Genomic DNA, 263,136 nt, shown 5'->3' on the forward strand with positions numbered 1-263,136 from the left:
CATAAACATACGACATGTACTCGCGGTATAACATACAACGTGAAAAATTCTTTCAATATTAATGTTTCAAATGTGACAAATATTGCACCATTTAGCATATAAGCATGCTGCCTTTTTCTTACCATATATTTTACTAAATTATTTACCGCCATCGGCTTAGCCTTACACCAGTAGCAATGCATATGATTCTTCTTTACATCTAAAACCAATCAATAATCGAACATCTCCTAAAATAATCATAACACTCCAATACGCAAGAAATGATGATTTGTGTGTACACGGTACTGGACTAAAACACTAGACGCTAAATTAACTTGTAGCAATGTTGTGAATGAAAGTTCCACGTCAATGTAAGTACGTCACTAGAGGGCATGGGAGCTCTAGCTGCCTGAACAGTCACGTGGTGTGATCACCGAGACATATACGACCAGTTTGTAATACATTATTGACACGGATCTACGTGGACTACTGCAAGTTGTGAGCAAGACTATCTACCCGGTGAGAAATAACCAATCAATATTGTTATCATGTCTAGTAACTCAACAAAAGAAAGTGGTCTGGAAAATTATAAACATGCAAGAATTGTTCCCGATAACGTCATATTGCTCATAGATTACTTATATTTTAATAAATAAATGATCTTGTTTCTCAACAGCGCCATCTGTTTGTTTTCACTCTTATCATCGCTTGCACTGACAATCTCAGATTTATAAATAATATATATATATATATATATATACATATATATATACATATATATATATACTCTCACTCGACCTGGATTACGTGGACATTCGTTAGTATCCCACCGCGCTATGTGGACACCAACCGATTATGTGGACATTCGATGTCCACGTAACGCAGTTGCTCTAAACAGGCTCTACCCCCCACAAAACATACGCTCCTAGTGAAATTACGAACTTTTATTTTTGTCCACATAATCGGTTGAAAGTGATTTTAATCATTCCAAAATTCGCATAGCGCCCTCAAAAATCCGGTCCACATAATCTTGTACAGCAGCTTAACATCTAAATGAGCGTGAGCAAGCACCGTCGCTACAGTATCTGAATGAGAAAGCCGACGCCTTCAAGTTTGCTAATGACCTTACTCGTCACTTTTACGTAATACAGTCTACGGCCGAAGTTTACTCAACTTTATTCAAGGTTAGTACAGTTGTTTAAATGGTATAACTCTAACGATAGGGTGTCGGATAACACTATCGTGAAGTTCATGCTGGATATTATTATAGGTATTGTCCTAAAAGAGTACCGGAATTAATTCTGCAGTTGGCATAGAGACCTACGAAAGAAGCGAGAAGTTTTCATAACGTAGAGCCTATGAATTACACTGTAGTTACATCGGCTAGTATTGATAATATTAACGTTAACGTTAGGCTGTACTACGGCTAACTTAATTACTCTGTTGGAGTGTTGGCTTACACTAGTTGTAAATTACGGTACGCTGACCTTAAAAAAAGGTTAGGCCTACATGCATGCATACTGGCGAGAAAAAATATATTGTCAGTTTGGTTGTTTTCGTAGCTTATAGTGGTAGTTATCTTTCGAAAGGAAACACTGCAGCCTTTCATGTGAATGCGTTTTGTTTACTTTAGTTTGAGGAATGACAGTCCTAATAAATGTAGACTATAGACTGTGTCATGTAAACAATGTGCTAATAAATGCACTGTTTGCCCCAAGGACTTAATGTTGTTGTGCCTACATGCACAAACAAGCCTTAACCAAAAAAAGGTTTACTAATTGGGTAAATGTTGAACATTCACTGAGATTATGTTACTATCTTTTTAAGTGGGCCTATCCTTACTCCCGGCCCTAGGTTACCCTTAGTCATTATTCATGGACAGCTTCTCAGAGTGGCAAATAGACGCCCGAAAGCTGTCATAGTTTTCATGATGGTCTTGGTGCGGTGCAAAATCATGCATAGGCTACTCCATATTAGTTTGGCCACTAGCTGTACCCTATCAGACTTACTAGGCCCAAACCAACAACTGTTCATCTATAGATAATAAAACAGATAAGGTAGGCTACTCTTGTACGGTTTTGATTTTCTAGCCGTCCCAGATGACTGTATAAATCCTACACTGTTAATATCTCCTTTTCCAGTCTCTAGGGACAATAGTTTTGTGAGTGAATCAATTGAACTTAATTTCAAGCCATGTTCGTAGCACTCTTGACTTGTACTCCTAACATTGTACTCTTGTACAGTTTCAGATTGTGTGGACAATGCTTAATGCTTACTGTGCACTCTATTTTCTACTTTTAGAAATTAATCCAGTTACATTCAGTTATTGCCAGGAACTGCAGAACATGATCTAGGTTAAAGCACAATTAATCTTAGGATTTTGTCTCAAATATACCCACTGCAACTGTTGCTAAAGTACACACATGTTTGAATTGCGTAGAATATAGAACCTGTACATTTTCCTAAATATTATAGATTTTCAAGTGCTGTCAAATCTGGCATAGTAACTCCACATTTCTTACTGTGTATACCTTCTTCATTTTACACATGTTTGGATATTGTGGACAATATAACCTATTCATTCTATATTGCAGATGAATATCAATTATTAAATATCATATTATAATAAAAAAAGGTGATTCTATTTTCCATTAACCAGCTGTATCAAGGCAATGTAGTTAATGACTTTATATATGCTTTTTCAACAGGCAATGGAAAGGGCTCTTGAAGTGTTCCAACCATTTCTTTTCCTGAAGATGGACGTTAATATCACTGGTAGGTTAAATGAGGGCAATGAATTGAAGTTAATTGTGTAAACAGATTAGAAGATCAATGACTGCTTCAGATACAATTGTCATTGTGTGAGTTACCCGATCTGAATCAGCCTTAACCTTCAACACTAATATCTCCTTTTCCAGTCTCTGGGACAATTGTTTTGTAAGTGAATCAATTGAACTTAGGTTCAAGCACAATCAGGCCATGTTTGTAGTCACTTGTACTGTACTCTTAACATTGTACTCTTGTACAGTTTCAGATTGTGTGGACAATGCTTAATGTGTACTTTACCTTGTAACTAGTCTAATCATAATAGGCATGAACGAAAAAATTTAAATACTGTGACTCCTCTTTCAGTCTTTGCAGACAATATTTGTCCAAATGAATCAATTGAACTTAAGTTCAAGCACAATCAAACCATGTTAGTATTTACTTGAGCTCCTAACATTGTACTCTTATACAATTTCAGATTGTGTGGACAATGCTTACAATAGTCTTGTAAGTGAATCAATTGAACTTAAGTTCAAGCACAATCAAGCCATGTATGTAGTCACTTGTACTCCTAACATTGTACTCTTATACAGTTTCAGATTGTGTGGACAATGCTTACTGTGCACTTCACTCTATTTTGTACTTTTAGAAATTAATCCAGTTGTTACATTCAGTTATTGCCAGGAACTGCAGAACATGATATAGGTTAAAGCACAATTAATCTTAGGTTTTTGTCCAAACAATACCCACTGCAACTTTTGCTAAAGTACACACATGTTTGGATTGTGTAGAATATAGAACCTGTACATTTTCCTAAATATTATAGATTTTCTAGTGCAGTCAAATCTGGCATAGTAACTCCACATTTCTTACTGTACCTTCTTCATTTTACAAAGGTTTGGATATTGTGGACAATATAACCTATTCATTCTATATCGCAGATTAATATCAATTATTAAATATCATATTATAATAAAAAAGGTGATTCTATTTTCCATTAACCAGCTGTATCAAGGCAATGTAGTTAATGACTTTATATATTCTTTTTCAACAGGCAATGGAAAGGGCTCTTGAAGTGCTCCAACCATTCCTTTTCCTTGAGATGGACGTTAATATCACTGGTAGGTTAACTGAGGGCAATGACTTGAAGTTAATTGTGTATTAAACAGATTAGAAGATTAATGACTGCTTTAGTTCAATTGTCGTTGTGTAAGTTACCCGATCTGAATCAGTCTTAACCTTAAACATTAATATCTCATTTTCCAGTCTCTGGGGAAAATAGTTTTGTAAGTGAATCAATTGAACTTAGATTCAAGCACAATCAAGACATGTTTGTAGTCACTTGTACTCCTAACATTGTACTCTTGTACAGTTTCAGATTGTGTGGATAATGCTTAATGTGTACTTTACCTTGTAACTAGTCTAATCATAATAGGCATGAACAAACAAACAAAAATACTGTGACTCCTCTTTCAGTCTTTGCAGTCAATATTTGTCCAAATGAATCAATTGAACTTAAGTTCAAGCACAATCAAGCCATGTTAGTATATACTTGAGCTCCTAACATTGTACTCTTATACAGTTTCAGACTGTGTGGACAATGCTTACCGTGCACTCTATTTTGTACTTTTAGAAATTAATCCAGTTCTTACATTCAGTTATTGCCAGAACTGCAGAATATGATACTGTATAGGTTAAAGCGTAAATAATCTTAGAGTTTTTTCTGAACAATACCCACTGCAATTGTTGCTAAAGTGCGCACTTGTTTGGATTGTGTAGAATATAGAACCTGTACATTTTCCCAAATATTTTAGATTTTCTAGTGCAGTCAAATCTGGCATAGTAATTCCACATTTCTTAATGTACCTTCTTCATTGTACACAGGTTTGGATATTGTGTACAATATAACCTATTCATTCTATATTGCAGATTAATATTAATTATTAAATATTATAATGTAATAAAGCATGTGATTCTATTTTCTATTTACCAGCTGTATCAAGGCAATGTAGTTAATGACTTTATATATGCTTTTTCAACAGGCAATGGAAAGGGCTCTTGAAGTGTTCCAACCATTTCTTTTCCTGAAGATGGACGTTAATATCACTGGTAGGTTAACTGAGGGCAATGAATTGAAGTTAATTGTGTAATAAGCAGATTAGAAGATCAATGACTGCTCAGTTACGATTGTCATTGTGTGAGTTACCCGATCTGAATCAGCCTTAACCTTCAACACTAATATCTCCTTTTCCAGTCTCTGGGACAATTGTTTTGTAAGTGAATCAATTGAACTTAGATTCAAGCACAATCAAGACATGTTTGTAGTCACTTGTACTCCTAACATTGTACTCTTGTACAGTTTCAGATTGTGTGGATAATGCTTAATGTGTACTTTACCTTGTAACTAGTCTAATCATAATAGGCATGAACAAAAAAAAAAAAAACACTGTGACTCCTCTTTCAGTCTTTGCAGTCAATATTTGTCCAAATGAATCAATTGAACTTAAGTTCAAGCACAATCAAGCCATGTTAGTATATACTTGAGCTCCTAACATTGTACTCTTATACAGTTTCAGACTGTGTGGACAATGCTTACCGTGCACTCTATTTTGTACTTTTAGAAATTAATCCAGTTCTTACATTCAGTTATTGCCAGAACTGCAGAATATGATACTGTATAGGTTAAAGCGTAAATAATCTTAGAGTTTTTTCTGAACAATACCCACTGCAATTGTTGCTAAAGTGCGCACTTGTTTGGATTGTGTAGAATATAGAACCTGTACATTTTCCCAAATATTTTAGATTTTCTAGTGCAGTCAAATCTGGCATAGTAATTCCACATTTCTTAATGTACCTTCTTCATTGTACACAGGTTTGGATATTGTGTACAATATAACCTATTCATTCTATATTGCAGATTAATATTAATTATTAAATATTATAATGTAATAAAGCATGTGATTCTATTTTCCATTTACCAGCTGTATCAAGGCAATGTAGTTAATGGCTTTATATATGCTTTTTCAACAGGCAATGGAAAGGGCTCTTGAAGTGTTCCAACCATTTCTTTTCCTGAAGATGGACGTTAATATCACTGGTAGGTTAACTGAGGGCAATGAATTGAAGTTAATTGTGTAATAAGCAGATTAGAAGATCAATGACTGCTCAGTTACGATTGTCATTGTGTGAGTTACCCGATCTGAATCAGCCTTAACCTTCAACACTAATATCTCCTTTTCCAGTCTCTGGGACAATTGTTTTGTAAGTGAATCAATTGAACTTAGGTTCAAGCACAATCAGGCCATGTTTGTAGTCACTTGTACTCCTAACATTGTACTCTTGTACAGTTTCAGATTGTGTGGACAATGCTTAATGTGTACTTTACCTTGTAACTAGTCTAATCATAATAGGCATGAACGAAAAAACTTAAACACTGTGACTCCTCTTTCAGTCTTTGCAGACAATATTTGTCCATATGAATCAATTGAACTTAAGTTCAAGCACAATCAAACCATGTTAGTATTTACTTGAGCTCCTAACATTGTACTCTTATACAGTTTCAGATTGTGTGGACAATGCTTACTGTGCACTTCACTCTATTTTGTACTTTTAGAAATTAATCCAGTTGTTACATTCAGTTATTGCCAGGAACTGCAGAACATGATATAGGTTAAAGCACAATTAATCTTAGGTTTTGTCCAAACAATACCCACTGCAACTGTTGCTAAAGTACACACATGTTTGAATTGCGTAGAATATAGAACCTGTACATTTTCCTAAATATTATAGATTTTCTAGTGCAGTAAAATCTGGCATAGTAACTCCACATTTCTTACTGTACCTTCTTCATTTTACACAAGTTTGGATATTGTGGAAAATATAACCTATTCATTCTATATTGCAGATTAATATCAATTATTAAATATATTAAAATAATAAAAGGTGATTCTATTTTCCATTAACCAGCTGTATCAAGGCAAAGTAGTTAATGACTTTATATGCTTTTTCAACAGGCAATGGAAAGGGCTCTTGAAGTGTTCCAACCATTTCTTTTCCTGAAGATGGACGTTAATATCACTGGTAGGTTAACTGAGGGCAATGACATGCAGTTAATGTGTAATAAACAGATTAGAAGATTAAAGACTGCTTCAGTTACGATTGTCGTTGTGTAAGTTACCCGATCTGAATCAGCCTTAACCTTCAACATAAATATCTCCTTTTCCAGTCTCTGGGGACAATCGTTTTGTAAGTGAATCAATTGAAATTACGTTCAAGCACACTCAAGCCTTTTTGTAGTCACTTGTACTCCTAACATTGTACTCTTGTACAGTTTCAGATTGTGTGGACAATGATTAATGTGTACTTTACCTTGTAACTGGTCTAATCAAAATAGGCATGAATGAAACAATTTAAACACTGTGACTCCTCCTTCAGTCTTTGCAGACAATATTTGTCAAAATGAATCAATTGAAGTAAAGTTCAAGCACAATCAAACCATGTTAGTATTAACTTGAGCTCCTAACATTGTACTCTTGTACAATTTCAGATTGTGTGGACAATGCTTACTGTGCACTCTATTTTGTTCTTTTAGAAATTAATCCAGTTCTTACATTCAGTTAATGCCAGGAACTGCAGAACATGATAAAGGCTAAAGCACAATTAATCTTAGGTTTTGTCTCAAAAATACCCACTGCAACTTTTGCTAAAGTACACACATGTTTGGATTGTGTAGAATATAGAACCTGTACATTTTCCTAAATATTATAGATTTTTAGTGCACCTAAATCTGGCATAGTAACTCCATATTTCTTCATGTTCCTTCTTCATTGTACACATGCTTGGATCTTGTGGACAATATAACCTATTCATTCTATAATGTAGATTAATATCAATTATTAAATATCATATTATAACAAAAAAGGTGATTCTATTTTCCATTAATCAGCTGCATCAAACAATGTAGTTAATGACTTTATATACTTTTCAACAGGCAATGGAAAGGGCTCCTGAAGTGTTCCAACCATTCCTTTTCCTTGAGATGGATGTTAATATCACTGGTAGGTTAACTGAGGGCAATGACTTTAAGTTAATTGTGTATTAAACAGATTAGAAGATTAATGACTGCTTTAGTTCAATTGTCGTTGTGTAAGTTACCTGATCTGAATCAGTCTTAACCTTAAACATTAATATCTCATTTTCCAGTCTCTTGGGAAAATAGTTTTGTAAGTGAATCAATTGAACTTAGATTCAAGCACAATCAAGCCATGTTTGAAGTCACTTGTACTCCTAACATTATACTGTTGTACAGTTTCAGATTGTGTGGACAATGCTTAATGTGTACTTTACCTTGTAACTTGCCTAGAAACAAAATAGGCATGAACGAAACAATTTAAAAACTGTGACTCCTCCTTCAGTCTTTGCAGACAATATTTGTCCAAATGAACCAATTGAACTTAAGTTCAAGCACAATCAAACCATGTTAGTATTTACTTGAGCTCCTAACATTGTTCTCTTGTACAGTTTCAGATTGGGTGGACAATGCTAACCGTGCACTCTATTTTGTACTTTTAGAAATTAATCCAGTTGTTACATTCAGCTATTGCCAATAACTGCAGATCATGATATAGCTTAAGCACAATTAATCTAAGAGTTTTGTCTCAACAATACCCACTGCAACTGTTGCTAAAGTGCACCCATGTTTGGATTGTGTAGAATATAGAACCTGTACATTTTCATAAATATTACAGATTTTCTAGTGCAGTCAAATCTGGCATAGTAAGTCCACGTTTCTTACTGTACCTTCTGCATTGTACACAGGTTTGGATATTGTGGACAATATAACCTATTCATGCTATATTGCAGATTAATATCAATTATTAAATATTATAATATATTAAAGCAAGTGATTCTAGTTTCCATTAACCAACCAGCTGTATCAAGGCAATGTAGTTAATGACTTTATATATGCTTTTTCAACAGGCAATGGAAAGGGCTCTTGAAGTGTTCCAACCATTCCTTTTCCTGAAGATGGATGTTAATATCACTGGTAGGTTAACTGAGGGCAATCACTTGAAGTTAATTGTGTAATAAACAGATTAGATTAATGACTGCTTCAGTTACGATTGTCGTTGTGTAAGTTACCCGATCTGAAACAGCCTTAACCTTAAACATTGATATCTCCTTTTCCAGTCTCTGAAGATAGTTTTGTAATCGAATCAATTGAACTTAGGTTCAAGCACACTCAAGCCTGTTTGTAGTCACTTGTACTCACTAACATTGTACTCTTGTACAGTTTCAGATTGTGTGGACAATGCTTAATGTGTATTTTACCTAGTTACTGGCCTAATCAAAATAGGCATGAACGAAACAATTTAAATACTGTGACTCCTCTTCAGTCTTTGCAGACAATATTCGTCCAAATAAATCAATTGAACTTAAGTTCAAGCACAATCAAGCCATGTTAGTATTAACTTGCGCTCCTAACATTGTACTCTCATACAATTTCAGATTGTGTGGACAATGCTTACTGTGCACGCTATGTTGTACTTGTAGAAATTAATCCAGTTCTTTCATTCAGCTATTGCCAGGAACTGCAGATCATGATATAGGTTAAAGCACAATTAATCTTAGGGTTTTATCTCAACAATAGCCACTGCAACTGTTGCTAAAGTGCGTGTTTGGATTGTGTAGAATATGGAACCTGTATATTTTCCTAAATATTATAGATTTTCTAGTGCAGTCAAATCTGGCATAGTAACTCCAAATTTCTTACTGTACCTTCTTCATTGTACACAGGTTTGGATATTTTGGACAATATTACCTATTCATTCTATATTGCAGATTAATATCAATTATTTAATATTATAATATAATAAAGCATGTGATTCTGTTTTCCATTAACCAGCTGTATCAAGGCAATGTAGTTAATGATTTTATATATGTTTTTTCAACAGGCAATGGAAAGGGTTCTGAAAGTGTTCCAACCATTCCTTTGCCTAAAAATGGACGTGAATATTACTGGTAGGTTCACAGAGGGCAATGACTTGAAGTTAATTGTGCAATAAACAGATTAGAAGATTAATGATTGCTTCAGTTACGATTGTCATTGTGTAAGTTACCCGATCTGAAACAGCCTTAACCTTCAACATTAATATCTCATTTTCCAGTCTCTGGGGACAATCGATTTGTAAGTGAATCAATTGTACTTAGGTTCAAGCACACTCAAGCCATGTTTGCAGTCACTTGTACTCCTAACATTGTACTCTTGTACAGTTTCAGATTGTGTGGATGATGCTTAATGTGTATTTTACCTTGTAGCTGGGCTAATTAAAATAGGCATGAACCAAAAAATTTAAATACTGTGACTCCTCCTTCAGTCTTTGCAGACAATATTTGTCCAAATGAATGAATTGAAGTAAAGTTCAAGCACAATCAATATAACCTATTCATTCTATATTGCAGATTAATATCAATTATTAAATATTATAATATATTAAAGCAAGTGATTCTATTTTCCATTAACCAACCAGCTGTAGCAAGGCAATGTAGTTAATGACTTTATATATGCTTTTTTAACAGGCAATGGAAAGGGCTCTTGAAGTGTTCCAACCATTCCTTTTCCTGAAGATGGATGTTAATATCACTGGTAGGTTAACTGAGGGCAATGACTTGAAGTTAATTGTGTAGTAAACAGATTAGATTAATGACTGCTTCAGTTACGATTGTCGTTGTGTAAGTTACCCGATCTGAAACAGCCTTAACCTTAAACATTGATATCTCCTTTTCCAGTCTCTGAAGATAGTTTTGTAATCGAATCAATTGAACTTAGGTTCAAGCACACTCAAGCCTGTTTGTAGTCACTACTCACTAACATTGTACTCTTGTACAGTTTCAGATTGTGTGGACAATGCTTAATGTGTATTTTACCTAATTACTGGACTAATCAAAATAGGCATGAATGAAACAATTTAAATACTGTGACTCCTCTTTCAGTCTTTGCAGACAATATTCGTCCAAATAAATCAATTGAACTTAAGTTCAAGCACAATCAAGCCATGTTAGTATTAACTTGCGCTCCTAACATTGTACTCTTATACAATTTCAGATTGTGTGGACAATGCTTACTGTGCACTCTATTTTGTACTGTTATAAATTAATCCAGTTCTTACATTCAGCTAATGCCAGGAACTGCAGATCATGGTATAGGTTAAAGCACAATTAATCTTAGGTTTTTGTCTCAACAATACCCACTGCAACTGTTGCTAAAGTGCACACTTGTTTGGATTGTGTAGAATATAGAACCTGTACATTTTCCTAAGTATTATAGATTTTCTAGTGCAGTCAAATCTGGCATAGTAACTCCACATTTCTTACTGTACCTTCTTCATTGTACACAGGTTGTGATATTGTGGACAATATAACCTATTCATTCTATATTGCAGATGAATATCAATTATTAAATATTAGAATACAATAAAGAATGTGATTCTATTTTCCATTAACCAACTGTATCAAAGCAATGTAGTTAATGACTTTATATACTTTTCAACAGGCAATGGAAAGGGCTGTTGAAGTGTTCCAACCATTTCTTTTCCTAAACATGGACATTTGCCTAATGTGTATTTTACCTTGTAACTGGCCTAATCAAAATAGGCATGAACAATAAATAGAAATACTGTGACTCCTCTTTCAGTCTTTGCAGACAATATTTGTCCAAATGAACCAATTGAAGTAGAGTTCAAGCACAATCAAACCATGTTAGTATTTACTTGAGCTCCTAACATTGTTCTCTTGTACAGTTTCAGATTGGGTGGACAATGCTAACTGTGCACTCTATTTTGTACTTTTAGAAATTAATCCAGTTGTTACATTCAGCTATTGCCAATAACTGCAGATCATGATATAGCTTAAGCACAATTAATCTCAGAGTTTTGTCTCAACAATACCCACTGCAACTGTTGCTAAAGTGCACCCATGTTTGGATTGTGTAGAATATAGAACCTGTACATTTTCATAAATATTACAGATTTTCTAGTGCAGTCAAATTTGGCATAGTAAGTCCACGTTTCTTACTGTACCTTCTGCATTGTACACAGGTTTGGATATTGTGGACAATATAACCTATTCATGCTATATTGCAGATTAATATCAATTATTAAATATTATAATATATTAAAGCAAGTGATTCTATTTTCCATTAACCAGCTGTATCAAGGCAATGTAGTTAATGACTTTATATATGCTTTTTCAACAGGCAATGGAAAGGGCTCTTGAAGTGTTCCAACCATTCCTTTTCCTGAAGATGGATGTTAATATCACTGGTAGGTTAACTGAGGGCAATCACTTGAAGTTAATTGTGTAATAAACAGATTAGATTAATGACTGCTTCAGTTACGATTGTCGTTGTGTAAGTTACCCGATCTGAAACAGCCTTAACCGTAAACATTGATATCTCCTTTTCCAGTCTCTGAAGATAGTTTTGTAATCGAATCAATTGAACTTTGGTTCAAGCACACTCAAGCCTGTTTGTAGTCACTTGTACTCACTAACATTGTACTCTTGTACAGTTTCAGATTGTGTGGACAATGCTTAATGTGTATTTTACCTAATTACTGGACTAATCAAAATAGGCATGAATGAAACAATTTAAATACTGTGACTCCTCTTTCAGTCTTTGCAGACAATATTCGTCCAAATAAATCAATTGAACTTAAGTTCAAGCACAATCAAGCCATGTTAGTATTAACTTGCGCTCCTAACATTGTACTCTTATACAATTTCAGATTGTGTGGACAATGCTTACTGTGCACGCTATGTTGTACTTGTAGAAATTAATCCAGTTCTTTCATTCAGCTATTGCCAGGAACTGCAGATCATGATATAGGTTAAAGCACAATTAATCTTAGGGTTTTATCTCAACAATAGCCACTGCAACTGTTGCTAAAGTGCGTGTTAGGATTGTGTAGAATATGGAACCTGTATATTTTCCTAAATATTATAGATTTTCTAGTGCAGTCAAATCTGGCATAGTAACTCCAAATTTCTTACTGTACCTTCTTCATTGTACACAGGCTTGAATATTTTGGACAATATTACCTATTCATTCTATATTGCAGATTGAATATCAATTATTTAATATTATAATATAATAAAGCATGTGATTCTGTTTTCCATTAACCAGCTGTATAAAGGCAATGTAGTTAATGATTTTATATATGCTTTTTCAACAGGCAATGGAAAGGGCTCTGGAAGTGTTCCAACCATTCCTTTGCCTAAAGATGGACGTGAATATTACTGGTAGGTTCACAGACGGCAATGACTTGAAGTTAATTGTGCAATAAACAGATTAGAAGATTAATGATTGCTTCAGTTACGATTGTCATTGTCTAAGTTACCCGATCTGAAACAGCCTTAACCTTAAACATTAATATCTCCTTTTCCAGTCTCTGGGGACAATCGTTTTGTAAGTGAATCAATTTTACTTAGGTTCAAGCACACTCAAGCCATGTTTGCAGTCACTTGTACTCCTAACATTGTACTCTTGTACAGTTTCAGATTGTGTGGATGATGCTTAATGTGTATTTTACCTTGTAGCTGGCCTAATTAAAACAGGCATGAACCAAAAAATTTAAATACTGTGACTCCTCTTTCAGTCTTTGCAGACAATATTTGTCCAAATGAATCAATTGAACTTAAGTCCAAGCACAATCAAACCATGCTAGTATTTACTTGAGCTCCTAACATTGTACTCTTATACAGTCTCAGATTGTGTGGACAATGCTTACTGTGCACGCTATGTTGTACTTTTAGAAATTAATCCAGTTCTTTCATTCAGCTATTGCCAGGAACTGCAGATCATGATATAGGTTAAAGCACAATTAATCTTAGGTTTTTTTCCCAACAATTATACCCACTGCAACTGTTGCTAAAGTGCACACATGTTTGGATTGTGTAAAATATAGAACCTGTACATTTTCCTAAATATGATAGATTTTCTAGTGCAGTCAGATATGGCAACTCCACATTTTTTCCTGGACCTCTTCATTGTACACAGGTTTGGATATTGTGGACAATATAACCTATTCATTCTATATTGCAGATGAATATCCAATATTAAATATTATAATATAATAAAGCATGTGATTTTATTTTCCATTAACCAGCTGTGTCAAGTCAATGTAGTTAATGACTTTATATATGCTTTTTCAACAGGCAATGGAAAGGGCTCTTGAAGTTTTCCAACAATTCCTTTTCCTAAAGATGGACGTTAATATCACTGGTAGGTTAACAGAGGGCAATGACTCGAAGTTAATTGTGTAATAAACAGATTAGAAGATCAAAGACTGCTTCAGTTATGATTTTCATTGTGTAAGTTACCCGATCTGAATCAGCCTTAACCTTCAACATTAATATCTCATTTTCCAGTCTCTGGGGCCAATAGTGAATCAATTGAACTTAGGTTCAAGCACAATCAAGCCATGTATGTAGTCACTTGTACTCCTAACATTGTACTCTTATACAGTTTCAGATTGTGTGGACAATGCTAGCTGTGCACTCTATTTTGCACTTTTAGAAAGTAATCCAGTTCTTACATTCAGCTATTGCCAGGACCTGCAGATCATGATATAGGTTAAAGCACAATTAATCTTAGGTTTTTGTCTCAACAATACCCACTGCAACTGTTGCTAAAGTGCACACATGTTTGGATTGTGTAGAATATAGAACCTGTACATTTTCCTAAATATGATAGATTTTCTAGTGCAGTCAGATATGGCAACTCCACATTTTTTCCTGGACCTCTTCATTGTACACAGGTTTGGATATTGTGGACAATATAACCTATTCATTCTATATTGCAGATGAATATCAATTATTAAATATTATAATATAATAAAGCATGTGATTTTATTTTCCATTAACCAGCTGTGTCAAGGCAATGTAGTTAATGACTTTATATATGCTTTTTCAACAGGCAATGGAAAGGGCTGTTGAAGTTTTCCAACCATTCCTTTTCCTAAAGATGGACGTTAATATCACTGGTAGGTTAACTGAGGGCAATGACTTGAAGTTAATTGTGTAATAAACAGATTAGAAGATTAAAGATTGCTTCAGTTATGATTTTCATTGTGTAAGTTACCCGATCTGAATCAGCCTTAACCTTCAACATTAATATCTCATTTTCCAGTCTCTGGGGCCAATAGTCTTGTAAGTGAATCAATTGAACTTAGGTTCAAGCACAATCAAGCCATGTATGTAGTCACTTGTACTCCTAACATTGTACTCTTGTACAGTTTCAGATTGTGTGGACAATGCTTAATTGAACTTAGGTTCAAGCACAATCAAGCCATGTATGTAGTCACTTGTACTCCTAACATTGTACTCTTGTACAGTTTCAGATTGTGTGGACAATGCTTAATGTGTATTTTACCTTGTAACTGGCCTAAACAAAATAGGCATGAACATAAAAATATAAATACTGTGACTCCTCTTTCAGTCTTTGCAGACAATATTTGTCCAAATGAATCAATTGAACTTAGGTTCAAGCACAATCAAGCCATGTATGTAGTCACTTGTACTCCTAACATTGTACTCTTGTACAGTTTCAGATTGTGTGGACAATGCTTAATGTGTATTTACCTTGTAACTGGTCTAATCAAAATAGGCATGATCGAAAAAAATTAAATACTGTGACTCCTCTTTCAGTCTTTGCAGACAATATTTGTCCAAATGAATCAATTGAACTTAAGTTCAAGCACAATCAAACCATGTTAGTATTTACTTGAGCTCCTAACATGGTACCCTTATACAGTTTCAGATTGTGTGGACAATGCTTACTGTGCACTCTATTTTGTACTTTTAGAAATTAATCCAGTTCTTAATCAGCTAAAGCCAAGAGCTGCAGATCATGAAATAAGTTAAAGCACAATTAATCTGAGGTTTTTGTCTCAACAATACCCACTGCAACTGTTGCTAAAGTGCACACATGTTTGGATTGTGTAGAATATAGAACCTGTACATTTTCCTAAATATTATAGATTTTCTAGTGCTGTCAAATATGGCATAGTAACTCCACATTTCTTAATGTACCTTCTTCATTGTACACAGGTTTGTATAATGTTAACAATATAACCTATTCATTCTATATTGCAGATTAATATCAATTATTAAATATTATAATATAATAAAGCATGTGAAATAAAGTATGTGATTCTATTTTCCATTAACCAGTTGTATCAAGTCAATGTAGTTATTGACTTTATATATGCTTTTTCAACAGGCAATGGAAAAGGCTCTTGAAGTTTTCCAACCATTCCTTTTCCTAAAGATGGACGTTAATATCACTGGTAGGTTAACAGAGGGCAATGACTTTAAGTTAATTGTGTTATAAACATATTAGAACATTAATGACTGCTTCAGTTACGATTGTCGTTTTGTAAGTTACCCGATCTGAATCAGCCTTAACCTTCAACATTAATATCTCATTTTCCAGTCTCTGGGGCCAATAGTCCTGTAAGTGAATCAATTGAACTTAGGTTCAAGCACAATCAAGCCATGTTTGTAGTCACTTGTACTCCTAACATTGTACTCTTGTACAGTTTCAGATTGTGTGGATAATGCTTAATGTGTACTTTACCTTGTAACTGGTCTAATCAAAATAGGCATGAACAAAAAATTTTAAACACTATGACTCCACCTTCAGTCTTTGAAAACAATATTTGTCCAAATGAATAATTGACCTTACGTTCAAGCACAATCAATCCATGTTAGTATTTACTTGAGCTCCTAATATTGTACTCTTATACAATTTCAGATTGTGTGGACAATGCTTACTGTGCACTCTATTTTGTACTTTTAGAAATTAATCCAGTTCTTACATTCAGTTATTACCAGGAACTGCAGAACATGATATAGGTTAAAGCACAATTAATCTTAGGTTTTTGTCTCAAAAATACCCACTGCAACTGTTGCTAAAGTACACACATGTTTGGATTGTGTAGAATATAGAACCTGTACATTTTCCTAAATATGATAGATTTTCTAGTGCTGTCAAATATGGCGTAGTAACTCCACATTTCTTAATGTACCTTCTTCATTGTACACAGGTTTGTATAATGTTGACAATATAACCTATTTATTCTATATTGCAGATTAATATCAATTATTAAATATTACAGTATAATAAAGCATGTGATTCTATTTTCCATTAACCAGCTGTATCAAGTCAATGTAGTTATTGACTTTATATATGCTTTTTCAACAGGCAATGGAAAGGGCTCTTGAAGTGTTCCAACCATTCCTTTTCTTAAAGATTGACGTTAATATCACTGGTAGGTTAACTGAGGGCAATGACTCGAAGTTAATTGTGTAATAAACAGATTAGAACCTTAATGACTGCTTCAGTTATGATTTTCATTGTGTAAGTTACCCGATCTGAATCAGCCTTAACCTTCAACATTAATATCTCATTTTCCAGTCTCTGGGGCCAATAGTCTTGTAAGTGAATCAATTGAACTTAGGTTCAAGCACAATCAAGCCATGTATGTAGTCACTTGTACTCCTAACATTGTACTCTTGTACAGTTTCAGATTGTGTGGATAATGCTTAATGTGTATTTTACCTTGTAACTGACCTAAACAAAATAGGCATGAACATAAAAATATAAATACTGTGACTCCTCTTTCAGTCTTTGCAGACAATATTTGTCCAAATGAATCAATTGAACTTAAGTTCAAGCACAATCAAGCCATGTATGTAGTCACTTGAACTCCTAACATTGTACTCTTATACAGTTTCAGATTGTGTGGACAATGCTAACTGTGCACTCTATTTTGCACTTTTAGAAAGTAATCCAGTTCTTACATTCAGCTATTGCCAGGACCTGCAGATCGTGATATAGGTTAAGCACAATTAATCTTAGGTTTTTGTCTCAACAATACCCACTGCAACTGTTGCTAAAGTGCACACATGTTTGGATTGTGTAGAATATAGAACCTGTACATTTTCCTAAATATGATAGATTTTCTAGTGCAGTCAGATATGGCAACTCCACATTTTTTCCTGGACCTCTTCATTGTACACAGGTTTGGATATTGTGGACAATATAACCTATTCATTCTATATTGCAGATGAATATCAATTATTAAATATTATAATATAATAAAGCATGTGATTTTATTTTCCATTAACCAGCTGTGTCAAGGCAATGTAGTTAATGACTTTATATATGCTTTTTCAACAGGCAATGGAAAGGGCTGTTGAAGTTTTCCAACCATTCCTTTTCCTAAAGATGGACGTTAATATCACTGGTAGGTTAACAGAGGGCAATGACTCGAAGTTAATTGTGTAATAAACAGATTAGAAGATTAAAGATTGCTTCAGTTATGATTTTCATTGTGTAAGTTACCCGATCTGAATCAGCCTTAACCTTCAACATTAATATCTCATTTTCCAGTCTCTGGGGCAAATAGTGTTGTAAGTGAATCAATTGAACTTAGGTTCAAGCACAATCAAGCCATGTATGTAGTCACTTGTACTCTTGTACAGTTTCAGATTGTGTGGACAATGCTTAATGTGTATTTTACCTTGTAACTGGCCTAAACAAAATAGGCATGAACATTAAAATATAAATACTGTGACTCCTCTTTCAGTCTTTGCAGACAATATTTGTCCAAATGAATCAATTGAACTTAGGTTCAAGCACAATCAAGCCATGTATGTAGTCACTTGTACTCCTAACATTGTACTCTTGTACAGTTTCAGATTGTGTGGACAATGCTTAATGTGTATTTTACCTTGTAACTGGCCTAAACAAAATAGGCATGAACATAAAAATATAAATACTGTGACTCCTCTTTCAGTCTTTGCAGACAATATTTGTCCAAATGAATCAATTGAACTTAGGTTCAAGCACAATCAAGCCATGTATGTAGTCACTTGTACTCCTAACATTGTACTCTTGTACAGTTTCAGATTGTGTGGACAAAGCTTAATGTGTATTTTACCTTGTAACTGGTCTAATCAAAATAGGCATGATCGAAAAAAATTAAATACTGTGACTCCTCTTTCAGTCTTTGCAGACAATATTTGTCCAAATGAATCAATTGAACTTAAGTTCAAGCACAATCAATCCATGTTAGTATTTACTTGAGCTCCTAATATTGTACTCTTATACAATTTCAGATTGTGTGGACAATGCTTACAATAGTCTTGTAAGTGAATCAATTGAACTTAGGTTCAAGCACAATCAAGCCATGTATGTAGTCACTTGTACTCCTAACATTGTACTCTTGTACAGTTTCAGATTGTGTGGATAATGCTTAATGTGTATTTTACCTTGTAACTGACCTAAACAAAATAGGCATGAACATAAAAATATAAATACTGTGACTCCTCTTTCAGTCTTTGCAGACAATATTTGTCCAAATGAATCAATTGAACTTAAGTTCAAGCACAATCAAGCCATGTATGTAGTCACTTGAACTCCTAACATTGTACTCTTATACAGTTTCAGATTGTGTGGACAATGCTAACTGTGCACTCTATTTTGCACTTTTAGAAAGTAATCCAGTTCTTACATTCAGCTATTGCCAGGACCTGCAGATCGTGATATAGGTTAAGCACAATTAATCTTAGGTTTTTGTCTCAACAATACCCACTGCAACTGTTGCTAAAGTGCACACATGTTTGGATTGTGTAGAATATAGAACCTGTACATTTTCCTCAATATGATTGATTTTCTAGTGGAATCAAACCTGGCATATAGTAACTCCACATTTCTTCTGTACCTTCTTCATTGTACACATGTTTGGATATTGTGGACAATATAACCTATTCATTCTATATTGCAGATGAATATCAATTATTAAATAATATAATATAATAAAGCAAGTGATTCTATTTTCCATTAACCAGCTGTATCAAGTCAATGTAGTTAATGACTTTATATATGCTTTTTCAACAGGCAATGGAAAGGGCTCTTGAAGTGTTCCAACCATTCCTTTTCCTAAAGATGGACATTAATATCACTGGTAGGTTAACTGAGGGCAATGACTTGAAGTTAATTGTGTAACAAACAGATTAGAAGATTAATGACTGCTTCAGTTACGATTGTCGTTTTGTAAGTTACCCGATCTGAATCAACCTTAACCTTAACCATTAATATCTCATTTTCCAGTCTCTGGGGACAATAGTTTTGTAAGTGAATCAATTGAACTTAGGTGCAAGCACAATCAAGCCATGTTTGTAGTCACTTGTACTCCTAACATTGTACTCTTGTACAGTTTCAGATTGTGTGGACAATGCTTAATGTGTACTTTACCTTGTAACTGGTCTAATCAAAATAGGCATGAACAAAAAAATTTAAACACTGTGACTCCACCTTCAGTCTTTGAAAACAATATTTGTCCAAATGAATAATTGACCTTACGTTCAAGCACAATCAATCCATGTTAGTATTTACTTGAGCTCCTAATATTGTACTCTTATACAGTTTCAGATTGTGTGGACAATGCTTACTGTGCACTCTATTTTGTACTTTTAGAAATGAATCCAGTTCTTACATTCAGTTATTACCAGGAACTACAGAACATGATATAGGTTAAAGCACAATTAATCTTAGGTTTTTGTCTCAAAAATACCCACTGCAACTGTTGCTAAAGTACACACATGTTTGGATTGTGTAGAATATAGAACCTGTACATTTTCCTAAATATGATCGATTTTCTAGTGCAGTCAGATATGGCGTAGTAACTCCACATTTCTTAATGTACCTTCTTCATTGTGCACAGGTTTGGATATTGTGGATAATACAACAATACAACAGATAACAATATAACCTATTCATTCTGTATTGCAGATTAATATCAATCAATTATTAAATATTATAATATAATAAAGAAGGTGATTCTATATTTTGGGGACTGAGGGTTTGAACTTAAGTCACACAAAGGGACGCCCATGGTGGGGTACTCAAAAGTGACTGGTAATACATGACTGAGGTAGCGGTCAAAAGATGTCTATGTGTGTGTCAGTGTTAGTTTAATCTAGGCTATAATCCAGTGTTCAATATCCATATCTTAACAAGTGTATCAATGGTCCATAAGCTCATACTAGGCAAATTGATATATGTCTAACTCATTTTAGAAGAGATGGCTTTTGGAAGACCAGGATAGGTACAAGAGCTGTAGAAGAATATAAAAATGCATTGCTAGCATTATTTTGAGGTTGCAAGTTCAAAAAGAGAAAGGCTGGTGTAAAGGTACTGAAAAGCACCCACGACTTTACCTCATACCAATATGGGCTAACCAGAATGAAAACATTTCATGTTGATTTGATTAACACGGAACACTCCGAGTATATAATAATCATGAAGCAAGATCAATAATTGCCATGTGAAGTTATTGGTCATACAAACTTGTAACCTAAACAATGCAAGCCCCACATCATGAATTCACAACTTTTCATTGTTACACACATCACTGTGTGTAGGCTACCTACCAATCACAAACTCACATTTGATGAAACTGATTTATGATTGTCTAGGTATTACAATTTTGACTATTTTCACATTTGACCCTGTGACCTCATTAATATTCATTATATGAGCACAAAAATCAATATGGGTTATCAACTAATTATGTCTAAGCTCAAATATGTGTTTAATATTGAAAACTAGTCTTTGAATTAAAAATTTCCAAATTTGACTTCATATTTTAGACAAAAACCAAGCACACCTTACATTATTCTTGGTATACGGGAACTGATTTCATGTTGTGGTCCTGGTGTGTGATAATTTGAAGTGGCAACTCAAGTTAATGCCTATGTCTGAGCTTGAATATGTGTTTTGTATTGAAAGCAAGTCTTTGAATTAAAATTTTGCAACTTGGAAATCATATTTCAGACAAAAAACTAGCACACCTAAAATTATTCTTAGTGAACAGTACAGTGTGTTGGGTACTATTTTATGTTGTAGTCCTGGTATATGATAGTTTGAAGTGACAACTCAAGTTAATGTCTATGTCTGAGCTTGCATATATGTGTTTTGTATTGAAAGCAAGTCTTTGAATTAAAATTTTCCAACTTTTACTTTATATTTCACACAAAAAACTAGCAGACCTGACATTATTCTTAGTATATACAGTACAGGTACATACAGTTCATACAGAACATATACAGTACAATATAGTGTGTTGGGTACTGATTTCATGTTGTACAGTACAGTACATACGGTGACATCCCTATGTTCCGACGTCTCTATGTTCCGACGTCTCTTTGTTCCGACATCTCTTTGTTCCGACGTCTCTTTGTTCTGACAATTTGTTTGGACTTAATAATTTTTTTTGACCAAAATTTTTACGGACCCAATTTTTTGGGGGGAGACTCAATCTTTTTGGATGCTCCAAAAAAAAAAGGGCCCAAAGTTTGTTATGACCCAAAAAGTGCTTGTGACCGAAAATTGCTTGTGACCCGAAATTTAATTGTTTGTACTCAAATATTTTGGGACCAAAATCAGTTTGGTCAAAAAAAATTTTGGTCCGAAAAAAGTTGGTTCAAAAAAAATATGGTCATAAAAAAATTTGGTCTAAAATAATTTTGGACCAATGAAAATTGAGCCCGAAAAATTGTCGGAACATAGAGAAGTCGGAACATAGAGATGTCGGAACAGAGACGTCAGAACATAGAGATGTAACCGTACATACAGTATACAGTACACTACATACAGTACAGTATGTGTGTTGGGTACCAATTTCATGTTGTAGTCCTGGGTATGTGATAATTTCAAGTGACAACTCAAGTTAATGTCTATGTCTGAGCTTGAATATACATGTGTTTTGTATTGAAAGCAAGTCTTTGAATTCAAATTTCCCAATTTTTACTTCATATTTTACACAAAAAAATAGCAGCTCTTACATTAGGCCTATTCTTAGTATATACAGTACAGTACATACAGTACAGTATATACAGTATATAGTATAGTGTGTTGGATACTGATTTCATTTTGAAGTCATTGGTATGTGATAATTTCAAGTGACAACTCAAGTTAATGTCTTTGTCTGAGCTTAAATATACATGTGTTTTGTATTGAAAGCAAGTCTTTGAATTAAAATTTTCCAATTTTCACTTCATATTTCACACAAAAAAACTAGCAGACCTTACATAAGGCCTATTCTTAGTATATACAGTACAGTACAGTACATACAGTACAGTATATACAGTATATAGTATAGTGTGTTGGGTACTGATTTCATTTTGAAGTCATGGTATGTGTTAATTTGAAGTGACAACTCAAGTTAATGTTTATGTCTGGGCTTAAATATACATGTGTTTTGTATTGAAAGCAAGTCTTTGAATTAAAATTTTCCAATATTTTATTTCATATTTCACACGAAAAAATAGCACACCTTACATAAGGCCTATTCTTAGTATATACAGTACAGTACAGTACATACAGTACAGTATATACAGTATATAGTATAGTGTGTTGGGTACTGATTTCATTTTGAAGTCATGGTATGTGTTAATTTGAAGTGACAACTCAAGTTAATGTCTATGTCTGGGCTTAAATATACATGTCTTTTGTATTGAAAGCAAGTCTTTGAATTCAAATTTTCAAATTTTCACTTCATATTTCACAGAAAAAAACTAGCAGACCTTACATTAGGCCTATTCTTAGTATATACAGTACAGTACATACAGTACAGTATATACAGTATATAGTATAGTGTGTTGGGTACTGATTTCATTTTGAAGTCATGGTATGTGTTAATTTGAAGTGACAACTCAAGTTAATGTTTATGTCTGGGCTTAAATATACATGTGTTTTGTATTGAAAGCAAGTCTTTGAATTAAAATTTTCCAATATTTTACTTCATATTTTACACAAAAAAATAGCAGATCTTACATAAGGCCTATTCTTAGTATATACAGTACAGTACATACAGTACAGTATATACAGTATATAGTATAGTGTGTTGGATACTGATTTCATTTTGAAGTCATGGTATGTGTTAATTTGAAGTGACAACTCAAGTTAATGTCTATGTCTGGGCTTAAATATACATGTGTTTTGTATTGAAAGCAAGTCTTTGAATTAAAATTTTCCAATTTTCACTTCATATTTCACAGAAAAAAACTAGCAGACCTTACATAAGGCCTATTCTTAGTATATACAGTACAGTACATACAGTACAGTATATACAGTATATAGTATAGTGTGTTGGATACTGATTTCATTTTGAAGTCATTGGTATGTGATAATTTCAAGTGACAACTCAAGTTAATGTCTTTGTCTGAGCTTAAATATACATGTGTTTTGTATTGAAAGCAAGTCTTTGAATTCAAATTTTCCAATTTTCACTTCATATTTCACAGAAAAAAACTAGCTGACCTTACATTAGGCCTATTCTTAGTATATACAGTACAGTACATACAGTACAGTATATACAGTATATAGTATAGTGTGTTGGGTACTGATTTCATTTTGAAGTCATGGTATGTGTTAATTTGAAGTGACAACTCAAGTTAATGTCTATGTCTGGGCTTAAATATACATGTCTTTTGTATTGAAAGCAAGTCTTTGAATTAAAATTTTCCAATTTTCACTTCATATTTCACACAAAAAAACTAGCAGACCTTACATAAGGCCTATTCTTAGTATATACAGTACAGTACAGTACATACAGTACAGTATATACAGTATATAGTATAGTGTGTTGGGTACTGATTTCATTTTGAAGTCATGGTATGTGTTAATTTGAAGTGACAACTCAAGTTAATGTTTATGTCTGGGCTTAAATATACATGTGTTTTGTATTGAAAGCAAGTCTTTGAATTCAAATTTTCCAATATTTTATTTCATATTTCACACGAAAAAATAGCACACCTTACATAAGGCCTATTCTTAGTATATACAGTACAGTACAGTACATACAGTACAGTATATACAGTATATAGTATAGTGTGTTGGGTACTGATTTCATTTTGAAGTCATGGTATGTGATAATTTCAAGTGACCACTCAAGTTAATGTCTTTGTCTGAGCTTAAATATACATGTGTTTTGTATTGAAAGCAAGTCTTTGAATTAAAATTTTCCAATTTTCACTTCATATTTCACAGAAAAAAACTAGCTGACCTTACATTAGGCCTATTCTTAGTATATACAGTACAGTACATACAGTACAGTATATACAGTATATAGTATAGTGTGTTGGGTACTGATTTCATTTTGAAGTCATGGTATGTGTTAATTTGAAGTGACAACTCAAGTTAATGTTTATGTCTGGGCTTAAATATACATGTGTTTTGTATTGAAAGCAAGTCTTTGAATTAAAATTTTCCAATATTTTATTTCATATTTCACACGAAAAAATAGCACACCTTACATAAGGCCTATTCTTAGTATATACAGTACAGTACATACAGTACAGTATATACAGTATATAGTATAGTGTGTTGGGTACTGATTTCATTTTGAAGTCATGGTATGTGTTAATTTGAAGTGACAACTCAAGTTAATGTCTATGTCTGGGCTTAAATATACATGTCTTTTGTATTGAAAGCAAGTCTTTGAATTCAAATTTTCCAATTTTCACTTCATATTTCACACAAAAAAACTAGCAGACCTTACATAAGGCCTATTCTTAGTATATACAGTACAGTACAGTACATACAGTACAGTATATACAGTATATAGTATAGTGTGTTGGGTACTGATTTCATTTTGAAGTCATGGTATGTGTTAATTTGAAGTGACAACTCAAGTTAATGTTTATGTCTGGGCTTAAATATACATGTGTTTTGTTTTGAAAGCAAGTCTTTGAATTAAAATTTTCCAATATTTTATTTCATATTTCACACGAAAAAATAGCACACCTTACATAAGGCCTATTCTTAGTATATACAGTACAGTACAGTACATACAGTACAGTATATACAGTATATAGTATAGTGTGTTGGGTACTGATTTCATTTTGAAGTCATGGTATGTGATAATTTCAAGTGACAACTCAAGTTAATGTCTTTGTCTGAGCTTAAATATACATGTGTTTTGTATTGAAAGCAAGTCTTTGAATTCAAATTTTCCAATTTTCACTTCATATTTCACAGAAAAAAACTAGCTGACCTTACATTAGGCCTATTCTTAGTATATACAGTACAGTACATACAGTACAGTATATACAGTATATAGTATAGTGTGTTGGGTACTGATTTCATTTTGAAGTCATGGTATGTGTTAATTTGAAGTGACAACTCAAGTTAATGTTTATGTCTGGGCTTAAATATACATGTGTTTTGTATTGAAAGCAAGTCTTTGAATTAAAATTTTCCAATATTTTATTTCATATTTCACACGAAAAAATAGCACACCTTACATAAGGCCTATTCTTAGTATATACAGTACAGTACAGTACATACAGTACAGTATATACAGTATATAGTATAGTGTGTTGGATACTGATTTCATTTTGAAGTCATGGTATGTGATAATTTCAAGTGACAACTCAAGTTAATGTCTTTGTCTGAGCTTAAATATACATGTGTTTTGTATTGAAAGCAAGTCTTTGAATTAAAATTTTCCAATTTTCACTTCATATTTCACAGAAAAAAACTAGCTGACCTTACATTAGGCCTATTCTTAGTATATACAGTACAGTACATACAGTACAGTATATACAGTATATAGTATAGTGTGTTGGGTACTGATTTCATTTTGAAGTCATGGTATGTGTTAATTTGAAGTGACAACTCAAGTTAATGTTTATGTCTGGGCTTAAATATACATGTGTTTTGTATTGAAAGCAAGTCTTTGAATTAAAATTTTCCAATATTTTATTTCATATTTCACACGAAAAAATAGCACACCTTACATAAGGCCTATTCTTAGTATATACAGTACAGTACATACAGTACAGTATATACAGTATATAGTATAGTGTGTTGGGTACTGATTTCATTTTGAAGTCATGGTATGTGTTAATTTGAAGTGACAACTCAAGTTAATGTCTATGTCTGGGCTTAAATATACATGTCTTTTGTATTGAAAGCAAGTCTTTGAATTCAAATTTTCCAATTTTCACTTCATATTTCACACAAAAAAACTAGCAGACCTTACATAAGGCCTATTCTTAGTATATACAGTACAGTACAGTACATACAGTACAGTATATACAGTATATAGTATAGTGTGTTGGGTACTGATTTCATTTTGAAGTCATGGTATGTGTTAATTTGAAGTGACAACTCAAGTTAATGTCTATGTCTGGGCTTAAATATACATGTGTTTTGTATTGAAAGCAAGTCTTTGAATTAAAATTTTCCAATTTTCACTTCATATTTCACACGAAAAAATAGCACACCTTACATAAGGCCTATTCTTAGTATATACAGTACAGTACAGTACATACAGTACAGTATATACAGTATATAGTATAGTGTGTTGGGTACTGATTTCATTTTGAAGTCATGGTATGTGATAATTTCAAGTGACAACTCAAGTTAATGTCTTTGTCTGAGCTTAAATATACATGTGTTTTGTATTGAAAGCAAGTCTTTGAATTCAAATTTTCCAATTTTCACTTCATATTTCACAGAAAAAAACTAGCTGACCTTACATTAGGCCTATTCTTAGTATATACAGTACAGTACATACAGTACAGTATATACAGTATATAGTATAGTGTGTTGGGTACTGATTTCATTTTGAAGTCATGGTATGTGTTAATTTGAAGTGACAACTCCAAGTTAATGTCTATGTCTGGGCTTAAATATACATGTGTTTTGTATTGAAAGCAAGTCTTTGAATTAAAATTTTCCAATTTTCACTTCATATTTCACAGAAAAAAGTAGCAGACCTTACATTAGGCCTATTCTTAGTATATACAGTACAGTACATACATTACAGTATATACAGTATATAGTATAGTGTGTTGGGTACTGATTTCATTTTGAAGTCATGGTATGTGATAATTTCAAGTGACAACTCAAGTTAATGTCTTTGTCTGAGCTTAAATATACATGTGTTTTGTATTGAAAGCAAGTCTTTGAATTAAAATTTTCCAATTTTCACTTCATATTTCACACGAAAAAATAGCACACCTTACATTAGGCCTATTCTTAGTATATACAGTACAGTACATACAGTAAAATATATACAGTATATAGTATGGTGTGTTGGGTACTGATTTCATTTTGAAGTCATGGTATGTGTTAATTTGAAAAGACAACTCAAGTTAATGTTTTGTATTGAAAGCAAGTCTTTGAATTAAAAGTTTCCAATTTTTTATTTCATATTTCACACGAAAAAATAGCACACCTTACATAAGGCCTATTCTTAGTATATACAGTACAGTACAGTACATACAGTACAGTATATACAGTATATAGTATGGTGTGTTGGGTACTGATTTCATTTTGAAGTCATGGTATGTGTTAATTTGAAGTGACAACTCAAGTTAATGTTTTGTATTGAAAGCAAGTCTTTGAATTAAAAGTTTCCAATTTTTTATTTCATATTTCACACAAAAAAACTAGCAGACCTTACATAAGGCCTATTCTTAGTATATACAGTACAGTACATACAGTACAGTATATATAGTATAGTGTGTTGGGTACTGATTTCATTTTGAAGTCATGGTATGTGTTAATTTGAAGTGACAACTCAAGTTAATGTTTATGTCTGGGCTTAAATATACATGTGTTTTGTATTGAAAGCAAGTCTTTGAATTAAAATTTTCCAATATTTTATTTCATATTTCACACGAAAAAATAGCACACCTTACATAAGGCCTATTCTTAGTATATACAGTACAGTACAGTACATACAGTACAGTATATACAGTATATAGTATAGTGTGTTGGGTACTGATTTCATTTTGAAGTCATGGTATGTGATAATTTCAAGTGACAACTCAAGTTAATGTCTTTGTCTGAGCTTAAATATACATGTGTTTTGTATTGAAAGCAAGTCTTTGAATTCAAATTTTCCAATTTTCACTTCATATTTCACAGAAAAAAACTAGCTGACCTTACATTAGGCCTATTCTTAGTATATACAGTACAGTACATACAGTACAGTATATACAGTATATAGTATAGTGTGTTGGGTACTGATTTCATTTTGAAGTCATGGTATGTGTTAATTTGAAGTGACAACTCCAAGTTAATGTCTATGTCTGGGCTTAAATATACATGTGTTTTGTATTGAAAGCAAGTCTTTGAATTAAAATTTTCCAATTTTCACTTCATATTTCACAGAAAAAAGTAGCAGACCTTACATTAGGCCTATTCTTAGTATATACAGTACAGTACATACATTACAGTATATACAGTATATAGTATAGTGTGTTGGGTACTGATTTCATTTTGAAGTCATGGTATGTGATAATTTCAAGTGACAACTCAAGTTAATGTCTTTGTCTGAGCTTAAATATACATGTGTTTTGTATTGAAAGCAAGTCTTTGAATTAAAATTTTCCAATTTTCACTTCATATTTCACACGAAAAAATAGCACACCTTACATAAGGCCTATTCTTAGTATATACAGTACAGTACAGTACATACAGTACAGTATATACAGTATATAGTATAGTGTGTTGGATACTGATTTCATTTTGAAGTCATGGTATGTGATAATTTCAAGTGACAACTCAAGTTAATGTCTTTGTCTGAGCTTAAATATACATGTGTTTTGTATTGAAAGCAAGTCTTTGAATTAAAATTTTCCAATTTTCACTTCATATTTCACAGAAAAAAACTAGCTGACCTTACATTAGGCCTATTCTTAGTATATACAGTACAGTACATACAGTACAGTATATACAGTATATAGTATAGTGTGTTGGGTACTGATTTCATTTTGAAGTCATGGTATGTGTTAATTTGAAGTGACAACTCAAGTTAATGTTTATGTCTGGGCTTAAATATACATGTGTTTTGTATTGAAAGCAAGTCTTTGAATTAAAATTTTCCAATATTTTATTTCATATTTCACACGAAAAAATAGCACACCTTACATAAGGCCTATTCTTAGTATATACAGTACAGTACATACAGTACAGTATATACAGTATATAGTATAGTGTGTTGGGTACTGATTTCATTTTGAAGTCATGGTATGTGTTAATTTGAAGTGACAACTCAAGTTAATGTCTATGTCTGGGCTTAAATATACATGTGTTTTGTATTGAAAGCAAGTCTTTGAATTCAAATTTTCCAATTTTCACTTCATATTTCACACAAAAAAACTAGCAGACCTTACATAAGGCCTATTCTTAGTATATACAGTACAGTACAGTACATACAGTACAGTATATACAGTATATAGTATAGTGTGTTGGGTACTGATTTCATTTTGAAGTCATGGTATGTGTTAATTTGAAGTGACAACTCAAGTTAATGTTTATGTCTGGGCTTAAATATACATGTGTTTTGTATTGAAAGCAAGTCTTTGAATTAAAATTTTCCAATTTTCACTTCATATTTCACACGAAAAAATAGCACACCTTACATAAGGCCTATTCTTAGTATATACAGTACAGTACAGTACATACAGTACAGTATATACAGTATATAGTATAGTGTGTTGGGTACTGATTTCATTTTGAAGTCATGGTATGTGATAATTTCAAGTGACAACTCAAGTTAATGTCTTTGTCTGAGCTTAAATATACATGTGTTTTGTATTGAAAGCAAGTCTTTGAATTCAAATTTTCCAATTTTCACTTCATATTTCACAGAAAAAAACTAGCTGACCTTACATTAGGCCTATTCTTAGTATATACAGTACAGTACATACAGTACAGTATATACAGTATATAGTATAGTGTGTTGGGTACTGATTTCATTTTGAAGTCATGGTATGTGTTAATTTGAAGTGACAACTCCAAGTTAATGTCTATGTCTGGGCTTAAATATACATGTGTTTTGTATTGAAAGCAAGTCTTTGAATTAAAATTTTCCAATTTTCACTTCATATTTCACAGAAAAAAGTAGCAGACCTTACATTAGGCCTATTCTTAGTATATACAGTACAGTACATACATTACAGTATATACAGTATATAGTATAGTGTGTTGGGTACTGATTTCATTTTGAAGTCATGGTATGTGATAATTTCAAGTGACAACTCAAGTTAATGTCTTTGTCTGAGCTTAAATATACATGTGTTTTGTATTGAAAGCAAGTCTTTGAATTAAAATTTTCCAATTTTCACTTCATATTTCACACGAAAAAATAGCACACCTTACATTAGGCCTATTCTTAGTATATACAGTACAGTACATACTGTAAAATATATACAGTATATAGTATGGTGTGTTGGGTACTGATTTCATTTTGAAGTCATGGTATGTGTTAATTTGAAAAGACAACTCAAGTTAATGTTTTGTATTGAAAGCAAGTCTTTGAATTAAAAGTTTCCAATTTTTTATTTCATATTTCACACGAAAAAATAGCACACCTTACATAAGGCCTATTCTTAGTATATACAGTACAGTACAGTACATACAGTACAGTATATACAGTATATAGTATGGTGTGTTGGGTACTGATTTCATTTTGAAGTCATGGTATGTGTTAATTTGAAGTGACAACTCAAGTTAATGTTTTGTATTGAAAGCAAGTCTTTGAATTAAAAGTTTCCAATTTTTTATTTCATATTTCACACAAAAAAACTAGCAGACCTTACATAAGGCCTATTCTTAGTATATACAGTACAGTACATACAGTACAGTATATATAGTATAGTGTGTTGGGTACTGATTTCATTTTGAAGTCATGGTATGTGTTAATTTGAAGTGACAACTCAAGTTAATGTTTATGTCTGGGCTTAAATATACATGTGTTTTGTATTGAAAGCAAGTCTTTGAATTAAAATTTTCCAATATTTTATTTCATATTTCACACGAAAAAATAGCACACCTTACATAAGGCCTATTCTTAGTATATACAGTACAGTACATACAGTACAGTATATACAGTATATAGTATAGTGTGTTGGGTACTGATTTCATTTTGAAGTCATGGTATGTGTTAATTTGAAGTGACAACTCAAGTTAATGTCTATGTCTGGGCTTAAATATACATGTGTTTTGTATTGAAAGCAAGTCTTTGAATTCAAATTTTCCAATTTTCACTTCATATTTCACACAAAAAAACTAGCAGACCTTACATAAGGCCTATTCTTAGTATATACAGTACAGTACAGTACATACAGTACAGTATATACAGTATATAGTATAGTGTGTTGGGTACTGATTTCATTTTGAAGTCATGGTATGTGTTAATTTGAAGTGACAACTCAAGTTAATGTTTATGTCTGGGCTTAAATATACATGTGTTTTGTATTGAAAGCAAGTCTTTGAATTAAAATTTTCCAATTTTCACTTCATATTTCACACGAAAAAATAGCACACCTTACATAAGGCCTATTCTTAGTATATACAGTACAGTACAGTACATACAGTACAGTATATACAGTATATAGTATAGTGTGTTGGGTACTGATTTCATTTTGAAGTCATGGTATGTGATAATTTCAAGTGACAACTCAAGTTAATGTCTTTGTCTGAGCTTAAATATACATGTGTTTTGTATTGAAAGCAAGTCTTTGAATTCAAATTTTCCAATTTTCACTTCATATTTCACAGAAAAAAACTAGCTGACCTTACATTAGGCCTATTCTTAGTATATACAGTACAGTACATACAGTACAGTATATACAGTATATAGTATAGTGTGTTGGGTACTGATTTCATTTTGAAGTCATGGTATGTGTTAATTTGAAGTGACAACTCCAAGTTAATGTCTATGTCTGGGCTTAAATATACATGTGTTTTGTATTGAAAGCAAGTCTTTGAATTAAAATTTTCCAATTTTCACTTCATATTTCACAGAAAAAAGTAGCAGACCTTACATTAGGCCTATTCTTAGTATATACAGTACAGTACATACATTACAGTATATACAGTATATAGTATAGTGTGTTGGGTACTGATTTCATTTTGAAGTCATGGTATGTGATAATTTCAAGTGACAACTCAAGTTAATGTCTTTGTCTGAGCTTAAATATACATGTGTTTTGTATTGAAAGCAAGTCTTTGAATTAAAATTTTCCAATTTTCACTTCATATTTCACACGAAAAAATAGCACACCTTACATTAGGCCTATTCTTAGTATATACAGTACAGTACATACAGTACAATATATACAGTATATAGTATGGTGTGTTGGGTACTGATTTCATTTTGAAGTCATGGTATGTGTTAATTTGAAAAGACAACTCAAGTTAATGTTTTGTATTGAAAGCAAGTCTTTGAATTAAAAGTTTCCAATTTTTTATTTCATATTTCACACGAAAAAATAGCACACCTTACATAAGGCCTATTCTTAGTATATACAGTACAGTACAGTACATACAGTACAGTATATACAGTATATAGTATGGTGTGTTGGGTACTGATTTCATTTTGAAGTCATGGTATGTGTTAATTTGAAGTGACAACTCAAGTTAATGTTTTGTATTGAAAGCAAGTCTTTGAATTAAAAGTTTCCAATTTTTTATTTCATATTTCACACGAAAAAATAGCACACCTTACATAAGGCCTATTCTTAGTATATACAGTACAGTACAGTACATACAGTACAGTATATACAGTATATAGTATGGTGTGTTGGGTACTGATTTCATTTTGAAGTCATGGTATGTGTTAATTTGAAGTGACAACTCAAGTTAATGTTTTGTATTGAAAGCAAGTCTTTGAATTAAAAGTTTCCAATTTTTTATTTCATATTTCACACAAAAAAACTAGCAGACCTTACATAAGGCCTATTCTTAGTATATACAGTACAGTACATACAGTACAGTATATATAGTATAGTGTGTTGGGTACTGATTTCATTTTGAAGTCATGGTATGTGTTAATTTGAAGTGACAACTCAAGTTAATGTTTATGTCTGGGCTTAAATATACATGTGTTTTGTATTGAAAGCAAGTCTTTGAATTAAAATTTTCCAATATTTTATTTCATATTTCACACGAAAAAATAGCACACCTTACATAAGGCCTATTCTTAGTATATACAGTACAGTACAGTACATACAGTACAGTATATACAGTATATAGTATAGTGTGTTGGGTACTGATTTCATTTTGAAGTCATGGTATGTGATAATTTCAAGTGACAACTCAAGTTAATGTCTTTGTCTGAGCTTAAATATACATGTGTTTTGTATTGAAAGCAAGTCTTTGAATTCAAATTTTCCAATTTTCACTTCATATTTCACAGAAAAAAACTAGCTGACCTTACATTAGGCCTATTCTTAGTATATACAGTACAGTACATACAGTACAGTATATACAGTATATAGTATAGTGTGTTGGGTACTGATTTCATTTTGAAGTCATGGTATGTGTTAATTTGAAGTGACAACTCCAAGTTAATGTCTATGTCTGGGCTTAAATATACATGTGTTTTGTATTGAAAGCAAGTCTTTGAATTAAAATTTTCCAATTTTCACTTCATATTTCACAGAAAAAAGTAGCAGACCTTACATTAGGCCTATTCTTAGTATATACAGTACAGTACATACATTACAGTATATACAGTATATAGTATAGTGTGTTGGGTACTGATTTCATTTTGAAGTCATGGTATGTGATAATTTCAAGTGACAACTCAAGTTAATGTCTTTGTCTGAGCTTAAATATACATGTGTTTTGTATTGAAAGCAAGTCTTTGAATTAAAATTTTCCAATTTTCACTTCATATTTCACACGAAAAAATAGCACACCTTACATTAGGCCTATTCTTAGTATATACAGTACAGTACATACAGTACAATATATACAGTATATAGTATGGTGTGTTGGGTACTGATTTCATTTTGAAGTCATGGTATGTGTTAATTTGAAAAGACAACTCAAGTTAATGTTTTGTATTGAAAGCAAGTCTTTGAATTAAAAGTTTCCAATTTTTTATTTCATATTTCACACGAAAAAATAGCACACCTTACATAAGGCCTATTCTTAGTATATACAGTACAGTACAGTACATACAGTACAGTATATACAGTATATAGTATGGTGTGTTGGGTACTGATTTCATTTTGAAGTCATGGTATGTGTTAATTTGAAGTGACAACTCAAGTTAATGTTTTGTATTGAAAGCAAGTCTTTGAATTAAAAGTTTCCAATTTTTTATTTCATATTTCACACAAAAAAACTAGCAGACCTTACATAAGGCCTATTCTTAGTATATACAGTACAGTACAGTACATACAGTACAGTATATATAGTATAGTGTGTTGGGTACTGATTTCATTTTGAAGTCATGGTATGTGTTAATTTGAAGTGACAACTCAAGTTAATGTTTATGTCTGGGCTTAAATATACATGTGTTTTGTATTGAAAGCAAGTCTTTGAATTAAAATTTTCCAATATTTTATTTCATATTTCACACGAAAAAATAGCACACCTTACATAAGGCCTATTCTTAGTATATACAGTACAGTACAGTACATACAGTACAGTATATACAGTATATAGTATAGTGTGTTGGGTACTGATTTCATTTTGAAGTCATGGTATGTGATAATTTCAAGTGACAACTCAAGTTAATGTCTTTGTCTGAGCTTAAATATACATGTGTTTTGTATTGAAAGCAAGTCTTTGAATTCAAATTTTCCAATTTTCACTTCATATTTCACAGAAAAAAACTAGCTGACCTTACATTAGGCCTATTCTTAGTATATACAGTACAGTACATACAGTACAGTATATACAGTATATAGTATAGTGTGTTGGGTACTGATTTCATTTTGAAGTCATGGTATGTGTTAATTTGAAGTGACAACTCCAAGTTAATGTCTATGTCTGGGCTTAAATATACATGTGTTTTGTATTGAAAGCAAGTCTTTGAATTAAAATTTTCCAATTTTCACTTCATATTTCACAGAAAAAAGTAGCAGACCTTACATTAGGCCTATTCTTAGTATATACAGTACAGTACATACATTACAGTATATACAGTATATAGTATAGTGTGTTGGGTACTGATTTCATTTTGAAGTCATGGTATGTGATAATTTCAAGTGACAACTCAAGTTAATGTCTTTGTCTGAGCTTAAATATACATGTGTTTTGTATTGAAAGCAAGTCTTTGAATTAAAATTTTCCAATTTTCACTTCATATTTCACACGAAAAAATAGCACACCTTACATTAGGCCTATTCTTAGTATATACAGTACAGTACATACAGTACAATATATACAGTATATAGTATGGTGTGTTGGGTACTGATTTCATTTTGAAGTCATGGTATGTGTTAATTTGAAAAGACAACTCAAGTTAATGTTTTGTATTGAAAGCAAGTCTTTGAATTAAAAGTTTCCAATTTTTTATTTCATATTTCACACGAAAAAATAGCACACCTTACATAAGGCCTATTCTTAGTATATACAGTACAGTACAGTACATACAGTACAGTATATACAGTATATAGTATGGTGTGTTGGGTACTGATTTCATTTTGAAGTCATGGTATGTGTTAATTTGAAGTGACAACTCAAGTTAATGTTTTGTATTGAAAGCAAGTCTTTGAATTAAAAGTTTCCAATTTTTTATTTCATATTTCACACAAAAAAACTAGCAGACCTTACATAAGGCCTATTCTTAGTATATACAGTACAGTACAGTACATACAGTACAGTATATATAGTATAGTGTGTTGGGTACTGATTTCATTTTGAAGTCATGGTATGTGTTAATTTGAAGTGACAACTCAAGTTAATGTTTATGTCTGGGCTTAAATATACATGTGTTTTGTATTGAAAGCAAGTCTTTGAATTAAAATTTTCCAATATTTTATTTCATATTTCACACGAAAAAATAGCACACCTTACATAAGGCCTATTCTTAGTATATACAGTACAGTACATACAGTACAGTATATACAGTATATAGTATAGTGTGTTGGGTACTGATTTCATTTTGAAGTCATGGTATGTGATAATTTCAAGTGACAACTCAAGTTAATGTCTTTGTCTGAGCTTAAATATACATGTGTTTTGTATTGAAAGCAAGTCTTTGAATTCAAATTTTCCAATTTTCACTTCATATTTCACAGAAAAAAACTAGCTGACCTTACATTAGGCCTATTCTTAGTATATACAGTACAGTACATACAGTACAGTATATACAGTATATAGTATAGTGTGTTGGGTACTGATTTCATTTTGAAGTCATGGTATGTGTTAATTTGAAGTGACAACTCAAGTTAATGTTTATGTCTGGGCTTAAATATACATGTGTTTTGTGTTGAAAGCAAGTCTTTGAATTAAAATTTTCCAATATTTTATTTCATATTTCACACGAAAAAATAGCACACCTTACATAAGGCCTATTCTTAGTATATACAGTACAGTACAGTACATACAGTACAGTATATACAGTATATAGTATAGTGTGTTGGGTACTGATTTCATTTTGAAGTCATGGTATGTGATAATTTCAAGTGACAACTCAAGTTAATGTCTATGTCTGAGCTTAAATATACATGTGTTTTGTATTGAAAGCAAGTCTTTGAATTCAAATTTTCAAATTTTCACTTCATATTTTACAGAAAAAAACTAGCTGACCTTACATTAGGCCTATTCTTAGTATATACAGTACAGTACATACAGTACAGTATATACAGTATATAGTATAGTGTGTTGGGTACTGATTTCATTTTGAAGTCATGGTATGTGTTAATTTGAAGTGACAACTCAAGTTAATGTTTATGTCTGGGCTTAAATATACATGTGTTTTGTATTGAAAGCAAGTCTTTGAATTCAAATTTTCCAATATTTTATTTCATATTTCACACGAAAAAATTGCACACCTTACATAAGGCCTATTCTTAGTATATACAGTACAGTACATACAGTACAGTATATACAGTATATAGTATAGTGTGTTGGGTACTGATTTCATTTTGAAGTCATGGTATGTGTTAATTTGAAGTGACAACTCAAGTTAATGTTTATGTCTGGGCTTAAATATACATGTGTTTTGTGTTGAAAGCAAGTCTTTGAATTAAAATTTTCCAATATTTTATTTCATATTTCACACGAAAAAATAGCACACCTTACATAAGGCCTATTCTTAGTATATACAGTACAGTACAGTACATACAGTACAGTATATACAGTATATAGTATAGTGTGTTGGGTACTGATTTCATTTTGAAGTCATGGTATGTGATAATTTCAAGTGACAACTCAAGTTAATGTCTATGTCTGAGCTTAAATATACATGTGTTTTGTATTGAAAGCAAGTCTTTGAATTCAAATTTTCAAATTTTCACTTCATATTTTACAGAAAAAAACTAGCTGACCTTACATTAGGCCTATTCTTAGTATATACAGTACAGTACATACAGTACAGTATATACAGTATATAGTATAGTGTGTTGGGTACTGATTTCATTTTGAAGTCATGGTATGTGTTAATTTGAAGTGACAACTCAAGTTAATGTTTATGTCTGGGCTTAAATATACATGTGTTTTGTATTGAAAGCAAGTCTTTGAATTCAAATTTTCCAATATTTTATTTCATATTTCACACGAAAAAATTGCACACCTTACATAAGGCCTATTCTTAGTATATACAGTACAGTACATACAGTACAGTATATACAGTATATAGTATAGTGTGTTGGGTACTGATTTCATTTTGAAGTCATGGTATGTGTTAATTTGAAGTGACAACTCAAGTTAATGTCTATGTCTGGGCTTAAATATACATGTGTTTTGTATTGAAAGCAAGTCTTTGAATTAAAATTTTCCAATATTTTATTTCATATTTCACACGAAAAAATAGCACACCTTACATAAGGCCTATTCTTAGTATATACAGTACAGTACAGTACATACAGTACAGTATATACAGTATATAGTATAGTGTGTTGGGTACTGATTTCATTTTGAAGTCATGGTATGTGTTAATTTCAGGTGACAACTCAAGTTAATGTCTTTGTCTGAGCTTAAATATACATGTGTTTTGTATTGAAAGCAAGTCTTTGAATTCAAATTTTCCAATTTTCACTTCATATTTCACAGAAAAAACTAGCAGACCTTACATTAGGCCTATTCTTAGTATATACAGTACAGTACATACAGTACAGTATATACAGTATATAGTATAGTGTGTTGGGTACTGATTTCATTTTGAAGTCATGGTATGTGTTAATTTGAAGTGACAACTCCAAGTTAATGTCTATGTCTGGGCTTAAATATACATGTGTTTTGTATTGAAAGCAAAGTCTTTGAATTAAAATTTTCCAATTTTCACTTCATATTTCACAGAAAAAAGTAGCAGACCTTACATTAGGCCTATTCTTAGTATATACAGTACAGTACATACAGTACAGTATATACAGTATATAGTATAGTGTGTTGGGTACTGATTTCATTTTGAGGTCATGGTATGTGATAATTTCAAGTGACAACTCAAGTTAATGTCTTTGTCTGAGCTTAAATATACATGTGTTTTGTATTGAAAGCAAGTCTTTGAATTAAAATTTTCCAATTTTCACTTCATATTTCACACGAAAAAATAGCACACCTTACATTAGGCCTATTCTTAGTATATACAGTACAGTACATACAGTACAATATATACAGTATATAGTATGGTGTGTTGGGTACTGATTTCATTTTGAAGTCATGGTATGTGTTAATTTGAAAAGACAACTCAAGTTAATGTTTTGTATTGAAAGCAAGTCTTTGAATTAAAAGTTTCCAATTTTTTATTTCATATTTCACACGAAAAAATAGCACACCTTACATAAGGCCTATTCTTAGTATATACAGTACAGTATATACAGTATATAGTATAGTGTGTTGGGTACTGATTTCATTTTGAAGTCATGGTATGTGATAATTTCAAGTGACAACTCAAGTTAATGTCTTTGTCTGAGTTTAAATATACATGTGTTTTGTATTGAAAGCAAGTCTTTGAATTCAAATTTTCCAATTTTCACTTCATTTTTCACAGAAAAAACCAGCAGACCTTACATTAGGCCTATTCTTAGTATATACAGTACAGTACATACAGTACAGTATATACAGTATATAGTATAGTGTGTTGGGTACTGATTTCATTTTGAAGTCATGGTATGTGATAATTTCAAGTGACAACTCAAGTTAATGTCTTTGTCTGAGCTTAAATATACATGTGTTTTGTATTGAAAGCAAAGTCTTTGAATTAAAATTTCCAATTTTCACTTCATTTTTCACAGAAAAAACCAGCAGACCTTACATTAGGCCTATTCTTAGTATATACAGTACAGTACATACAGTACAGTATATACAGTATATAGTATAGTGTGTTGGGTACCGATTTCATTTTGTAGTCCTGGTATGTGATAATCATGTAGACCTTCAGTCTTGCTGCCCTTCGGTCTCATGGCCTGTAACGGCTATTTGGTAGCATGTAGATGTCGTGTTCCAATAATTCTATCACACTTTTGGGAATGCGTTTCCCAGGAACCAAATAGACAAATGTATTAAACTTAGGTAAATCATACTTCATTGGGTTTTTTTAATATTCCCATTCAAATTACTTTTTGTCTAGTAATTATATTTTTTCTGTACATTGTGTTCTGTTCTTGACCACTATGCTAGCAACAAGGTAACAATTGCTATTGAGCCTATTGTTTGTGTATATAAAAGTAGCCCAGACTTGAAACTGTTTATACAGTATATAGTTCATCCCTACACTGCAGGTAGCTGTACTGTACATACAATACCTGTGTACAAATGTAGCGCATGTACATTCAACCAGGGAGTTGTTATGGAACAACAACTCCCTGATTCAACAGTGGAGTATACATGCAGTGAGATGCCATTGATATCTCTCAGGTATGCATTGCACAGCTTGATAATACCAGTGAGTTGTTCCATTAACAACTCCCTGATAAGAGCCCTCATCAAGGTCATAGGTGTAACAAAAAGGACAGTGTGCCCACTGTTCTGTCTGTCTCTTGTTTATTGTTCAATGAACTGAAAGCTGCTAACATTTTGGAGGCTTCTGGCTTGTTTCACAGTCACAGATTCACAGTACACATGGAAATATAATACTAATAGCAGAGGAAAGGTTGCTCCTTTGCTGAAAAAGTTTTGAATGGTCTTGCAGTACTGTTTACCTCAAAAGTGTTGAACAGGCACAAAATTAGAATTGAAGTATTATCTCGCGGTTTTCATTTATACCAACTTTGATTTTGGATAAGTTTTGTTTGAAACAGTTAGGTTCATTGGTCAAATTTGTTTCACACTAGTCTCTAGGATATATTTTGTCAGTGTCCTGTCTTTCAGACTCCAGTCATTCAATTTATATAATAATAAATAAATACAATGCTTGATATACAGTAGCGCTATTCCAAATATGATCATAGAGCTTAGACTCAATTGCAATTTTGTTGGTATTGTATGTTGACTTGGAAAAAGTGTGAAAGTCAAGTAAATACAACCACCCCCCCCCTCCTTCTTGTATCCAAGAACTGGTGCAGTATTCAATGTGGTATGTACATAATCTGTAGGTGTGTCAGGCATAATTCATATAAATTGGAGGGAAAATATGAGCGGTCCCTATCAGTTACTTTATTGGTCACTATATGTTGGATTCAAAGTACATACTTTATGAAAACTTTAAATTGGTTCAAGCAAATTGCACAAGAGTCAATTCTTAGGCATGTTACAAAATAAATGCTAAAAGAAATTGTGTCAAATTGAAATACCTGCTGTTTTGCACTTAAAGTTAGCATGCCTACACTAAACTAACTAACACTGAAAATTACCTGCTTGTATCTGTCATACTGAACAAATTCTATCCTTTTTCAAAATGTATACACAATCTACAGTTTAGAGTGTAAGCTCACAGCAAGGACACATGCTACTGAATTTGGTTTACACATAACAAGAAGAAAAGCTTTCAGCAGTGCAGGCTACTTTTCAGTCAGACTACAGTTCACAATGACAGCAGCTAGATTGTATGAAACTTGTAGCTACGACATGGTGCTCATACAGCAGATCTTTCTAATAGGGTTTAATTTTTAAGAATTTGTTGCATTTAACCACATCATAATATATTTGTAATGTCACAAAGGAGGACATTTTAAAAATAAACAAAACATCACCCCTGTATCGATATTCTTTGAAAAGTGTAATGAACAGTTTTGCTTTGGCAGAGCAGAAAGCTTTATCATACCAAATCTGATCAGGCAGGTGTGGTGGGAGAACCATCCCACTTGTTGGGTTAGAAGGGCATCCCGCAGAATAGCTAGAACAGCACACTATATATACAGTAGGCTGCTGTTGGTGAGTAACTGATCTCTCTATATTTTCATGAAAGTCAATGGTTATATCATGCAGCAGAGGTCCGATTGCATACAAATTTGCAACGTCACCAGTTTGCTCTTTCTATTGGTTAAATTTTCGGGCAAATCTTTAAACCCCCTCCCCCCCCTCTCCTCAAATCAAAGTGGGTTCTATCCCAGACGAAAATAATTCCTGGCTTTTAAGCAAGAGTCAAGAAAACCCCGGGTTTCCCTGGATATCCAAGCTTTATTCCTGCCTCAGGTAGCCAGGAAAAGCCAGGACTTTGAAAGTCCAGCCTTTTCCTGGCTTCACCCAGCCTAACAAGTCCACACTAGGCAGGAAAAGCGAGGGCAATGCTGTCCTGGCTAGGCAGGAAAAGCCAGGATTTTGAAAGTCCAGCCTTTTCCTGACTTCATCTAGGCTCACAAGTCCACACTAGGCAGGAAAAGCGAGGGCAATGCTGTCCTGGCTAGGCAGGAAAAGCCAGGATTTTGAAAGTCCAGCCTTTTTCCTGGCTTCACCCAGCCTCACAAGTCCACAATAGGCAGGAAAAGAGAGTGGAATGCTGTCCTGGCTAGGCAGGAAAAGCCAAGCTTGCCTTTTACCCAGTATTAGCTAGTTGTAAGATGGTCAGCTCTTACATAAAGTTTTCTTTTGTACCATAGTTTTACTTGTTTATTAGTGCAGTGCTCACTGTACAGAGGGCTATACATTTGTACAGTATATTTGTAAGTTGTTTTGTGGTCGGGGGGATTAAGATTTCTCTCTTCTGGGTTGCTAAGCAACTATCTTTGTTCTTCCTGGAAATTAGCTCTCACAGGAAAAGGGATGTGTATATATATTATAGGAACAAAAGAGTTTTGTGAGGGTATAGGGAGTTAGGCAGTTGGCCATGAGTATTGGAGCAAGACAGTTGCAAAAGAGGAGAAATATAGTTTTAATGCTGGATATAGTTTGTTTTAAACCTTAATTTATAAAATCAAGTTACTGTAGTCCTTAATATTTTATGGAAGGAGTGATATTCACCTGACAGTCTGGCACACGTTTTACTATAAAGGACATTATTTACTATAAAGGATATTACTTACTTAGAGGATATTATTTTACCATAAAGGATATTCGGGACACCATTTGTTATAACTGACATTATTTTACTGAAAGGATAGCCTGGGACACTATTGCCTATTAATTAAAGGATACTATTTTGTTGGGATCGGACATTTATCATACAATTTATTCTATTCAACTATACTGATGTCGTGGAAGATCTGATGTCGTGGAAGATCTGTACCTGATGTCACCAGCACACCAATCACCAGAATAGATTGATAAATTAAGTGTATTAACTTTAACATTTGGGTGCACCTCTCGACTTTAGGTCGTTTTATTTAATTCTTTGACTGGGCTCAGATCAGCTGTATATTGTTTGTTATTCATAATTATAATTTATTTTGATCCAATCCAGTTGAGTGTTCCATTTTTATGTATCTTGTTCTGTGTTTGGTCATCACACCAAACCCAGAGTTCTCTGATCAAGAACAAACGTTTATTTTCAGTCACTAACACCCTTATATATACATATAATTCATGATTTTAAAGTTATGAAAATTTCCTATACCACAAACACACTAACCTCCTATAAGCTAAAAGTAACTGCCAACTTAAGCCAGCAAGATAATTTATATAGGGTAAGCATGGACACCTGGCTTTTTCGGTTTAATACTGGGTATGTATACCTGGCTTTTCCTGGCTCCTCACTGATATAAACAGGGACCTGGCTTTTCCTGGGTAATCCTGGGTGTGCATATACCAGGCTTTTCCTGGTTTTTCCTGGCTCTTCACTCACACACTAGACACCTGGCTTTTCTGGGGTAAACCTGGGTTAACCATCCAGGGTTGTCCGGCCTTAACCTGGCTCTAAATGAGTTATATAAACCAGGCTTTACCAGGCTTTTCCTGTCCGAATTACCATTTTCAAGCCCAGGAATTTCCCCGGATTTCCCTGGGTTAAATCCAGGCTTTTCCTGGCTTATATTCCAGGGAATTCCAGGGATTTCCTGCCTTAAATTCGTCTGGGTATATGTGCACATGCCCACCATGCAGAACAGTGGTGAACGTGGTTTTCATTACTGAAAATCCTTATTAGTTTTTGTAATAAATCATTTGTAATCATTGCCCAGCTCAAATGAACGATAATAGCTTTACTTAATACATACATGATATGTAATTAATAACCATTAAATCAAGGAAAACGCCCCTCCTCCTCCCACTCTCCCCTCCCCATTCACACACTATGCACTGCTATCTGACTTCAAATATGGTTCAATCAAGAACGAAAAAACTTTGAGTTTCAAGATTGGAAAACTGTCTGTCAGTTCAATCGACATGAAAACTACCTTTCGTTGTATGGTCCAGTCTTTGCATGTGTTGCATATTGTCTCTTTGTTACTTAATTCCCATAACAAAGACCTTCCGTAGCCTGCATTTCAGGGATATATTTTACAATTTACACCATCAGTATTTCACTGTTAAATATTCCAACCTCTAACACCACTTAGTTATTTATTGCTACACAAGCTTGTGATCAAGTCTCCCTTCATTTCATGTAAGAATTATCTGAGAGTTATTAGTTTCCATTGCTTCCCCTCAGTGAACCCTATGATCCCATTATGTATCATCACAAGGACATTGTGTCATTATTGTCATCACTTCTGAAATCTATACCAAATTGTACTGACCTGTTTATCTTAAATCTTATTTAAATTTTAGCCTAGCCATTGACAAAACAGCTTAATTTATTGTGAGGTAAAGTGTCTCGCCATCCCCATACATAGACCACTTTGAAAAGATTAATTTCAGGGTTAATAACTGTATTGGTCAAACTCTCACACAGCTTGCATTGGGCTGATCATTATGACACGTTCGTTGAACTTTGAGATGAGGAGGACTTGTAGCAATATAGTCCTAGCCATTGCAGTAGGTGGGGTCTTAGTTTGTAAAAGGGTCCTAGTTTTGCAGATGATAGGGTCTTAGCTTTGCAGGGGTTACATCTCTATGTTCTGACGTCTCTATGTTGCAACATCTCTATGTTCCGACAATTTTTTTTGACCAAAATTCTTGACCAACATGTTTTCGGACCAAGTTTTTTCGGATCAAAATGTTCTTGGACCAAAATATTTTTATGACCCAACATTTTTTTTCACTCTAAAATTTTTCATGACCAAATTTTTTTTCGGACAAGCACTATTTGGGTCATAACAAACTTTGGGCCCTTTTTTTTTGTGAAAACAAAATTGGTGGGTCCTAACAAGTCACGTCAGAAAAAATGTTGGTCCCAAAAAACATGAGTACCCCAAAAAAATTGAGTCCCAAAAAATGAAGTCCCCCAAAAAAATTGGGTCCGAAAAATTGGGTACGAAGAAATGTTGGTAAAAAAAATTAGTCCAAAAAAATTATCGGAACGTATTCCTCTGAACATAGAGACTTCGGAACATAGAGACGTCGGAACATAGGGATGTCACCTTTTTTGCAGGTCTTAGGTCTTTGTAGACACCCCAATTTTCAATGTTAACCATTACAGTGTCCCTCTTTTTGCTTTTTGCTTTTTGCTTTTTGCTTTTTTGCAAGCACATGCTGGCCACTATAGCCACTATGGCCACTATAGTGTCCCAGTAAATAGTCTTTCCAGACAAAAAGTAAGATCTGCATAACACACATGCTGGCCACTATAGCTACTATGGCCACTATAGTGTCCCAGTAAATAGTCTTACCAGACAAAAGGTAAGATCTGCTTTTGATAGGAGTATATCACTTAATACTGACTTGGCTTAAATTCCTAACTTTTAAGTACCTGTACATGACTTAATATCAAACAATATGCTCCATATCTGGATTATTTCTTTACTGAAATGTGAAGACGCAATGACAATTGGGGTTCAAACCAATAGCCTTCTCTCCCAATGATAATTTTTATTTCTATTTTGATAAAAACTGTTCTGAACTGCTAATTCATTCATCATAAAACTTGATTGCTGTTTCAGGAGCATTAATTTAGGTAATAACTATATCTACTATACCAAACTTGTTGTGTAAATACATTGCTTTTGTTTCTTTTGATCCTCCATCTATGTACAGGACACAATGAACTGAACAGCAATAAAGACCTTCCAACTGAATACATTGAGCTGGTCATCTGTTGCTTGGAGCTCAATAATGGAAGCAGCTCCCTGGTGGAAGCCATTCCCAAAAAGATGGAAATTTATTTTGCTCCATGGAAGCTGTTTGACTGGTTTAAAGAAGCATGAGGCATTGTAGGCATGTGTAGCTGAAAATCATCCATATGACTTAGCCACCATATATGGGCAAAAATAACTACTTGGAACAGTTACAATGTCATTTATTTGAGCTGGATGAGAGTGGCTATGGACGGCCATTACCACAAAAACAAGAACAAAAAGTAAATTACATTACATTACACATTACAGAAATTTTCTCCATAGAAAAGAAAATTTCTTCATAAAAAGAATTACTTGGATATCAAAAATAAATTTACTCCATCAAATATAAATTTACTAAATCACATCAAAACTTACTGTACTCTTCAAAAAGAAATTTTCTTCATCAAAGATAAATTTACTTTATGGAAACTAAGTTCACTCACACATATTAGATCTACCCCGTCCAATATAAACTCATAGCTCATCCCGTCCTAACCAAAAAAAATCCCCCAATTAATTTATTGGGAATCAGGACAATGTATCTGTTGGAAAAGATATTTGACCCATTATTGTACAAACTGATACAGATGATATTGGAAGAGACTCTTCATGTTGGAAGAGTGGAGATGCAGATGGTGGCATATCGATAACCTATTGCAGGTCTCTCAGGACTGAATAAATTAATGAATTAAAGGTGAAGGGATTGGGGAGAACTGCTTATTATTTCTCAATCTATAGCATTACTAATAAACTGAGGTATTAGTAAACTATGGAAGATGGTGCAAATGAAGTTGTTTTGTGCCAAAATTTAAAATTGATATTTTTTATATAGACATATGTCTCTCATTGTGGTACAAATATTTCAATTGGACCATAACCTTTATCCCCTGTCATTTTTGCATATATATGTCATTCATATTAATGAGTGATTAATGTCCGATGATAACATATTGAAAGATCGTCATATGACATAGTTATATTTTTGCCTAATGTATATGGTCCTTTTCCTACAGCATGTATTATGTGGTGCACAGGAACTATTGAACAAATTGTATGTCAGTAGGATTATGCATATTATTAAACTAGTGGGCAGAGCTTAGTCAACATCATACATTTGAATGAATGCAAGGCTGAAAGTTTGATTGCTATAACTGTGTTAGTAAGACTATTAAATATTGGGTATTGAGGTGAGCAGGGAGGGGCTTTGGGGACAGGCAGGGGGATTAAATTGAGTGCAGGTTTTCATTATATATTTTGCTGTAGATGACAACACCATTGGTGTAGTCTTGCCCATTCTTTGTTGTTGTTCATATCAGTTGATATTTTGAGATGTAGTACTTTTTTTTATAAATGTTTTAATGTTCATATCAGTCTATATTTTGAGATGTAGTGCTTTTTTTTATTAAATGTTTTGGTGTTCATATCAGTTAAGATTTTGATATTTTGAGATGGTAGTCCTTTTTTTATTAAATGTTAATTAAAACAAGACCAATATCCTGTGTTCATGTGTAACACTGTACTTCTTTCATTTTAATTAACCTTTGTAAACTATTTCGAAGAGATAAACCAACTTAAAGCAACCTGATGATATTTGTTGTGTATGATCTTTTTCTTGGTTTTCTTTTGCTTTGCTCAATAAGAATTTGAAGGCACAAACTTTGCTTTTTATGTGTCGTATACCTTTGATACAACTCCTTTTATATTACCATCTTTGCTAAGCAATTCGCTTCGAATATATTGATATTGATCTTGAATTATTCAATAAGCCTAACTGAAACTATTTGAAGGTGTCAGAAATTTATCATGCTAGGGAGGAAGTCAAATGGCGCTGCTTTCGACAGGAATAAAAAATTCCATGTAAAATATGTCTTTTCTAAAGGTTCTGTAAATTTCGCATTGTTTTCTGCTTCATGCTCTACGCTGTCTCAAAAGGCGTACAGCGAGTAGCAAACATAACACGCGACAATGTCGAAGAGGATAATTATTCAACCACCATGACAGCAGTATCGCTAACAACCAACACAAACGACATTGCACAGCTGCATATAAGTATATGTACTGCATATGTTCAATCTTGAAATTTATGATGTACAATTTTTTTTATTTTGACAGTCCTTGATCAATAATAAGCTTGCAAAATGACAGAAATGGAATGCATGCATGTTTTCCTAAATGTTGATGATAAATACAGTGATCAGTGTTTGTATATTTTTTGTTACACCTTTTTTTAGTATTTATTTCTTCAAAATTTGCCTGAAAGTTTGCAACCAACCAAATATGCATGTGCATTAACGTGTTCGTGGCAGGTCTGCTGAATTGGCCCCTTAAATCCTATCGTTAGGAAAGTTTCGTAAAGATTTAAAAAAAGTACTAATTCCTGGAGGTCTGGACTCTCCAAATTGTTTTCAGACATTCTATGTACAGCATACCTTAAACTTCTTTTTTTGTTGCCCCATCTAAACATAAAGGCCTATATAAATAAACAAACAATTAACAATTATTCGAATTTTGAGTACATATAAAAGATGTCTTGAAATTCAAATGATGTCAACATGAAAATCAATGTTTACTTGGTGTTTTTTTCTAAAAGTTTATGTTTGTACCTTCATATAGTTATATAAAAGGCACACTTAATCTTCATTATTCGCGTCAAAAATAAAGAATGAAGTAACACTTTATGGGGTAGGGGATTGATACCTTTTCAGTAATTTCTGCTTAAATTTGGGCAAATCCTTTTCCAACCTCCTACAACCCCCCCCCCCCCCCCTACCCCCGCTTTAAATGTTCTCTCTTACGATTCCCATTGTCCATTTCCTTGTTCATACATTAGTCAGAGATAGATTTAGAGATAGATTATTCGCATCAAAAATAAAGAATGAAGTAACACTTTATCGGGGAGGGGATTGATACCTTTTCAGTAATTTCTACTTAAATTTGGGCAAAACCTTTTCCAACCTCCTACAACCCCCGCCCCCGTTTTAAATGTTCTCTTGTACGATTCCCATGGTCTATTTTCTTGTTCATAGATTAGTCAGAGATAAAATTTAAACAGTCCGTTTTTTTTTTGCACTGCCGATTTCTTTGAATAAGCCGTCAAGTGATATTAGAAGAAAGTATACCAAAGGCTTAGGCTATATCATGCACGTATAGCGATGAATCGCACGTTAAATGTAGACAAGTACCCATCGCAATATATGTACGATACAGAAAAGTATACTGCTTACTATAAATACCATTTCCAGATAACCAAACCCGTAATTGAAAATATTAAAAAATTATCAACTACTATAATTCACAACAAGAAGAATCTGGGAGGGACGCCCCACCCATAAAATCTCGATATTTTACAGGAAGACTTAAACCGGTCAAATATAGGTCTGTTAATATCCTTTATTTACCGAACTGGTAGATCTGTTTAATTCATGCATCATTGAGCATAAATAGATTCAAATTAAAAATAGATAACCCCCCCCCCCAATCTTGGTAAAACTGACGATAGTTGGAAATTTGAGTGCGACAGTCAGAATTTCCGACTGTCGCACTCTCATTTTTCCGACTGTCGCACTCTCATTTTCACATATTCTTGTAATTTGTGAGTGACCTAAAATTTTCGGTCAACATTGACCTTCAATCAGTCATTTTTACCACGTTTTCCTTGTCACATTGAGAAATTGTATCACGCGATCTTTATACTCCACCATACAAAACTTCGTACGATTTTTAATACTCCCTGTTCGCTAGCTTCATGTAAGTTCAGGATATACATTGTCCCTATGTATACAAAAAACGCTCAATGCTAATCTACGGAAGCTTTAAAAGTGCCGTCAACATAACAAAAACTTTGCCCCATAATTTGACATTTTTCAGTAACAAGATAAAATGTTATCAAAATCAGAAAATGTTGGATTGCTCAGTTGCTTTAACAGATCAATTGAACCATTTTCTGAAAAATGTTTAATTGACAACTTATCATTATCTCGTCAGTTTGACATTTTTCTGCAAAATTTCCGATCGTTCACTTCATTCCATCTGAGCAATTGAAACATTTTCTGAAAAATGTTTAATTGCCAACTTATCGTATCTCGTCAACTCAACATTTTTCTGCAAAATGTTTAATTGTTCACTTCATTCCGAATGCTCAGTTGGAATGAAGTGAACAATTAAAACATTTCATGTGAGTGATAAATATCCCCACCCCCCCTCAAAGAAAAAATATTAAGCGTGCCAATAAAAGCTCTGTATTTTGGGTAACTCACTTTGTCGTCGAATATAATTTGTTGAAAATAAAAAGTGTTCCTTTTGTTACATTAACATAGCTTTTGCAGTCATTAGTCTATAAGCCTTCAAACAGATAACTTTACTCAGTTGCTTACCTGCTTTGCTTAACCAGAGTGATAAAGAAGTTTGTGAAGTGAGGGCCAGTGGTATTCAATATGTGAATGTTGGCGAGTAGAGCGGGGGGGGGGGGGACAAACAGCAGCCGAAATTTTCTGGCTCCAAAACCTATCCAGTTGGAATTTCAGCCTACACCCCCACCCCCCTCCTAATCATCAGGATTTAGCTACGTCCCTGATTTCATGAAATCATCACTCCGTCAAACAAGGGTCTGTTTATATCCTTTATTTTCCGAAGTTGTAGATCTGTCTATATCATGTGTCATTGAGCGTAGACAAATTCAAATTAAAAATAGATATATAAATGTTTCACTCCGTTAAACAAGGGTCTGTTTATATCCTTTATTTTATATTAGAACTGTGTAATGAATGCATTGAAAGAAATCACATCGTATTAACGTCTTTTTTTTTTTTGTAACACGTACTTTCAACTGAAATATATAATCGTGAGTGTATTAGCGGATTCTGTGGACCGTCCAAATAATCTAAAACACATTTCATTGTATTGTATATTGATGATAAACCAAAATTAACCAACTCTATTGGTTGAAAATTGATCAACTCTATTAATTCAAAATAACTGTGTTCTAAGGAAAGACCCCGCACCAAATATCGGCAGATTCAGGAAGGAATCACCCCGTCAAATGTGGGTATATGTATATGAGCGGATTATGTGGACCGTCCACATAATCTGAGACACATGATATTGTATAACATATTGATTCTTAAGCAAAGCTCCTCTTGAATATATTCAGAAATGATCAGCTAATCTAATACCCACTGACAGCCTTCTGAACAAGGGCCAAACCCTCAAATCTCGAAATATTTCACTTAATCATCACTACGTCAAACAAGGGTCTGTTTATATCCTTTATTTTCCGAAGTTATAGATCTGTCTATATCATGTGTCATTGAGCATAGAAATATTGATATTAAAAATAGATAGCCATATCATATTAAATTTGTGCATGGAAGTCGGTAATTGTAATGAAACTTGATCTCAACTTTAATTGGAAACATTGGAAATGAACCACTCCTGTAAACTGACCTCAATGACCACCGGTGCAAAGTTATGGATGGTATTGCTGCCCCCCCCCACACCCTTACCCCCCCCCCGACTTAAAAAGCCTGTGAAAATAAAACTTACTATTACCCTTATCCTGTAAGATAATACTCATAACCATTCAAATATTAATTGTTTAAAACGAAGCTATTAAGAAAATAGTGTGTATTAGGATAGTAGTGTAACGTGAATGGTTTTTATACTCATCCGTAGTAAGCGGTGCACTTAGCTACATAGCCAGCCATGTCATGAATATTTATAGTCAAGTGGGATGCAATTTAGGATGGTTAAATGCTTATTGATGTGTTTTATAGTCTAATTAAGAGAGTTATGGGTTTAGTAAAACGGTATTATCAGTGAGGTTAATGTCTACGACATACTTGCATATGTTTGGGGGAATAATGTCGTTGTTGTTAATGAAATAGTTAAAGAGATTTTACGTCACATGTTGTATTGTTTTATTGCTTATTATATGTACCAGAGTGTCACCACCGCGTAAATTTTTGAAATTAATCTATTATATAAGTTCGCATTCACATTTACTAAATATTTGTACCCAGAGACTTATTATTTTCTTGTTACTGTAATATGGCCTGGTCTCTAGTTACTATGGTTAACCATGCAGGTAAAAACGGAATATAACCACGACATTTCCGTAAAGGAACATCTGACAGTATTCTCTGCTGTGCTAAAGAGCCCCCGGAATGCAATAGTAGCATTGAGGTTTTTGTTTAATAATCCACGTCATCCTAAATGAAATATATATTCGTAATTGTATAATCGGTTTATGTGGATCGTCCACATTATATTATACGTATGATGTTGTATTGTTAATTGATTATAACTAAAACCGTAATTGAAAAATATTAAAAATTAATCAACTACATTAATTCACAATAACGGTCTTCTGAAAAAGGGCTACACACGCTCATATCTCGATATGTTTCAGGTAGGAATCACCCCGTCAAATATGGGTCTGTATTATATCCAGTATTTACCGAACTCGTAGATCTGTTTAAATCATGTGTATTGAAGGTATTTAATATATTCATATAGAAGTATTAATGTCTTTTTTCTGTAGCACACGTAATCTCAATTGGAATATATAATCGTAAGTGTACGAGCGGATTATGTGGACCGTCCACATAATCTTTGTTTATTGATTATAAACCAAAATTAGGGTTTAAAATTGATCAACTGCATTAATTCAAAACAACTGTGTTCAAAGGAAGGACCCAGCACCAAATATCTACAGATTCAGTAAGGAATCAACCCGTCAAATATGGGTCTGTTTTATATCCTGTATTTACCAAACTCGTAGATCTAATTAAATCATGTGTACTGAATGTATTGAATATATTCATATAGTAGTATTAACGTCTTTTTTTCTGTAACACACGTAATCTCAATTGGAATATATAATCGTAAGTGTACGAGCGGATTATGTGGACCGTCCAAATAATCTTATACACATTTCATTGTATTGTTTATTGATTATAAACCAAAATTAGGGCTTAAAATTTATCAACTACATTAATTCAAAACAACTGTGTTCAAAGGAAGGACCCCGCACCAAATATCGATAGATTCAGTAAGGAATCAACCCGTCAAATATGGGTCTGTTTTATATCCTGTATTTACCGAACTCGTAGATCTGTTTGAATTATTGTGTATTGAATGTATTGAATATATTCATATAGAAGTATTAACGTCTTTTTTTCTGTAACACACGTAATCTCAATTGGAATATATAATCATAAGTGTACGAGCGGATTATGTGGACCGTCCACATAATCTTATACACATTTCATTGTATTGTTTATTGATTATAAACCAAAATTAGGGTTGAAAATTGATCAACTCTATTAATTCAAAATAACCGTTCTTATGAAAGACCCCGCACCAAATATCGACAGATTCAGGAAGGAATCAACCCGTCAAATATGGGTCTGTTTTATTACCTTTAATTACTGAACTCGTAGATCTGTTTAAATCATGTATCATTGAGCATATCAAGATTAATATTAAAAACAGATAACGTTATCAAATATGTATTTTTTTGGCATGTCATACGGTTTTCCTTTAGGTTAATTTATTCTCAACAAATCGTTATTTGGGATCATTGGAAAAAAAACACATTTGTAAGCTGGCATCAACAATCCTCGTTACATGGGTTGGGATTATTATAGGAAACCCCAAAAGAATAACCCCAATCCATTACCCTTAATATTAGTATGATAATACTGTTGACCGTTTATAAAAATTGTCATAAAAGCAGCTGGTTAAGAAAGATCACAACCTAAATATTTTCTTTTGGTCTATAGAATGTATCTGGATAGTAGTATTAACGTTTTTTTTTTTAGTAACACACGTAATCTCAATTGGAATATATAATCGTAAGTATATGAGCGGATTATGTGGACCGTCCACATAATCTGAGACACATGATATTGTATAACATATTGATTCTTAAGCAAAGCTCCTCTTGAATATATTCAGAAATGATCAGCTAATCTAATACCCACTGACAGCCTTCTGAACAAGGGCCAAACCCTCAAATCTCGAAATATTTCACTTAATCATCACTACGTCAAACAAGGGTCTGTTTATATCCTTTATTTTCCGAAGTTATAGATCTGTCTATATCATGTGTCATTGAGCATAGAAATATTGATATTAAAAATAGATAGCCATATCATATTAAATTTGTGCATGGAAGTCGGTTTACCTACATTGTAATGAAACTTGATCTCAACTTTAATTGGAAACATTGGAAATGAACCACTCCTGTAAACTGACCTCAATGACCACCGGTGCAAAGTTATGGATGGTATTGCTGCCCCCCCCCTCCGCACCCTTACCCCCCCCCCCCGACTTAAAAAGCCTGTGAAAATAAAACTTGCTATTACCCTTATCCTGTAAGATAATACTCATAACCATTCAAATATTAATTGTTTAAAACGAAGCTGTTAAGAAAATAGTGTGTATTAGGATAGTAGTGTAACGTGAATGGTTTTTACACTCATCCGTAGTAAGCGGTGCACTTAGCTACATAGCCAGCCATGTCATGAATATTTATAGTCAATTGGGATGTAATTTAGGATGGTTAAGTGCTTATTGATGTGTTTTATAGTCTAATTAAGAGAGTTATGGGTTTAGTAAAACGGTATTATCAGTGAGTTTAATGTCTATGACATATTTGCATATGTTTGGGGGATAATGTTGTTGTTGTTAATGAAATAGTTAAAGAGATTTTACGTCACATGTTGTATTGTTTTATTGCTTATTATATGTACCAGAGTGTCACCACCGTAATTATTTTTGAAATTAATCTATTATTAAGATTCGCATTCACAATTACTAAAAATTTGTACCCAGAGATTTATTATTTTCTTGTTACTGTAATATGGCCTGGTCTCTAGTTACTATGGTTAACCATGCAGGTAAAAACAGAACCTAACCACGACATTTCCGTAAAGGAACATCTGACAGTATTCTCTGCTGTGCTAAAGAGCCCCCAGAATGCAATAGTAGCATTGAGGTCTTTGTTTAATAATCCACGTCATCCTAAATGAAATATATATTCGTAATTGTATAATCGGTTTATGTGGATCGTCCACATTATATTATACGTATGATGTTGTATTGTTAATTGATTATAACTAAAACCGTAATTGAAAATATTAAAAATTAATCAACTACATTAATTCACAATAACGGTCTTCTGAATAAGGGCTACACACCCTCATATCTTGATATGTTTCAGGTAGGAATCACCCCGTCAAATATGGGTCTGTATTATATCCAGTATTTACCGAACTCGTAGATCTGTTTAAATCATGTGTATTGAAGGTATTTAATATATTCATAGAGAAGTATTAATGTCTTTTTTCTGTAACACACGTAATCTCAATTGGAATATATAATCGTAAGTGTACGAGCGGATTATGTGGACCGTCCACATAATCTTATACACATTTCATAGTATTGTTTATTGATTATAAACCAAAATTAGGGTTTAAAATTTATCAACTACATTAATTCAAAACAACTGTGTTCAAAGGAAGGACCCAGCACCAAATATCTACAGATTCAGTAAGGAATCAACCCGTCAAATATGGGTCTGTTTTATATCCTGTATTTACCGAACTCGTAGATCTAATTAAATCATGTGTATTGAAGGTATTTAATATATTCATATAGAAGTATTAATGTCTTTTTTCTGTAGCACACGTAATCTCAACTGGAATATATAATCGTAAGTGTACGAGCGGATTATGTGGACCGTCCACATAATCTTATACACATTTCATGGTATTGTTTATTGATTATAAACCAAAATTAGGGTTTAAAATTTATCAACTACATTAATTCAAAACAACTGTGTTCAAAGGAAGGACCCAGCACCAAATATCTACAGATTCAGTAAGGAATCAACCCGTCAAATATGGGTCTGTTTTATATCCTGTATTTACCGAACTCGTAGATCTGTTTGAATCATGTGTATTGAATGTATTGAATATATTCATATAGAAGTATTAACGTCTTTTTTTCTGTAACACACGTAATCTCAATTGGAATATATAATCATAAGTGTACGAGCGGATTATGTGGACCGTCCACATAATCTTATACACATTTCATTGTATTGTTTATTGATTAAAAACCAAAATTAGTGTTGAAAATTGATCAACTCTATTAATTAAAAATAACCGTTCTTGTGAAAGACCCCGCACCAAATATCGACAGATTCAGGAAGGAATCAACCCGTCAAATATGGGTCTGTTTTATTACCTTTAATTACTGAACTCGTAGATCTGTTTAAATCATGTATCATTGAGCATATCAAGATTAATATTAAAAACAGATAACGTTATCAAATATGTATTTTTTGGCATGTCATACGGTTTTCCTTTAGGTTAATTTATTCTCAACAAATCGTTATTTGGGAACATTGGCAAAAAAAAACATTTGTAAGCTGGCATCAACAATCCTCGTTACATGGGTTGGGATTATTATAGGAAACCCCAAAAGAATAACCCCAATCCATTACCCTTAATATTAGTATGATAATACTGTTGACCGTTTATAAAAATTGTCTTAAAAGCAGCTGGTTAAGAAAGATCACAACCTAAATATTTTCTTTTGGTCTATAGAATGTATCTGGATAGTAGTATTAACGTTTTTTTTTTTTAGTAACACACGTAATCTCAATTGGAATATATAATCGTAAGTATATGAGCGGATTATGTGGACCGTCCACATAATCTGAGACACATGATATTGTATAACATATTGATTCTTAAGCAAAGCTCCTCTTGAATATATTCAGAAATGATCAGCTAATCTAATACCCACTGACAGCCTTCTGAACAAGGGCCAAACCCTCAAATCTCGAAATATTTCACTTAATCATCACTACGTCAAACAAGGGTCTGTTTATATCCTTTATTTTCCGAAGTTATAGATCTGTCTATATCATGTGTCATTGAGCATAGAAATATTGATATTAAAAATAGATAGCCATATCATATTAAATTTGTGCATGGAAGTCGGTTTACCTACATTGTAATGAAACTTGATCTCAACTTTAATTGGAAACATTGGAAATGAACCACTCCTGTAAACTGACCTCAATGACCACCGGTGCAAAGTTATGGATGGTATTGCTGCCCCCCCCCTCCGCACCCTTACCCCCCCCCCGACTTAAAAAGCCTGTGAAAATAAAACTTATTATTACCCATATCCTGTAAGATAACACTCATAACCATTCAAATATTAATTGTTTAAAACGAAGCTGTTAAGAAAATAGTGTGTATTAGGATAGTAGTGTAACGTGAATGGTTTTTATACTCATCCGTAGTAAGCGGTGCACTTAGCTACATAGCCAGCCATGTCATGAATATTTATAGTCAATTGGGATGTAATTTAGGATGGTTAAGTGCTTATTGATGTGTTTTATAGTCTAATTAAGAGAGTTATGGGTTTAGTAAAACGGTATTATCAGTGAGGTTAATGTCTATGACATATTTGCATATGTTTGGGGGATAATGTTGTTGTTGTTAATGAAATAGTTAAAGAGATTTTACGTCACATGTTGTATTGTTTTATTGCTTATTATATGTACCAGAGTGTCACCAACGTGTCAATTTTTGAAATTAATCTATTATTAAGGTTCGCATTCACAATTACTATAAATTTGTACCCAGAGATTTATTATTTTCTTGTTACTGTAATATGGCCTGGTCTCTAGTTACTACGGTTAACCATGCAGGTAAAAACAGAACCTAACCACGACATTTCCGTAAAGGAACATCTGACAGTATTCTCTGCTGTGCTAAAGAGCCCCCAGAATGCAATAGTAGTATTGAGGTTTTTGTTTCATAATCCACGTCATCCTAAATGAAATATATAATCGTAATTGTATAATCGGTTTATGTGGATCGTCCACATTATATTATACGTATGATGTTGTATTGTTAATTGATTATAACTAAAACCGTAATTGAAAATTTTAAAAATTAATCAACTACATTAATTCACAATAACGGTCTTCTGAATAAGGGCTACACACCCTCATATCTTGATATGTTTCAGGTAGGAATCACCCCGTCAAATATGGGTCTGTATTATATCCAGTATTTACCGAACTCGTAGATCTGTTTAAATCATGTGTATTGAAGGTATTTAATATATTCATATAGAAGTATTAATGTCTTTTTTCTGTAGCACACGTAATCTCAATTGGAATATATAATCGTAAGTGTACGAGCGGATTATGTGGACCGTCCACATAATCTTATACACATTTCATAGTATTGTTTATTGATTATAAACCAAAATTAGGGTTTAAAATTTATCAACTACATTAATTCAAAACAACTGTGTTCAAAGGAAGGACCCAGCACCAAATATCTACAGATTCAGTAAGGAATCAACCCGTCAAATATGGGTCTGTTTTATATCCTGTATTTACCGAACTCGTAGATCTAATTAAATCATGTGTATTGAAGGTATTTAATATATTCATATAGAAGTATTAATGTCTTTTTTCTGTAGCACACGTAATCTCAATTGGAATATATAATCGTAAGTGTACGAGCGGATTATGTGGACCGTCCACATAATCTTATACACATTTCATTGTATTGTTTATTGATTATAAACCAAAATTAGGGTTTAAAATTTATCAACTACATTAATTCAAAACAACTGTGTTCAAAGGAAGGACCCAGCACCAAATATCTACAGATTCAGTAAGGAATCAACCCGTCAAATATGGGTCTGTTTTATATCCTGTATTTACCGAACTCGTAGATCTAATTAAATCATGTGTACTGAATGTATTGAATATATTCATATAGTAGTATTAACGTCTTTTTTTTCTGTAACACACGTAATCTCAATTGGAATATATAATCGTAAGTGTACGAGCGGATTATGTGGACCGTCCACATAATCTTATACACATTTCATTGTATTGTTTATTGATTATAAACCAAAATTAGGGTTTAAAATTTATCAACTACATTAATTCAAAACAACTGTGTTCAAAGGAAGGACCCCGCACCAAATATCGATAGATTCACTAACGAATCAACCCGTCAAATATGGGTCTGTTTTATATCCTGTATTTACCGAACTCGTAGATCTGTTTGAATCATGTGTATTGAATGTATTGAATATATTCATATAGAAGTATTAACGTCTTTTTTTCTGTAACACACGTAATCTCAATTGGAATATATAATCATAAGTGTACGAGCGGATTATGTGGACCGTCCACATAATCTTATACACATTTCATTGTATTGTTTATTGATTAAAAACCAAAATTAGTGTTGAAAATTGATCAACTCTATTAATTAAAAATAACCGTTCTTGTGAAAGACCCCGCACCAAATATCGACAGATTCAGGAAGGAATCAACCCGTCAAATATGGGTCTGTTTTATTACCTTTAATTACTGAACTCGTAGATCTGTTTAAATCATGTATCATTGAGCATATCAAGATTAATATTAAAAACAGATAACGTTATCAAATATGTATTTTTTGGCATGTCATACGGTTTTCCTTTAGGTTAATTTATTCTCAACAAATCGTTATTTGGGAACATTGGCAAAAAAAAACATTTGTAAGCTGGCATCAACAATCCTCGTTACATGGGTTGGGATTATTATAGGAAACCCCAAAAGAATAACCCCAATCCATTACCCTTAATATTAGTATGATAATACTGTTGACCGTTTATAAAAATTGTCTTAAAAGCAGCTGGTTAAGAAAGATCACAACCTAAATATTTTCTTTTGGTCTATAGAATGTATCTGGATAGTAGTATTAACGTTTTTTTTTTTTAGTAACACACGTAATCTCAATTGGAATATATAATCGTAAGTATATGAGCGGATTATGTGGACCGTCCACATAATCTGAGACACATGATATTGTATAACATATTGATTCTTAAGCAAAGCTCCTCTTGAATATATTCAGAAATGATCAGCTAATCTAATACCCACTGACAGCCTTCTGAACAAGGGCCAAACCCTCAAATCTCGAAATATTTCACTTAATCATCACTACGTCAAACAAGGGTCTGTTTATATCCTTTATTTTCCGAAGTTATAGATCTGTCTATATCATGTGTCATTGAGCATAGAAATATTGATATTAAAAATAGATAGCCATATCATATTAAATTTGTGCATGGAAGTCGGTTTACCTACATTGTAATGAAACTTGATCTCAACTTTAATTGGAAACATTGGAAATGAACCACTCCTGTAAACTGACCTCAATGACCACCGGTGCAAAGTTATGGATGGTATTGCTGCCCCCCCCCCCTCCGCACCCTTACCCCCCCCCCCCCCGACTTAAAAAGCCTGTGAAAATAAAACTTATTATTACCCATATCCTGTAAGATAACACTCATAACCATTCAAATATTAATTGTTTAAAACGAAGCTGTTAAGAAAATAGTGTGTATTAGGATAGTAGTGTAACGTGAATGGTTTTTATACTCATCCGTAGTAAGCGGTGCACTTAGCTACATAGCCAGCCATGTCATGAATATTTATAGTCAATTGGGATGTAATTTAGGATGGTTAAGTGCTTATTGATGTGTTTTATAGTCTAATTAAGAGAGTTATGGGTTTAGTAAAACGGTATTATCAGTGAGGTTAATGTCTATGACATATTTGCATATGTTTGGGGGATAATGTTGTTGTTGTTAATGAAATAGTTAAAGAGATTTTACGTCACATGTTGTATTGTTTTATTGCTTATTATATGTACCAGAGTGTCACCAACGTGTCAATTTTTGAAATTAATCTTTTATTAAGGTTCGCATTCACAATTACTATAAATTTGTACCCAGAGATTTATTATTTTCTTGTTACTGTAATATGGCCTGGTCTCTAGTTACTACGGTTAACCATGCAGGTAAAAACAGAACCTAACCACGACATTTCCGTAAAGGAACATCTGACAGTATTCTCTGCTGTGCTAAAGAGCCCCCAGAATGCAATAGTAGCATTGAGGTCTTTGTTTAATAATCCACGTCATCCTAAATGAAATATATAATCGTAATTGTATAATCGGTTTATGTGGATCGTCCACATTATATTATACGTATGATGTTGTATTGTTAATTGATTATAACTAAAACCGTAATTGAAAATTTTAAAAATTAATCAACTACATTAATTCACAATAACGGTCTTCTGAATAAGGGCTACACACCCTCATATCTTGATATGTTTCAGGTAGGAATCACCCCGTCAAATATGGGTCTGTATTATATCCAGTATTTACCGAACTCGTAGATCTGTTTAAATCATGTGTATTGAAGGTATTTAATATATTCATATAGAAGTATTAATGTCTTTTTTCTGTAGCACACGTAATCTCAATTGGAATATATAATCGTAAGTGTACGAGCGGATTATGTGGACCGTCCACATAATCTTATACACATTTCATTGTATTGTTTATTGATTATAAACCAAAATTAGGGTTTAAAATTTATCAACTACATTAATTCAAAACAACTGTGTTCAAAGGAAGGACCCAGCACCAAATATCTACAGATTCAGTAAGGAATCAACCCGTCAAATATGGGTCTGTTTTATATCCTGTATTTACCGAACTCGTAGATCTAATTAAATCATGTGTATTGAAGGTATTTAATATATTCATATAGAAGTATTAATGTCTTTTTTCTGTAGCACACGTAATCTCAATTGGAATATATAATCGTAAGTGTACGAGCGGATTATGTGGACCGTCCACATAATCTTATACACATTTCATTGTATTGTTTATTGATTATAAACCAAAATTAGGGTTTAAAATTTATCAACTACATTAATTCAAAACAACTGTGTTCAAAGGAAGGACCCAGCACCAAATATCTACAGATTCAGTAAGGAATCAACCCGTCAAATATGGGTCTGTTTTATATCCTGTATTTACCGAACTCGTAGATCTAATTAAATCATGTGTACTGAATGTATTGAATATATTCATATAGTAGTATTAACGTCTTTTTTTTCTGTAACACACGTAATCTCAATTGGAATATATAATCGTAAGTGTACGAGCGGATTATGTGGACCGTCCACATAATCTTATACACATTTCATTGTATTGTTTATTGATTATAAACCAAAATTAGGGTTTAAAATTTATCAACTACATTAATTCAAAACAACTGTGTTCAAAGGAAGGACCCCGCACCAAATATCGATAGATTCACTAACGAATCAACCCGTCAAATATGGGTCTGTTTTATATCCTGTATTTACCGAACTCGTAGATCTGTTTGAATCATGTGTATTGAAGGTATTTAATATATTCATATAGAAGTATTAACGTCTTTTTTTTTTCTTTAGCACACGTAATCTCAATTGGAATATATAATCATAAGTGTACGAGCGGATTATGTGGACCGTCCACATAATCTTATACACATTTCATTGTATTGTTTATTGATTATAAACCAAAATTAGGGCTTAAAATTTATCAACTACATTAATTCAAAAAGCTGTGTTCAAAGGAAGGACCCCGCACCAAATATCGATAGATTCAGTAAGGAATCAACCCGTCAAATATGGGTCTGTTTTATATCCTGTATTTACCGAACTCGTAGATCTGTTTGAATCATGTGTATTGGATGTATTGAGTATATTCATATAGTAGTATTAACGTCTTTTTTTTTCTGTAACACACGTAATCTCAATTGGAATATATAATCGTAAGTGTACGAGCGGATTATGTGGACCGTCCACATAATCTTATACACATTTCATTGTATTGTTTATTGATTATAAACCAAAATTAGGGCTTAAAATTTATCAACTACATTAATTCAAAATAACTGTGTTCAAAGGAAGGACCCCGCACCAAATATCGATAGATTCAGTAAGGAATCAACCCGTCAAATATGGGTCTGTTTTATATCCAGTATTTACCGAACTCGTAGATCTGTTTGAATCATGTGTATTGAATGTATTGAATATATTCATATAGTAGTATTAACGTCCTTTTTTTCTGTAACACACGTAATCTCAATTGGAATATATAATCATAAGTGTACGAGCGGATTATGTGGACCGTCCACATAATCTTATACACATTTCATTGTATTGTTTATTGATTATAAACCAAACTTAGGGCTTAAAATTTATCAACTACATTAATTCAAAATAACTGTGTTCAAAGGAAGGACCCCGCACCAAATATCGATAGATTCAGTAAGGAATCAACCCGTCAAATATGGGTCTGTTTTATATCCTGTATTTACCGAACTCGTAGATCTGTTTGAATCATGTGTATTGAATGTATTGAATATATTCATATAGTAGTATTAACGTCTTTTTTTTCTGTAACACACGTAATCTCAATTGGAATATATAATCGTAAGTGTACTAGCGGATTATGTGGACCGTCCACATAATCTTATACACATTTCATTGTATTGTTTATTGATTATAAACCAAAATTAGGGTTTAAAATATATCAACTACATTAATTCAAAACAACTGTGTTCAAAGGAAGGACCCAGCACCAAATATCTACAGATTCAGTAAGGAATCAACCCGTCAAATATGGGTCTGTTTTATATCCTGTATTTACCGAACTCGTAGATCTGTTTGAATCATGTGTATTGAATGTATTGAATATATTCATATAGAAGTATTAACGTCTTTTTTCTGTAACACACGTAATCTCAATTGGAATATATAGTCATAAGTGTACGAGCGGATTATGTGGACCGTCCACATAATCTTATACACATTTCATTGTATTGTTTATTGATTATAAACCAAAATTAGGGCTTAAAATTTATCAACTACATTAATTCAAAACAACTGTGTTCAAAGGAAGGACCCAGCACCAAATATCTACAAATTCAGTAAGGAATCAACCCGTCAAATATGGGTCTGTTTTATATCCTGTATTTACCGAACTCGTAGATCTAATTAAATCATGTGTACTGAATGTATTGAATATATTCATATAGTAGTATTAACGTCTTTTTTTTTCTGTAACACACGTAATCTCAATTGGAATATATAATCATAAGTGTACGAGCGGATTATGCGGACCGTCCACATAATCTTATACACATTTCATTGTATTGTTTATTGATTATAAACCAAACTTAGGGCTTAAAATTTATCAACTACATTAATTCAAAATAACTGTGTTCAAAGGAAGGACCCCGCACCAAATATCGATAGATTCAGTAAGGAATCAACCCGTCAAATATGGGTCTGTTTTATATCCTGTATTTACCGAACTCGTAGATCTGTTTGAATCATGTGTATTGAATGTATTGAATATATTCATATAGTAGTATTAACGTCTTTTTTTTTCTGTAACACACGTAATCTCAATTGGAATATATAATCATAAGTGTACGAGCGGATTATGTGGACCGTCCACATAATCTTATACACATTTCATTGTATTGTTTATTGATTATAAACCAAAATTAGGGTTTAAAATATATCAACTACATTAATTCAAAACAACTGTGTTCAAAGGAAGGACCCAGCACCAAATATCTACAGATTCAGTAAGGAATCAACCCGTCAAATATGGGTCTGTTTTATATCCTGTATTTACCGAACTCGTAGATCTGTTTGAATCATGTGTATTGGATGTATTGAGTATATTCATATAGTAGTATTAACGTCTTTTTTTCTGTAACACACGTAATCTCAATTGGAATATATAATCGTAAGTGTACGAGCGGATTATGTGGACCGTCCACATAATCTTATACACATTTCATTGTATTGTTTATTGATTATAAACCAAAATTAGGGCTTAAAATTTATCAACTACATTAATTCAAAATAACTGTGTTCAAAGGAAGGACCCCGCACCAAATATCGATAGATTCAGTAAGGAATCAACCCGTCAAATATGGGTCTGTTTTATATCCAGTATTTACCGAACTCGTAGATCTGTTTGAATCATGTGTATTGAATGTATTGAATATATTCATTTAGTAGTATTAACGTCTTTTTTTTCTGTAACACACGTAATCTCAATTGGAATATATAATCATAAGTGTACGAGCGGATTATGTGGACCGTCCACATAATCTTATACACATTTCATTGTATTGTTTATTGATTATAAACCAAAATTAGGGCTTAAAATTTATCAACTACATTAATTCAAAATAACTGTGTTCAAAGGAAGGACCCCGCACCAAATATCGATAGATTCAGTAAGGAATCAACCCGTCAAATATGGGTCTGTTTTATATCCTGTATTTACCGAACTCGTAGATCTGTTTGAATCATGTGTATTGGATGTATTGAGTATATTCATATAGTAGTATTAACGTCTTTTTTTTCTGTAACACACGTAATCTCAATTGGAATATATAATCGTAAGTGTACGAGCGGATTATGTGGACCGTCCACATAATCTTTTACACATTTCATTGTATTGTTTATTGATTATAAACCAAAATTAGGGCTTAAAATTTATCAACTACATTAATTCAAAATAACTGTGTTCAAAGGAAGGACCCCGCACCAAATATCGATAGATTCAGTAAGGAATCAACCCGTCAAATATGGGTCTGTTTTATATCCAGTATTTACCGAACTCGTAGATCTGTTTGAATCATGTGTATTGAATGTATTGAATATATTCATTTAGTAGTATTAACGTCTTTTTTTTTTCTGTAACACACGTAATCTCAATTGGAATATATAATCGTAAGTGTACTAGCGGATTATGTGGACCGTCCACATAATCTTATACACATTTCATTGTATTGTTTATTGATTATAAACCAAAATTAGGGCTTAAAATTTATCAACTACATTAATTCAAAATAACTGTGTTCAAAGGAAGGACCCCGCACCAAATATCGATAGATTCAGTAAGGAATCAACCCGCCAAATATGGGTCTGTTTTATATCCTGTATTTACCGAACTCGAAGATCTGTTTAAATCATTTGTATTGAATGTATTGAATATATTCATATAGAAGTATTAACGTCCTTTTTTCTGTAACACACGTAATCTCAATTGGAATATATAATCGTAAGTGTATGAGCGGATTATGTGGACCGTCCACATAATCTTATACACATGATGTGGTATAACATATTGACTCTAAAGCAAAGCTCCTCTTGAATTTATTCAGAAATAATCAGCTAATCTAATTCACACTGACCATAACCATGCTAACCACATATTTCGATAAAACGAATATACTTCATTTTAACTTTGGTAATTGTTTTTTGTGTCATACATATACACTATTATGGCAAAAAGTGAGTACATTATAAAGGGTCAAAAGGCTTATACCCATATCATTAACATTTCCCTTACATTGGGTAGATTGCATGGGTATTGTCAGTAGTTTATGTCTGTATTTGGTGTGTGGCGATTAGATATGCAATTCCACGGATTCGCCACTTGTTTAGACTTTTGGTCTGGATTTTCTTTTAGTATTAAAATGTACGCATATTGTGCACCTTGCATATACAATCGTTTTTATATTGCCTGCTATGTATAATGTATATAAAGTTAGTATACAGGGGGATTATGGGGACTGTCCACATAATAATGTCCACACTATCATGTATACCGACTTTTCTCTCAATAAATAAAATTGCAGTTCTGAAGGTATAGATAGCTCCACTCACCATAACAGCAAAAACCACTTAATTTTTACGGGCCTAGCATATGTACATCTAGTAGTCCCCGTAACCCTGTCATATGCCAACGTCCACATAAACCAGGTAATATATGTATATATACATATATATATATATATATATATATATATATAAATATATATATATATATATATATATATATATATATATATATATATATATATATATATATATATATATATATATATATATATATATATATATATATATATATATATATAGGGAATGGCATAGCACTTTGTTTTACCTACTATTTAATCTCCTTTTTAAAGATAGAAATAAATTAAACCCTAAGACATATTTGGTTAGTTTTTCATCCATCGATTAAACTGTAATCAACAAGAGTACAGTGAATTAATTTTAATGAGTTAATTTTAGCTAGTCGCTTGTATGATTTATGGAAGATGAAAACCGAAAATCAGAAATGTTCAAAGTTTTAATTAGTTTATTAAATATTAAATGTAATGCGAATATACCAGTAACATTGCATGTAGATAACGATATTATTGTCGCACAATTGGTTAAAATGAAAGCTTTTTGTCTACTGCGATTGAATAACTTTAAATGCAGTAATGGAACTCTTACTTGGCAAGTCCATGCAACGGTGTATCTGTTGAGGGGTGCGTGTGGGGATATACCGAAAATGTAACATATTTTAATTTACGAGACAGCCAGGATAGACAATTATCCCATGTTAATACCACTATATACTGTCCTTCCAAGAGTTTGCATTGGCAGTATAAACATTTCCATCACTTTTATTCTGTTAGAAACATGATATACATGATGATCATACTCCATGTATGAGTGTTATGAAGCGGGACATGAAAGTTCAGTACTCTGTAAAACTTTTCTCAAAGTTGGTGTTACAAGAAATACCACTTGTTAATCCTACAAATATGGATATATGGTCCATTAATTCATTCAGTGAACAAAACAGAGAAACTATTAATATATTACAGGGGTACTTTTTCAGGATTTTACAAACGTAATAGTAGTGGTGAGGTAGGGGGTAAGAGGGGGGCCTGTTCTACAGGCTACGGGTAGTTCCTGAGTTCACAGCTTCATAGGTTAGAATAAGCATTGGTCACTGAATCATAAGGATACGACAGTCATATACTGTATCGCTCAATTGAAACACTATCCACGGTGATGATCATGAACAACGTCTAATATCAACTATTATCTTTTCGATAAGTGCTCTGAGAATCATGAAGCAGGCGTGCAATTGGCAGGTATATGATGCTGTCGTGTAATTGTCAGTAATATCGTATATATTTTTCCCATTAACTTCAGGATATGTCGTAATAGCAATCAAACGTTGACTGTGTTATGCTAAAGGAAGTTCTCTTCGACTACTGTAGCATTACGCAATCTATTTTTAGCCTGATGCGTGCAATACATATACTGTACCACAACAGCAACAGTTGTAATGCTGTGCTTTTCATTCAACATTTGTTAGTATGAATATAACGTAAGAAGTATGCAGTAAAGTAACGAAGACTAGGGTAATACTAGGTATACTCGTCAAGGTACTGTATTCGATAAAATTCGATCTTTTGCAATATTTTCTTCCGTTCAATAACCATAAATCCACCACCTTTTGCTATTTATATTTTCTAGGACTGTCTTACAATATCTGCGATATTTTTAAATCCTCCTCCATTATGTTTTTGATTGCGAATACTATAGTTATATTAAGGTATGCCATATGCTATTGGTATATTTCTTCGCTTATTCTTTCGCGTAACTGGTGCTTTGTACAATTATATATACATAAAAATTATTTAAATAAATATGTAACGCAGTTTCTTCCATTTTATTATATTTAGTACTTTCATTAATCCATACTTTAAGAAAATATCGATTGAAAGCGATTTATAGTTCTCTTTCTTTGATAGTTTTAAAAATTGACTGAAACATGAAAGTGTGAGGGGTATTTCGACACTTGAAGCTTGTAATCTCTAGAAGCGGATTTGTTGTTGATATGAAACATTATTCGAACTGGGTTGTAATAGAGAAAGACCACACAGACATTATCATCAATAATAATTAACAATTTTGATCCCATATTTATGACTTTTTTATTGAAAACCGACCACATGTTATTCACGATCAGTTCGGTGTGTTAGACCCTATTCTAGGATAAGTACAACATAATATATAGCTTATAGAGTTTAAAGTAATAACAAATTAATTGTTTAATTAAAAAAAAATACCTCCGGTAATGCAAAGAGTTAGCAACTTAATAACCTACATTGTAAACCTGAGTACCTTCAACATATCATTTTTAATGAATGGAAGTCATACGAAGAAGGAGGAGGAGAGAGAGAAAGTCATTTTACATGAAATTTACGTTATTAGATACTTAAAAACTTTGGATACAGAAGGCGCATAAAACGTATTCCTTAAATCCAACCATCTAATAGAGTAACTTTTAATTCATACAAAAAATAATTGATAACAATATCATACGGTTAAGTGTAATTCTTGTGATAATTTTTATTAAGTGGGTCCCTTTAAAACAGCGAGCTGGAAATGACACTCTGATACATCACAATTAACGCTTTCCTTGCTAAAAACAAGTTTACTTAAAGGGTCTCATTTGTTGAGAGTAATATCGAAATAAACATATAGTCCAATACTAGTCCAGTATTGTGTCCCTCACTTTAACCACTCATTAAGGTCGCCACAAAATGAAAGTGAAATAAATGGTAACAGCATAAGAGGCTATCGCACAACACATTATTAACTAGCTTCAGAAATAACCTCAATGCGCTTTACAAATATTCCCTTTATGACTTTCGATTGTGTTTTGACTGCCAGTCATTTTGATATGTCTGTAACAGTTTTCACTACAACACAACGTTATATATACTAAAATACAGCTATCGTGCAGTATATTACAAGTTGAAACTATTAAATCATGAAATCATTTGGAAATTTCCCTGAACTTCTTGTAACTGTAAATACGAACTTCTCTTTTGTAAATCAAAACAAGAAACTGCATAGGATATTCAATATTTTAGAATAGAGAGTTCTTTTTTTTATTTTAGCAAAACAAACTTGCAAGATAAGTCACCTGCCCATGGAGTTTTCCACTTCTAATACTATTTGTGATGTAATTACATGATATATCTTTCCTTTACATTTCTATGTCTCAAACAGCAAAATGTTAAACTTGAAGCTCAACTGCGTACTTATTAAGGACACAACATATATACAAGTATTAGTGTTCGTGTCCACGCAGGGACTGTGAGAGTGACATTGATACATGTGCACTTGACAGCATATACAGTGTGTACAATGTACTTACATAGTTGTAATATGTAACCATAGTACATAATACATGATTACGTATTATGGGCACATATTAAAACTATGGAACTACTACTATATAGGGTGCACAATTGATTAGCTTTTACCCAACTGTATAATATGTACACAAAAGCACAGACATGAAAGTTCATGTAAGATTAGTAAGGATAAATACAACTGATTATGCTAATTATCAAAGCGAAAGCCTAATGTCATGATATGCTGTGTAATAACCTCCAGTGTTCATTGTCATAGTATTCAAAGAAGTGCATAACTAAATCCTTATGATATCGCAGTACAAGTATCAATGTACACTTTATCTTTGCCCTTAGTGTTCATTGTCCTCGTATTAAATAAAAGTGGAGAAATGATTTCTTGTAATACCGCAGTACAAGTGTCAATGGACACGTTATCTTTGTCATTATCACACGGTGTTAACAGTGTTCAAAGAAGTGCAGAAATGATTCGTTATGGTACTGCAGTATAAGTATCAGTGTACACTTCTCCCCCATCTTTATTATGTATTGTACTACTCTTCATAGAAGTGTACAAGTCCATACGTGGAATCTCGTAAGTATTATCAGCTAATTTTTCGAAGATCTATAATGAGAGGAAAAGAAAGAAAGCGAAAAACAGTAAAATAAAAACAATTATTCAAATATGCGACTGTATTAAGAAAATATCTGGAAGGGCATAGATATGTTAGGAAAAAAGCTGGCATAAAAGAAGATAAACTTCCTATTATCCTTAATAAATTCAATAACATTAAAGAGATCGAGACGACAGGTTGTAGAACATAGACACCAATGCGTAAAGGAAGTCATTTATATGCCTGCTTTAAGTGTTATAAAACAATTGGATCATATAGAACAACGTTTTCTTACCGTTATGGGAAGAAAGTAATTTGAACAAATTACTTGCAAAAACAAACAAAAATTCATAAACTAGTTTACCTCTTGATAAGATTCCCTGAGCTCTCGAATAGTCGGACGTTGAGGACAGACCTGGTGCCAGCACTGATATAACTGTTTATTTCTATTCGTATTAAACAAAACAAAATCACAAATTTAATATATACATGTATGCTATCTAACATAATAAGGTATATTGTTATAACAATGTCTTTCATATTATTTTATTCCATCATTTTTTTTTCGGTTAAGTAAGTAAATCAACTGTTTAATATAGAAAGATTTAGATTATGTTGCCATTGCGTGTTTTCAGTTACTTGATTTTGATCTTCCTTATTTCACTATATTTTTCCTTTAATATAAAAATAAATTCTTAACATTTTCAATGAGTCCTGTTAAGTTAATCTCATGTTGTAAAATATATTAAATATTTAACTCAAACTTCATTTCGTGACTTTGGTTTCTTAAAACTTCACGAGAGACCCTCAATTAAGGTTAACTGTTTTATCTTGAATTGTAACATTTACAACATTGGGAGGTTTTCTTCCTCAAATTGATATTTGAATACAATTGTGGTTTCTTAATATCTTGATTCGTTCGCTACATGAAGCCTGTGATGCTTCTTGTATTACAGATAATTAAAAATAAAAACAATGATAGGTATTGAAAACAATCATTAGAGAAAACAACAAGAGTTCTCGAAGTTGATTTATTTTTTGGCGTGGCATTGATGTTTACCTTATTTCTTCGTAGTGAGTAACCTGTGACTCTGAGGGTGCCCCACACTGTTCTTCGAAAGTAGGGCCATCTTCTGACCAGGGAAATGGTAGTTGGCCTTTGAAATGATAGAGAATATCAAATTTCAGCGATAATTTATGTTAACTTGGTACGGAGAAGCTATTTTCCATTTGATAACATATTTTTATGAATGATACTTCATAGTGTAGATGGAACTCAAAAATGAATCATTTTAACATTATTTTCATTTCCGTAAAATTGGTATCATCTCGCTTAGTTAAGACAGACACATCCGAATCGTTTTCTCAATATCAGAAAGGGAATGAACTCCCTAACTAAGGTAGAGAGAGATTATTGACATGAAAATCACTTTTCCGTAGTCATTCATTCCATTCCATTTCATTTCCATTTTCATATTTACAGTTCATAAAACACACAAATGACTAATGTAAATTTGACCAGGTGCGTTCCCTCTACTTCGTTCTTCCTAAATCCGTCACATTTAAGGGATACCAATTCGATTTGCAATTTTTTATTACATTGTGTATTATTTTCTTATAACTTATCTGATTATACAAATATCTCCAAAATACACAAAAAATATTGTATAGCAAGAGCAACTTTTCATTCATACTGAATATCATAACTTATTCTTTTTCATATGATTCTTTTTTTACAAAGCGGAGATTCAGAAAACGTTTCAAGCACTTTACCAGTAATTACTTCCCAAATGACACCAGCTGCAGCCCAGACATCACTAGGTTGCGAATATTCATTGCGATGCAGAGCTTCTGGTGGGAAATGATTCAACGAATACGGCACCTGGAGAGATAATAAAAGACAAGCTATAGTTAAGATTTCTATCGAGACATTTTACATCGGTTAATTTTTGAGTGGTATTATAGATACTTTTACCATTACCTGTGATGTTTCACGGCTTCATTATTACATCACGGGTATGTGACACGTACCTTAGTTTTTCGAAAGGTAGTGATTTTTGATGCATCATCCGATAGACAGAAATCGTAAAGCTTGCATTGACCTTTCTCGATTCGTAATATTTTCTTGCTGGATAAGCCTGGATGTAGGAACTAGGGAGAGTACGAAGAAGAAACTTTAAAAACAATAGAGAATTTTGCCATTGAGAACTGTATTTTTACATACTTAACTTGAGAAATATTATAAAGAATGGTCCGTGCAACGAAAGTTTTAAAATGAGAGAAAGGATTAGCTATGTCAACAAGAATTATTAATATTTAGTGATTTTAAAGCCGATCGTTTAATCATGGATACATCTCTTACGAGCTTTAACTAACTTTAATATGTTATACATATTAAAAATGGAAATAATTGAGTAATTAATTTCGCTTTACTTGAGTAATAAATTAATAAATGTTATGTTTACTTAATAAATGTTAAGCATTTTTGGATAAGGCCCAGTAGTGACTATTGCATATGCATATTTATTCGGTATCTTCTAAATAACTGACACACTATGCTATGGTTATTCTTTAAAGTATACAATCAATGTAAGACATATAAGAGAATTTCATGGTTGATTGGATATGGTAAACCAGACAAGATTATATAATATAAGTTAACATCTAGTTCTACATTTCTGTTGTAAAAAAATATATATTATAATGCTGAACCTGATAGATATGATTGTTCAATCACTTAAATTTATTGAAGACTTACTCCGTATGAATGAATAAGGTTTAATCCTTCTAGTAATCCAGCTATGATCCCCATCACCTCAGACAAGTACATAGTATTCTCAAATGTCTCTTGGCTGAATACCTTAACTAGCCAACTGTCGAGAGTCTCACAGGCAAAGTGTTCTTGTACTAAGTGAAGTTTAGCTTTAAGAAATACAAAAGTAATATAATTTATATCTTTGATAGAAAGGTATTGTAATTTGGTAAATTTTAAAGTTATCTTCTTTAATCCTCTTCTATTTATCAAATTTGCACAATCGGCTTAGATGTGGTTGAAAGCTAAGGGGGTTGACACCGACATCAATGCCATCGTTAGGTCATAATAATCGCTTTCTTATTTTATCATTTGCAAATAATTTAGCAAGCAGTATACAAAAAATTAATATGAAAACTTAAACCAAGGACAAATTCAACACGAGTAACAACTGAAACACGTATATTATTATTACTGGTGACTTTATGGAATTAAATTTTGGCCAACGTCATTTGTGCTTCAGCAACAAGTAGTCTGAATTTTTCATTAAGTTGCCATTTTCTGGTTTGTTTACTTCAATAATTTTAAACTAAAGACAAACCAGAACTTCTGTTGCAATCCCTCAGCCTGCCAGTAACATGTTTCCCTTACTACAGTGCATGCACTGGAGAAATAATTAGGCAAAGGCATCTGACCCGATGAACTTAGTATTCTGAAATTAATCTTAGAATTGGCTTAGATGAGGTTGAAAAGCTAAGAGTGCTGACACCGAAACCAATGCCACCGTTATGTCATAATAAGCGTTTCCTTAATTTATCTTTTGCAAAATTCATCAACTGTACCGAATAACCATTTCAACAACGGTGGCGGGGAGACGAATATGTGGCTCGATGACGTCATATTTATACTTGATCAAGTCTTCAGCCTTGTGTTTGTAAAAACATTTAAGATGTGATGTCTCCCACATGGAGTAACATGTTCATGACAGTTATCTCTACCAACTACATCAATGATGATGACATGGTCGTGTCTCCTTAAAATGTTAGAATTGATTTATATTTGTCCTGTACCTACCTTTCAGTATCCCAATTCCCTCAACTTTTACAAGGTATTTCGTTACTGGCAGGTCAAGGGTCCTTTTGACGAACTCATCCCAATGTATGTCTTTCCGTCGAAAAGCTTCATCTGCATCAATAAATTTTAAACATCAAATACTTCACAAAGGCATTTTACTATTTCAGTTGACAGTTTCTTGCCTACTGAAGTATACAACAAATTGTAGGACATAATATACTGATTCATTACAATTGAAGTCATCAGCAAAACGTTTCGTTCTTTTTTGAAAACCTTGGAAAATACAAGATATTCTAGTTTATAACTATGATTAGAAACTATCAAATTTATCTTGTCATTATCTGTGGTTAACTTCATCATTGCAAATGTACAGGTTCCATTTAACATGTCGGAACCATACAGGGCAATATAAAGGATATGAATTTACCAGTGACGGTCGTCAGCACCACACATTTCTTTGTTCCTTTGTTGGCCGGTATTGTTCCCATCCACCTGCTATGCCACTGATCCAACTTAATATTCATGATAAAGCAAATGTCCTTATCTCCAAACACGCCTCTCTGTTTGGGACTTTCGTCAGTCGTGATGTAGTAATCTAAGAATGAACGAGAATATAAACCTGCTACATGTCTTTATATATTATATATATATATATATATATATGTGTGTGTGTGTGTGCGTGTGTGTGTGTTGATACTAGTTTAAACTAGTGGAACACTAGTAGTTGTAACTCGGAGTTTCACGCGTTTTAGCGACCGTCAGACAACTCTGTTTGACGATCGCTAAACAACACATATTCCGCTCTGTCCACTGGACATAGAGCACTCTGCGCCAAGATAGACGCCAACCAACCAACTCTCTCTCTCTCTCTCTCTCTCTCTCTCTCTCTCTCTATATATATATATATATATATATATATATATATCTATATTTATATATATATATGTGTGCGTGTGTGTGTGTGTGTTTCTTGAGCTGTAAATAGAAGTTCAAGTGCGAACGTTACTTTCTGGTTGTTTTAACCTACTTGGCACAACATTGTGACATTTAACATCTCCTTTACAAGAAAACAAAGATGGAGTAAAATACAACGCACGGTTTTAAACAAATAATCGCAAATCAAAGATATAAAGTAAAGAGATATTCCGATGATACTAATGACACTTGCGTGGAAGAAACATACAAGTACTCGTTATTGTCGGGTAAAATTGTATATGTCAATCTAAATATATGTGGATATGGTTGTTGCAAGTTGATAGTACTGGTATTGCTAAATAAACGACTCCTTAACTCCTTAACTCTGTTATTCACAGAATTGTGCTTTCTTACCAAACATGTTGATTTGTTCTTGAATGTGATACCATTGTAAAATCATGTATTCTGAATAACAAAAACACCAATATGCCTGTAAACTTGCAACCAAAATATGGTTTCACCGACTGTATGAATTAGCAATTTTACAAAGATTTTTACAAACATTCAACTATGCCAAACAGAATATATTTCTAGTAGTGAGATGAGATGGTTCTTACTTTCTGACTCGTTGGAACCGTCAGAGACATTGCCATTACTTGGTATTTTGGGCAAATCAGGTCTGGAAGAGAATAAGACAACTTATATAGATAAAGTCAATATGCATCATTCCGGCAGCTAACAGTAGGAATTATTGTGTCACGTTCAAGTTATGTACAAAACTGGTCTTACCTTACAGGAATGTTTGGTAGGGTTCTGTGTGAAACTAAAGTGACAAAGAACAAGGAGAAGTAATGTAGGAAGTGTGAATGTCGTTTTAAAAGAACACATCCCAAAATGTATACAACAATTTTTTTGGTATCAGAATTCAATACAGAAAAAAGCGAGACCACAAGGACAAAGCAAACATTATAAACGAATGTTAAAACAAAAAATAAACGATCGGACGTAAATTACATTTTACGTTAATGTTGCAGCTTGCCGACTGATAAATTAGAAATAAATGTCGACTTAGACATGTTAGTCACGTTAACGGCCTGAAGCTTATATCTTCGCAAGATTCGATGTTTATATAAAACGTATTCATATGTACCATATTGATACCACCAATGCATCTCTGTTGTATGTTTACGTTGCTGCACTGATCATTGAAATATGCTATGATAACACAAGTTATAAGAACCATTCTCAAGGTGCAGTCCCTGCGTTATTATATCATTTAACATTTTACAACTTGTCCTTCACTGTTAGCCACATGACAATTCCAAAGCAAAGATAACCCTTAAATATATTGAAAACAATGTTACTATATACATAACATCATGTGAAATTTACTTGATTGTCTTGAAATTGATCCACCTCTTGTTGTATCCGTCATCTCAACGGTCGAGTTATCTGTTTTGGCACGTTCCCGATTCCTTAAATAGAACACAAATGAGAACTAGAGATAATATTTTTGGTGTTAAATGTTCAGTTTTAAATCTTTCAATGTATCACATTGAACAATGTTATTCAAAAAGTGTAATTCCTTTTCCTCAAAAGGAAAATATATATCTAAAATATTGACATATGCAGTACCATGAAGATTTTCTTAACTTCTTTTTTTTTGTGTGTGAAAGTTTCAGTTGATTCTGTCAACTTGAGAATTAACATCATATTTCGGTGGACTTTGGGTTGTCAAGGGACGTAAAAAGATAACTAGATACATATTCATTATCATCTCAACAATACAACTTCATTTCAAAGGACAAATGAAATGTACACTTCTTTATAAGGAACTATCCACAATTGGACGAAAATGTATATAAGCTAAGAGCTCGTCTCTAATTATATCTGTTCCAATAACACAATATATCCTTAGATTAAAACTTAGATATTCAGCCAGGTGTGTGTGTAATCAACCTCTGTTCATCTTAAGAGTTTGTTGGATTTCTCTTCATAAATAATTTTGGGTTTTAGACTTATAGTGAGGTTAAACAATTAGTCAAGGAAAGCGCTATATGACTAATATCAAGTTATCAATTAATAACAGCGCGATGGTCTGTCTCAATCATTTGAAACTTTCAAGTGTTGCATTTTCTCACCAGGATTCATGACTCCTATAGTTCATATTTGAGATTATGTGTTATTATCTACCTATTAAGTTTGAACTTAATGTTAAAGTTTCAATGTAGATTGAAAGATCAACGAGTCACACCGTACCTATTTCATTAACTACATAAACCTGCATTAAAACTAACGTATTTGTATTCTTTCGACAACTCTGAGATGATAAAAAACTCAAACAATAGCCAATAATTATCATTGAAAGTCATAGGGAATAGAAACCGCTGAGGTAACGTATTTCTATGAGCTTGGCGATAATGCCATCACAAAGTAAAACCCTTTCTATTCACTTAAGTATAAAGTTTATCAATTTCGTTGAAAGTATAAGTTGTTAGGACAAATGTTATTTAGGTTCTCTTCTGTAAAGTGATTGACGGCTGTGAACAGAGAAATCCAAACGAGACACATAGTAATTCACGATACTGCTGAGGCTTAAAGGGGATGTCCCGATTTCTCACAATAGCTCAACTTATCCTTTTCAGGCAATTAAAAACAATTGTGAAGTGAGATTTGGGTATTCATTGCTTATCATTGAAACACATTTGCAATATTCAGAATGGATTAACTTTGCCCTGAATCAAACTTCCTTCTTATCTATTGCATACTAGGCAACGTCTCATTCATTGGCAAAAGTTGAACCACCCCTCCCCCCTCCTTTTTTCCCCCCTTCACATTTTGGTTTCATCATCTGCTTCTGAAATCAATAATTTTGATGTTGATTGATATCAGCATATCTTACTAAGGCAGCTTTGTTGGAAACCATAATTCTTCGGACGTAATATCTTTCTCTAGTCAAATAATTGGAGAGCCTCTATATTTATAATTTCGCTTCTGTTTAAATATCTAGTTCATTAATTCCTCCAAATGATAATATCTAGCTTGCTCGAATATCACAAATTCTAAATTATTGTGATAGAATACTGACACATTTCAATTTAATTTTGTTTTTAATATGACCCGCATTAAGACTTGACATGAGTAGTTATCTATTGTCTAAAATCCACCCAAATGGTTTTCTAACAAAACAAGCTATAATCTGTTCAGCAGCAATCCTGTATAAATGATATATAGGATGTATCTTGACTATATTAGCACCAAATGCTCAGATATCGTATCAAAGACTGCTGTTTTGAGACGTAGCCCACTATTTGTGAAATGAACTTATTGAAACTTATCAACAAATGTGTCTTATCATAAATAGTAGGTGTCCCTTTCCTACACTACATAGTAGGCTACCATTGTATTTTACCGTCAGTCGTCCACTTGCAGAAGGGAAAGACATCGCAAAGAAGTTACATTACTGAATGCACAATAGTTTCATTTGGCCTAGGAGTTTTCAATATTTGCAATGAATGTCACACAGGTCCCCCGTCCCTGACCCTTAAAATAGATAATTCGTATTCAATCCCTGGTCGTCCGTCCCTGCTGGGATATAAACTAAGAAACTTCATAATTACTAGGCTTTTTTGTAGACAAGTATTTGTCTATTGTTAAAATAAAAGAATTTTCTCTCTTAAAGAAGACAAATTTGCTTTATTTTTTGAAATTGCAAATAACGTGTCGAATACTATGATCCACGAAATCGAATACCACACATACTGTCCAAAACCGGACTCCGAAAGATGGTTCACTTTATCCTAAAGATATAATATTTGGAAGGAATATCTCACGTAAATGATATGATTTCAAGAATTTAGCTTTCATTAACGTTTCCGAAAGCAAACCTAGTTATTTTCATTTGTTTTCCTGATTGGCTGAAGAACATTTTTAAGCTAAAATGTCGAAAATCGTAAGCCTTACCGTACTGGACGGTAAGCAATATAATGTCTCTTATTTGGCTCAGATTATAATTAAATGCATTTCAAAACAAGTCTTAGTTAATTAGTAATGATGTATTATAAACGCAAGACACGTCCTTTCCTGTTCAAATTGACAACAACAAGAGAGTAGATAAGTAATTTCGTTTTTGTTTTCAATGTTTCAACTGTAGTCACTGAACCCTTGGCAGGTTTAATATAATATACGTGAGAATAACATGACTATATCAAAAACAGCATAATTAAACAGCATACTATGATTTAGCTCAAAATAAACTTTATATCTTTTTTTCTAATGAAGCTGAATTTTGATCTATATTAGTAATAAAGCAGTCTTTAGTAATCGAACGTTAAACGTCAGAGTACGTCTTTTCTTTTAATGTAATGCCGATATCTGCGAACGGTAAAAAAAAATACCAGCCAGGTTTAGTATTCGCCAAAATCATCGTAAAGATAGGCACATATGTATTTCATAGATGCTGTGAGCGATCAATCGTCTGTATCCCATAGATGTTAACATTATATTTATTATGTTCCCTTATGTCATTATGTCGTACACTATTTTGGCAATCAATCGTGAAGTTTGAATTTGAAACAAAATTTACCACAATTTCATTACCATTGAGGTCATCCACGTAATCTAGAATCAGAACTGTTGAATTATCTTCTTTTTTTCCTCAAGTTAAAGCTCTGTTTTTTTTGTAATAGTTCTGATTACTATCAAACTATTTGCTTAATAAGTAAATATCCTCTTTTCATAATTTCATGTTCAGCAGGAAAAGTCGATTGTAGATAGAAGATGTCGAAAGCCTTTCTTGATTTGTTTGTTTCTCAACATTGAATTCACATTAGGACTGAAATTGCAAAACGTCTCATTCCTGTGGAAAGAAAGACTTCATCATAATAATCTGATTGTAGGTAACCTGTTAAAAAATACAACATTTCATTGAGGTCGCCATGGAAGGCATCGGCTAGTGTGTGTTTATAATTCCGGGGATCTTCAGCCATGCCTTAAATCAACATAGGGGAGTTTTCTAGTTCCGCAAAAGTTAAACTAAACAGCTAACGTCATGATCGCAAGGCTGCTACAGTCCTGGTCTCAGTACTTTAGCTAACGTTATGTATTATTTTTCTATGTTCAATTAAACTGATAATTTCCAAAGTTTCTGCTTTTATTTGGAACAGTTGAGCAACAATTAGAAATGGGATGTATGATATATGGTATCATACCTCAATTACATTAATTTACATCTTCTCAAAATGTTGTTAATCGTCGCAAGAAACAATCTTAAATGACTTAGTACAGTGCTTGTTTTGTGATATCGTCAGTTGCTATCACTGTTTTTGTTTCTGTCTTTATGTTCAAAATGTTGTAGAAAAGAGGGGGATTGTGGGTGATTTAAAGCATTTATAAAATTATTTGGTTAAAGGTGAATATTTCTCCGAGCGAGCAGTCCAAAGGGTTGGGTTCAGTAGCATAACTTTCTCCCCTTCTCAGCACAATATCTAAAACGGTGATTATATGAAAATTGAAAGACTGTGTTTTGATAGGAAAATCCCTCAGTTACCATGTGGTCAGTTAGGATATACCAGGTGAAGCTTTTACTTACGCTTAACGGGCATGGGAAGTAGCGAAGTTATTGTGTAAATCAATACTAGGACTACGACACCTACTCTGACATCAGACGACGCGATTCGCTGTTGCTGAGCAATGTAAGTCTCCTTGCCGTAGGGAGAAACCTAGCTTAAACACATATAGTCTATCCATTCAAACTGACAAACGTCAATTAATTAGACATTTCTATGCAACTCGGAGCACCTTGCGTGATTCTTCACGATTGACTAGTCCAGATTTACTCATGCCGAGAGTACACGTTAACCTAAAATGCAAAGTGTCGCAATTGCAAACATCTACACTGTCAAAATAAATCAATGCATGCTCTGTTTTGAACAATTATCATATTCTATAAGTCTAGCATTATTTTATTTTAAATGATCATTTAACGACAAAGAGAAAATTTCTCAGAAATTCAATTGAAGAGCAAAATGGAGAGAAAGTATAAATGTATGTATGTATTTTATGGTAAGCTGTTAAGATTAAACTGTTACAAAACATCGATCGAATCCTGCAAATAATCACGATCTTTTTTGATGATTAAAACGTAAGTGCAGGCTTTCCTTTTGTGACAAATTATAATTCTCCTCACTAAATCCTTAGCAGCACAATTAAACATAATTATGCTTCACTTAAGGTATCGTCGCACAATTAGAATAGTGAACTTCTGCCGGATAATAGCCCTAAAGTGGCCTAATGTATTGACTTTATGGACATTTTCTGAAGCATCGCAATTATTTTGATGCTTGGATGTTAAAGAGGATGAACTCAACTAGTGATGGTCTAAAAATCTGGAGGTTCAAAGGTGATTAAAAGTATTTTAGAAAATCTTGGGTTAAACATGAAGATTACGCAGCGAGAGCTGACGGATGGGTTGGGGGAGCACTATGCTAATCTTTGAGCTCATCTGGCCCAAAATCTAAACTTGTCCTGGTGGCAAAAGTTGAATGAGCTGTAATAGCTCAAACCTTCAGCTTTCATATGGTGGGTAGTACGTGCCAGTTGAAAAATTCTATCTAAGCTTTAGCAGCCTTCGGAATCGACCAATTTAGAATGTAACTCAATGGAGCAATTAATTGTGGTGCGACACAACTCTCTCTCAAAAACCTGCTTCTAACTTCACACCCTTATAACTGAACAATAAACGGAGAGAAATCGAGTGCCCTCGTTCTTAACTAGTGTCATTGAGTGACTTTTTGTTCTATTCATTCCACTGACCAATACTGTTGGGGGACCGAAATGTCAATATATATATATATATATATATATATATATATATATATATATATATATATATAAATATATATATATATATATATATATATATTTATATAAACAAAATATATATATAAAAAATATATATAAAATATATATAAAAATAAAATAAAATATATAATAAAAAAATATAAAGAATTAAAATAAAAGAAATAAAAAAAATAAAAAAATTAATAAAATATATAATAAAATATATATATATATATATATATATATGTAATATATTTATATATATAAAAAATATATATTTATATATATATATATATTTTCGAAAAAAAATCTTATTTCTCTCCTTTTGTCTATGATAAAAACACAGTAATCGTAGATTTTTAAATATTTCTTGTCCTAGTAATATCCATTGTTATCGGCGTTCATTTCCATTATCGTTATCATTATCGTTATCACAATAACATTATTATTATACATATCATTATATTATTATGTCATAAGATCATTATATCAATATATCATTATATCATCATATCATCATATCACTATTTCATTATATCGTTATATCATTATATAATTATATAGATATATCAGTATATCACCATATCATAATATAATTATACCGTTACTGTATATCATAATAAAATGAAACCATCATATCATTATATCCTTATATCATTATATCATCATATCATTATACCAGTATATATCGTTATATCATGATACCATTATCTCATCATATCACCATATCATTATATCATCATATCATTAAATCATCATATCATCATATCATTATATCATTTTATCATTATAACATTATGTCATTATATCATTGAATCGTTGCATAGTTATATTGTTATACCGTTATGTCAATATAATGGTATATCATTATGTCATTATATCGTTACATCGTTACATCTTTATATCGCTATATCATTATCTCGTTTTATCGTTATATCATAATATCGTGATATAGTTATATCGTTATATCGTGTTATCACTATATCATGATATCATTATATATATATAATTATATCGTAATATCATTATAATGTTATATCGTTATATCATTATAATGTTATTATGTTATATCGTTAAATCGTCATATCATTATATCATAATATCGTTATATAATTATATCGTTATATCGTTTTATCACTATATCATCTTCTCGTAATATTGTTATATCATTATATCGTTGTAACATTATCTGATTACATCGTTATATCATTATATCAGTATATCGTTATATCATTATATCATTATAACATCATGTCATTTCATCATTGTATCGTTATACAGTTATATTGTTATACCGTAATGTCATTATAATGTCATGTTGTTATATCATTATGTCATTATATCGTTAAATTGTTATATCGATATATCATTATCTCGTTATATCGTTATATCATTAGATCGTTATATAATTATATTGTTATATCATAATATCGTTATATAGTTATATCGTTATTTCACTATATCATGATATCATGATATCATTATATAATTATATCGTAATATAATTATAATGTTATATCGGAATATCATTATAATGTTATATCGTTATATCGGAATATCATTAAATTATAATATCTTTATGTCATTATATCGTTATATCGTCTTATCACTATATCGTGGTAACATAATATCAGTATATTGTTATATCATTATATCATCATATCATTATATCATCATATCATTTTATTATTTTATCATTATATCATTATGACGATATATAATTATATCATTGTGTTGTTATATCGTTATCATTATATCGTTATATCATTATATCGTTATATCATCATATCGTTATATCATTATATCATTATATTATTATATCATTATATCATTATATCCTTATATCATTATATAATTATATCGTTCTATCATTATAATAATATATCGGTATATCCTTATCGTTTTCGTTATCATTATCATTAATATGATCGATTTCATTATATTTATTCTTATTTTCATTACCATTATTATTAGTGGTGATAGCCGAATCATTCTGGTTTAAAGAATAACCTTTGATTATCTAACGTCGTAGCTGGTTAGTCCCGAGAGTGGGACATTTGCATAAATTATTCCGGATTGTCCTTGGATCTTAACAAAAATCAACGAAGAAGAAACTGAAGAAGAAATTTCTTTAGATCTAATGGCTTTGAAAATGTAACTATAGCATAATGGCAATTACTTAACAACCATGTGACTGCAATATGCCTTGTTTGTTGAGTTTTATTTATCTACACAGCTTACAAAAAATACACGCAATCACTATTATTGAAATATTAATATAAGCTATTACCATGGTAACGGAAAAGTGATTTCTTTACGCCCGCTCCATAATATAGTATGTATATGTCATTAAGGAACGGATGAAATATCAACAAAGCACAGCATCACTAAATTGAAACAACATAAATTGAGTGACAGTAATGGCTTTTTACCATTAACTTTCATCGACACTAATCGAGAAATATATTAAAAGTAAATATTATACAGCTGGGATATTTAGTGCATTATTTTGACGGAAACGTGCTAATTGATTTGTCGTGAAGCTTTAAACAAATAAAAAAATGAGAGTAAAGTAAAATAATACTGATTCACACTCGGAATAAAAAAGCTAGACACACACACACACATATAAAATATTGGCCAAGATCATTGGCCAGTCACATCATATTTCTACATTGGCTACTGTATACGAATTGAATGGTTCAATGCGACTTGTTATTACTTGGCGCGATCGTTTTCTTGTTATTGGATTTTGAATTGTCGGGGTTAACAAAGATTTTCATAGCAACTATTTCATTACAATTTACAGACGGTGTTCAAAATTTGAAGTTGGAGTACCAGTACAAAATGAGCAGTCGTTCCTGCACTCTCGTAAGGAAAACGACTGATCAGAAGGCTATACAATTGTAAATTATCAAGCACATTGCACTTGTAACCCAGCAGTAACATTGTAGCATGTTTATACTGATAAATGTGTTTAATATGTTTTTTACCAAACTGATGTTGAACAAACGTTCCCGGGAATGAAGGTATAATTTTCATGTTTACTATTTACCGAGAAGTGACTTTACTCCAGATCTGATACAAACTTGGAATAAAATCATGTTTGTTTTTTTTATTTCTAACATTTTGTACTTAGATTAGGAAATGTACCAATAGGCTTACTGCTCTGCATCAAATGAAACAAGAAATATTCAAACTTGTGACATTAAGTTGGAGTTCTTAATATGCGTGCATGGGATATTTTCTTTGAAGGATCTTAATCTTGGAAGAAAAAGTCCATTTAAAATGATATTAGTACGTTGAACGTTAGAGCGAGTGTTTGAAATGAGTTTAAAGAACAATTCCACTCGGCTTTGCCCGTATGTGAGCTGTTTATTGAATTTGTTTTTAGCTGAAAGTCAAATTTTCCTGTCATAACAAGTTTGTCTGAAGAAGAAAAAAGTAAGAAACATAAAAATATTTTTAAGGACGGCTCGGGATATTTCCTCGACTTCCTCTTTGTTTACAAAACACTTAAAGTTAGAAATTAATGAATTGCCCGAGATTATAGTTCGTTAAACTGTTAGATAAACATTTAAACAGATGTACCTCAGTCCAACCTCAGTCAAATTTTGCTTCGATAGGTGTGAGCCAATCCTTTGCAACTGTCAAGTTTCAAATGAGGATTTAAAGGACAAAGAGATTGATAAACCCTTTGGTCCACAATTAAGCTTGCTACATGAGCATCAATTGGGATTATGGAAGTGTCGCCAAAGTACGGTAATTGAATGTTATACATTTGCTGGAGTTAATCCACTTAGTATAAGAACAGCTCCTTCCTTAAACCTATGAAATTGATTTTATTTCTCAGAAAGGCTTAATGAGTACACGCAAAATCCCCTATGGTTAAAGCAGCGGTAATTTGAAGTTATAAGAAGCGTACTTCTAGTGTATTAGAGTGAAAACATTTCTCTACTGAACACTGGCGCATATATTGCGAGAATGGGAATATACACAAACGTAACAACCGACCAGCCAATCTTAGTTATGACGCACAGTACACTGGATCCAAACTTTCTAAACTATTTACCTTTACCGATACCACCAATCTTAAAATACTTCTTAATTATATCATGCACGTTAGGATTTATTTTTGGATCTTTTGGTAATGTTCTCGTTATACTTGCGATCACCCAGAGCAAAAAATTGCGGATTGTTTCAAATAGCTATTTAGTAAGTTTAGCTGTTTCTGATTTTGGATCTTGCTGCCTTGTGTTACCTTTACTGGCCGTTGCGTTTGCTTCATTGGAGACTGTGATTTCAAATTCATTTTTGTGCCGGTTATTTTACCACACGAGTCTAACATTTACTCCTATTTCGATTCAACATCTCATACTGATTGCTAGTAATAGGTATGTACTTGTCACGAAAAGCCGCATCTTATATGATAAACTGTTTAACAAGCGAATTATAACATTAGAGATCGCATTTATATGGATTTCTAATATACTGATAAATTTGGCAGGCTCCGTTACCTCGTATGGAACAGAACATTTCTTCGGTAAAGATTTCTGCTTTTACGAAGAGAATAACTTTATCGGTATTTTGTACAAAGTTTACACATTAATTATTACATTTGTTAGTTGTTTTGTAATAATTCCATTGTTTTATGTCCTGACTTTTCGAACTGTACGCAAAAGTCGCCATAGAGTGAGACAACAGAACCCAGTCGCAAACCTTTCAGTTATTCTTGTACCAACAAACCCATTATCATCATCCGCTGGACAAAATAATGAAACGACTGGTAACCAAAGACTGTTATGTAGACGATTTTCCTCTTATGAAATCAAATTGACAAAAGTAAACTTCTTTATATTTATTACAAATGTTTTGTTTTTATCTCCTTTGTTTTTCTTTCTTCTCATTAGAGGTACAGAGTTAATGCATGGGGAAATAGTCTTTGTTTTATTCTCTGTGGCAATGAATTCAGTGACAAACCCCTTGGTTTACGGTGGGTTTAATCAAAAATTCAGACAGGTGTTCAAGCAAATGTTGAGATTATAATGTTAAAAAGAGCATTCAGTCGTATATTGTAATAATCGTGTTGTAACTCAGAACTATGTCGAACGAAATGATAGAATTAATAATTGTCAAGTTATAACCCTTTGAAGCCATAAACTGGTGTATATTGTGACGGGGTCCGGTACCGTAATAAAGTAATAACAGTAACAAGTATTAAGTAATAATTGGTGACCAGGTTTATTCCTCCTCTCTCTTTCCGTTTTTCCTCTTAACTCCCTTCTCCACTCCCAACTCAATCTCACGCCAAAATCCAACAAAGTAAAGAATGTCCCTCTATAGTAAGGGTCGTACACCGAATTAGACTAACAACAAGGGGACACTCTCCAGGCATGAACAAACACAAAAGGCACCCGAGGTGCAGGAATTCGGCCATGCAAATACACGTTGTCTCCCACGGACATGCGCAGTCGGCCGGAGAGCGCCCCCTGTAACACGGGTGGAAGAACCACAAAACAACAAGCAATCAACAGACTGTGACAATACCCGCCCCCCTAAAGTGCGAATGCCACTGAGCAAAATACCAAAAATACAGTTCACAATAAATCCAACAGTGTACCAATCCAAACCCACCACCAACATTAAAAAACAAACAAAAATATAACATTAAATTTAATTGTTTACACATACACATACAAAAATATATTAAATGTAAGCTAACACTTAACATCGTCTTTTCTTATAAATAGTTAAGACAAACAAATGTATAACATTAAATTTAATTGTTTACGCATACAAAAATATATTAAATGTAAGCTAACACTTAAAATCGTCTTTTCTTATAAGTAGGTAAGACAAACAAATATATAACTTTGAATTTAATTATTTACACATACAAAAGAAAATATTAAATGTAAGCTAATGCTTAACGTCGTCTTTTCTTATAAGTAGGTAAGACATTATGTGATCTCTTGACGTATTGTTTACATGCGTCGTTCAAGTCATCAAATATTACCCATGAGTTAAAACGAGATGGAAAGGACTGCCATTTAACCCGATAAGACCAAACCCCACGAGTTTGACGTTTGCCTAATACTTTCTCGACAATATACTCATTTTGTGCCGGAGTCTGGTTCGTGGAGGAGGATTCCTTTGTATCAATAGTGACTAAATCTCTACCAGGGGCAGGGTTCGGAATAACCGGAGGGTTGGTATCATCCGGTCCTTGGTTAGGCCGAACCACGGCTTGTTTTATTCGATTCACATGTATCAACCCAGGCACAGCTTTATTGTCTGGTCTCCTTAGCTTAACATGAATGTTAGATGGCAATTCCACAATATAATATGGGCCTTTCCATGGTTTAGCCAATTTCTTTGTTTGGCCAGGTTTGATAGTGGGGGTGTATAGGTAAACGGTATCACCAACGTGGAACTGATTAGTATTCGCCTTTTTATCAAATTTTAACTTCATCGACTTCTGCCTAATCTCCAATAAATCGGCGGCCACTAAACGTGCTTGTTCAAGTCCATAAACAACGTCTCCTATGAACATTGTCACATTTTGAGAGCAGTCTCTTGAAATTTGCATATGATTTTCCGTTGGGAAACGAGGGTGACGCCCATGCACGAGAAAGTATGGGGAGTATGACGTGCTATCAAAACATGGGGTGGTGTTATATGCGAATTGGGTAAACGGGAGCAAGGTATCCCGTGTACTATGATCATCGTCAAGATATTTTCCTAACGAATTTAGAATTACAGACATCATTCGTTCACTTTGACCGTTGCATTGTGGGTGATAGGATGTAGTTTGGGTTTTCCTAATTTCAAACAACTTACATACTTCGGCCACAATTCTCGACAAAAAATTTGAGCCCCTATCGGAATGGAGAGATTCTGGGGCACCGTGACGACAGATAATCCTATCAATAAAAGCTGTAGCAATTGTACGCGCCGTAATATTAGGGAGCGGTACCAATTCAACATACTTTGTGAAGGAATCAATGAAAACCAAAACGTATTTATTCCCAGTATCTTGGCAAACAGGAAGAGGCCCTAGTATATCGGTACCTACACGCTGGAACGGTCCAGTAACGGGCAAGGGTTGCAAATGCGCACGCACTGGGTACACTGGACGGTTACGCTGGTTACATTCCTTACATGATTTCACCCAATTAACGATATCTTTATACATCCCTTCCCAGAAATATCTATATCTGGTTTTCTCGATGGTCCTAGATATCCCATAATGCCCTCCTGTAATAGACGAGTCGTGCATCTCTGTAAGCACTGTATTTACTAATGCCCGAGGTACAACAACTTGAATTACATTTCCCTGCCCAGTTTTGGAGGTTCGTTTAGTTTTACCTCCCGTGACCACGTGGTACAACACTTGGTCATCGATGAAATATTGAGAAGCCGTTAGGAGGATGGCGCGACATTCGTTGGTGTCTCCTTTCAATATATCTTTTTCTATGTAATTAATCATCCTTATAAGTTTCGCATCTTCTCTTTGGTGACGAACAAGCGTATTTCTATCAAAAGCACCATCAATTGGACAATTCGATGTCTGAGTAGGCGATAGGGAATTTTGACCAACGTGGGAAATTTGGGGTTCCGTTTCATAGACGCGTCGACTTAAAGCATCTGCATTGGAATGAACCCTCCCTGGACGATATTTCACTTTAAAGTCATACGCTTGAAGAAAAACTATCCATCTGGCAAATTTTCCAGATGGCTCTTTCATTGATAATAGCCATTGCAAGGCTGAGTGATCCACTACAACTGAAAATTTTGTTTGCCTAAGATAACAAGAAAAATGCTTGATTCCATACACCAATGCAAGGCATTCCTTTTCGGTTATTCCATAATTGAGTTCTGCGCCATTTAAGGATCTCCCTGCATACGAAATTACCCGTTCCGTGTCATTTTGAGTTTGAGTAAGCACTACCCCTAAAGCATACCCGCTTGCGTCAGTGTACAGAACGTATGGAAGATCTGGTTTAGGATAACCCAATATTGGGGGTTTAACGAGGGCCTTTTTAAGGTGAACGAAGGCTATTTCACAACATGCATCCCATACAAACATCGCATTTCGTTTTGTAAGAGCATACAATGGGGTGGCAATTTGGGAATAATTTCGAATAAACTTACGATAGTAACCTGACAGACCAAGAAATGATCGTAGTTCTTTCAAAGTTTTGGGGGTTGGATACTCGCTTACAGCCTTTAATTTATCTGGGTCTGGCAGAATACCCTGTGATGACACCACATGTCCCAAGTAGCGAATTTCAGCTTTGGCAAATTGACACTTATCTAGTCTTAACTTTAGGTTAGCACATCTCAATCGTTGAAAAACACCACGGATGTGACTAATATGGTCTGCAAAATTGTTACTAAATATTATAATATCATCCATGTATACTAGACACGATTTCCACGTGAGGCCCCGCAAAACCGTTTCCATAACCCTCTGAAATGTGACAGGGCTATTTTTAAGACCCATTGGCAAACGCTTATACTGAAATAGACCCAAATGACAGCGGAAAGCAGTGTAAGGACGGGAGTTTGGATCTAACAAAATTTGATGGAAACCACTTTGCAGATCTAAGCAAGTAAAGTACTTTGGGTTTTGTACCCCTATGCTATCAAGAGATTCCTCAGTAGTTGGGAGAGGGTGCGCTTCCAACTCCGTACACGCATTAAGTCGTCTATAATCAACCACAAAACGATAATCGGTGTTATTTTTCTTAGAAACCAACAGGCATGGGGCCCCCCATGGACTCGTAGACTCTTCAATTATATCTTGATCTAACATATCATTAATATGAGTTTCAAGTACATCTTTTTGTTTGGGATTTAACCTGTACGCACGCTGGCGAATTGGCCTTTGATTCACATCCACGTGTATCTCATGTTGAACAGCATCATACATGCCCAACTTTCCATCTGGACCTACAAATATATCAGAGTAATTATCTAATAATTGAGCCAAACTTTGTTGCTGTGATTCTAACAACCCGGCATCATCAATTTTAATTGTGCCTGAGGGACTATTAGCCTGGACAAAACTAGGTGGATGACTTCCAAGTACTGCGGGCCCTGAGTCCCAGTTTGGGGCGCAAGAGCCGTTTTCGTTGGTAGAGTTAACTTCCAAAGAAGATAACACATGGTTATGAGTAAGGCATTCAAATTTGGCCACTTGTGTTCCTTCACCTAATGAAATAAGTTTATCGGTCTTGTTTAACACTCTACAGAACACTTCCCCTTTTTGGACCTTAGTAAGAACTTTTGCTACCAACATGTCATTAACCAAATCACAATGTGTAAACCCAACAACACCATTTGGAATAGCATTACCTTGTATTCTTGCGACTACAATTCGTTCAGACCACGCTGGAAAATCCACCCTTTTTGCAAGTAATACATTATGTGTGTGACCGATATTATCAGTATTTAGTAACATACCCTTATCATTGAATTGTACAGAAATTCCGTGTGCCTTTAAAAAATCTATTCCTATAATAAAATCAGTGTGAAGTCCTTGTGTAAGGTAGAATTTAATCGGCACATCTTTATTTTGAATCCTAGCATCAACGTAAATTGTCCCAATAATTGGAACCCTTTGTTTACTTGCAGTCTGGATAAACTTGATATCAGAATGAAATAATTTAGTTCCAGCAAATTGTGGTAATTTCATAATCTCGGCATTTGCTACAGACACATCGGCCCCTGTATCCACGAGAGCAAAACATTGACCACGATTGATTTCTAATTTCACATAATTATCTACATAATCCGGAGTTCCCAATATTGATAGCTTGTTATCGTCATCATTTTCATTCTCTTTTAAACTCAAGTAAGGGTTGTTTTCCTTGTTCAACTTATCGGAAACCTTTCGTACTGACCCTGGGCTCCCCCTTGCAAAGTCGGGTCTTGCTCGTTTAAATACATTGGCCGACCTCTACCCCGTCTCGTACCCCGATCTAGCCGTCTACCCCGGTACGAACCCAGTCCTACATTACGACAAAAACGAGCTATGTGACCCACTTTTCCACATTCCCAACAGGTAGGCTTATTTCGATCTAATATACTTTGAACAGAATAACATTGCAGGGCGGTATGACCTTCCCGAGAACATATTTGACATGTTACCTTATCCAAAGGTGAGATCTGCTGGGTCGACAATTGAGTTGACATCGCCGACACCTTCGTTGTAAGGTCTTGTATTTCCTTCCTTTGTTCATAGAGTTGCTGAGCCAAATTGTCCGTTTTTTCATCGTACTGGTCAGCATGTCGAGTAGTCGCTGCGCTCACCGTGGCGTTGTTGATAGAGTGGGCCTCGGTTGCCAGTCGTGCTGCCGACACGGCGTCCTCCCATGTTTTCGGATTCCGTTGGATCACGAACATCCTCAGGGGTGGCGTTAACCCTCTCACCAGCGCAGCAGTTCTTTCTTTATCCACTTTCTTGAGCCTACTGCATCGGCGTTCGACGTCCAAAATAAATGAATCCAGCGATTCTCCGTGTTCCATCTTCCTGTCCCATAGTTGGTATTCTTGCAGCCATTTTGGATAAATGGAGCTGAAATGACTTTCAAATGATGCGTAGAGTAAATCAGGATCTTGTTTCGTTAAAGGTGATAAGGAGTTTAGCCAGATGTTAGCACTCCCTACGAGCAACATATTCATTGCTTCGGCAATTTGCTCTCGAGGGAGTTGCGACAGCAATGTCCATGACTTAAATTTATTGAGCCATAGATACGGATCTTCACTTTGCTTACCATGAAAGGAGTCAGGGCGCAAATTTGACGCCATTTTAGAATTAACAGCGGCTCTCCTGCTTATGGGCGAATCAGGTGATTTTACGACACCTTTCTCAAGTTCGACGGCGGTTGTTAAATTGTCAAAAGATTTGGCTCTTGATCGCAAATTATAAGACATAACTGCTGAATTTTTGCAACGTATCAGTGCCCCGCACTTCCACCATTTGTGACGGGGTCCGGTACCGTAATAAAGTAATAACAGTAACAAGTATTAAGTAATAATTGGTGACCAGGTTTATTCCTCCTCTCTCTTTCCGTTTTTCCTCTTAACTCCCTTCTCCACTCCCAACTCAATCTCACGCCAAAATCCAACAAAGTAAAGAATGTCCCTCTATAGTAAGGGTCGTACACCGAATTAGACTAACAACAAGGGGACACTCTCCAGGCATGAACAAACACAAAAGGCACCCGAGGTGCAGGAATTCGGCCATGCAAATACACGTTGTCTCCCACGGACATGCGCAGTCGGCCGGAGAGCGCCCCCTGTAACACGGGTGGAAGAACCACAAAACAACAAGCAATCAACAGACTGTGACAATATCATCTATGACGCTAAAATAACACAAACGTTAATAGGCAAATATTTTAAACCTGCTAGAATCATAATTTTAAATCTGCTATATAGCAGATTTTATGTTTTTATTAACGTGTTTCCAATATGCTGCTGAAATTGTCTATGATTGCTGGCTTTTCGTTTGTCTGGTTGCTCAGGCCTTGTTTTTATACAGAATATTGTTATACAATTGTAATACGAATCACGACGGTTAATATCAACTATATACTAGGTATCTGCCGAAAATGCTAGGTCATTATCGATATCGTCGTAGAGGAGCACATTGATAATTTAACAGACGGATTGTTTCAACAATTTTTAAATAACACGGGCTCATGTTCTTTGTATACAATAATGTTATGCAATTATAATAAGAACCACGAAGGGTTAATATTAACGAGGAATTTGCCGGATATAATAATTAATTATCGATGTCGTTTTACATTTAACATACCATGAAGTTGAATGTCGTGTGGGCGAGAATTAAAGTAGTTGCATTACTTCCGCACATTTTTATTATTATTATTCTGTTTTGTTTCTTATGAGAAATGAAGGGTGAGTTTGACAGAGTTTATCCACTTCAGTGAAATTGTAAATTCTCATCGAAACAATATTGAAATACAACGGCAATGGCTACACTTTCTGACTCTCGTTCACATTATGTTGAACCAAGAGGCGTAGACCATCCTGGCTGTTTATTGAACTCCAGTACTCAATGGGACCCTGGGAGTTGGTTCCAACAATTTCTACAATCGGATCACAATTGTCCGAATGATGCATTGTTTTCTGCATGAATAATTAAATAAATGCTTAGAAGAGCCTGTGTTATTTGTCCGGATTTTTTGTTGACAAAACAATACTTTGACTGACATATTATAAGTCACACAGCGTGTACGGTGCATCCTAGATTGCTAATCGTATTAATGTATAGCATGTTGAACGGTCTGAATAACATTGTCAATGCCAGGAATGCATATATTTATATACGATTAATAAAAAAAAAATAAAAAATGGTTCAATAATATCGATGCACTACTCCACGGCAAAGTTGATTCTTTCAGCTAAATTTGTGTATTTTCAAACAGGCATGTACGACATCCAATTTATCAAAATAAAAAATAAAATAATAATCATAATAGGTTGCACGGTTCAAATTCCATGCTTGACCAGCCACGTTTTTTCATGGATTTTTTTTTTTGTCAACGATAACTATTAATATTTGTTCATTTTCTGCAAAGCTGTCCGCGCTTATCAAATCACAATTTTCTTCATAAATGGATAAGATGGTAAAGCTAAAAGTTCTTCACCTACTTTATTTTTGGTCAAATCAAAAGATCTTAGTCGGAAAGAAAATTGATGATGAAGATTAGAATCCCTTCCCAAAGTAATGAGCGATAATGTAGTGTTTTTTTTTTTCGATCTAGCTAGCAGCTTCATACGGCGACAATCGCAAGCAGGAGAAACAGTCAAATACAAAGAAGAAAGGTGCAAATAACCATCTAATTATTGCAGACGACGAAGTCAAATTCTTGCTAGATAAATGGGATATGTATACCTTAAATCAGTGTTTAAATGTAAAGGTGAAATAACGGGATCATGTCGATTTTGTCATTTCTGCGATACAGTCAGTACGCGCGGTATTGAAGTATAACCTAACGTTAGCTCTTACGTTGTTAGGCTAGGTAAGGCCAGATCGTTTCCCTGATGTAGTCAATACGCTGTACTGGCTATGAGATAGTATAGGCTAGTATTTGTATAGTAACTACCTTCACTTCCGTACTAAGTCTAGACCTAAGTAAGTATATACCTACTCTGTGTGTCGTACTCAAAGCAAGACCTTCCCTAATAAACGGCCGTTTCTAGTGACTACTTCTACCTAATGCAAGTAATTGTGGTGTACGGTAACTTATGAGGGCACACCTAATCAAAACCACACATAAAAAATTATAGTGAAATTATACATAGGGCTAGACTTCTTTCCGCTTAGGTCAGTACACTTTAGTCTAAGTGAATATTAGACCCTGTAGGCCTAGCTTGCCTTCGCTTTTAAAAGACTAGGCCTAGGCTCTACTAGTGGTCTACATGTTTGGGAAATTTCTAATAGTGATTGCCGACAGTGAAAGAAGAGTTTGCTTAAAATTGCAAGTGATGCATTTATTGTAGTGGCCTAGATTAACCTCTGAGTGTAAAACTTACCCAGGCTAGGCTATAACCAATTAAACTATATTAGTAAGTTTAGGTTTTATGTATTGATCATGTGAAATTCAATTAGAAAAATGATAATTTTGAACTATTCATTTATTAAAACCAGAAACTTGTGTATGGTTAATCTCAATCGGGACTATGCTTCAATGTTAATTGGTCAGAAATCAGTGCTTGAGGGAGGGGGGTGGGGGAGACTTGTGTGTCAAACTTTAACGAGTTTTGGCTGAAATGTCAGTTAGTTAAGCTAGGCCTTCCCATGCAATGATATAGGGTTAGCCTAGGTCTAGTCACATATAAGATTTATCCACATGTAAAAATGAAACACCACATGACTAGGTCACAGCTTTGCACTATGTTGTAAGCCTCATGTTGTTCTTATTCTACAATTATACTACGCAGAGGTAGGTTTAGAAGCACTGTTAGTGAGGCAGATTATATTTTCATATTAGGCACAGCATATCATGAGATTGGTGTAAATCTTAATAAACTGAACTGGCCATAGCAGGGACTCCTTATGGCTTTGATTTTCTGAACATTTAAAAGGGACACCTTTACAGTAAGGTATAATATGTTTCAATATAAAGCACATCATATCATGAAATTGGTGTAAATCTCAATAAACTGAACTGTCCATAACAGGATTCCTTATGGCATTGATTTTCTGAGCATTCAAAGAGGGACACATGTACAGTTTTCATGGGAATAACTTTCGACAAAGTAAGTGGGCCTGACATTTCGATCCTAGCAGGATCTTCTACATAGGCTGAATGACAATTAACATACACTGCAAGGGACAAAATGATTTTCTGCAGCTCTTACTTGTAATTGACAATATCATCCCTGGCTTCCTTAGTGTACACAAATTAAGAAAGGGGTGAATCTCTACATTATTTGGAGAAATAAGAAGTTGAGCGATGTCATCTTCTATTAAACCACAAATCTATATTGTTTTATATAATCACAAAAATACACAGTCCCTGATTAATTCATATCGTTATGCTATTCATCACTCATGTACAACAAGTTGAGGCATGTAAAATAACCCTGGTATGCAATGTCGATCAAAGGAGGTAAAGTGTTGTATGAAGTTTATCATACCGCATGCAGCTTCTTGTTGCTCATTATAATATCTTCTTGATTAAAACAGTGTAATCACATTTAAATGTAAGCATATCAAATTTTGCAAAATATTTTGAAATCCAGTGACTGTTCCGTTACTTAATATATTGATACATGGCAAACTAATGTTTAATACATTTATAGAGGTAGTGTAACATGATCAATACGTTAGCGATTCGACTGTACTGAGCCCATTGGTTCGAACATTGTTTAGTTTGTGGCAGTTGTCGTTACATGTGGTAATTATATACAGGTGTCTAGTGGTCAAACGACCAATGTCTCCGCTACTTTCACATGAATGTAATGTAATGTACAACATTTTCCGTCGGATTTCTAAGTTTAAGACAACGAAAATATCCATACAACCATGAAAGACGACCAAGGTAAATGATTATGTAATTTATCTTTCTTTATTTTCAGTACTACAAGATAATGAAAGGCGCAGATATGTATAAACAAAATGGTGAAGAGTATTTGGATTAATGTAATATAAGTGTTGAAAAATCGTGGATATTTGCGGAAATCTCACAATATTAGTACAGAAAACCGAATGAATTTAGTTAGATATTTCAGATATAAAATGAACATATAAAGTAAATGAAAATATATTAAACGGCATTAAATGTCCTGCGATATAATACAATGTGATATTGGAACTAAGTTGGCACACAGCAGATCTACACAAAGCCATAGTTGGTTCTTAAAGTGAGAGTGACTTCGGAAATACTTTAACTGTATTTACTTTGTAAACAAAGATAAATTGAAAGATGCTGCCAAGAGAAGTATTACCGGATATCATGTATTTAGTTTATGAAGCTATATGGCCGTTAAGCTCCTTTGCAGCAATAACAGCATATGAAATTGTCATGTAAAATGCCATCAATGAATGCAGCAACTATTTGTTTAGACAATCTTCAGTATTATAAAAACATATAACTAATGCAATGTACAGGCATATTTAAGATTAATATCGAAAATGTTATAAAACGATGAATAGAAAATGGTAAACTGATCATATATATATAAAAAAAAACAAAAGTTTTTATTGTTACTGAAGTGTTTTTTCGGAGACCTAGGATTTTAATAATTGGCTAGGAATAATAAATTCAATGTTATGAGGGCTCCTGATCAGCTTAAGATTACACAATCACGTCATAATCCTGCATTTCTGTTAGGTAGCAGTTGAGAAGTTGATGACACATCATGTACTCCTCCTGAAAAAAAAAGATAATTAAGGATAAAATACCAGGTGTCTTATTAAAATGAAAAGTTTGAAATGCTAAACAAAATTAGAACAACAGGGATAACTACATAGTATCGACTATACATGTTCCAAGCTGTCACCATCAATGACCGATTCTGTAATACAGTGATCTCGGAAACTGTTGATTTAATGGGGAAAGAAGAAATTACGAACTTTGATGATGAAATTACCAGAAATATCAAACTGGAAGATATGAGTAAAAAGTATGGAAAATTGAGAGGATTGATTAAAAGTAACTGAGTAAAACCTGTCAGCACAAGAAAATAAGGATATAATTACGTGAAAGCGTAATGCCACAACAACAGGGAACATTATTTGTATGCCTTTGTATTGGAACCTTCACATATTGGCTGTCAGGGAATTTTAATTTAATATTCCAAGCACATTTTTAGTGGAATGTATGTATTATTATTATTACTGGTTGCTTTAATAATATTGTAATACCAGCTGTCGTATTTATCAATATTAAACTTGTTAATTTTACTTCTTCTGATGTACCATGCTTTAGTTACATTTAATGTAAAGACAACTGTACACTTATGAAAAAACTTTGTATGGTCCACATCGTGTATCTATGAGAAAATGATTTTTTTCGTATTATATTAGCTTCTATTTACATCATTGTTTGACATTACTATCAGCACAAAGTCCACACTAAGTCTTGAAAAGTCGGAGCCAATTAGTATCAGTAAGCGCCAAAACTTGGAATAAGTGAAGTGGATATTCTCAAGAAATTGCAAAGTCAATGTTTAAAAAATACGAGGATTTCTAGAATTTATTTGAACAATTCCCTCCACATAAATCAATATAACTTGTAATATTATATTTAACAAACTATAACATAAACAGAATTCTTTTCATAAAAACACTGGTGTTATTGTGATGTACCACAATGCGATGGTGTATGTCTATGCCAGAGAGTAAACATATTGTTAAGGTGAATATATTGGAAACTAGACTAGCTGTAAAAAAAAAATACACTCAAATGTTTCTGTTCTAAGACATATTCAAATTAAAGTATGAGTAAGACCATCCTTTAATTATACCTGCATGGCAGTAGCTAGTCTGTGCTTTTGACCAATGTTGTTATCTTAAAGTAACGTACTTATCTTGGTTATTTTCATACGCCTTCTAGCATCGCAACTGGCGCCTGGGTTTAATGTGGGCCCGGTATGTCCGAGCTTCCTTTGCCCAACTTAAATAGTGCAGATAACAGTTGTTTAACCATATTGGTCAATACATAAAACAACTTTATTCAAAAATAAGAAAACCTTACTATTTAGACTGTGAACTGGTCATTTCTGTCCAAATTTATCTCTGGAAATTTCTTACATTTCAATATGTTCAGCCCGTATGTTTATTGTGTAAATATGAATGAAAAGACTACTGAAGGGTAAAATACTGTATAACACTACAATGCCATGCGTTTCTCGTTTGATTTTTTGCAAAGATTCCTTTTTTTAACAGGTTGGGTAGAGGCGGGAGTTTACAAGGTGATGATAGTTTGCTACAATTTTATACACAAGTACCAACAAAGCTACAGCTAATATTAACTGTATTATCATAATATTGTTTTATTCATTCTACGACATACCTTTGTGATAATCGCATTGGGGTTGCACACTTTAATATTTTTAACAGTGTCAAACACTTGTATCGTTTGTCGCTTCTTCATCCTGTTGATCTCAGAGCAAACAGTCACATAAATTCCACTTCTGGATGCGCCATTTCTACAAAACAAAATCCACCCAAAAAACAAATTAGATACTATCAATGAGAACATTAGTTGATACTGGAAAAAGTTGAAGATGTAACAATATTATATCACAGTTGATCTGAGACAAATTTAACTGATGCGATATTGCCTAGTAGAACAATACAGCAATATATCAAGTAAAACAACTACTTTGTGTAGCTAGGATCATCAACTTAGAGAAAGCTGAGACGGTTGTAATGCTTGCATTGGGTAAACACTGATGCAAACAGTTTTGCTGTTTTACTTTGTCTTTTTAATTTTACAATTATTATCTATTTTGTTATATTTGTTCTCTCCGGAAGCAATTATGGTGTAATTTACATGTTTGTTTAAGTGTTACAACTTCAATACCGGATTAAGAACTTACATGCAATGAATTAATGTTGCACCACGACTTCCAAATCCTGTAGCTGCGATGAAATTTATAAGGGGTGTTAGGCTATCACCACTCTTTGGCCAGTTGTTTAGAATAAAGCGATTAACCTTGATAGATTCCTGAAAGCAAAACGAAAATGCATGGAACAATATCGCTCTTCACAAGGTTTCCCTTCGATTTGAAGTTAGTGTTGAATGCCTTATTATCATGTCAAATAAAAATAAAAATGATAAAGTTAGTAAATACAACCATTTAATAAGCATATTAGGGTCTTACCCGATACGATCTGTGGGCAACCTGACACTGATGGATTGTATATAGCTGTTTTTTCTCAATGAGGCACGTGGATATTGTCATTGTTCCGATCTCGACGTCGTTTACATCTGGCCAATATTTTATTGCATCCTGTGTTGTGATACAATTAAAAACATACTGTTGACAGATTTCAACAAACAGATGTGCCACGCAGATCAGAATCCTTCATTTATTGATATCAGTATGACTACAGCAATTATGACATATTTTATTTGGGTTCGAAAGTAAAGGTTAACTTACGAAAGAATTGTTCCAATGTTACTAATGTAATGAAAAAAAACAAGAAGAGCCAGTAATATAAGTTTTCTGCGCTAATTCGAAGCGAGGAATATTAAAACTTATAAGAATCGTATGATATAGCCTAATTGAATGAATTACATGATTTCTTGAGTCTGACTCATTCAACATAATAATAGTCTGACATTGATAGTCAAACACGAGTCGCCAAAAGTCTTCAACAGTATTCAACAAAGGTGCCTGTGTCATAATCAAAGTTTGATTCAATCCAGGAATCTGTAGACAAAGAAATACACACACAAATATCTTTAACAATATAATAATAGCGCTTTGATTATTCCAGTTAACATCTCAAAGCAAACAAGAAGAAAGGACACAAAAACTTCAAGTTGGTCGACCGCCTAACTCTGTTACTTATTGTATTTATTTAAAATGACGCTAAATAACAAGATTTCAAAGGAATTGTTCCGCTTTTAACCGAATAAGGTGCTCTATTCAATGTTATTAAAATATATCCAAGTGGATACACGTGGTTGCGATCCCAGTAAAGCATTTTCTACTGATAGCGATGGCAATCATGTCTCGCATAGCTGAGCTGGGTAGTGCAAATGACATATTATCCAGATTTTACTCGTTTGACTATCGAACTAACCAAATGTATTTCTTGCCTTAGCTTGAATTTAAAGCACCGAAAGCCTAACTACTTTAATACTTACATTCACTACAGTAGCGTTAATGTAATCGTTTCCTCCCTTGGTGAGACACATGGATTTCAGCAAAGGTCGGTGGTTGTCCACTGTGAGGAGACGTTGTAATATGAAATTAAATGGACCACATAGAGAAATGATAGGCTATTTCAATAATTTAGGTTGTGTCTGACAATCCAGTTTTTGCTAGTTAAGCTATTTTTACTGTCCAGCTTTACTAAGTTTTAAGTTATCAATTTTTAAAGGTTTGAGCTTAAGTCCGAAGTTCATCAGCTAAATGACGAATACATGTTGTCATATTCATTGGCATCAATTTAAACCTTTCGTGAGACGTTTGACCAAGTAAACTGATACTGTGTGCCTAAAAATGTCACCCCGTTAAGAATATGAACATTACGCAAGGTTATATAGTTATTTGAATGAATATGTATACATGTGGTTGGTTATTATATTTTTACATGCAGTTTTCATTAATTTGTTCTTCCTCGTCTAAGTACTCACGTGGTACAATATCTCCAAATCTGTTCTTGTGCAAGTTTTCAGGGGATGCCCCGGAGAATGAGTTGACATTTACGTTGGGACTTACTTTTTCCAAACTCTGAGCATAAACACACACAAAAAAATACTTTACAGTAATTACTTAACAATAAACGTTGCCTCGTAATTAAAAGCTAGTGAAAATAAAATATTAAGTATATGTCATATTTATTATCTCTTGTATTAAATGATAAGATTATTGTGGAAAATGACAATACCATAATGAATGTCAATTTCCCATGGCATTTTGTGTTCCTCAGACGATAACAACATATGTCAAAACAGTTAAACGAATACACGTATTAGTCTTTGTATCGAGTGCATTTTGCTTCTACCCGATAATGGTATCTGTATCTGTTTGTCATATTTTGTGTGTGTATTTTTCCTCTCCTGCTTGCTGAGAACATACATATCTTCGATTAGTCTATTAATATTCAGCTGTTGTATCTCTGAAATAATCTCCGTGTGTTCATGCAGTTTACACAATGTACATAGTGGTCGAGTTTTGCTCTTTCAATGACATTTCTTCTCGCATATATATAGGAGCATATAGCATATAGCTGATTATTCTATGTCTCTATGTTAAACCTTTTGCAAAACCTTTAAGACAACAGTTACTTATTCAGAATAGTATTTAACCCACGGACGACACCATGTTGTTATGATATGAACGTATGGTGATAGTTCGTTTCTAAATACTGGCAATTATCTTGTAACCGATACCATCTCACCAAGTCCACGCTAAACAAACCGATCCTCATGGACAGGGCGATTGTTATTTTCGTAATAATTTTTTTCTAGATTAAATTCCTCATTGACGCCCTATATTAATAATATCCTATAGGAAATCAACGACCATTTAAGTTACTCAAGACTCAATGTGATTGCATCATATTACCATGCCTATGTAGCTTTCCTTTACATGTTACCCTCTAACATGACACAAGACATTTGTAATCCATGTCTTAAATATAAAACATATTAAGCTTGAATATTTTCCCAACCTGTCGACAATTGTATAACAATATTTGCACCTCTACTTTTTTGGAATAATTGTTGCATTATGTATTTATCATTACCTTAAAAGCAGCGGATATAATTTCTTTAGCAGTAGAACTTCTCATGAACAACGGAAACCTAGAAATTTCCATCGGTTTCCTAAGAGAAAATTCATCATCAGCATTATTTTGGTACACTTGGACATCTTCAATGATTTCGCATTTGTTGCTTTCTTGTTTTGCTTGTGCGCCTCCATCTTGACGAGTAGATGGAACTTCATATCCATCAGTGGTGTCATCATTTCCTGTGGCTGACAGAATGCATTCTTCGTGTTTCTTAGAAGGAACATAGTGTACCACGTTTTCATGCCCACTATCTTTGCTCACATTTTCATAGGCAAAGGGGGCTTCGTTTGTAACCTCTGTAAGAATGAAACATCATTTGTAATGAATACATATTAAACAATACATATTAAACAAATAACGCAGGTGTTATGAACAATCACAGTCATTGTTTTAGCAGTTGGTCGAAGAAAATACAATCGTATTGCATTTGCTCAATGGGAAAAACAAGTTGTTTTAATATCAACGATGGATTATAGATGGGTCATTGCGAATCAACGACATAACTCATTTCACCGCAAGTGACACACACACCTATTGGATATTTTGTACTAAATGATGATTGAACAAACATGGACTGCAACCTTTTTTTTCAGAGCAGTTCACTGAAAAGAAAGGATCAAATCTTATAAGACATTGATGGTTTTGTGTTTATGTTTTACTGATCTAAATTTATTAATAATGTAAACATTATGTGAACTGGCGGCAGTTAAGAAAAACATTGACTATAACGGTGTTCTGAACAGTGAATTCATTAATGCGAGAAATGTAAGACTGCGATTTCGAAACCAACATATGTGCTTGGTCTTTATGAATGGTGTTAGTGTCTCCTGAAAATAAACATCATTGATGGCACTATAGGCTTTCGTAAAATAAAATAGTAAATCTTTAAAGCCAACAGTATAGTGCAGCGTTGTTTGGCATTATATGTAGACAGATTTAATTAAAACCTACAAGAAACTTACAAACTTACCTTTTGAATCGTCTGCTTGTCGTTCCACAGTTTTAGGTTTGGATGTAGATCTCCTATATTTCCATATTCTTGAGAGAAAAAAGAACATAATTTTAAAATTAATGAAATTATAGCGTAACATCTAACCATGGCAACATATTCAGTGACTCACCCGTAAACTGCAACAAGAGCAATTATTGCAAGAGAGACCGTTCCAATTGTAACACCGAGAAGTAATCCAACGGATCCTGAAGGGAAGAAAAAACGTTTATATCATAAAGTTTCCTTTGATTGTTAATAAAGGTGCGGATGTATATTGTGATGTTTCAGTTGATTGTTAGTTAAGGTGCGGATGTATATAGTGATGTTCCATTGATTGTTAAGGTGCGGATGTATATAGTAATATTCCATGGTAACCAGCATTTGCCGGATATGACTGTCTCACATCGTAACGTTACAATGATACCAATGATATCATACGCCAGATCTACGTTCCATAGAAATAATTATAATATGGGTTAACAAATAACAGCATTCTCAACATATTTTACTTGAAAAAGGAGAAAAACAACCAAGTAAATGCAAATTAATTTGTTTTGTTTTTGATTTATCTATTTCCCACACATTCTATTGACAGTGATAACAGCATAACATAATGTTCGGGAACGCTACGATAAACTAGGACGTAGACGAAATAGTTAATGAACTTTTTTATCAAGTACAATGTTGCTCGAATCAGTAAGGAGTTGTTGTACTTACCCGTATCAGGCGAATTTGTTTTCACCATTTCCAAGATTGGACCGGGGGGCCCATCCCCATTTGGCCCTTCTCTCACAGCTACAACCCTGAAGTCATAGTCTGTGTCTGGTTCAAGTGACGTAATTATCACAGCATAATTATCTTGATCATTGCTTGCATTTACTCTTATAAAGGTACTTGGCCAATCGCCGCTCTCCGACAGCTTGGTTAGTAACCTATATTCAACCACTGGGGGAGTCCCAACGTCGCCATCCCATACCGGCCAGGTAATTGTTAGCGAAATTGAGCTGCTTTTACCAGCAGCTGGAACCGCTTGGTATTGTGGAAGTCCTTTAAAAAACAAAAAGCCACTACAAATTTAAATAAAATTAATATAAATAATAAGCATCAGATTTTGTAAACAGTCATATGGTAACGCATTCCAAGAGAAACAACAACAACATGATAACATCAAAATTGACGAGAAAGGGTGAGTACATATAACTATTTTTTTTTTATTTCGATGTTATGTCTTGAAGGATCGTTTCTGCGCAATAAACAATCATTGAGCAATTTTGCTGGTAATGTTGTGCAACTGTGGTGTGACTGATTAATAAAATTGCCAACTTTAGCCTGCTTATTCCATTGCACTAGCTCATTTAATTTATTGACTTTTCAAAGGTCTGTTCAGCTCGAAAGTGTCATTAAGGAGTAGTAACGTTAACGATTACAAAGCCTGAAAGTAGGGACTTTTTGGCAAACTCCCAGTTAAAGACACGGATGAAAATACTGTTCCCTTAAATAAATACTTGATTTACTTAAAAATAGTCGAACGAAATCGTTGTAAGATTAACCAACATACTTGGAACAAAGTAGTAAATTGTATTACTACTGGAGCTTTCCTCAACAGTCGTCTCTCGTGTCATTTGGATGCTGTAATTTCCTTCTACTCTGAGACCAGTCAACGTGAAGGAGGTGCTTGAAGGATCTTTTACCTCTTGTATGCCTACATGTGACGGTTCCAAGTTAATTGATGCATAGTAGATAGTTAACAAAGTCACACCATCACTACATGAACTACCACCAGTTGGAAGCTAAGTAGAAACAAAACGGATTAAATTTAAATTTGAATTGTAAAACATTGAGTGGTCTTATGATTTAGGGAAATCAATTTCCACTATATATTCTCACCACCCAGTTTATCAGAGTGTAAAAATGTTTTTCTCTGTACGATTTCTCCTTGAGAACAACGTCTCACTGTTATGTAAGGCAAAAGCAAGAGTGATACATATATAAAAGTGAAATAAAGACAGTATGCAGCAAACTCAATGCGGCCCTAATGTCCCAGTAAATAAAGTTAACAGCACTACCGATATACAATACATTCATTAACTTAAAAAAAAAGTGCTTCTAAATATTTCATTTCTGCACCATAACTAAATCTATGATGTTAAATAACATTCTACAGTGTTATTGATTATTCCACAAATAATATCATAATAAAATACGTGGAGAATAACATGATAATTGCATTGAAAATAAAATTATGTGCACCTTCCAAGATATTTTCACATTTTCCTGATCATCTCCAGCGACTTCTGCCATAACATTCATTGGTCCATCTTGATCAACTTGTGTGAATATGAAATATGGACATTAAAAACGAGACCCCCGAAAAAATGAAATAAAGTCAATATATTGGTAACCATATTTTTCAAATAAAACATGTGAAGATGTCTACGGTATGTGATAAATGATGACATCCTGCTTCAGGAAATTTAAGTCATTCGTAGTTCGGTTTAAAAGAAGGCCAACCAATAACTCGTTTGGTGAGATCAAATTACGAGAATCTTAGACTACTTTCAAACGCACCTCTTCCGTTAGGTAAATCAACGACTACTTGGCTACGTACGTCATTCGAGCAGTTGGAGTGGTCCGGGGTAAAACCTGTTGTAATTCTCGGTGTGGTTTACATAGTATCATACAAGAAATTCCATCAGTGTCACTGAAATATCCATCTCAGAATAAGGTTAGCCTTAGTAAAATCACTGACCGTGTAGACGAAGCAAGTCTATTGAAGTTTATTTATAGTGATAAAGAATACGTAGAACTATTTAGCTTACGCTAAACTTCAGGTCCAAACTATATTTCTCGTAATGTTTATTTACTTTTTGGGAATAATAAAGTAACCATGAGTTCCAATTTTCATTGAGGTTCCTATGCTTTGTTATAGATTCCAAACATGAAAATTAGGAGAATGGAATGTCCAAAATGTTGAAATTTTCTCAACTATTTATACTACATTTGAAATAATGCTATTTAATGATGAATTCCAAGTTAGCTACATTCATTGAAGTCCATAGTCTGGACAACAACAAAAGGCCAATGCGTAAGATTTATTGTAACATGTAAGAACTCAAATCCACCTACTTTTTATGTTTAAATTTCGTGCTTATGAGTTATTTTTGCATCGCCCTTAATAAATATTTATTCAAAAAGAAGACATGAAAATGACATGGGAAATACTGACAAGGTATACTAACTTTCCAGAAAGTAGTAGTGTTACTGGTTTCAGTATAGTTTACGAGGGATGTGCTAGGGTATGAATTTGATGAATCTACCATCTTAGGTTTCATCGTTTAATGCGACCAAACAATCAATATGCTACGTTCACATAGGCCTACCTCACAATTTTGATCTACCTTATAGCCAAATTTAAAACGCCTAATTACCGGAGATTCACCCCTGGACACCAATTACGGCTCAGAGCTACATTCAAGAGACATTTAAGCATAAGTTAAGTGCTGCAGCTTCTGTTGCAGCTATGCAGTTTATGTAAAAATAAATACAATAGGATGGGGAGGTTAGAAGGAGGTGTTCCTTAGCCCCTAATTTTTACTGTGATGTGCACTTTGTACTAGTGCATTACACTTGCAAAATGTCCTCCCTGCCTGATTGCTTGCTCCGAAGTGCCCCCCTTTCGACTCTCAAGCGCCATAACTGAATGGGACGATATAGAGTTTTCCTTGTATAATTTACAGTTGCTTTTTTCCCAAAATTTCCAGATAAACTGCCAGTTGACCTGACTGATTATCAGTGTGGTATTCGAGACATGTTATATCGAGACCGTGGGTACTGAAACCTCTTTCAATGCATTACGTATTGACAGCGTCAAACAAAGTTGTTGAAATGTATTATAATTTATGCACGAGTTTACGCATCAAACAACATGGCGGTATCCTCTTATTGGCAGTAAAAACTGTGCAGTAGTTAATCAGTTACACCCTTCTTGTGGAAAGATCCTGAAACAAAGCTGATGGCATATAAAATATTTCAATCGTGCAGAAAGATGCAACCACTTTTGCTGAGCGATAATTGTCGACGAGGCTAACTGTCATTGAAATGTTATCCACCAGCAATAATAATGTAATAATGTAAACAAAATTAATGTGACAGACAAATGAGACTGTGTAGGTACAGATACGTACAAATTTGGTGAATATTACAGGCCAAGCGATATGTTTCGAAAACTTCGAAATATTAGTTACCTTATTTCGTAAGTGTTCTTGTCATGTCACAGTCGGCGGCAAACAAGCACCATCAAAATAAATCGTTTGCGTAATACCATACATATGTAAAATTTTGAGAACCGAGACAATTGTTGCTTCATCAGGCTTAATGAAAGTTATTGAAGTTATTAAATATTCAGAAAATTTATATAAGTCAAAAATAGTATTACTTACCTTGTAAAGGAAAACAAACATGTTAGCCTATAGAAAGACGCGCCGAAAAAAATACATGTTTCTCACGTGCATATTCATGACAGACGAGAAACAGTAGCATGCTAGGTACTTTACAGTTTGGTCAGGGACATTGTATCCAATGTTACTTCAGGACCCGAAAGCAGAACTCAGAAATAATTTAATAACAACATAACTAAGTTCGTCTGTACCCAAATCAATAGGGGCCGTTGCTGGGTGACGGGTATCTTTGTCCCAAGTATGAAAGCATACCGCTTTCAAATCTCTTGAGATTTCATATTTACCCAGCCTTAACGTCACTTCTACACCCACTAACATCCGAACACACGCCACCGCCATTGCATTGGTTACAGTTAATATTTAAAATGAAAATCCGAGTTTGTAGGTTTATAACAGCTGGAATATCCGTTAAGAACCTAGGGGCAATACGTTTTCAGTTTTCAGTAACGAAGCACTTTAAGGTATATTTAACAAGAGATAAAATGGAAAGGTTACTGTGATAATCATGAAATGCTGATATACAACACAACACAAATACTACTTCATTACAATTTACTAAAAAACAACGACTTTAGTTCCAACGACTTTAGTTTTAATTGCTTGCTATTCAAATATCCTTATGATCTACTCAAATAAAAAAAAAAGTAATCAACAATAGTAAACAGAGTGCAATGATATTCTGGCAAGATATGGGGTCAATAAACATCTTCTTGACTGTAAAAACAATTGACATGGCAGATAAAATTATTAAAACGCATTGTGATTTAATATGTTGATGCAAAATACCTGCACAAATGGTAGTAGCATTCAGCGCTGGACTCTTTGGACCTTCTCCCTTCTCTCCTTCTCTTACTGCTGCTACACAGAATGAGTATCTTTCCTCTGGTATGAGGGCCGTAAAGGTGAAATTCAATGTCTTGATAGATGTAGACGTATTCTGGATAGACCAATTCAGTCCTGATGCCAGCTTGTAGTAAGGCGTATACCCGATCACAGGAGGGTCCCCATCTTCATTTTCTTCATCCCAGGCTGACCAGCTGATGGTGACTGTTGAATCAGTTATTAAATCTGCTTTTGGAGTAGATTGCAGTACAGGGAGATCTAGAAGCCCGAATGGGAAAGAAGAATTACAGATCATCTATTTGAAGAAATCATTGTTGACTATATAATGCTACGTCAGACGTGAGCATGGTTTATCGCAATATAGTCGACATCTTGCGATAATACAGTTTATGTACATATCATCTAAATACTGCCTTAGGTAATATTGTTGCTAGCTTTAGGGATAGTCTGTAATTAAATTAAATTTATATAAAGCAGTTTACAATAAAGCGTTATTAATGGCTATTCATAGTTTGCAATCAGCTGTTGTGTTTACTTATGAGATATTGTTGACATACTATGACATGTGATCATGTGAATGTGCTTGGAACACTTGATACAAAGAATATAGTTCAAGAAACATTGCCTTTGGATCGTATTTCAATTGTTTGATCCTTACACAAGTTGACTTTACTAACATCCATCTATACCAAAACAATATGACATTTATACTCACCAAACTACTTGAATTAACTTATATCATTATAAGGTCCAACAGCATTGATGCTGAAAATTATTTTGCCTTACATAGTTTTCAGATTGAAAGTTAAGTAAAATAAAGAAGAAAACATTTAAGCTCAGCTACACTAATGGTAAAGACTATTACTAGTGACGTTAAGTATAACTAGAACTTCAATTTATACACCAATATGGACAGAGTAATAAGAAATGAAATTTCTAAATGTAACTAAAATAAATAAAGCAAGTGTTGTAGCATGAGAGTACGTGTTACATTACTTACTTTCAAACTGTCTTCTTTAGAATTAGAGGTATTGTCATATTATGGTTAGTGTATATTAAGCTTAGGATTTTTGAGGCTTAATTAAAAAGTATTTTTTGTACGATTGCGAACTGTGGGGCACAACGAAGGATCTTGATCGCAAAATTGACACTTTTCAAAAGAGACTACTTCGTAATATTTTCAACTTTAGATGGACCAATAACAATTGGTTATCAAACGATGAGCTCTACAATGAAACCAACCAGACACATTGGTCATCCATAGTCGCACATAGAAGATTGAGATTTTTCGGTCATGTAGCAAGACGCTCCAGAAAAGGTTGCTTTAAGAGAAGCATTGAGACATACTGCTAAACCAGTAGGAAGGCCCGTGATTTGCTTGGAAAAATAAAGTCGCAATATAAAAACGTTAACATTAACAATTTCTAGGAAGCAATAAACCTTGCACAAGATCGTGATGCGTGGCGGAAGTTAATCGCTGAGCATGTCGGATAGACGAGACTCAACTTACTACTACTACTACTACTATATTAAAACCATCATCTTTTGGATCATCTTTCTATAGTGTTTGTTAGTTTACTGTTACAAAGTTACAAACTGTGTGCTGAAGATTGTTTCAAAGATGCAGAAAGTTGCCTCCTTCCTGCTTAATACTTAGCAATTCGAAAGAGACCACTGTTGAACCCTGAAGTGCAAATGTAACATATGCAATTATGCTACTCACCAAATACATCTATAGTTATGTTATATACTGCATATCTGTTGCCATCTTTCCTCAGCTGACAGTAAAGTGTCTGTCCATCTGTGACATTATCTACCATGAATGTAGCAGTCCTTGTTGTTATATTACCAAAAACCTCTTCAGGAGAAATACCATTGTCATCTAAATTCTCATGATGTCTTGACAGAACAATATTTAATTGATTAATGTCTGAACTACTTGGACCCTTTTCAGCTGTACAGGTCACAGGAACTGTTACACCAGGATTCTTACGAGTATAGGCGGCATCTATTAGACCTTAAATGAGTACAGAATGAGAAACACTCATAGTATAGGCGGCATCTATTAGACCTTAAATGAGGAAAGATTGAGAATGACTCATAGCAGTCTTTATAATACATCAGATTATACTGTGCTAGGACCACCAAATTTTATCAGTATTAACAGTGCAATGCCAAGAAAATACTTTGCTGAAAATGGACTGATATTGAAACGATAATATGTTGATGATACAGAAATGAAACTGAGATAATATTGTGATGAGAATGTACTGATATTGTGTAGTGCAATGTTTCGAGCATCAAATAACGAATTTATAACATTAAATATTGATTAACTAGACAGAATAATAACAAATAAAAACCTTAAGCATATGCACCACCCTACCCCCCCCCCCCCGCCACTTTTCTCAAAGTTTTCAAGGAGCCCACCTTTAGTAATATATTCAGAGACAAATTATTTGTTTGCTTGACTCAACCCTGGATTGTCATAAACTATATGACATAAAGCAGTATGAAAAAGCAAAGAAACAAAACTAAAATGTAATTTGTTACAAACCGTAAATTGACCCAATTTCCATTTCTAGTATCACTGGCATGCAAAGTTAGTTGCTTATTAATGCAGAGAAATACACATAGAACAATTTAACTATTAATGCATGTTCCTGTAAATAAAATTCTATATGTAACTGGTAATAGTGATTTATCATATATCCATTGATGTAGGCAGTCTCAAAGATACTAACTGATCTACATCTAACAGAATTAGATATATTTACTTGAATCAGCTACTGCGAATAATTTATAGGTTCAAGTGATAAAAGCATTTCTTAAAACCCAGTTCTCTACTGTAAGAAGGAAACATTGCGCACATTTCCCAATTTAAATGAAACAGTCTGTGTTTCGGTCTCTTTTATTGCGGGTAAGCTTTATCATAACAATAATCACACTCAAACAAGAACTTTAGAGGGAACATACTCCTCACAGCAATGAATAATGTTAATATGTCAATTTTACTGCATGACTATCGATTTTCCAAAGTTTTCTTTAAATGTCATTTCATATTTACCAGTGTTACAATCACCTGATGCAATCTTGACAGAATGTTTCTTACCTGTCTGACATAAGTTGGGTGGAAATAGTTCCACCCATTCAGGATTGCAACCTCCAGAGCAACTTCCTGTTACTTGGTTACAGTAACTTTCTGAACAATGACAATCATGTTCACAGTCTTCTCCAAAGTGTGGCCCTAGGCATTCTGTAAATCAAAATGTTCTACATCTTTACTGTTAGATATTGTAATATCTTTGTATATGATGGCTAGATGTAATAACAATATTACAAAAGGGAAATCTATTCTATACTCAATTGCTAACTGATTAGGATAAATCATCACCTTCTTTTCTCAAGTTAATATAAAATTATCGCCAGGTAACAAGTTTAACTACAAATTAAAGATACAGACGGCATTCTGATGACTTAAAGTGGCATTTTAGCTCTGACCAAGCCTCCTGTGGATTCACAATTTAACCCTACAGCTTAAAGAAGACTACTATAAATTGCATGGAAATTGATTTGATCACTGTGTCACTTGAAGGGAAATAAACACATTTCCATGCTTTCACTATTCTTTTTAAGTACAATATGCCACACTCTGGTTGTTTCCATAATTTTAATTTCTAAGAAAAATATTGAGAGCGAAAAGGAATTGTTTTGAGAACAAAGTTATTATTTTATGTTGAATTTCCATCTGAAGTATATTTATTCATACAATTTCCAGTCCAGACTCAAGCCATATCTTTACAATTCACTTGTCCCATGTGAACTTCATAGCATGGAGCACAACTATGGTGTGAATATTCTCCAGTTATCTCATCGCAAGTAATATCCCAATGACATTGTTCATTGCAAGTAGATCCATAATACAGGAATGATTATATATATTTTCAAAATGCATTTGAAGTTTGAAGAATTGTTTCACTGTTATTGTTAGTTGTGTAAATCATCATGGAGAACAAACAATCTTTACAACATGCATCTCTATATAAACCCTCATATGTATATAGGTTATACATACTGTATATACAAATAATCATTTCCTTTAAAGCCCATTTATATTAAATATGCTTTGGTCCTAGTGTAAACTTGTTATGCTAGGCGTTTTTTTTTTACATTATTATTTTGTTTTCTTCATCTTCCTCATAATATTCTTCTTTATTTTGGCCTTCAATTATGGTGCTCTCTCACAAGCGATCAGATTAAAACCTATAGAAACAAAATGATGGAACATGGAAAGTACAACCTTGACAACAGCCTTATATGTTCCATCATACGTAGTATCGTCAAATAAAGTTAGTTGGAACAACATGAGTCCTTGAGATAAAAGGCAATGCACCACCCCCCCCCCCTCACCCGACAATCTAACTAATAAATGGTGAAGCAACCATGTTTGATTTCCATAAGAGAGAAATTACGGTTTAATGATGTGATGGCAATAATCTTTCCTCTGAGAAAACTGGTCAAAAGTTATAAACCCTCCAGAATTGGCTGCATTCATGTTTGTGTTACCTGAATTGTACAAAAAGGGTAATATGTTTTTTTTTTTATAAAATGAAAAGATGACAGTTGACAACTTTCAAGAACAATGTAATAATTATTCATGCAGCCTGACTAGTCTTATCTGCCGTTCAAATATGTACTTTTAATGTCATGCAATTTTAGCGATATGTCATGTCCAAGTCTAAGAGTAAAAGAAAACTGACAGTGGCAAAAGAAGTCTAAATGTTTGATGTTGGTCACTATATTTTTCTTTTCACCATACAGGGAGGACGGAGGGGCTTTAACCGTTTTATTTTTAACAACACAGTACTTTTTATAAGGTTCAGGATTTAAGATATTTGATCAGATACTTACTCCCTGCACGTATCATACAAACTGATTCTCCTGTATATTATCACACTGAACAGATTTGGTCATTGACGGCTCTGTAGGAAGCTGTTCCATGGGATCCTGCAACACATCCTCATTGTACAAAGGATTTACCTGTTTTGCTATGTGAATGAAGCTGCAACTTACCGCGGTTGAGTAGGTCTGAGATCAGAGCAAGTATTGTTTTACTAATGATGTATCAAATGTTATGTTGGATCAATATCCATCAAGTAACACTACTAACCCTGACAATTAGTCCCTGTCCATCCACTACTACAGCCTGCTGGTGATCCTGTGCAGACTCCTGTATATCTGTCACACTGGCCAGACTGACAGTGACAGGTCTGTAGGCAGCTTGCTCCATAGGTTCCTGAATCACATGCTGATGGCAAAGTAAACGACTTTCTTAGATGGATAAACTTGAAACTGATGGGAATTTGTTAACTCTATTAACTACTTTCATGTCACAGTTCAAAGCACTTTTACTAACAATTCCCTACATAGCAGAGAAAACCACTCACATGCATCCTTCCAACTTCCAGTCTATATTCCCCTTGTGAGCTCTTGTATCTCACAAAGTATCTGCCTGCAAAACTAGCTTGTATTGAAGAGGGTGAATGTTAGGTAGCTGTTACAGCCTGCGCTAAACTCCAACTCAACTGCTTTTGTCAAATTATGACCTCACTCCCTTTTTGCTTAAGTTAATATTCATTAATTATTGTGATAACATAAACGGGTCATAGACAAAACCTCCGAATGTGCGGGGAGGAATGTGACACACATTTGCACAAGTGTTAACTAAACTGTCACAAACAAGAAACATATATTGATACAATAAAATGATGCATGTACAACAAAATGAAGAGATCAAAAGATGTAAAAAAAGATGTTGCATGTTGCAATTGCACTAGAAACGTGTTTTCAATGTTGTTATAGATGGAAATAAATCCACTAACTTCTTGAATCTTTGCATATTAACTACAAATAGAAATTTCACAACATCTCAGGGTTACATCCTATGAGATGAGGAGAAGAGGCGGGGGTGGCTAGTGGTAGGTGAGCTGCTGCCCCTTCATTTTGTTAATATTCATCATTGGGTAACCCTTAATGGTAATACTCGTACACAAAGAAAAGTCTCATGCCGGTTATCTGACATAGTTTCGAATGAGGTTTAACAGAAGTGTTTTTTTTTTCATTACTGTCTGCATTTTGTAGCAACAAGAAGAAAACGTAATTTGCAAGCAACGGAAAGTTAACTTTTTCAGAGCGCGGCACGCGATTTGGGGCGAGTCTTCAATGCCTTTAATCTGTCCCTTAAAAAGTCCCATCTGACCAATTGGAATATCAAACCCGCTACAGCTCAGTTAACATGATTGAACCAAATCATTCAATGGCAAAACAAAGTAGACGGTTCCTCTACCATATTTGGGGAAATTCGGATCTTAGTTTAGACACAGCTTAATGAAATCTCCAACAATGCAAGCGGCTACCTTAGTAGGCTATACAAAATAGATAATAATATTGTACTTTGTAACAAAGGAAAATCCTGTTGACAAAATAAGAAGGGAGTACAGAATAAGGATTATACAATATGTTGCATTTTAGTCCATTTGCAGCTACTATATATATTTTGAAAACTGCCTATCTGGAGTAAAGTTAAAAAGTTGACATTTTGGAGATATTACAAAATCTGTTTTTTTTTTTTTTTGGGGGGGGGGGGGGTATATTTTAACTGCATGGCCACATGGTTACGTATTAACAGAAGAAATATGAAATGTGACATGTTCAATCTGACATTAATGATCCAATCATTGGTGCATATCATTCCTCTGGAAAAGGTTGTACAAAGTCTTCCTTAACTTATATCTCTCAAATTCAGAGAACAAAATCACACAAACAAATTTTTGTAACGTATTTAAAGCAAATGGGAGTTTTGGGCCAATCATCAGGTCGTCATATGTAAGAATACGCATATAGTTTGGCGCTAAATTTTGGGTGATGTTATTACAGGTTAGAATTTCAATATTCTAATGTAATTATTCTGATCCAAATAAGAGAGGAACTACTGGAAACGTTTGCAGATAGGTCACAAAGCTCACACCATACTTTACACTGTGTGAACATTCAATGAACAGAATCTTTACTTAACATGCACCTTATGGAGATCGAGTTACATCTTTTTAATTGTGCATTCATAAGAAACCGGCCTGGATCTTCCATTTGGTCAACGTTTATATCTCAGTTCTCCCCAAAGGGCCCGTGTTTTGACCTTCTGATGCAGGGACCATTTTTCATCATTAGTGAATTCATTTAGACCTCGTTGATCTTGGTACTACCTCTATTTCTAGAAAATACCGAGTTGCTGGTTTGAGGTACTGTAATACCAAGTATTTCAAAACTTTGCAAAAGTATTTATTGAAGTAAAAATTTGACGTTTAGATGAATTCAGCTTCATAACTGGGATAGCTGTTGCTGGTTTGACATTATATTCTTAATGTTTGGCAAAGAATAAACCAACAAAATAGTTCTTTGTAGCTCATCGCATTGGTAATTATAAGTAGTATCCAAATGGGGAAGAATGACAATGAAACCTTTATCAGTGATATATGTGCAACAGCTCCTGGTGATGTACCATCTGGACTATTTTAGCTAACACAGAGCTAAAAGCATATGTGACTACATTATGTGTATAATGGGACCATTCAGTCAAGTTTCAGCAGAAGTCTGGGTTGGTGACCTGACAATCTCTTGCTAAAATGAGGAGTATGTAAAAAAGGAGTATGTAGAATTTTCCAAAACATCGCTACCACCTCTACACCGCTCCTCAACCCACACTCTCACTCTTTTACCCTATATTGGATTATGTCAATTTCCAAAATCCCATAAATGGATCTTTTGGCTGAATCTGGCAAAGCCAGTATCCGACCAGAATTTAATATCCAAAACCCTCACATCCCTAAATTAGTTCTATAAATTAGGAATGATAAAATCTTTACAAAAACATGATGGAGAAGGAACAGATGTTGAAATATTAAAGTAAAGCTCTACCGGTAAGACAGTCCAACCCCTTCCATCCTGTGTTACAGCTACATCCATATGGATGGGCAAGGCAGAAGAGGTATTTACTGCATCTTTCAGGTTCGTCAGTGCTGGAACATTTCTTCTCACACGTGTCTCCATATCTGTTACCTCCACAACCTAACAGGAAAATATAGATTATTTAAATGCCGCCCTAATCACGTGAAAAGCATCTTCGACCCAGTGTTGATTCCAAACGGGCATGCAAGTTCATTAAGTACCAGTCAACACAGAAACCGTATATTTTTAGTCAGGAGCAGAACACTACATTGCTTAAAAGCATAAGAACAGAAACAACAAGGGCAAAGGTTTATTGTCATAAGTATTTGATGTCTCAACTGTATTCAACAATTTCATATACTGAGGCTCGTAAAATTGACATCGGTGATATCAACAAGTTAGGGATTTAAAAATAACGAAATAGGGTGCATACACCCTTTCATGTATTTCACTGACAATATCCATATATGATGATCCAGACAACCCTTATATGCCTTATCACAAATAAGTTGGCTATTAATGACTAAACCCAATTGATTTTCTATAAAAATTACAATTCAAGGAAACTTGATTGAGTCATGCTGATTTTCCTGACACTTATCTCAGAATCATTAACAGCCTACGGTAAAACCAAGGGTTTATATTGAGATATTGCAATAGTGAGATAAATTTACAAACATGATTGATCTTTAAATGATACACATAATAAGATTCTGTGTACTGCATATAGGATTTGCATAAACCATTCTTGATACTCTAGGTATATAACAACGACCTGAAAATATCCTGTAATTATTATTCCTATACAAGTATATAATCTGGATGGGGGGGGGGGGGGCAATTCACTAGATTAAACACAAACAGCATGCAGTAGCTCAAAAGGCTATATTTGTTTCAGATAGTAATTTTAAGGGAAGCTTCTCAAATCACACAATTCATGTTTCCAATGGTATACACTAGGGTTTTTAAATTTCTGAACACATTGGTGTACAAATAAGGCCTTAAAAATAACCTTTAATCTGTTGATATGGTAGGTAATGGTTTGAAATCACCAACAGCATACCTGTACATGCAAGATACAAGGTATAAAGCTTTTCAAACAGTAGACTTGAAAAATTGCTTGGTTCTCTTTAGCAACATCTTTTTTTTTATGAAATGTGACGTAGATTACCAGTGAGCTTAAATAAATGGTATTTATATTTATGATTCGAAAGTCACATTATGCAGAAGCCCTCTCTGTCGTAAAGATATACATTTATTTATTTCCCATCAGTATGAAATGGAGAAAGTAGTTACCCAATTCACAATTTGTTCCTTTGAATCCAGGGGCACAAATGCATTTTCCACTGTTTTCATCACAATTGCCTCCGTTATAGCAGTGATCACATATACCATCACAAGCATTTAGGCCCCATCGATGAGCTGGACAAGCTGGTGTTATGAAAAGATCATGCAAAGATGAAAGTTATGAGTATAAATGCATCATAATAGTAAGTTATGTTACCATAGTAACATTTAAATGAACTGAACCTTCATCACTCATCAAATTCAAGTTTTGTTACTGATAAACTTAACCAAGAACTTTAAAAACTGCACTTCACATTTGGATTACAATGTACCATGGTATATTTCCCTATATTAATTTTACTGTAGCAGCTAATATTTTTTTCTTTCAGATGATATCTGTTCTAGTCTCAATGTGCCAGGCTGATCCAGGTGTGGTATCTAACATACCACAGTGAAACATTCGGAAAAACACAATCGAAAATACATGCGCTTATCTCTTTTTTAAAAACGGTTGCGCCTTCACATTTTCATCATATCCTCTTTTGTAAAGGTGAACTAAACCCTGGGGTTTTCCAGTGACCACATAGTATAGACTATTTAATATTATTACACCCTCTGTGAAATAACTAGTCGAAACTACCTTTCCCCGAGTTTCCACGAATTTTCAAATTATTGTTTCGCACCTACTGTGTTGGCGGCAATTATGTAACGAAGGCGCATGAAGAATAACGTCAGCGAACACCGCAGTAAGTTAAACAATTCCCATCTCTGCATATGAACGGTACACATGCTCTCGGAGTTTGTTTGGAACTTGGTGCAAATGCCGGAGTTCCAAGTATTGGTTGTGTGGGGAGGAAGGAGCAGGGAATTTAAAACGATACTAAGTTATTCCTAACGGGAAAAGGTTTCCACAGAACAGAAGCACCAGGCTTTCCCCTCCGTCGCAGAACTGTTACTAGTGTTGGCAGTACTAGAATCATAGTAATTGCCAGTTTCTGCCACAGATGTAATATGTTTAGCAAGGCCTAGGTCTCGTTGTCTCAGCTCCTTTACTGTGTATTCAGGCTCGATTTGATTGCAGTCAAGTCCAAATGCATCCATTTTCTCTTTTTTTCAAATCTTTCCGAGCCCGGAAAGCGTTTGGGGAAGAATAATTTGACCACACATTGCCTTAGTTATCGTGAACGGCGCATAAAGGAAATGTTTGGCTTAGATGGATTCAATGTAATAATGCATATGTGGCTCGCTAACGTCACGAATCGGGCAGGAATTGTCGGAATTCAAACAAAATGGCAAATGCCTTGGATGACAATCAAATCGAATTTTAAGGTTGAAAGAAATGTTTTCAAGCATTCGTGTTGCTTCTGTCGAAAAGATCGTACTCCAAAACAGTATTCTCTATGCAGAAAGGCAAGGTTTTACTTCTCCTTTAAGTAATGCACAAGTTTCTCAAGCACGCTGTCCTTGCTCTCAAACTTGTTTTGAAATTAAAAACTCGAGAAAATCGCTTCTTGTTAGATTGTGATGGTTATTTAGCAGAAAACAACTATATTGAGGAAAGAAAATTGATTTAGAAATACTATAGATGAAAAAAAAGATCTATGTGATATTCATAAAGAAATGTAACTTATACCAATTAGTCCATATAAATCAGAAGTGATTTCTGTAACTGCAGCTTTCACCTGTCACATATTTATCGAGTGTACCAATTCAACTTTGGTGAAGGATCTTCGTTTAAACATCATTCAAAATCGGAGGTAAAGTAATCCATCTTAGATAAAAGAAATTCCCCACAATATTTTAAATTGGTGAATAAAACTTGCAATATATTGATATTTTCAGATACCTTATTTTAATTAAAATTAGTCTGCTAATAGAATCATTCTTCAGGTTCACTCGAGCATTGATAATTTTGCATACTCTACCCCAAGTACTGCCATTTGGGATTCATCCTTGAGCGCACCTACTTTTCAGCTTTTATGGTTTGACAGTGTGTGTAATTAGTTTTCAATATGCGTTTCTATGCTATGCTTTCTTAGAATAGCGATGAAGTGAGGATAAACACTGTAAGTAAACATTCCAAAAGTATCAAGTAACTAGGATACACCATTACAAACCTCTAACTATCAACAGTTTTAGACCTTGCTTTGCGCCACTCCTCTCTCCGATGATGTGACACTCATAGACACCAGCATCATCTACCTCAACTTGTCCACTGATTACCCAAGTATCCTGTCCATTAATATCATTGTTTCTTACATTATCCTTCGACCATCTGAAGTCTGCAACATTCTTTGATCCGGTGCTCTTCATACCAATGCTTACACCTGTATCACCAGCATTGACCGTTACTGAGACCAACTCATCACTGGGTACAATATCAGCTGAAATTAAGGATGTTGTAACAAACCATGATTTATATTGGCTAGTGTAAAATCTATATGTATTAAATACTAGATCGAACATTAAACAAACTGTTGACGAAAATACCATTAAGAATAAGTTTGATTATCAGTAGTAATTATATTACAATTCATCATTAATGACTCAATAATATTAAATCTACAGTAGAAATATTCAGTAAAACTTTGTATATTATGATACAAAATGAACTGGATATATATGCTAGCATTTGTCTCACCTGGATATTAACAATTTGACTCCACAAAGGAATCTAATGTCAAGCATGGAATCTTATTAAAGGGTCCAACATAATGCTGATGTCATAGTCCTGCAAATGTGTGCGTAGGAGCATGAAGCTTTTAAAAATGTATTTGGATTTGTCTAGCAAACGTCGTATTCGTACATACTGAAGTTGACATTTACACATTAATTATCCTCAGTCACATTACTGCATTGCAATTAAAGACATGTTGTAGGGACAGTGCGACAATCTTCCAGATTATAATTAACAATACCAATGCCTGCTCTTACTTACACTATGCTAAATACAATATTTATTTTATGTTAATGCTTCAACCACTTTTGCCCCCAGCTAGAACATTGTTCGCCAATATCATGTTCTTGTCAGGAAATACATTTGTAAATATGCATATGCAATATACATGACACTTGTAATGTGATAAGCTCATACTTATTCTAAACACGCTGCTTCAGTAATCTAGTCCAAATATAATTATCATCCCACTTGTGATAATACAATATTAGTATTATCTTATTATATAATGTATGACAGGCCTATAACTTCAGCTGTGAGTAACTTACCATCTGATCTAATAAATATCCCTGAGATCGATGTAGTGATCCTTCCATCTAACGCAGCTTTACATCCAAACACCCCAAAGGCATCATTATTTCCATTATTGTTCAATGTTACCCTCCAATGCTTATGAGCATCATTCCAGAATGAAGCTGGTGGATCTACATTTTCATTAGCATCATCCCTTGTCCAAACAGTCCTGAAAGACCCTACTTGGGCAGTCGCTGCAATATTATCGGATTCGCTAAGATGACACTGATAGTGTGTGTTACTATTTTCAGACTCAAATGGATGTACACCAAGGAAAGTCATCTTAACTGGTTGTATTGAGAGATAACATGAAAAACTGTCATTGAAAGGAAATAATACATTAAGCTTCTTGAAAGAAAAAAAAAGATCTAGGCGCTCTTTTACAGTATATCATCCTCTCTAATACATTGATACAAATGCATTACAACAGACAATCAAATGTACTAGAATATTACTCAGCTTTGTTGGAAATTATTGAAAATAAACGAAAAATATATCAGGGACACAGAGAGAAAGACATATATCAGGAAATATAATGGCATCAACACAGCTTTGCTCTGATTCCAACCATAATGAAAGAAAAAGGGAACGAGAAGAAAAGATGGTTAACATTTATTGCAATACCGCAACAGGAAACCAGCCTAACTTACAAAACACTAAGCAAATCGGAGTAGTGATGCCTTGCCTCATTTTAAATTCGAAAACCTTTAATAGTAACTCTGCATACAAGAGTTTAAAATGTTAAACTTTCCTCAAATCAATTTATTTGCGAGGTTCAGATTGTAATAGTTAGACTTACATATCAACTAACATGTTCATTCATGATGTACTTTAGACGTTTGTGTATTCCAAGGTTTTCAGACTTCCAATAATCTCAAATGACATTTGACCTTACAAGAAGCAAAAATATTCTGGTACTCGCTAATGTGGTACTAAATATCAAATATTAAAGTAATTCAATAGCTCCAGCCTTTATCAACTTTACAAGGTTTCACAGAGTTGAATCTCGTGTGACATCAAATAACCTTTGATATTCTCCATGCTCAACAAGTTCATAGTACTCACTAAGGTGGCTTAACTTACCAAGTATAAAACTCATTTATACTTGACTTTTGCAGTTATTTGCTTAACAAGGTGTTCGGACACTGCCCTTTGTTTACCGAAAATGGTGTTTTAACCGTACTAATGAGACCTTTGTCATTCATTGCCACCTCTGTACTCTGCACCAAGGTTGATCTAAGTGCCGTTTTTGAAATTCATGCAGGCTTCGATGACTCTTGCAGCTCATGTATTTTCAAGGTTTACAAAATTACGACCTCTGTTGACCACAAATAAACTTTGACCCGTACCAATTTCAATAAAGTTCTCTCTCTCCACCTCTCTCTCTCTCCACCTCCCCCCCCCCCTCTCTCTCTCTCCCTCTCTCTCCACCTCTCTCTCTCTCTCTCTCTCTCTCTATATATATATATATATATATATATATATGTATGTATATATGTATGTATATATATACATATACATATATATATATACATATATATATATATATATATATATATATATATATATATATATAAATATATATATATATATATATATATATATATATATATATACATATATATACACATATATATATATATATATATAGCTTTTCTTTGCTTTTCTTTCTTATCTTACCAAAAGGGAAGAAAGAATACGTAGCATTGTCGGTACCAGTTAATACCAAGTCTCGAAGCTTTACCAATATGACTGTAACCTTGATTTAGACAGGCATTTTAAGTTAGCATTCTGTTGTAGTCTGTACAAAGCATAAACTTGTATAAATGTTGAAGACAATGGCCATGATTTAAATGTAATAGTGTATACATTGCATGTTAAAGATAAGGGAAATATGATCAACATTTATCAAAGTTATTCCACTAAGCATACATAAGACAAAACTAATTTAAATCATAAAATAAGTATTTTTATGATTACCTCTATAGATTGTTCAAAGTCCAAAAATACTTATAAAGGTGAACAATGTACAACGCATGATAGTTGAATGGTGAGCGTCTCTTGTAAATGCACAGTAAATGTACAGTAGAAAAACAGTACAGTGAGCTATCTGTCCCATGAAGATATAAAAACTGTGAAACAGGATGTTGAATTTCCAGGTTATTGTGTACATCCCACCGTTATTGTATGATCTCATGGATTGCATTTCTGTAAAACATCACAACTTACAGAAGGATACTGATGAAAGTTGTACCTTTTCTTTCCTGCTTAGAGCACATTCATGAGATCATAGCTACCATAGAAAGAGGAAATGGGAAGGGGAATTGGATAAATAGTCCTGAGTTTTCTTTACGAATAAGAGGGGAATTGGGTTGTAAATTAAATAACTTACATACTGCAACATGATTTTTGCATAAACAAAACATGCAACAACAAAACATTACCCAATGCGCAAACATTACATCAGAGCAATCACATCAATATCAATTTAGCTTATTGAAAAGTCCTGAAAGGATCCAAATAATCTGCAGTAAGCTTAACGTTTTGATACTGCAAAGGTAGATCTTATTGTTTTTACTCTTAAGTGCATTAAGTATATATTACGACTAACTTTATAACATATCAAAATTTTGGGGTTTTGCGGGGCAAAAAGTACAACATTACCATTTTGTCCATAACTTAGGAGTGTTTGCCACAGCAGAAAGGTAATCACAGCAATGACCTGGACTTTGTTAGTCATCTTTTCTTCATACGATACAATTGCTAAACCTGAGAGGTAAAATTAATAGATATTATATATTATAGGCAATCATAAATCTCATTAAAACTATGTTGTGTACATGTGACTATCTATAGATGTTATCAACACTAAACAAAACATTTCTGATGAATTGTATCAACTGCTAGTTATTATTTATCTTAAATTATTTCTTAAATTACTATTTGACTTCAGACATTTGAAAAACAGAGGGTGAAAATCAAAGAATTGTAGAAAATATTATTTCGATGTAAAACACAATTGACACTTAAAAGTAACAACATTTACAAGTGTAAGCTTCAAGTTTACAGGTTCACTATTGAAACTGGTTAATCAGTTTCTTATGGCGGACATGAAATGAAATCACTGTGAGAACAATTCTTTATAGACATATGAGGTGAATTGACATAAATATTTACATTTCATTTAGTCGTATTAGAGCTGTAATACTAAAAGTCAAATTTGAAACTCAAATCTGGATGAGTGTGCATATATGAGCATACTATACATATTGTATCCCAATTTCTCATGAAAAGAATACGAATGTTTCACATGTGAACATTCATAAACTGCGCCGAACAACTTATATCAAGCAATTCGGCCAACACTGTCCAGGCCTATCCAAAGTTTGAAAATCACCTCCGGCCGGTGACTGAACCACACACATTAGGCAGATTACTCACCTCTGCAAGAAGCCAGTCACTTTCATATAAACAATGGTTCAAAAAGCTTTCAGTACAATGGGTATGCACGTTAATGGCCTTCTGCTATCTTTCCCGGCACGTCTTCGTGTAAATTTTACAACAAGTTAGTGCATTTCATTTGCAAAGTTTTTTTGTGTTGTGTGTGAATCGGCAGTGTACGGTAAAGTAGAAAGGACACCATTTCACTGACAACAAACATTGTATCACGATACAAAATTACCACATAATTGAGATAAACTGACGGTACAAAACGGTAATTTTTTTAAAACGGTTTTCATAAAAGTGGAAGGGCACGTCCGTTCCCCCCATGCGCTCCTAGTTTCTCCACCTCTGTCTGTTACTGCTTTAGTGTTGTTTTAACTACTATGCTATGAGAATTTTTTGAGGAAGGCCTAGATAAGTTCATTAGCTTTGGCGTATCGGGTATTTTTTATCATTACCTCAAGCCATACCTTTCACGGTTACTACAATATTATGCTCACAAAATATTACAACACACGACCATATTTCTAGGCTCTCGACCACGACAATGTATGCAAAGCTTAATGATGTCCTTACATTCCACAGTGCAACGTCACTGTATAGGAAGTTTCATAGAACAGCCATTGAGTAATTAGAGTATATATACATGTAAATATTGCCCTGTTTGGAAATACTTTCCAGGTAATGTAGGTAGCCATAAAGTACTGTCAACAGAACATAAAAGCCTATTTCTTGTCAAATGTTGTTAACTTAAATTACAAGAAAAGCCAAGGATTTGTGTTTATGGTTGCCGGTGGTTGTCGTTAAATCACAGAAAAAGATAAGTTTCATCCGCTTCCCAAATAACCATATGATAAAACGAGCAGAAAACGTCTCCAGTATTTTGAAAGAGTTTTGTAAAACTGGTAAAACACATCTCGATGATTCTGGTATCCCTTTGTCCGTGATCGTTACATTTTCGCGAAAGTGACATTGATAAACGATATCTATGAAAGCCTTCTGGGTCGGCTTATTTAAAAAATCACAAATAATGCACGAATTTGCTAATGAATTGTTAATTAAAGGTCGTTAACTGCAAGAAATATATTTAAATAAACAAAATCGGTGTACACAATAAACATACATATATGTATAACCTTATAGATTATAGTTTCATTGCTGTTTGTATTAATTTTAGCTTTTGCCATTTCCAATATTTCATATATCATTTTATTTTTGTTGACTGTATAACTTTCAACAAGTAAAATTTTCCACTTTTATGTTGCAAACTATGTCAAATTCAGAACAAATTACACATCAAAACCACAATGCATTCTCATATTCTGCTTCTAAATGTGTAATTTCAACTAGTTTTTAATTGTTATTGTTTTACTGTTCTGGAAGCTTATGTAGACGGATGTATTTTCCCTTGAAGGCTTTTTCTAGTGATGTATGTGTGTGCGTGGGTGTATGTGTGTGTAAAGCAATCAAGTCAAGATCACAATTAGTAATCAGTTATCATATAAGACTGATATAGTTGCACCACTTACTCATTTTCTGGAGTGCTGCATTTATCTGTACTTGAACAGAATATTCATTCCACAATTCATTATGTAGCTCTCTAAATATCTTAAAACAGTTTTCATAAAACTGGAAGGGCACGTTCGTTCCCCATATGCTCCTAGTTCCTCCACCCATATTTGTTATTGATGTTTAACTAATACGCTATGAGGATTTCTTGAGGCAGGCCTAGCTAAGTTCATTAGTTTTTGCATGTGGGTTTTTTTTATCATTACTTCAAGCAATGCCTTTCACGATAACTGCAATATTATGCTCACAAAATATAACAAAACATAATTGTAGGCTCTCGACCACGACAATGTATGTAAAGCTTTAATGATGTCCTTACAATACAAATTGCAACGTCACTAGATAGGAAGTTTCATAGAACAATCATTGAGTAATTGGAGTATATGTAAATATTGCCCTGTTTGGAAAGAACTTACCAAGTACTGTAGGTAGCCATTGAGTACTGTCAAAAGATCATAAAAGCCTATTTCTTGTCAAATTTTTGTTAACTTAAATTACAAGCAAAATGCCACGGAATTGTGTTAACGGTTGCCGGTGGTTTTCGTTAAATCACATTCGACAAAAATACAAGGTTAATCCCCTTCCCAACGATCATATCACTAAACGAAAAGAAAACGTCTCCAGTATTTTGAAGGGTTTTGTAAAACTGGGAAAACGCATCTCGAAGATCTTTGAATCTCTATGTTTATGATCCTTACATTTTCGAGACAGTGACATTGATAAACGATATATATGAAAGCATTCTAGGTCGGAATATTTAAACGATGACAAATAATGCACAAATTTGCTTAAAAATTGTTCATTATCGGTCGTAAACTGCAAAAAAAATATTTCAAAAACGAAATCGGTGTACGCACGGGAAGGGGCAGGGGTGTGGTGCATGACCATCCCCGCCTTCATTGTTTCTTGGGGAAAACGTTCAGGATAAATGCTATAAATTCAGTTGGGGAAGAATTAGACCAATAGTTTATTGATATACAATAGTGATCAAAAAATATCCCATAACCACTCATACCTTTGGTCAAGTGCCTCTTGCAGCCTCATTCTTATATACATTCAAATAGGTTTCTGATACCAAACTTGTTGGTGTAGAGAAACACGGTAAATGTTTGTTTTATTGAACTCCACAGTCATCCACTTTCTATCACACGGACGTATCGAGCAAATGCATATACATTTTGCAAACACTATGAATGTCAGTCTTTTTTTCCGTTGTCTCTTCAAGATAAGTAGTACTAATAATGTTTAACGTATACCATGTGTTTCAAAAATAGGAAAAAGTTTCAGTTCCTGATATCTGTTAATATATTAGTGTCATTAACCACGGGTTGCAAGGTTTTACATCACACCCTTCTCTTTTCTAGGAAATAAAACATCTGGTTAACATTTCATAGATCAACTCGACATTAAGATACACGAAGGAGAATAGAAACAGACTTTAGGGACACTTGCGGACAACTAGAGATGAATACAGGTGTTATTCTTAAGATGTAATATGCTTACCGTACACTGTCGTTTCACATGTGTTGTAATTCGAAATAGTTGTAAATGTCCACAAATGAATACTAAGGAGACGTCTGCAAAAATGGTACACTAATTAGTTGATTCTAAATATTGTGTAGATAAGGATGCTCAATTTGCCTTATTTCCAAATGTGACCTATCGTAGACCATGGAGCGGCTCTCATCTTTGAGAGAACCATATTTGATCTAACTAGATGCACTACTGAGATCATCCAATTAGTTTCATGCAAAGAAAAGCTGATACTTTGTTCCCAATTTGTTGTATTCAAGCGTGTGTTGATTCACATCCCTTTATATTTCATTTGGACGATACTCTTCCCATGAGAAAGTAATTTTCAGAATTTGTTGTTTCTATGTACAGTGTTAAATAACTCCCTAAATTAACAATGACAGTGAATAAGACAAATAATTACTTTTGTCGTATGTTGCAGTAATGGATTCACGGATTTATGTTGCTATTAGCAATGTTATATATCATATCAAACCGCACAGATAGTAATATATATATTCATGTTACAGCAATAGAACATTGCATGGAAAGACTGGTTCCCTTGAGAAGGTATGATGTTCATTTCTTGTTAGTAGCTTAATCGTGTTCCATACGTAAGCAATAAAGTAGGAAGTGCTTGAACTAGTTCTAAGTAATAGTTACATTGAAATGACAACTAAGTCACATTGTCCTATTCAGACATGTCGTCTGACAAAAATAACTGTCGTAAAAGTTAGTGGGCCTGACGTTTCGATCCTTGCAGGATATTATACATAGGCTGAATGATAATGAGCAGAAACTACAGGGGACAACATTATTTTCTGCAGCTCTGATTTGTAATTAATAATATCATCACTGGCTTCCCTGGTGTATAACAATTACTACACGATTAAATTTCCACATTATTTGGAGCAATAACAAGTTGAACGATGTAATGTTGTATTAAACCACAGATTTATCTTGTTATATATCATCACATAAATACACAGTCCTTGATAATTTCATATTGATACATCACGCCATTATATATATACAACCAGTTGAGGCATGTGAAATAACCCTGGGACACAATGTCGATCAAAGAAAGTAAAGTGTTTAATGAAGTTTATCATACCTCCTTAGCTTCTTGTTGCTCATTATAATATATTCTTGTTTCAAATAGCGTAATCATATTCGAATGTAGGCTTATCAAAGTTTGCAAAGTGCTTTGAAATTCATTAACTGTTCCGTTACTTAGTGTATTCATACATGGCAAACTAATATATATATTGTGCAAAGGGCTTTGAAATTCATTACTTTTCCGTTTCTTAGAATATTCATACATGGCAAACTAATATATATATAATATCTATCTTCGCATAAATGTAATGTCATGCACAACGTTTCCAAGCTTAAGACAATGGAAATACCGTACAACCATGTAAGACGACCAATATAATGATTATGTAATCTTCCTTTCTCTATTTTAAGTGTTACAAGATAATGAAAAGCGCGGATATGTGTAAACAAAATATTTAAAGAGAATTTGGATTAATGTAATATAATTGTCGAAAGATCGTGAATATTTGTTGAAATCACACAATATTAATACAGAAAACCGAATGAATTTAGTTAGATATTTCAGATATAAAATGAAAAGAAAAACTAAATGAAAAGATATTAAAATGCATTAAATGCCTTGCGATATAATAAAATGTGATATTGGAACTTCGTTGGCACATAGCAGAACTACCCAAAGTCATAGTTGGTTGTTAAGGTGAGATTGGCTTTGGAAATACTTAAACTGTTTTTACTTTGTAGATAAAGATAAATTGAAAGAAGCTGCCAATAGATGTATAACCGGATATCCTGTTTTTAGTTTATGGAGCTATATGGCCGTTAAGTTCCTCTGCAACAGTAACAGCATATGAAATTGTCATGTAAAATGCCATCAATGAATGCAGCAACTATTTGTTTAGACAATCTTCAGTATTATAAAAACATATTACTGATGCAATGTACAGGCATATTTAAAGCAGCATTTTGCGTCCTCGACTATGAGTTTTCTCAACCTCACTGATTCCACTATGTCATAACGACATACATAACTAGCTTCTCTATTTATATTTTACTTCAAATGGTGGTATAAAAGTCGAAAAAATTGCAACTTTCAACTTTGTTGTTCTCCAAGCTATTTTCCGTTGGGAACCCAATAAACCTCGCCCATAATATGAATATTTAAACACTACGAACGTCATTGACGGATACGTAATATAACACCACACTTGATTTGTGTACAGTCTATATGGCAGTTGTACCAGGGGTTGCATAACAACTCCCTGGTTGTACCAAAGTCTTGAATCTATTTTTAGCAACGGCTCATAACTAAACCTGCATCTCTGATTGGTTGAATTCAAACTAGTGGGTTTGGGAACTGAATGCAATTAATTTTGTATGTGGAATACTCGCCAATTAACGTTTTTGACAGGGAAAAACTTGGCTAATATCTTAACTTAAAATAAAACTTAATAAAACTCGATGGACATGTCAAAAAAGTAGAAAACGGCGACCAAACGCAAAATCCTCATGAATAAACATACTATTCACTGATTGGTGGAATTCAAACTAGTGGATTTGGAGATATGAAAACTTTGTCGAGGACACTTTTACTCGTTATCGATATAAATCGTTAATTACTCGCTAATTAACGCTCTTGGCAGGGTGAAACTTGGATGGTATCTTAGTTTGCTGTTTTATGATTGATACATGTAAAAAAATCGATGCACATGTTAAAAAGGTGGAAAAAAGCGACCCAACGCAAAATGCTGCTTTAAGTTTACTATCGATAATGTTATAAAATGATGAGTAGAAACTGATCATATATTTGACGTAAAAACAAGAGTAATGATTGTTACTGAAGTGATTCTCGGAGACCTAGGATTTCAATAATTGGCTAGTAATAATAAAGACGATGTTATGAGGGCTCCTGATCAGCTTAAGATTACACAATCACGTCATAACCATGCATTTCTGTTAGGTAGCAGTTGAGAAGTTGATGACACATCATGTAATCCTCCTGAAAAAAAGAAAATAAAGGATGAAATACCATGTGTCTTATTAAAATGAAACGTTTGAAATGCTAAACAAAATTAGAACAACAGGGATAACTACATAGTAACGACTATACATGTTCCAAGCTGTCACCATCAATGACCAATTTTGTAATACAGTGATCTCGGAAACTGTTGATTTAATGGGGAAAGAAGAAATTAGCATTGAAGAACTTTGCATTGACGCAAGGCAGTTACTGTTATTATTAAAAGTTGGGCAGAACGTTTTAAAAATTAATACTTACCCAACGTTTTGTTAATTCATATAATTACATTTAACCAACAAACATAAACTAGTTGGGGAACATGTAAATATAAATATATATATATATATATATATATATATATATATATATATATATATATATATATATATATATATATATATATATATATATATTGTTACGAAGTCCAGATATCATGGTTTGGGAAACGAACACACTAAAGTAGGTTAGATAGGTTTTGTTTTAAAAGAATCTAATGCGTGTCTCTTGGTAACAAAAATATATAACTTAGCATAAATACTTTACATACCTTAATACTTAATGTTAACTTAGCGCGCACGCAAGGTACCTCGCTACCGCTGGGCTCTCCGTTGGGGTGTCAAATCCCAGGGTAGTCTGTAACCGTAGTGCGGGTGTGTCTGGCTTCCGGAAGGCGCTTTTCGTATAAATAACAGCTCCGGTATAGAGAACAGGACCAGGTGAGGTAAATAATAAGTTCAGAAGAATGGTATCCAAAAGAGAGTTAAGAGTAAGTCACACACAGCGTGGTTGGCATGGTGGAGAAAGGCCGGAACGGAAAAGGTAGGTTTTGTAAGGGCTATGCAGACATCGTTGTGATACGTGGCGTGACGTACAGGTTGGTGCCACTGGGAGAAGAGACCGAGCCACTCCTTGAAAACTAATATATATGGCATTCGGTGAGGTTACTCGACCGTAGCTTAGAACTGCACTGATTGTGCTTTACGTTTACAAATTAGCATAATAATACACCATTTAAGAATTGCATAACATCAATTAGCGTAGTTAACCTTTAAAGTAACATGCTGCATCATAACATTCCCCCCATAAAGTGGAAAAATACAACCAAAAAGGGAGTCTTTTTCCCTTGAAAACACTTAGCATGTGATGATAATTACACAAATTAAAAACACTTTAACCACTCACATATAAACAATTAACCGACACGGCTGAGTGCGTCTGCACATATGTTTTCCTTTCCAGGTATATGAACTATCTTTAGGTCATACCCTTGGAGTAAAATACTCCATCTCATCAAACGTGCACTCTTGTTCTTAAACTTATTAATGTAAACCAATGGATTGTGGTCGGTATATACGACAGTTTGATATGGACCGTTAAGATACACTTCAAAATGCCCTACAGATAAAATTAGAGCCAATGCTTCCTTGTCAATTGTAGAATAGTTTCGTTGACTTTGATTTAATTTTTTGGAAAAGTAAATAACAGGATGTTCCACTTTTTGGTCATCCTCTTGAAATAATACAGCGCCGACTCCGACGTCACTTGCATCGATAGTCATGCTGAATGATATCTTAAAATTTGGAGCCGCAAGTACAGGCTCACTTATAAGAATGAGTTTAAGATTCTCAAATGCGGTCTGACAACATTCTGACCATAAAAATTTAACTTTCTTTGCTAATAGGCTAGTGAGTGGACTGGCCACATCTGCAAAATTCGGACAAAATTTCCTATAAAATCCTGTCATTCCCAAAAAACGCATTAGTTCCTTTTTGTTTGAAGGAACTGGAAATTTATAAATTGCTTCAACCTTAGCTGTTTTGGGTAAAACCTTACCCCCTCCCACAACATGACCAAGATACGTAACGGAAGCCTTTCCTAGATCACTCTTGTTTAGATTTATTGTTAAGTTTGCACTCTTAAGTCTCTCAAAAAAATCCTTGGTTTGTTCTATGTGAGATTGCCAGCTGTCAGAATATAAAATAACATCATCGATATAGGTACCACACCCTTTAAGACCCTTATAAACTATGTTCATGAGACGGGTGAACGTACTTGGTGCATTTTTCATGCCAAAAGGCATTACATTACATGCCCATACACCATCCGGTGTCACAAAAGTCGAAATTTCTTTAGCTCTTTTAGTTAAGGGGACTTGCCAGTATCCCTTCAATAAGTCATATTTACTCACAAATTTTGAATTCCCAATACGATCGATGCAATCATCGAGACGAGGTATAGGATGAGAATTCGGTGACTGTCACTGAATTTACTTTCCTATCATCTATGCATAACCTTTGGGATCCATCTTCCTTGGGTACTAGTAATATAGGTGAAGACCAAGGGCTATGACTAGGAGAAATAATCCCGTTCTCAAGCATATATTCAATTTCTTTCCTAACCACAGATAGTTTTGAAGGATTGAGTCTATATGGGTGTTGTTTTATTGGTTTTGCATCCCCAACATCAACATCATGGAACAATACACTGGTTTTTCCTGGAATATCGTTAAGAATACTTGGAAACGAAGAGATTAACCGTTTCAGATCTTCCCTTTCATTCCGCTGTAGGTGACCTAACTTGCTGTCAAGATTGCAAAGAACTTCAGAGTTCGTTTTAGTCACTTTTAAGTACTTTCCCAACAATTCTGTCTCACCATTATCCCCTACTACTGACATCACACAAAAATTGTCTTCTCCCCTCTCATGATACGATTTCAACATGTTAATGTGACACAGACGGTTAGACTTACGCCGTCCAGGAGTATCAATAATGTAGTTCACATCACTAATTTTCTTTGCAACACGATACGGTCCAGAGAATCTAGCACGCAATGGTTCACCGTGTACTGGCAGTAAAACTAAGACCTTTTCCCCAGTCTGAAAACTTCTTTCTTTTGACTTCTGATCGAACCTTTTCTTCATTCGATCTTGACTCTTTAACAAATTATCCTTTGCCAATTTGCTAGCCTTGTGCAATCTCTCATTCAAATCTGATACATAATCTAGTACATTGACCTCAGCAGGCGAATCTGTCAACCACTTTTCCTTCATTAACTTCAAAGGCCCACGAACCTCATGCCCATAAATTAACTCAAAGGGGCTGAAACCCGTAGACTCATTTGGTGTTTCTCTAGTTGCAAATACCACAAAGTCGATACCTTTATCCCAATCCATCTGACTTTCGTGACAGAACGTTTTTAGCATATTTTTAAGGGTTTGGTGGTAACGCTCTAGTGCACCTTGGGATTCGGGGTGGTAGGCAGATGACGCCGTTTGCCGAATACCTAGTGTTTGCAATACTTCTGAGAACAACCCGCTCATGAAATTTGAACCTCGATCATGTTGTACTTCCCTAGGAAGTCCAACTCTGGTAAAGAACTTCAAAAGTGCATCAGAAACAGATTTTGCCGAAATATTTCGAAGTGGGATTGCTTCAGGGTATCTGGTAGCCACGTCCATTATCGTCAAAAGATACATAAAACCGGACCTGGTTTTAGGGAGTGGACCAACACAATCAATGATAACTTTATCAAAAGGCTGCCCTACTGCGGGGATAGGAATGAGGGGAGCACTCTTAATTTTCTGGTTTGGTTTACCTACAATTTGGCAGGTTTTACAACTTCTACACAACTCACATCTTTATATAACTTTGGCCAGAAGAAGTGCCGCAGTATGCGATCTCTAGTCTTCCTAACGCCTAAATGACCTGACATTGCATGGTCATGAGCAACCTGAATGATCTGAGCCCTGTACTCTGACGGGACAACAATCTGATGAAAAACTAGCCATTCTTCATTGGCTGCTACTTCTGGGTGCCGCCATTTTCGCATAAGCACCCCAGACTTTGACATATAATACCCTACTGGTATCTTAGAAATCTCCTGTTCAGTATGAACCGATTGCAGAAGTTTCTTGATTTGATCGTCAGCTTTTTGCCTTTCGATCAAGTGTTGTTGATCTAAAACCAATGGTTTGACAACATCAGCATTTTTTGCTGGATTCTTATTAAATTGATTTTCTCGAGATAAATCATTAAGATTTTCAAAGAATGTTCCTGCCAGTTGGAAACATTCATCACCTGTTGGAACATTAGTATCATTCACATTAGGTGCTTTAAGAGCCATAGAACGAGTTGTTACACAAGCCGGAAAAATACCAGGAAATTCTGTTAACAACCGTTCTGTTTCCTCATTAGACTGAGGTTGGTTACATACATGGACACAGGGGGAAGTGTGGACTTGGCCACCAGCAATATCATTGCCAAGGAGAAAATCTATACCGTCGACCGGCAACCTCTCTACTACTCCTATCTCGACTACCTTAGAGACATACTCACAATCGAGCTGAAGTTTAACGAGGGGGGCTCTCACGGTATCCTCTCCCATACCCCTTACTAACACATGTATTGGACTGGTTTCTACGCCATGACTTGGGGAAAACACATTACGCAACATCAAAAAACGTGATGCCCCAGTATCCCTCAATATATGAATTTCTGAAAAATCAGTAGTGCCTGGCCTAGTAACAGTGCCAACTGACATAAAATTATCGTGGCCATGTGGTTTGAGATTTGCCCTAATTTTCTCAATTTGACTACTAGAAAGCTTGCTCTTCGAAAATATGCTATTGTCCTTAACATAGTTCGGTTGAATGAGTGGGGATCCCATAATTAACTTTTGTTTACTGGCAATAAACGCCGTTGGCTTTTCAATTTCTCTCAACCGTTTGAAACAACTTTCATAAACATGGCCAATTTTGTGACCAAAACTGCACGTGGGCCTATTTCTGGAACCTGCATTTCCATAACTACCCCTTCTTGTGTCAGAATCATTGCCCTCTCCTGATCTCCCATATTTGCCCTTTCCTTTGAAATAATTTGGAACTCTGGGATTCTGGGATTGACCAAATGAGCTCTTGTGAACCAGCTCATAATCATCTGCAACAATGGCAGCTTTCTCCATTTGCTCTACCCCCCTGTCTGAAAGATGAGTTCTAATCTCCCTTGGAAGACAGTTACAAAATTCTTCCATCAAAATTAACTCTCTTAATAGCACAAAATCTACTCCAACTTTCTTAGAAGCAAGCCACTTATCAAATAGTTCCGATTTTGTTCTACTGAATTCTACATACGTTTGATCTGGACTTTTGCGTTTTGTATTTCTGAACTTTTGACGATATGCCTCTGGTACTAGCTGGTAAGCATTTAAGACTCGTTCTTTGACTTTTACATAGTCTGAACCTACAGAGTACGACAATGACGTGTAAACGTCTTTTGCTCTTCCTGTGAATACACTATGAAGCAATGTGGTCCAATATTTGTTAGGCCACCCTAACTTTCTCGCCAAATTTTCAAACGATGTAAAATATCTGTCTACGTCATTTTCATCAAACTGAGGAACTAGCCTTATGTTCTTAGAGAAATCAAAAGACGATGAAGATTGCCCTATGTGACTTTTCGTTTCCAGCATTTTAAGAGCCATTTCATGTTCTAATTCCTTCAGTCTAAATTCGTTCTCTATCTTTAACTTTTCACTTTCACGTATCTCTCTTTCGTTTTGCAATTCTAGTTCCCTAATCTTTAATTGGATTGTTAATTTCTTTAATTCTTCACTTTCTTCACTAGATTTTGGCATATCCTCCCCTTTTCCTTTGATGAAACCCCATTTTAGTAAATGATTACCAACTATACGATTCAACTGAGGTTTCTTAGCAGCTGGAGGTACTACGATACTAAGGTGTTTAGCTAAGTCTAGGAGATTATCTTTGGATAAATCATCTACATTCTCTATAGTCAATTCAGTATGTGATACAAATGCTTCAGCCGTGGTAAAGGCCATAGCGAAATATAAATACACCGCTATTACATACATATAGAAACACTTATAAGACAAGAGACACTAATTAGATGCAAATTTTGCTAATCTGGTATTTTTGAAAAATTTGCAAGTTTAGCCAATTTGTTCGTTTCCCGGATAGGCCCCCAAATAATATCTGTTACGAAGTCCAGATATCATGGTTTGGGAAACGAACACACTAAAGTAGGTTAGATAGGTTTTGTTTTAAAAAAATCTAATGCGTGTCTCTTGGTAACAAAAATATATAACTTAGCATAAATACATTACATACCTTAATACTTAATGTTAACTTAGCGCGCACGCAAGGTACCTCGCTACCGCTGGGCTCTCCGTTGGGGTGTCAAATCCCAGGGTAGTCTGTAACCGTAGTGCGGGTGTGTCTGGCTTCCGGAAGGCGCTTTTCGTATAAATAACAGCTCCGGTATAGAGAACAGGACCAGGTGAGGTAAATAATAAGTTCAGAAGAATGGTATCCAAAAGAGAGTTAAGAGTAAGTCACACACAGCGTGGTTGGCATGGTGGAGAAAGGCCGGAACGGAAAAGGTAGGTTTTGTAAGGGCTATGCAGACATCGTTGTGATACGTGGCGTGACGTACAGGTTGGTGCCACTGGGAGAAGAGACCGAGCCACTCCTTGAAAACTAATATATATGGCATTCGGTGAGGTTACTCGACCGTAGCTTAGAACTGCACTGATTGTGCTTTACGTTTACAAATTAGCATAATAATACACCATTTAAGAATTGCATAACATCAATTAGCGTAGTTAACCTTTAAAGTAACATGCTGCATCATAACAATATATATATATATATATAAATTGAGAGGATTGATTAAAAGTAACTGAGTAAAACCTGTCAGCACAAGAAAAATAAGGACATAATTACGTGAAAGTGTAATGCCACAACAACAGTGAAAATAATTTGTACGCATTTGTATTGGAGCCTTCACATGTTGGCTGTCAGGTAATTTTAATTTAATTTTCCAAGCACATTTTTAGTGGAATATATGCATTACATTTACTGGTAGCTTTAATAATATTGTTATACCAGCTGTTGTATTTATCAATATTACTTCTGATGTATAATGCTTTAGTTACATATAACGTAAAGACAACTGTACACTTATGGTCCGCATCAATTATCTATAAGAAACTGATTTTTTTTTTCGTATTACGGTAGCTTTTATTTACATCATTGTTTGACATAAACTTCAGCACAAAGTCCACACTAAGTCTTGAAAAACGAAGTCGGAGACAATTAGTATCAGTAAGCGCCAAAACTTGGAATAAGTAAAGTGGATATTCTCAAGAAATTCCAAAGTCAATGTACAAAGAATATTAGGTTTTCTAAAATTTATTTTAACAATTCCCTCCACATAAATCAATGTAACTTTTAATATTATATTTAACAAACTATAACATAAACAGAATTCTTTTCATAAAAACACTGGTCTTATTGTGATGTACCACAGTGCGATGGTGTATGTCTATGCCAGAGAGTAAACATATTGTAAAGGTGAATATATTGGAAACTAGACTAGCTGTAAAAAAAATTCACTCAAATATTTCTGTTCTAAGACATATTCCAATTTAAGTATGAGTAAAACCATCCTTTAATTATACCTGCATGGCAGTAGCTAGTCTGGGCTTTTAACTTCGAACTATATTGTTATCTTAAAGTAACGTTCTTATCTTGGTTATTTGCATTCGCCTTCTAGCATCTCAACTGGCGCCTGGGTTTAATGTGGGCTCGGTATGTCCTGGCTTCCTTTGCCCAACTTAAATAGTGCAGATAACATTTGTTTAACCATATTGGTCAATACATAAAACAACTTTATTCCAAAATAAGGAAACCTAACTATTTAGACTGTGAACTGGTCATTTCTGTCCAAATTTATCTCTGGAAATTTCTTACATATTAAGATGTTCAGCCCGTATGTTTATTGTGTAAATATGAATGAAAAGACGACTGAAGGGTAAAATAACGTATAACACTACAATGCCATTCGTTTCTTGTTTGATTTTTGCAAAGATTCCCTTTTTTAACAGCTTGGGTAGAGGCGGGAGTTTACAAGGTGATGATAGTTTGCTATAATTTTATACACACGTGCCAACAAAGCTACAGCTAATATTTATTGTATTATCATAATATTGTTGTATTCATTCTACGACATACCTTTGTGATAATCGCATTGGGGTTGCACACTTTAATATGTTTAACAGTGTCAAACACTTGTATCGTTTGTCGCGTCTTCATCCTGTTGATCTCAGAGCAAACAGTCACATAAATTCCACTTCTGGATGCGCCATTTCTACAAAACAAAATCCCCCAAATAACGAATTAGATACTATCAATAAAAACATTAGTTGATACTGGAAAAAGTTAAAGATGTAACAATATTATATCATAGTTGACGGTTTTACTTTGTCATTTTAATTTTACAATTATTATCTATTTTGTTATATTTGTTCTCTCCGGAAGCAGTTATAGTGTGATTTCCATGTTTAAGTGTTGCAACTTCAATACCGGATTAAGAACTTACATGCAATGAATTAATGTTGCACCACGACTTCCAAATCCTGTAGCTGCGATGAAATTTATAAGGGGTGTTAGGCTATCACCACTCTTTGGCCAGTTGTTTAGAATAAAGCGATTAACCTTGATAGATTCCTGAAAGCAAAACGAAAATGCATGGAACAGTATCGCTCTTCACAAGGTTTCCCTTCGATTTGAAGTTAGTGTTGAATGCCTTATTACAATTTAAACTAATAATAACAATGATAAAGTAAGTAAAAAAAAACAATTTATAAGCAAATTAGGGTCTTACCGGATACGATCGGTGGGCAACAAGACACTGATGGATTGTATAAAGCTGTTTTTTCTCAATAAGGTACGTGGATATTGTCATTGTTCCGATCTCGACGTCGTTTACATCTGGCCAATATTTTATTGCATCCTGTGTTGTGATACAATTAAAAACATACTGTTGACAGATTTCAACAAACAGATGTGCCATGCAGATCAGAGTCCTTCATTTATTGATATCAGTATGACTACAGCAATTATGACATATTTTATTTGGGTTCGAAAGTAAAGGTAAACTTACGAAAGAACTGTTCCAATGTTAGTAACGTAATGAAAAGAAAAAACAACCAGAAGAGACTAGTAATATCAGTTTTCTGCGCAAATTCGAAGCGAGAAATGTTAAAACTTATAAGAATAGTATGATATAGCCTAATTGAATGGATTACATGATTTCCTGAGTCTGAATCATTCAACATAATAATCGTCTGACATTGATAGTCAAACACGAGTCGCCAAAAGTCTTCAATAGTATTCGACAACGGTGCCTGTGTCATAATCACAGTTTGATTCAATCCAGGAATCTGTAGACAAAGAAATACACACAAAAATCAAACAAAACATCTCAAAGCAAACAAAAAGAAAGGAAACAGAAACTTCAAGTTTGTCGACAGCCTAACTCTGTTACTTATTGTATTTATTTAAAATGTCCCCAAAGAGTAATATTTCAGAGGAATTGTTCCGCTTTTAACAGAATAAGGTGCTCTATTCAATGTTATTTAAATATATCCAAGTGGATACCCGTGGTTGGATCCCAGCAAAGCATTTTCTACATAGCGATGGTAATCATGTCTCGTATAGCTCAGCTGGGTAGTGTACAGGACATATTATCCTGATTTCACTGGTTTGACTACCGAACTAGCCAAAATGTGTTTCTCGCTTTAGTTTCAACTTGAAGCACCGAACGCCTAACTATGTGAATACTTACATTCACGACAGAAGCGTTAATGTAATCGTTTCCTCCCTGAAGGAGACTCATGGATTTCAGCAAAGGTCGATGGTTGTCCACTGTGAGGAGAAATTGTAATAGGACATTAAATGGACTACATAGAGAAGTGATAGGCTATTCTCAGCAATTTAAGTTGTGTCTGACAATCCAGTTTTCGCCATTTAAGCTATGTTTACTGTTCCGCTTTACTAAGTTTGTTGTTAACTGTTGACGGTTTGAACTTAATTCCTAAGTTCATCAGCTGTCAAACGGATATATGTTGTCATATTCATTGACATCAATTTAAATCTTTCATGAGACGTATGACAGATTAAAATGAGATTTCGTATTAAGAATATGAAAATTATGCAAGGGTTTATAGTTATTTGAATGTATATTTATACATGTGTTTGGTTATTATCTTGTAATATGCAGTTTTCGGTAATTTGTTCTTCCTCGCCAAGGTACTCACGTGGTACAATATCTCCAAATCTGTTCTTGTGCAAATTTTCAGGGGATGCCCCAGAGAATGAGCTGACATTTGTGCTGGGAATTACTTCTTCCAAAATCTGAACATAAACACACAAAAAACAATATTTTACAGTAATTACTTAACAATAAATTTTGCCTCATAATTAAAAGCTAGTGAAATAAAATATTAAGTTTATGTGATATTTATTATCTCTTGTATAAAATGACAAGGTTATTGTGGAAAATGACAATGCCATAAAGAATGTCAATTTCCGCATGGCATTTTGTGTTCCTAACAACATATGTCAAAACAGCTTAAACGAGTACACGTATTTAGTCTTTGTATCGAGTGCAATTTGCTTCTACCCGATAATGGTATCTGTATCTGTTTTGTCATACTTCGTGTGTGTGTTTTTCATCTCCTGCTTGATGAGAACATACACATCTTCGGTTAGTATATTAATATTTAGCCGTTGTATCTCTCAAATAATCGCTGTGTGTTCATGCAGTTTACACAATGTACATAGTAGTCCAGTTTTGCTCTTTCAATGATATTTTTTCTTGCATATATATATAGGAGCAAGACATTTCAACAATGGGCAAATTTTTATCCTTTAGTTAGCTGAGTAAATGAGTTCGTATTTGCAGGGTTAATTCAATGGTTAATGTTGTGCAACTATTGCAGAAACTGGGTTTGTAAAAAAAGGTACTGAATAGCTGATTATTCTATAATGTCTCTAATAAGTTAAACCTTTAAGACAACAACCCCTGTAAGACAACAATTACTTATTCAGTATAGTATTTAACCGACGGACGACACCATGTTGTTTTGATATGAGCGTATGGTGATAGTTTGTTTCTAAATACTGGCAATTATCTTGTAACCGATACTATCTCGCCAAGTCCACGCTAAACAAACCGATCCTCATGGACAGGGCGATTGTTATTTTCGTAATTAAATTTTCTAGGTTAAACTTCTCATTGACGCCCTATATTAATAATATCCTATAGGCAATCAACGACCATTTGAGTTACTCAATACTCTATGTCATTGCATTATATCATCATACCTATGTAGCTTTTCTTTACTCACATGTTACCCTCCAAAATGACACAAGACATTTGTAATCGATGTCTTAAAATTCAACATATTAAGCTTGAATAGGTGACCAACCTGTCGACAATTGTATCACAGTATTTTAACCTCTACTTTTATTTGAATAATTTTTTTGCGTAATGTGTTTATCATTACCTTAAAAGTTGCGGAAATAATTTCTTCAGCAGTAGAACTTCTCATGAACAACGGAAACCTAGAAATTTCCATCGGTTTCCTAAGAGAAAATTCATCATCAGCATTGTTTTGGTACACTTTGACATCTTCAATGATTTCGCATTTGTTGCTTTCGTGTTTTACTTGTGCGCCTCCACCTGTACGAGTAGATGGAACTTCATATCCATCAGTGGTGTCATCATTTCCTGTGGCTGACAGAATGCATTCCTCGTGTTTCTTAGAAGGAACATAGTGTACCACGTTGGTATGCCCACTATCTTTGCTCACATTTTCATAGGCAAAGGGGGCTTCGTTTGTAACCTCTGTAAGAATGAAACCTCATTTGTAAAGCATACATATTAAACAATACATAATAAACAAATAACGCAGGTGTTATAAACAATCACACTCATTGTTTTAGCAGTTGGTTTAAGAAAATACATTCGTATTGCATTTGCTCAAATGGGTAAAAACAAGTTATTTTAATATCAAGGATGGCTTATAGATGGGTCATTGCGAATCAAAGAATGGTGCTAGTGTCTCCTGAAAAATTAACAGCATTGATAGTACTAGAGGCTCTTCATAAAATACAATAGTACATCTTTAAGGCCAACAGTATAGTGCAGCGTTGTTTCGCAGTATATGTAAACAGATTTAATTAAAACCTACAAGAAACTTACAAACTTACCTTTTGAGCCGTCTGCTTGTCGTTCCACAGTTTTAGGTTTGGATGTAGATCTCCTATATTTCCATATTCTTGACAGGAAAAAAAAGAGCATAATTTTAAAATTACTTAATGAAATTATAGCGTAACATCTAACCATAGCAACGTTTTCAGTGACTTACCCGTAAACTGCAAGAAGCCCAATTATTGCGAGTGAGACCGTTCCAATTGTAACACCAACAATTAATCCAACGGATCCTGAAGGGAAGAACAAACGTTTATATCAAAAAGTTTCCGTCGATTGTTAGTTAAGGTGCAGATGTATATAGAAATGTTTCAGTTGATTGTTAGTTAAGGTGCGGAGGTATATAGTGATGTGTCCTTCGATTATCAGTAAAGGTGTTGATGTATATAGGGATGTTTCCATTCATTGTTCTTGAAGGTGCGGATGTATATACTGATATTTCCGTTAATTGTTAAGGTGCAGATGTATATAGTAATGTTTCCATGGTGACCAGCATTTGCCAGATATGACTATTTCACATCGTAACGTTACAATGATACCAATATCGTACGACTGATCTACAAAGACATCCAATAGTAATAATTATAATATGGTAACAAATGACAGCAGTTTCAACATATTGTTCTTGAAAAAGGAGTGAAAACAACCAAGAAAATGTAGATGAATTTGTTTTTGTAATTTATCTAGTTCTCACACATACTATTGACAATGATTACAGCATAACATAATGTTAGGGGACGCTACGATAAACTAGGACGTATACGAAATAGTTAATGAACTTTTTTATCAAGTACAATGTATCACGTGAAAAGTTGTTATACTTACCCGTATCAGGCAAATTTGTTTTCACCATTTCCAAGATTGGACCGGGGGATCCATCCCCATTTAGCCCTTCTCTCACAGCTACGACCCTGAAGTCATAGTCTGTGTCTGGTTCAAGTGACGTAATTATCACAGCATAATTATCTTGATTATTGCTTGCGTTTACTCTTATAAAGGTACTTGGCCAATCGCCGCTCTCCGACAGCTTGGTTAGTAACCAATACTCAACCACTGGGGGAGTCCCAACGTTGCCATCCCATACCGGCCAGGTAATTGTTAGCGAATTTGAACTGCTTACGCTAGCAGTTGGAACTGCTAGGTATTCTGGAAGTCCTTAAAAAACAAAAAATGCAAAGTTAGTAAAAATTAATATAAATAATGAACATCAGCTTTTGCAAACAGTCATATGGTAACGAATTTTTAAAAAACACACCAACGACATGATAACATCAAAAGTGACAAGAAAATGTAAGTACATATCATTATTGTTTATTTTGATGTTATGTCGGACGAAAGGATCGTTTCTGCGCAATAAATAATAATTGAGCAATTTTGCTGGTAATGATGTGCAACTGTGATCATGTGACTGATTTATAAAATTTCGAACTTTAACCAGCTCATCACATTGTCCTAGCTCAGTTAATTTATTTCTTATTCGAAAGCGCCACACAAAATCAGTTTAGCTCGTCAGTGTCATTAAGGAGTAGTAACGTTAAAATATAACACGCGTGAAAGTACTGACTTTTCGGAAGACTAACAGCTAAGACACAGGGGGAAAAAACAGTTCCGTGACAGATAATACTGAATCCTTGTCGCTATATTACTTTCCTATAGTTGGATAAAAAATCCTAGACTTCTTAAAGCATATCAACTAGGCAATCCATACATTATACCCTATTATGTAGGGCTAGGTATTTACTTTAACAATAGTCGAACGAAATTGTTGTAAGATTAACAAACATACTTGGAACAAAGTAGTAAATTATATTACTACTGGAACTTTCTCCTGTACCCGTCTTTAGTGTCATGTGGATGCTGTAATTTCCTTCTACTTTGAGACCAGTCAACGTGAAAGAGGTGCTAGCAGGATTTGTTACCTCGTGTATGCCTACATGTGACGGCTCCAAGTTAATTGATGCATAGTAGATAGTTAACAATGTCACACCAGTAATACATGAACTACTATCAGCTGGAAGCTAGGTAAAAACAGAACTGATTAAAATTAAATTTGAATTGTAAAAGATTGAGTGGTCTTATGCTTTAGTCAAATCAATTCCCACTATATTTTTGCACCACCTTGTTTATCAAAGGTTAACATAGCTTGACTCTGCAAGATTATTCCTTGAAACAAAAAAACCTCCCTTAATGCTGCGGTATGTTCTCGTACCCACTATTAGGTAGGGCAACAGCAAGAGTAATACCTATATAAAGGTGAAATATAGGTAATATGCAGCATACTCAATGCAACCCTCATGGCCCAGTAAATTAGGTTAACACCACTATTGCTTCCGATCTACAATACATTCATTGCTTAAAAAAAAGTATGTTTAAATATTTCATTTCGGCACCATAACACAGCTATGATGTTAAATAACATACACCACGTTATTTATTATTCCACAAATAATGACATAATAATATACGTGAAGAATAACATGATATTTGCATTGAAAATAAAGTTATATGCACCTTCCAAGATATTTTAACATTTTCCTGATCTTCTCCAGCTACTTCTGCCGTAACATTCACTGGGCCATCTTGATCAACTTGTGTAAATATGAAACAATGGAAACTAAAAGTGAGACCCGAAAAATGAAATAAAGTCAATAAATTGGGAACCATATTTTCAAATGTTACATGTGAAGCTCTCTACAGTATGTGATAAATGATGACACCCTGCTTCAGGAAATTTAAATCATTCGTATTTCGGTTTAAAAGGAGGCCCAGAAATAACTCGTTTGGCGAGATCAGAATCTTACTACTTTCAAGTAGTAAGATTGGATTTCTTCAGTTGGAGTTCTGCGGTGTTAAACCTGTTGTCATTCTCGGTGTGGTTTACATAGTACCATGCAAGTATAACCATCAGTGTCACTGAAATATCAGTCTATTGAAGTTTATGTATAGTGATATAGAATACGTAGAACTATTGAACTTACGCAGAACTCCAGGTAAAAACTATATTTCTCGTAATGTTTATGTACTTTTTGGGAATAATAAAGTAACCATGAGTTGCAAAGTTTCACTGAGGTTCCTATGCTTTGTGATAAATCCTCAAACATGAAAATTAGGAGAAGGGAATGTTCAAATTGTTGAATTTTTCTCAACCAGTTTATACCACACTTGAAATGTTGCTATTTATTGATGAATTACATTTTAGCCACATTCATTGAAGTTCATAGTCTGGACAACAGACTGGTGCTAGTGTACTGTGGTGTGAATTAGGATTCTGCCTTTTCCATCTGACAAGGCCCATTTCCTTGTACTATTTTTGACATGGCAGCTTCAAGAAGAGGTTGTTGTGGTAGGTGTGAAGATAGAATAAGTGCAAGTGATAAGGCTGTTTTGTGTGACATCTGTAAACTTTGGTTTCACAAAGACTGTGAGGGACTAAATGAGGAGCTGTATGCAGCACTTAACAAATTTGGCCATAAAGGATCACAGGATATTCCATGGCAATGCAAGATATGCAAGAGGTATGCATCAGGCTTAATTGTGGAAATAACTAAAATGAAGCAAAAGCAAGATAAGATGGAAGCAAAGTTATTAGAAATTGAAAACAAAACTAAAGAAGCAGAGATATCCCTTGCACATATTGGTGACAAAGTGAGCAACAATGAAGGTAGAATTGAAGAGCTCGAAGGAAAGACTAATATTTCAGACCCCCAAGTAGTTTCAATGCAAAAACAGGTCTCAGAGGAAGTGAAAGAAGCATTAGATAGACAAAGACGGAGAAAAAGAGTTGTCATTAATAACCTCATCAAGGATGAAGTTTCTGACGCAGAAGTTAAAGCTAATGTGGAGCAGCTTTTTCAAAAGTTTGATGTAAGCCCATCAGAAATTGTACTTGTGGAACGATTGACGGACAGAAGATTTCTTAGCGTTGAATTACAACATGGTGAGGTTCGATCCAAGTTACTCAAACGGGCAAAAGAACTCAGAAATTACCCTGATTATATGAATATCTACATCAGACCTGATTTAACTTTCCTTCAGAGGAAAGAAGGGAAGCAGTTGAGAGAGGAAATGCAGTCAAGAATGAGGAATGGTGAAAAAAACTTAAGGATCATTGGGGGCAAAATTATTCAAGTGTTGGCCCCCAATACCCCGCCACAGGAGTAATTTGGGATTCAGATGTAAATAGTGTAAAGAGGAATTTTAGTTTTGTTCATGAAAAATCTCAGAAAACACCAGTTAGCAAGGACAATATAACTCTACAGGTGGATAAACTTAAAGTGTTTTATGTTAATGCGCGTAGCATTGTTAACAAGATATCTCTGTTGGAGGCATATATAAGTGAGCTGGAACCAGACATTGTTGGTATTAGTGAGTCATGGGTTACTGAATCAATTTTGGAAAGTGAACTAGATATTTCTGGATTCACTGCTTATGTTGTGAACAGAAACCCTCTTAGAGCTTCAAGAGGTGGTGGTGTTATTTTATATGTGAAAAATGATTTATCTCATGAACTTGTTACCTCTTTTGATCCTACACATGAGTCTGAAAGTGTGTGGTGCAAAATAAGGACAAAACAACATAGTGAGGTGTTTATCGGTGTGTGTTATGATAGTACAAGCAATACAATTGAAGATAGTGACAAACTTTATAATGTGATAAAATGTGCTTCAAAAGAGCATTCACTGATAATGGGTGATTTCAATCGAAGGGGAATTGACTGGTCAACGTTAACAGCCAACAGCGAGGGTCAAGCTTTACTTGATCTTTTTCAAGACCTTTTTCTCACTCAGCATGTTTTTGTACCAACAAGAGGTGACTCTATACTGGATTTGGTTTTCAGTTCTGAACCTGGGATGGTAGAAGATGTTAATGTTATGGAACGATTTGGAACTAGTGACCACAATATAGTCACGTTTGAGCTTATTGTTCAAGTGAATGTCAAAAAGGTGATTAACAAGTTCCGAGACTTTAGAAAGGCTGATTATAATGGGATGAGAAGATATCTGCAAAGTATTGATTGGAATAAGTTATTTGATGGTCTGAATACTGTTGACATGTGGCACCATTTCAAGATTATTTTGAATAAGGCGATGGATGACTTTGTTCCCTGGAGTCAGAGAAAAAGAAGTAAAAAGCCTATTTGGATGGATTACAAGGCTTTTCAAGCACGCAAGAGAAAGTACAAGAAATGGAAACTATTCAGAATGTTACAAACAAAGACAGCAGAGTCAGAATATAAGAAAGCTCTTAATGAAGCTACAACAGAATTAAGAAGGTCTAAAAGACGGTTTGAAAGAAAACTCGGCGATAAGATTAAAGAAGATACAAAGTCATTCTATTCCTTTGTACGTTCAAAATGTAAAACTAAAGATACTGTGGGACCTCTTCATAATTCAGAGGGTGATGTGGTGTTTGACAATCAATCTATGGCAAGTATATTGAATCAATATTTTTCGTCGGTGTTTACTTGTGAATCAACTGAACATTTACCAGTGCCTGATCGTGTTTTTACAAGAGGAAGTGAGGAAGTATTGTCAGGTCTGTGCTTTACTCATGATGATGTTTTAAAGAAGATTAAGAGCTTGAAGCCAAACAAAGCTCCAGGACCGGATAATGTGTATAATAACATTTTAAAGTCCATGGCTCCAGAAATTTCCGGCCCTCTTGCCATATTATTTAACAAATCTCTGGATGAAGGTATTGTCCCAGATGATTGGCGTGAAGCTAATGTAATACCTATCTTCAAAAAAGGTTCAAAGCATGATCCATGTAATTATCGTCCTGTAAGTCTGACATCCACGGCTTGTAAAATTCTGGAAATGTTGATAAAGGATGCTATTATTAAACACTTGGATGATCATCAATTATTAAAGGATACACAACATGGATTTACTAAAGGACGTTCTACTCTCTCAAATCTTCTGACTTTTCTTGAATATGTTACCAATGAAGTTGACAAAGGTTATCCAGTTGATGTTGTATATCTTGACTTTGCTAAAGCTTTTGATAAGGTGGCACATAAAAGGCTTGTTTCCAAAATTGAATCTCATGGTATTTCTGGATCAGTGAGCGCATGGATTTCAGCCTGGCTTAATGGTAGAAGACAGCGAGTGGCTTTGAATGGTACTTTTTCATCATGGTTGCCAGTTAGAAGTGGAGTTCCACAGGGTTCAGTCCTTGGACCATCATTATTCTTGATTTTCATCAATGATATTGATGATGAAATCTCTAGCCATGTTTTAAAATTTGCAGATGACACTAAAGTTTTTACCAGGATTGAAGATGAAAACGATGCATTATCTTTGCAAGATGATATCAATAAGCTGCATCTCTGGTCTGAGAAATGGCAAATGTTATTTAATGTCAGCAAGTGTAAGATTCTGCATTAGAAAATTGCCATACAATGAAAGACTTTCTGCTCTAAATCTCACAACATTATCCACCAGAAGACTAAGAGGAGATTTAATTGAAGCTTTTAAAATTATGAAAGGTTTCGTAAAAGCTAGCCCTCAATTATGGTTTGAATTTAGCGACATCTCTTTTACTAGAGGCCATTCAATGAAACTGTGCGCAAAATATTCAAAATTGAATGTACGCAGACATTTTTTTTCGGTCAGGGTTGTATCCGAATGGAATGCCCTTCCACAGTCTGCCATTGATGCTACCAGTATTAATCAGTTCAAGGGAATTTTGGACAGATATCTGCATTGTAGGGGAGTTACAAGAGCTGTGCTCTCTCTCCCTTCTTCATCCCACACTACATCTCTCTAGTGATGAGGTGTGGGATATAGGTGAATACAGGTGAACAGAGAAGGCCAATGCCTAATAATTATTGTAGCATGTAAGGACTCAAATCCACCTACTTTTTATTTTTAAATTTCGTGCTTATGAGATATTTTTGCCTCACACTTAATAATATGTATTCAAAAAGAAGACATGAAAATGAGTTGGGAAATACTGACAAGGTCTACGAACTTTCCAGAAAGTAGTAGTGTTACTGGTTTCCGTTTATTTTACGAGGGATGTGTTAGGGGTATGAATCTGATGAATTTACCATCTTACGGATTCATCGGATTCATCGTTTAATGCGACCAAACAATCAGTTTGTTGAGTTAACATAGGCCTACCTCACAATGTTGATATACCTCATAACCAAATTTAAAACGCCTAAATAACCGGAGCTTCATCCCTGGACACAAATTACGGCCCAGACCTACATTCAAGAGACATTTCAGCATAAGTTAAGTGCTGCAGCTTCTGTTGCAGCTATGCAGTTTACGTAAAAAAAAACATAGGATGGGGAGGTGGGTAGGAGGTGTTTCTTAACCCCTAATTTTTACTGTGATGTGCACGTTGTACTAGTGCATCAAACTTGCAAAATGTCCTCCCTGTCTGGTTGCTTGCTCCAACGTGCCCACCTTTTTACTTTTAAGCGCCATCACTAATTGGGACGATATAGACTTGTTCGTGTATAATTTACAGTTGAAATAATTTTCCACAATTTGCTAGATATACTGCTAGTTGAAATGAATAATTATCAGTGTGGTAGTCGAGATATGTTATATCGAGACCTTGGGGACTGAGACCTCTCTTAAGTCATTACCATTGACAGCGTCGAACAAATTTGTTAATATGTATTATACTTTATGCAAAAGTTTACGCATGACACAACATGGCGGTACCCTTTTAATAGCAGTAAAATCGTGCAGTAGTTAACTAGTTACACCCTTCTTGTGAAAAGAATACTGAAAAAATGGCTGCATATCGAATAGTTCAATCAAGCAGAACGATGCGACCACTTTTGCTAAGCGATAATTGTCGACGAGGCCAACTGTCATTGAAATGTTATCCACCTGCAATAATAATGTAATGATGTAAAAAATATTTGATTTGACAGACAAATAAAAAATGTTATGTATAAATACGTACACATTTGGTGAATATTAAAGGCCTAGCGACATGCATCGGAAGATTCGAATATATTACCTACCTTATTTCGTAATTGTAGTTGTCATGTCACAGTCGGCGGAAACACAAGCACAATAAAAAAATGTTTGCGTAATACCGTACATATCTAAACTTTTGAGAACCAAGGAAAATTGCTGTTTCAACAGGCTTTAGCAGGAAAGTTATGGAAGGGATGCTACTAAATTCCAAGAAAATTATTTATAAGTCAAAAATGTTTTACTTACCTTGTAAAAAAACCCAACAAAGTTAGCCTTTAGAAAGACGATACCTAATTACAGTAGAAATTTGGGAAGGATCATCAGCCTATGGTATCATGTATACAGAGCTAAACACGCGCCGAAAAATCTACATGTTTCTCACGTGCATATCCATGACAGACGAGAAAACGGTAGCATGCTAGGTACTTTACAGTTTGGTCAGGGACATTGTATCCACTGTTACTTCAGGACCCCGAAAGCAAAACTCAGAAATAATTTAATAAAATCATAACTAAGTAAGTTTTTATGTATCCAAATCAATAGGGTTTTGCTGGGGTACGGGGTATCTTTGTTCCAAGTATCAAAGCATACTGCGTCACATCCACACCCACAGACATCCGAACACACGCCACCGCCATTGCATTGGTTACAATTAACATTTAAAATGAAAATCCGAGTTTGTAGGTTTATGAGAGCTGGTAAATCCGTAAAGGAACCTTTAGGGTCAATGCGCTTTCAGTTTCCAGTGACATAGCACTTGAAGGTTTTTTTTTTAGAAGAGGTAAAATGGGGAGGGTTACTGTGATAATAATGCTATGCTGATATACAACACAAAACAAATACCATTTATTACAATTTACAAATAAAAGGTTGCAACGGCTTAAGTATATAGTCAAGTCGCAAAAAAAAGTAATCAATAACAGTAAACACAATGCAATGACATTCTGGCAAGTTATGCGGTCAATAATCATCTGCTTGCCCTTAAACAAATAACATGACAGATACAATTATTAAAATGCATTGTGATTTAATATGATGGTGCAAAATACCTGCACAAATGGTAGTAGCATTCAGCGCTGGACTCTTTGGACCTTCTCCCTTCTCTCCTTCTCTTACTGCTGCTACACAGAATGAGTATCTTTCCTCTGGTATGAGGGCCGTAAAGGTGAAATTCAATGTCTTGATAGATGTAGACGTATCCTGGATAGACCAATTCAGTCCTGATGCCAGCTTGTAGTAAGGCGTATACCCGATGACAGGAGGGTCCCCATCTTCAATTTCTTCATCCCAGGCTGACCAGCTGATGGTGACTGTTGAATCGGTTATTAGATCTGCTTTTGGAGCAGATTGCAGTTCAGGGAGATCTAGAAGCCCAAATGGGAAATAAGAATTACAGATTATCTACTGGAAGACATCATTGTTGACTGTATAATGTTATGTCAGACGTGAGCATGGTTTATCGCTATAAACAATGAACACTATAATACTATTAAAGAATGAGTAATTGTCATCATGATTACAGGTGGTCATGGAGTATAGCATTGAAGTCAGTTGTATAGTATAGACCTAGTCGACATCTTGTGATAATACACTTTTTGTACATATCATCTAAATACTGCCTTAGGTAATATTGTTGCTAGCTTTAGGGATAGTCTGTAATTCAATAACATTTCTATAAAGCAGTGTACAATAAAGCGTTATTAATGGCTATTCATAGTTTGCAATCAGCTTTAATTTTTACTTATGAGATATTGTTGACATACTATGACATGTGATCATGTGATTGTGCTCGGAACAATTACACAAATAATATAGTTCAAGAAACATTGCCTTTGGATATATCGTATTTCAGAGGTTTGATTCTTACACAAGTTGATTTCACTAACATCCATCTGTACCAAAACAATATGACATTGGTACTCATCAAACTACATGAACTAGCTTAAAACATTATAAGGTCCAACAGCATTGATGCTGAAAATTATTTTGCCTAACATAGTTTTCAAATTGAAAGTTAAGTAAAATAAAGAAGAAAATATTTAAGTTCAGCTACACTAATGGTACAGTGTAATAATAGTTAAGTTAAATAGTAACTTGAACCTCAATTGATATACCACTATCAACAGAGTAAAATGAAATGAAATCTCTAAATATAACTAAAATAAATAAAGCAAGTGTGGTAGCATGAGAGTACGTGCTACATTACTTACTTTCCAATTGTCTTCTTTACAATAAGAGGTATTGTCATATCATGGTAAGTGTATATTATAACCATCCGCCTTTGGATCCGTCTTTCTATAGTGTTTCTTAGTCACTGTTACAAAGTTGGAAACTGTTTGCCGAAGAGTGTTTAAAAGAAACAGAAAATTGAAGTTGTCGTCTTCCTGCTCAATGAAGAGACCACGGTTGACACCTTGAGTGCTAATGTAACCTATGCAATTATGCTACTCACCAAATACATCTATAGTTATGTTATATACTGCATATCTGTTGCCATCTTTCCTCAGCTGACAGTAAAGTGTCTGTCCATCTGTGACATTGTCTACTAGGAATGGAGCGGTTCTTGTTGTTGCATTACCAAAAATATAATCAGGAGAAATACCATTGTCATCTAAATTCTCATGATGTCTTGGCAGAACAAAATCTAACTGATTAATGTCTGAAGGACTTGGACCCTTAGCTGCTGTGCAAGTCACAGGAGCTGTTACTCCGGGATTTTTACGGGTATAGGAGGCATCTATTAGACCTTAAATGAGGAAAGAATGAGAAACACTCATAGCAGTCTTTATAACACATCAGATTATACTCTGCTAGGACCACAACATTTTACCAGTATTTTCATTGCAATGCACAGAAAATGCTTTGCTGAAAATGAACTGATATTAAAAATATAATATGTTGATTATACAGAAATGAAAATGAGATAATATTGTGATGAGAATATACTGCTATTGTGAAGTGCAATGTTTTGAGCATCACATACCGAATTTATAAAATGAAATAATGATTATATAGAAAGAATAACTGAAAACAAACCTTAAGCATATTGCAACCCCACCCCCGCCACTCTCCTCAATTTTCAAGGAGTACACCTATAGTAATATATGCAGAGACAAACGATTTGTGTGCTTGACTCAACCCTGGATTGTCATAAACTTAATGATATAAAGCAGTATGAAAAAGCAATGATATAAAACATTACAAACCGTAAATTGACCCAAATTCCATTTGTAGTGTCACTCGCATGCAAAGTTAGTTGCTTAATAATGCACATAAATACACAGGAACAATTTAAACATGAATGCATGTTCCTTCAATTAAAATTCTCTATGTTACTGGTAACAGTGATTTATCATATACCCATTGATGTAGGCAGTATTAAAGAAACAAACTGATCTACATCTAACAAAACTAGAATTATTTATTTAAATCAGCAACTGAAAAATAATTGATTGAGGCATTTCTTACAACCAAGTTCCCTACTTTGTAAAAAGAAAACAATTCGCACATTTACTACTGTCAATAAAACAGTCTGTGTTTCGTTTTCATTTATTGCGGGTAAAAAGCTTTACCATAACAATAATCAAGCTCAAACAAGAACTATAGAAGGCAAATACTCCTCGCGTCACCTATAGCAATGAATCATGTTAGTATGGCATTTTTTTCTTCATGACTATCAACTTTTCTTCAAGCTTTCTTTAAATATCATTTCATATAAACGAGAAACCATCCCGATGCAATCTTGACAGAATGTTTCTTACCTGTCTGACATAAGTTGGGTGAAAATAGTTCCACCCATTCAGGATTGCAACCTCCAGAGCAGCTTCCTGTTACTTTGTTACAGTAACTTTCTGAACAATGACAGTCACCCTCACAGCCGTACCCAAAGCGTGGCCCTAGGCATTCTGTAAATCAAAATGCTCTACATTCATTCACTGTAATATTAACTATTGTAATATCTTTGTATATGATGCCCTCGTTAAATGTACTACCAATGAATCGAAAAGCAAAGATAGTCTGCACTCAATTGCTAACTGGCATATATATATATATATATATATATATATATATATATATATATATATATATATATATATATATATATATATATATATATATATATATATATATATATATAATTATCGCTAGGTAACACGTTTCATTACAACGAGACAGCTAGCATTCTGATTACTTTGATATTTGGAAGTTGCAGTTCAGCTCTGACCAAGCATCTTGTTGATGTACGATTTAACCCTGCAGCTTGAAGAAAACTACTGTAAACTGCATGAAAATTGATTATGATTACTGTGCCACCTCAAGGGAAATGAACACATTTCCATGCTGACACAATTCTTCTTAAATATTATATGCCACACTCTCGTTGTGGCGATGAATTTTCCAGAATTTGTAACTTCTACAAATATTGAGAGAAATGGAACTGCTTTGAGAACAAAGTTATTATATTGTGTTGAATTTCTATCTGAACTCCCGTTATTCACACAATTTTCAATCCAGACTCAAGCCTTACCTTCACATTTCACTTGTCCTGTGTGAACTTCATAGCCTGGAGCACAACTTTGGTTTGGACATTCTCCCGTTATCTTATCACATGTAACATTCCCCATGCAGTGACATTTATCAGTGCAGCTAGATCCATAATAGTTAGTAGTACAAACATCAGGAACTGCAGGAATTAAAACATACCTTTCAAGATGCATTTGAAGTTTTAAGGATTGCTTCTTTTTGTTGTTACGGAAAATGTAAGGATGACAGTAGACGACTTTCAAGAACAATATATTAAGTATTCATGCAACCTGACCAGTCTCAGCCGCCGTTCTAAGATGTATTTTTTTTTTATGGCATGCAGTTTTAGCGATATGAGTTGTCAAGGTCTAAGAGTAAGAAGAAAATTTGACAGTGGCAACAAAAGAAGTCTAAATTATCACACCAAACAAAGCTCAGTAGGAAGCTGTTCCATGGGATCCTGCAACACATTCTCATTGTACAAAGGATAAACATGTTTTGCTATGTAAATTAAGCTGCAACTTACCGCAGTGGAGTAGGTCTGAGATCAGGGCAAGTCATTTTCTACTAATGATGAATCAAATGTCATGTTTGGATCAATATCCATCAAGTAACACTACTAACCCTGACAATTAGTCCCTGACCATCCACTACTACATCCTGGTGGTGATCCTGTACATACTCCTGTATATCTGTCACACTGGCCAGACAGACAGTGACAGGTCTGTAGGCAGCTGGCACCATAGGTTCCTGGATCACATGCTGATGGCAAAGTAAATAACTTGCTTAGTTGAATGAACTTGTAACTGATGGGAAGTTGTTTACTCTATTAACTACTTTAATGTCACAGTCCAAAGCATCTTTACTAACAATTTCTTAAAACTTAGCAGAAAAAACACTCACACGCATCCTTCCAACTTCCAGTATTTATTCCCCTTGTGAGATATTGTATCACACAAAGTATTGCCTGCAAACCTAGCCTGTATTGAAGATGGTGAATGTGAGGTAGAAGTTACAGCCTACGCTAAACTCCAACTGACCTGCTTGCTTTTTCTTTAAATGATGACCTGCCTCCCTTTTTGCATAAGTTAATAGTCAATTAATTATTGTGATAACATAAAATATAAAAAAATTGTTTCAATAAAAATGATGAATGTACAACAAAATGAAGAGATCAAAAGATGTAGGAAAAATGTAGCATTTTGCAATAGCAATAGACACTTATTGGCTTGAGGGACGGAGTGCACAAAAGTACTTTCAATATACGTCATTTCTGTTACTTATTACAAATTCCAATCCACTTTTCAAATTGATTAAGTGGTGTTGAAAAATTCTCATTGATAACTTCAGATATTTTGCGCCTTTGCAAAAGAAGGAATCGTGAGCGATCAAATGCGAGGGGAAAAAAACGTGTTATCCATGTCATTAGAGATGAATATAAAGCCAATATATTCTTGAATCTTTTTATTTTAACTTCAAATAGAAATCACTCAACCTTTCAGGATTACAGCCTATGAGGTGGAGAGAAGAGGCGGCGGTGGGTAGTGATAGGTGAGTTACCGCTTCAATACTTGCATATTCATCAGTGACTAACCCTCACTCTTACCCTTAAAAAGCCCCATCTGACCAATTGGAATATCAAACATGCTACAGCTCAGTTAACATGATTGTATGAAATCAATCAATGCCAAAACAAAGTACCTAGTATTTTTACCATATTTGCGAAATTCGGAACTTAGTCAGACACAGCTTAATGAAAGTTATCTCCAACATTGCAAGCGGCTACCTTAGTAAGCTCTACAGAAATTGATTATATTAATGTGCATTACTTTGTAAAAAAGAGGAAATTCCTGTTGACAAAACAAGAAGGAAGTCAATATAAAGGACATACAATATGTTGCATGTCAGTCTTTTTACAGATTTTTAATATGAAATTCAAAATCTTTTAACTTTTGAAAACTGCTTACCTGGAGTAAAGTTAAAAAGTTGATATATTTCAGAAAGTATAAAATCCATTTTGTTTATTTAAACTGCATGGCCACATTTTTACCCATCGACAGGAGAAATATAAAATGTGACATTTCAGTTTGACATTAATGATGCAACTTTTGATGCCTATCATTCTTCTGGAAAGGGTTGTACACAGAATTTTTTACCTCTGTATATTTGGCAATCTGAAGTAAATATGAATAATTCTGATCTCTCAAATGAGAGAAAAAAATCACACAAACAGATTTATGTAACACATTTAAGGCAAATGGGAGTTTTGAGCAAATCATCAGATGGTCATATGTAAAAAAAACGCAAATAGTATGGCGCTAAATTTTGGGTGATGTTATTACAGGTTAGAATGTCATTATTCTGATCGAGGTTTATCCAAATAAGAAAGGAACTGCTTTGGAACGGTTGCAGATAGGTCACAAGGTTCACGCCAAGCTTTGCACTGTTTGAAAATTCAGTATACAGATCTTTCACCTAAAATACACCTTACGAATATCAAGTTGCATCTTTTTTATGGTGCATACATAAGAGACAGGCCTGGAGCTTCCTTTGCTCAACGTTTTATATCTCAGGTCTCCCCATAGGGCCCGTGTTTTGACCTTCTGACGGAGGGACCATTTTTTTCATCATAAGTGGAATTCATTAAGCCCTCGTTGATCTTGGTAATACATCTATTGCTAGAAAAAAACCGAGTTGCTGGTTTGAGGTACTGTATTACCAAGTGTCTCAAATATTTATTTTTAAAGTAAAAAGTTGAATTTTTGATGAATTCAGCTTCAAAACTGAGATAGTCGTTGCTGGTTTGACGATATGTTCTAAATGTTTGACAAAAAATAAACCAACAAAATAGTTCTTTGTAACTTATTGTAGTGGAAAGTATAACTAGTGTCCATTTTCAGTGATATATGTGCAACAACTTCTGGAAGGCTGTACCATCTGGAAAACTTTAGTTAAGACAGAGCTAAATACTCATGTGACTAAATTTTGTGTATCATGGGATCATTAAATGAAGTTTTGGCAGAAGTCTGGGGTGGTGATCTGACAATTTCTTGCTAAAATGACACATAAACCTGCTGTTTGAAATTCGACACCCCCACCTAAATTATTTCCCTCGCACTGAAATTCCATACCTGACAAACATTTCACAATGCTGGCTACACCCTCTCCCCATCCCCCCTCCCACCCCTCTGAGAGTTTTATCTGTTTTTCTTGAATGTAAGATGAAGGCGTTAAGGGAATACTTTGTCGATACTTCTGGGAGTTTTACATGTAATACAGCACTTTTTCTACCTGAAAGCTAAACTTTTGTGTCTCCAAACACAAGGGACGGAATTTTAAGCATTTTTTTTTAAAGCATTTTTTAATATTTTCCCAGTTATGTAGGCATTTTTTGTACTTTCATTGCATTGCACAGAATGTCAGACTATAAGTGTAGGGTTTTACATTGTAGCCTAATAAGTAGTAGAGTTGTAGGAATAGTTATTCCTTGTAGAAAGTCTTCAGAAGAAGATCACTTTTTTAAACTTCACTTACTAATAACATGAAAACATAACATAAAGAATGCTTCAATTTGTCACTACTACATCCGTACCCCGCACCCACCCACTTCACATGTATTTACCAGATCCTATTATATCAATTTCCAAAATTCGGAATTTGGCGCTGACTCCGGCAAAGCCAGTATCCGACCATAATTTAAATTCCAAAACTGATACATCCCTTAATTATAATTTAAATAAGGAATGATAACATCTTTACTAAAACATGATGGAATTAAAACATATGTTGAAATATTAAAGTAAGCTCTACCGGTAAGGCAGTCCAACCCCTTCCATCCTGTGTTACAGCTACAGCCGTATGGGTGAGCGAGGCAGAAGAGGTATTTACTGCAACTGTCAGAACCACCACCGCTAGAACATCTCCTCTCACACGTGTCTCCATACCTGTTACCTCCACATTCTAACAGGAAAATATAAATTAATTACAAAGCCGCCCTAGTAACGTTACAAGAAACTCAAATTCAGTACTGCTCCCAAAAGGCATGCAACTTCACTAGACAGCAACTTCATATGTATAGTCAGTTGCAGAATATGTCATTGCTTAAAAGCAAAAGAACAGAAACAGAAAGTATTTGATTACCTTAACTGTATTCAGCAATGTCATATACTGAGGCTAGTGCAATTGACCTCGGTATCATCAACAAGTTAGGAAATTATTTAAAATACCAACATAGGGTGCAAACACCATTTCATTTATTTCACAGACAATATCCATATATAATGATCCTGACAACCCTTATATGCAGCCTAATCACGAATGTGTTGACTATAAAGGACTAAATCCAATTGATATTCGTTGCAAATGACAGTCCAATGCTGTTTTTCCTGACACTTATCTCAGAACCATCAACGGTCCGCTGTAAGTGTTTATGTTGAGATTTTGCAATTGTGAGATAAATTTACCAATGTATTGATCTTGAAATAATACACATGTAGGATTTGCATAAACTATTCGTGATACTCTAAGTAAATGAATACTAGCTGAAAGTATCCTGCAGTTATTAAACCTACATGCAAATAATCTGGATGGGCTATTGGGGGGGGGGGGGGGGGCAAATCACTAGATGAATCACAAACAGCATGCAGTGGCTCACAGGGCTAATATTGCTCAAATTTTATTTGTAAAGGAAGTTTCTCAAATCACAAAATAATTGCACACACTTGTATTTTTCAATTACTGAACACACTACTCTGTTGTTCAAATAAGGCCTAACATTCACCGTTTCAGAACTGTTTTTAATCTGCAGGTATGGTATGTATCGGTTTCAAATTACCAACATCACACATTTACATGCAATAAACAAGGTCTAAAGCTTTCATACAGTAGACCTGAGCCATTACTTGGTTCCCTTTAGCAAATCATTTTTTTGTTCAATGAAATACGAAGTGGATTGCCAGTGAGCTTGAATAAATGTTATTTACATTTACAATTTGAAAGTCGCATTATGCAGAATCTCTCTCTGTCATGAAGATTTACAGATTTATTTCATAAAAAAAATATTTCTCAGTAAAACATTTAGAACATTGTTACCTTCTTCACAATGTGTTCCTTTGAACCCAGGGGCACAAATGCATTTTCCACTTGTCTCGTCACAAATGCCTCTGTTATAGCAGTTATCACATATACCATCACAAGCATCTGGGCCCCATCGATGAGCTGGACAAGCTGGTGTTATGAAAAGATCGTGTTAAGATGTAAATTATGACTGTGAAGCTGAAATAATAGTAAGTTATATGTTACTATAGTAAAAAGAGCTGTACCTTTATTCAATAACTTTATAGAACTGCATTTTATATTGTGGATCACAACTTACAACCATGATATATTTCCCTATACGTTAATGCAACTGCATCTTAGATCCATACTTTCTCTGATCTAGTCTCAATTGTCCTGATTGATACAGGTGTGGTCGCTTCCATACGAAAGTAATTAATAAGGTAGTCATATCAAATGTTTTTTTTTTTTTTTATAACGGTTTCCCATCACATTTTGATCATATCCTCTTTTAAAGGAGGAATAAACCATGTAATTTGTCAGTAACCGCATATTAGAGGCTTATATTCTTACGTCCTCTGTTAAATAACTTGCCAAAACTACCTATTCCCGATTTTTTTTTAGGAATAAACTAATTATTATCATAAAGTCAATGGAAAACGTTGTTAAGCTATTCCTGCCGGGTAAAAATGTTTCCACAGAAAAAAAGAACGTACAAAATTCACAAACGCACCAGGCTTGCCACTCAGTCGCAGAACTGTCCCTAGTGTTAGCGGAACTAGAATCATAGTAACTGCTAGTGTCGGCACCATATGTGATATGTTTAGCTAGCTCTAAGGCTCATTGTTTCAGTTCCTCCACTGTTCAATTTAGTCTCGATTTGATAGCAGTTAAGTCCAAATGCATCCATGTTCTCCTTTTTTCAAACAATCCCAAGCCCGGAAAGTGTTATGGAAGAAAACTATGACTAGATATTGCCTTAGCTATCATGAAGTGTTAGGAAGTGTAAGGCTCAGAAGGATTTAATGTGTTGATATGCGATCTGTGGCTTGCTTATTTCACGAAATAAGCGTGAACTGTCGAAGTTCAAAAATACTAGGAAAGCCAAGGGTGACAATCGAATGTTAAGGTTAAAAGATATGCTTTCAAAAGTTCGTGTTACTCGAAAAGAGCATACTGCAAAACGGTATTCTCTAAGCAGAAATGGCAAGGTTTTATTTTTCCTTTAGGTAATGCACAAGTTTCTCAAACATGCTGTCCTTGCTCTCATACTAGTTTTGAAATTAAAAAAAAGAGGAGATAATTGCTTCTTGTTAGCTTGTGATGGTTATTCAACACAAAAATATATATTGGGGACAGGAAATTGATCTAGAAATGATTTAGTTGTATATTCATAAAGAAATGTAATCAATACCAATTAGTCTATATGAAATTAGAATTAATTTCTGTAATTTCAACTTTCAATTGTTATATCTTTCTAGACTGTACCAAGTTACCTTTGGTGAAGGATGCTCTTTAAAACGTTATTTAAAATCGGACGTAAAGTAATCCATCTCAGACAACGACAATTCTTCATAATATTTCTAATTAGTGAATTAAGTTTTTAAATTTAAAAAAAAATTCATATATTTTCTCAGATGCCTTATGTAAATTTAAATTAGCCTGCCTATAGAAATAAAGTCCTCAATTTCACTCGAGCATTAATAATATGTTACTTAATAGCATAAACTACCCCAAGTACTTGCATAGGGATTCATCCTTGAGCGCACCACAAAACGACAATTTTCAGAGTTTCAACTTTTGGGAAATTTAGTACATCTCGTAAAACACAAGTTTCAGAGGTTTGACATTTTGGCAAGATGGTAGCAAGTGTGCAGAATTCTCAGGTTCAGTCTTTTATGGTTTGACAGTGTGTTTAATTAGTTGTCGATATGCATGTCTATTTTGCGCTTCCTTAGAATAGTGATAAACTAGGATAAACACTGTGAGTAAATATTCCATATAAATCATATTTCAAAGATATAACAATACAAACCCTTTATTGTTATATAAGGTAAGTACAGCTTAGAAGAACTATCATGATTTGCTAAATGGGGGAAAGGGAGAATTTATCTGGTAAAATAGTTTACACTTTAATCAACCATCAATCATCTAGGCACAAGGCATTGAGTTGGGTTATTCAAATGACGGTATAGATTATATCACTTCATGGTGTCATGAACCACAATCTTGTTGGGCTTTAGCGCATTATAGCTATGGATGTCTCTGAAACAAACATATTATTTTAAAGTAGCTATTTAAACAGTACATATCTGAAATACACAATTACAAACCTCTTACTATCAACAGTTTTAGACCTTGTTTTGCATCAGTCCTCTCATTGTTGATGTGACACTCATAGACACCAGCATCATCTACCTCAACTTGTCCACTAATACTCCAAGTATTCTGACCACTTATACCATTGTTTCTTACATTATCCTTCAACCATCTGAAATCTGCAACATTCTTTGATCCGGTGCTCTTCATAACAATGCTTACACCTGTATCACCAGCATTGGCGGTTACTGATACCAACTCATCACTGGGTACAATATCAGCTGAAATCAAGGATGTTGTAACAAACCATATTATTAAGACTAAATTTAATTATCAGCACTTATTTCATTACAATTCATCATTAATGACTCAATAAAATTAAATATACAGTAGAACTATTCAGTAAAACTATTAATATTATGATACAAAATGCGATGGATGTATATGCTTGTATTTGTCTCACCTGGATATTAACAAGTTGACTCCACAAAGGGATCTAATGTCAGGCATGGAATCTTATTTAAGGGTCCAACATAATGCTAATGTCAAATGTGTGCGTAGAAGCAGGAAGCTTTAAACACTTATTTGGATTTGTCAAGCAAACGTCGTATTCGTATATATTGAAGTTGACATTTACACATTAATTATCCTCAGCCACATTACTGCATTGCATTTAAAGACATGTTGTAAGGACAGTGCCACAATCTTCCAGATTCTAATTAGCAGTTCCAATGCCTGCCCTTTCTCACACTATGCTAAATACAATATTTATTTTATGTTAATGCTTCAACCACTTTTGCCTCTCAGCTAGAACATTGTTCGCCAATAAATGATCTTGTCAGGAAATATATTTATAAATATGCATATGGAATATAACATGATACATGTAATTTGATAAGCTCATATTATGTAACTAAACACGCTGCTTCAGTAATCTTGTCCAAATATATATAATTATCATCCTTCTTGTGATAGTACAATATTAACATCTTATGATATAATGCACGGCAGGCGTATAACTACAGCTGTGAGTAACTCACCATCTGATCTCATAAATATCCCTGAGATTGATGTAGTGATCCTTCCATCTAACGCAGCTTCACATCCAAACACCCCAAAGGCATCATTATTTCCATTATTGTTCAATGTTACCCTCCAATGTTTATAAATACCAGCAGCATTCCAGACTGGAGCTGGTGGATCTACATTTTCATCATCATCATTCCTTGTCCAAACAGCCCTGAATGACTCTACTTGGGCAGTCGCTGCAACATTGTCGGATTCGCTAATGTGACACTGATATTGTACTGTATTATGCTCAGACTCAAAAGGCTTTACACCAAGGAAAGTCATCTTTACTGGTGCTATTGAGAAATAACATGTAAACTGTCATTGATAGGAAATAAAACAGTGAGCTCCTTGAAACAACACAGATCCAGGCTCTCTAATGTACAGTATATCATCCTCTCTAAGACATTAAAACAAATACTTTGTATCATAACAACTGGCAATCAAAATTCCGAGGATATTTCCCAACTGTTTTGGAAATTAATGCATAGAAACGAGAAATATGTTCGGGACACAGAGAGAGAGGATTGTGCCAGGAAATATTTTGTCGTATACACTGCTTTGCTCTGATTCCAATTGTAACGAAGCACGCATCATCCCCATTTAACTGAATCGACGGCGCCCGACGCCTTTCTTAATTCACTAGCGTGACATGTGATACCCATGTGGACGCTCATGCAACTTTCGCGTCTCTTATAATCTGCCTCGTGTTGAATAGATCGCCAGTTCACAGCAAGACTTGGACAAGTGCGGACGCGGATTTAACTAGGCCCTAACCGCTAATTGGTTTACCAAGAAAAGTTTGGTACATGTTTGTCATCATTTATGGGTGAGATTTTAGTATCTTTGTTTCTCTAAATACTTAGGCAGTTTTTCTGCGGGTTGGTTATTAAGAAGAAATCCCGATTTCGTTGTAGTAAGGGTTATTATATTTATCTAAACCTTGACGTCACCCACCTAGCGGTGTGGAAAAGAAATATAGGGCGAGAGAACCGTTTTCCCTGTAGGCTCACAACCTGAAGAGATTAGACCCTTGTTCGATGTAAATAATTGTAGGATTCTCTGCACGAAGAAGTACAGGGCGGCTCCGTCCCCACAAAATCTTTCATCTTGTCTTAAAATAGGCCTAAGAGCACAAGCTCGTTTGGGAATAGTAAGAAGCAACCGGTGATATAAGTGTGCACGCGACTGTCAGTTACGATCTGGCATGTGCCTAAACACATCTTACTGAGGGTGCGTGCGTCCATCGCACAGAGAATCTCACTAAGGGTGCGTGCGTGCGTCACGTCGGGAGGAAGTTGTACTTACAGAGTGTGCGTGCGTACATCGCACAGGGAATTTTACTTAGAGAATGCGTGCGTGTGTCACGGCGGGAGGAAGTTGTACTTACTGAGGGTGCGTGCGTCCATCGGACAGGGAATCTCACTGAGGGTGCGTGCGTGCGTCACGTCGAGGGGAAGTTGTACTTACAGAGGGTGCGTGCGTCCATCGCACAGGGAATCTCACCGAGGGTGGGTGCATGCGTCACGTCGAGGGGAAGCTGTGCTTACAGAGGGTGCGTGCGTCGGTGACGGCCAGCTACCGTATAAGGAATATGAGTTCCGACTTACAGTGTTATTTGAAATTTGATCTTATATGTATTTTTTCCAATCTGTAAATACTTTAATGTTTAGAATTTACTGTGTCAATTGTAATTCTTTGTGCTTGACTCTCGTTTTGCTTACTTTGTCCCTTCTTCCTTGAATCATATTTCACCTCCCATCATACTAAGAACTTACGTGAGACTTAGCGTGTTACAACTGGTGGCAGCGATGGGATGGGCTGCTGAACTGATTATTTAGGAGAAAGAGGCATGGCACACTGAGACTTTACAACAACAAGTCGTACCGAGGAGGAGGCCTCACCCAACTGGGTTGTTATAGATGAGTGCCCTACTGATGGATTTCCGGATTCACCGCAATTGTGGAGTTCACGGGGCGATGAGATGGAAAGAGCAACTGGGACGGACTACCCGGTGAGGGAACCTCCTTCAATTGATAGGTTTCAACCCCCAGGAGGACCAACTGATGGCCCTGGGACAATGAAGGGTACAAGAAACACCCCAATGCATACCCCAATGTATAGAGAACACAGGAGTGTCCAAGGTGGAACACCTCGGTTGACGTCCTGTAAGGAAATCCATTCGTCGATGATGGTCAGGAGGTGTGGGATGTGCCCCGCTCGGGTTGGGGTGTGCCACAATGGTTCCGACAACGAAGGGACCCTCTGGTGCTCAATAGAACAGGTACCACGGGTATTAGGCCCGGAACGTACGATACGATGGGACAACGCCTTGGGAGGACTATCTTGCCCAGTTTGAAGTTATAGCAGAGTTGCACGACTGGGGCACTGATGTTATAGCGCTCTGGCTAGTGGCTAGCTTGAGAGGGGATGCTCAAGCCGTGATTGCCGATCTCGACGCAAGGTGTCATAGGAGCTACACAACCGTGGTTGGTGCATTGTCACAGAGATTTAGCCCCACTCACCAAAATGAAGTGTTCAGAGTCCAGCTGAAGAGCAGGCTGCGCAGGAAAGATGAGTCTCTACCGGAGCTAGCACATGAGATCAAACGGTTGACCAGACAGGCTTACCCGATGGCCCCAGGCGAGCTACAAGCCATGCTGACAAAAGACCATTTCCTAGATGCTTTGGGTGATCCAGAATTACGGCTTGGGGTGTATCAGATGAAACCCGTGAATCTGGAGGAGGCAGTCTAAGCTGCGCTGGAAATTGAAGCCTATCACATTGCAGAGAGGCAGAGGAGCCTCGGTATAAGAAGGAGTGTGCGTATGGTTAGCCAGGGTAATGAACAAGCGGCTAGAGAAACCAAAGGGGAAACAATGTGTGACGAAATAAAGAAGATCGTAGTCGATGGAATACAGGGAAAACAGACCTTGATTGAAGACATGAGGAAAGCCCTGGAAGCTTTGCATAAGGATGTCAGCGATTTGAAGCACAAACTACGCCAGGGTAATACTGATGAAGCCGGAAAGAGACGTATTCAGTGCCGTAATAGGCCATTTCCAGCCTACACGGACGATGGCACTCCGATATGCTTCCAGTGCAAGGAACCGGGCCATATGAAGCGGGAATGTCCAAGCCAAGCAAAAAACACTAAGCCACAAAGTTCTTCGTCAGTGCATGGAAACGATCCGATGTCTGGATTGGGGGTCGCAACCGGGCAGTAGATCTTGGGCCCATCTGTATCGCCGTGTTAAATGGGATACCCGATTTAGCCAAGGATGGCATATAGCTGAAGAGTAAACTACGAAACCATGATGTGTCCTGTTCAGTTGACACTGGGGCCAATATTTCCTTGGTCCATGCAGGTGTGTTTTACAGTTTACAACGTGAGTTCAGACCGCCGTTGCAACAAGAAGGTGTGTATATGATACTTGCGGATGGGAAGCGCGTGCCTGTTTTGGGAATGGCTGAATTGGAGATCCATGTAGGCGGAAAGACAATACAACATGCTTTTTGGATTGCAGATTTAGGGCCTGATTGCATACTGGGATTAGATTTTCTCAGGAGTCACAATTGCATTATTCACGCAGGGAAGGCGCAAGTGGTGATAGATGACAGTTATGTGGTGGACCGCACGAAGGAAGAAACAATCCATCAGAGAGGGTCTTGTCGAATTGTTGCAGCAGAGACGCTGCTTTTTCCACCATACTCGGAGACGGTTGTGAATGGCAGGGTTAAAGACTTCCACCCAGGACTCCAGGGGAAATGGCTATCATTGAACCATCACCAGTGCTCTTGAATAAGAAGGGTGTTCTAGCGGCAAGGTGTCTATGGGAAATCGAGGAGGGTAATCTTCCAGTAAGAGTGATAAACCTGAATGACCAGGCGGTTACAGTGCACAAGGATACAACGTTTGGTGTGTTTAAAGGCGTCAGAAGGTAGCTCCAGTGAGTGGTGACGAGGGTCATGTCGTCCAAGGAGACTCAGGTGGGGCAGACGTGGTACCAAAACACCTTATGGAGCTGTATGCTGATTGCACGGAGGGCCTAGACGAAAATCAGAAGGCATCAGTTCCTAGTCTGTTGTGCAGGTGGCAAGGGGCTTTTGCCAAAGGGGCACATAATATAGAACGGACGCAAGTTGATAGGCACCGCATAGACACGGGAATTCATCCACCGATTAGACAAGCTGAAAGAAGATTGCCAATTCACAAACAGGAAGAGGCCACTGGGGACATCAATGAAATGCTCTCTGGTGGAGTGATCGAGCCCTCGTGTAGTCCGTGGGCATCACCAATCGTGTTGGTAAGGAAGAAAGACGGAAGTCTATGGTTCTGTGTGGATTACAGGAAATTGAACGAAGTCACTGTGAAGGATTCCTATCCCATCCCAAGGATAAACGACACTCTGGACTTGTTAGGAGGAGGGACATGATTTTCCACGCTAAACCTGGCCAGTGGGTACTGGCATATCAAAATGGACCCTCTAGACCGAGCGGAGACAGCATTTTTGACCCATCAAGGACTATTCTAATTCAAAGTCATGCTTTTTGGGCTCTACAATGCCCCGGCTACCTTCGAGCGCCTAATGGATCGAGTATTAGGGGGTCTGATGTGAGAAAGCTGTCCGGTATACCTGGACGATGTAATTGTTCACGGGAAGACGTTTGAGGAACATCTTAAGCGTTTAGAGGACGTTATCAGTAGACTAGGCCAAGCCGGACTGAAGCTGTCACCGAAGAATTGTCACCTGCTAAAGAGGGAAGTGAGCTTCCTTGGACACATTGTGAGCAACACACCGATCCTGAGAAGATAAGAGCTGTAGCGGAATGGCAGAAACCAGTGAATGTACGTGAGGTTAGAAGCTTCATCGGCCTATGTAGTTATTACCGTCGGTTCATACGTGGGTTTAGTTTCATTGCAAAACCACTACACAGACTCACAGAGAACAGCAGAGAATTCAAGTGGACTAGCGAATGTGAAGAATTCTTCAAAGAACTAAAGAGGCGACTTACATCAGCTCCAGTTCTCTGCTACCCGAACAAGGATGATCCGTTCGTACTGGATACAGATGCCAGTGACCAAGGGGTTGGATCTGTACTTTCGCAAATCCAGGATGGAAATAAAGTTGTAATTGGGTATTACAGCAGGACACTGTCTAAGCAAGAGAGGCCTTACTGCGTTACTAGGAAAGAACTTCTGGCTGTTATTGCTGGCTCCAAGTGGTTTCACCACTTTCTGTACGGGCGGAAGTTCCTGATTAGGACTGATCATGGAGCGCTTCGCTGGTTAATGAATTTTCGCCAACCAGAAGGCCAAATAACGCGATGGCTGGAGTTTTTAGGTTCTTACGAATTTACCATCGAACATCGTGCAGGGAGGGTTCACAATAATGCAGACGGCCTGTTAAGGAGACCCTGTTGTGACTGTTCCAATAGCGAGAAGCTGGAAAAGAGGGAGTGCTTGAGTGCTGAAATCTCTGATCTAGAGAGGAGAGCTGACATTTGTAGCGACAGAAAGGCTTGTCGTGGTCGAAGGGTAGGTGGAGCAGGAGGAAACTTTACATCCGCTACACTGGTCACTTGAAGACCTGAAAAAGTACCAAAGAGATGATCCGGACATATTGCCAGTTTTGCAAGGAAAAGAGACCCTAAAGAAATCGTTGTGGAGCAAAGTTTCTGGTGAAAGTAGAACACTACAACAATACTGGCTGCAGTGGGAAAGCTTGGTGTTAAAGAACGACCTACTGTATTGCAAGTTTGAATCCCAGAGGGGTGACAAGGTGTGGTTACAATTTGTAGTGCCCGAAGTGTTGCGGAGGAAAATATGGGGGTTGGCTCATTCACATCCTTTGTCTGGCCATTTCATGGCAATGAAGACTTCTACTCGAGTAGGAAAGAAGTTCTACTGGAGTGGGCAATCACGAGATATAGATCAGTGGTGTAAGATTTGCCCCAAATGCCAGCAGAGGAGAGGTGCCAAGACGAAGCAGAAAGCCAAGCTCCGTAGATATGCAACAGGTGAACCATTGCAAAGGGTAGCATTCGATATCATGGGGCCATTGCTTATAACACCGAAGGGGAATAGACACATTTTGGTGATAGCTGACTATTTCTCAAAGTGGGTTGAAGTGGCGGCAATCCCGAACCAAGAAGCTGTGACGATAGCTAAAATCCTCATTGAGGGTTTCATCTGTAGATTTGGGATCCCTGACGAGATTCATTCCGACCAAGGGAGGCAATTTGAGTCCAAGGTTTTTCAGAAGACATGTAAACTACTCAGGATACGCAAAACCAGGACCACACCGTACCACCCGCAATCAGATGGAATGGTGGAGAGATTCAAAAGAACTCTAGAAACAATGCTTTCCATTGTTGTAGTGCCGAATCGTAGCTTGGCCTACGATACTGCCGTCCATGAATCGACTGGCTTTTCTCCCACAGAACTAATGTTTGGAAGGGCTGTGCGGACTCCGCTTGATATAATTTTACCGGAAATGGAAGAGGAGGAGGGTGTGGAGTATCCGACGTTCTTGGAGGAGCTGCGTTCGAGGATAAAGGAAATGTATAAACAAGCCAGAGATAACCTGGCCTCAGCGGGTGAAACACAGAAGCGTCAGGCTGATCGTTTTGCAAGCGAAAACATATACCGTCCCGGTGATCTGGTAATGGGTCATAATCCAGCAGTGGGAAAAGGAAAGACGTCAAGGCTTAATAAGCCATGGCAAGGTCCAGGAGTAGTCATCAGAAGGCTGAACGATGTGCTCTACAGAGTTAAGTTAGGGGCCGGCAGATCCGTTAAGTTGTTTCATTTCAATCGGCTCAAGAGGTTCACCGTGGAATCACCACATTGGGTCGAGGCAGTTCTTACTATGGAACAGGAGCCGAGTGTAAATGAGGATTATTTCACTGGGAAGGTGCAGAATTTGTTTGACGAAGAGAATAAAACCGACGGGAGTGGTGTGGGGTTTACCTCTGATGGGTTCAAACGAGTTAAAAAGGGTCCCACTTTGCCGTGTTCTGAAGAGCCCAAGAGTCTCCCCAAGTCGACAGTTAAGGTGGGCGTCGGGGTAGTCGATCGTCGATCTGTACGGAAGAAAAAGCCCCCCGATAGGCTAAATCTGTAGAGGGGGAGCGGGGTTTCACTTGGTGCTCCATTACAAAGTCTGTTTTGCCTTTCTCATTGTCATTTTCTCTCTTTCCACAGACAAGATGGGTAAGACTGAACTGTGTGAGATCGAGTACAAGTGCAGCCAATATGAGTCCCGCTTCCGGGCAATGGATAGGTTGAGGGAGCATGCAACCAACCAACACGGGCTTAAGATGTATACCTGTGACAGCTGCGGTCGATATCGAAGCGAGAGACGAGCTGATGTTGACAGGCATAGGAGAGGGTGTATGAGGCGCCTCACTCGAGACGTTACCAGTGAGACGATTGGAGAGTGGGATTTAAGCCCAGAAAGGAACCAGGACGGGAGTCATGTAATGACAGGCACAGGAAACAGATGATGACAGATGAGGGTGTGCTGAGAGATAAGGGTGGTAGAGAAAGGGACCGATCGCGAGACAAGTGAGGAAAGTCAAATAAGGCAAAGAACGCCAAGAACACACAGAGAGAGAGACGAACAGGGCCAATCCAGGAGAGATAACCACAACGAGGAGCAGGAAGAGGATGAGACCACCAACCTGACGGGCGAGGCGGCGGAAGATGAAGGAGCGGAGAGCCCCCCACCAGTTCAACGCTGCAGCTCTATACTTCGGAAGCTGTTGGAGATTAGTTCTCCGTTTCCAGAATTGAAAGCCGCCGAAGACGAGGCGAAGAGACACAAACATGTTACGGAAAACAAGGAATTCATATATGGGTAGCCGTGGGAAAGGCAGACGTTGAAAGTTACGATAACCGTTTTCCCTGTTAGCTCACAACCTGAAGAGATTATACCCTTGTTCGACGTAAATAATTGTAGGATTCTCTGCACGAAGAAGTACAGGGCGGCTCCGGGCCCACAAATCCTTTCATCTTGTCTTAAAATAGGCCTTAGAGCACTAGCTCTTTTGGGAATAGTAAGAAGCAACCAGTGATATAAGTGTGCACGCGACTGTCAGTTTCGGTGCGTGCGTCCATGGCACGGGGAATCTCACTGAGGGTGCGAGCGTGCGTAACGTCGGGAGGAAGTTGTACTTACTAAGAGCGCGTGCGTCCAACACACAGGGAATCTCACTGAGGGTGCGTGCGTGCGTCACGTCGGGAGGAAGTTGTACTTACAGAGGGTGCGTGCGTCCATCGCACAGGGAATCTCACTGAGGGTGCGTTCGTGCGTCACGTCGGGAGGAAGTAGTACTTACAGTGGGTGCGTGCGTCCATCGCACAGGGAATCTCACTGAGGGTGCGAGCGTTCGTCACGTCGGGAGGAAGTTGTACTTACTGAGGGTGCGTGCGTCCAACACACAGGGAATCTCACGGAGGGTGCGTGCGTGCTTCACGTCGGGAGGAAGTTGTATTTACAGAGGGTGCGTGCGTCCATCGCACATGGAATCTCACTGAGGGTGCGTGCGTGCGTCACGTCAGGAGGAAGTTGTACTTACAGAGGGTGCGTGCGTCCATCGCACAGGGAATATCAGTGATGGTGCGAGCGTGCGTCACGTCGAGGAGAAGCTTTACTTACAGAGGGTGCATGCGTCGGTGACGGTTAGCTACCGAATAAGGAATAGGATTTCCGACTTACACTGTTATTTTGAAATTTGATCTTATATGTATTTTTTCCGATCTGTAAATACTTTAATCTTTAGAATATACTGTGTCAATTGTAATTCTTTGTGTTTGACTCTCGTTTTGCTTACCTTGTCCCTTCTTCCTTGAATCATATTTCACCGCACATCCTACTAAGAACTTACGTGAGACTTAGCGTGTAACACAATCATAATAAAAAAAAGGAGAACGAGAAGAAAAGATCGTTAACATATATTGCAAATACCGCATTAGGAAACCAGCCTAACTTACAAACCACAAAGCCAATCGGAATAGTGATTCCTTGCCTCATTTTAGATTCGAGAACCTTTAACATTATCCCTGCATACAAGAGTTTAACACGTTAAACATTACTCACATCAATTTATCTGCGAGGTCCAGATTGTAGCAGTAAGACTTACATATCAACTAACAAGTTCATTCATGCTGCACTTTCGACGTTTGTGTATTCCAAGGTTTTCAGACTTCTAATAATCACAAATGACGTTTGACCCTCCAAGAAGCAAAAGTATTCTGGTACTCACTAATGTGGACGTAAATATCAAATATTAGAGTAATTCAATAGCTTCCAGAATCAATTTTACAAGGTTTTACAGAACTGAATCTCTGTTGACATCAAATGACATTTGATATTTTACAGAGCTCAACAAGTTCCTTGGACTCCTTGAAATCGTAGTGAGTTGGAAAATCCAGAACAGTGAACAGCTAACTTCCAGCCTCCACCGGGATTCGAACCCGGGCTTCCCGCTTTATATGCGGACACCCTAATCACTAGGCTATGGACGCTGATTGTATGTCTATAGATTCGAAACCGGTAAGGAAGGTCTTAATTCCACTAAAGGCGTTTGTCACCTTGTATCAAGCAGTACTAAATATACATATTGTATATATATATATATATATATATATATATATATATATATATAAATTAATTATTTTTTCTTTCTTATCTATATATATATAAAATAGATTGACATCAGTGGTTTTAATGGTCTAAGAAATATGTTAATTAATTTAGTACCTAAGTAATCATTTAATAACATTTCTTATCTTCCATTCCTAGCTTAAGGAATTTGGTACAATTCTTCAGTTTCAGCAGACATAGAAAAGGCAAAGTAGATTGAATAAATTGCGACATTTTTTTTTCTTTCTTATCTTTCCAAAAGGGAAGATCAAAAGAATGCCTAGCACTGTTGTTACCAATTAATACAATGCTGCACATTGTTTCAGCAGCATATCGTACACAGTCTCAAAGCTTTATCTGTTCACAAAGGCATTGTTTCAAATTACCAATATGATTTTAACCTTTGATTTAGACAGGCATAATGAAGCTAGCATTATGCTGTAGTCTCTATAAAGCATAAACTTGCTCCCTCTTAAAGTTGAGACAAGACCCGTTATGTAAAGGTTATAGTGCATTCCTTGCATTGCTAAAGGTTAAAGAAATAATTATACACAATACAATAATTATAATGATCAAAGTTCTTCCACTTAGCATACATAGGACAGAACTTGTTAAATATATGTAATAAAAATATGTTTTGATAACATCTAGGGATTGTTCAAAGTCCAGAACTAATTATGAAGGTGTACTCTGTACAATGCTAGATAGTTGAAATGATGAAAGTGTCATGTACATGTACAGTAGAAACTGTACAGTGAGCTAACTGTCCCATGAAGGTACACAAACTGTGAAACAGGATGTTGAATTTCAAGGGGATTGAATACTGTACAGCTCACTCTTATTATATGATCTCAGGGATTGAATTTCTGTAAAACATAGCAACACAAAGTTACTGATGAAAGTTACACTTTTTCTTCCCAGTATAAATTACATTCATGAGATCATATATAGCTACAAGAGAAGAAGGGAACGAAAAGGATAAAATCAAAGAAAAACATTTCAAATTGCAAAAAAAAAAACACAGAAGAGAAGGTTCTAGCCCTGGGTTTTCTTTTAGAATAAGAGGTGAATTGAGTTGTAAGTTAAATAGCTCACATACTGTAATATGATTTTTGCATACACAAAACATGTGCATTACCCAACCTAGCAAACATAGCTTATTGAAAAGTCTTGATAGGATCAGAATCGCTACATTAAACTCAACGTTTTGATACTGCAAACTTAGAAGATTTATTGCTTTTACACTTTAGTACATTTCGTATTACAGGTATAGACATACCATTGCTACTAACGTTTTCAAAAATGTCGGCTCTGGTGAAAGCAACAATAATATTACCGTTTTGTCCATCACTTAGGAGTGTTTGCCACAGCAGTAAGGTAGTCACAGCAATAACCTGTATTTTGTAGGTCATCTTTTCTTCATACAATGCATTTGCAAAACCTGAGAGGTAAAATTAAAATGAAAAGATATTATTTATTATAGACCATCATAAACCTAATTAAAACTATGTTGTGTACATGTGACTATCAATATATGTTACCTACACTAAACAGAACATTTCTGATAAATTGTATCGTTAACTGCTTGACATTATTTATATCAGGATATCTTTTAAATTTCAAAGTTGGCTTCAAGAATTTCAAAAACAGAAGGTGAAAATCACAGAATTTCAACGTAAAACACAAATAACACTTGAAGGCAACAACATTTACAATTAAGAGCTTCAGGTATGCAGGTTTACTATTGTAACTTGTTAATCAGTTTTTTTTTACTTTTTATGGCGGACATGATATGATACCACTCTGAGAACAATTCTTTATAGACACGTGATGTGTTTCATGTGGTCGTATTAGAGCGATAATACTAAAAGTCAAATTTGTTTCATCTGAAAACTCAAATATGGATAAATGTGCACATATAAGCATACTATACATATTGTATCCCAATTTCTCATGAAAAGAATATGAATGTTTCATATGTGAATATTCATTAACTGCGCCGAACAAATAATATCAAACAATTCGGCCCACACTGTCCAGGCCCATCAAAAGTTTGAAAATCATCTCCGGCCGATGCCTGAACCACATACAATAGGCAGACTACTTACCTCTGCAAGAAACCAGTCACTATCATGTAAACAATCGTTTAAGAACCTCTCAGTACAATGTCAGTACAATCTCGTTAATGGCCTTCTGCTCTCTTTCCCGGCACGTCTTTGTGTAAATTTCACAACAAGTTAGTGCATTTTATTTGCAAAGTGTTTTTATGTTGTGTGGCGGCGTATCGGCAGTGTACGGTGGAGTAGAAAGGACACCACATTAACAACAACACACATTGTGAAACGATACAAAATTACCACTTTATCGAGATATACTGACGGTACAAAACGGTAAATATCTTAAAACGGTTTTCATAAAGGTGGAAGGGCACGTTCGTTCCCCCCAGGCGCCCCTCTTTCCTCCGCCCCTGTTTTCTACTGCTTTAGATTTGTTTTAACTACTATGCTACACGCAAAAAAATGGAGTGTTGAATTTGAACACTTTCCAGATGTAACCGTTCACCCTACACCTGAAGGGTTACTCTGACCCTGAGTAGGGTTAAATAATTTATGTAGCGTGGTTTTTTAACACCTGCAGAAAGTGTACTTTCAGTTTGAGCATTCCAATTGGTCAAACCTCCCGTCAGCTGGATGCTTAGTGCAAGTTAAGTGTTTAAACGGTACCACAGTACCGTGAACACCCATTTACCGTACATAACAATACTTGTACCAGTTTGTCGACATTTATCGTTACTAAATGTACTATAGTAACCACGGCCATATATACGTGCAAGCCGCATAACGTTACGTACTCAGTGTGCGATAACGAGCTACAATGGCATGGAAAATGACGTTATAGGAGACTGGGACCTGGAAGAATTGATTGAAAAATTCGAAGGTATGTTTTGATATTATGTAAGTGAACGTGACAAGAACGAGAAATGCTTAGAGACCCACGACTAAGTTGGGTAGACGAATGCATTTGAATCGCTTGCGTTACGTAGACCTAACGTTAAAGACATACAATAAGTTAATATAATAGGCTAGCTGCTGTTTGTCATAGTCAACTCATAATTGTCAACGAATCCGTGTAGCCTACATAAAAGTAAACATTAAACGGAGTTGCCTAAGGACGGACGGAGGACTTTGGTCTAGGCCATTATTTTAACCTAGTGCATTCTATTCCTTTGTGCGTTAACTGTAACTTCGTATACCCTGTGAATCACTTTTTTTATGTAGTACTAGCCCTAGTACTAGTAGGGTATACTTACAGGCTACTTCAAGCAATGCATTTTAAATAGCATGGGGCATGGGCCTATAGTTACGCTGGTACTATGTTTAATAAGGGATAAACATATATTCATGTAATGTAATATGGAATTACCACTAATTGCCATTTTAGCTTGTAAGTTGTAGCAAGTAGGCCGAAGCTGATGTGGATTGGTGATACTTTTAGCCCTAGGCCCAACTATAATTTAGCTTTATTATGGAAGTGATCTAGCTGTTATAATTCATAGTCATCTACACAATTGCATACAATGGGAGTAGCATTGTTTTAAGCATTTTTAACATGATGCATTGGTTGTAAAAGTTGCCTACATTGTCTGATGAAAGTTTTCTAAAGTTGTTGCTTATTTGAAATTGACTTTGGGAAGAGTTGTTTCTTTGTGTTTAATCTGGAATACCAAAAGGCATGCGCAAACAACAAAGACCAAGTAACTGCACTGTAACAATTGAAAATGTTGGCACTTTTAGGTTGACTTAATTCCACAAGACAATACTTTTGTAGCCTAAATTGTTCATTTTACATTTAATGGGATATAATATATGGACCTCTGGAATAGGAAGGTAGTAGGGTGTTTAATTGCTGAAAATCGCACATTCTGAATTGTTTAGGTGGTCATTGCTTTTTGCTGTCTCTTAAATGTACCTTTCTGCTGTGAGCGATTCAAACATGCATCCATATATTCCTTACCTAATTACTAGGTAATAATTAACCTAAAACCTGTATAAAATATTTACTAAACGGGTGCTATGTAAACTTCTCTGGCAAAATTTTACATAACAGTATTGTATTCGCGTTACATAATAAACATGTAAAACTTAACAAACCAGCAGTTAAGTAATTTTTACTTAAATGTTTTAGTGTTCTCATTTAACATGAAAATTAAGTAAAATTTTACTTAACCTGTGTAAAACGCTTTTTTTTAGTGTATAAGTGTTATATTTATGGGATAGGGGTTTGCAATTTCACCTGCAAGTGTCAATTGAACATCAGTAAGGGGTTGGCTATATTCAACACGCAAAAAGTGTAAGAATAGCCAGACATGTGGTGTTACTTCAGCGCTCCCATCAACTGAGTAATAAACACCTTTGAAGAGCTAAATTTAGGGGACTGGGTGTGACAATGACACCCGCAAGTGTTGATAAATTCAACACCAGCGAGGTGTTAGATTTTCAACACTTGGAAAGTGTAAACTTAGCAAGGCGGGTGTTGTCCCTGTACGAGTTAGGCTGAAGTGTTTGATATGACACTTATCGATTACTTTTCAACACTTCATTTTTTTGAGTGTACCGGTAATTTCTTTTGAAGAAGGCCTAGCTAGTTCATAAGCTTTCGCGTGTAAGGTATTTTTTATCATAACTTCAAGCCATACCTTTCACATAACTACTCACACGTCTGGTAAATTGCCTCTTCCAGCCTCATTCTTACATACATTAAAATAGGTTTCTGATACCAAAGTTTGTTGGTGAAGAGAAACACGGTATATTTTTGTTTTATTGAACTCCACAGTCATCCAGTTTTTATCACACGGACATATCGAGCAAATGCATATACATTTATGAATGTCAGTCAGTCTTACTACCCTTTTCTCTTCAAGTTTAGTAGTACTAATAATGTTTAACGTATACCATGTGTTTCATTGCAACAATAGGAACAAAGTTTCAGTTCCCGATTTCTGTTAATATTACTGTCATTAACCACGGATTGCAAGATGTTACATCACACCCTTCTCTTTTCTAGGAAATAAAACCTTGGGTTACCATTTCATAGATCAACTCGACATTAAGATACACGAAGGAGAAGAGAAACAGACTCTAGGGACACTTTCAGACAACTAGAGATGAATATTATTCTTAAGATGTGATATGCTAACCGTTCACTGTGGTTTCACATGTGTTGTAATTCGCAATAGTTGTTAATGTCCACAAATGAATACTAAGGAGACATCTGCAAAAATGGTACACTAATTAGTTGATTCTAAATATTGTGTAAGTAAGGATGCTCGATTTGCCTTATTTCCAAATGTGACCTAAACAATATACCAATCCTAAACAAAAGGAACCACCACTGGTGTTCAAGCTTACCTATACCAATCCTAAACAAAAGGAACCACCACTGGTGTTCAAGCTTACCTATACCAATCCTAAACAAAAGGAACCATCACTGGTGATCAAGCTTACCTATACCAATCCTAAACAAAAGGAACCACCACTGGTGTTCAAGCTTACCTATACCAATCCTAAACAAAAGGAACCACCACTGGTGTTCAAGCTTACCTATACCAATCCTAAACAAAAGGAACCACCACTGGTGTTCAAGCTTACCTACACCAATCCTAAACAAAAGGAACCACCACTGGTGTTCAAGCTTACCTATACCAATCCTAAACAAAAGGAATCACCACTGGTGTTCAAGCTTACCTATACACCCCATATTAAAACTACGCATTTGAAAAAAAGCACTTTTGAAACATTGGCACTTAATTTCGCAACCCGCGGAATTATCCAAACTGTTTCCAAAAGAACCGATTCTTGCCTACAAAAGGGCCCAAAATCTCAAAGATTTACTTGTTAACTCAATGTTCGTACTAGCGAAGAATCAGCTGACTCTCAAGGTTCACACGGAGCTCTTTTAGGTGCTCTTATAGATGAACTATGAGTCCATAAAAACTCGTGCACAGAAAATAGATGAATTTTGAGAACGAGACGCTCATGCCGAATATAAAATATTCAAAGGCTTACTACTGATGAAGCTACTCCTATAAAAGTTGAGAGAAGAAACCGGTCTAGTCGGTCATAAGAACCTACGCTAGTCTTACATACTATTAAAAGTACACTCAATTCACCTAATAGGTGCAATTATGTTTCACCATGAGGAGCATGCTATAACTTCATGTTCCTCGGGCCTTCCCTTAAACATACTTCAGGTTCTTGGCCACTGCGTTGCGTTAGATAGTGTAAAACCGCCTACACCCCCATCTCAATTTGCCTTATTTCCAAATGTGACCTATCGTAGACCAGGGAGCGGCTCTCATCTTGGACAGAACCATATTTGATCTAACTAGATGCACTACTGAGATCATCCAATTAGTTTCATGCAAAGAAAAGCTGATTCTGTGTCCACAATTTTAGCCGTGTTGTATTCAAGCGTGTGTTGATTCACATCCTGTAATATTTCATTTAGACGATACTCTTCCCATTAAAAAGTATTTTTTTCAGAATGTGTTGCTTCTATGTACAGTGTTAAATAACTCCCTCAATTAACAGTGACAGTAAATAAGACAAACGATTACTTTTGTCGTATGTTGCAGTAATTATTCATGGATTTATGTTGCTATTAGCAATGTTACATATCATATCAAACCGCACAGATCGCAATATATGTATTCATGTTACAGCAATAGAACATTGCATGGAAAGACTGGTTCTCTTGAGAAGGTATGATGTTCATCTCTTGTAAGTAGCTTAATCGTGTTCCATACGTAAGCAATAAAGTAGGAAGTGCTTGAACTAGTTCTTAGTAATAGTTACATTGAAATGACAACTAAGTCACATTGTCCTATTCAGAAATGTCGTCTGACAAAAACAACTGCCGTAAAAGTAAGAAGGCCTGACCTTTCGATCCTAGCAGGATAATTAACAGGAATGATAATTAACAGAAACTACAAGGGACAACATTATTTTCCGCAGCTCTGATTTGTAATTAATACCATCATCCCTGGCTTCCCTAGTGTACAACAATTAATACACGAATAAATTTCTACATTATTTGGAGCAATAACAAGTTGAGCGATGTAATATTGTATGAAACCACAATTTTATCTTGTTATATATCATCACATAAATACAGTTCTTGATAATTTCATATTGATACATCACGCTATTATATATATATACAACCAGTTGAGGCATGCGAAATAACCCTGATACACAATGTCTATCAAAGAAAATAAAGTGTTGAATGAAGTTTATCATACTTTCTTAGCTTCTTGTTGCTCATTATTATATATTCTTTTTTCAAATAACGTAATCACATTCGAATGTAGGTATAATGTAATATAATTGTCGAAGGGTTCGTGAATATCTGTTGAAATCACACAATATTAATACAGAAAACCGAATGAATTGAGTAAGATATTTCAGATATAAAATGAAAAGAAAAACTTAATGAAAAGATATTAAAATGCATTAAATGTCTTGCGATATCATAAAATGTGATATTGGAACTTAGTTGGCACACAGCAGATCTACCCAAAGCCATGGTTGGTTGTTAATGTGAGAGTGACCTTTTAAAATATTTTAACTGTATTTACTTTGTAAATAAAGATAAATTGAAAGAAGCTGCCAAGAGAAGTATAACCGGATATCCTGTATTTAGTTTATGAAGCTATATGGCCGTTTAGTTCCTTTGCAACAATAACAGCATATGGAATTGTCATGTAAACTGCCATCAATGAATGCAGCAACTATTTGTTTAGACAATCTTCAGTGTTATAAAAACATATAACTAATGCAATGTACAGGCATATTTAAGATTAATATCGATAATGTTATAAAACGATGGGTAGAAAATGGTAAACTGATCATATATTTGACGTAAAAACATGAGTTTTGATTGTTACTGAAGTGTTTCTCGGAGACCTAGGATTTTAACAATTGGCTAGTAATAATGAAGACGATGTTATGAGGGTTTCTGATCAGCTTAAGATTACACAATCACGTCATAGTCCTGCATTTCTGTTAGGTAGCAGTTGAGAAGTTGATGACACATCATGTGATCCTCCTGAAAAAAAAGGATGAAATACTAGGTGTCATTTTAAAATGAAACGTTTGAAATGCTAAACAAAATAAGAACAACTGGGATAACTACATAGTAACGACTATACATGTTCCAAGCTCTCACGATCAATGACCGATTCTGTAATACAGTGATCTCGGAAACTGTTGATTTAATGGGGAAAGAAGTAATTACGAATTTTGCATTGACGCAAAGCAGTTACTGCGTGCACTATTAAAAGTTAGGCAGAACGTTTAAAAAATAATACTTTCTCAACTGCAGTTGGCTAATGGGTTTACCCAACGTTTTGTTAATTCATATAATTCCATTTAACCAACAACCATAAACTAGTTGGGGAACATGTAACTTATATATGTAACTATATATATAAATATATATATATATATATATATATATATATATATATATATGTATATATATATATATATATATATATATATATATATATATATATATATGCATATATATGTATATGGGGTTTGGTGGGAAACCTTTGCCAATATTTGGTAAAGGCCAAAGATGAAATTACCAGAAACATCGGAAGATATGAGTGAAAAGTATTAAAAAAAAGTCAGGGGGTTGATTAAAAGTACTGAGTAAAACCTGTCAGCACAGGAAACATAAGGATATTATTACGTGAACGCGTAATGCCATAACAACAGGGAACATTCTTGTTATTCCTTTGTATTGGAGCCTTCACATAGCCTATTGGCTGTCAGGAAATTTTAATTTAATTTTCAGAGCACATTTTCAGTGTAATGTATGCCTTACAATCACTGGTAGCATTAATAATCTTGTTATACCAGCTGTTGTATAATATCTTGTTAATTTTACCTCTTCTGATGTACAATGCTTTAGTGACATTTAATGTAAAGACAATTGTACACTTATGAATAAACTTTGTATGGTTCACATCAATTGTCTATGAGAAACTGATTTTGTTTTCGGAATATATTAGCTTCTAATAACATTATTGTTTGACATAACTCACAGTACAAAGTCCACACTAAGTCTTGAAAAACAAAGTCGGAGTCAATTAGTATCAGTAAGTGCAAACACTTGGCATAAGTAAAGTGGAAATTCCCAAAGACTATGAAAGTCAATGTCTAAAGAATACGGTGCTTACTAAAATTTATTACAACAATTCCCTCATAATAAATATTACTTTTAATATTAGTTTTAACAAACTATAACATCAACTCAATTCTCGTCACAAAAAAACAGTGGTGTTATTGTTATGTACAACAGTGCGTTGGTGTTTGTCTATGCCAGAGAGTAGACAAATTGTAAAGGTGAATGTATTGGAAAATAGACTAGCGGTAATCTAAAAAAATACACTCAAATGTTTCTTTTCTAAGACATATTCAAATTAAAGTATGAGTAAAACCATCCTTTAATTATACCTGCATGGCAGTAGCTAGTCTGTGCTTTTAACTTCGAACTATATTGTTATCTTAAAGTAACGTTCTTATCTTGGATATTTGCATTCGCCTTCTAGCATCTCAACTGGCGCCTGGGTTTAATGTGGGCTCGGTATGTCCGGGCTTCCTTTGCCCAACTAAAATAGTGCAGATAACAGTTGTTAACCACATTGGCCAATGCATAGGTCAACTTTATTGAAAATAAGGATACCCAACTATTTAGACTGAGAACTGGTCATTTCTGTCCAAATTTATCTCTGGAAATTTATTACTTTTCAATAGTTTCCGCGCGTATGTTTGTTGTGTAAATGTGAATGAAAAGACTACTGAAGGGTAAAATACTATATAACACTACAATGCCATGCGTTTCTTGTTCTTCTTCTTTTGCGAAAATTCTCATTTTGCTTTACAGGTTGGGTAGAGGCGGGAGGTTACATGATGATGATAGTTTGCTATAATTTTATACACAAGTGCCAACAAAGCTACAGCTAATATTTACTGTATAATCATAAATATTGTTGTATTCATCGACATACCTTTGTGATAATCGCATTGGGGTTGCACACTTTAATATTTTTAACAGTGTCAAACACTTGTATCGTTTGTCGCGTCTTCATCCTGTTGATCTCAGAGCAAACAGTTACATAAATTCCACTTCTGGATGCGCCATTTCTACAAAACAAAATCCAAAAAAAAAACAATTTAGATACTATCAATGAGAACAGTAGTTAATACTGGAAAAAGTTGAAGATGTAACATATTATATCACAGTTGACCTGAGACAAATTTTACTGATGTGATATTGCCTAGTAGAACAATACAGCAATATATCAGGTAAAACAACTACTTTGTGTACTTAGGATCATCAACTTAGAGAAAGCTGAGACGGTTGTACTGCTTGCATTGGGTAAACACTGATGCAAACAGTTTTGCTGTTTTACTTTGTCTTTTTAATTTTACAATTATTATCTATTTTGTTATATTTGTTCTCTCCGGAAGCAATTATGATGTAATTTACATGTTTGTTTACGTGTTACAACTTCAATACTGGATTAAGAACTTACATGCAATGAATTAATGTTGCACCACGACTTCCAAATCCTGTAGCTGCGATGAAATTTATAAGGGGTGTTAGGCTATCACCACTCTTTGGCCAGTTGTTTAGAATAAAGCGATTAACCTTGATAGATTCCTGAAAGCAAAATGTATGGAACAATATCGCTCTTCACAAGGTTTCCCTTCGATTTGAAGTTAGTGTTGAATGCCTTATTATCATGCTAAATAATAATGATAAAGTAAGTATATACAAACAATTTATAAGCATATTAGGGTCTTACCCGATACGATCGGTGGGCAACCTGACACTGATGGATTGTATAAAGTTGTTTTTTCTCAATGAGGCACGTGGATATTGTCATTGTTCCGATCTTGATGTCGTTTACATCTGGCCAATATTTTATAGTATTCTGTGTTGTGATACAATTAAAAACATATTGTTGACAGATTTCAACAAACAGATGTGCCATGCAGATCAGAATCCTTCACATATTGATATCAGTATGACTACAGCAATTATTTGGTTCCCAAAGTAAAAGTAAGCTTACGAAAGAATTGTTCCAATGTTACTAACGTAATGAAAATACAACCAGAAGAGACTAGTAATATCAGTTTTCTGCGCAAACGTTCGAAGCGAGAAATATTAAAACTTATAAGAATAGTATGATATAGCCTAATTGAATGAATTACATGATTTCCTGAGTCTGACTCATTCAACATAATAATCGTCTGACATTGATAGTCAAACACTAGTCGCCAAAAGTCTTCAACAGTATTCGGCAAAGGTGCCTGTGTCATAATCAAAGTTTGATTCAATCCAGGAATCTGTAGACAAAGAAATACACACAAAATTATCTTTAACAATATAATAATAGCGCTGTGATTATTCCATTTAACATCTCAAAGCAAACAAGAAGAAAATGAAAAAAAAAAACATCAGGTTGGTGGACCGCCTAACTATGTTACTTATTGTAGTTATTTAAAATGACGCTAAAGAATAATACTTCAGAGGAATTGTTCTGCTTTTAACAGAATAAGGTGCTCTTTTCAATGTTATTTAAATATTTTCAAGTGGATACACGTGGTTGCGATCCCAGCAAAGCATTTTCTACATAGCGATAGCAATCATGTCTCGTATAGCTCAGGTGGGTAGTGTAAAGGATTTATTATTCTGATTTCACTGGTTTGACTACCGAACTAGCCAAAATGTGTTTCTCGCTTTAGCTTCAACTTGAAGCACCGAATGCTTAACTATTTTAATACTTACATTCACGACAGAAGCGTTAATGTAATCGTTGCCTCCCTGAGTGAGACACATGGATTTCAGCAAAGGTCGATGATTGTCCACTGGGAAAAGAAGTTTTAATATGACATTAAATGGACTACATAGAGAAGTGATAGGCTATTCTCAACAATTTAAGTTGTGTCTGACAATCCAGTTTTCGCTATTTTAGCTAGTCTATGTTTACTGTTCCGCTTTACTAAGTTTGTTGTCAACTGTTGACGCTTTGACCGTAATTCCTAAGTTCATCAGCTGTCAGACGAATACATGTTGTCATATTCATTGGCATCAATTTAAACCTTTCATGAGACGTTTGACAAATTAAACTGACATTTCACCCTGTTAAAAATATGAATATTATGCAAGGGTTTATAGTTATTTAAATGAATATTTATACATGTGTTTGGTTATTATCTTGTAACATGCAGTTTTCATTAATTTGTTCTTCCTCGTCGAGGTACTCACGTGGCACAATATCTCCAAATCTGTTCTTGTGCAAGTTTTCAGGGGATGCCCCAGAGAATGAGATAGCATTTGTGCTGGGACTTATTTCTTCCAAACTCTGAACATAAACACAAAGACAATATTTTACAGTAATTACTTAACAAGAAATGTTGCCTCATAATTAAGAGCCAGTGAAAATAAAATATTAAGTTTATGTGATATTTATTATCTCTTGTATAAAATGACAAGATTTTTGTGGAAAATGACAATACCATAATGAATGTCAATTTCCGCATGGCATTTTGTGTTCCTCAGATGGTAACAACATATGTCAAAACAGTTTAAACGAATACACGTATTAGTCTTTGTATCGGGTGCAATTTGCTTCTACCCGATAATGGTATCTGTATCTGTTTTGTCATATTTCGTGTGTGTGGTTTTCCTCTCCTGCTTGTTGAGAACATACATATCTTCGGTTAGTATATTAATATTTAACTGTTGTATCTCTCAAATAATCGCTGTGTGTTCATGCAGTTTGCACAATGTACATACTGTTCCAGTTTTGCTCTTTCAATGACATTTCTCTTGCACATATATATAGGAGCAAGACATTTCAACAATGGGCATATTTTTATCCTTTAGTTAGCTGAGTAAATGAGTTCGTATTTGCAGGGTTAAGTCAATGGGTAATGTTGTGCAACTATTGCAGAAACTGGATTCATGACAACGGTACTGAATAGCTGATTATTCTATAATGTCTCTATGTTAAACCTTTCTCACAACCTGTGAGACAACAGTTATTTATTCAGTGTAGTACTTAACCCACGGACGACGCCATGTTGTTATGATATGAACGTATGGTGACAGTTTTTTTTTCTTCTAAATACTGGCAATTTTCTTGTAACCGATACTATCTCGCCAAGTCCACGCTAAACAAACCGATCGCCATGGACAGGGCGATTGTTATTTTCGTAATTATTTTTTCTAGGTTAAATTTCTCATAGACGCCCTATATTAATAATATCCTATAGGCAATCAACGACCATTTAAGTTACTCAAGACTCTATGTGATTGCATGATATCATTATGCCTATGTAACTTTCCTTTACTCATATGTTACCCTCTAAAATGACACAAGACATTTTTTAATCGATGTCCTTAAAATAAAACATATTAAGCTTGAATATGTGCCCAACCTGTCGACAATTGCATAACAGTAATTTCACCTCTACTTGTTTTGAATGATTTTTGCGTCATGTATTTATCATCACCTTAAAGGTAGCCGATATCATTTCTTTAGCAGTAGAACTTCTCATGAACAACGGAAACCTGGAAATTGCCATCGGTTTCCTAAGAGAAAATTCATCATCAGTATTGTTTTGGTACACTTGGACATCTTCCATGTTTTCGCATTTGTTGCTTTCTTGTTTTGCTTGAGCGCCTCCATCTTTTCGAGAAGAAGGAATTTCATTTCCATCAGTGGTGTCATCATTTCCTGTGGCTGACAGGATGCATTCCTCGTGTTTCTTAGAAGGAACAAAGCGTACCACGTTGGTATGCCCACTATCTTTGCTCACATTTTCATAGGCAAAAGGGGCTTCGTTTGTAACCTCTGTAAGAATGGAAAATTATTTTTAATGAATACATATTAAACAAATAATGCAGGTGGTATGAACAATCACGCTCATTGTTTTAGCAGTTGGTCGAAGAAAATAAAATATAATGCAATTGCTCAATGGGAAAAACAAGTTATTTTAATATCAACGATGGCTCATAGATGGGTCATTGCGAATCAACGACATAAACTCATTTCACAGCAAGTGACACATTCACTCATTTAATATTTTGTACTAAATGATGATTGAACAAACGTGGACTGCAACCCTTTATTTGGTATAATAGCAGTTTACTGAAAAGAGAGGATCAAATCTTATAAGACATTGATGGTTTTGTGTTTATGTTTTACTGATCTAAATGTATTAATAATGTAAACATTATGTGAACTGGCGGCAGTTAAGAAAAACATTGACTATAACGGGTTCAGAACAGTGAAATCATTAATGCGAGAAATGTAAGACTGCGATTTCGAAACCAACATATGTGCTTGGTCTTTATGAATGGTGTTAGTGTCTCCTGAAAATAAACAGCTTTGATAGTACTAAAGGCTCTTGATAAAATAAAATAGTAAATCTTTAAGGCCAATAGTATAGTGCAGCGTTGTTTGGCATTATATGTAGACAGATCTAATTAAACCCTACAAGAAACTTACAAACTTACCTTTTGAGTCGTCTGCTTGTCGTTCCACAGTGTTAGGTTTGGATGTAGATCTCCTATATTTCCATATTCTTGAAAGGAAAAAATAAATAAATTAATGAAAATTATAGCGTAACATCTAACCATGGCAACGTTTTCAGTGACTCACCCGTAAACTGCAAGTAGAGCAATTATTGCGAGAGAGACCGTTCCAATTGTAACACCAACAATTAATCCAACGGATCCTGAAGGGAAGAACAAACGTTTATATCATGAAGTTTCCTTTGATTGTTAGTAAAGAGGCGGATGTATATAGTAATGTTTCAGTTGATTGTTAGTTAAGGTGCGGATGTTTATAGTAATGTTTCCATGGTGACCAGCATTTGCCAGATATGATTATTTCACATCGTAACGTTATAATGCTACCATTATCATACGACTGATCTACAAAGACGTCTAATAGTAATAATTATAATATGGGTAACCAATGACAGCAGTTTCAACATATTTTACTTGAGAATGGAGTAAAAACAACCAAGTAAATTTAAATGAATTTGTTTTTGTGATTTATCTAGTTCTCACACATACTATTGACAATGATCACAGCATAACGTAATGTTCGGGGTCGCTACGATAAACTAGGACGTAGACGAAATAGTTAATGAACTTTTTTATAAAGTTCAATGTTGCTCGAATCAGTAAGAAGTTGTTGTACTAACCAGTATCAGGCAAATTTGTTTTCACCATTTCCAAGATTGGACCGGGGGGTCCATCCCCATTTGGCCCTTCTCTCACAGCTTTAACCCTGAAGTCATAGTTTATGTCTGGTTCAAGTGACGTAATTATCACAGCATAATTATCTTGATTATTGCTTGCATTTATTCTTATAAAGGTACTTGGCCAATCTCCGCTCTCCGACAGCTTGGTTAGTAACCAATACTCAACCACTGGGGGAGTCCCAACGTCGCCATCCCATTCCGGCCAGGTAATTGTTAGCGAATTTGAGCTGCTTACGCTAGCAGCTGGAACTTCTTGGTATTCTGGAAGTCCTTAATAAACAAAAAACCACTACAAATTTAGTAAAAATTAATATAAATAATAAACATCAGCCTTTGCAAACAGTCATATGGTTACGAATTTCAAGACAAACACAACAACAACATTATAACATCAAAAGTGACAAGAAAAGGTAAGTACATATCAATATTTTTTATTTCGATGTTATGTCGGACGAAAGGATCGTTTCTGCGCAATAAACAATCATTGAGCAATTTTGCTGGTAATGTTGTGCAACTGTGATCATGTGACTGATTTATAAAATTGCGAACTTTAACCAGCTCATCACATTGCCCTAGCTCAGTTAATTTATTTCTTATTCGAAAGCGCCACACAAAATCAGTTTAGCTCTTCAGTGTCATTAAGGAGTAGTAACGTTAAATATAACAGGCGTGAAAGTACTGACTTTTTGGCAGACTAACAGTTAAAGACACAGGGGACAAAAAACAGTTCCGTGACGGATAATACTGAATCGTTGTCGTACTTTCCTATCGTTGGATAAAAATTCCTAGACTTCTTAAAGCATACCAACTAGGCAATCCATACATTATGCCCTATGACGTAGGGCTAGGTAATTTACTTTAAAAATAGTCGAACGAAATTGTTGTAAGATTAACAAACATACTTGGAACAAAGTAGTAAATTATATTACTACTGGAACTTTCTCCTGTAACCGTCTTTAGTGTCATGTGGATGCTGTAATTTCCTTCTACTTTGAGACCAGTCAACGTGAAAGAGGTGCTAGCAGGATCTGTTACCTCATATATGCCTACATGTGGCGGCTCCAAGTTAATTGATGCATAGTAGATAGTTAACAAAGTCAAACCAGTAATACATGAACTGCTATCAGTCTGAAGCAAGGTAAAAACGGAACGGATTAAAATTAACTTTGAATTGTAAAACATTGAGTGGTCTTATGCTTTAGGCAAATCAATTCCCACTATATTTTTGCACCACCTTGTTTATCAAAGTGTAAAAAAGCTTTACTCTACAAGATTTCTCCTTGAAAATAAAAACGTCCCTTAATGCTGCGGTATGTTCTCGTACCCACTATTAGGTAAGGCAAAAGCAAGAGTAATACCTATATATATATACAGGTGAAATATAGGTAATCTGCAGCAGACTCAAAGCAACCCTCATGGCCCAGTAAATTAGGTTAACAACACTGTTGCTTCCGATCTACAATACATTCATGAACTTCAAAAAAAGTTCATTTTTAAATATTTCATTTCGGCACCAAAACTACAGCTATGATGTTAAATAACAAAAACCACGTTATTTCTTATTCCACAAATAATGACATAATAATATACGTGAAGAATAACATGATATTTGCATTGACAATAAAATTATGTGCACCTTCCAAGATATTTTCACATTTTCCTGATCTTCTCCAGCGACTTCTGCCGTAACATTCATTGGGCCATCTTGATATGCTTGTGTAAATATGAAACAATGGAAACTAAAAGTAAGACCAAAAAAATGAAATAAAGTCAATAAATTTGGAGCCATATTTTCAAATATACATGTGAAGCTTTCTATAGTATGTGATAAATGATGACACCCAGCTTCAGGAAATTTAATCATTCGTATTTCGGTTTAAAAGGAGCCCCAGAAATAACTCGTTTGGTGAGATCAGAGTCTTACTACTTTCAAACGCACCTCTTCCGTTAGGTAATATCAACGACTACTTGGCTACGTACGTCATTAGAGCAGTTGGAGTTCTCCGGTGTAAAAACCTTTTGTAATTCTCGGTGTGGTTTACATAGTATCATACAAGTAGTTTCATCAGTGTCACTGAAATAACCATGTATACCTTAGATTAAGGTTCACTGACCGTGCAGACGCAGCAATTCTATTGAAGTTTATTTGTAGTGATAAAGAATACGTAAAACTATTGAACTTACGCAGAACTTCAGGTACAAACTATTTTTCTGGTAATATGTATGCACTTTTTGGGAATAATAAAGTAACCATGAGTTGCAAAGTTTCATTGAGGTTCCTATGCTTTGTTATTAATCCTCAAACATGAAAATTAGGAGATGGGAATGTCCAAAATGTTGAATTTTTCTCAACCAGTTTATACCACATTTGAAATGTTGATATTTATTGATGAATTACAATTTAGCCACATTCACTGAAGTTCATAGTCTGGTCAACAAAGAAGATCAATGCCTAATATTTATTTTAGCATGTAAGAACTCAAATCTACCTATTTTTATTTTTAAATTTCGTGCTTATGAGTCAATTTTGCCCCACACTTAATAAATATTTATTCAAAAAGAAAACATGAAAATGACATGGGAAATACTGACAAGGTCTACTAACTTTCCAGAAAGTAGTAGTGTTACTAGTTTCCGTATAGTTTACGAGGGATGTGTTAGGGGAATGAATCTGATGAATCTACCATCTTAGGTTTCATCGTTTAATGCGACTGAACAATCATCATGCTAAGTTCACATAGGCCTACCTCGTAATGTTGATATACCTTATAGCTAAATTTAGAACCCCTAAATTACCGGAGCTTCACACATGGACACCAATTACGGCCCAGAGCTACATTCAAGAGACATTTAAGCATAAGTTAAGTGCTGCAGCTTCTGTTGCAGCTATGCAGTTTACGTAAAAAAGCATAGGATGAGGAGGTGGGTAGGAGGTGTTTCTTAGCCCCTAATTTTTACTGTGATGTGCAAGTTGTACTAGTGCATCAAACTTGCAAAATGTCCTCCCTGTCTGGTTGCTTGCTCCAACGTGCCCCCCCCCCCTTTTTACTTTTAAGCGCCATCACTAATTGGGACGATATAGACTTGTTCGTGTATAATTTACAGTTGAAATCATTTTCCACAATTTGCTAGATATACTGCTAGTTGAAATGACTGATTATCAGTGAGGTATTCGAGACATGTTATATCGAGAACTTGGGGACTGAGACCTCTCTTAAGTCATTACCATTGACAGCGTCAAACAAATTTGTTAATATGTATTATACTTTATGCAAATGTTTACGCATGACACAACATGGCGGTATCCTTTTAATAGCAGTAAAAATCGAGCAGTAGTTAACTAGTTACACCCTTCTTCTGAAAGGAATACTGAAAAAAATGGCTGCAGATCGAATATTTCAATCAAGCAGAACGATGCGACCACTTTTGCTGAGCAATAATTGTCGACGAGGCTAACTGTCATTGAAATGTTATCCACCTGCAATAATAATGTAATGATGTAAAAATATTTGATTTGACAGACAAATAAAAAATGTTATGAATAAATACGTACACATTTGGTGAATATTAAAGGCCAAGCGACATGCATCGAAATATTCGAATATATCACCTACCTTATTTCGTAATTGTAGTTATCATGTCACAGTCGGCGGAAACACAAGCACAATAAAAAAAATTGTTTGCGTAATACTGTACATATGTAAACTTTTAAGAACCAAGGAAAATTGCTGTTTCAACAGGCTTTAACAGGAAATTTATGGAAGGGAAATTTATGGAAGGGAAAATTATTTATAAGTCAAAAATATCTTACTTACATTGTAAAAAAACCCAACAATGTTAGCCTCTAGAAAGACGATACCTAATTACAGTAGAAATTTGGGAAGGATCATCAGCCTATAGTATCATGTATACAGAGCTAAACACGCGCCGAGAAATCTACATGTTTCTCACGTGCATATCCATGACAGACGAGAAAACGGTAGCATGCTAGGTACTTTACAGTTTGGTCAGGGACATTTTATCCACTGTTACTTCAGGACCCGAAAGCAAAACTCAGAAATAATTTAATAAAATCATAACTAAGTAAGTTTTTATGTATCCAAATCAATAGGGTTTTGCTGGGGTACGGGGTATCTTTGTTCCAAGTATCAAAGCATACTGCTTCCAAATTTCTTGAGATTTCATGTTTACCCAGCCTGAACGTCACATCCACACCTACAGACATCCGAACACACGCCACCGCCATTGCATTGGTTACAATTAACATTTAAAATGAAAATCCGAGTTTGTAGGTTTATGAGAGCTGGTAAATCCGTAAAGGAACCTTTAGTGTCAATACGCTTTCAGTTTTCAGTGACATAGCACTTGAAGGTTTTTTTAGAAGAGGTAAAATGGGGAGGGTTACTGTGATAATAATGCTATGCTGATATACAACACAAAACAAATACCATTTATTACAATTTATAAATAAAAGGTTGCAACGGCTTAAGTATATTGTCAAGTGGCAAAAAAAAGTAATCAATAACAGTAAACACAATGCAATAACATTCTGGCAAGTTATGCGGTCAATAATCATCTGCTTGCACGTAAAAAATAACATGACAGATACAATTATTAAAATGCATTGTGATTTAGTATGATGGTGCGAAATACCTGCACAAATGGTAGTAGCATTCAGCGCTGGACTCTTTGGACCTTCTCCCTTCTCTCCTTCTCTTACTGCTGCTACACAGAATGAGTATCTTTCCTCTGGTATGAGGGCCGTAAAGGTGAAATTCAATGTCTTGATAGATGTAGACGTATCCTGGATAGACCAATTCAGTCCTGATGCCAGCTTGTAGTAAGGCATATACCCGATGACAGGAGGGTCCCCATCTTCATTTTCTTCATCCCAGGCTGACCAGCTGATGGTGACTGTTGAATCCGTTATTAAATCTGCTTTTGGAGCAGATTGCAGTAAAGGGAGATCTAGAAGCCCAAATGGGAAAGACGAATTACAGATTATCTACTGGAAGAAATCATTGTTGACTGTATAATGTTACGTCAGACGTGAGCATGGTTTATCGCTATAAACAATGAACACTATAATAATATTAAAGAATGAGTAATTGTCATCATGTTTACAGGTGGTGATGGAGTATAGTATTGAAGTCAGTTGTGTAATAAAATTTCTATAAAGCAGTGTACAATAAAGTGTTATTAATGGCTATTCATAGTTTGCAATCAGCTGTAATTTTTACTTATGAGATATTGTTGACATACTATGACATGTGATCATGTGAATGTGCTCGGAACAATTACACAAAGAATATAGTTCAAGAAACATTGCCTTTGGATATATCGTATTTCAGAGGTTTGATTCTTACACAAGTTGATTTCACTAACATCCATCTGTACCAAAACAATATGACATTGGTACTCATCAAACTACATGAACTAGCTTAAAACATTATAAGGTCCAACAGCATTGATGCTGAAAATTATTTTGCCTAACATAGTTTTCAAATTAAAAGTTAAGTAAAATAAAGAAGAAAATATTTAAGTTCAGCTACACTAATGGTACAGTGTAATAATAGTTAAGTTAAATAGTAACTTGAACCTCAATTGATATACCACTATCAACAGAGTAAAATGAAATGAAATCTCTAAATATAACTAAAATAAATAAATCAAGTGTGGTAGCATGAGAGTACGTGCTACATTACTTACTTTCCAATTGTCTTCTTTACAATAAGAGGTATTGTCATATCATGGTAAGTGTATATTATAACCATCCGCCTTTGAATCCGTCTTTCTATAGTGTTTCTTAGTCACTGTTACAAAGTTGGAAACTGTTTGCCGAAGAGTGTTTAAAAGAAACAGAAAATTGAAGTTGTCGTCTTCCTGCTCAATGAAGAGACCACGGTTGACACCTTGAGTGCTAATGTAACCTATGCAATTATGCTACTCACCAAATACATCTATAGTTATGTTATATACTGCATATCTGTTGCCATCTTTCCTCAGCTGACAGTAAAGTGTCTGTCCATCTGTGACATTGTCTACTAGGAATGGAGCGGTTCTTGTTGTTGCATTACCAAAAATATAATCAGGAGAAATACCATTGTCATCTAAATTCTCATGATGTCTTGACAGAACAAAATCTAACTGATTAATGTCTGAAGGACTTGGACCCTTAGCTGCTGTGCAAGTCACAGGAGCTGTTACTCCGGGATTTTTACGGGTATAGGAGGCATCTATTAGACCTTAAATGAGGAAAGAATGAGAAACACTCATAGCAGTCTTTATAACACATCAGATTATACTCTGCTAGGACCACAACATTTTACCAGTATTTTCATTGCAATGCACAGAAAATGCTTTGCTGAAAATGAACTGATATTAAAAATATAATATGTTGATTATACAGAAATGAAAATGAGATAATATTGTGATGAGAATATACTGCTATTGTGAAGTGCAATGTTTTGAGCATCACATACCGAATTTATAAAATGAAATAATGATTATATAGAAAGAATAACTGAAAACAAACCTTAAGCATATTGCAACCCCACCCCCGCCACTCTCCTCAATTTTCAAGGAGTACACCTATAGTAATATATGCAGAGACAAACGATTTGTGTGCTTGACTCAACCCTGGATTGTCATAAACTTAATGATATAAAGCAGTATGAAAAAGCAATGATATAAAACATTACAAACCGTAAATTGACCCAAATTCCATTTGTAGTGTCACTCGCATGCAAAGTTAGTTGCTTAATAATGCACATAAATACACAGGAACAATTTAAACATGAATGCATGTTCCTTCAATTAAAATTCTCTATGTTACTGGTAACAGTGATTTATCATATACCCATTGATGTAGGCAGTATTAAAGAAACAAACTGATCTACATCTAACAAAACTAGAATTATTTATTTAAATCAGCAACTGAAAAATAATTGATTGAGGCATTTCTTACAACCAAGTTCCCTACTTTGTAAAAAGAAAACAATTCGCACATTTACTACTGTCAATAAAACAGTCTGTGTTTCGTTTTCATTTATTGCGGGTAAAAAGCTTTACCATAACAATAATCAAGCTCAAACAAGAACTATAGAAGGCAAATACTCCTCGCGTCACCTATAGCAATGAATCATGTTAGTATGGCATTTTTTTCTTCATGACTATCAACTTTTTTTCAAGCTTTCTTTAAATATCATTTCATATAAACGAGAAACCATCCCGATGCAATCTTGACAGAATGTTTCTTACCTGTCTGACATAAGTTGGGTGAAAATAGTTCCACCCATTCAGGATTGCAACCTCCAGAGCAGCTTCCTGTTACTTTGTTACAGTAACTTTCTGAACAATGACAGTCACCCTCACAGCCGTACCCAAAGCGTGGCCCTAGGCATTCTGTAAATCAAAATGCTCTACATTCATTCACTGTAATATTAACTATTGTAATATCTTTGTATATGATGCCCTCGTTAAATGTACTACCAATGAATCGAAAAGCAAAGATAGTCTGCACTCAATTGCTAACTGGCATATATATATATATATATATATATATATATATATATATATATATATATATATAATTATCGCTAGGTAACACGTTTCATTACAACGAGACAGCTAGCATTCTGATTACTTTGATATTTGGAAGTTGCAGTTCAGCTCTGACCAAGCATCTTGTTGATGTACGATTTAACCCTGCAGCTTGAAGAAAACTACTGTAAACTGCATGAAAATTGATTATGATTACTGTGCCACCTCAAGGGAAATGAACACATTTCCATGCTGACACAATTCTTCTTAAATATTATATGCCACACTCTCGTTGTGGCGATGAATTTTCCAGAATTTGTAACTTCTACAAATATTGAGAGAAATGGAACTGCTTTGAGAACAAAGTTATTATATTGTGTTGAATTTCTATCTGAACTCCCGTTATTCACACAATTTTCAATCCAGACTCAAGCCTTACCTTCACATTTCACTTGTCCTGTGTGAACTTCATAGCCTGGAGCACAACTTTGGTTTGGACATTCTCCCGTTATCTTATCACATGTAACATTCCCCATGCAGTGACATTTATCAGTGCAGCTAGATCCATAATAGTTAGTAGTACAAACATCAGGAACTGCAGGAATTAAAACATACCTTTCAAGATGCATTTGAAGTTTTAAGGATTGCTTCTTTTTGTTGTTACGGAAAATGTAAGGATGACAGTAGACGACTTTCAAGAACAATATATTAAGTATTCATGCAACCTGACCAGTCTCAGCCGCCGTTCTAAGATGTATTTTTTTTTTATGGCATGCAGTTTTAGCGATATGAGTTGTCAAGGTCTAAGAGTAAGAAGAAAATTTGACAGTGGCAACAAAAGAAGTCTAAATTATCACACCAAACAAAGCTCAGTAGGAAGCTGTTCCATGGGATCCTGCAACACATTCTCATTGTACAAAGGATAAACATGTTTTGCTATGTAAATTAAGCTGCAACTTACCGCAGTGGAGTAGGTCTGAGATCAGGGCAAGTCATTTTCTACTAATGATGAATCAAATGTCATGTTTGGATCAATATCCATCAAGTAACACTACTAACCCTGACAATTAGTCCCTGACCATCCACTACTACATCCTGGTGGTGATCCTGTACATACTCCTGTATATCTGTCACACTGGCCAGACAGACAGTGACAGGTCTGTAGGCAGCTGGCACCATAGGTTCCTGGATCACATGCTGATGGCAAAGTAAATAACTTGCTTAGTTGAATGAACTTGTAACTGATGGGAAGTTGTTTACTCTATTAACTACTTTAATGTCACAGTCCAAAGCATCTTTACTAACAATTTCTTAAAACTTAGCAGAAAAAACACTCACACGCATCCTTCCAACTTCCAGTATTTATTCCCCTTGTGAGATATTGTATCACACAAAGTATTGCCTGCAAACCTAGCCTGTATTGAAGATGGTGAATGTGAGGTAGAAGTTACAGCCTACGCTAAACTCCAACTGACCTGCTTGCTTTTTCTTTAAATGATAACCTGCCTCCCTTTTTGCATAAGTTAATAGTCAATTAATTATTGTGATAACATAAAATATAAAAAAATTGTTTCAATAAAAATGATGAATGTACAACAAAATGAAGAGATCAAAAGATGTAGGAAAAATGTAGCATTTTGCAATAGCAATAGACACTTATTGGCTTGAGGGACGGAGTGCACAAAAGTACTTTCAATATACGTCATTTCTGTTACTTATTACAAATTCCAATCCACTTTTCAAATTGATTAAGTGGTGTTGAAAAATTCTCATTGATAACTTCAGATATTTTGCGCCTTTGCAAAAGAAGGAATCGTGAGCGATCAAATGCGAGGGGAAAAAAACGTGTTATCCATGTCATTAGAGATGAATATAAAGCCAATATATTCTTGAATCTTTTTATTTTAACTTCAAATAGAAATCACTCAACCTTTCAGGATTACAGCCTATGAGGTGGAGAGAAGAGGCGGCGGTGGGTAGTGATAGGTGAGTTACCGCTTCAATACTTGCATATTCATCAGTGACTAACCCTCACTCTTACCCTTAAAAAGCCCCATCTGACCAATTGGAATATCAAACATGCTACAGCTCAGTTAACATGATTGTATGAAATCAATCAATGCCAAAACAAAGTACCTAGTATTTTTACCATATTTGCGAAATTCGGAACTTAGTCAGACACAGCTTAATGAAAGTTATCTCCAACATTGCAAGCGGCTACCTTAGTAAGCTCTACAGAAATTGATTATATTAATGTGCATTACTTTGTAAAAAAGAGGAAATTCCTGTTGACAAAACAAGAAGGAAGTCAATATAAAGGACATACAATATGTTGCATGTCAGTCTTTTTACAGATTTTTAATATGAAATTCAAAATCTTTTAACTTTTGAAAACTGCTTACCTGGAGTAAAGTTAAAAAGTTGATATATTTCAGAAAGTATAAAATCCATTTTGTTTATTTAAACTGCATGGCCACATTTTTACCCATCGACAGGAGAAATATAAAATGTGACATTTCAGTTTGACATTAATGATGCAACTTTTGATGCCTATCATTCTTCTGGAAAGGGTTGTACACAGAATTTTTTACCTCTGTATATTTGGCAATCTGAAGTAAATATGAATAATTCTGATCTCTCAAATGAGAGAAAAAAATCACACAAACAGATTTATGTAACACATTTAAGGCAAATGGGAGTTTTGAGCAAATCATCAGATGGTCATATGTAAAAAAAACGCAAATAGTATGGCGCTAAATTTTGGGTGATGTTATTACAGGTTAGAATGTCATTATTCTGATCGAGGTTTATCCAAATAAGAAAGGAACTGCTTTGGAACGGTTGCAGATAGGTCACAAGGTTCACGCCAAGCTTTGCACTGTTTGAAAATTCAGTATACAGATCTTTCACCTAAAATACACCTTACGAATATCAAGTTGCATCTTTTTTATGGTGCATACATAAGAGACAGGCCTGGAGCTTCCTTTGCTCAACGTTTTATATCTCAGGTCTCCCCATAGGGCCCGTGTTTTGACCTTCTGACGGAGGGACCATTTTTTTCATCATAAGTGGAATTCATTAAGCCCTCGTTGATCTTGGTAATACATCTATTGCTAGAAAAAAACCGAGTTGCTGGTTTGAGGTACTGTATTACCAAGTGTCTCAAATATTTATTTTTAAAGTAAAAAGTTGAATTTTTGATGAATTCAGCTTCAAAACTGAGATAGTCGTTGCTGGTTTGACGATATGTTCTAAATGTTTGACAAAAAATAAACCAACAAAATAGTTCTTTGTAACTTATTGTAGTGGAAAGTATAACTAGTGTCCATTTTCAGTGATATATGTGCAACAACTTCTGGAAGGCTGTACCATCTGGAAAACTTTAGTTAAGACAGAGCTAAATACTCATGTGACTAAATTTTGTGTATCATGGGATCATTAAATGAAGTTTTGGCAGAAGTCTGGGGTGGTGATCTGACAATTTCTTGCTAAAATGACACATAAACCTGCTGTTTGAAATTCGACACCCCCACCTAAATTATTTCCCTCGCACTGAAATTCCATACCTGACAAACATTTCACAATGCTGGCTACACCCTCTCCCCATCCCCCCTCCCACCCCTCTGAGAGTTTTATCTGTTTTTCTTGAATGTAAGATGAAGGCGTTAAGGGAATACTTTGTCGATACTTCTGGGAGTTTTACATGTAATACAGCACTTTTTCTACCTGAAAGCTAAACTTTTGTGTCTCCAAACACAAGGGACGGAATTTTAAGCATTTTTTTTTAAAGCATTTTTTAATATTTTCCCAGTTATGTAGGCATTTTTTGTACTTTCATTGCATTGCACAGAATGTCAGACTATAAGTGTAGGGTTTTACATTGTAGCCTAATAAGTAGTAGAGTTGTAGGAATAGTTATTCCTTGTAGAAAGTCTTCAGAAGAAGATCACTTTTTTAAACTTCACTTACTAATAACATGAAAACATAACATAAAGAATGCTTCAATTTGTCACTACTACATCCGTACCCCGCACCCACCCACTTCACATGTATTTACCAGATCCTATTATATCAATTTCCAAAATTCGGAATTTGGCGCTGACTCCGGCAAAGCCAGTATCCGACCATAATTTAAATTCCAAAACTGATACATCCCTTAATTATAATTTAAATAAGGAATGATAACATCTTTACTAAAACATGATGGAATTAAAACATATGTTGAAATATTAAAGTAAGCTCTACCGGTAAGGCAGTCCAACCCCTTCCATCCTGTGTTACAGCTACAGCCGTATGGGTGAGCGAGGCAGAAGAGGTATTTACTGCAACTGTCAGAACCACCACCGCTAGAACATCTCCTCTCACACGTGTCTCCATACCTGTTACCTCCACATTCTAACAGGAAAATATAAATTAATTACAAAGCCGCCCTAGTAACGTTACAAGAAACTCAAATTCAGTACTGCTCCCAAAAGGCATGCAACTTCACTAGACAGCAACTTCATATGTATAGTCAGTTGCAGAATATGTCATTGCTTAAAAGCAAAAGAACAGAAACAGAAAGTATTTGATTACCTTAACTGTATTCAGCAATGTCATATACTGAGGCTAGTGCAATTGACCTCGGTATCATCAACAAGTTAGGAAATTATTTAAAATACCAACATAGGGTGCAAACACCATTTCATTTATTTCACAGACAATATCCATATATAATGATCCTGACAACCCTTATATGCAGCCTAATCACGAATGTGTTGACTATAAAGGACTAAATCCAATTGATATTCGTTGCAAATGACAGTCCAATGCTGTTTTTCCTGACACTTATCTCAGAACCATCAACGGTCCGCTGTAAGTGTTTATGTTGAGATTTTGCAATTGTGAGATAAATTTACCAATGTATTGATCTTGAAATAATACACATGTAGGATTTGCATAAACTATTCGTGATACTCTAAGTAAATGAATACTAGCTGAAAGTATCCTGCAGTTATTAAACCTACATGCAAATAATCTGGATGGGCTATTGGGGGGGGGGGGGGCAAATCACTAGATGAATCACAAACAGCATGCAGTGGCTCACAGGGCTAATATTGCTCAAATTTTATTTGTAAAGGAAGTTTCTCAAATCACAAAATAATTGCACACACTTGTATTTTTCAATTACTGAACACACTACTCTGTTGTTCAAATAAGGCCTAACATTCACCGTTTCAGAACTGTTTTTAATCTGCAGGTATGGTATGTATCGGTTTCAAATTACCAACATCACACATTTACATGCAATAAACAAGGTCTAAAGCTTTCATACAGTAGACCTGAGCCATTACTTGGTTCCCTTTAGCAAATCATTTTTTTGTTCAATGAAATACGAAGTGGATTGCCAGTGAGCTTGAATAAATGTTATTTACATTTACAATTTGAAAGTCGCATTATGCAGAATCTCTCTCTGTCATGAAGATTTACAGATTTATTTCATAAAAAAAATATTTCTCAGTAAAACATTTAGAACATTGTTACCTTCTTCACAATGTGTTCCTTTGAACCCAGGGGCACAAATGCATTTTCCACTTGTCTCGTCACAAATGCCTCTGTTATAGCAGTTATCACATATACCATCACAAGCATCTGGGCCCCATCGATGAGCTGGACAAGCTGGTGTTATGAAAAGATCGTGTTAAGATGTAAATTATGACTGTGAAGCTGAAATAATAGTAAGTTATATGTTACTATAGTAAAAAGAGCTGTACCTTTATTCAATAACTTTATAGAACTGCATTTTATATTGTGGATCACAACTTACAACCATGATATATTTCCCTATACGTTAATGCAACTGCATCTTAGATCCATACTTTCTCTGATCTAGTCTCAATTGTCCTGATTGATACAGGTGTGGTCGCTTCCATACGAAAGTAATTAATAAGGTAGTCATATCAAATGCTTTTTTTTTTTTTTTTATAACGGTTTCCCATCACATTTTGATCATATCCTCTTTTAAAGGAGGAATAAACCATGTAATTTGTCAGTAACCGCATATTAGAGGCTTATATTCTTACGCCCTCTGTTAAATAACTTGCCAAAACTACCTATTCCCGATTTTTTTTTTAGGAATAAACTAATTATTATCATAAAGTCAATGGAAAATGTTGTTAAGCTATTCCTGCCGGGTAAAAATGTTTCCACAGAAAAAAAAGAATGTACAAAATTCACAAACGCACCAGGCTTGCCACTCAGTCGCAGAACTGTCCCTAGTGTTAGCGGAACTAGAATCATAGTAACTGCCAGTGTCGGCACCATATGTGATCTGTTTAGCTAGCTCTAAGGCTCATTGTTTCAGTTCCTCCACTGTTCATTTAGTCTCGATTTGATAGCAGTTAAGTCCAAATGCATCCATGTTCTCCTTTTTTCAAACAATCCCAAGCCCGGAAAGTGTTATGGAAGAAAACTATGACTAGATATTGCCTTAGCTATCATGAAGTGTTAGGAAGTGTAAGGCTCAGAAGGATTTAATGTGTTGATATGCGATCTGTGGCTTGCTTATTTCACGAAATAAGCGTGAACTGTCGAAGTTCAAAAATATTAGGAAAGCCAAGGGTGACAATCGAATGTTAAGGTTAAAAGATATGCTTTCAAAAGTTCGTGTTGCTCGAAAAGAGCATACTGCAAAACGGTATTCTCTAAGCAGAAAAGGCAAGGTTTTGTTTTTCCTTTAGGTAATGCACAAGTTTCTCAAACATGCTGTCCTTGCTCTCATACTAGTTTTGAAATTAAAAAAAGAGGCGATAATTGCTTCTTGTTAGCTTATGATGGTTATTCAACACAAAAAAATATATTGGGGACAGAAAATTGATCTAGAAATGATTTAGTTGTATATTCATAAAGAAATGTAACCAATACCAATTAGTCTATATGAAATTAGAATTAATTTCTGTAATTTCAACTTTCAACTGTTATATCTTTCTAGACTTTACCAAGTTACCTTTGGTGAAGGATGCTCTTTAAAACGTTATTCAAAATCGGACGTAAAGTAATCCATCTCAGACAACGACAATTCTTCATAATATTTCTAATTAGTGAATTAAGTTTTTAAATTTAAAAAAAATTCATATATTTTCTAGATGCCTTATGTAAATTTAAATTAGCCTGCCTATAGAAATAAAGTCCTCAATTTCACTCGAGCATTAATAATATGTTACTTAATAGCATAAACTACCCCAAGTACTTGCATAGGGATTCATCCTTGAGCCACCACAAAATGACAATTTTCAGAGTTTCAACTTTTGGGAAATTTAGTACATCTCGTAAAACACAAAGTTTCAGAGGTTTGACTTTTTGGCAAGATGGTAGCATGTGTGCAGAATTCTCAGGTTCAGTCTTTTATGGTTTGACAGTGTGTTTAATTAGTTGTCGATATGCATGTCTATTTTGCGCTTCCTTAGAATAGTGATAAACAAGGATAAACACTGTGAGTAAATATTCCATATAAATCATATTTCAAAGATATAACAATACAAACCCTTTATTGTTATATAAGGTAAGTACAGCTTAGAAGAACTATCATGATCTGCTTAATGGGGGAAAGGGAGAATTTATCTGGTAAAATAGTTTACACTTTAATCAACCATCAATCATCTAGGCACAAGGCATTGAGTTGGGTTATTCAAATGACGGTATAGATTATCTCACTTCATCGACATGAGATATAGTTATGGTGTCATGAACCACAATCTTGTTGGGCTTTAGCGCATTATAGCTATGGATGTCTCTGAAACAAACATATTATTTTAAAGTAGCTATTTAAACAGTACATATCTGAAATACACAATTACAAACCTCTTACTATCAACAGTTTTAGACCTTGTTTTGCATCAGTCCTCTCATTGTTGATGTGACACTCATAGACACCAGCATCATCTACCTTAACTTGTCCACTAATACTCCAAGTATTCTGACCACTTATACCATTGTTTCTTACATTATCCTTCAACCATCTGAAATCTGCAACATTCTTTGATCCGGTGCTCTTCATAACAATGCTTACACCTGTATCACCAGCATTGGCGGTTACTGATACCAACTCATCACTGGGTACAATATCAGCTGAAATCAAGGATGTTGTAACAAACCATATTATTAAGACTAAGTTTAATTATCAGCACTTATTATATTACAATTCATCATTAATGACTCAATAAAATTAAATCTACAGTAGAAATATTCAGTAAAACTTTTAATATTATGATACAAAATGCGATGGATGTATATGCTTGTATTTGTCTCACCTGGATATTAACAAGTTGACTCCACAAAGGGATCTAATGTCAGGCATGGAATCTTATTTAAGGGTCCAACATAATGCTAATGTCAAATGTGTGCGTAGAAGCAGGAAGCTTTAAACACTTATTTGGATTTGTCAAGCAAACGTCGTATTCGTATATATTGAAGTTGACATTTACACATTAATTATCCTCAGCCACATTACTGCATTGCATTTAAAGACATGTTGTAGGGACAGTGCCACAATCTTCCAGATTCTAATTAGCAGTTCCAATGCCTGCCCTTTCTTACACTATGCTAAATACAATATTTATTTTATGTTAATGCTTCAACCACTTTTGCCTCTCAGCTAGAACATTGTTCGCCAATAAATGATCTTGTCAGGAAATATATTTATAAATATGCATATGGAATATAACATGATACATGTAATTTGATAAGCTCATATTATGTAACTAAACACGCTGCTTCAGTAATCTTGTCCAAATATATATAATTATCATCCTTCTTGTGATAGTACAATATTAACATCTTATGATATAATGCACGGCAGGCGTATAACTACAGCTGTGAGTAACTCACCATCTGATCTCATAAATATCCCTGAGATTGATGTAGTGATCCTTCCATCTAACGCAGCTTCACATCCAAACACCCCAAAGGCATCATTATTTCCATTATTGTTCAATGTTACCCTCCAATGTTTATAAATACCAGCAGCATTCCAGACTGGAGCTGGTGGATCTACATTTTCATCATCATCATTCCTTGTCCAAACAGCCCTGAATGACTCTACTTGGGCAGTCGCTGCAACATTGTCGGATTCGCTAAGGTGACACTGATATTGTACTGTATTATGCTCAGACTCAAAAGGCTTTACACCAAGGAAAGTCATCTTTACTGGTGCTATTGAGAAATAACATGTAAACTGTCATTGATAGGAAATAAAACAGTAAGCTCCTTGAAACAACACAGATCCAGGCTCTCTAATGTACAGTATATCATCCTCTCTAAGACATTAAAACAAATACTTTGTATCATAACAACTGGCAATCAAAATTCCGAGGATATTTCCCAACTGTTTTGGAAATTAATGCATAGAAACGAGAAATATGTTCGGGACACAGAGAGAGAGGATTGTGCCAGGAAATATTTTGTCGTATACACTGCTTTGCTCTGATTCCAATTGTAACGAAGCACGCATCATCCCCATTTAACTGAATCGACGGCGCCCGACGCCTTTCTTAATTTACTAGCGTGACATGTGATACCCATGTGGACGCTAATGCAACTTGCGCGTCTCTTATAATCTCCCTCGTGTTGAATAGATCGCCAGTTCACAGCAAGACTTGGACAAGTGCGGACGCGGATTTAACTAGGCCCTAACCGCTAATTGGTTTACCAAGAAAAGTTTGGTAGATGTTTGTCATCATTTATGGGTGAGATTTTAGTATCTTTGTTTCTCTAAATACTTAGGCAGTTTTTCTGCGGGTTGGTAATTAAGAAGAAAACCCGATTTCGTTGTAGTAAGGGTTATTATATTTATCTAAACCTTGACGTCACCCACCTAGCGGTGTGGAAAAGAAATATAGGGCGAGAGAACCGTTTTCCCTGTAAGCTCACAACCTGAAGAGATTAGACCCTTGTTCGACGTAAATAATTGTAGGATTCTCTGCACGAAGAAGTACAGGGCGGCTCCGGGCCCACAAAATCTTTCATTTTGTCTTAAAATAGGCCTTAGAGCACAAGCTCTTTTGGGAATAGTAAGAAGCAACCGGTGATATAAGTGTGCACGCGACTGTCAGTTACGATCTGGCATGTGCCTAAACACATCTTACTGAGGGTGCGTGCGTCCATCGCACAGAGAATCTCACTAAGGGTGCGTGCGTGCGTCACGTCGGTAGGAAGTTGTACTTACAGAGAGTGCGTGCGTCCATCGCACAGGGAATTTTACTTAGAGAATGCGTGCGTGTGTCACGTCGGGAGGAAGTTGTACTTACTGAGGGTGCGTGCGTCCATCACACAGGGAATCTCACCGAGGGTGCGTGCATGCGTCACGTCGAGAGGAAGCTGTACTTACAGAGGGTGCGTGCGTCGGTGACGGCCAGCTACCGTATAAGGAATATGAGTTCCGACTTACAGTGTTATTTGAAATTTGATCTTATTTGTATTTTTTCCGATCTGTAAATACTTTAATCTTTAGAATTTACTGTGTCAATTGTAATTTTTTGTGCTTGACTTTCGTTTTGCTTACTTTGTCCCTTCTTTCTTGAATCATATTTCACCGCCCATCATACTAAGAACTTACGTGAGACTTAGCGTGTTACAACTGGTGGCAGCGATTGGATGGGCTGCTGAACTGATTATTTAGGAGAAAGAGACATGGCACACTGAGACTTTACAACAACAAGTCGTACCGAGGAGGAGGCCTCACCCAACTGGGTTGTTATAGATGAGTGCCCTACTGATGGATTTCCGGATTCACCGCAATTGTGGAGTTCACGGGGCGATGAGATGGAAAGAGCAACTGGGACGGACTACCCGGTGAGGGAACCTCCTTCAATTGATAGGTTTCAACCCCCAGGAGGACCAACTGATGGCCCTGGGACAATGAAGGGTACAAGAAACACCCCAATGCATACCCCAATGTATAGAGAACACAGGAGTGTCCAAGGTGAAACACCTCGGTTGACGTCCTGTCCAGGAAATCCATTCGTCGATGATGGTCAGGAGGTGTGGGATGTGCCCCGCTCGGGCTGGGTGTGCCACAATGGTTCCGACAACGAAGGGACCCTCTGGTGCTCAATAGAACAGGTACCACGGGTATTAGGCCCGGAACGTACGAGGGGACAACGCCTTGGGAGGACTATCTTGCCCAGTTTGAAGTTATAGCAGAGTTGCACGACTGGGGCACTGATGTTATAGCGCTCTGGCTAGTGGCTAGCCTGAGAGGGGATGCTCAAGCCGTGATTGCCGATCTCGACGCAAGATGTCATAGGAGCTACACAACCGTGGTTGGTGCATTGTCACAGAGATTTAGCCCCACTCACCAAAATGAAGTGTTCAGAGTCCAGCTGAAGAGCAGGCTGCGCAGGATAGATGAGTCTCTACCCGAGCTAGCACATGAAGTCAAACGGTTGACCAGACAGGCTTACCCGATGGCCCCCAGGCGAGACCATTTCCTAGATGCTTTGGGTGATCCAGAATTACGGCTTGGGGTCAATCAGATGAAACCCGTGAATCTGGAGGAGGCAGTCTAAGCTGCGCTGGAAATTGAAGCCTATCACATTGCAGAGAGGCAGAGGAGCCTCGGTATAAGAAGGAGTGTGCGTATGGTTAGCCAGGGTAATGTACAAGCGGCTAGAGAAACCAAAGGGGAAACAATGTGTTACGAAATAAAGAAGATTGTAGTCGATGGAATACAGGGACAACAGACCTTGATTGAAGACATGAGGAAAGCCCTGGAAGCTTTGCATAAGGATGTCAGCGATTTGAAGCACAAACTACGCCAGGGTAATACTTGTGAAGCCGGAAAGAGACGTATTCAGTGCCGTAATAGGCCATTTCCAGCCTACACGGACGATGGCACTCCGATATGCTTCCAGTGCAAGGAACCGGGCCATATGAAGCGGGAATGTCCAAGCCAACCATAAACCCCTAAGCCACAAAGTTCTTCGTCAGTGCATGGAAACGATCCGATGTCTGGTTTGGGGGTCGCAACCGGGCAGTAGATCTTGGGCCCATCTGTATCGCCGTGTTAAATGGGATACCCGAATTAGCCAAGGATGGCATATAGCTGAAGTGTAAACTACGAAACCATGATGTGTCCTGTTTAGTTGACACTGGGGCCAATATTTCCTTGGTCCATGCAGGTGTGTTTTACAGTCTACAACGTGAGTTCAGACCGCCGTTGCAACTAGAAGGTGTGTATATGATACTTGCGGATGGGAAGCGCGTGCCTGTTTTGGGAATGGCTGAATTGGAGATCCATGTAGGCGGAAAGACAATACAACATGCTTTTTGGATTGCAGATTTAGGGCCTGGTTGCATACTGGGATTAGATTTTCTCAGGAGTCACAATTGCATTATCCACGCATAGAAGGCGCAAGTGGTGATAGATGACAGTTATGTGGTGGACCGCACGAAGGAGGAAACAATCCATCAGACAGGTTCTTGTCGAATTGTTGCAGCAGAGACGCTGCTTTTTCCACAATACTCGGAGACGGTTGTGAATGGCAGGGTTAAAGACTTCCACCCAGGACTCCAGGGGAAATGGCTATCATTGAACCATCACCAGTGCTCTTGAATAAGAAGGGTGTTCTAGCGGCAAGGTGTCTATGGGAAATCGAGGAGGGTAATCTTCCAGTAAGAGTGATAAACCTGAATGACCAGGCGGTTACAGTGCACAAGGATACAACGTTTGGTGTGTTTAAAGGCGTCAGAAGGTAGCTCCAGTGAGTGGTGACGAGGGTCATGTCGTCCAAGGAGACTCAGGTGGGGCAGACGAGGTACCAAAACACCTTATGGAGCTGTATGCTGATTGCACGGAGGGCCTAGACGAAAATCAGAAGGCATCAGTTACTAGTCTGTTGTGCAGGTGGCAAGGGGCTTTTGCCAAAGGGGCACATAATATAGAACGGACGCAAGTTGATAGGCACCGCATAGACACGGGAATTCATCCACCGATTAGACAAGCTGCAAGAAGATTGCCAATTCACAAACAGGAAGAGGCCACTGGGGACATCAATGAAATGCTCTCTGGTGGAGTGATCGAGCCCTCGTGTAGTCCGTGGGCATCACCAATCGTGTTGGTAAGGAAGAAAGACGGAAGTCTATGGTTCTGTGTGGATTACAGGAAATTGAACGAAGTCACTGTGAAGGATTCCTATCCCCTCCCAAGGATAAACGACACTCTGGACTTGTTAGGAGGAGGGACATGATTTTCCACGCTAAACCTGGCCAGTGGGTACTGGCATATCGAAATGGACCCTCTAGACCGAGCGGAGACAGCATTTTCGACCCATCAAGGACTATTCCAATTCAAAGTCATGCTTTTTGGGCTCTATAATGCCCCGGCTACCTTCGAGCGCCTAATAGATCGAGTATTAGGGGGTCTGATATGGGAAAGCTGTCCGGTATACCTGGACGATGTAATTGTTCACGGGAAGACGTTTGAGGAACATCTTAAGCGTTTAGAGGACGTTATCAGTAGACTAGGCCAAGCCGGACTGAAGCTGTCACTGAAGAATTGTCACCTGCTAAAGAGGGAAGTGAGCTTCCTTGGACACATTGTGAGCAAAGATGGAGTTCACACCGATCCTGAGAAGATTAGAGCTGTAGCGGAATGGCAGAAACCAGTGAATGTACGTGAGGTTAGAAGCTTCATCGGCCTATGTAGTTATTACCGTCGGTTCATACGTGGGTTTAGTTCCATTGCAAAACCACTACACAGACTCACAGAGAACAGCAGAGAATTCAAGTGGACTAGCGAATGTGAAGAATTCTTCAAAGAACTAAAGAGGCGACTTACATCAGCTCCAGTTCTCTGCTACCCGAACAAGGATGATCCGTTCGTACTGGATACAGATGCCAGTGACCAAGGGGTTGGATCTGTACTTTCGCAAATCCAGGATGGAAATAAAGTTGTAATTGGGTATTACAGCAGGACACTGTCTAAGCAAGAGAGGCCTTACTGCGTTACTAGGAAAGAACTTCTGGCTATTATTGCTGGCTCCAAGTGGTTTCACCACTTTCTGTACGGGCGGAAGTTCCTGATTAGGACTGATCATGGAGCGCTTCGCTGGTAAATGAATTTTCGCCAACCAGAAGGCCAAATAACGCGATGGCTGGAGTTTTTAGGTTCTTACGAATTTACCATCGAACATCGTACAGGGAGGGTTCACAATAATGCAGACGGCCTGTTAAGGAGACCCTGTTGTGACTGTTCCAATAGCGAGAAGCTGGAAAAGAGGGAGTGCTTGAGTGCTGAAATCTCTGATCTAGAGAGGAGAGCTGACATTTGTAGCGACAGAAAGGCTTGTCGTGGTCGAAGGGCAGGTGGAGCAGGAGGAAACTTCACATCCGCCACACTGGTCACTTGAAGACCTGAAAAAGTACCAAAGAGATGATCCAGACATATTGCCAGTTTTGCAAGGAAAAGAGACCCTAAAGAGATCATTGTGGAGCAAAGTTTCTGGTGAAAGTAGGACACTACAACAATACTGGCTGCAGTGGGAAAGCTTGGTGTTAAAGAACGCCCTACTGTATCGCAAGTTTGAATCCCAGAGGGGTGACAAGGTGTGGTTACAATTTGTAGTGCCCGAAGTGTTGCGGAGGAAAATATGGGGGTTGGCTCATTCACATCCTTTGTCTGGCCATTTCATGGCAATGAAAACTTCTACTCGAGTAGGAAAGAAGTTCTACTGGAGTGGGCTATCACGAGATATAGATCAGTGGTGTAAGATTTGCCCCAAATGCCAGCAGAGGAGAGGTGCCAAGACGAAGCAGAAAGCCAAGCTCCGTAGATATGCAACAGGTGAACCATTGCAAAGGGTAGCATTGAGATAGATTGGTAGTGCACCCTTGCAGGTCGCCTCCACATCAGCACTCTTCTTAGCATACTTTTGTGATGTCCCATCTGAGAGTTATATTGTGAATTTACACAGAGAGGTTGAGAATAGCATCCTTCAACTACTGGACAATTTTGGTGACATTTGGATATCAACTTTTGCTGTATTTTATGGAACTTCATATTTGTCTTCTTGTATTCTACTCTACATTTTGGACCATGTTCAACCATGCATCAGTGAATCTCATTTCCAGGAAAGATCAATATTATTGACGTGTTAAAGTGTTCAACCATGCATCAGTGAATCTCATTTCCAGGAAAGATCAATACTATTGTCGCGCTCAAGTGGATGATACGATGGATTTCTTCCTATGACACAATGGCTTACACCAAGTTGGCTTTTGTTGTGTGCCTCCTACTACACTGCGCTATCCATGTTCAACCATTCATCACTGAATCTCATTTCCAGGAAAGATCAATATTATTGACGTGCTCAAGTGGATGATACAATGGATTTCTTCCTATGACACAATGGCTTACACCAAGTTGGCTTTTGTTGTGTGCATCCTACTACACTGCACTATATTCCAGTGTAATGTACTACTACATGTGAATACCAATGGTACTAGTTACTTCAATAGTAAACTTGATCATCACAAATTTCTTGGTAGAAATATTACACTTTATTCAAACTCCACAGTGACTGTCAAGCTCCAACTCCTCAAGGCAGGTGACGTTCATCCAAACCCCGGTCCTGATGTTACACCAGCACCTACTCTAACTTCAGTCAAATCAAGACCTACATACTCTTACACCACGGAACAGTTACTCCATATAAATCTAAATGTGAATGCCAAAGCCCATGTTTCTAACACTTTGTGGAGACATTTAGTGACTCTTGGTATAAACAACAGACATCCAACACATCGTGGAAATAGAGGGAAAGTTAAACATATTCCAAATTTCACATTGGAATCCACAAATTTAGAAACTGTCCGCAATTCAACTCCTACAAACACAACTACCATCAAGAAAAAGGTTACAATGTGCCTTTGGAACACCCGGTCTGTCGGAAATAAAACCACATTTTTAAGTGACTACTTAATTGAGCATGATATTGATGTTATGTGCATAACAGAATCGTGGTTGAATGAAAATGATGCTGTTACCATTGGAGAATGCACACCACCAACATACTCCTTTTTAAATTATCCAAGAGGTACTGATGACCACGGAGGTATTGCGATAGTTTATAAAACAGCGATGAAATTTCGGACATTCAAACCTAATCTGATTGCTCATACCTTTGAATATGCTTGCATCACAGACCCGATAAATGGTATTACATATGTTGTCGTTTATCGCCCTGATCCTTTCCCAAAGAAAACTTTTGATTTCCTAGAAGAATTTGATGACTTTATTACCAACATATCATCTTTAACAAGCAGATTATTCATACTAGGTGACTTCAACATCCATGTTGACAAGCCTGATCACCCAGTTGTTAGGAAATTTAACGCATCTCTTGTTTCTTCTGGTTTGTACCAGCACATTCTTGAGCCTACGCATAGGTCTGGACATACTCTGGATCTTGTTATAACACGCTGTGATGATGAATTAATCAATGAATTTAAGGTGAAAGTTAACTCTTTATCTGATCATCACATGATTCATTGTGTGCTAAACCAAGAGAAATCTGTGCCTCTAAACTCCGTCACTACTTGCCGAAACTTCCAGCGTATGGACCACAATGCTTTTAAAAAAGACCTTGCATCTAAATTTTGTGAAATACAATCTAGTGAGTCACCTGTGGAACTGCTGACCAGCTTTGATTCAGCCATCACTTCTGTACTCGATAAGCACGCACTTCTCAAAACCAAGTCTCATAAGTTACGACCCAAGCAACCTTGGTATAATCGTGATATCAGTGTTGAAAGACGTTTGAGAAGGAAATTTGAGCGAAAATGGCGCAAATCGGGTACTGAGATCGATCGTATGGCTTATGAAAATCAGAGGGATAGAGTCAACCAATTGATTGATGCCAGTAAGATGGAGTTTTACAGGTCCTCTCTTGCAAATTCTGACAAAAAGGATGTTTTTAAAACTGTAAACTCCTTGCTCAACAAAAACCGTAGAATTCTTCCTCAATCCGATTCACCTCAACTTCTGGCAAATGACTTTGCCACATTCTTCAAGGACAAGGTTGATAAAATCCGTAATGCTCTTGATGAGCAGCTGCCTGGCAATGATAAGGCTACCAATGAGATCAATGAACAGCCTACCGACTTGGAAATGTTTAATGAATTTGAACAGATTTCAGAGGAGGATGTACGGAAATTAGTGAAGGGGTTTGCAAGTAAATCATGCACCCTTGACACCATTCCTACGTGGCTACTAAAACAAAATCTAGACATCATGTTGCCTGCACTTACCTCAATCATAAATGCATCTCTCTCATCCGGCATTTTCCCAAATTCTCTTGGTCAAGCCATAATATCGCCAATTTTGAAAAAACCTTCCTTGGATCACAATGCTTTAAGTAGTTATCGTCCTGTATCAAATATCAGGTTTGTGGCAAAGCTCATTGAAAAAGCTGTTGCCACACAGTTGAAACAGCACATATCTCTGCACAATCTCGACGAGCCATACCAGTCTGCATATAAGACACATAACAGTACTGAGACAGCACTCTTGAGGGTTAAAGATGATGTACTTAAGGCGATGGACAAGTCTCATGTTGTTTTTCTGGTGTTATTGGACTTGTCCGCCGCCTTTGACACTATAGACCATGATGTACTGCTTAAGAGAATGAATACAAAGTTGGGAATATCAGGGATTGCCCTCCAATGGTTCAAATCCTACCTGTCTGATAGACAAAGCCGTGTTTCCATTGGCAACAACTACTCTGATCCTGTTGATTTAGAGTATGGACTGCCACAGGGCTCTATCCTTGGCCCCTTAAAGTTTGTAATCTACACACTCCCTCTTGGTAAAATCATTCGTCGTCATGCCTTAGACTTTCATCTCTATGCAGATGACACACAGTTGTACTGTTCTTTTGACCCAAAAATACCAGGTGCACGGCAGCATGCTATTGAGAGGCTTCAACTGTGTATTGCTGAAATCGAAGAGTGGATGTCTTGCAACAAGTTAAAATTAAATGAGAGCAAAACAGAGTTCATTGTGCTTGGATCACCCTATTTTCTTCAGAAACTGCCACCTGTGTTACTGAAAATCGGTGATGCACATATTGAACCAACACAGTCGGTTCGGAACTTGGGCATAATTTTTGATGCAAATATGACTATGACTAAACAAATATCTAGCCTCTGTCAATCAACACATTTCCAGTTAAGAAACATCCGGAGAATAAAGAGATATCTTGATAAAGAAACTCTCCATCATGTCGTCAGGGCTTTAGTCATCTCTCGTCTCGACTATGGAAATCTTCTTCTTTTTGGTGCTACGGAACATGAATTGGACAGAGTTCAGAGATTGCAGAACAATGCTGCCCGGTTGGTATGCTCCATATCCAAGAGAGATCACATTACTCCAACACTTAAAGAACTCCACTGGCTGCCAATAAGGGAAAGGATTCAGTTTAAACTCTGTCTTTTTGTCTTTAAATCCATGAACAATACTGCACCTGTTTATTTATCCAATCTACTGTCACCTTATACTCCTCAAAGAACTCTCCGCTCTACTCATGACATAACCCGCTTGAATGTTCCTAGAACGAACAAGGTCTTGGGTCAGAAATCGTTCAGTGTAGCCGGTTACAGTCATGGAACAATCTCCCTTGTACTATCAGAGAAACTGACAATATCTCTCAATTTCGTAGTAATCTTAAGACTCACCTATTTCCATGCTAAGTTGTGTCTGTGTCACAAGCGCTATGATCTAGATGGAATAGCGCTATATAAATATTAATTGTTGTTGTTATTGTTATTGTTCGATATCATGGGGCCATTGCTTATTACACCGAAGGGGAATAGACACATTTTGGTGATAGCTGACTATTTCTCAAAGTGGGTTGAAGTGGCGGCAATCCCGAACCAAGAAGCTGTGACGATAGCTAAAATCCTCATTGAGGGTTTCATCTGTAGATTTGGGATCCCTGACGAGATTCATTCCGACCAAGGGAGGCAATTTGAGTCCAAGGTTTTTCAGAAGACATGTGAACTACTCAAGATACGCAAAACCAGGACCACACCGTACCACCCGCAATCAGATGGAATGGTGGAGAGATTCAAAAGAACTCTAGAAACAATGCTTTCCATTGTTGTAGCGCCGAATCGTAGCTTGGCCTACGATACTGCCGTCCATGAATCGACTGGCTTTTCTCCCACAGAACTAATGTTCGGAAGGGCTGTGCGGACTCCGCTTGATATAATTTTACCGGAAATGGAAGAGGAGGAGGGTGTGGAGTATCCGACGTTCTTGGAGGAGCTGCGTTCGAGGATAAAGGAAATGTATAAACAAGCCAGAGATAACCTGGCCTCAGCGGGTGAAACACAGAAGCGTCAGGCTGATCGTTTTGCAAGCGAAAACATATACCGTCCCGGTGATCTGGTAATGGGTCATAATCCAGCAGTGGGAAAAGGAAAGACGTCCAGGCTTAATAAGCCATGGCAAGGTCCAGGAGTAGTCATCAGAAGGCTGAACTATGTGCTCTACAGAGTGAAGTTAGGGGCCGGCAGATCCGTTAAGTTGTTTCATTTCAATCGGCTCAAGAGGTTCACCGGGGAATCACCACATTGGGTCGAGGCAGTTCTTACTATGGAACAGGAGCCGAGTGTAAATGAGGATTATTTCACTGGGAAGGTGCAGAATTTGTTTGACAAAGAGAATAAAACCGACGGGAGTGGTGTGGGGTTTACCTCTGATGGGTTCAAACGAGTTAAAAAGGGTCCCACTTTGCCGTGTTCTGAAGAGCCCAAGAGTCTCCCCAAGTCGACAGTTAAGGTGGGCGTCGGGGTAGTCGATCGTTGATCTGTACGGAAGAAAAAGCCCCCCGATAGGCTAAATCTGTAGAGGGGGAGCGGGGTTTCACTTGGTGCTCCATTACAAAGTCTGTTTTGCCTTTCTCATTGTCCTTTTCTCTCTTTCAACAGACACGATGGGTAAGACTGAACTGTGTGAGATCGAGTACAAGTGCAGCCAATATGAGTCCCGCTTCATTATAGAAGATAGAAAGAATGCGTAGCACTGTTGTTACCAATTAATACAATCTTGCACATTGTTTCAGCAGCATATCGTACACAGAAGTCTCAAAGCTTTATCTGTTCACAAAGGCATTGTTTCAAATTACCAATATGATTTTAACCTTTGATTTAGACAGGCATAATGAAGCTAGCATTATGCTGTAGTCTCTATAAAGCATAAACTTGCTTCCTCTTAAAGTTGAGACAAGACCCGTTATGTAAAGGTTATAGTGCATTCCTTGCATTGCTAAAGGTTAAAGAAATAATTATACACAATACAATAATTATAATGATCAAAGTTCTTCCACTTAGCATACATAGGACAGAACTTGTTAAATATATGTAATAAAAATATGTTTTGATAACATCTAGGGATTGTTCAAAGTCCAGAACTAATTATGAAGGTGTACTCTGTACAATGCTAGATAGTTGAAATGATGAAAGTGTCATGTACATGTACAGTAGAAACTGTACAGCGAGCTAACTGTCCCATGAAGATACACAAACTGTGAAACAGGACGTTGAATTTCAAGGGGATTGGATACTGTACAGCTCACTCTTATTATATGATCTCAGGGATTGCATTTCTGTAAAACATAGCAACACAAAGTTACTGATGAAAGTTACACTTTTTCTTCCCAGTATAAATTACATTCATGAGATCATATATAGCTACAAGAGAAGAAGGGAACGAAAAGGATAAAATCAAAGAAAAACATTTCAAATTGCAAAAAAAAAAACACAGAAGAGAAGGTTCTAGCCCTGGGTTTTCTTTTAGAATAAGAGGTGAATTGAGTTGTAAGTTAAATAGCTCACATACTGTAATATGATTTTGCATACACAAAACATGTGCATTACCCAACCTAGCAAACATAGCTTATTGAAAAGTCTTGATAGGATCAGAATCGCTACATTAAACTCAACGTTTTGATACTGCAAAGTTAGAAGATTTACTGCTTTTACACTTTAGTACATTTCGTATTACAGGTATAGACATACCATTGCTACTAACGTTTTCAAAAATGTCGGCTCTGGTGAAAGCAACAATAATATTACCGTTTTGTCCATCACTTAGGAGTGTTTGCCACAGCAGTAAGGTAGTCACAGCAATAACCTGTATTTTGTAGGTCATCTTTTCTTCATACAATGCATTTGCAAAACCTGAGAGGTAAAATTAAATGAAGAGATATTATTTATTATAGACCATCATAAACCTAATTAAAACTATGTTGTGTACATGTGACTATCAATAGATGTTACCTACACTAAACGGAACATTTCTGATAAATTGTATCGTTAACTGCTTGACATTATTTATATCAGGATATCTTTTAAATTTCAAAGTTGGCTTCAAGAATTTCAAAAACAGAAGGTGAAAATCAAAGAATTTTAACGTAAAACACAAATAACACTTGAGGGCAACAACATTTACAATTAAGAGCTTCAGGTATGCAGGTTTACTATAGTAACTGGTTAATCAGTTTTTTTTTTATTTTATGGCGAACATGATATGATACCACTCTGAGAACAATTCTTTATAGACACGTGATGTGTTTCATGTGGTCGTATTAGAGCGATAATACTAAAAGTCAAATTTGTTTCATCTGAAAACTCAAATATGGATAAATGTGCACATATAAGCATACTATACATATTGTATCCCAATTTCTCATGAAAAGAATATGAATGTTTCATATGTGAATATTCATTAACTGCGCCGAACAAATAATATCAAACAATTCGGCCCACACTGTCCAGGCCCATCAAAAGTTTGAAAATCATCTCCGGCCGATGCCTGAACCACATACAATAGGCAGACTACTTACCTCTGCAAGAAACCAGTCACTATCATGTAAACAATCGTTTAAGAACCTCTCAGTACAATGTCAGTACAATCTCGTTAATGGCCTTCTGCTCTCTTTCCCGGCACGTCTTTGTGTAAATTTCACAACAAGTTAGTGCATTTTATTTGCAAAGTGTTTTTATGTTGTGTGGAGGCGTATCGGCAGTGTACGGTAGAGTAGAAAGGACACCACATTAACGACAACACACATTGTAAAACGATACAAAATTACCACTTTATCGAGATATACTGACGGTACAAAACGGTAAATATCTTAAAACGGTTTTCATAAAGGTGGAAGGGCACGTTCGTTCCCCCAGGCGCCCCTCTTTCCTCCGCCCCTGTTTTTTCTACTGCTTTAGATTTGTTTTAACTACTATGCTACACGCAAAAAAAATGGAGTGTTGAATTTGAACACTTTCCAGATGTAACCGTTCACCCTACACATGAAGGGTTACTCTGACCCTGAGTAGGGTTACATAATTTATGTAGCGTGGATTTTTTAACACCTGCAGAAAGTGTACTTTCAGTTTGAGCATTCCGATTGGTCAAACCTCCCGTCAGCTGGATGCTTAGTGCAAGTTAAGTGTTTAAACGGTACCACAGTACCGTGAACACCCATTTACCGTACATAACAATACTTGTACCAGTTTGTCGACATTTATCGTTACTAAATGTACTATAGTAACCACGGCCATATATACGTGCAAGCCGCATAACGTTACGTACTCAGTGTGCGATAACGAGCTACAATGGCATGGAAAATGACGTTATAGGAGACTGGGGCCTGGAAGAATTGATTGAAAAAATTCGAAGGTATGTTTTGATATTATGTAAGTGAACGTGACAAGAACGAGAAATGCTTAGAGACCCACGACTAAGTTGGGTAGACGAATGCATTTGAATCGCTTGCGTTACGTAGACCTAACGTTAAAGTCATACAATAAGTTAATAAATAGGCTAGCTGCTGTTTGTCATAGTCAACTCATAATTGTCAACGAATCCGTGTAGCCTACATACAAGTAAACATTAAACGGAGTTGCCTACGGACGGACGGAGGACTTTGGTCTAGGCCATTATTTTAACCTAGTGCATTCTATTCCTTTGTGCGTTAACTGTAACTTCGTATACCCTGTGAATCACTTTTTTATGTAGTACTAGCCTAGTACTAGTAGGGTATACTTACAGGCTACTTCAAGCAATGCATTTTAAATAGCATCGGGCATGGGCCTATAGTTACGCTGGTACTATGTTTAATAAGGGATAAACATATATTCATGTAATGTAATATGGAATTACCACTAATTGCCATTTTAGCTTGTAAGTTGTAGCAAGTAGGCCGAAGCTGATGTGGATTGGTGATACTTTTAGACCTAGGCCCAACTATAATTTAGCTATATTATGGAAGTGATCTAGCTGTTATAATTCATAGTCATCTACACAATTGCATACAATGGGAGTAGCATTGTTTTAAGCATTTTTAACATGATGCATTGGTTGTAAAAGTTGCCTACATTGTCTGATGAAAGTTTAATGCAAGTTCCCGTTTTGACAAGGAATCACTATAGGCCATCTGGCTTTCTAGTTTGAAACGTACTTGAAGAAGTTAGAATCACAACTGATTAAATTGTGGGCATTTTCTTTAGGAATGTCAATGTTTTGTGAGGGGTACATGTAAATAACTGCTTATGCTCCAAGAGGGTTTTAACACAACTTCATTATGATGGGAATTTTATTTTATTTGTTGTTACTTAGGAAGCATCAACTTGAAATTCTATTTGCAAAAGATTTCAGAAAGGCCTCACCAATATGTGTTACTTCTTGAAGGAAGCAAAATACATCCCAAGCAGTCATTTGTGATCATCGAGAGACATGCCCTACCCCAGAGGACATTTATGAAGCCATTGATTTTGCTTCAAATCATTCTACATGTTAAATCTGAATTATACCAAATTGCAAGTCGCGGTGCCTGGGAATTTTTCCAAAAAGTTGTCTACCAGTTGCCTGGTGGTGTGAAGTGCAACTAGATTCGAGATTTTTATGCTTACCGTGCCGACAAAAAAGACAAAGTAACTGCAGTTTAGCAGTTGTCACGCCATGTTTACTCATCTCACGGATCAGAATGCATGTAAAGTTGTTGCTTATTTGGAATTGTCTTTGGGAAGAGTGTTTCTTTGTGTTTAATTTGGAATACCAAAGGCACGAGCCAACAACAAAGACAAAGTAATAGCAATGTAGCAGTCATCATAGACAGCACTCCACGTTTTCTCATCCCACGGATCAGCATATATCTAAAGTTGTTGCTTATTTGAAATTGACTTTGGGAAGAGTTGTTTTTGTGTTTAATCTGGAATACCAAAAGGCATTTGCCAACAACAAATACATAGTCACTGTAGTGTAGCAGTCATCATACACAGCACTTCATGTTTTCTCATCCCATGGATCAGAATTTTTCTAAAGTTGTTGCTTATTTGAAATTGACTTTGGGAAGAGTTGTTTCTTTGTGTTTAATCTGGAATACCAAAAGGCATGCGCAAACAATAAAGACCAAGTAACTGCACTGTAACAATTGAAGATGTTGGCACTTTTAGGTTGACTTAATTCCACAAGACAATACTTTTGTAGCCTAAATTGTTCATTTTACATTTAATGGGATATAGTATATGGACCTCTGGAATAGGAAGGTAGTAGGGTGTTTAATTGCTGAAAATCGCACATTCTGAATTGTTTAGGTGGTCATTGCTTTTTGCTGTCTCTTAAATGTACCTTTCTGCTGTGAGCGATTCAAACATGCATCCATATATTCCTTACCTAATTACTAGGTAATAATTAACCTAAAACCTGTATAAAATATTTACTAAACGGGTGCTATGTAAACTTCTCTGGCAAAATTTTACATAACAGTATTGTATTTGCGTTACATAATAAACATGTAAAACTTAACAAACCAGCAGTTAAGTAATTTTTACTTAAATGTTTTAGTGTTCTCATTTAACATGAAAATTAAGTAAAATTTTACTTAACCTGTGTAAAACGTTTTTTTTTAGTGTAAGTGTTATATTTATGGGATAGGGGTTTGCAATTTCACCTGCAAGTGTCAATTGAACATCAGTAAGGGGTTGGCTATATTCAACACGCAAAAAGTGTAAGAATAGCCAGACATGTGGTGTTACTTCAGCGCTCCCATCAACTGAGTAATAAACACCTTTGAAGAGCAACATTTAGGGGACTGGGTGTGACAATGACACCCGCAAGTGTTGATAAATTCAACACCAGCGAGGTGTTAGATTTTCAACACTTGGAAAGTGTAAAATTAGCAAGGCGGGTGTTGTCCCTGTACGAGTTAGGCTGAAGTGTTTGATATGACACTTATCGATTAGTTTTGAACACTTCATTCTTTTGAGTGTACCAAGAATTTCTTTTGAAGAAGGCCTAGCTAGTTCATTAGCTTTGGCGTGTAAGGTATTTTTATCATAACTTCAAGCCATACCTTTCACATAACTACTCACACGTCTGGTAAATTGCCTCTTCCAGCCTCATTCTTACATACATTAAAATAGGTTTCTGATACCAAAGTTTGTTGGTGAAGAGAAACACGGTATATTTTTGTTTTATTGAACTCCACGGTCATCCAGTTTTTATCACACGGACATATCGAGCAAATGCATATACATTTATGAATGTCAGTCAGTCTTACTACCCTTTTCTCTTCAAGTTTAGTAGTACTAATAATGTTTAACGTATACCATGTGTTTCATTGCAACAATAGGAACAAAGTTTCAGTTCCCGATATCTGTTAATATTACTGTCATTAACCACGGATTGCAAGATGTTACATCACACCCTTCTCTTTTCTAGGAAATAAAACCTTGGGTTACCATTTCATAGATCAACTCGACATTAAGATACACGAAGGAGAAGAGAAACAGACTTAAGGGACACTTGCGGACAACTAGAGATGAATATAGGTGTTATTCTTAAGATGCAATATGCTTACCGTACACTGTGGTTTCACATGTGTTGTAATTCGAAATAGTTGTTAATGTCCACAAATGAATACTAAGGAGAAATCTTCAATAATGGTACACTAATTAGTTGATTCTAAATATTGTGTAGATAAGGATGCTCGATTTGCCTTATTTCCAAATGTGACCTAAACAATATACCAATCCTAAACAAAAGGAACCACCACTGGTGTTCAAGCTTACCTATACCAATCCTAAACAAAAGAAACCACCACTGGTGTTCAAGCTTACCTATATGAATCCTAAACAAAAGGAACCACCACTGGTGTTCAAGCTTACCTATACCAATCCTAAACAAAAGGAACCACCACTGGTGTTCAAGCTTACCTATACCAATCCTAAACAAAAGGAACCACCACTGGTGTTCAAGCTTACCTATACCAATCCTAAACAAAAGGAACCACCACTGGTGTTCAAGCTTACCTATACCAATCCTAAACAAAAGAAACCACCACTGGTGTTCAAGCTTACCTATATGAATCCTAAACAAAAGGAACCACCACTGGTGTTCAAGCTTACCTATACCAATCCTAAACAAAAGGAACCACCACTGGTGTTCAAGCTTACCTATACCAATCCTAAACAAAAGGAACCACCACTGGTGTTCAAGCTTACCTATACCAATCCTAAACAAAAGGAACCACCACTGGTGTTCAAGCTTACCTATATCAATCCTAAACAAAGGGAACCACCACTGGTGTTCAAGCTTACCTATACCAATCCTAAACAAAAGGAACCACCACTGGTGTTCAAGCTTACCTATACCAATCCTAAACAAAAGGAACCACCACTGGTGTTCAAGCTTACCTATACCAATCCTAAACAAAAGAAACCACCACTGGTGTTCAAGCTTACCTATACCAATCATAAACAAAAGGAACCACCACTGGTGTTCAAGCTTACCTATACCAATCATAAACAAAAGAAACCACCACTAGTGTTCAAGCTTACCTATACCAATCATAAACAAAAGGAACCACCACTGGTGTTCAAGCTTACCTATACCAATCCTAAACAAAAGGAACCACCACTGGTGTTCAAGCTTACCTATACCAATCCTAAACAAAAGGAACCACCACTGGTGTTCAAGCTTACCTATACCAATCCTAAACAAACGGAATCACCACTGGTGTTCAAGCTTACCTATACACCCCATATTACAACTACGCATTTGAAAAAAAACACTTTTGAAACATTGGCACTTAATTTCGCAACACGCGGAATTATCCAAACTGTTTCCAAAAGAACCGATTCTTGCCTACAAAAGGGCCCAAAATCTCAAAGATTTACTTGTTAACTCAATATTTCGTACTAACGAAGAATCAGCTGACTCTCAAGGTTCACACGGAGCTCTTTTAGATGCTCTTATAGATGAACTATAAGTCCATAAAAACTCGTGCACAGAAAATAGATGCATTTTGAGAACGAGACGCTCATGCCGAATATAAAATATTCAAAGGCTTACTACTGATGAAGCTACTCCTGTAAAAGTTGAGAGAAGAAACCGGTCTAGTTGGTCATAAGAACCTACGCTAGTCTTACATACTATTAAAAGTACACTCAATTCACCTAATAGGTGCAATTATGTTTCACCATGAGGAGCACGCTATAAGTTCATGTTCCTCGGGCCCTCCCTTAAAAATACTTCAGGTTCTTGGCCACTACGTTGCGTTAGATAGTGTAAAACCGCCTACACCCCCATCTCAATTTGCCTTATTTCCAAATGTGACCTATCTTAGACCATGGAGCGGCTCTCATCTTTGACAGAACCATATTTGATCTAACTAGATGCACTACTGAGATCATCCAATTAGTTTAATGCAAAGAAAAGCTGATTCTGTGTCCACATTTTAAGCCGTGTTGTATTCAAGCGTGTGTTGATTCATATCCCTTTATATTTCATTTGGACGATACTCTTCCCATTAAAAAGTATTTTTTTCAAAATGTGTTGCTTCTATGTAGAGTGTTAAATAACTCCCTAAATTAACAGTGACAGTAAATAAGACAAATGATTACTTTTGTCGTATGTTGCAGTAATTATTAATGGATTTAGGTTGCTATTAGCAAAGTTGTACATCATATCAAACCGCACAGATCGTAATATATATATTCGTGTTACAGCAATAGAACATTGCATGGAAAGTCTGGTTCTCTTGAGAAGGTATGATGTTCATTTCTTGTTAGTAGCTTAATCGTGTTCCATACGTAAGCAATAAAGTAGGAAGTGCTTGAACTAGTTCTAAGTAATAGTTACATTGAAATGACAACTAAGTCACATTGTCCTATTCAGACATGTCGTCTGACAAAAACAACTGCCGTAAAAGTAAGAAGGCCTGACCTTTCGATCCTAGCAGGATAATTAACAGGAATGATAATTAACAGAAACTACAAGGGACAACATTATTTTCCGCAGCTCTGATTTGTAATTAATACCATCATCCCTGGCTTCCCTAGTGTACAACAATTAATACACGAGTAAATTTCTACATTATTTGGAGCAATAACAAGTTGAGCGATGTAATATTGTATGAAACCACAATTTTATCTTGTTATATATCATCACATAAATACACAGTCCTTGATAATTTCATATTGATACATCACGCTATTATATATATACAACCAGTTGAGGCATGTGAAATAACCCTGATACACAGTGTCTATCAAAGAAAGTAAAGTTTTGAATGAAGTTTATCATACTTTCTTAGCTTCTTGTTGCTCATTATTATATATTCTTTTTTCAAATAACGTAATCACATTCGAATGTAGGTATAATGTAATATAATTGTCGAAGGGTTCGTGAATATCTGTTGAAATCACACAATATTAATACAGAAAAACCGAATGAATTGAGTAAGATATTTCAGATATAAAGTGAAAAGAAAAACTAAATGAAAAGATATTAAAATGCATTAAATGTCTTGCGATATCATAAAATGTGATATTGGAACTTAGTTGGCACACAGCAGATCTACCCAAAGACATGGTTGGTTGTTAATGTGAGAGTGACCTTTTAAAATATTTTAACTGTATTTACTTTGTAAATAAAGATAAATTGAAAGAAGCTGCCAAGAGAAGTATAACCGGATATCCTGTATTTAGTTTATGAAGCTATATGGCCGTTTAGTTCCTTTGCAACAATAACAGCATATGGAATTGTCATGTAAACTGCCATCAATGAATGCAGCAACTATTTGTTTAGACAATCTTCAGTATTATAAAAACATATAACTAATGCAATGTACAGGCATATTTAAGATTAATATCGATAATGTTATAAAACGATGAGTAGAAAATGGTAAACTGATCATATATTTGACGTAAAAACATTAGTTTTGATTGTTACTGAAGTGTTTCTCGGAGACCTAGGATTTTAATAATTGGCTAGTAATAATGAAGACGATGTTATGAGGGTTTCTGATCAGCTTAAGATTACACAATCACGTCATAGTCCTGCATTTCTGTTAGGTAGCAGTTGAGAAGTTGATGACACATCATGTAATCCTCCTGAAAAAAAGGATGAAATACTAGGTGTCTTTTTAAAATGAAACGTTTGAAATGCTAAACAAAATAAGAACAACTGGGATAACTACATAGTAACGACTATACATGTTCCAAGCTCTCACGATCAATGACCGATTCTGTAATACAGTGATCTCGGAAACTGTTGATTTAATGGGGAAAGAAGTAATTACGAACTTTGCATTGACGCAAAGCAGTTACTGCGTGCACTATTAAAAGTTAGGCAGAACGTTTAAAAAATAATACTTTCTCAACTGCAGTTGGCTAATGGGTTTACCCAACGTTTTGTTAATTCATATAATTCCATTTAACCAACGACCATAAACTAGTTGGGGAACATGTAACTTATATATGTAACTATATATATATATATATATATATATATATATATATATATATATATATATATATATATATATATATATATATATATATATATATATATATATATATATATATATATATATATATATATATATATATATATATATATGCATATATATGTATATGGGGTTTGGTGGGAAACCTTTGCCAATATTTGGTAAAGGCCAAAGATGAAATTACCAGAAACATCGGAAGATATGAGTGAAAAGTATAAAAAAAAGTCAGGGGGTTGATTAAAAGTACTGAGTAAAACCTGTCAGCACAGGAAACATAAGGATATTATTACGTTAACGCGTAATGCCATAACAACAGGGAACATTCTTTTTATTCCTTTGTATTGGAGCCTTCACATAGCCTATTGGCTGTCAGGAAATTTTAACTTAATTTTCCGAGCACATTTTCAGTGTAATGTATGCCTTACAATCACTGAAAGCTTTAATAATCTTGTTATACCAGCTGTTGTATAATATCTTGTTAATTTTACCTCTTCTGATGTACAATGCTTTAGTGACATTTAATGTAAAGACAATTGTACACTTATGAATAAACTTTGTATGGTTCACATCAATTGTCTATGAGAAACTGATTTTGTTTTCGGAATATATTAGCTTCTAATAACATTATTGTTTGACATAACTCACAGTACAAAGTCCACACTAAGTCTTGAAAAACAAAGTCGGAGTCAATTAGTATCAGTAAGTGCAAACACTTGGCATAAGTAAAGTGGAAATTCCCAAAGACTATGAAAGTCAATGTCTAAAGAATACGGTGCTTACTAAAATTTATTACAACAATTCCCTCAAAATAAATATTACTTTTAATATTAGTTTTAACAAACTATAACATCAACTAAATTATCGTCACATAAAAACAGTGGTGTTATTGTTATGTACAACAGTGCGTTGGTGTTTGTCTATGCCAGAGAGTAGACAAATTGTAAAGGTGAATGTATTGGAAAATAGACTAGCGGTAATCTAAAAAAATACACTCAAATGTTTCTTTTCTAAGACATATTCAAATTAAAGTATGAGTAAAACCATCCTTTAATTATACCTGCATGGCAGTAGCTAGTCTGGGCTTTTAACTTCGAACTATATTGTTATCTTAAAGTAACGTTCTTATCTTGGATATTTGCATTCGCCTTCTAGCATCTCAACTGGCGCATGGGTTTAATGTGGGCTCGGTATGTCCGGGCTTCCTTTGCCCAACTAAAATAGTGCAGATAACAGTTGTTAACCACATTGGCCAATGCATAGGTCAACTTTATTGAAAATAAGGATACCCAACTATTTAGACTGAGAACTGGTCATTTCTGTCCAAATTTATCTCTGGAAATTTATTACTTTTCAATAGTTTCCGCGCGTATGTTTGTTGTGTAAATGTGAATGAAAAGACTACTGAAGGGTAAAATACTATATAACACTACAATTCCATGCGTTTCTTGTTCTTCTTCTTCTGCGAAAATTCTCATTTTGCTTTACAGGTTGGGTAGAGGCGGGAGGTTACACGATGATGATAGTTTGCTATAATTTTATACACAAGTACCAACAAAGCTACAGCTAATATTTACTGTATAATCATAAATATTGTTGTATTCATCGACATACCTTTGTGATAATCGCATTGGGGTTGCACACTTTAATATTTTTAACAGTGTCAAACACTTGTATCGTTTGTCGCGTCTTCATCCTGTTGATCTCAGAGCAAACAGTCACATAAATTCCACTTCTGGATGCGCCATTTCTACAAAACAAAATCCCCCCCAAAAACAATTTAGATACTACCAATGAGAACAGTAGTTAATACTGGAAAAAGTTGAAGATGTAACATATTATATCACAGTTGATCTGAGACAAATTTTACTGATGTGATATTGCCTAGTAGAACAATACAGCAATATATCAGGTAAAACAACTACTTTGTGTACTTAGGATCATCAACTTAGAGAAAGCTGAGACGGTTGTACTGCTTGCATTGGGTAAACACTGATGCAAACAGTTTTGCTGTTTTACTTTGTCTTTTTAATTTTACAATTATTATCTATTTTGTTATATTTGTTCTCTCCGGAAGCAATTATGGTGTAATTTACATGTTTGTTTAAGTGTTACAACTTCAATACCGGATTAAGAACTTACATGCAATGAATTAATGTTGCACCACGACTTCCAAATCCTGTAGCTGCGATGAAATTTATAAGGGGTGTGAGGCTATCACCACTCTTTGGCCAGTCGTTTAGAATAAAGCGATTAACCTTGATAGATTCCTGAAAGCAAAACGAAAATGTATAGAACAATATCGCTCTTCACAAGGTTTCCCTTCGATTTGAAGTTAGTGTTGAATGCCTTATTATCATGGTAAATAATAATAACAATAATAAAGTAAGTATATACAAACAATTTAAAAGCATATTAGGGTCTTACCCGATACGATCGGTGGGCAACCTGACACTGATGGATTGTATAAAGTTGTTTTTTCTCAATGAGGCACGTGGATATTGTCATTGTTCCGATCTTGATGTCGTTTACATCTGGCCAATATTTTATAGTATTCTGTGTTGTGATACAATTAAAAACATATTGTTGACAGATTTCAACAAACAGATGTGCCATGCAGATCAGAATCCTTCACATATTGATATCAGTATGACTACAGCAATTATTTGGTCCCCAAAGTAAAAGTAAACTTACGAAAGAATTGTTCCAATGTTACTAACGTAATATCAGTTTTCTGCGCAAACGTTCGAAGCGAGAAATATTAAAACTTATAAGAATAGTATGATATAGCCTAATTGAATGAATTACATGATTTCCTGAGTCTGACTCATTCAACATAATAATCGTCTGACATTGATAGTCAAACACTAGTCGCCAAAAGTCTTCAACAGTATTCGGCAAAGGTGCCTGTGTCATAATCAAAGTTTGATTCAATCCAGGAATCTGTAGACAAAGAAATACACACAAAATTATCTTTAACAATATAATAATAGCGCTTTGATTATTCCATTTAACATCTCAAAGCAAACAAGAAGAAAATGAAAAAAAAAACATCAGGTTGGTGGACCGCCTAAACTATGTTACTTATTGTAGTTATTTAAAATGACGCTAAAGAATAATACTTCAGAGGAATTGTTCTGCTTTTAACAGAATAAGGTGCTCTATTCAATGTTATTTAAATATTTTCAAGTGGATACACGTGGTTGCGATCCCAGCAAAGCATTTCTACATAGCGATAGCAATCATTTCTCGTATAGCTCAGGTGGGTAGTGTAAAGGATTTATTATTCTGATTTCACTGGTTTGACTACCGAACTAGCCAAAATGTGTTTCTCGCTTTAGCTTCAACTTGAAGCACCGAATGCTTAACTATTTTAATACTTACATTCACGACAGAAGCGTTGATGTAATCGTTTCCTCCCTGAGTGAGACACATGGATTTCAGCAAAGGTCGATGATTGTCCACTGGGAAAAGAAGTTCTAATATGACATTAAATGGACTACATAGAGAAGTGATAGGCTATTCTCAACAATTTAAGTTGTGTCTGAAAATCCAGTTTTCGCTATTTTAGCTAGTCTATGTTTACTGTTCCGCTTTACTAAGTTTGTTGTCAACTGTTGACGCTTTGACCGTAATTCCTAAGTTCATCAGCTGTCAGACGAATACATGTTGTCATATTCATTGGCATCAATTTAAACCTTTCATGAGACGTTTGACAAATTAAACTGACATGTCACCCTGTTAAAAATATGAATATTATGCAAGGGCTTATAGTTATTTAAATGAATATTTATACATGTGTTTGGTTATTATCTTGTAATATGCAGTTTTCATTAATTTGTTCTTCCTCGTCGAGGTACTCACGTGGCACAATATCTCCAAATCTGTTCTTGTGCAAGTTTTCAGGGGATGCCCCAGAGAATGAGATAGCATTTGTGCTGGGACTTATTTCTTCCAAAATCTGAACATAAACACAAAGACAATATTTTACAGTAATTACTTAACAAGAAATGTTGCCTCATAATTAAGAGCCAGTGAAAATAAAATATTAAGTTTATGTGATATTTATTATCTCTTGTATAAAATGACAAGATTATTGTGGAAAATGACAATACCATAATGAATGTCAATTTCCGCATGGCATTTTGTGTTCCTCAGATGGTAACAACATATGTCAAAACTGTTTAAACGAATACACGTATTAGTCTTTGTATCGAGTGCAATTTGCTTCTACCCGATAATGGTATCTGTATCTGTTTTGTCATAGTTCGTGTGTGTGGTTTTCCTCTCCTGCTTGTTGAGAACATACATATCTTCGGTTAGTATATTAATATTTAGCTGTTGTATCTCTCAAATAATCGCTGTGTGTTCATGCAGTTTGCACAATGTACATACTGTTCCAGTTTTGCTCTTTCAATGACATTTCTCTTGCATATATATATAGGAGCAAGACATTTCAACAATGGGCATATTTTTATCCTTTAGTAAGCTGAGTAAATGAGTTCGTATTTGCAGGGTTAAGTCAATGGGTAATGTTGTGCAACTATTGCAGAAACTGGATTCATGACAACGGTACTGAATAGCTGATTATTCTATAATGTCTTTATGTTAAACCTTTCTCAAAACCTGTGAGACAACAGTTATTTATTCAGTGTAGTACTTAACCCACGGACGACCCCATGTTGTTATGATATGAACGTATGGTGAGAGTTTTTTTTTTCTTCTAAATACTGGCAATTTTCTTGTAACCGATACTATCTCGCCAAGTCCACGCTAAACAAACCGATCGCCATGGACAGGGCGATTGTTATTTTCGTAATTATTTTTTTCTAGGTTAAATTTCTCATAGACGCCCTATATTAATAATATCCTATAAGCAATCAACGACTATTTAAGTTACTCGAGACTCTATGTGATTGCATGATATCATCATGCCTATGTAACTTTCCTTTACGCACTTGTTACCCTCTAACATGACACAAGACATTTTTTAATCGATGTCCTAAAAATAAAACATATTAAGCTTGAATATGTGCCCAACCTGTCGACAATTGTTTAACCTCTACTTTTTTGAATGATTTTTGCGTTATGTATTTATCATCACCTTAAAGGTAGCCGATATCATTTCTTTAGCAGTAGAACTTCTCATGAACAACGGAAACCTGGAAATTGCCATCGGTTTCCTAAGAGAAAATTCATCATCAGCATTGTTTTGGTACACTTGGACATCTTCCATGTTTTCGCATTTGTTGCTTTCTTGTTTTGCTTGAGCGCCTCCATCTTTACGAGTAGATGGAATTTCATATCCATCAGTGGTGTCATCATTTCCTGTGGCTGACAGAATGCATTCCTCGTGTTTCTTAGAAGGAACATAGCGTACCACGTTGGTACGCCCACTATCTTTGCTCACATTTTCATAGGCAAAAGGGGCTTCGTTTGTAACCTCTGTAAGAATGGAAAATTAGTTTTAATGAATACATATTAAACAAATAATGCAGGTGGTATGAACAATCACACTCATTGTTTTCGCAGTTGGTCTAAGAAAATAAATCGTATTGCAATTGCTCGATGGGAACAAAAGTTATTTTAATATCTTATATGGCTTATAGATGGGTCATTGCGAATCAACGACATAACTCATTTCACAGCAAGTGACACACACACTCATTGAATATTTTGTACTAAATGATGATTGAAAAAAAGTGGACTGCAACCTTTATTTGGTATTATAGCAGTTCACTGAAAAGAAAGGATCAAATCTCATTAGACATTGATGGTTTTGTGTTTATGTTTTATTGATCTAAATTGATTAATTATGTAAACATTATGTGAACTGGCGGCAGTTAAGAAAAACATTGACTATAACGGGTTCAGAACAGTGAAATCATTAATGCGGAAAATGTAAGACTGCGATTTCAAAACCAACATATGTGCTTCTTCTATATGAATGGTGCTAGTGTCTCCTGAAAATAAACAGCTTTGATAGTACTATAGGCTCTTGATAAAATAAAATAGTAAATCTTTAAGGCCAACAGTATAGTGCAGCGTTGTTTGGCATTATATGTAGACAGATTTAATTAAAACCTACAAAAAACTTACAAACTTACCTTTTGAATCGTCTGCTTGTCGTTCCACAGTTTTAGGTTTGGATGTAGATCTCCTATATTTCCATATTCTTGAGAGAAAGATAAGAACATCATTTTAAAATTAATGAAATTATAGCGTAACATCTAACCATGGCAACATATTCAGTGACTCACCCGTAAACTGCAAGAAGAGCAATTATAGCGAGAGAGACCGTTCCAATTGTAACACCAACAATTAATCCAACGGATCCTGAAGGGAAGAACAAACGTTTATATCATAAAGTTTCCTTTGATTGTTAGTAAAGGTGCGGATGTATATAGTAATGTTTCAGTTGATTGTTAGTTAAGGTGCGGATGTTTAAAGTGATGTTCCATTGATTGTTAAGGTGCAGATGTATATGGAAATGTTTCCATGGTGACCAGCATTTGCCCGATATGACTATTTCACATCGTAACGTTACAATTATACCAATATCGTACGACTGATCTACAAAGACGTCCAATAGTAATAATTATAATATGGATAACAAATGACAGCAGTTTCAACATATTTTACTTAAAAAAGGAGAAAAAACAACCAAGTAAATGTAAAAAAAAATGGTTTTTGCGATTTATCTAGTTACCACACATACTATTGAGAGTGATTACAGCATAACATAATGTTAGAGAACGCTACGATAAACAATGTTGCTCGAATCAGTAAGAAGTTGTTGTACTTACCCGTATCAGGCAAATTTGTTTTCACCATTTCCAAGATTGGACCGGGGGGTCCATCCCCATTTAGCCCTTCTCTCACAGCTTTAACCCTGAAGTCATAGTCTATGTCTGGTTCAAGTGACGTAATTATCACAGCATAATTATCTTGATTATTGCTTGCATTTATTCTTATAAAGGTACTTGGCCAATCTCCGCTCTCCGACAGCTTGGTTAGTAACCAATACTCAACTACTGGGGGAGTCCCAACGTCGCCATCCCATTCCGGCCAGGTAATTGTTAGCGAATTTGAGCTGCTTACGCTAGCAGCTGGAACTGCTTGGTATTCTGGAAGTCCTTAAAAAACAGAAAACAACTACAAATTTAGTACAAATTAATATAAATAATGAACATCAGCCTTTGCAAACAGTCATATGGTTACGACTTTCAAGAGAAACACAACAACAACATTATAACATCAAAAGTGACAAGAAAAGGTAAGTACATATCAATATTTTTTATTTCGATGTTATGTCGGACGAAAGGATCGCTTCTGCGCAATAAACAATCATTGAGCAATTTTGCTGGTAATGTTGTGCAACTGTGATCATGTGACTGATTTATAAAATTTCGAACTCTAACCAGCTCATCACATTGCCCTAGCTCAGTTAATTTATTTCTTATTCGAAAGCGCCACACAAAATCAGTTTAGCTCGTCAGTGTCATTAAGGAGTCGTAACGTTAAAATATAACAGGCGTGAAAGTCCTGACTTTTCGGAAGACTATCAGCTAAGAACACAGGGGAAAAAACAGTTCCGTGACGGAAAATACTGAATCGTTGTCGCTGTATTACTTTCCTATCGTTGGATAACAAATCCTAGACTTCTTAAAGCATTCCAACTAGGCAATCCATACATTATGCCCTATTATGTAGGGCTAGGTATTTACTTTAACAATAGTCGAACGAAATTGTTGTAAGATTAACAAACATACTTGGAACATAGTAGTAAATTATATTACTACTGGAACTTTCTCCTGTACCCGTCTTTAGTGTCATGTGGATGCTGTAATTTCCTTCTACTTTGAGACCAGTCAACGTGAAAGAGGTGCTAGCAGGATTTGTTACCTCGTGTATTCCTACATGTGACGGCTCCAAGTTAATTGATGCATAGTAGATAGTTAACAATGTCACACCAGTAATACATGAACTACTATCAGTTGGAAGCTAGGTAAAAACAGAACGGATTAAAATTAAACTTGAATTGTAAAAGATTGAGTGGTCTTATGCTTTAGGCAAATCAATTCCCACTATATTTTTGCACCACCTTGTTTATCAAAGTTTAACATAGCTTTACTCTGCAAGATTTCTCCTTGAAAAAACGTCCCTTAATGCTGCGGTATGTTCTTGTACCCACTATTAGGTAGGGCAAAAGCAAGAGTAATATCTATATAAAGGTGAAATATAGGTTATATGCAGCATACTCAATGCAACCCTCATGGCCCAGTAAATTAGGTTAACACCACTATTGCTTCCGATCTACAATACATTCATAGCTTCAAAAAAAAGTATGTTTAAATATTTCATTTCGGCACCATAACTACAGCTTTGATGTTAAATAACATACACCACGTTATTTATTATTCCACACATAATGACATAATAATAAACGTGAAGAATAACATGATATTTGCATTGAAAATAAAGTTATATGCACCTTCCAAGTTATTTTCACATTTTCCTGATCTTCTCCAGCGACTTCTGCCGTAACATTTATTGGGCCATCTTGATCAACTTGTGTAAATATGAAACAAAGGAAACTAAAAGTGAGACCCGAAAAATGAAATAAAGTCAATCAATTTGGAGCCATATTTTCAAATGTTACATGTGAAGCTCTCTACGGTATGTGATAAATGATGACATCCTGCTTCAGGAAATTTAAGTCATTCGTAGTTCGGTTTAAAAGGAGGCCAAACAATAACTCGTTTGGTGAGATCAAATTACCAGAATCTTAGACTACTTTCAAACGCACCTCTTCCGTTAGGTAAATCAACAACTACTTGGCTACGTACGTCATTCGAGCAGTTGGAGTGGTCCGGGGTAAAACCTGTTGTAATTCTCGGTGTGGTTTACATAGTATCATACAAGAAATTCCATCAGTGTCACTGAAATATTCATCTCAGATTAAAGTTAGCCTGAGTAAAATCACTGACCGTGTAGACGAAGCAAGTCTATTGACGTTTATTTATAGTGACAAAGAATACGTAGAACTATTTAACTTACGCTAAACTTCAGGTCCAAACTATATTTCTCGTAATGTTTATTTACTTTTTGGGAATAATAAAGTTACCATGAGTTCCAATTTTCATTGAGGTTCCTATGCTTTGTTATAGATTCTCAAACATGAAAATTAGGAGAATGGAATGTCCAAAATGTTGAAATTTTCTCAACTATTTATACTACATTTGAAATGTTGCTATTTATTGATGAATTCCACTTTAGCTACATTCATTGAAGTCCATAGTCTGGACAACAACAAAAGGCCAATGCGTAAGATTTATTGTAACATGTAAGAACTCAAATCCACCTACTTTTTATGTTTAAATTTCGTGGTTATGAGTTATTTTTGCCTCGCCCTTAATAAATATTTATTCAAAAAGAAGACATGAAAATGACATGGGAAATACTGACAAGGTATACTAACTTCCAGAAAGTAGTAGTGTTACTGGTTTCCGTATATTTTACGAGGGATGTGTTAGGGGTATGAATTTGATGAATCTACCATCTTAGGTTTCGTCGTTTAATGCGACCAAACAATCATTATGCCAAGTTCACATAGGCCTACCTCACAATCTTGATCTACCTTATAGCCAAATTTAAATCGCCTTTATTCCCGGAGCTTCAATGACGGCCCTGGGCTACATTCAAGAGACATTTAAGCATAAGTTAAGTGTTGTAGCTTCTGTTGCAGCTATGCATTTTACTTAAAAATTAAAACAAAGGATGGGGAGGTGGGTAAAACGTGTTCCTTAGCCCCTTTTTTTTACTGTGATGTGCACTTTGGTGCATTTTTAAACTTGCAAAATGTCCTCCATCACTGGTTGCTTGCTCCAACGTGCCTCCCTTCGGACTTTCAAGCGCCATTACTGACTGGGACGATATAGACTTGTTCGTGTATAATTTACAGTTGAAATTATTTTCCACAATTTGCTAGATATACTGCCAGTTGAAATGACTGATTATCGGTGTGGTAGTCGAGATATGTTATATCGAGATCTTGGGGACTGAGACCTCTCTTAATTCATTACCATTGACAGCGTCAAACAAATTTTTTAATATGTATTATACTTTATGCAAAAGTTTACGCATGACACAACCTGGCGGTATCCTTTTAATAGCAGTAAAAATCGTGCAGTAGTTAACTAGTTACACCCTTCTTGTGAAAAGAATACTGAAAAAATGGCTGCATATCGATATTTCAATCAAGCAGAACGATGCGACCACTTTTGCTGAGCGATAATTGTCGACGAGGCCAACTGTCATTGAAATGTTATTCACCTGCAATAATAATGTAATGATGTAAAAATATTTGATTTGACAGACAAATAAAAATTGTTATGAATAAATACGTACACATTTGGTGAATACTAAAGGCCAAGCGACATGCATCGAAAGATTCGTATATTTTACCTACCTTATTTCGTAATTGTAGTTATCATGTCACAGTCGGCGGAAACACAAGCACAATAAAAAAATTGTTTGCGTAATACGGTACATATGTAAACTTTTGAGAACCAAGGAAAGTTGCTGTTTCAACAGGCTTTAACAGGAAATTTATGGAAGGGATGCTACTAAATTCCAAGAAAATTATTTATAAGTCAAAAATATCTTACTTACATTGTAAAAAAAAAACCAACAATGTTAGCCTCTAGAAAGACGATACCTAATTACAGTAGAAATTTGGGAAGGATCATCAGCCTATAGTATCATGTATACAGAGCTAAACACGCGCCGAGAAATCTACATGTTTCTCACGTGCATGTCCATGACAGATGATAAAACGGTAGCATGCTAGGTACTTTACAGTTTGGTCAGGGACATTGTATCCACTGTTACTTCAGGACCCGCAAGCAAAACTCAGAAATAATTTAATAAAATCATAACTAAGTAAGTTTTTATGTATCGAAATCAATAGGGTTTTGCTGGGGTACGGGGTATCTTTGTTCCAAGTATCAAAGCATACTGCTTCGAAATTTCTTGAGATTTCATGTTTACCCAGCCTGAACGTCACATCCACACCCACAGACTTCCGAACACACGCCACCGCCATTGCATTGGTTACAATTAACATTTAAAATGAAAATCCGAGTTTGTAGGTTTATGAGAGCTGGTAAATCCGTAAAGGAACCTTTAGGGTCAATACGCTTTCAGTTTTCAGTGACATAGCACTTGAAGGTTTTTTTTAGAAGAGGTAAAATGGGGAGGGTTACTGTGATAATAATGCTATGCTGATATACAACACAAAACTAATACCATTTATTACAATTTATAAATAAAAGGTTGCAACGGCTAAAGTATATTGTCAAGTGGCAAAAAAAAGTAATCAATAACAGTAAAAACAATGCAATAACATTCTGGCAAGTTATGCGGTCAATAATCATCTGCTTGCACGTAAAACAAAAAATGACAGATACAATTATTAAAATGCATTGTGATTTAATATGATGGTGCGAAATACCTGCACAAATGGTAGTAGCATTCAGCGCTGGACTCTTTGGACCTTCTCCCATCTCTCCTTCTCTTACTGCTGCTACACAGAATGAGTATCTTTCCTCTGGTATGAGGGCCGTAAAGGTGAAATTCAATGTCTTGATAGATGTAGACGTATCCTGGATAGACCAATTCAGTCCTGATGCCAGCTTGTAGTAAGGTGTATACCCAATCACAGGAGGGTCCCCATCTTCATTTTCTTCATCCCAGGCTGACCAGCTGATGGTGACTGTTGAATCCGTTATTAAATCTGCTTTTGGAGCAGATTGCAGTAAAGGGAGATCTAGAAGCCCAAATGGGAAAGAAGAATTACAGATTATCTATTTGAAGAAATCATTGTTGACTATATAATGTTACGTCAGACGTGAGCATGGTTTATCGCTATAAACAATGAACACTATAATAATATTAAAGAATGAGTAATTGTCATCATGTTTACAGGTGGTGATGGAGTATAGTATTGAAGTCAGTTGTGTAGTATAGACCTAGTCGAAATCTTGTGATAATACAGTTTTTGTACATATCATCTAAATACTGCCTTAGGTAATATTGTTGCTAGCTTTAGGGATAGTCTGTAATTCAATAAAATTTCTATAAAGCAGTGTACAATAAAGTGTTATTAATGGCTATTCATAGTTTGCAATCAGCTGTAATTTTTACTTATGAGATATTGTTGACATACTATGACATGTGATCATGTGAATGTGCTCGGAACAATTACACAAAGAATATAGTTCAAGAAACATTGCCTTTGGATATATCGTATTTCAGAGGTTTGATTCTTACACAAGTGGACTTCACTAACATCCATCTGTACCAAAACAATATGACATTGGTACTCATCAAACTACATGAACTAGCTTAAAACATTAAGGTCCAACAGCATTGATGCTGAAAATTATTTTGCCAAACATAGTTTTCAGATTGAAAGTTAGTAAAATAAAGAAGAAAATATTTAAGCTCAGCTACACTAATGGTACAGTGTAATAAAAGTTAAGCTAAATAGTAACTTGAACTTCAATTGATATACCACTATCAACAGAGTAAAAAGAAATCAAATCTCTAAATATAACTAAAATAAATAAAGCAAGTGTGGTAGCATGAGAGTACGTGCTACATTACTTACTTTCAAATTGTCTTCTTTACAATTAGAGGTATTGTCATATCATGGTTAGTGTATATTATAACCATCCGCCTTTGGATTGTGTTTCTATAGTGTTTGTTAGTTACTGTTGCAAAGATGGAAACTGTTTGCTGAAGAGTGTTTCAAAGAAACAGAAAATTGACTTTGTCGTCTTCCTGTTCAATGAAGAGACCACGGTTGACACCTTGAGTGCAAATGTAACCTATGCAATTATGCTACTCACCAAATACATCTATAGTTATGTTATATACTGCATATCTCTTGTCATCTTTCCTGAGCTGACAGTAAAGTGTCTGGCCATCTATGACAGTATCTACCATGAATGCAGCCGCTCTTGTTGTTGCATTACTAATCCACTGTTCTGAAGAAATGCCATCGTCATATAAATGCTCATGATGTCTTGACAGAACAAAATTTAAGTTATTAATGTCTGTAGGACTTGGACCCTTAGCTGCTGTGCAAGTCACAGGAACTGTTACACCAGGATTCTTACGAGTATAGGCGGCATCTATTATACCTTAAATGGGGAAAGAATGAAAATGACTCATAGTAGTCTATATAAAACATCAGATTATACTGTGCTAGGACCACTAAATTTTACCAATATTTTCATTGCAACGCGGAGAAAGTACTTTGCTGAAAATGGACTGATATTGAAAAGAAAATATGTTGATGATACAGGCATGAAATTGAGATAATATTGTGATGAGAATGTACTAATATTGTGTAGTACAATGTTTTGAGCATCAAATACCGAATTTATAACATGAAATAATAATTAACTAAAAAGAATAATTGAAAAACAAAACTTAAGGATATTGCAACCCCCCCCCCCCCCGCCACTTTCCTCTAAGTTTTCAAGGAGTACACCTTTAGTAATATATGCAGAGACAAATGATTTGTGTGCTTGACTCAACTCTGGATTGTCATAAACTAAATGATATAAAGCAGTATGAAAAAGCAAAGAAATAAAATTAACATGAAATTTGTTACAAACCGTAAATTGACCCAATTTCCTTTTCTAGTATCACTCGCAAGCAAAGTTAGTTGCTTAATAATGCACATAAAAACACAGAAATAAATTTAAACATTAATGCATGGTCCTTGAATTCAAATTCTCTATGTTACTGGTACAGTAATTTATCGTATATCAATTGGTGTAGGCAGTATCAAAGATACAAACTGATCTACATCTAACAAAACTAGAATTATTTAATTAAATCAGCTAATGCAAAATAATGTATAGGTTCAAGGAATAAGGGTATTTCTTACAACCCAGTTCTATACTATAAAAAGGAAACATTGCGCACATTTCCTACTTTCAATGAAACAGTCTGTGATTCGTTTTTATTTATTGCGGGTAAGAACATTTATCATAACAATAATCACGCTCAACTAAGAGCTGTAGTAAACACATACTCCCCACATCACATATAGCAATGAATCATGTTTATGTGTCATTTTTTCTTCGTGACTATCAACTTTTTCAAGTTTTCTTTAAATATCATTTCATATTAACGAGATACCATCCCGATGCAATCTTGACAGAATGTTTCTTACCTGTCTGACATAAGTTTGGTGGAAATAGTTCCACCCATTCAGGATTGCAAACTCCAGAGCAGCTTCCTGTTACTTTGTTACAGTAACTTTCTGAACAATGACAATCACCTTCACAGCCGTACCCAAAGCGTGGCCACAGGCATTCTGTAAATCAAAATGCTCTACATTCATTCACTGTAATATTAACTATTTTAATATCTTTGTATATGATGCCCTAGTTAGATGTACTAACAATGATACGAAAGGCACAGATATTCTGCACTCAATTGCTATCTATCTATATATATATATATATATATATATATATATATATATATATATATATATATATATATAGATAGATAGATAGATAGATAGATAGATAGATAGATAGATAGATAGATAGATAGATAGATAGATAGATAGATAGATAGATAGATAGATAGATAGATAGATAGATAGATAGATAGATAGATAGATAGATAGATAGATAGATAGATAGATAGATAGATAGATAGATAGATAGATAGATAGATAGATAGATAGATAGATAGATAGATAGATAGATAGATAGATAGATAGATAGATAGATAGATAGATAGATAGATAGATAGATAGATAGATAGATAGATAGATAGATAGATAGATAGATAGATAGATAGATAGATAGATAGATAGATAGATAGATAGATAGATAGATAGATAGATAGATAGATAGATAGATAGATAGATAGATAGATAGATAGATAGATAGATAGATAGATAGATAGATAGATAGATAGATAGATAGATAGATAGATAGATAGATAGATAGATAGATAGATAGATAGATAGATAGATAGATAGATAGATAGATAGATAGATAGATAGATAGATAGATAGATAGATAGATAGATAGATAGATAGATAGATAGATAGATAGATAGATAGATAGATAGATAGATAGATAGATAGATAGATAGATAGATAGATAGATAGATAGATAGATAGATAGATAGATAGATAGATAGATAGATAGATAGATAGATAGATAGATAGATAGATAGATAGATAGATAGATAGATAGATAGATAGATAGATAGATAGATAGATAGATAGATAGATAGATAGATAGATAGATAGATAGATAGATAGATAGATAGATAGATAGATAGATAGATAGATAGATAGATAGATAGATAGATAGATAGATAGATAGATAGATAGATAGATAGATAGATAGATAGATAGATAGATAGATAGATAGATAGATAGATAGATAGATAGATAGATAGATAGATAGATAGATAGATAGATAGATAGATAGATAGATAGATAGATAGATAGATAGATAGATAGATAGATAGATAGATAGATAGATAGATAGATAGATAGATAGATAGATAGATAGATAGATAGATAGATAGATAGATAGATAGATAGATAGATAGATAGATAGATAGATAGATAGATAAAATTATTGCCAGGTAACAAGTTTAATTACAATTAAACGAGACAGCTAGCATTCTGATTACTTAGATATTTTTAGAGTTACAGTTCAGCTCTGACCAAGCCTCCTGTGGATGCACAATTAATTCTACAGCTTGAAGAAGACTATTGTAAATTGCATAAAAATTGAATTTGATTACTGTGCCACCTCAAGGGAAATGAACACATTTCCATGCTGACACAATTCTTCTTAAATATTATATGCAACACTCTCGTTGTGGCGATGAATTTCCAGAACAAAATATTGAGAGAAATGGGACTGTTTTGAGAACAAAATTATTATTTTATGTTGAATTTTTATCTGAACTCTAGTTATTCACACAATTTCCAATCCAGACTCAAGCCGTACCTGCACAATTCACCTGTCCCATGTGAACTTCATAGCCTGGAGCACAACTTTGACCTGGACATTCTCCCGTTATCTTATCACATGCAACATTCCCCATGCAGTGACATTTATCAGTGCAGGTAGATCCATAATAGCTAGTAGTACAAACATCAGGAACTACATGAATAAAAACATATCTTTAAAAATAAATTTTAAGTTTGAAGAATTGCTTTTCTGTTACGGTTGGTTGTGTAACTTCTCATGTAGAACAAACAATCTTTACAACATGCATCTCTACATAAACCCTCATATGTATATAGTTAAAATATACTGTATATACAAGTACTCATTTCCTATAAAGCCCATGCATGTTAAATGTGCTTTGGGCGCTTGTGTTAACTTGCAATGCTATTCTTAGTTTTTACATTAGTTGTTCTTTTTCTTTCTTCATCTTACTCATCATATCCTTCTACTTTCATTTTTTCCCCACAAATATGGTGCTCTCACAAGCGATCAGATGACAACCTTCAGACACAACATGATGGAACATGGAAAAAACTACCATGACAACGGGAACAATTTGTTCCATCTTATGTAGTATCGTCAAATTAAGTTAGCTGGAACATCAGGACACCTTGAGATAAAAGTCAAGGAACCGCCTTTCCCTTCCTACCTTCTGCCCCCTCACCTGATAATCTAACCAATAGATGGTGAAACAATCATGTTTGATTTTCATAAGAAAGTAATGACGGTTTAATGATGTGATGGCAATTATCTTTCCTCTGAGAAAACTGGTCAAAAGTTATAAAACCTCCAGAATTGGCTGCATTCCTTTTGGTGTTGAATGGATTGTATAAAAAGGGCAATATTTTTGTTATAAAATGTAAAGATGACAGTTGACAATTTTAAAGGACAATGTAATAAGTATTCATGCAACCTGACCAGTCTCAGCTGCCGTTCAACAATGTATTTTGAATGTCATGTAGTTTTAGCGATATGAAATATCCAAGTCCAAGAGTAAAAAAAAGATCTGACAGTGGCAACAAAAAGAAGTCTTAATGTTTGATTTTGGTCACTACTTTTTGACTTTCACCATACTGGGAGAACGGGGGCTTTATCTATTACAATACATAGTACTTTTTAAAAATGTACAGTATTAAGATATATGTTCATATACTGACTCCGTGTCCATTATATACAAATTGAGTCTCCTGTATATTTATCACACTAAAAATATTGGTCGTTGACAGCTTTGTAGCAAGCTGTTCCATTGGATCCTGCAACACATCCTCATTGTACAAAGGATTCACCTGTTTTGCTATGTAATTGAAGCTGCAACTTTATGGCGGGCCATCAGTCTCAAATCATGGGAGATCGACTTATACCGATTTAAATCGACATATACCAGTTTCATTCGACTTAAACCAGTTTCCAGCAGCTGAAATTGACTTCTACCGATTTAAATCGACATATACCAGTTTCATTCGACTTATACCAGTTTAATTCGACTTATACCAGTTGAAATCGACATATACCAGTTTAAATCGATGATATGTAAAATAAATCGGTACAAGTCGATTTCCGTGGACTTATACCAGTTTCTAGCGTCTCAAATTGACATATACCTATTTAAATCGACATATCATCGATTTAGCTCATTAACATATTCCAAATCCCGATTTCGGTGATTATTGACACGTGGAGATACATCACGTGTAGTCACCTGACAAGGCGGGCGAATAATTGAAAATAAACACGAGCACAGTGGAATGCATGATTTGAGCTTGAATACTGTAATTGTTAAACCCCATGGGTATATATTTAGCTACATTAAAACGTAACCTAAAGTAGGCCTCACTGCAGAACAATATCATCTTTGTATATGGTGTAACTGGAGTAGGTAATTGCATCTGTGTACGTACTGTGGGCCTATTCAGTTGTATGTGTATTCCTATACTATAGCGCCACGTGTTTGAGTAGACAAGCCCAGATTGTATTGAGATAATTACACGTCATTGACATATCAGTTTTTTCAGCCTTATTGTTACACCGAAATCTTTTTGCAAGTAATTGTTCATAATTACCATTGACATAACCATGATGAACACCCTTGCTAGCTTCGTAATTTTGGAACTATTAAATTATTCGCCCGCCTTGTCAGGTGACTACACGTGCTGTATCTCCACATGTCAATCATTACCGAAATTGGGATTTGGAATATGTTTATGAGCTAAATCGATGATATGTCGATTTAAATAGGTATATGTCAATTTGAGACGCTAGAAGCTGGAATAAGTCCACGGAAATCGACTTCTACCGATCTAATTCGACATATCATCGATTTACTAATTCGACATATCATCGATTTAAACTGGTAGATGTTGATTTAATTTGACATATCAACGATTTGTTTAACATATCATCGATTTAAATCGGTATATGTCAATTTAAACTGGTATAAGTCGAATTAAACTGGTATAAGTCGAATGAAACTGGTATATGTTGATTTAAATTGACATATACCGGTTTCATTCTACATATCATCGATTTACTTCGACATATACCAGTTTACGTCGACATATCATCGATTTATTTTACTAATCATCGATTTAAATCAATGATAAGTAAAATAAATCGATGATATGTCGAAGTAAACTGGTATATGTCGATTTAAATCGATGATATGTAGAATGAAACTGGTATATGTCGATTTAAATAGGTATATGTCAATTTGAGACGCTAGAAGCTGGAATAAGTCCACGGAAATCGACTTCTACCGATCTAATTCGACATATCATCGATTTAAACTAGTAGATGTTGATTTAATTTGACATATCATCGATTTATTTAACATATCATCGATTTAAATCGGTATATGTCGAATTAAACTGGTATAAGTCGAATGAAACTGGTATATGTCGATTTAAATTGACATATACCAGTTTCATTCTACATATCATCGATTTACTTCGATGATATGTCGAAGTAAACTGGTATATGTCGATTTAAATCGATGATTTGTAGATTGAAACTGGTATATGTCGATTTAAATCGGTAGAAGTCAATTTCAGCTGCTGGAAACTGGTATAAGTCGAAGGAAACTGGTATATGTCGATTTAAATCGGTTTAAGTCGATCTCCAATGATTTGAGACTGATGGCCCGCCATCAAACTTACCGCCGTGGAGTAGGTCTGAGATCAGAGCAATTCATTTTACACGAAAGATGTATCAAATGTTATGTTGAATCAACATCCATCAAGTCGCACTACTAACCCTGACAATTAGTCCCTGTCCATCCACTACTACAGCCTGGTGGTGATCCAGTACAGACTCCTGTATATCTGCTACACTGCCCAGACTGACAGTGACAGGTCTGTAGGCAGCTGGCTCCATAGGTTCCTGAATCACATGCTGATGGCAAAGTAAACAACTCGCTTAGATGGATAAACTTGAAACTGATGGGAATTTGTTTACTCTATTAACGACTTTCATGTCACAGTTCAAAACACTTTTACTAACAATTTCCTAAAACTTAGCAGAGAAAACCACTCACACGTATCCTTCCAACTTCCAGTATTTATTCCCCTTGTGAGATATTGTATCACACAAAGTATCTGCCTGCAAATCTAGCCTGTATTGAAGAGGTGAATGTGAGGTAGAAGTTACAGCCTACGCTAAACTCCAACTGACCTGCTTGCTTTTTCTTTAAATTATGACCTGCCTCCCTTAGCTGAACTGTCACAAACAAGATATACAACTTGATTCAATAAAAATGATGAATGTACAACAAAATTAAGAGATCAAAAGATGTAGAAAAGATGTAGAATGTCGCAATGACAATATAAACTTATTGGCTTGAGGGACGGATTGCACAGAAGTGCGTTTAATAAACGTCATTCTATTACTTATTACAAATTCTATCCCACTTCTCAAATGGATTAAGTGGTTTTGAAAAATTCTCATTGATAACTTCAGATATTATGCGCCTTTGCAAAAGAAGGAAGCGTTAGCGGTCAAATGCGAGGAAAAAACGTGTTATCCATGTCATTAGAGATGAATATAAAGCCAATAAATTCTCGAATCTTTGTATTTTAACTTCAAATAGAAATCACTCAACCTTTAAGGATTACAGCCTATGAGGTGAAGAGACGAGGCGGCGTTGGGTAGTGATAGGTGAGTTACCTCTTCAATACTTTCATATTCATCATTGACTTACCCTCAATCTGTCCCTTAAAAAGTCCCATCTGACCAATTGGAATATCAAAAATGCAACAACTCAGTTAACATGATTGCATCAAATCATTCAATGACAAAGCAAAGTACCTAGTACCTTTACCATTTTTGTGAAATTCGGACCTAAGTTAGACACTGCTTAATGAAAGTTATTTCCAATATTGCAAGCGGCTACCTTAGTAGGCTCTACAGAAATTGATTATATTATTATCATTATTATTATTATTACAAGAGGAAAATCCTGTTGACAAAACAACAAGGGAGTACAGTATAAAGACCATAAAATATGTTTCATTTCAGTCTATTAAAAGCTACTTTCAATATGAAATTCATAATCATCAAACTTTTGAAAACTGCTTATCTGGAGTAGAGTTAAAAAGTTGATATTTTTTGGGAAATATAAAATCCCTTTTTTATATTTAAACTGAATGGCCAAATGTCTACCTATTGACAGAGGAAATATGAAATATGACATGTTCCATTTGACATTGATGATCCAGCTTTTGGTCCCTATCATTTCTTCTGGAAAAGTGGTACAAAGACTTCCTTTACTCAGAATATTTGGCAATCTGAGGTAAATATGAATAAGTATGATCTCTCAAATTCAGAGAAAAAATCACACAAACACATTTTTTAGCACATTTAAGGCAAATCTGAGTTTTGAGCCAATTATCAGACGGTCATTTGTAAGAAACCGCAAATAGTATGGCGCTCAATTTTGGGTGATGTTATTTTGAACTTCTGATGGAGGGACCATTTTTCATCATCAGTGAATTCATTTAGCCCTCATGGAACAATTTGGTCAAGTTTCAGCAGAAGTCTGGGGTGGTGATCTGACCATCCCTTGCTAAAATGACATATGAACCTGGTGTTTGAAATTTCGTCCCAAGTACCAAAATTCCATCCCTCGCACCTGAATTCCATTCCTGGAAAAATCTAAAATACTGACGACCCCTAAGTTTTTCTTCTCATTCTTTAATGTTAGTTTTAGATGTTATAGTTTGGTGATTCTTTGGGGAGTTTCACATATATAACAGTATTTTTTGCATCCGAAAGCTATATTCTTGTGTCTTAAAATGCGTTACGGAAACTTCTCATTTTATTAAACATTTTCGGAACTTACATTGTATTCTTAATGTATGACTTAAAGAATGAACATGAATATAAAAAAGGAAGATGATCAGTCTATTTTATCTAAATTAGACTATATTTTTGTGGTTTTACATTGTAGCCTAATAAGTAATAGGGTTGTAGTAATAGTTATTCTTTGTACAAAGCCATTGAAAAAAAAGATCGCTTTGCTAAATTTCACCTACTGCATAGCATGAATAGATAGGAAGAAGAGTGTAGACTTTCACAATAACACCACTACTACCTCTACACCCCGCCCATCCCACACCATTACTATTTTACCCTATTGGATTATTTCAATCAAAATTTAAATTCCAAAACCTATACATCCCTAAATAAGTTCTATAAAGTAGGAATGATAAAATGTTTACATAAACATGATGGAATAGGAACATATATTGAAATATTAAACTAAAGCCCTACCGGTAAGGCAGTCCAACCCCTTCCATCCTGTGTTACAGCTACATCCATATGGATGGGCGAGGCAGAAGAGATATGTACTGCATTTTTCAGGTTCGTCAATGCTGGAACATTTCTTCAAACACGCGTCTCCATATCTGTTACCTCCACAACCTAACAGGAAAATATAGATTGATTAAAATGCCGCCCTAGTCACGTGAGAAGCATCTTAATCCCAGTGTTGCTTCCAAAAGGGCATGCAACTTCATTAGTTACCAGTTAACACAGAAGATGCGTGTTTATAGTTATAGTACATTTTTTAAAACATATAAGAACAGAAACAACAACGTGTATTCAACAATGTCATATACTGAGGCTAGTAAAGTTGACCTCAGTGTCATTAACACGTTAGGAAATTGTTAAAAATAACAGAATAGGGTGAAAACACCATTTCATGTATTTCACTGACAATATCCATAAATGATGATCCAGAAACCCTTATATGACTAGAAATGACTTAATTCAATTGATATTCGTTGCAAATAACAGTTCAAGGAAACTTGATTGAGTCATGCCGTCAAGGCCTACAACATCACAGTTTCAGAACTGCCGTAAATCAGCAGATATGGCAGGAAATGGTTTCAAATTACCAACAGTACCTTTACATGCAAGATACAAAGTCTAAAGCTATTGGAACTGTAGACTTGAACAATTTGTTGGTTCCCTTTAGCAACATATTTTTTTAATGAAATGTAAAGTGGATTACCAGTGAGCTTGAATAAATGATATTTACATTTACGATTCGCTACGCTTCGCAAATTTATTTAACCAGCACTCACAATCTCCTAGCTATAACCCTGTACACATATATATGTCCTTTCAGTAAAACATGGAGAACACTGTTACCTTCTTCACAATTTGCTCCTTTGAATCCAGGAGCACAAATGCATTTTCCACTATTCTCATCACAAATGCCTCCGTTATAGCAGTTATCACATATACCACCACAAGCATCTGGGCCCCATCGATGAGCTGGACAAGCTGGTGTTATGAAAAGATCATGTAAATATGTAAATTAAGAGCATGCATCTGGTTAATAGTAAGTTCTGTTATTATAGTAACAATTAAATTAGCTGTACCTTCAGTATGCTGAATGTGTATCTTCACTTATCAAATTCAAGTTTCGTTACTGAAAAACTAACCCAAGACCTTACAGAACTGCATTTCACATTTTGGATCACAATGTACTAGCCATGGTATATTTTCCGATAATGCTTTACTGTAGCCGCTGATATTTCTTTTTGCCAGATGATCTCTGAGCGAGTCTCAATGTACCAGACTGATCCAGGTGTGATCTCTAACATACCACAGTGGTAAAGTAGGCATTTGGAAAAACACAATCTAAAATAGAGGCGCTTATCAAATGTTTCTTTAATAACAGTTGCGCCTTCACATTTTGATCATATCCTCTTTGTAAAGAAGATATAAACCCTGGGGTTTTGCAGTGGCCAGATAGAAGAGAATATTTAATATTGTTACACCTTCTTTGAAATAACTAGTCAAAACTTCCTTTCCTTGAATTTCCAGGAATTTTCTAATTATTGTTTTCTGTGTTTTCAGGCTCGATTTGATTGCAGTCAAGTCCAAATGCATCCATGTTCTCTTTTTTTTCAAATATTCCCGAGCCCGGAATATATATGAATATATGCAGAATAATATGACTAACGGCGCGTGAACGGCGCGTATAGGAAATGTTTGTCTCAGATGGATTCAATGTAGTAGTGCAATATGTGGCTCGCTTACGTCACGAAACGAGCAGGTACAGTCGGAATACTTAAATAATGGCAAATGCCATGGGTGACAATCAAATCGAATTATAAGGTTGCAAGAAATGTTTTCAAGTATTCGCGTTGCTTCTGTCGAAAAGATCGTACTGCAAAAAGGTATTCTCTATGCAGAAAAGGCAACTGAAGGTTTTATCTTTCCTTTAAGAAATGCACAAGTTTCTCAAGCAAGCTGTTCTTGCTCTCATACTTGTTTTGAAATTTAAAAACTTGAGATAATGGCTTGTGATGGTTGTTCAACAGAAAACAAGTTTATTGGGGCAAGAAAATTGATCTAGAAATACTATAGATGAAAAAAAGATCTAAGTGATATTCATAAAGAAATGTTTATAATGCTAATGAATATATATATATATATATACTGTTACGTTTGAATGCGAGAGGTCTCGATAATTAATTTTTAACGAGACACAAGCCTGGGTTCGTTTCCGTAAGGAACACAGACAAATTGACGAGTCTAGAGAATTTGAATGAGAACGTAAACTATATTGAACAATGGAGTCTGAACCAACAACAACAAATGGTAATTACAAATATATAGAAAATTACTCACAAACTTAACAAGATAGGATACACTATAAAACACGCTGGTCTCTTCCAACGGCGATATCCCTCAGCGGCCACGACCTTGATGACGACGATTCTCGGTCCGTTGTACCGCGAAATTCACTGGTCCTCGACGAAGTTTCTCGCGATCCCAGAAACAGCAGTCACCTTCTTTCCGGCGATGCTCCAAAATAGAAGACGGACTTCCAGCCACAATCGAGTGAAGCACAAGTCGAACTTCTCGCCGGCTAAATATTACCAGAGTCAGTCCAAAATCAGCTTTATAGCCACCAACTCCTGGCGTAACGAACTTCCTCAACGGAGACAGAAATTCTTCACCTTCTCCGAAATAAAGACTGGAAAACTGTACTTTCACAGCAAAGTCCTCTTCAAATTTCTGAATGGAAGTGTAGAATCAATCTTGGTATCGATATCTCAATCCTTCAGAAATTACTGGCAGTTGAGCACTGACGATATATAGTAGAATGGTATAATCTGTGTCGTCGCTTGTATTCGTTCAGAAACTGAGAAACTCTGCGATCTGGGCGGGTTTTTATACGATTCGCCAGGTCAAGAATCATCTAGATCTTTCTCGATACACCTGAGCAACAATGCGACCCGGTTTCTACGTTTCGCGGAAGTCCTTTGCACATCTCGCGAACATTCCAGAGAATCCACGAAGATGTGCACAGCTTACACGCGATCTCACGTAAACCGACGTTAACCCGAGACCAGCGTGTCATCATAAGGAATATACCACAACAATCGTGTATTATAACATTCTGACACGGTAACCCGACCTAATTTCTCAAATAATGATTGTCACGTAGGCCATTTCAAAGACTTTCTATATAATAACATTAGGTTCCTCACTAGCAGTAACTAGCGTTAGGCTACAATGGGCCCTCGTAACAATACAATTGGAAGTTATTTCTGTAACTGCAGTTTTGACCTGTCACATCTTTATCGACTGTACCAATTTACCTTTGGTGAAGGATGTTCGTTAAAACATCATTCAAAATCGGGGGTAAAGTAATCCATCTTAGATTAAAGAAATTCTCCACAATATTTCAAATTAGTGAATAAAACTTGTAAAGTAAACAAAATATATCGATATTCTCAGATACCTTATTTTAATTTTAATTAGCCTGCCAATAGAATAATTCATCAGTTTCACTCGAGCATTGATAATTTTGCATACTCTACCACAAGTACTGTCATTGGGATTCATCCTTGAGCGCACCTCATTTTCAGCCTTCTATGGTTTGGTAGTGTGTGTAATTAGTTGTCAATATGCGTTGTCAATATGCGTTTCTATTCTGTGCTTTCTTAGAATATCGATGAAGTGAGGATGAACACTGTAAGTAAAAATTCCCAAAATATAAAATATCAAGGATAAACCATTACAAACCTCTTACTATCAACAGTTTTAGACCTTGTTTTGCATCACTCCTCTCATTGTTGATATGACACTCATAGACACCAGCATCATCTACCTCAACTTGTCCACTGATAACCCAAGTATCGTCTCCATTAAAAGCATTGTTCCTTACATTATCCTTCGACCATCTGAAGTCTGCAACATTCTTTAATCCGGTGCTCTTCATTCCAATGCTTACACCTGTATCACCAGCATTGGCAGTTACTGAGACCAACTCATCACTAGGTACAATATCAGCTGAAATTAAGGATGTTGTAACAATCCATGATTTATATTGGCTAGTGTAAAATCTATATTGTATTAAGTACTAGATCGAACATTTACCAAAACTGTTGACGAGAATATCATTTAGAATAGGTTTAATTATCAGCACTTATTATATTATATTTCATCTTTAATGACTCAATAAAATTAAATCTACGATAAAAAATATTTAGTAAAACTTCACAAGAATTTTTAATATTATGATACAAAATGAGCTGGATATATATGCTAGCATTTGTCTCACCTGGATATTAACAAGTTGACTCCACAAAGGAATCTAATGTCAAGCATGGAATCTTATTAAAGGGTCCAACATAATGCTGATGCCATAGTCCTGCAAATGTGTGCGTAGGAGCATGAAGCTTTTAAAATTGTATTTTGTTTCGTCAAGCAAACGTCGTATTCGTACATACTGAAGTTGAAATTTACACATTAATTATCCTCAGTCACATTACTGCATTGCAATTAAAGACATGTTGTAGGGACAGTGCCACAATCGTCCAGATTCTAATTAGCAATACCAATGCCTGCCCTTAATTAGACTATGTTAATACAATATTATTGTTATGTTATTGCTTCAACTACTTTTGCCTCCCATCTTGAACATTGTTCACCATTTAATGTTCTTGTCAGAAAATACATTTGTAAATATGCATATGCAATATACATGAAACTTTTAATGTGATAAGCTCACACTTATTCTAAACACGCTGCTCCAGTAATCATGTTCAAATATAATTATCATCCCATTGTGATAATACAATATTATTATGATCTTATTATATAATGTATGACAGGCCTATAACAGCTGTGAGTAACTCACCATCTGATCTCATAAATATCCCTGAGATCGATGTACTGATCCTTCCATCTAACGCAGCTTCACATCCAAACACCCCAAACGCATCATTATTTCCATAATTGTCCAATGTTACCTTCCAATGTTTATAGATAATATCATCAATCCAGACTGGAACTGGTGGATCTACATTTTCATTAGCATCATTCCTTGTCCAAACAGCCCTGAAAGACTCTACATGGGCAGTCGCTGCAATATTATCGGGTTCGCTAAGGTGACACTGATATTGTGCTGTATTATATTCAGACTCAAAAGGCTCTCTACCAAGGAAAGTCATCTTTACTGGTGCTATTGAGAAATAACATGTAAACTATCATTGAAAGGAAATAATACAGTAAGCTTCTTGAAACAACACAGATCCAGGCTCTCTAATGTACAGTTTATCACCCTCTCTAAGACATTAATCAAATAATTTGTATCATAACAACTGGCAATCAAATTTCCGAGGATATTTCCCAACTGTTTTGAAAATTATTGCAAAGAAACGAGAAATATGTAAGGGACACAGAGAGAGAGGATTGTGACAGGAAATATTATGGCATATACACAGCTTTGCTCTGATTCCAATCATGACAAAAAAAAAGGGAACGAGAAGAAAAGATCGTTAACATATATTGCAATACCGCATCAGGAAACCAGCCTAACTTACAAACCACAAAGCCAATCGGAATAGGGATTCCTTGCCTCATTCTAGATTCGAGAACCTTTAACATTAACCCTGCATACAAGAGTTTAACATGCTAAACATTGCTCACATCAATTTATTTGCGAGGTCCAGATTGTAATAATTAGACTTACATATATACTAACAAGTTCATTCATGCTGCACTTTGGACGTTTGTGTATTTCAAGGTTTTCAGACTTCTAATAATCTCAAATGACTTTTGACCTTCCAAGAAGCAAAAGTATTCTGGTACTCACTAATGTGGACGTAAATATCAAATATTTAAGTAATTCAATAGCTTCCAGACTTTATCAATTTAACAAGGTTTTACAGAGTGGAATCTCTGTTGACATCAAATGACCTTTAATATTCTATTGAGCTCAACAAGTTCTTTGTACTAAACGAAATCGTAGTGAGGAAAACAGTGAAGAAACTTGCAGCCTTAACCGGGATTACACCCGGGCCTCCCGCTTTATATGTGGACAACCACTAGGCTATGGACGCTGATTGCATGTCCAGAGGTTCGAAACTGGTAAGGAAGGTCGTTATTCCATTGTAGGTGTTTATCAACTGTATCGAACAATACTAGTTCTGTTTTGGTTATATATATATATATATATATATATATATATATATATATATATATATATATATATATATATATATATATATATATATATATATATATATATATATATATACAGAAATACAATATAGATTGACATCAGTGGTTTTAATGGTGTACAAAATATCTAAATTAATTTAGTACCTATAGTCATCATTTAATACCATATCTTCCCTTCCATTCCTAGCTAAAGGAACTTGGTGCAATTCTTGAGTTTCAGCAGACATAGAAAAGGCAAAATATATTGAATAAATTGCGACATTGTTTTTCTTTCTTATCTTTCCAAAAGGGAAGATCGAAAGAGTATGAGCACTGTCGGTTCCAGTTAATACAATGCTACACATTGTTTCGCAACATATCGTGCACAGGCATAAGGAAGCTATAGCATTCTGCTGCAGTCTCTACAAAGCATAAACTTGCTTCCTCCTACCCAAGTGTGAGACAAGGCCCGTTATGTCAGGTTAATGGTGCACACATATCGTGCTAAAGTTTAAGGACATTTAAACACCAATTCATCAAATTTCTTCCACTAAGCATACATAGGAGAGTACCGTACTTGTAAAATGTATATAATAAAAATCAAGTTTGATGATAACATCTATAAATTGTTCAAAGTCCAGAAATAATTATCAAGGTGTACACTATACAATACAAGACAGTTGATTGCTGAAGGTGTAATGTATACATACACTTGAAACAGTACTGTAAACTATCTGTCCAATGAAGATATAAAGATTGTGAAACAGTATGTTGAATTTCCCGGTTATTGAATAATTTACACTTCATCGTTATTGTATATATGATCTCAGGGATTGAATTTCTGTAAAACATAGCAAAACAAAGTTACTGATGAAAGTTACACTTTTCCTTTCCAGTTTAAATAACATTGATGAGATAATAGCTACAATAAAAGAAGGGAACGAAAAGGGTAATTGCAGAACAACATTTCAAACTAAAACAAAAAAGCACTGAAGAGAAGGTTCTAGCCCTGGGTTTTTTCTAAGAATAAGAGGTTAATTGAGTTGTAAATTAAATAGCTCACATACTGTAACATGATTTTTGCATACACAAAACATGTGCATTACACAACCTAGCAAACATAGCTTATTGAAAAGTCCTGAAGGGATCCAAATAATCTACAGTAAACTTAACGTTTTGATACTGAAAAGGTAGAAGATTCATTGCTTTTACTCGTTAGTGCATTTCGTATCACAGGTATAGGCATAGCATTGCTAATAACTTTATAACATAACAAAATTGTCGGCTCTGGTGAAAGCAACAAAAATATTACCGTTTTGTCCATAACTTAGGAGTGTTTGCCACAGCAGTAAGGTAGTCACAGCAATAACCTGTATTTTGTAAGTCATCTTTTCTTCATACAATACATTTGCTAAACCTGAGAGGTAAAATTAAAAAAGAAGAGATATTATTTATTATAGACAATCATAATCCTAATTAAAACTATGTTGTGTACATGTGACTTCTCTATATATGTTATCTGCACTAAACAGAATATTTCTGATAACTTGTATCAACTGATTGACAGTATTTATATCGTTGTATCAGGATATCTCTTAAATTTCAAATTTGGCTTCAAGCATTTCATAAACAGAGGGTGAATATCAAAGAATTTCAACGCAAAGCACAAATAACACTTGAAGGCACAACATTTACAATTGAAAGCTTCAGGTATGCAGGTTTACTATTGAAACTGGTTAATCAGTTTCTTATGGCGGACATGGAATGATATCACTCTGAGAACAATTCTTTATAGACATGTGAGGTGAATTGACGTAAATATTTACATTTCATTTGGTCGTATTAGAGCTGTAATACTAATAGTCAAATTTGAAACTATAGCACTTACAAGAAAGTTAAACATTAAGTTATGTATGGACCTTAACCTTGTTAAAAATTATTTCATCTGAAAACTCAAATCTGGATGAGTGTGCATATATAAGCATACTATACATATTGTATCCCAATTTCTCATGAAAAGAATACGAATGTTTCACATGTGAACATTCATTAACTGCGCCGAACAACTAATATCAAGCAATTCGGCCAACACTGTCCAGGCCCATCCAAAGTTTGAAAATCACCTCCGGCCGGTGACTGAACCGCACACAATAGGCAGATAACTTACCTCTGCAAGAAACCAGTCACTATCATGTAAATCATCGTTCAAAAAGCTCTCAGTACAATGGGTATGCACGTTAATGGCCTTCTGCTCTCTTTCCCGGCACGTCTTCGTGTAAACTTTACAACAAATTAGTGCATTTTATTTGCAAAGTGTTTTAATGTTGCATGTGTGGAGGCGTATCGGCAGTGTACGGTAGTGTTGAAGGACACCACATTAACGACAACATACATTGTAAAACGATACAAAATTACCATTTTACCGAGATATACTGATGGTACAAAACGGTAAATATCTTAAAACGGTTTCCAAAAAACTGGAAGGGCACGTTCGTTCCCCCATGCGCCCCTACTTCTTCCGCCCCTGTTTGTTACTGCTTTAGTGTTGTTTTAACTACTATGCTATGAGGAAGGCCTAGCTAAGTTCATTAGCTTTGGCGTGTTTGGTATTTTGTATCATTACCTCAAGCCATACCTTTCACGATAACTACAATCTTATGCTCACAAAATATGACAAAACATAACCATATTTCTAGGCTCTCGACCACGACAATATATGTAAAGCTCAATGATGTCCTTACATTCCACAGTGCGACGTCACTATATAGGAAGTTTCATAGAACAGCCATTGAGTAATTAGAGCAAATAAACATGTAAATATTGCCCTGTTTGGAAACACTTTCCAAGTAATGTAGGTAGCCATAAAGTACTGTCAAAAGAACATAAAAGCCTTTTTCTTGTCAAATGTTGTTAACTTAAATTACAAGAAAAGCCATGGATTTGTGTTTATGGCTGCCGGTGGATGTCGTTAAATCACATTCGACAAAATGATGAGTTGCATCCGCTTCCCAAACAATCATATGATAAAACGAGCAGAAAACGTCTCCAGTATTTTGAAAGGGTTTTGTAAAACTGGGAAAACGCATCTCGATGATTCTGGTATCCCTCTGTCCGTGATCGTTACATTTTCGCGACAGTGACATTGATAAACGATATCTATGAAAGCCTTCTGGATCGGCTTATTTAAAAAAAATCACAAATAATGCACGAATTTGCTTACGAATTGTTCATTATGGGTCGTAAACTGCAAGAAACATATTTAAATAAACGACATCGGTGTGCATGTATAAATACATATATATATATATATATATATATATATATATATAACCCATAGATTTTTTGTAGTTTCATTCCTGTGTTTGTAGTAATTTTAGCTGTTTCCATTTCCAATATTTCATATATCACTTTAATTTTGTTGACTGTATTACTTTCAACAAGTATGTTTTCACTTTTGTGTTGCAAACTATGTCAAATTCAGAACAAATTACACATCAAAGCCACAATGCATTCTCATATTCTTCTTGTAAATGTGTAATTTCAACTGGTTTGTAATTGTTATTGTTTTACCGTGCTGGAAGCTTATGTAGACGGATGTATATCCCCTGAAGGCTTTTTTTAGTGATGTGTGTGCGTGTGTTTGGGTTTGTGTGTGTAAAGGTCACCATTAGTAATCAGTTATCATATCAGACTGAAATAGTTGTACTACTCACTCATTTTCTGCATTTATCTGCATTTATATCTGTACTTGAACTGGATGTTCTTGCCACAATTCATTATGTAGCTCTCTAGCTGTTGACAGCTATTGGAGCTGGCCTCTCAATATTACTATACACATGGTCATCAATGGGATCACTGTCTAAATCTTTAGGGCTAAGCTTTTGGAAGATCAGAATTATCAGTAGAGCCATTATTTTGTATACTCGAATCTGCCGAAATAGTTACTATGAGCAATGCTCACAACAGGACGATCTCCATTGTAACTTTATCAAATACCATACAATGGTAAAGATATCGTGAACTTCATCTCATTACAAATTCTGCTTTGTACTTATTCATTTTTGAACTTTGAACTTTTTTAAATAATCATTCAACAGATCATTACTTAGTGAAAGAGCCTATTAATATGATCACTGAAACTTTAATGCAATGTTAAATATTCATATCAGTCCCAAATAATAATAATCATAATAATAATAATCATAATTTTTTTTCCTCCTGTTTATTTCTTCGACAATATATATACAGAAACAATGTCAAATTTTATTCTGTTGTTACAAAATAATTAATGTAGTATGAAGCTGTTTTTTAAGTCATCATATAAACTGCGTTTCTTACAATACTGTTGAACTTTTACAGCAAACTTAAACTTATAAAAGAATGTTTCCATGTCTTGTTGTACATTTCTTCTTGAGCAATCAGAAATATAAATCTTCATGTGTAATATCAGAAAAGTATATGGACTATATTCCTGACATAGAAAACCAAAGAAAATATCTTCTTTCGAAAAGAAAAACTGCTTGTTCAATAGTCGTCTCTCAATATCTCAAATAAAATAAGAGACCAGGCTACATTCCCAAAAAGGGTGTTCAATAGTCTCCTCATGCAGTTTACAAAAAGAACAATTTGGCGAGTCTACAATATTCATTTTAAAAAGCAATTTCTTAGTAGGGATAATTCTATGCAAAAATTTGAACTGAAAATATTGCAAACGTGCTTCAGTAATACTCTTGTGTGGCATCCTAAACAACATCGCCCACTGCTCAGATTCAAAAGAATAAAGCATGTTCCACTTATTAAGTGAGGTGGGCAAAGAGGTTCCCCTTTTAGAAAAACCGGATAAAGTATGTGGGAAACGGAATAATTACCCATAATTTTCTCAAGTAAGAGTTCACTGACAGTAGGGTTATTATTGGTATCATGTAAGCCCATTTTCCAATGACGAGGAATCGCTTTAATTAAACCCCAGTAGTGAATAAAGGCAAAATTACCAATATTGTAGGTCCTAACAAAAGTAAGGAAATCAAGAGGTCTATTATTACATCAAAAAAGTGGGCAATTTTCATAATCCCCTTTTTAAACAGAATATCATAAAATATGGTCTTACTGTTAATTTTTACACTGGAATTATTCCAGATATACTCATTTCCAAAATTATTATTAGGTGGGGCATAAGATACTTTACACCAAGCATCCAAAACTTGGCGGAGAAAAATATTCTTAATAAACCTAATATCCGTTTTTGAACAATAACACTGGAAGAAGAATTTATTTCCATATGGCTTTAAAACGGCAGTGAAAAATATTTTCCAAGGGCTCTCGTTAACAGAAAAGTAACGGCGAACCCAAATACATTTTAAGGATTTCATAAAACTATCAATGTGTGTAACCCTTAGTCCTCCTTCATCAATATTATTAATCATAGTACTCCTCTTAACCTTGTCAGGGCGCCCACACCAAATAAAATCGAAGATTATTCTTTCCACAACTTTAACAAAACTAGAGGGAGGGTTAGGTAATAATAATAATAATAATAATAATAATAATAATAATAATAATAATAATAATAATAATAATAATAATAATAATAATAATAATAATAATAATAATAATAATAATAATAATAATAATGATAATAATAATAATCATAATAATAATCATAATAATAATCATAATAATCATAATAATAATAATAATAATCATAATAATAATCATAATAATAATCATAATAATAATCATAATAATAATCATAATAATAATCATAATAATAATAATAATAATAATCATAATAATAATCATAATAATAATAATAATAATAATAATAATAATAATAATAATAATAATAGTAATAATAATAATAATAACAATATTAATAATAATAATAATAATAATAATAATAATAATAATAATAATAATAACAATAATGATAATAATAACAATAATGATAATAATAATATAAATAATAATAATATAAATAATAATATAAATAATAATAATATAAATAATAATATAAATGTCCAATGGCAAGCCATATAACTTTCATTAATTTGGTACCTGTGGTTAACGGACATCGTACTTGTGAACGTTCCTTTAAATGCCTGTTTATTATAGTCTGGAAAATTATTTACATATTCTGTTCGGCCCTACTAGTGTCCAGTAATCAGTGGCGCAGGAAGGTGCTTTTGAGTGGGGGGGGGGGGGGCTGAAGACTGATGGCCGGCCTAGGGGAGGGGTCTAAGGGGAGGATTTTGTTATTTTTTGTTTGCATTTCCAGGTGGCCTCAGATGCAATTTGGTGCAATATAGCACACTTCAACACCCACTCCATTTTGTAAATAATTTTGCATTTTCACCTGGCCTTAGATGCAATTTGGTGCTCCAAATGAGATTTTTTTTTCTCATTTGGAAATGAAAAAGGGGTTTTCTGACTTGCGGAGCGGGGGGGGGGCGGAATGATACTTCCGCCCCACCATATTTTTCACTGGGGGTGGCGCCCCACCCCCCCCCCCCGTTCCTACGCCCTTGCCAGTAATCATCCGTTACTTACGCGAATGTGGCGATTTTTTTCAACCGGACTGAGACGTTACATCGTATATATCCTACGATGTTTTCGCAATTTATCCGATTGGATTGACTTTATTTTATCTTATTTTTTTTAACTCCATACGAAGTTGTTTGCATAGACATAACCCATTATTTATCTTTACGGAAACGGTATACACTTTTCATGTGATATATTATACTATGCTCGATATACTAGTACTCGATAAGGCTGATTGTTTATATTCATCTCAATGGAAACGAATCTAAAACTTATCTCTTTCAACGCCAGGGGACTTCGACAAACAAAGAAAAGGAAACAATTATTCGCATACCTTCACAGACGCAATGCTGACATAGTCATGCTGCAGGAAACACATAGCTCTTTATCGGATTTTAAATACTGGCAGAATGAATGGGGTGGACTTATTTTTTTTTTCTCACGGTTCAACAACGAGTCGAGGTGTATGTATACTATTGAATCCCCGCTTGACCTTTAAAGTTCTCAAGGAGGCATCCGATGCACTCGGAAGATTAATGATACTTGACATTCAAACCCATCAAAGTATTTACACAATCGCCAGTATTTATGCTCCAAGTATTGACACACCTATGTTTTTCACCAGTGTATCGAATGATTTAAAGCGGCGGAGTGTATAGCCTAGTGGTTAACGCCGGTGTGGCAGTAATGAGTGTCCGTGCGTCCGTAGGACACATATTACTAGGATATAGTGTCTCATTTGCGTGAATAGTGTCTCAGGGACACTTTCCCTTGCTTTCTACGCCACCGTGGAAAGTGTCCGGGTTCTCTTTAAAGAGCTTTAACGTGGTTCTGTTGAGTGACAAACGTTTCTGGCCCTATCTACGTTCCTTTATGACCTTTAAGGAGGAGGTAATTTACCAGCAAAGACCAAGTTGACAATGATATATCGGTCAGCATGCACCCTCAAACTCGGTTAAAGCATAACTAATACTCCGAGTGTCGACTGTTGTGGGAAGGAGGCGGCAAATGTTATTATTCTCGTGGAGACTACACTCAGAGGGGCGCTGTCCGCTATATTTCGATCGTCGACTGTCAGTGTCAGAAGGCTGCATAATGTTAAATTAATCTTCTGAACTAATTAGTCATGTCTGTCTGACACGGCTGCTTATCAATCGTTACTACCATTAGGGTGGTTGTTTGGAAGGTCGGAATTTCTAAACGTTGGAGAAAGATCAACCATGTAGGTTGAAGGTAAATGTATTTCAACCGGTACGCGGCGGCGGAAAGTTCCCCGCCATCCG

The 263,136-nt window shown here is 35.1% G+C and overlaps 8 protein-coding genes and 1 long non-coding RNA gene across 14 annotated transcripts; 3 read left to right on the top strand and 6 right to left on the bottom strand.

Annotated features, from left to right (window-relative positions):
* The first annotated feature begins 746 nt into the window (after nt 1-746).
* LOC139982773 (uncharacterized) lies at nt 747-17,047 on the top strand. Of its 3 annotated transcripts, XM_071995862.1 has the most exons (11): nt 747-1,249; nt 2,688-2,754; nt 3,224-3,252; nt 3,800-3,866; nt 6,759-6,913; nt 7,736-7,802; nt 11,999-12,065; nt 12,975-13,041; nt 13,188-13,207; nt 13,957-14,023; nt 17,006-17,047. In XM_071995862.1, the coding sequence occupies exons 3-10, from the start codon at nt 3,236-3,238 to the stop codon at nt 13,974-13,976; spliced, it is 480 nt and encodes a 159-aa protein (XP_071851963.1). In that variant the 5' UTR covers nt 747-1,249; nt 2,688-2,754; nt 3,224-3,235; the 3' UTR covers nt 13,977-14,023; nt 17,006-17,047. The 3 variants fall into 3 exon arrangements, 1 of the variants encoding a protein (XP_071851963.1); XR_011798336.1 differs by lacking the exons at nt 3,224-3,252; nt 11,999-12,065; nt 12,975-13,041; ... (1 more) ...; nt 13,957-14,023; nt 17,006-17,047 and adding exons at nt 4,788-5,018; nt 5,776-5,842 and having other exon boundaries at nt 6,759-6,825; nt 7,736-8,097; XR_011798337.1 differs by lacking the exons at nt 3,224-3,252; nt 6,759-6,913; nt 7,736-7,802; ... (3 more) ...; nt 13,957-14,023; nt 17,006-17,047 and adding an exon at nt 9,699-9,737.
* Nucleotides 14,750-48,523, top strand: LOC139982774 (uncharacterized). The gene is made up of 6 exons (XM_071995863.1): nt 14,750-14,783; nt 14,930-14,949; nt 16,022-16,088; nt 18,925-18,953; nt 19,703-19,772; nt 46,235-48,523. Exons 1-6 carry the CDS (start codon nt 14,765-14,767, stop codon nt 46,402-46,404), a joined length of 375 nt encoding a protein of 124 aa, XP_071851964.1. The 5' UTR covers nt 14,750-14,764; the 3' UTR covers nt 46,405-48,523.
* A 19,884-nt stretch (nt 48,524-68,407) lies between these two features.
* On the top strand, nt 68,408-72,778 carry LOC139983141 (uncharacterized). The gene is made up of 3 exons (XR_011798518.1): nt 68,408-68,523; nt 71,974-72,106; nt 72,640-72,778. It is a non-coding gene; the product is annotated as an uncharacterized lncRNA (long non-coding RNA).
* LOC139983140 (tyrosine-protein kinase CSK-like) lies at nt 68,546-78,280 on the bottom strand. Of its 2 annotated transcripts, XM_071996515.1 has the most exons (11): nt 77,032-78,280; nt 76,429-76,462; nt 76,257-76,318; nt 75,152-75,319; nt 74,725-74,835; nt 73,657-73,820; nt 72,930-73,049; nt 72,672-72,780; nt 71,959-72,055; nt 71,263-71,344; nt 68,546-70,909 (listed from the first exon to the last, which is right to left on the bottom strand). In XM_071996515.1, the coding sequence occupies exons 1-11, from the start codon at nt 77,072-77,074 to the stop codon at nt 70,778-70,780; spliced, it is 1,122 nt and encodes a 373-aa protein (XP_071852616.1). In that variant the 5' UTR covers nt 77,075-78,280; the 3' UTR covers nt 68,546-70,777. The 2 variants fall into 2 exon arrangements, with proteins under 2 accessions (XP_071852616.1, XP_071852617.1); XM_071996516.1 differs by lacking the exon at nt 77,032-78,280 and having other exon boundaries at nt 76,257-76,337.
* A 14,076-nt stretch (nt 78,281-92,356) lies between these two features.
* LOC139983534 (uncharacterized) lies at nt 92,357-93,844 on the bottom strand. The gene has a single exon (XM_071997150.1). The coding sequence runs from the start codon at nt 93,418-93,420 to the stop codon at nt 92,359-92,361; it is 1,062 nt and encodes a 353-aa protein (XP_071853251.1). The 5' UTR covers nt 93,421-93,844; the 3' UTR covers nt 92,357-92,358.
* Nucleotides 93,845-97,599: 3,755 nt separating this feature from the next.
* Nucleotides 97,600-126,193, bottom strand: LOC139982779 (uncharacterized). The gene is made up of 23 exons (XM_071995870.1): nt 125,769-126,193; nt 124,992-125,096; nt 122,303-122,614; nt 121,195-121,461; nt 119,087-119,221; nt 117,761-117,910; nt 114,957-115,094; nt 112,899-113,042; nt 111,510-111,803; nt 109,730-110,044; nt 106,737-106,813; nt 106,045-106,276; nt 105,204-105,533; nt 104,617-104,692; nt 104,466-104,533; nt 103,451-103,791; nt 102,336-102,432; nt 101,844-101,923; nt 101,269-101,403; nt 100,852-100,980; nt 100,567-100,694; nt 100,038-100,173; nt 97,600-98,393 (listed from the first exon to the last, which is right to left on the bottom strand). The coding sequence occupies exons 2-23, from the start codon at nt 125,065-125,067 to the stop codon at nt 98,319-98,321; spliced, it is 3,735 nt and encodes a 1,244-aa protein (XP_071851971.1). The 5' UTR covers nt 125,068-125,096; nt 125,769-126,193; the 3' UTR covers nt 97,600-98,318.
* A 2,050-nt stretch (nt 126,194-128,243) lies between these two features.
* On the bottom strand, nt 128,244-176,803 carry LOC139982777 (uncharacterized). The gene is made up of 24 exons (XM_071995868.1): nt 176,671-176,803; nt 175,899-176,003; nt 164,885-165,208; nt 163,859-164,125; nt 161,562-161,696; nt 160,281-160,430; nt 157,095-157,232; nt 156,475-156,630; nt 155,708-155,851; nt 154,399-154,692; nt 152,996-153,310; nt 146,515-146,591; nt 145,790-146,021; nt 144,829-145,158; nt 144,161-144,236; nt 144,003-144,070; nt 143,297-143,637; nt 142,046-142,142; nt 141,574-141,653; nt 141,035-141,169; nt 140,611-140,739; nt 140,326-140,453; nt 139,959-140,094; nt 128,244-131,907 (listed from the first exon to the last, which is right to left on the bottom strand). The coding sequence occupies exons 2-24, from the start codon at nt 175,972-175,974 to the stop codon at nt 131,833-131,835; spliced, it is 3,903 nt and encodes a 1,300-aa protein (XP_071851969.1). The 5' UTR covers nt 175,975-176,003; nt 176,671-176,803; the 3' UTR covers nt 128,244-131,832.
* A 4,392-nt stretch (nt 176,804-181,195) lies between these two features.
* On the bottom strand, nt 181,196-219,654 carry LOC139982776 (uncharacterized). Its single transcript, XM_071995867.1, has 24 exons — nt 219,342-219,654; nt 218,572-218,676; nt 206,326-206,649; nt 205,300-205,566; nt 202,984-203,118; nt 201,706-201,855; nt 198,520-198,657; nt 197,900-198,055; nt 197,179-197,322; nt 195,870-196,163; nt 194,572-194,886; nt 191,555-191,631; nt 190,821-191,052; nt 189,859-190,188; nt 189,309-189,384; nt 189,164-189,231; nt 188,158-188,498; nt 186,908-187,004; nt 186,428-186,507; nt 185,851-185,985; nt 185,442-185,570; nt 185,169-185,296; nt 184,641-184,776; nt 181,196-182,668 (listed from the first exon to the last, which is right to left on the bottom strand). The coding sequence occupies exons 2-24, from the start codon at nt 218,645-218,647 to the stop codon at nt 182,594-182,596; spliced, it is 3,903 nt and encodes a 1,300-aa protein (XP_071851968.1). The 5' UTR covers nt 218,648-218,676; nt 219,342-219,654; the 3' UTR covers nt 181,196-182,593.
* A 5,790-nt stretch (nt 219,655-225,444) lies between these two features.
* LOC139982775 (uncharacterized) lies at nt 225,445-257,647 on the bottom strand. Of its 3 annotated transcripts, XM_071995864.1 has the most exons (24): nt 257,481-257,643; nt 256,626-256,730; nt 254,010-254,333; nt 252,893-253,159; nt 249,998-250,132; nt 249,116-249,265; nt 246,602-246,739; nt 243,350-243,505; nt 241,534-241,677; nt 240,197-240,490; nt 238,798-239,112; nt 235,777-235,853; nt 235,055-235,286; nt 234,089-234,418; nt 233,543-233,618; nt 233,390-233,457; nt 232,387-232,727; nt 231,147-231,243; nt 230,667-230,746; nt 230,091-230,225; nt 229,710-229,838; nt 229,425-229,552; nt 228,897-229,032; nt 225,447-226,890 (listed from the first exon to the last, which is right to left on the bottom strand). In XM_071995864.1, the coding sequence occupies exons 2-24, from the start codon at nt 256,699-256,701 to the stop codon at nt 226,816-226,818; spliced, it is 3,903 nt and encodes a 1,300-aa protein (XP_071851965.1). In that variant the 5' UTR covers nt 256,702-256,730; nt 257,481-257,643; the 3' UTR covers nt 225,447-226,815. The 3 variants fall into 3 exon arrangements, with proteins under 3 accessions (XP_071851966.1, XP_071851965.1, XP_071851967.1); XM_071995865.1 differs by lacking the exon at nt 243,350-243,505 and having other exon boundaries at nt 225,445-226,890; nt 257,481-257,647; XM_071995866.1 differs by lacking the exons at nt 234,089-234,418; nt 235,055-235,286; nt 235,777-235,853 and having other exon boundaries at nt 225,449-226,890; nt 257,481-257,636.
* Between the last annotated feature and the right edge of the window lie 5,489 nt (nt 257,648-263,136).

Source organism: Apostichopus japonicus, chromosome 16, assembly GCF_037975245.1.
Source record: "Apostichopus japonicus isolate 1M-3 chromosome 16, ASM3797524v1, whole genome shotgun sequence".
Classification (NCBI taxonomy): Eukaryota; Metazoa; Echinodermata; class Holothuroidea; order Aspidochirotida; family Stichopodidae; genus Apostichopus; species Apostichopus japonicus.

Coding starts and splice junctions, on each gene's coding strand:
- LOC139982773 (XM_071995862.1), top strand. Junction 6,914..7,735: donor TCAGTTACGATTGTCGTTGT/GTAAGTTACCCG, acceptor ACTTTTCAACAG/GCAATGGAAAGGGCTCCTGA. Junction 13,042..13,187: donor GATGGACGTGAATATTACTG/GTAGGTTCACAG, acceptor CTCCTTTTCCAG/TCTCTGGGGACAATCGTTTT.
- LOC139982774 (XM_071995863.1), top strand. Junction 18,954..19,702: donor ACAATGCTTACAATAGTCTT/GTAAGTGAATCA, acceptor ATGCTTTTTCAA/CAGGCAATGGAAAGGGCTCT. Junction 19,773..46,234: donor GATGGACATTAATATCACTG/GTAGGTTAACTG, acceptor ATCTATGTACAG/GACACAATGAACTGAACAGC.
- LOC139983140 (XM_071996515.1), bottom strand. CDS start 77,074: ATGACGGATACAACAAGAGGTGGATCAATTTCAAGACAATCAA. Junction 76,319..76,428: donor CTACCAAACATTCCTGTAAG/GTAAGACCAGTT, acceptor ATTCTCTTCCAG/ACCTGATTTGCCCAAAATAC. Junction 72,056..72,671: donor CATTTGGGAAGTAATTACTG/GTAAAGTGCTTG, acceptor ATCATTTCAAAG/GCCAACTACCATTTCCCTGG.
- LOC139983534 (XM_071997150.1), bottom strand. CDS start 93,420: ATGTCTTATAATTTGCGATCAAGAGCCAAATCTTTTGACAATTTAACA.
- LOC139982779 (XM_071995870.1), bottom strand. CDS start 125,067: ATGACTAACAAAGTCCAGGTCATTGCTGTGATTACCTTTCTGCTGTGG. Junction 106,814..109,729: donor TGCTACTACCATTTGTGCAG/GTATTTTGCATC, acceptor TATTCACACAAG/TTGATCAAGATGGACCAATG. Junction 102,433..103,450: donor TTATATCCGCTGCTTTTAAG/GTAATGATAAAT, acceptor GTTTATGCTCAG/AGTTTGGAAAAAGTAAGTCC.
- LOC139982777 (XM_071995868.1), bottom strand. CDS start 175,974: ATGACCTACAAAATACAGGTTATTGCTGTGACTACCTTACTGCTGTGG. Junction 161,697..163,858: donor AAAACTGTTGATAGTAAGAG/GTTTGTAATTGT, acceptor TCATAACACCAG/CTTGTCCAGCTCATCGATGG. Junction 146,022..146,514: donor ATGTTAAAATATCTTGGAAG/GTGCATATAACT, acceptor GTTTTTACCTAG/CTTCCAGCTGATAGTAGTTC.
- LOC139982776 (XM_071995867.1), bottom strand. CDS start 218,647: ATGACCTACAAAATACAGGTTATTGCTGTGACTACCTTACTGCTGTGG. Junction 196,164..197,178: donor ACCCAACTTATGTCAGACAG/GTAAGAAACATT, acceptor TCCTCATTTAAG/GTCTAATAGATGCCTCCTAT. Junction 187,005..188,157: donor TGATATCGGCTACCTTTAAG/GTGATGATAAAT, acceptor GTTTATGTTCAG/AGTTTGGAAGAAATAAGTCC.
- LOC139982775 (XM_071995864.1), bottom strand. CDS start 256,701: ATGACTTACAAAATACAGGTTATTGCTGTGACTACCTTACTGCTGTGG. Junction 243,506..246,601: donor GACAGGGACTAATTGTCAGG/GTTAGTAGTGCG, acceptor TTATTCATGTAG/TTCCTGATGTTTGTACTACT. Junction 229,553..229,709: donor TTGCCCACCGATCGTATCGG/GTAAGACCCTAA, acceptor TTTTGCTTTCAG/GAATCTATCAAGGTTAATCG.